This window comes from Phascolarctos cinereus, unplaced genomic scaffold (genome assembly GCF_003287225.1).
Source record: "Phascolarctos cinereus isolate Bilbo 61053 unplaced genomic scaffold, phaCin_HiC Scaffold_4;HRSCAF=312, whole genome shotgun sequence".
In the NCBI taxonomy this organism is placed as follows: domain Eukaryota; kingdom Metazoa; phylum Chordata; class Mammalia; order Diprotodontia; family Phascolarctidae; genus Phascolarctos; species Phascolarctos cinereus.
Window position 1 is genome coordinate 22,102,739 of NW_027555847.1, and position 242,524 is coordinate 22,345,262.

General features: G+C 44.5%; 3 protein-coding genes and 1 long non-coding RNA gene across 15 annotated transcripts; 2 read left to right on the top strand and 2 right to left on the bottom strand.

Moving 5' to 3' along the window:
- Positions 1-16,788: 16,788 nt before the first annotated feature.
- Positions 16,789-34,746, top strand: KCTD6 (potassium channel tetramerization domain containing 6). Of its 6 annotated transcripts, none has more exons than XM_020968924.2 (3): positions 16,789-16,868; positions 31,251-31,338; positions 33,354-34,746. In XM_020968924.2, exons 2-3 carry the CDS (start codon positions 31,312-31,314, stop codon positions 34,038-34,040), a joined length of 714 nt encoding a protein of 237 aa, XP_020824583.1. In that variant the 5' UTR covers positions 16,789-16,868; positions 31,251-31,311; the 3' UTR covers positions 34,041-34,746. The 6 variants fall into 6 exon arrangements, with proteins under 6 accessions (XP_020824583.1, XP_078008240.1, XP_078008241.1 ...); XM_078152114.1 differs by having other exon boundaries at positions 16,806-16,868; positions 30,330-31,338; XM_078152115.1 differs by lacking the exon at positions 16,789-16,868 and adding an exon at positions 29,034-31,139.
- Positions 34,747-35,863: 1,117 nt separating this feature from the next.
- Positions 35,864-88,189, bottom strand: ACOX2 (acyl-CoA oxidase 2). 3 transcript variants are annotated; one of them, XM_020968919.2, is made up of 15 exons: positions 87,800-88,189; positions 81,596-81,778; positions 76,723-76,885; positions 76,259-76,410; positions 75,408-75,515; positions 67,349-67,468; positions 67,052-67,167; positions 65,895-66,067; positions 61,576-61,738; positions 59,571-59,761; positions 57,933-58,112; positions 55,981-56,086; positions 48,673-48,890; positions 44,382-44,514; positions 35,864-36,513 (listed from the first exon to the last, which is right to left on the bottom strand). In XM_020968919.2, exons 2-15 carry the CDS (start codon positions 81,753-81,755, stop codon positions 36,451-36,453), a joined length of 2,046 nt encoding a protein of 681 aa, XP_020824578.1. In that variant the 5' UTR covers positions 81,756-81,778; positions 87,800-88,189; the 3' UTR covers positions 35,864-36,450. The 3 variants fall into 3 exon arrangements, with proteins under 3 accessions (XP_020824578.1, XP_020824576.1, XP_020824577.1); XM_020968917.2 differs by having other exon boundaries at positions 81,596-81,781; XM_020968918.1 differs by lacking the exon at positions 87,800-88,189 and adding an exon at positions 87,696-87,793 and having other exon boundaries at positions 81,596-81,781.
- A 3,042-nt stretch (positions 88,190-91,231) lies between these two features.
- LOC110196022 (uncharacterized) lies at positions 91,232-104,213 on the top strand. 2 transcript variants are annotated; one of them, XR_002321079.2, is made up of 4 exons: positions 91,232-92,253; positions 99,177-99,259; positions 99,951-100,034; positions 101,064-104,213. It is a non-coding gene; the product is annotated as an uncharacterized LOC110196022 (long non-coding RNA). The 2 variants fall into 2 exon arrangements; XR_013485801.1 differs by lacking the exon at positions 91,232-92,253 and adding an exon at positions 95,125-98,267.
- A 1,560-nt stretch (positions 104,214-105,773) lies between these two features.
- Positions 105,774-239,422, bottom strand: FAM107A (family with sequence similarity 107 member A). 4 transcript variants are annotated; one of them, XM_020969057.2, is made up of 5 exons: positions 238,717-239,422; positions 159,071-159,134; positions 115,510-115,687; positions 110,116-110,272; positions 105,774-108,392 (listed from the first exon to the last, which is right to left on the bottom strand). In XM_020969057.2, exons 1-5 carry the CDS (start codon positions 238,738-238,740, stop codon positions 108,288-108,290), a joined length of 528 nt encoding a protein of 175 aa, XP_020824716.1. In that variant the 5' UTR covers positions 238,741-239,422; the 3' UTR covers positions 105,774-108,287. The 4 variants fall into 4 exon arrangements, with proteins under 4 accessions (XP_020824716.1, XP_020824717.1, XP_020824713.1 ...); XM_020969058.2 differs by lacking the exons at positions 159,071-159,134; positions 238,717-239,422 and adding exons at positions 152,816-152,952; positions 153,282-153,386; XM_020969054.2 differs by lacking the exons at positions 159,071-159,134; positions 238,717-239,422 and adding an exon at positions 143,639-143,850 and having other exon boundaries at positions 105,774-107,959; positions 108,285-108,392.
- Positions 239,423-242,524: the final 3,102 nt, after the last annotated feature.

Consider the following 242,524-nt stretch of genomic DNA (forward strand, 5'->3'; position numbering starts at 1 on the left):
TTAAATGGAAAGAATTGACTGAAGAGCAGAAGAGACCACAGGAATTGAGTGAAATTCCAGGGTGAGGAGGTCACAGGAGCAGAATGAACTTTCAGTCTGAGAAGGCTGTAGTGACATGGTAGAGAAAGTCTATAGAAGCAAGAGTGGAGCCCAGAGAAGAATGGAGAATGTTTGAGGAACTGGTTTTGATGGAGTATGGGCCCAAACTCATTTGTCTATGGACCCTAGAAAACCCCATCTTGGACTCTTCTAGAACTCCTCTATTTGATCCAGGAAGTCTCTAGCTTTCACCTGAGGCTATAATCCTATCAACTGGCCTTTCCTTATCACCTATACCCAATCTCCCAATTCTCTGTTACCCTTAACATAGCCCAAATGTTTAGATTCCTTAACAGTCTGGCCAATATGGTGGATCTTTAATAAACTTCAGTCTTTGGCTGAAAGGACCCCAAAAAAGCAGAAGACATGGGCCTGATGCAGTTTAGGGCTTCAGGGGTGCTGGGACCCCAATATCACAACACATGAGTCCTGTCTGAAGGAATTCGACCCAACCCTTCTTTCAGCCAAAGACAAGGTTTATTAGAACATTGTCATATTGGGCAGACTCTTAAGGAGTCTGAACATGAGCAACCAGTTGATAAGAATCTGAGCAGTGGCTAGGTTATGAGAATCTGAGCAGTGGCTAGGTTATGAGAATCTGAGCAGTGGCTGGATTATAAAATTCTAAGCAGTGGCTGGATTATAAGAATCTAAGCATTTTAGTGGAGGTGGGATGGACCTTATATACAGAAAGACTATGGGAGGGATCTAGGAGAGGCCAAGTAGTCTATGAGGTCCAGCGGTGGCCAAGGGAGAATGGAACCTAGATAGGACCAAGGGTGGGAAGTGGCCTGGGGCCATAGGGAGGCAAGTGAATGGAGGGGAGATTGTAGCCACAATGAAAGGCCAGTTGACGGGATTATAGCTTCAAGTGAACACCAGAGATTTGGCCATGTGGGAAAGCCCAGGGTTTTTCCTTTCTGGGGCCCAGATCCCAACACCATCAGGTCCTGCCCCAATGAATTCAACCCAAACCTTTTTTCAGGAATCTAAACATTTGTGATGCTCATATTGACAAGTGGGCTAGAGTAAGTCTCAGCCATTGGCTAGATAGACAAGATGGACTTTATATACAGAAAGACTGTGGGAGGGATCTAGGAGTGATCAAGTAATTTGGAGTGACTAGAGGAGGGGTCTTGGAGAAGAAGGTCTAGGAAGGATCTTGATTGGAGTGGGGGGGAGGTGTCTATAGGATAGGATCAAGGGTGGAAAGTAGCCTGTGGCCATCGGGAGGTAATAGACGATGAAGGGTGGGCTAGGTTAAGGGTAACAGAATTAGGAAATTGGGAATAGGCTCTAAAGAAAGGTCAGTTGATAAGATTATAGCTTCAGGGGAAAGCTAAAGACTTCCTTGATCAAGTTCAATTAGAGTCCAAGATAGGGTTTTCTAGGCCCTGTAGACAAACGGGCTTGGGCCCATACCTCATCAGTTTATAATGTCCCCATGCTTCAATGGATCTTCATTCTCATTGCTGTAGGCATTCCCTCCATTGGTGAATACTGTGGCTCACCCATGTCTGTCTTCACCTCCTATGTGATTCTCAAACATGTTCACCCATGACTCCCTCCCAGAGGATCCACCCAAAAAACTGGATAACCTCCTCTAGCTCGTCTCACACTTTATGGGTCCCACTGCAGCACTCATAACTGGCTGTCCATTTTCCCTTATCTCTATATATCCACTCTTACTCCAATGCTTTGGGATGGAGCAGAGGTGACTCTGGGGGCTCTCAAAGGCCATTCCAGCAGAGTACATACACTTTGGCAGGTTCAACCAAGCTGGAAGACTTCATGTTCAAGGACTAGTGATGGAGTCAGCTTTCTGCAGATTAAACTAATTAAGCACAAAAAAACCTTATCACCAGTAGTTTGGCCACTAGATCAAGGCTACTAACCAGAGAGATGTGTCCCCCCAGGGGTATGAGAAGTTTCTCAAGGAGGAATTTGGGATATATAGCAAATAACTATGTTATTCTATCTAAATGTTCCAAAAATAGACTTATTTGTGAAAAAAATTGCTATTCACCAAATTGTTCTTTCCTGAAAAATTAATTCATCTCTTTATTTTATCTCTTGTGCATATGCATGGAAAACTCTAGAAATGATTTCTTTCCCCGTTAAATAGGGAATTCAGGAAGATTTACTGTCTACACGGCTGAGAAAGGTTAGGAAACCTTTCACTAGGCAATGAATTCTCTGGCCGCAGCAACTTACCTGTCTTTTAATATTAGCATTAGCTGAGCCAAAGCATTACAGTTCCAGTCAAATAGTAGAATATGATAATAATAATAGCTGACATTTAAACAATGTTTTAAGATTTGCAAAGTACTTTGCCTCTCTCAGCTTGCTTGATCCTCACTATAACCCTGTGAGGTTGGTGTCCTTGCTACGCTCCTTTTAGAGATAAAGAAACTGAGGCTCAAAGGGATTGTGTGACTTGCCCAGAGCCACAAAACTGATAATTGTCTAAAGTGTTCATGGAACTAAGGAATGACTGAGTAAATTGTATTATGTGACTGCAATGGAATACTCGGGCCATAAGAAATGATGAAAGGGACAGTTTGAAAGATTTCTGTGAATCGATGCAGAGTGAAATGAGCAAAACCAGTTATACAGGAACAACAACATTGTCAAATAAACAGTTTTGAAACACTTAGGAGTCCTGATCAATGCAATGATGCACAATGATTTCCAAGACCTGAGGAAGAACCATGCTTCCTACCTCCTGACTCAAAGTGTAGAATAAGGCTTTTGCTTTGGACAAGGTCCATGTAGGAATTAGTGTCAGCTAGGAATGTAGGAATTCATTTTACTTGACTAGGCATATCTGTTAGAAAGGTTTTTCTTATCTTCCCTCTCCACCCCCCACCCCCACATGGATGGAGATAGTAGGGAGAGAAAATACATTTTTGTTCATTGGAAAAATAAAATTGAAATTTAAAAAAGTGTTTGAGATGGCATTTAAACTAAGTCTTCCTAACTTCAAGTAGAATATCTACTACTGCACCTGTCTGCCTCTGTCAGCAAGCTAGCATTTATTAAGTGCCTACTATGTGCCAGGCACTGGGCTAAGCATGGAAGATATAAAGGCTGTCCTCTGACTCTGAAGTATCGTTTTCCTCTTTGTATTGTCGTCTGTCCTCTTGCCCAAAATAAATGTTTCCCAGATCTCCTAGGTCCTTCATCAAATTTTCTTTATCTGTCATCAAGGAGGATTTTTAAAATAACATACACATACAAAGAAGTCCTAGGTAAAAGGATTACATGGTATATTGTGCAAATCTTTGTGGTTACATTTCCCATTTCAAGGGAAATGATCATTATATTAATAAAAGAATGAATACTACATGGCTGGCCCACTTCTTCTTCTTTCTCTCCTTGTCATGCATTTTCTTAATGATATTTTTCATCACCGTCATTGGAATTAGGCACCAGCCTCTTTGCATCTATCTCTCCATTGCCCTGAGGCACGTGTGTGTGTGTGTGTGTGTGTGTGTGTGTGTGTGTGTGAGAGAGAGAGAGAGAGAGAGAGAGACAGAGAGAGAGAGAGAGAGAGAGAGAGAGAGAGAGAGAGAGAGAGAGAGAGAGAGAGAAAGTCAGGATTGCTGAGAATGCTGCCCAGTTTCCCAAAAGCAATGCAGTCCACTCTCTCCTTCCTTTTCAAATTTGGGTCCAGCTCATCCTCCATCTGCAGTATTGATCCCAGGCATGGGCACTGATGAATGAAATCAGGGCTCTTTAGCTGGAGTCCATGGATCTCCACTGGGTCTCTATAAAGATTTCAGGGTCTCTAGTGACTCAGCAAAACTAAGGGAAGCAGCACTCCAAGGGTCCCCAGGTGGATAAACATCCTGCAACATCCACCTGAAAGAAGCTGAAGAAATTGAAAGGAAGGAAAGGGCCAGGTGAGCAGGAAATCTCCAGGGACCACACTACCCAATCCTACCCCTAGAGTTCCAGGGGTTGTTGATTCCAGCCCAACAGCAGGTAAGCTGCCAGAACCCTACAGCCTTCAATTGCCAGCATTGGAGGCCCCAGCACACAAAGCCAGTGACCAGGGCCAAGGCTCCCAACACAAGAAGCTTGGGTCAGTGCCCTCTGCTCCCCAGCAGGACAGCTCAATCTCTTTGAAGGCCAGGAAATAAGCAAACACAATGAACAAAAAGAAATGAATGATAGATTCTTATTATGGGAACAGTGAAGATCAAGGCAGAAATTCCAAAGAGGACAACATTGTCAACAAACCCACATCTGGCACTTCAAAAGGGAATATGAACTGGTCTGAAGCCTAAAAAGCTTTCTTAGAAGAGCTCAAGAAGGATTTTAAAAGTCAAATGAGAGAAGTAGAAGAAAAAATGGGAAAAGAAATGAGAGGTATGCATGAGAGAGTCAATAGCTTGGAAAAGAATAAAAATTAACTGTAGAAAATCAGTCCCTAAAAAATACAGTTGGCCAACTGGAAAAAAAGTACACTGAAGAAAACAAGTCCCTAAAAAATACAATTGGCCAAACGGGGAAGGAGGTACAAAATCTAATAGAAGAAAACAATTTGTTAAAAATTAGAATTGGGCAAATGGAAGCTAATGACTCTATGAGAGAGCAAGAATCAGTCAAACAAAAACAAAAGAATGAAAAAATAAATGAAAATGTAAAATACCTCATTGATAAAACAACTGACCTGGAAAATTGATCCAGGGGAGACAATTTAAAAATTATTGGTCTACCTGAAAATCATGATGAAAAAAAGAGCCTGGAGAGTCTCTTTCAGTAAATTCTAAAGGAAAATTGCCCTGAGGTCCTGAAACCACGGAGTAAAATAACCATAGAAAGAATCCACCTCTTTGAAAGAGATCCCAAATTGAAAACACCAAGGAATATAGTAGCCAAATTCCAAAATTACCAGGTCAAAGAGAAAATACTGCAAGCAGCCAGAAACAAACAATTTAAATATCACCGAACCACAGTCAGGATTACACAGGACCTTGTAGCTTCTACATTAAAAGACTGTAAGGTGTAGAATATGATATTCCATAAGGCAAAAGAGCTTGGATTACAACCAAGGATCAACTACCCAGAGAAACCCTTGAGAACTGTATTGTTATTACACCAGTTAAATGGAGTGGGTATAAGTTGACTTTGATGTAATGATAAAAAAAAATTTAATCAAGTGGGTTAAATGGATCCAAGTAAGTGGATTAATCTGATCTAACTAAGAAAATGTACTGAGAGAAAAGGAAAGGAGGAGGCATACAAAGGTAAATTACCTTACAGGAAAAGGCACAAAACCAATTATAGTAGAGGGAAAGAAGGGAGGGAGATGAGCATTGTTTGAACTTTATTCCCATAATATTTGGCTCAAGAAGAGAATAACATAATCAGTTAAGTACTAATATTAATAGACAACCCTTCTCAGCAATACAAGGATCTAAGATGTCTCCAAAGGCCTCCTGATGGAAAATGCTATCCACATCCAAAGACAGAACTATGGAATCTGAATGCAGATTGAAGCATACTATTTGCTATTTTTTTTCCTTCTGTTGTGTTTGGTTTCCTCTTTCTGGTGGTTCCTGCTATTGGTTCTAATTCTTTCTTACAACATCACTAATGTGAAAATATGTTTAATAGGAATGTGTATGTATAGCCTATGTCAGATTGGGCACTGTCTTGGGGAGGGAGGTGAAGAGGGAGGGGGAGAAAAATTTAAGCCTCAAAAGCTTATGGAAGTGATTATGGATAAATCAAAATAAATTAATTTAAAAAAAAGACTTCAGGGGGTCCATGAACTTGGATGGGAAAAAATTACATCTTCATTTTCACTAATTTCTACTGGAAATTTAACATTTCCTTCATTTATTTAAAAATATTCTTCTGTGAAAGAATTCATAGGCTTCACCAGGTGGACTGCCCGAGTGGTTCATGGCACAAAAGGGTTAAGAACAGTAGACTAAATCAATGGACTGCCCACTTAACTTCATGTCATAGTCTGTAAATAAACACTGTAAAAAATCCTTTTAGTTTTTTTCTGCCACTCTCATCCATGAAGGGTCTCTGTGTCTTTCACTGTCTCTGACCATCTGTCCGTCTGTCTGTCCTCCCTCTCCCCCCCTCCTTTTTTTCTCTTCTCCTCTCCTCCTCTCTCTTCCCCTCCTCTTCCTCTTCCTCCTCTCTCTCTCTTTCCTCCCTCTCTCTCTTCCCTCCCCCTCCTCTCTCTCCACTCCCTTCCACCCTCTTACCTCTTGGCATATAAGCCCAAGAGCTTTGGAAGTGACGACAACCCCTAGACCACTGTTCTGGCTTCCAGCCTCTGTGGCCCTTATTGGTGTTGCTGCCAACACTTGCTGCTGATCGATTTCCACTGATGGGCAGGTAAAGCCAAGAGTCCTGTGAGTGACAGCCCTCTCTACTCTAGCGCTCCAGTCCTGCTCCCAGCTCAATCTATAGTGATCCTCCTGGGAAGTAAATTCTGGACACCAAAATCCTTGTCACTGTCAAAAAGTTCAACATCTGGAATAGATACGGCTTTCCTAATGGGAATGACATTAAACACAGAGGTATTGGCCCCTGCTTTGTTATTGCAACTTCCCTCTGACTTGGAAGCTGAAGCCTCCTCCATTAGAAAGTGTACTCCTTGAGAGCAGGCTTTCATTTTTCACATTTCCTGCCCTTCGCACAGTGTCTGGCACATAGTAAAGGCTTAAATGCTTTTTCATTCATTCACTCATTCATTCATTCATTCACTCATTCACTCACTCACTCATTCACTCATTCACTCATTCACTCACTCACTCATTCATTCATTCATAATGTGGCTCAGTTGGGTCTCTCACCAAGCCTTCCAGGGACTCATTTTCCCTGTTCTTTGCCCTTTGATGAGGTGTTACTGCTCATAACCATTTGCTAGCCTTGTTTGACAAGTGAAATTATATTCTAAACAGGTTTAGCATGACCAAGCTTGGCTCCAGAGGGCAGAGAAAGAAGGAAACATCCTCAAGGTGCAGACTATAAATGGCCACTTCCTTTGTGGAAGGCCTTGTGTCATTGATCAATTTTTCACTTATCAATATCGATGCTGTTCACTACCTAATAATAATAACTAGCATTTATGTGGCGCCTTGAATGTTCACCAAACACTTTACCAACGTCATCTCATTTGATCCTCACAATAACCCTGGGGGGGTGTAGTTTCTATTATTATCCCCATTTCGCAGATGAGGAAACGGAGACTCAGAGAGATTATGTGACTGTTGCTCAGGGCTGTTGTTAAGTCACTGAAGTCTAGTCTGACTTTTCTTGGCAGAGATACCGAAGTGGTTTGCCATTTCCTTCTCCAGCTCATTTTATGGATGAGGAAACTGAGGCAAACAGGGTTAATGACTTGCCCGGGGTCACACAGCTAGTAAAAGTCTGAGACCAGATTTGAACTCAGGAAGATGAGTCTTCCCTACTCCACCCCAGAGCTCCATGCACTCTGGTGCCTCCAGCTGCCTCAATGACTTGCCCAGGGTCTCGTAGCTAATAAGTGCCTGAGGCTGGATTTGAATTCAGGACTTCCTGACTCCAAGCTTGGTGCTCATTCACTTTATCACTAGGGTAACATAGCTAAATCAGTGTGTCGTTGGACTTGAGCTCAAATCTTCCTGACAGTAACTGCACTAGTGAACCGCTTCTTTGCACGTTCATTTGTTGATCTTTGGACAAAGACATCGCGTTTCAGAGTCAGAATTCCACAGTGGGGCAGCACGTCAGTGGCCAAGCCTCACTCTCTAAGTTGCAGTTCCCTCGGCGACAGAGCTGATGGGGCCTCTTGAACAATGCACGCAACCACGCCTCTGGAGTCAGGCCATCCCACCTTGGGACAGCTTGATTTGTGGGCAGTTTTTCCCGAATGAGTTTCTTTGCTGTTCCTACTGTGCCTGCCCCAGAGTCCCAGAGAACATGTTCATTCCCTCCTTCATGTGACACCCTTTATATGCTTGAACACAGCTACTGTGTCTTCTCCAGCATAAAGAAAACATTAATAGAATCTAGAAACTGGAGAGTCGTAGCTCCCTCTATTCCTTTCCTGGTCCCAAGACTTGAGAACAAATTACATTTTTTCTCCATTTCATGCACGGGCAAGGACAGAAACACGCTCACTCGATGGCCAGCCCCTGGATAGTGAGCCATCTCTAGCTAGGTTGAGTCCCAGTGTGGTGATGAAAAAGGTTCGAGAGACATCGTTTCTGGGTAATGTAATCATCTGATTAATAATGCCAGCATTTTAATAAAAGAACGGTCATTTGGTGTCTTAGTCTCAGACCAAAGACGTTCATGGTGGCAGAGCAGGTGTTCCCCAGATTGGCAGTCAACTGATTGGCTAGATGGACTTCATAGAGAGAAGTGGGCTTTCTCCAGCGAGGCGTGAGAGTGACATCATGTCATCCTTAAATAGAGAGACCATCTCTATGCCCAGACCACCTTCAGCCTTGGGCAATTTAGGGTCTGTCTCCACCCAAGCTTGATTGAATGGAATTCCCCTCAGACTAGGGATTCCTCCTAAGGTTGGGTGGGGTCAGATAGAGGAGAAGCTCAACCATCAGAGACTGAAGTCTTGAAATGAGATAGAGAAAAGGGGGAACCCTGACTCTTCCCAAATCATTAGTTTTTAATAATCACATCTCTTACCAGGACCCTAACTCCCTCTGCTCTCAGGATCGTCCATGCTGCTTTTCAAACATGGTAGCACATGCCAACTTTGCTTTTCATTGGCATCACCTTCAATCATCCATAACACAAAGAGGCTGTGGAGTCAGACTTTGTCAGGGATGGAGGCCTGGCCTTAAATCCCACAAGACCCTGCTTTAAATCTTGCTTTCTAGATAGTTACTAGTTGGGTGAACTCTGAGCAAATTACTCAATCTTGCTTAGTCTCAGTTTCCCCATTTGTAAAATGGAAATAATAACAGCATTTACCTCCACGGGATTGTTGTGGGAGTGAAATGAGAAAATACATGCATAGAAAATAATTGGTAAATCTGATAAAGCACCACATAAATGGTAGGTACTACTACTACTACTACTACTACTACTACTACTACTATACTTCCCATTTCCAGAGTGCCTTAAAGTAAGATTTCTTAGTCTTTTTATGTCCTGGAGCCCTTTGGCATTCTGGCTGAAGTCCACGGACTTTCTTTAAGAATAATGTTTTAAAACGCATAAAACAAAACACATAGTATTACAAAGGAAATAAATTATATTTAAACACAATTATCAAAATATTAAAAAACAAGGTCATGGACCCCAGGTTAAGAGCTCTCACCTTAAAATTTAAGAAGCCCTTTCCTCCCCACACAGCTAGGATGAGGTAGGTACTTTGTCAAATTACATTAAAAGATTAAGAAGACTGAAACATTGGTGTATCTGTGGTCAATGTCAACTCTCAGCACCAACACAGCCAATAAATTCCCAGTTTATGTCTCTGGCCCTGACCTTCCGTTCAAACTCCAGGACTCATCTTTTCCCGTGTCTCCAAGTTACTTCCACGAGGATGCCCCGTTGGGACTGCTAACTCAGTTCACTCCCAAAGGACCCCATCATCTATCCCTCTCTCAATATGATACCAACATTCACTGAGAGGAACTTTGCCGTTTCTTGTGCTACAGACCTAGAAGAAGGACCCACAAATCAAGATCAGGAAATATCGCCCTCTGCACCTGATGTGATGGTGGACCACAGAGTTTCACATCTGGAAGGGACCTTTGCTGCTCTCTGGTCCAATCCTGACCAGAAAAAGGCTTCCTTCACAGCACATCTGACAAGGGTCACCAAGTCTTTAATTGAAGACTTCCCACAAGTAGGAACTTCCCTACTTCCGAAGCACCTCACTCTAACTTTGTAGAGCTCACATTCTAAAGAAGGTTTTCCTGACGTCAAGCCCAACTTGGAATCTTTGAGACCTCAACCATTAACTATTCGTTCTGCCTTCTAGGACCACACAAGACAAGTCTAATCCATCTTGCGTCACTTGCCGCTGATGGCAGCTCTCCCGTTCCCTGCCCCCTTCTCTGAATCTTCTTTTTTCTGGTTAAGCATCCCCGATTCCATCAGCTGAGGACCCGATTCCATCAGCTGGTCCTCGTGTGCCTTCACGCTCTTGGTTGGCCTCATCTGTACTGATCAATGTCCTTCCTAAAATGTAGTGCCTAGAACTGAGAGTGATACTCCAAATGCAGTTAGACCAGGGCAGAGCACATCAAGACCATCACCCCTTTAGTCCTCGATGTTATCCTCCTCTTAACGCAGCCCAAGATCGAATTCCCTCTTTTGGCGGCCATATGTTACATTGCTGATTGCTTTTGAGCTTGCTAGGTGACGCGGTATATATGGCTTTGAGCCTAGAGTCAGGGAGAATTGAGTAAAAATCTAGCCTCAGACAGTGAGATCCTGGGCAAGTCACTTAACCTCTGTCTGCCTCAGTTTCCCCAACTATAAAATGGGGATAAAAATACCAACTACTTCCAAGGGTTATTGTGAGGATCACATGAGATCATATTGATAACGCGTTTAGCACAGTGCCTAGCACATAGTAGGTGCTTTAATAAATGCTTGTTTCTTCCTCACCCTTGCCTCTCTCTATGTTGATACTGCCCTTAGACCATGCCAATAAAACCCCCAGATCTTTGTCAGACAACCTGCTATCTCATCACTTCTCTCCCATCTTGTATTTCTTGTACGGCCATTCCTCAAACCCAGCTGTTTAAAACTTCACAGTTATCTCTGTTAATTTTCACCTTATTCAATGCAGTCCAACATCCTGGGCTGTCAGAACCTTTGGGGATTCTGCCTGTCATCCAGTAGGTTAGCTAGCCACCCAGGTGCTCAGGTTGAAATGCATTTACACAGGGAATCATTCCATGAGAAATCTTCCATGGGTAACCTTCCTACTGTGCAGGTAAGAAAACTCAAGCATACTTTTTATAGACAACAAAGAGAGCTGTTTCTGGCCCAATGTGGTGCCCATTATATATAATTATGGGAAGAATCATTTTGATGATGATAATAAGCCCTTGGATTTATAGGCTGCCTTTTTCTTTCTCCAGAAGCCCCAAGCAGTCATGTAAAACCAGCTTCATTCCCCTAGTACCAGAGACGTTAATCTAATTGGCAATCTTAATTCTGGAAGCTCATTAAAGGATGACCTTCAGAAAAACAGGTAATTAGAGACTTCGTATAAAAGAAAGTAAGAACCAATGTAAAAACAAAACAAAACAAAACAAAACAAACCCAGTCTTTAATCTGACAGATTGACTGGGCAGTGGTCAGATATATAGGGTTAAGGTTCATGAGGAGATAAGGTCCATTAGTCTAAGAAAACACTCCCTAAAGTTGTGGTCTGAGCAGCATGGAGGCGCAAGCTAGAGACCCTGGAGGTGAGTTTGCTTGGCTTTACAAGTGCCAGGTTGTGGTTGGGATTGGTTAAACCCTGGCCTAATTAGTAGGAGCCAGAGGTGAGGGAGAGAAACTTGCCCAGGCCTTGAGTTTGTCTGCAATCATCACTTCGGGGCAAACTGTTAGTACTGTTGAGGCTCTCTTCCTGGGCTCGGAATTCCTGGGATTAATCATATCTCCCTCCCCGCCACCTCCACTCCCAAGAACTCTAAATATTTTCAATAACTAGTTTCTCATTTCTCCCCACAATAACCCTGCTGAAGGACTGAAAAGATCTGTCTACTGTGAGTATAAAGGGTTCCTTCTTGTTTTCTAGCCCGTGAAATGTGGATAGGCAAGATACAGCCAGGTTGATCCCTTCATTAAGAGTCCAGGGGGCACAGCAGATAGAACCGTGAACACAGAAATGAAAGTTAAGAAGACCAGATTCAAATCCTGACTCAGACGTTCACTAGCTTTGTGACAATGGCCAAGTCACTTAACCTCCTTGTGAATCTCACTTGTAAAGGATGACGGTAATATCCGCCTCCCAGGAATGTGGAGAGGACCAAATGAAATGCTGCAGGTCAAGTGCTTTGCAAGCCTTGTATAGATTGTGTGTATTCCCTGGCCTACTCATTCAGAGTGAGGTTTGCTCCATTGCCCTATCAGGGCTCTAGGGATAACCGTAAAGATTTTAGAGGTATCTCTTCCCAATGTTATTGGCTTGAGCCCCCACTGGTGTCCCAGTTCCATTTTGTCACTTGACAGCTGTGAATTTTTACAAAGGGATATTTAGATCAAAAGTCAAACAAGAAACAAAGTAGAAACACTTCCTTCAACACCTCAGGCCAGAATCTCCCCCTATATCCCTTTGCTCTCTGGGAAGAGGGGGCTCACTCTTAGCACAGTTTCTATATAACATTACTGCCAGATAAATCTGCATTTCAGCTGCTTTGGGGATAGGTCCTGAAGGGCACCCCCAAGTTGACTCCTTGGTCTTCTCAGTATGGGATGCTGAACCCAGATTCTGGGAAGCTCCGATGATCATTCTCTAGTCTAGACCATAAGATGATCACAAGGTTATAGGCTCCAATCCCTTCACCTTAGAAGGAACAGAACAAATGCATAAGCTAAGGACTGAAGCCTGTTCCTCAGGAGCACATGGCCTTGACTAGAAGAAGGTCCAAGGTCTCTCCCCAGTTTATAGCAGAACCTGTCTCTCACCAGACACCATGACCCAAGGAGTCCAACCAAAGGGGTTGGGGTGAAGAGGTTGGGCCAAAGCTGACTCAGGCCTTTTTGAAGATGCCCCTAGTTCCAGCTATGAAGCCAATCAAAAAAGATTTCTCCTAACCACATGGTTAGCAGACCAGAACCAGTCACAGAGTGACTAAGCATGTTTAAGTCTCTCCAGGGCCCTTTTACTATACATCTCCCTACTGCCCCAGAGGAGAATCTCTAGCCTCCTGAAAGGGGAGGGTCCCTTTGAGAATCTTGGATCTATGTCATTGCTTCCAAGAATAAGGAAGTCAGAGTTCCACTGTCCTCTGCCCTGGTCAGAGCCCCTTTGGAATAGTGGGTTCAGTTCTGGGAGCCATAGTTGAGGAAAGATGTTGATAATGTTGACACCAGAGGGTTGTGATGGGCCTTGAGTCCTTGTCACATGAGAATTGGTTGAAAAAAACTGGGGCTGTTTAGTCTGGAGAAGAGAGGAAGTCGAGCAGATGTGATTGCTGCCTTCAGGTACTTGAAGTGATGTCCTCCAGACCTCGGAGTCTCAGGGTCAGGAAGGACCTAAGGGGCCAAGCAGTCTTGTTGTACCCGAATGAGAGTGACCTCCACTACGTGACTTACCGGTGATCTCCCAGCCTTTGCTTGAAGACCTGCAGGAAGGGAGGACTTGCTCTTTTCCTGGAAAGCCATTCTTCTCCTTCTTGAATTAGTAGGAAGTTTCTTTCTTCTGATCTCAAGTCCAAATTGTTTCTCTGACTCTTCTCCTCATCACTCCTCACTAAGGCCAAAAGAAACAAGCACAATCTCTGAAGAAATGTTGGCAAGGTTCACCCAGAGGGTGACAGAAAGGCCCATGATGGCAGTGAGCAGGTGGCCGTGTGGTATAACCAGGAAAGAAAGACTTAAGGACACCATCAGTGAAACTGGAGACATTTGCAAAGGTTGGGCCAGTCACTCATGAGGGAAAGCTCATAGCCAGCATGCTTCATTGAGCTCCATGCAGTGAATATCATACCTGTGCATTTATGCATATGCACGCATGTATGTGTGTATATACATGGGTATGTAAATGCAGAAATGCCTATTTGTACATGCCTATATTTATGCATGTATATATACACTTGCAGGCATGCATACACATGTCTTTATTTGCATACATGGACACATACATGTACATATATTTGTGTGCATATACACACACCTATGTCTATTTGTGTGCATGCATACACACTATAATGTGTAAAAAATTCAAGAGACATAGTTTCTGGGTAATTAATCATTTTATTAATTATTGTCAGTGGATAATTAATAAAAGGGGTCAGTGGCGCTCTCATGTCAAAGACCTATCACGGCGGCTTCTTGCCCCTTCTATGCCCTTGGAAGAGTGAGTGTGCCTGACAGGCGGCAATCAACTCTGACTGGTTAACAATTAATGAATATTACCATGAGAGGTGGACCTATTCTAATGAGGGGCTGGGGGATGTGACTGATCACTCAGACCTGTCTGACTAGAACACAATGGTCTGGATTTCACCCAGATTCGATTTTCTTTGTAAAGTTTTCCAGTTGGGTGGGGCGACACCTCCATCTAAAAAGGATGGTCTAGGGTGGTGTAAATTTTTGGGCAAGGTCAGAGATGTCCTTGAAAGACTGGACTTTGAAAGAGGAAAAAGGAAAAAGCCCTGGATCTCCCCATAACTGATTATTTACTCAACACACAGATTTGTGTGCATACATGCACATGTATGTATTTTTATATGTATGTATATACATACACATAGTTTGTACACATTAAGTTACATGTTGTTTCCCCTATTAAGAGTTGGAGCTTCTAGAGGACAGGGACTGTCTTTTGTCCTTTCTGTGCATCCCAGTCTGGCACGTAGTAAGTGCTTTACACGTGCTTGTAGACTTGCCTCCCCTTGCCGTCATGGTGGGAGCCTCCTCATCTGGGAGTTCTCTGTCAATGACATCACACCTTCATTCATCATCTCTCACCATGACCAGCTAAGCCTTGTGCCCAGGGCTGGGGGACAAAAAGCAGAGAGCATCCCTGTGTTTAGCTGCTCTGCCAGAGGGGAGGGAGGTACCCACAGGAGGAGCAGTGGGGGGGGAGAGGGGGGAACTTTGGAAGTCACAGGGATGATGATGGGAGTGGAGGGGGAGCGGACTGATGGTTCCTTTTAAGGAGTGAGGCCAAATGGATAGATTTTCAGAGCTGAGAAGTGGGTGGAGGCAGGGCAGCAGGGGCTTGGCAGGGTGGGCTGGATGGAGTCGGTGCCTGCATACACTTGCTTCCATCCAATTAACCATTTCTCCTCATTTCTTCACTCCAAGAAGTAGACTTTGATGATGGGCATTCCAGAGCTGAGAGGGTTAAGTTTGGGGGGATGGGATTGTTAAACTGAAATGAAGGATAGAGAATATTTTAACCATTTCTGACTTACGGCACAGCTTCCCTCCCATATTCTGGGTATTTATTAGAGAAGATCTAGCAGTCTGTGTGTGAGGAGGTGGGAGCATTTGTTACTGTGGGTATCTTCTGAGAAAAAAAAGCTTCCGAGCTGGCCTTTCCCAGAATCCCATCCACGTTTGTTCAGCACCAGGAGCTCCCCGAAGCACTTTACCTTCTCACATGCTCGTCACCACTACCCTGGGAGGTAGGTGCTCTTATTATCTCCATTGTACAGATGGAGAAACTGAGCCGCGGCGAGGTAAGTGAGCTGCCCAGGGTCACCAAGTGAGCTGATGTTAGGCAGGATTTGATCTCGGCTCTTAAAGAAGTCCAACCTTCTACACAGGCTACTTATTAACGCAGCCGAAAGGCCATTGTAAGGTGCCGCTGCAGAGAGCAACGAAGACTGGGACTCCTTCGTGGGGCAGGGGCTTCCTGGGTCCCGGTTTATGTCCCGGGTTGATCTGGGGCTCCTCAATGGCAGTTTGCTCAGCTGTCACACCAGGGCTTGGGCTAGACCTTCAAGGTCTAACCCAAGTCAATCCAACACGCAGGAGCTGAGGCCCCCCAACGCTCAGGTTCTATGAGGGGCTGGAGCTCACCCTCTGGAAGCGGTCAGTGGGTGGAGGTAGAGAGGCCCCAATAGACAGTATAGTGTCCTAGATTACAGGCTGCCTATTCCCAGGCACTCACAGGAGGGCTGCAGTGACTCGGCCAAGGTCATACTGGGAGATGTCAGAGAGAGCCAGAGGGCAGGCTGGGACTCGGGGTCAGTCATTTCTCACGCCCCTCTGAGCCCTGCACATAGCAGGTGCTTAGTGGGTGTTTGCTGCTGAATGGCTCCGTTGCAGCCCGTTGGCCTGAGCTGTGGTCCTGACCACTGGGCAGCAAGGCCCAGGCCAGTGTCCGGCTCGGGAAGAAAAAGGGTCAGAAGCACTGGGCTGGGGAGCCTCTGGTCCCTCCTTCCTCCGGCACGACGCGTGAGGGGTGCGTGCGCGGGGCAGTCGAGGGGCAGGAGGTGACGGGGGGGGGGGTGGGGGGGGGAGGCTGCAGCGTGGGGAGGAGGAGGCGCATGCACGCGCGCGCGCACACATGGCTGCTCCCGTTCACAGGCATAGGCACACAAGCGTGCACACACATGCACGTGTGCACACACAAGTACGCGTACACACACACACGTACACACACGGAGCACACACACGGAGCACACACACGGAGCACACACACCGCTGGCTCCAGGCTCCGCCCCCGCCGCTCCCTCTCGGGCCCAGCGGCTCTGGGTTCCCAGGTCTGGGTTCGGGCGGGGGCGGGGCGGGAGGAGGAGCGGAGGGGGGCGGGGCGGGCTGCAGCGCCGCCAGGGCCCGCGGGGGGAGCCCGAGCGCAGGTGGCCGCCGCTCCTCCCCGCCCTCTTCCCCCCCACCCGGCCGCTCGCTCTCGCCCCCGCCCGGCTTGGCCGCAGCAGCCGCGGGGGCGCGCGCCCGTGCCCGCGCCCGCGCCCCCCGCGCCCGCCCGTGCCCGCGCTCGCTCGGCGGCGGCTCGCTCGGCTGGAGGCGGCGGCGGCGGCGGCGGCGGGAGCAGCGGGAGCGGCGGGAGCGGCGGCGCTGAGTCCCCGGCCCGGCCCGGCCCGGCCCGGCCCGCCTCCCGCCCCGGCCCGGCCCCGACTGCGGCGGTGAGTGAGGCGGGGGCTGGGGACCCCCCAGGGAGGGGGAGAAGCAGGGATGGGGGGCTGACCTGGGGAGGGGAGGAAAAGGTGTGTGTGTGTGTGTGTGTGTGTGTGTGTGTGTGTGTGTGTGTGTGTGTGGGCTCCGAGGACCCCCTCGTCCTTCCCCCCGGAAAGTTGGAAGGGGTCTGGCTGAAGGGAGGGGCTCCTCAGCGAGGGGGGGCCGTGGGGATGCGCCCCCTCCCAGGAGGCATGGAGGGACTTGCGGGGAGACCGCGAAGGAGGGGGGCTGGTAGAGGGGCGGGGGATGAGACCCCTCTGGGGGAGATCCCCAAATGAGGGGAGGCTTGTAGAGGGGTGGGGGTGGGAAGAGACCCCTATGGGGGAGAGCTCCCCGAAGGTGAGGGGCTTGTAGAGGGGCGGGGGTATAGGAGACCCCTATGGGGGGAGCTCCCCAAAGGTGAGGGGCTTGTAGAGGGGTGGGGGTATAGGAGACCTCTATGGGGGGGAGCTTCCCGAAGGAGGGGCTGCGAGAGCGCCTCAGACCCGGGCTGGGGTCGAGGTCGGGGTCGGGGGTGAGGCTCGGGAGGCACTTGTGTCCCCCCATTTCGGCCTGGGCAGCAGCATCCGGCACTCTTGGCTATGACTTGGGCCGGACCGTGCCCTGGTGCTGTTCGCTCTCGGGGCTCTGCCCCCCCCCCTTAGTGAAGGCCCAGGCCCCTCCCCATCGTCCCCCATCGAGGGGATCTTGGGTTGGCAGGTTCTGGGGAAAAGAGGGCACAGAGCGCCGCCCCTCTGTCTTAAACTCCAGCCCAGGCACGGGAGTCCAGGTCCAGTGGGAGGGAGTTCGCTTGTGGGGTCTTTGACAGTGACATGACAGCATTTGGCTTCTGAGTTATTCCTGGGGCTGTTCTTAATCGCTCACTGTGAGCCGGGGTTCATAACATGGGGAAGATATTGATCTTTTCCTAAGGAAATGTTATATCCTGAAAAGATTTACAAGATGTACAGATGTAGTCTTTTTATCCAGGATTTTTGTCTGTGTTATTTAAAAATTCTGGATACCAGATTATGAAAAATTGAGACAGTAAACTGGGGAGTCTGTGAAGCATGAACAAATATTGAGGAGTAGAGAAAAAAAATGAAAGCTTCAGATAACCATGTTGTCCTCTCTGACTAGAATCCTGAGGTAGTGGTGTTAATGTTAAAAGATGGGCTGTGGGGCACAAAGAATTCTGACTTCTGCCCTTAGCTCGGCTAGGCGTTCAGGCAAACAGCAGACAGGTCTCTTACCCTGCTTAAAGAAAGCGTTCCCAGCTTGGTGGACCCCACCTTGGTTTGGCCTTGGTCCCATCGCCTTTAAGGAGTCAGGGTCATTTCCAGGCCATTACAAGGCAGTAATGATGGTTGGTGTCAGTGGTGGCTGACATTTATGTAGGGTGTTCTGGTTTTCAAGATCATTCGTGATCTTCTTTGAGTAGAACTTTGTATGTTAAGAGCGGAGTATCCCACATGGGTGGTCCGAGTGCAGCACTGGTGCCCACACCATGCAGAGTCCCAGGGGAAGGCCTTCAGCTTGGTGGTAGATCCTGGATGGAGGATCTGTGGGTGAACGTGGCCCCAGAGTCTCACAGGATGAAAAGAACTCCTTCTGGGTTGCAGTCTCTCCTGTTGGAGGGAGTGGGACGGTAAGCTCTGCTGTGAGAGGAAATGCCCACATAGGTGAGATCATTGATCAGAGTTTTGAAGTAATAAACAATAGTTTAAAAGATTGCACTTTAGCTAAGGTTTTTCTTTTCTTTTTTTTCTTAAGGTTTAGGTGACATGATAGGCAAACCAGAGCTGGATTTAATTGCTGGGGATGAAAATGTTCTCTCCCCCCCCCCCCCACCTAGCTCAGTCAAGCATTTTCAGTAGTGACTAATGCAGCAAATGGATTTGGACCGTCTATTGCAAATGAGGCTTGATGGTATCATGATACTCTCAGTCAGTCAATCAACATTTATTAAGTGCCTTATGGCTTCCCTTATCTACCTTCCATTTTTCAGAGATTTAATTTTCTATCACAAATGCCCAAGATTAAAAAAACAATTACAGTGAGCAGTAGCTTACGAAGAAGTAAAGGTTGGATGGTTTTAAAATGGATGAATGTGCAGCTAAAGGAAAGCAGCCTTTTATTTAGGGGTGGGGAGAAGTCCTGTTCCCTTTAAGAAAGTTGGTCCCAGGCTAGCTAATAATCCATACAGGCATGCTTCATATATTATGCAGTAGGACCATACATCAAGTTGGACACCTACTGCACGAGGTACTGCTTCTGTGAAGTTTTGTGTTTTAATTGTATGAGGAGAACTTGGAATTTAAAGGACTTATCTGGATTTTCCACACAGGGTTTACTTAGCACGGGTCTTCTTTTGTAGAGCCACTTTTGCCATAGCGATCCTCCTGAACCATACTTAGGGCTAGTGGGGGACTCCAGTTCTGATCAAGCTGCGATCTGGAGCTCCCTCTGGACGCTTTGTGGTTTCAAGACTTTGCCATCGTCTCCCGCCTATTGCAGCCCCTTAGGAGAGTCGAGATGGGGAAAGCGAGGGCAATTCTGCAGCAGCTCATCCCTGTCTTGTTACCTAGAGAGCTCTGCGGCCTTCATCGTATTACAGAAATTTCATGTAGTGAAGTTATGTACTGTGCGGGAAGATGACAAAGATAGTGTGGTACTTAAAAATAAAAACAAACTTCTCACTCACCCCCCCCCCCGGACTTTACAAACCATTTAATGATCATTTTCATATACTCTCAGAGCTGAAAAGGAAGGAAATAGTCCTGTTTGCAAAATGCATTCCCCCAATATCCATGTGCAGCAGGGAAGAAAGGTTGTATTCCCATTTTATCATCAGATATGCCTCAGTGCTGGATAGATGGAATTAATTTCTGCTCGTCCAGGTAGTTAGTGGTGCTAGAACTTGATTCTCCTTCCTCTCATAAAGGCCTGTTCTGTTAGACTGCATCGTGGTGATTAACAGCTAAAGGAAAAAGGTGATTTTAAGAAGCATACCATCTCTGCAGTGTTGGCTAACAACTCTAAGGAGGTGAGCCCCTGTGTCTTGGAACCAGCAGAGATTGCAAGGGCTCCATACTAGTGTCCAAAAGTCCTCATGTGTGACTCTTTGTGCCTCAGTAAAAATGGTGACGATGGACCAGGAGTACCTGCCTGCCTTTCGGGGCTGTGGCCAAGATCAGGAGATGATGTTTGTAAACTTGAAGCACGGTATAAATATCTGAGGCAGCACAGCTGTAGAGTAGATGGTTAGCAGGTCTCACAGCCAGGAAGACCTGGGGTCAAGAGCAGTCTCTGACACATGTGGGAGTCCCATCCCCTAGCCTCATGTCCCAATAGCTCTCTGACGCTAAGGTGCAGAGGAGGTGCTGAACTGCATCAGGGGAGGGAGTTTCCACACCTGGGAGTTCCCATACCTGGGAGTTCCTTATACCAGTGAAATCACAAGCCAGTCCCTATTGCTATAAATATAAAAAACATTTAGCCCCCAAAATGTAGTGGCTGCCTGTGCTAGCTTGTACGTTAACCTGAAGGACTCTTTAGATTTCTCTGAACTAGTTGCTATAAAAAGTATTCTACTTTTAAACTCCCACATGGTTCAGTAACAGAGAAACTGAGTACAAAGGTAATTTTGAAGGTATGTGCAGATGTTGGAAATTTATTTTTGCCTTGTGTTTCTAAATGCCAGAAGCAGGGACTTGAGTAGAATGGCATTTTAAGTGTCTGTTTGGAAACTCCATGAAGCCAATAGTTATTGGTCTTTGGTATTATTTATTCAAGTTCTGAGGTGTCTATAGACATTTATAGATTGTTATAAAGTAACAGGGCTTTTGCCCCAGGGAATTTTTTGGTCTGAGGTCGCAGCAGAGACAGTAAACCAGGAAAAAAAAAAGTTAAATCAGCTCTTTGGAATTGTAGAACCTGGAATAAGGTTTCTTCAGCAGTACGGAGATTCGCTTGCAGGCTGGTTCCTGAGTTATTTAAATGCTATCAGTGTGTTGACTTGTGCAGTTGTGAGCGCACCAAACACACTAAGGATTTTTTTTTAACAGTTTGCTTATAAAGCTTCCATAAATTCTTAACTGAGTTGTCTCTGAATTAATTGCCTAGTAAAGTTACGTTGTCAGAATTAATGCCTTAGTCTTAATTAAGCTTTGAAGCCCAGAAGTGGATGTTTTTTCAGTATTTCTTCAGGATGGGTTAATTGGTTCTTTCTGCAGAAATCAGATTGAACTCTCAGTATGACTTCAGGACAAAGATCTTTTCAGGTGAACTGATTCAATAGGGTGGGAGCAGTCATTTTGTCTGTGTGTGTTAGCAGAAGGCCACTTCTGGCTTTTGGAGCATTCATAATTTTTTTTTTTGGAGAGCTTTCTTTATTAGGAAAGATTGCTTTAATGGAAACTTTATTTGCTTTTTTATCATGAAGCTTTATTCCCCATTATAAGCAATTTCTTTGAACAATTAGATTTTTTTTTGTCATTATCTTAGTAAAACAGGCCCATGTAATTTTCATTGCAGGAGAATACCCCCTATTCTGTGGTCATTTTATTCTGCATTAGGCCCTCTCCTAGACACCAAGTAGAGAAGAGAAGATGAAACTAAAATCAATGATTTGCTCATTTTTAACAGCTCTGGTCGGTTGTTAAAAGCTCCATTTTCTGTCTCTCCTGTTTTAAAGACCATTGTCAATGGTTTGGTAGAAGGAGAAGATCAGACTATGGATGAAATCATATTCTTTTGGATTAACTGTTAATGTTCATTCGTTTCACTCGTGTCTGAATCTCTGTGACCTCATTTGGGGTTTTCTTGGCAAAAATATTGGAGTGGTTTGACATTTCCTTCTCCAGCTCATTTAACAGATGGGGAAACTGAGGCAAGCAGAGTTAATGACTTGCCCAGGGTCACCCAGCTAAGTAAGTGTCTGAGGCCAGATTTGAACTGAGGAAGATGAGGCTTCCTGACACCAAGCCTAGGCAATCTACAATCTGTGGCACCTAGCTGTACACTTCATTTATCCAAGCTTTTCACTTAGCTGTCCCCCCATTCATGTAGTTCTTTCTCTCATCTAGCCTTCCCTGGCTTCATTTTCGAGTCCCAGCTAAAATTTCACTTTCTCCAGGAATCTTTTCCCAATTTTCCCTTAATCTAGTTAATTAATTCTTAATTCCTTGATTGTCTTCCATTTATCTTGTTATGTTGTTTGTATATAATTGTCTGCATGTTGTCTTCCCCATTAGAAGGTGAGCTTCCTGAGAGCCAGGACTGTCTTTTTGACTCTCTTTGTATCCCTAATACTTAGCCCAGTGTCTGGCTTACACAAGTAGAGATGATAATGCTTGTTGACTTGACAGATTTTCCTGTCTTCCCAGAATTAATCAGTTAACTATATAAAGATAATTCAGAGACTGATTATCCAGTTGATCCATAACCCATAACCCATAGCCCATGATCAGAACGGTGGTCTCTTACAACCTTAGTTTTAATTTTGAAGGCCTATCAGTAAATAATATTCTCTATGGCATTTTATTTGTCCCTACAAAGGGTATCCTTTGGTAACGTGAGTCTTTGGCTTGTGCTTCTACCCTGATAACATGACAGTTTGGCTGTAGTCTAAAAGGGCTTCCTATGCAAGTACTTGGACTAACGAAGTACTGAATACTAGATAGGTTTTCTTTAACCTGATAAATAATGCAAAGGACTCATATCTGAGCTCATTAAACTGTCTAGGGAGCCCCCCTTCCCTTTCCTCTGGGCCTTGGCCTTCTCTGGGGATGTGTATTGACTTCTAAGACCATAGTTCTGCCCTCCCTGGCATTCAGGGTAATTAGAGAGTCCAGCAACTGTCTCTCCTGGTAGGTCCCACCTTCCCTCTGGGCTGGTAGAACTAATAAAAACTCATAGTAAATACTTTGCATCTCCATTTGGAAAGGGCTCTTTCTGTCTTCTTGCATCTCTTGTCTCTGTGTGTCTCTTTTTTTTTCTCTGTCTCCAGTCTCTCAGGGGAGCCTGGACTTCTCTGGACCTTCTGGTGACTTTCTCTTCAAGGGTATCTTCCTGGAGGTTCTGGTGTTATTTCCCTTAGGAGGCCCTTTCTCCTTCTACTCCTTTGTGTTTCTATCTGGTGCCTGGCAGAACTGCCTGTCTTTTTTTTCCCCAAAGAAGCTATGTAGATTAATTTGATTTGGGTGGCTGGGGGAGAGAGTGACTAAAATCGAGTTTTTGGATTATCTGTGTTATAACTCTACTATTGTTTTCCATCATCGTGAATAATGTAGTGTAGTCTGTAATTCTTTTGTGAGTTCAAGAGCCATTTAAATAATTGCTTGATGGAGAAACTGATATCCTTAAGGATATCCTGAAATTGTTAATGGGGAAATGACTGTTAAAGAGGCCAGTTTCCTATTAAGTATCTGCAGTTCAGCTCCCCTAACAATTTTTAGTTGTAAGGCTATGTATGTCATGGTGTATAGAGAGCCGCATCAGATTCTGGGAGACTTGGGTTCAAGTTCTGTGTCTGCCAGGTACTGACCATGGACAAGTCACTCACCTCTCAGTGCTCCAGGCAACTCTAAGATTATATGTCTCAGAGAAAGTGCCCACCTTGGAGTTCCTTACACCACTAAAATCACAGGTCCAGGTCCTAGTTTCTTTATATAAAAAGAAATATGTAAGTAAAAATAAATATATTACATTTATAGTTTATATCAAAAAAATTACTGTCTTTTGTTTTTATATCAGTTATTCCCCACCCCTTGTAACAAAGAAAAACACTTAAGCTAAACATTTGCTACAAAAAACTTTGTCTGACATCGTATGTAACATTCTGCCCATTAGTTTCCTACCTTTTAAACTTTTTTTTATTAAACTTAATTTTTTTCAGCTAACAAATTTTCCACCTCTCTTTACTACTCCCTCCACCTCAAAAAGGAAAAAAAAGAACAAAACTCTTGAAACAAAAATGCGAGGTCACACAGAAGTTCTTGTACTGACCATGTTTAATAACACTCATCGCATTACTCATCTTGAGTCCATTACTCTCTGTCAGGTGGGTAGTTTTCTTCATCATTGATCCTTTGGAGTCATGGTTGGTGAATGCAATGAACAGAGTTCTTAAGTCTTTTCAAGTTTGTCTTTAGAATGATATTGTTATTGTAAAACTTGTTCTCCTGTAAAACTTCAGTCTGCATCAGTTCACATAAGCTTTCTCAGTTTTCTCTGAAACCGTCTCCAACCGTGCTCCATTGTATTTATGTACCATAGTTTGTTCAGCAGTTCCCCACTTTGACGGGAGCCCCTTTAGTTTGCAGTTCTTTGCCACCACAAAAAGAGTTGCTATCAGTATTTTTATAAGACAGACCCTTTTATTCTAGCTTTGATTTTTCTGGAGCGTAGGCCTGATAGAGTTATAAGCTGTCAAAGAAGACCATTCCAGGTTGCTTTTCAGAGTGGCCAGACCAATGTACAGTTTCACCTACAGTGCAGCAGTGCTCCTGATTTCTTACAGCACCGCTAACATTTGTCGTTTCCCTTTTTTGTCTTTTTCAGAGATACTAGATGTATGTATTTTTAACATTTGGCAGTTTCCTTTCATATCATAGTTCTTGTGCAGAAGCCTTTCAGTTTATGTGATGGAAATTATCTGTTTATTGCTTGTGATTACTTCTATTCCTTGCCTGAGTTAAGTTCAACGAGAGTTGTAAAAGGCACTCACTGCCTCTGGGTTTCTTTCATTTTGTTGTTAAATGATGTGACCTTTTATGTTTAGGATGAGTATCCTTTTGGACCTTAGTGTGTTGTTTTGTCTAAGATGCTGGCCTAAACTTATTTATTTATTTACTGCCAAATTGCTTTCTCATTTTCCCAGCAGCTCTTGTTGAATAAGAGTCTTTGTCATGAATTTATGATTATGTTTATGTTCTTAGGGTTAAATTTAGTTTTTAGGGTTATTGCATGCTGGGCTGCAGAGTTCGATTGTTTTGATTCCAACTTTTCTATTTCTAAATCATTACCAAATAGTTTTTGGTAATTACTGCTTTATCATACAATTTGAGATCATTCTTTTTTTCATTATTTTCCTTGAAATTCTAGGCCTTGTTTCTCTAAATGGATTTTAAGCTATTACTTTGTCTAGCTTTTTAATGTAATACCTTGGCAGTTTGATATAGCGTGAATTAATTTAGGTAGTATAGTCATTTTACTATTTTAATATAGCCCAGTCACAATGAATATCACCTCATTTATTTAAGTTATTCTTTCTCCTTTTAGAGAAGTATTTTGCAGTTTTATTTATATAATCTTGAGTGTATTTTGGTATATCGACTCCCAGATAGATATTTTGAATGAGCTTTTTTCCTATTTTATCCTGGTTTTTGTTATTGCTAATAGAAATGCTGATGTATTTTGGGGCCTAATTTGTATATTGCCACTTTATCAGAACTATTGCTTGTCTTCATTTGCTGATGATGTGAAGTTTTCTGAATAAGTTATCATGTCTGTAAATAGGGTTAAGTTGGTAAGTCAAGGTGGTGGTTGTTGGTTTTTTTTTTTTTTAAAGAGGGACCTGGGAACAAGTCATTGGATTAAGAAAGAGTGAAGACAGAATATATGATTGGGATTAGCTGGCAGAGGATACTGGAGAGGGGGTAGGCTCAAGAGTTCAAGCAGTTGACTTTGGCAGTAATGATCATCCCTTATTTAGAGACTGGAGTATAAGAGGAAAGAATGGGGGATGATGAAGAGAGTTTTGAGGTATGGAGTAGTGGAAAAGAGGGAGCTCATGGTAGGTGGCTCTATTTTTTAATATAGTAATTCAGTTTGGGTACTAGCCTGTGGTACTATACTAAACTACAGGGGACTTGAGGAGGAAGAGAAGGGAGCATGATGGAGGCAGTCAGGAAGGAGTTCAAGAGTTACTGTACCACAGTGAGAGCCCTTGTCCACTTACCTAAAATCTGTTTTGTAGGGGATCTGTTCAGCACAGTTGTTTTAATTTAATCCTGCAGTGTTCTGCAGGAGTTGAGTAGGAGCAGAGAAGGTGGCTTCTATGGGTAAATCCAGGATTGGAGTTTGTCAAGATAAAACAAGGGATACAGAGGTTGAACTGGTCAAGCATAGGGTCAGAATTGTGGAGGGAGGAAAGGAAGGACAGAGGACAGGTAATAGCTTGGGAGAACTGGGAAAGGTGGAGGGACTAGAGGTCATCCATCGTGTAGGTGAAGAAGAGGTATGGGAGGGATGCGACAAGAAGAGGTGGGTGGGGAGGAGGTTTTGCTCCCAGAGTAGTTTTAGAGGTTAGGATTGCCCTTGTGGGTGACTGAGATGGAATGAAACAATAGACCATGTGTGTTAAGAAGTTTGGTGACCTGAGAGTGTTTGAGGGGACATTAACATGTATATTGAAGACCTAAGTAGAAGGGCTGGGGTAGAGGTACAGAGGAAGACTGTAAGCCAGGTCCTGAGCTCCTTGTGAAAGCAAGGAGATAGAGCTGAAGGTTGGTAGATGACTGCCACCAGGACCTGGACCAAATGACATGGATGGTGAAATGTACCTTAAGGGAAGAACGTGCCACTTCTTCCTCCTCTTCTCCCAGTCCGTGAGGTGTCAGAAGAAAAGAAAGCCTCATTTCATGAGCCCCAGATGATGGAAATAGAGACAGATGAAGAGATCTGGGAGGAAGAAGAGTTTGTAAACAATAAAGTTGGGATTCCAAAGGACTCAATGTCATGAAAGAGCAGAGTAGAGGATATAGACCTGGAGGGGGCAGCAATGTGATTAGGGGGAGTGGTGGCTGGGGGTAGGGTTTTCACATGAGCAGCTAACTGAATCGTAGGGGTACAGATAGCAGGAAGTAGGAGGTTGCCAGCTCTACAATAGGAGAAAAATGAATTGGACCTGCCTCCCTCTTGAAACAAAAGGAGAAGCAAAACCCTTGTAATAAATATGCATTGTCAAGCAAAACAGATTGCCACATTGACCCTGTCCAAAACTGTGTGTCTTGTTCTGCATCTGGAATCGATCCCCTTGCTGTCAGAGAAGGTGGACAGACATCATGCTCCGTCGTTGGTCCCTTGGAATCGTGGTTGGGGATTGCACTGATCAAAGTTAAGCCTGTGAATGTTACTTGTCTTTGTGATATTTCTGTTCTCTCAGTTCTCTGGGGACCGCTTGCCAGTGTCCTGTCTGTGTGTGTGAGGTTGTGGTCAAACTTCTTCAGTCGTCACTGCAGGTATCAGGGAGTGGGCAGATGTGTGTAGGTGGAAGGTCAGTAAATATTTGGAGTGCGTGTCCCCTAGGTCACACCGAACTCATTGCACCCTCGTCCCAAGGTACTGGAGGATGAAGCACGGCCAGAACACCCTCCTCCCCAGCCTTGAATGGAGGAAGCTCACCGCTCCTGGGCTCTGAGCAGTGTGCCCAGTGGCTAGGGCCTCCGACTTGGAGTTGAGAGCAGCCGACTTTAACTTTTGCTCTAGATGCTTACAGGCCATATGGTCCAGGGTATATCACTTAACATTCGTTTACCACCAGCTGCTCTGCTGGGTTTCAGCTCCATCAATCACCTCCATCTTGTGCTTCCCGGGATAAACTCAGCACCATGATGAACATCCTCACGGACGCAGCTTCAGCTTTGCCAGCCAGTAGCCTCCGAAGCATCAGCTCCTGATTGTCGAGGCAGAGTGAAGAGCCCAAAACTGCTCCTGTAGTTTGCCTTCAGAGAGGGTGCAGAATGCCAGCCGTCTCATGCCCTTGTGGCCGGTACCCTCGGGCACTCCTCCCCCCTTCAGCTTCCTTTTTCCTGTTGTCTCCCCCTGTTAGAGAGGAGGTTTCTTGAGGGCAGGGGATTTTCTTTGTAGTTGTGGCATTTAGCATAGTGCCTGGAATGCAGCTGGTGTTTAGTAAATGTTTATTGTATTTTATGCCTAACCTCTTTGGGCCTGAGGTTTTCTGTGTTTTTTTTTTCATCGATAAAATAGGGAACAGTAATACAACTTCCCAGAATTAGGAGGCTCGAATGAGGCAATGTCTGTAAAGGGCAAAACCTAAACTGCTCAAAGATTGGATGTTAACTGCTTTACTACTAGTAGTCCTTATGGTGGCCTGAGGCTTAGGGTGTCTGAGAGGTGTGTGAATACCCTTTGGCCTAGGGCCCTTACAGCTGTTAGCTTCAGAGGTTTAGGGCCTTTGTACTGAGACACTGGTAGATGAGTGGAGTAAGTCTAGTCCCCAGGGATTATACTGAACTCACTCTAGGGGCCAGCTGTATGTGGAGGAAACCTTTCCAGGCTTTTAATCCCTTCAATCTTCCCTTCATCCTTATTACTTTGGAGCCCTGATACTTGGGATCTCACATTTCATTTGCATGTAATTTGCATATTCAGAAATAAAATAGTCAAGGAGATCTGGATTCCAAATGCTGAAGGAGATTTTGTTCTCTACAAAGACCAGAAATTAGAGTTGAAGCAGGTTGTGCTATTTTCGTGTTTCTAATACTTGCCAGAAAAGAAAATTGTTTTCATCTAGGCCTCTTGAATAAATATAAAGGTCTGAATTTCCAGGTAGGTGATGAATATAGTTCCTAGGAAAGTAGATGCCTTTAACGAGTTACAATAATATTTTACTTAGAAGCAGTTGAGCACAGCGCTAACATTAACCTTGCCATGTTGGGCTTTGTATATCTCTTTGGCAGAAGTTTGGGGGGATTTAGAAGTGCTTTTTGTTAACTCATTGCTCACATCAGTTATGAACCGAGGAGTTTCATAGCAGCCCTATATCTGAATGTTGGTGTTCGCCGTGATGTGGATGGAAGATAGTGTCTGGTTTTATTTTATGACCACCCAAGAGTTTATCTTGTTTTGATTTAGCAATGAAAATGGTTCCTAAGAGCACAGATCTTCCACATCAGATAAAACACTGATGGTCTCTGCTCCTTCTTTCTTTTTACCTCCTGTATCACTTTGTGGATTTATTTGATAATCTTGGGCTTTGGGCTGTGGTTCTTCACATCACTTGGGAAAAAGAATCGTGGTTATCAGTTGCTGCTGGTCACCCACTGCTGATCCACCGCCAAGAAAGGCTGGGGGGTGGGGTGGGGGAGAGTGGGTGGTGTAGTGGTGGGAAGAAGTTTATAGTTTGAGTGACTCTACTGCCAGGATTTTCTGAGTCCTGACTTCAAACATTGTGCTTGCTTGTCCCCATAAGGAAATTGATCCAAGAAATACTTTGTCAAGTGATGTAGCCTGATTTTTTTCTTTGGATACTATGGTTACCATGTCTGCATGTGGACCCCTAAGCTTGTATTTCTTGAGTACCATTCTTCTAGAGCAGTCGTCAGGAGGCCATGTGCAGAGAAGAATCCAAAAAGTGGGGGCGTGTTTGAGCCCAGAGCACAGTCAGAAGGCTAGGCTCTAGGGTAAGAGTGACTTCCCTTGGCCTTGGGCCTTCTGTCATTCTCTCCTTTTTAACAGAAAACATCAGAGTAGTGATGGTTGCCCGTCTCACAAAAGTTATGGTAGGAATAAGATAAAATTAACTACCCAGGACCCCACAGATATGAGGGGTCAACATGGACTGTTCCAGCCTTGGCTAGTTGGGGCCATTAAGGTCTACTTTGGGTGGGAGGAGAGTGCACAAAGGTACTGGTTGCCTAGTGGTAATTTTTGGGTGACTTTGATTCATTTTAATAATCTGTCTCGGGGTAGGGACTAAAATGATTATTGTTGTTTTTCTAAGAAAAATTGGCTGTGTATTTCTTGGGCCCATTTGCTTCAGCTTACTGTTGGTAGAAACACTGTGGACAGAAACCATGGGGCTGTGATGTTTAGTCTTCTGTTGGAAGGGCATGAAGATTTTTTCCCAGTGAAGTCCTTAACATCATCCTTTGGGGTGGGGGTGGGGCCAGGTGGTGATACTAAACCCTCAGTGAAGCTTGGAAGTCCAGAGATCAGTCCTCAGAGGAAGGGCAAGCTGACAGGAGCCCTGGAGCTGGCCATTGGTTCCAGTTTTCCCATTTCGAAGAGTCTGTGCTGACCCTCTCTAGCTCCAGCTGCTGAGGGCAGAGCACAGCCACAAAGAATGACTCCCCTTCTGACTGGTCCACAGTTCAGTTGCTTGTTTGCTTTGAAGAAATTGCAAGGTGGGGAAGTTGATGTTTTAGGCTCTGATTTCAGTCCCTGCTGGGCTATGCAAATGTTCTCTACATGCCTGAGTGACCTTTTGAAAAAGAGCCTTTGTGATCTCCTGTAGCCAAGGCCTGTTTTGGGAATTGTGGGCCAGATCCCCTCTAAAGCGGGAAAAGTGGGTCTGGCGAAGGTGCTCTCCCATTAGGGAGGGCAGCAAATGTTTTGCCTGTCGGAAGGTAAATAAGTCCAACTTTCTTCTTGCATTTGCAGGAGTGTGACACTTTGCTTGGCAGTTTTCTTTGTAGGTTGATTGTGGAATGAAGTGTGACTGAGGAGAAAACTGAGGCAGTCCTCTGGAGCTGGGACAACATTTACTTAGATGCTTCAGGATAGCGGATACAAGGAAGTGACCTCAATGTAAGCCCAGATGTGCAGTGTGGTGTCGGCTCTGTGGCACAGGACGAGCTCAGAGTTGGGGGATTGGTTCTGAGATTCTGTTTGTCTCTATTATGTGATTGTCAGTTGGTTTAAAAATTTTCTCTGCAGCATTAAAGTTCATAGAAAAATATTTTATTTTAGAAACTTCATTTGCTTTAATTTTTTAGTGAATAGGTTTTAAAAGTAGAATCACTTGAAAAGTTGATAAGGGAAAGATTCATAATTTTCAGTTTTTGTTGTTTTTACTGTTTATGTTGCTGGGGAGGGAGGATTTTATTTTTCCCTTTTCATAAATGACCTTCCTGATACAGGGTCATGATAGATTTGAATCAGGATGAAATCACACAATAATTTCTTTGTAAAAATTCTGAAAACTGCATTTCACAGAAGGTAGACAGCTGTTTATTGATTAGCGCACAGCATCGGAACTCCCGGTTTTACTTGTTACGGTTTTCCTTCTTTCCTAACTGAAATAATTCTTTTTCTTTGTGAACACGTCAGCTGTGTAGATAAATCACTTATTATTTAGCCAAAGTGGAATGCATAGGACAGTCTAAGAATTAATTCTTTGTTGTCCCCAGAGACCGTGGTCCTTGAGGTAAGAAGAGAGGGTGCTGGAAAGTCCTTGAAGATCCGATATAGTGCAGACCTTTGTTTGGTGGCAGGTTGGGAGACAAATACAAGCCGTGGGCTGTGATGTTGAGTCTTGTGTTAGAAGGGCATGATGATTGTTTTTCTGTAAGTCCTTAGTATTCTCTTTTCTCCTCTGGGGGTAGGTGATATTACTGCTGAACCCTCAGTGAAACTCGGAAGTGCAGAGACCGAGCATCAGAGCAGATGGATAATGGAGACTGGGCCTATATGGTGAGTGCAGTGTCGTAACTCTATGTGTGCGTGCTGCAAAATAGCTGAGGAACTGATTTTTCTTACATGCCCACGCAGGCCCTTTAACATGAATTTTAAAAGAATAAGTAAGTTATAAGTTCATGCATGTCATCTGTGAATTAGAATAACCTGGACCATGACATTGATTACATTCTGTAATTTTTGAGGTGTTGTAATACGTATATTTATGTATTCACATCCAATACAAGGATCTCTTTTAAATACTAAAGTTTAATACTAGCCATTGAAATCAGATTATGAAATTTAAAGCTTTGCTCTTGAATTTTTGCTTTCTTCATCGAGCTCTAACTGCACTGAAGTGAAGCTCGTGGAAAGCAATTATCCATTTATTTTGTAGTTCTGGAAATTAGTGAGGTTTATTTATGTAATTCAGTGGATAAGTGCCAGCTCCATGAATGTTAGCCTTTTCCCCAAAAGAATCACAGAAAATGTGAGCTCATTTTTGCCTTTCTCTGCCTTTGGTTAGGAAGTGCTTTTCTTATGAGATCTTGATCTCTTATTGGTATGGGAGAGTAAGACCAATGGGTCAGGACGGTTTGGAGATGCTTCTTCTCAAAACTAAAGGCAAGATGATGACATTAGCATTACAAAGATAAGCCAGCTGTCAGGATATGGAGACTTAAAAACGGCATTGTCTGCCTTGCACGTGTCATGGTTTTGTGAGCAGGACATAGGGATGAGACAATAGCATTTAGCTCACTTACTAATACAAATCATTTGTTCCATAGAAAACGTAACAAGGTAAATTTTGCCCATATTGTGATCTTAACACAACAATTTTAAACTTTTTTTTTCTCTTTGTGAGGAGAAGTAAACAGAGGAAGTGTCAAGAAGAACTTTTTTGGTCAGCATCTCACTTTCTTTTTGTTCAGTAAAATGATTCCCTTGATTTCGGGTAGTTTTTTTTTCAGTTCCTCTGCCACAGAGGTTAACTTGGCAGTCAGCTAGAGTTTCTCACACTTCTCCGTCACTGAGTAAAGACTGAAGTAGAGGCTGGGTCATGCCACGTACCTGGAGACAGAGAAGTACGGTGGCCCATTGAGCAGTCTTTTAAGGCAGACACTGAAATACCTTAGTCTTCAGCCCTGCTATTGTGTGTGCTCATAGAGGCAGGTCTGGTGTATTCTAAATAGTTGTTTTAAATGCAGTTTTTGTTTTTAGATTGTCTGGCTCTGACGAGGCTGAAGCTTGGATTTTTAGCAACTCTAGTTTAGATCGTTTTTTATTTAAAGTGAGAATATAATTGTAGCAAATATCTGTCTTCTTGGTCTGCAGTATTTATCTTTCTAATTTTGGCGTCCCTGAGGCACCTGGTGGTGCAGCGGACGGAGCAACGGGACTGGAGTTAGGAAGACCTGAGTTCGGATTTGGTCTCAGATGCTTACCAGCTGTATGACCTTGGGCAAATCACTTCACTTCTGTTTGCCTCAGTTTCCTCAACTGTAAAGTGAGGATAATAATAGCACCCGCCTCTCAGGGTCGTTGTGAGGATCCAATGAGATAATGTTTGTAAACCACTGGTGCCTAGTAAGTGTTGTATAGATAGCTATGTTATTATTTAGTTTTTTATAGCTTTTCATAACAATAGGCATTTATAAGATTGAATTTCAAATATACCACATTTTAAACTACATTAATCTTTTTTGGTAGCATACTCTATTTGGAAAACTATTCCCTTTGGTTATGACAAAAATTGTATATATTTGGAAAGCAATATAGTACGTAATTCCTTATTTTCAGAGTCAGGCTTTGGAAAACAATACCTTCCAATTTGGGTGGTTTCTTTTTTGTTCTATTGAAGAAGGTCCTTAAATTTAGCAGCAATATTATACCTGTGGCATGTGATCCCTTAATACCATTATTTGTCATTGACATTAATGGAGTAAACCTAATTTCCTGTGTGTTGCTGGTGTTGGACAATACAACCCGGATTCCTCTCCCCGCCTGAATCATGCTGTCTGTTGTGTTTGCAGATGACTGATCCAGTCACATTAAATGTCGGGGGCCACTTGTACACGACCTCCCTCACCACTCTGACGAGGTATCCTGACTCTATGCTGGGAGCCATGTTTGGGGGAGACTTCCCCACAGCCAGAGACTCTCAGGGCAACTACTTCATTGATCGGGATGGACCCCTTTTCCGATACGTTCTCAACTTCTTAAGGACTTCAGAGTTGACTTTGCCTCTGGACTTTAAGGAGTTTGATCTGCTTCGGAAAGAAGCTGACTTCTACCAGATCGAGCCCTTGATTCAATGTCTCAACGATCCGAAGCCTTTGTATCCCATGGATACTTTTGAAGAGGTCGTTGAGCTGTCCAGCACTCGGAAGCTCTCCAAGTATTCCAACCCGGTGGCGGTGATCATCACGCAGCTGACCATCACCACCAAGGTCCACCCTCTGCTGGAGGGCATCTCCAACTACTTCACTAAGTGGAATAAGCACATGATGGACACCAGAGACTGCCAAGTGTCCTTCACTTTTGGTCCCTGCGATTACCACCAAGAAGTCTCTCTGCGCGTCCATCTCATGGAGTACATTACGAAGCAAGGCTTTACGATCCGCAACACACGGGTGCATCATATGAGCGAGCGGGCCAACGAAAACACAGTGGAGCACAACTGGACTTTCTGTCGCTTGGCCCGCAAGACAGATGACTGACCCACGACCAGGGGAAACTGGTGGACTCTGGCTCACAGATGAAAGGTTAAAAAAAAAAAATCACCCCTGTGGGCTTAAAAAAATCTGTATTTATTTAAAGGATGTGAGGACTGGAAAAGAAATTTGTGCTTATCAAAACTTCTGTCCTCTCCCTTCCTCCCCTGTTGTCCCATTCACACCGAGTATGCATGTGCCTGTTCAAATTCTCAAGATACCTTTTTTATAAAAAGAATTCTAAAAATCATTATGGTCTATAATCCACCTGTTAACAGAACTTTTTCTATTACAGTGCTAAAATTATTACTGTTTAAATGGTTCCTAATGCAACTACAAGGCTAAAAACACTGGAAATGGAAGAATTTGCAGGGTGCTTCTGATGCCTTTGAGAAAATCAAAACTGATGAGGGCCCTAGTTTCCAGGCCAATAAACGGTGTTGGGATATGAAAGGAGGCCCTGATCCAATCGGTTTAAAGTACTTGTTAAGTCCTGCTTTTTCTAGCCAGGACAACATTTCTTTCTATGCATATAAATCAAGCAACCAAATATCTGTAACCATGGAAATGTTGGACTAGAAATATCTGTATTGGATTTTGAGCACCAAACGTCCCCACGGTAGAAGTCTTACTTTTTATGCCTGGTGCAATATTATTCCCAAGTGTACTGCCTGCCCCAAAGAAGCTAATAAAAAAAAGTGAAATACGGAAATTAGGATTGGATTCATTGATTATTGTTGGTAACATGCTGCCTGTGTGAGAGCATTTTTTTTCTTAAAATAATTTCAGTATCATATTTTGGAGAGGTTATTGATGGCAGCGTAATGATCACAGCGTTAAAATAGTAACATTCAGAAGACGTGGACTCTTTCTGGATGTCTACAATGAACATGTTGGAAAAGTTTCATTTCATACTGTCTTTTTAACCCAACCTTGTGCTCTAGCAGAGTCCGCACTGAATATGTTCCTAATGTCCAGGTTTGAGCTCACTAGTCTGATTTTGCTGCCTGTGTGCTAGGCAGAGAATCTGCTAAAAACCGTACCTGGCTCAGCTCAACCAAAGCCTCTGTGGTGCTTGAGATTTTTTTTTTTCACATTTATTTTATTTTTAATTTATGGAATAAAATGAGCATTTCCATGTGGTGCTTGAGATTTTTTAAAAAAATGAATTCTTCTGATATGAATGCAGATAGCCTCGCCACAGTGAAAAAAGTACAACCGTTCTCTTCTGTTGTCATATTTTATTTTATATGACTTTTATTTGGTTCAGTTTCCTGCAGCAAAAAGGATTAGCTATGATAGCTACAATTTGCTGATCTCTAGACTATCAGGCTGCTGACATTTCTTGCTCGGGAAGATAGCTTCAAAGCTGCACACCCCAGGTCACAGGACTAAGGCTCTCCAAGTCTGCCTGACAGGCTGTCTCATTTTACTGATGTGACGAACTTCCATTCCAGGGCCAGCAAACAGAGCAGGAAAAGACCCTAGGAGCAAAGCCTGTAACCTCAACCATCAGGGACAAAATGGCAGAATTTTCCCATGAAACTTCTTTATCCAGTTTAGTTAATGGCCAAGTTCCTGTATTATAAATAGAACTTTAACTAAACCTTAGCAAGCTGACAATTACACTGAATTACACAGAAAATTGGGTCCAACAGAGTTGTAAATTCCGCTTGTGTTTCCTTTCTATGAAATTCTCGTCACCTTGTTAAGTTATGGAAACCCCACCAGTTTAGGGAGGTCTGTCACTATGTGAGAGAGCCTTTTGGAGTGTGGGAAGAGACAGAAGACCAATTGAATCCAGTTTAAGAAACGTTTTAAACTCATGATGAAACATTCTCAACATCTTTTTTTTCTTTATTCAGTCACCTAGTGGAGTCAAAAGCCTTGAAACCAAAGTCATTTTCTTTCAGATTTTCAAATGATTAGTACATTGTTCCATTTAATCACATAACAGCTAAATGTTTAAATGGATTAGTTGCAAACTTGAGTTGGTAATATATTCATTTGATTTGTGGTAGGATATTCTGTAAGAAAATGGTGTTTAAAATAGAGACAATCTAGTACTTTAAATGTGATAAAAAAGTGTTAAATTTACTGTGTAAAAAATCAGGTATAAGTATTGCTCTTCAGAGGATTAGGCTGATTTGATTATTAGCTCCTGCTTGTATCCATTGGTTTCTTTTTGTGAATTTGAGAAGTTTGTCAAGAACTAGGCATTTGATGAGGAAAGTTTTATTTTTTCACAGAATCTATAAAACAGTACTGCTGCAGGCACCCATCTAATGGCTAATGATTTGCTTGCCTTTTCCTCAGCTTAAATACCCTGGATTTTCCTTGATCACATATTTATAAATTTAGAGGGTGATTTCATTCTGCTTCTTGAATGTAAAACACAGTTCGTAGGTGGCAAATCTCATAATTTGGATCGGTTACTTTTTAAGAATGGCCTCAGGTATTTCTCATAGGCAGGATTCCCCTGTTTGAAGAAAGAGATATTAAAATGACAATTTCAGCCAACATTAATGTCAATTTTTTGTTCACAGTTAACTCTACATTGGAAAGATTTCATAAGATTCTTAATTTTTTTTTTTTTTAAAGAATTCAGGCTGTATGAACTTCTGGAGAAACATTTTTCAAAGGTCAGCCTCCTTTTTTTCCCAGTGTAGATTTCATAGTGTAGGCGCACAAGGCCAGTTGCAAAGTACTGCAGCTCAGTCTTTTGTCTTAAAGTTTCGAGTCAATAAACATTTATCAAGTGAGGGCATTGTGTTTGGTGGAGAGGATATAAGGATAAAAACATACACATTCTTGGGCCTCATGAATAGGTATCTCATTCTGCATAAGATTCTTTGAAACTGAGGGAAAAAATATTTTCTGTCCTCAGGGACTAGACAAAGTTTACCTATTCACCTGAGCTGCTTGCTTTTGTAGCAGCAAAGGGTAAAGATGCCAGATGTATGGGGTAGAGTGGGAAAGATCTCTTAATTTCAGAACCCAAACCTCTGTTTTGCCCCATTTTACCCCCTCCAACTCTTTCCCAGTGCAGTAGGATGGGCTAAGTGGAAAGAGCCATCCCTTATGCCTCTGTTAGTCTGATATAGGCCTCAAATTTATCAGAATAAGACATTTAAAAAATAAATTGGCATGAAAAAATATCGGTAGGCCTTTTCAAGCCACATTCCACAATTAGTGCTGAAATAGACCAAGATCAGTCAGTGAGTCCAGCTGGTTGGAAGGTTAGACCCAACAAGCAGATAGCCTTGGGATAAAGGCCATCTTTAAATGACCTCAAGTATTCTCCCCATTTAAAAAAAATATATTGAGAGTAGTGAATCAAAGAAAGGCAGATTTGGGATCCGTGAAATGAAACTTTTCCTAATAACTAGAGCTGCTCGAAATGGAATGGGCTGCCTTGAGGAAGCGTGGGCTCCTTGTTCCTAGAGGTCTTCAGGTGGAGGCTGGATGAATATCTGGGGATACTGGAATAGGGATTCCTGATAGGTTATGGGTCAAACCAAATGACCCCTGAGGTCCCTTTCAACTTTTTGAGTGCTGGAGACTTTTTTTTTAAACTACTTACACTATATCCAAAAGTATAACTGTATTTCACTATGAAATTTTCTCTCTCCCCTCTCCCTACCCCAGCAAAAAGAAAAAATAATTGCATTGTATGGCTAGTATATTAAATTGAACCTATCCCTGATTACATGGCATTTTCAGTTGTAGGTATTTAAAAAATTTATGCACTGCATTTTTCTGCCCACGTAAATAGGATAGGTTAGGTTAAAATACATTTTATGACAACTCATTCAACTGTTTGTGGAAATTCTGGAGGTCAGCTAGGTTCAATTTGAACTTTTTACCACTGAAACTTTTGGGGCCCTCAAGCTATTTGAAATTACACATTCTTCTAATCAGAGTCACTGTATTCTGAAAATCCATATAATCATGTAGTTGATTAGGTGTAGAATTGAGAGTCTGCTGTTGCTAGAGTAAAGAGGCCACGTGGTCTAAAGCCTCACTTTGTATGTGACATCATCGTTCCATAGGGTGACACCCCACCAGTTTTAAAATTTAACAATTCACCAGTGCGGTTCCTTGTTTACACAGAAATAGGGATATTTAAAAGCCACTTTATAGATCTCCTTGTTCTGTACGCTGACATCCTTATGGTAATAATACAAAAATCAGCTAATTAAAGACTCAAGTGCTTTTGGGATATACAAACAATTAAAAGCTATATATATATATATTTTTTTTTTTTTCCATGGTAACTTAGAGAAGAAGGACCTGATTCTTTTGCAGTCAGTAAACCTGGTTTTACCCAGAACATTTCAGTTATTTTGGATATAGAGGAGTGGGTTGTTTTTTCCTCTTTTGCATAGCAAAGGGGGAAAATGTGTATTATTATTTAGCCATGTGAAAATTACATATTTTACATATTATATATGTATACAGATATACAGATACACACACATATGTTACACATATATGTTGTGAGTTTACTTTTCAGATTAGATCCACTAGTCCAGGTAGGAATACCCTTTTCTTTCTCTTTTAGGGTTTGTACCATAATATCACAGAACATTAAAGCTGGAAGATACCTTAGTTTCCTTCTCTATAAAACAAAGCTAGTAGATGGTCTCTGAGTCTCAGAGCTAGTTAGCAGTAGAGCCCAGGTCCTCTGACACATAATCACAGAACTAAAATCCAGGTTGGAAGGGAGGCCATTTCATCTAAATCATAGAGGTAAAAGAATCCCCTTGATATCTATAGGGATTCATTCATCAAGCTTCCACCTGACTGTGAACAAAGTCTCCTCCACAACCTCCCACCCTCCCCACCCCAGTGGTTCTCCAACCAATACCAAGAAGCTTAAAATTGAGTGTCCGCTATTCCCTTCAGAGGCGGTCCCTTCCACTTTGGACGGTTCTAATTTCTAGGAAATTTTTCCTTACCTCAAGCCTGAATTGACGTCTTTGTGACTTCAGCCTGCTGCTCCTAGTTCTGTCTTTTAGGAATAAGCAGAGCAAATCTTGTCCTCTTTTCAGTGACAGCCCTTCAGATACTTGAGGATAGTGATCATATATCCCCACTAAGTTTTTCCTTCTCCAGGCTGAAAGTCCTCAGGTCCTTCAGCTCATCCTCACATGCCGTGATCTCAAGGCTCTTGACCTCGTTTTCCTCCCCTTGATGCTCCAGGTTGTCAATGATCCTTCCTAAAAGGTGGGCTCTGGGATGCTTTCCTTCTCTTAATGCAGCCCCAAGTTACATGAGCTTTCGTGGGGAATACGCTGTTGGCTCATATTGAGCTTGGAAAGCCCTAGCTATTTTTTCAGGTGAGATGTTGTTTAGCCTCCATCTTGTCCTTATGCAGTTGATTTTTTGAACCCAAGTATAACACTTTACATTTATCTCTATTAAATTCCATCTTATGAGATATGGCCTAACATTGTAGTCTGTTAAGATATTTTTTAGTCGTGTCATCCCGTGTGTTAGCTCTTCTTCCCAGCATTGAGTCATTTATGGTTTTGCCAAGCGTGCTTTCCCTGTTTCTAGCCAGACTGCTGATAAAAATGTTGAAATGAAAGCATGGCCCTTCCCTGGAAACCTTTAAAGCTGACATTGAACTTACTGGGTCTGGCCTTTCAATCCCTTGTGAGTGGACTTATCTTCCGTCTACCCACATCCTTCTATCTCTTCTACAAGAATAGCGTGAGAAATTTTATCGCATGCTTTGCTAGAATCTAGATGGACCGTCTCTATGGCATTCTGCTGTTCTACTCATCTAGCATCCCTGTGAAAGAGGAAATGAAGTTAATCTGGTACAACTTGTTCTTGAGGGAGCCGGGCTGTTCTGTAGATCATGATTTCCTTTTCTGGACAACCTCTTGCCACCTTTTACAAATTCAAGGTTTCTTATACAAGCCACTTTCCTATTCTTGTTTGTACATTAAAATGTTTGTGTTGTTGATGTATAAGTTCACAAAAATAAAATTTGATTTGAAAAAAAAATTCTAGAATTTTGCCAGGAATCAAAATCCAGCTTATTGGCCTATAGCTCACCGATTCCATTCTCTTCCCTTTTTTGAAAATCAGAAGAACATTTACTCTCTCTTAGCCCTGCAGGTACCTCTTATATTCTCCATAGTCTTCCAGAGGTCATGGACAGTGACTTGGCAATCATCCCTGATCATTTTTTCAGTACCTTGGGGTGTAGTTCACTTGGGTTTGATGACTTGAACTCATCAGGGGTAGCTAGGTGCTTAATTTTTTGGGGTATCATTTGTTTCTTTACTATTTTTATATGTTTCCTTTCCTGTTCAAAGATCATTCTTAGCTCAGACAGAAGCAGGCACAGATATTAGAAGCTCTGGCTTCTCTCTTCTGCCAGTTACTCGAATCTCATCCACCCCAAGAAGTGGTTCTGTTTCTTCATTCATCCTTCCTTGGGCTAAACATCCCACCCAAAGCTTTTTGTTATCCTTAGCTTTCTCCACCAGCCTCAGCTCGTTTGTTTTGAGCTTTAGCATTTCTGACACTATTCTTAGAGGCCTGAGCTATGCTTATATATTCATCGTCTCTTCCCTGTCCTTGCTTTTATCTTCTGTACATGGTTTTTTAAAATCTAAATTGGGTAGTGAATTCCTTACACATCCATATTAGTCTCCTTAGACAGTTCATTTTCCTTATCCATTGTATTGTATTGTATTGTATTGTACTGTATTACAGGCACCTTCAGAATTTTATTCTTGAGAATATCTCATCCCTTGTGGGTTGATTTCCTGTTTAGAATTTTAGTGTATGAGATCCTGTTTTTCCTTTGAACCTTTTTAATTCTCTTGTCCTCCAGATCTAGAATGTATGTCTGACTATACCTGGTATTCTTCTTCTTTATCACAAAGACTGAATGGTTTTTGTTTCACTTCAAGTTTCCCATCATTTCCACCCCAGCAACCAAGTCCTTCCTGTTGTTGACAATCAGATCCTTCATAGAATTTCCCTGTCCATTCCTCCATTTTAAAATGATGTTATCGTTAATTCAAGTCATGAAATTATTAGCTACCCTACTTTTGGTAGTGTGAGAGAGCTTCAGTTGATGTCGAAATGATTGAAATCTCCCATCACTAATTTATTATTCCTTTGTGTCAGGCTTATCTTCGGTTTCCTGGACTTGTCTATTTCCTCTTTTGGCCCAGATGGTCTGTGGAATGCTCCAATGACAATGTCAGGTCTGTTTCTCCGATGGAACACTGCTGAAATGCTCTCTGCCATGTTTCCCCAATTTGACATTCCATCTTCACCTCTCTTCCTTGGTACAAGTGGTCCCCCAAACCTAGAGTGCTCTCCCCACTTCCCTTGACCTCTTGGGATCTCCTTTCCAGCGCAATTCAAGCGCTTTCTCCTGTGAGAAGCCTTTTCTGATTTACTCAGCCATTAACTTTGTATTTATTCTGAACAGGTTTTGGATTCATTTATCTGTCCGTGTGTTTTCTTGGCTTTAGTTCTTCAAGGGCAGGGGCAGTTTTGTTTTTAGATTTTCTCTCCAGTATTTTTCATAGTGCTTGGCACTTAGTAGGCATTTAATAAATATTTGTTGAATTATATAAAATGGAATGCTACCCCTCTCTCATTCTTGGCTTTCTGCACATGAATTTGTCTTACTATACAGTGCTATTTCCTTCCTCTCCTTGTCTTCCTCCTCTGTTTCCTTTGAATAGACAAATACATACACGTGCACATATATATGTATGTGTGTGGGGGCATATGTGGATATATACATATAATATATGTCATTGTGATAGTTTTAGGTGTGGACCAGAAATTCAAATCCAATTCTCTGATATTATCTTTACTTCCCCAAACTGCCATTTATGAAGCTCTTGCCTTTGGTGAAAAGGCCCCCGTGCAGCCTCTTGCTCAAGACTTTGTACCCTAGCAGAGCTTTCTGGGTTCCACTGGTCAGTGCCATTTGAGCCCAAGGGAATCACCACTTGGTTTAATCAGAAGTTCTGGGCTAGATCTTGATTATGCGCTCTGGGGAAGACAAGAACTTTACTTGAGAGGCAGTGGGCTATAGTGGATAGAATGCTGGACCTGGAGCAGAGATGTGGGCTCACATCCTGCCTCTGACACTTAGCTGTGTTACTTACATCATGAACCTCAGTTTCTTCATCTGTGAAATGGAGATAATGCCCATGGGGTTGTGGTAAGGTTCAAATGAGAGAGTTCATGTGAAATACTTTGTAGCACTGGGAAAGGGCCCTGGATCTGCAGTCAGCATTTTTCTTGAGTCTTTGTCCTTTTCCTTCTCTTCTCGAATTTCTCCTCATCCTCAGGATCTTCTGCTAGAGTCCTCTTGTCCTCCTCCTCGAATCTCCCTTTAGCTTGATTCCTTTCTCAGTTTGTTCATTCTCTTCTTTCATCTCTGGCCACTTCTTCCAGAGGATGCCTTCACCTTTTCTGCTCCTCCTTCACCTTCCTATTTTTTCTTCTCCAGAACTCATTGCCGGCCTTTGTAATGATTCCAGAGCCAGTCTGATCACCCTCCCAATTCCTCTTTCACCTGAAAAACCTTTTCTTCCTACTCCTCCCTCACCTGGGAAGGGGTATGCACCAAAGATACCTGGTCCAGGCTTTTTGTTCCACTGCATGGTCTCTAAGCTATGGGCTCTCCCCTTTCCTGGACAGGCAAGACATGCCCAACCTGCCAAGGAGAAACTGCACTGTCCTTGCCACTGGCAAGTTACTTGTAAGTACAATAGAGCTGATGCAGCACTCTCGATGCAGAATGGAAAAACCCATTCTGGACTCACCCTTTCCATGGGTTACCTTGGGGGAGGGGAGGAGTGTGACTTCATTTAAAATGGTGATCTAAATTTAGACTTGATATTGACATGACAAAATGCAAATTAAGTGTGAATTAAAGTCACAGAGATGTCAATGCAAGAATGTGGCAAGACACCTTTTTGAAATTTCAAGAGAAAAAAGGTCTCATGTTTATTCACTTTCATTATCCCAGTAACACATTTATGCTATAGAACATGTTGAAACATGTTCAAGTACCTATAGGCAACGAATATGAGGTTCCTAGTCTGGGGCCTGTGAACTTAAAAAAAAAATATATATATATATATATATGTACAGATATACATACATATGTATTTGATAGTCATATTACTATGATTGGTTTCCTTTGAATTCCTATGCAGTTTATTTTATGCATTTAAAAACATTAAAAATGCAGATTTGAAAATTGTCCTGAGAAGGGGTTTGGAGGCATCACAAATTGCCCAAGAAGCTCCATGATGCCAAAAAGGTAAAGAACTCATCTAGGTTAAATATGCTGTTATATTAATTAGATTATAGGTCACAGAGCTTTTCATGCAGGTTATAGATTTTTTTGTTAACCTGAAAGCTCCATGCTTTAATTGCTAGGGGCATTCCTTCCAGTGACTCAGATGGCAACCCCACCACATCTTAACCTGTATGGTCCTTGTCCGATCTTTTCCTAAATCTCCAAAGATTAGCTATACATTGCACTTACATTGTTTCCTCATGTTCTTCAAAATTGTTTTTGGGGGGGATGGGGGGTGGGGTAGGGCTGTGGCAAATCATCTGAACATCAGCTTAGAGCTAGAAGGAGCTTGGGACCCACTTATTTTATGGGTGAGGAAGCTGGACTCCAGAAATGTAGTAAGGGACAGAGCTGGGTTTTGAATCTAAATCTTTCCATTAAATACCATGAAAAAAGTGAGTGGAGGGTATTAATGAACATGCCTGGAACTCAGGAGAGAGAAGCTGTCTTTGAGACTAAAGTTCACAGTTTTCTGGTGAGTTTCCAGCTACCCTGACTGCCAATTATATAAAGTCCTTGTCTTCCTTCAAGGAAGAGCTGGTTATCTAAGGATGGTCATTGTAACTCATGTGGCTGTCCTAAGTGGCGGCTTCTTTCTGTCACCATCAGAGTGTCTGCTTTAACTCCACTTCCATCCATGGAACACTGTTAATCTTTGCAGCAATAAATGTCACTTGAGTTTGTCACTCGAAAGCCCCTGTGCTTTATGAGCACATGCTTTGGGCCCAGATTTAGAGCCTGGTATGTCATTCCATTTTCCTATCCCCTCATTCCCAGCAGTGTCTTTCTGGCCCGAGCTTCTCATGGGCTCACACCCCTCCCCCTTGCCTATGTGCTTAAAATACTTTTAATTGATTTCCATTAGGTTGAAAATCACATGGTGTGGCTTATCTCTTCTGCATTCTATAAACCTAGACAACAAGGAGATACATTCTGGGCTTGTTCTCTGTTCTCTTGCATAATTGATAGCATGTTGTACCCCCTACCTCAGTATTGGTTGGTGATAGCTGGGCCCACTCAAACAGCCGTTCGTAGGCATTCCCGTCATAGCAGCCAAGTGCAGAATTTAAGGACTCATCGGAGAAGTCAAAGGCATCAGTTAATAAAACTGCATCTTTCCTAAGAGAGAGAACATAGGAGCTGATGAGTATCTTTCAGATTATGTAGATGTGGTGATTTCCTGGTGGGCATAAAAATGCTGGTGGGGCTGTATCCATTGTGTCCATCATAATGAAGCATCCTGGTACCCAAGGAATAAATCAACATTGTAGGCTTCTCTGTTTTTGCCCTACTGTGGCTCCTCTTGGGTTGGAAGCTCCCACAGCCAATGTCTGAGTGCTCATGGAAGATCATCACTAACCCTTGGGTGTCTGTGCGCTCTAGGATGTCAAACACTAGTCTGGCATATGTCACTGCTACCTTTTACACAATTTAGTGTCTTTCTGGGTGTCCTGAGCAGCTAGGAGGCACTAGTGGATGGAACACTGGACTGGAGCCAAAAAGACCAGGATTCAAGTCCTGCCTCATTCATTTAGTACCTGTGTAACCCTGGGTAGATCACCTGACATCTCAGCCTCATCTGTAAAATGGATATAATAAGGGTTGTTGTAAGAGTCAAATGAAGTAACATATATAAAGTGCTTACCTAAATGATCATTTCTAGACTTCCTAAGAAATTGTATTATTGATGATCATCATGTTTGCCCCCATCCAGGCACTGCCTGCTCTAGTTTTAGAAATTTTGACGTCAGACCTGAGATTTTATTGATGTGGACACTCCCTCTGCTGATCCGACATTTAGCCGACAGCTTCGGGAGAGTCTCCGGCTGCTCCAAAGGAAAGGCATCAAAGGAAATGGTGGCCAGCCTTCTCACGACTAGGTGGTTCAAGTGTAGGGACTCTGGTTCTTGGCACAGCTGGTGAACAGCTCATTTCCAGCCCATGTTCAAGTGTTTTCTCATTTAGAAGGACTCAGGGTCATTCCTCTAACCTTAGAGGTCATCTCACCCAATCCCAGCATTTTACAGTTGAGGAATGGATGATGGCCTTTGAGCCCTTGGGATAGAGAAATGCAGATAATTGGCTCCTTGCCTTGAGAGAGGCATTCTGTAGTTCTGTGGGAACCAGGTCATAAGTGAGACTGGTGAACAGACCAGCCTCTGGGGAGTTCACATTGCCCAGGCCTGAATAGCAACTCATTTTAAGTAGAATAATGGATAAGGCCTAGAGATCACTGGGTGGAGTTGAATATTAGGTGAGGATGGGTCAAAAGGTGTGAATCAAAAGGCTTTTTTATTGGATCTGGTTATAATTTGGAAAATGGTGGTGTTCAGGCAGATCATGGGATCATAGATTGAGAGTTTGGAAGGGACCTTAGAGGCCCATTTGGGTCAACTTTTTCATTTTACAGCTCAGGAAACTGAGGCTCAGAGAGAAGAAGGCAGTAAGTGACTGAGGCAGCAATGTGCCTGTATTAGGAAAACTACATCATCTGTTTTATTCAGTAAGAACATGTACAAATACAAATTTAAGAAAGTTATTCCATATTCATTAGGCATGGCACTTTGCGTATTTCAGTTTGTTTTTTGGTCAATCTTTGTTGTTTAGTAGAAAAAGCATTGATCTCAGAGTCCAGAGGCCTGGGTTCAAGTCCTGGTCGTCATTCTTTCGAGTTGTGTGACCTTGAGAAAATCATTTAGCCTTAGGGAACCCCGGTTTTTTCATCTGTAAAATGGAGGAAATACTTATAGTACTGACTTCCCAGGGTTGTTGTGAAGAAGGGGCTTTATTAGTTTTACAGGAGGATGTAGATATGGGTTATTATTAATAATTAACTCAGTTTATTATTAATATTATAAACATCAATAGCATTATCATAGTATCATATCATGTATTATAAATATTATTAAATAGCACACATTATAAAACTGACATGGTGATAATGAATATGATATGCCTACTTACATATTCACTTTAAAATTTTATCTCCTATTAGCAGTGTGGTGTGTAGATAGAAACATTAATGGTTCTTGAGTTAGGAGGACCTGGGTGCAAGGTCTGTCTCTGACACATCCTGGCTGTGTAACCCTGCCAAAGTCACTTAACCCCTTGGTTCCTCGGGCAACTCTCTAAGACTGAGTTACAGAGGAACTGCTAATCAGCATTAGGGGAGGGAGTTTTCATGCCAGAAATTCCAAGCACAGATTACATTATAGGTCCTGGCCTTGCCTTCTCTCCCCACCCCTACCCCTAAAAGTAAACTGGGAGACGTGCTTACTTACAAATTAATCACTTTGAAGCACCTGTGTACATAGGTAACATGCTATAACGAGCCAACATAATTTACTGAGTTGAGAACAAACATGACGGTTCTTATCCCACTTTGAAAGTCTTGTAGAAGATTTTAAAGCCGGTTGACAATAGACAGTCTCCGTCAACAGAAGACTAAGAGAATAACAAATAAATGGAAATGAAACACCTGCTGGTACAACCTGATCCCATGGAGTTTGTACAGGGTTCATCAGGCACTCTGTTCATCATGCTGTCCTGATCTGCTGCACGTCTGCAGTGGACCACTTTGGGCCTAGATCACAGGACCCTGGCTTCACAGCTTTAGAGTGATGGGACCTTAGAGGCATGAGGGTCACAGCGAGAACGAGGCAGAGCTGCCTCATAAATCCAGATCCTCTCCTTCTTCTACCCCTTGCTGCCTCTGAGGCACTCCCCCCACCCCCCATACGCTTAATGTCCACTGGGGATCATGCTTTGAGAATACTCTGACCAAAATTGTGCCTTAGGCAACAGACACTGTAAAAATAGTTTAAACTCTTTCAGATACATCCTTGAATTTGGTACAATATGCATTTCCAATTACTTTGATTACCAGTGATTTCATCATATAGCTCATAATTTGTCTGTGACTTAGAGAGACATCTTCAAGAGTAACAGTTGTTGAAAAATTCATCCCATTAATAAAAAAACCATGGCCAGCCTGGTAACGACCCTCTGAACTTAGAGCAGCTGACTGAGTCCTGCGGCAGTTGGCCTGTGGTTGTCCCTGGATCCATCCTCAGTGCCGTTCCAGAGCATGGGGCTGCTGGCATAAAAGCAGGACTGTTCTAGAGGAGGCTTTGCATTTCATTTGGCTTGGGTGGACCCCAGATCTAGGGCTGGAAGGCACCTTGCCTTGGAGTCCAGCTCACTCTTTATAGAGAGGGAGACTGAGGCCTAGAAAGATGAAGTGATTTGTCCAAGGTCACACAAATATGCACAAGGTAGACCTGGGATTTATTTGTAAGTGAATTGGGACAGTGACTAATAATAATAAGAAAATAGTAAATAATCTATCCATGGTACCCAAATGGAGTCTGATCCATATTCCTCCATAATCCATCCTCCTCCCTGGCTACAGATATGCCATCTCTCTCTCTCTCTGTGTCTCTCTCTGTGTCTCTCTTCTCTCTCCTCCCCCCCCCCATACACATACACACCCCCTCCACAGCTTTTTAAGAAATATTTTTATTTTAGTCCAGTCCTTTGCCAATTTCTGATGTTATCTCCTTACTAGAGCTTGCTGATATCAAATTTCCACCTAGGTCACTTTCCTTGTATTGGGGAATGACAGAAGGCCTGGACTTGGGATTTCACTGGTATAGGGAACTCTCTCCTAATGCAGGAAGGCATTAGCTGCAGCTCCTCTGCAGCTTGTAGTCTTAGCTGCCCAGACCACTAAAAGGTTGAATGATTTGCCCACCACACAGTATGTGTGGCTTTAGGGCAATGCTTTCTTTTCATTATGCAGTGTAAAATATCTCTTTAAAGTCGTCTAGAATAGCTTGGCTGTTTGACATTCCTCCCCCCCCCCCCCCAGGAATCCTACTTGCTACCTTGATGAAATCTTTGTTTCCTGGAACCAGTCATTGTGCTCTCTACCACGTCTCCCTTCCTCCCCCTTCTTCTGCCCTCCCTCCAACTAACATGTGTACACTAATGCATTCCTTCTTTTTCCCTTCCTCTCATATTTGGCAAAACTCAAACCAAATTAAAATATCCTCTTACTAATCCTGATTTGGAAGCAAGTTGAAATCTGGTGGTGATACATATCAGTGGAGTAACATGTAAAAATGCTTTGCGAACCACTAAGTGCTATCTAAATGCTGGCTATTATTATTGGTAGTAATACTAATAAATAAAATGTCATAAAGGAATAGGTACCGACATCCTAGCTGCTACCTCTCGCTTCATACTCCAGGGGTGTTCTCATGATTAATCACTTACCGGATCAGAGAAAGGAGGTCGACATAGGCCGCTGTTGCTAGGTCTGCTTGGGCCCCAGACATGTAGCCGTCATGTAGGAAGTCACCCAAATTAGACACAAGGCCGTTTAAGGCATACAGGTCACAGAGTCGTTTCATTACTTGGTAGATCTCTGGTTCATTTTCAAGTTTTCTTAGTGAGTCCACAAAAGTTTTCACAGTGAAGTGGTAACAGTGGGCCTAGAAAAACAGTTGGGTGAACCTTTGCTTCTTGATCCAGGCTGCCCTCTGACCCAAGCAAAGAACTGGGGGGGGGGGGCAGATATAAGCATTTTTCTGCTCAGAATTGCACAGTGGCCAAAGCTGGAAGGGGACTTAGGAACCATCTGGACCAGTAGGATTAGAAGCTACCATCTCTGAACTTGTGTTGAAAAATGTTTTGCTAACTGTGTTTCACTATGACTGGTTTTCTTCATAATTTTATGTATTTTATTCTCTGCATGTAAAAGCATTATCCTCAAGGGGTCTATAGGCTTCAACTGCCCAAGGGCCCATGACAAAAAGATGATAAAGAAGCTCTGATCCAGTCCAACCCAGGCCTGAGCAGAAATTCTCTCTGCAAAGTCTACAACAGGGGTGGCCACAACACATGTGGCCACAAGGCTGCAGGTTCCCCACTCCTGGTCTACAATGAGTGGTTCTGTGGACTTTGTGTGGAGACTTGGGGGAGGGGGGAGGGAGGTCACTGCCCCTGAGGCAGCCATGGCCTTTTGGACCACTCCAATTGTTAGGCAGTTTGGTTTTTGTTGGTAAATATAAAGAAATATAAAGGACATATAAGGAATATATATAAGGAAATATAAGGATATATATGGAAATATATATATGTGTGTATATGTATGTATGTGTATACACACACACACACACACACACACACACACACACACACACATATATATATGTATATATATGGAAAATATAAATGTAAGGAAAAAGCTGTGTCCTTGTAACCTCCACCTGCTGTTCTTAATTCTCCCCTCTAGGGCTGAGCTGACCAAGTCTAATCCATCTTCCCCATGATAATCTCTCCAATACTTGAAGACAAAGGTTCTGTCCCCACTTCATATAAACATTGCCAGGCTCTTCAACTGGTCCTCATGTGGTATGGTCTTTAGTCCCTTCACCATCTGGCTAACACTCTACTGGACACATTCCAGCTTCCCAGTGCCCTCTCTAAAATGAGGTGCCCAGAATGCAGTGAAATACCCCAGATGTGTCAGAGTATAATGGGATTATCACAGAACCAAAGAATTTTAGTGGTGGAAGAGAGCCCTCTGGGCCCATCCAGTCTAACTAGATGGCCAAGCCCCTACAACATACCTGACAAAGGGTCATCTAGCATCTGTCTGAAGGCTTCCAGAGAGAAGGAAGCTACTCCTTCCCAAGGCCGTGCGCCCTGCTTTTGGAGAGCTCTAATGATTAGGTGCCCAGGCCTGAATATGCCTCTTTGCTGCTTCCACTCATGTCTCCTGGTTCTGACCTCTTGGAACCAAGGAAAACAAGACTAATCCTTCTTCTTGCATGACAGTCCTTCAAACATTTGAACACAGGTATCATGTTCCCCTTTCTTCTTCAGGCCAAACATCCTTCACCTGAACCTCTTATGATATGGACTCAAGGCCTTTTACCACCCTGGTTATCCTCTGGCTTATCAGTCTATCAGGTGCTTGCTTCTGGACACCACTTCTCTTAGTACAATCCAAAATCACGTTAGTTGATCAATGTCAATTTTTTTCATTGTGTTTTATTTTCAGTTGTTCTGCATTTGCTTTCTCTGCCTTTCCTCTGCCCTGCGTAATTCTCTTCACACAGATGAACATCAGCAGCAACAAAAAGGAAGAGGAGAGCGTGGCAGTAACGATGCAGAGTCAAGCAAAGCAAATTCCTGAATCGCCTCCGTCCAGACAACAGGTGTCTTACTCTTTGTCTTGACCTCATCATCTCTGGAGTCTCGCATTGTGTTGATTAAATTTCCCAAGTCGTTTGAAATTGTTGTCTTTAAAATGTTGTCGTTATTGTATAAAGCTGTTCTTGGTCCTGCGTACTTTGCTCTTTGCTAGTTCATTCAAGTCTTCCGAGGTTTCTCTGACCCTGTCCATTTTGTCATTTGTTTGGGCACAATAGTATTCCATTATATACAAATGCCATAATCAGTTCAGCTGTTTCCTGCTTCCCACTTGTTTCTGGTTCTTTGCCACTACAAAAGAGCTGCTTTAAATATTTTTGTATGTATGGTCCCTTTTCTTCTTTCCTTGATCTCTTTAGGGTATAAGCTGAGTGGGTCAAAGGGCATGCACAGTTGAGTGATTTTGAAGTACAGTTCCAAAATGCTTTCCAAGGGGCAGCTACATGGTGCCATGGATAGAGCACCGGCCCTGGATTCAGGAGGACCTGAGTTCAGATGCGGCCTCAGACACATAACACATACTAGCTGTGTGACCCTGGGCAAGTCACTTAACCCCATTGCCTAGCCAAAAGAAAAAACAAAACAAAACAAAATACTTTCCAAAATGGCCAGAGCAATTCAGAGCTCCACCAACTGTGTGTTAATATGCCTGTTTTCCCACAGCCACTCCAACATTTGTTATTTTCTTTTTTGTGGTCATCTTTGCCTATCTGATGGGTGTGAGGTGGAACCTCAGAGTTGCTTTAATTGATCAGTGTCAGTTTGAAGGGAGGTCTGTGAGAGTTCCCAGGATCTATCTTTGATTCTGTACTGCTTAACATTTTTATCAGTACCTTGGCTTATCAAATTTGCAGATGACACAAAACTGGAAGGGGTAGCTAACATGTTGGATGACAGATTCAGGATCCCCAAAGATCTCAAACACAGGACCCAATCTAGTAATATTACACCTGATAGGAATCCATGTAAAGCTCTATACTTGAGTTTAAAAAATGACAAGTACAACTGGGGGAGGGTGTGGTTTGATGCCACTTCATAGGAAGAAGATCTAGATGTCTTAGAGGATTGCAAGCTCGATACAAATCAACAGTATGATACAGAATCCAAAAAACCTCTCAGTAATCTGTCTGTTGCCTCGGGCTCCATTATCTCTACAGGGATAAGAGCCAGATTTCATCTCTCTTTCAAATTTTCATTTCAATAATTACTTATGAGACATCTCCCCTGGATGTCCCATCAGCAGCTTAACCTTAACACGTCCAAGATTCTGTTTTTTCCTCCTAGACTTAATTCTAATTTTTCTCTATTTCTGCAGAGGATACTACCCGTCCTTCTAGTCACCCAAGTCTGTGACCTCAGAGCCATCCATGACTCTTATCTCTGCTTCATTTCCTGTGTCCAATGAGTGGCCAAGTCTTGTTCACTGTACCTCCTCGACCTTTGTCTCCAATCACAGGTACTATCCTTAGCGGGCCTTCCTCACCTCTGCTTCTAGTCCCTTCCTCCTCTGATCTTCCACCCGGCTGCCTGAATCAGGTTTGTAAGCATCTGCTTAGTATTTCTAGTGGCCCCCTCTATCCCTTAGGATAAAACACAAACTTCTCAGCTTGTTATTTCGAGCCTTTCCCAATCTGGCTCCAGACAATGTTTCTAGACTTCTTTCACATTTCTCACATTCCCACACTTTATATTCCAGCCAAATTATCTGTTCAGCCAAATTGCCGCTTCCCCACCTGACATCCCAACTCCATGACTTTGTACAGTCTGTCTGCTACATCTGGCGTGCTCCCCTGCGCCTCTGTTTGATAGAATCCTGCTTCCAGGCCGCGTTCAGGCGCTGCCTCCGGAGCAAGGCCTTTTCTGATCCCCGGTTGTTAGTGTTCTTGCCCCCCCCAGTTACCTTTTTTTTACATATTGCGTCTCCTAGTAGAACATAAGCTCTTTGATGATAACTTCTTACATTTCTGTCTTTGTATTCTTAGTGTCTAGCACCATGCCTGGCACATAGTAGGCATTGATTAAATGTTTACTAATTGGATGGAATTGGTCAGGTGCTCCTAAGAATGCAGACTCATGCATTCCTTGTCTTCTTGGGGGTCCACTGATGCTTTTTCCACCCCATTCTGGTCATGTGCTTTTTAAACCAGTGTTAATTTTTGCTCAATTTCTTTGAATATTTCATTTAACACCTTGGGTTTGTTTCTTGGTTCTTTTCTCATCTACTTTGTTTTTGTTTCAGATGCTCTATAGTATTGGGTGGGATGGGGTGGGGTGGGTCTGGCACAGATCCAGGATTTCATTGGTCACATGACCCCGGTTTTCTGTCTCCAAACCCAGTGTTCTTTTAAATAGTAGTGAATTGCCTTCCTCTGGGGATGAGCTGAAATTCCTGTCAAACTTCACAGTTGCAAACTGCCCTCTTGCAATGCAAGCATTGTGATTATTTCTAGTTTGCAGATGGGGAAACTGAGTGACTTGCCTAAGGTCCCAAAGCTAGTAAGTGTCTGAGCTGGGATTCGGGGTCTTCCTGACTTCACGCTATACCACACCGTGGTGTGCGCCACACCAAATCACAGGATCACAGATTGAGAGCTGGAAGGGGCCTTAGAAATCAATTAGTCTAATCCTTTCTTTTATAGATGAGGACACTAAGGCCCAAAGATATTAAGTGAACAGGGCCATAAAGCTAAGTTATGAACCCAGGTCTCCCTGACTGCAAGGCCAAGGTCCTACAGACCACACCTGCTGCCATGACCAACTGGTCTGGGGTGGGGAGGTTAGATGATCAGGTGCCACCATTTTGTGACTTTCTTCTTGTAGTGCTCCCCACACCCTCACCATTATCCTGGGCCAGGAAAACTTTGACAATGACCACTTTATCCCATCCAGATTTGCAAAGGAAGCAACACTTCTATCTGGCAGGAGTTTGACAACTTTCTTTCTCTGACTCTGTGACTTTTCAAATACATCCAAAAATCTCACTCCTGCAAAGCCTTTTAATTTATTCCCTTCTCATTATTTTAACTTGAGGGGTGTCTCCCAAAACCATGCTTCATGTCCTTGGTGGAGGAAGAGGGGAAGATGATGCCTACAGGTAAAGAATCTTGTACGATAAAGCTGTAGCCAAAATATGGGTGGGGTCACTGAATGTGCTGCACTGGGAAAGGGACAGTTCTGAGAAGACCGCTCTTGTGAAAGGGCTGTCATCAACTAGGTCTTCATTCCTGAGAGACCCAGATCATCTTTGTTCTACTCAGTAGTCCCAGGCTTAAGAAAGCATTTTTTTTTTGTTTTGCTAGGCAGTGGGGTCAAGTGACTTGCCCAAGGTCACACAGCTAGTAAGTGTTATGTGTCTGAGGTCGGATTTGAACTCAGGTCCTCCTGAATCCAGGGCCGGTGCTCTATCCACTGTGCTACCTCGCTGCTCCAAGAAAGCATTTTTGTTGAGAACTAATGAGGAGGCTCACTGGTTCCTCCACTTAGTCTCTCTCTCTCTCTCTCTCCCTCTCCTCCCTTCCCTCTCTTTGTGCCTCTCTCTTGTCTGTTTCTCTCTGTTTTTGTCTCTCTCTCATAGTCTTAATAAGCGCTTACATTTGAACGGCAATTCACAGTTCAACTTTTCTGAGACCCTTCTATGTTTATGATCTCCTTTGACCCAGGTCACCTTGGGATAGCCGTCGGTCTATCTGGCAGGCCTAGGGTTTATTCTTCTGGGTCCTTCTGTTCCGTCTGCTCTCCTGCCTACCAAAGACAAAGTGATTCTCAACCAGCAGGACCTGTGCTGCCTATGGGAAGAAATGGTGCTGATGTGCCACTGGGTGGCACTGTCTACTCAACTCTGCCTTGTCTCAACCCGTCAAAGGGCATTCCAAGCCTTCCTAGGCGGTCTCTCTGTCAGCAGGATTCCAGTCTCTGCTCCCTTGTAGGATTCTCAGGTCTTTCTAGGTTACCCAATCTTCACTAGCCCAGCAGCAACCTAGGTGTCCTCCATCCTCAGCTCCTCCCTCCCTCTCTCCCTGCCCTCTCCCCAGTCTAGTCTGTTGCTGAGTCCTGTTAATTCTCCTTTTACAGGATCCTCTTCTCCTCTCTGCTGCCATTGCGACCGTCCTGGTGGACAGCTTCATTGCCTCCCTACTGCAGGCCATGCTTCACTCAGCTGTCAAAGCGGTCTTCCTAAAACATGTCTGACCACGTCATCTCTCTGCTCAGTAAACTCCGCTGTCTCCCTATTATGTTCAGAATCAAATAGAAAACCCTTAGTCTGGCTTCCAAAGCCCTCCACAGCCTGTCCGCTTCCCACCTTTTCGGTCTTCCACCTGGCTCTCTTGCCTGGCCTCCGTGCTTCAACACCGCCGGCCTCTTTCCAGGTGACACTCCACCTCCCAGCTCGGGGCACTTCTCTGGCTGGCCCTCAGGCATGGAACGGAACGTTTCTCCTCACCTCTGCCCCTTGGCTTTCCTGGCTTCCTTCACATCTCAGCAGTCCCACTTGCTGAAGGAAGCCTGTCCTGATCCCTCATGTTAATTCCTTCCCTCAGAAAGTCCCTCCAGTTGACCCCGGCCGGCTCTCATTTGCACACACTTCGGTACGTTTGTCCACCCCCTCGGATCGTCTAGTGAGCTCCATGAGGGCAGGCACTTGTCTCTAACCTTTCTTTAGATCCCCACTTAGCACAGCGCCTGGTGCATAGTAGGTGCCTGATAAATGCTCATTGACCTTCATCTTTCAGACACTGGCAAGCAAGGAGAAGGAGACCCTTTTTGTTTTTTAATTTTTTTTTAGGCAATTGGGGTTAAGTGACTTGCCCAGGGCCACACAGCTAGTAAGTGTTAAGTGTTTGGTCTGAGGCTGGATTTGAACTCAAGTCCTCCTGACTTCAGGGCCGGTGCTCTATCCACTGTACCACCTAGCTGCCCTAGAAAGAGACCCTTTTCCAAAAATACAGAAGGCCAAAGTAGTATATCCATGAAATTAAATGAGGTGCCAGCAGGATACGAGGGGAGGCAAAGGAATCTGGACCCTAGATCCTTGCTGTGCTGTGTTCTGAGTTAGGAAGACAGCAAACAGGAGCCAGAACCCAGTAAACAGCCAGGGCCCAATAAAGCTCTATTCCTAGGTGGCCTCAGAACTCCAAAGCAATCTCACTGGTGGGGCTTACGTTCTTTAATTAAAATATGGAATACTGAAGCGTTGGTAGTAAATAATGAGGTAATGATAGCAGAGAGGGGATAACATTTTTCCCTCCCCTGAATGTAGCTGTAGGTAAGAGAGTGACAGAGACAGAGACAGACAGACACAGAGAGACAGACAGATATAGAAAGAGATCTGTCACATAGTCATTCATTAGCCAGTAAAGGACTTACTTTGGCTGCCTGGATGAGCAGGATGGTGGTCTGGTTCCATGCCACATACTGGTCAGTCCCCGAGCTGGTCAGTTCATGTAGTTTGTGAGCTGAGTTCCTTATAAGCCTGAAGAAGGTAAAAACAAAGACTGTACGCAACGTCCATTCATCAGTCCTTTTTCTGTTGGGCCATACGTATGTGGGCTTCTGGCATACGGCAAAGCCCTGAGCTGCCACATGGGACGTCAAAGCCCTGGCTCTCCTAGAAGTCCAGCTTTATCCTTGGCCTCTTCCTCTGTTAGGTCGGCTTTATCTGGGTCGGCTCACTTTGGAGGACATGGATTCCACACGATGGAATTCAGTAGGCATTAGTGAGGCCCTTAGTATGTACGTACCAAGTAGTGGGCATGCATGGAGCAAAACCAAGACAGGGTCTACCTCAAGGACCCGCCATTCTGCTCCCATATACATACTTCTGTGTGTGTGTGTGTGTGTGTGTGTGTGTGTGTGTGTGTGTGTGTGTGTGTGTATAGACACACACAGATACATACAGATAACAGAGCAGTAACTTCCATAGCTTCTAAAACTTGTGCATAATAATGTTTCTTAAAGCTTATTTCAATGTACCTGCTTTCCAGAACTGGCACCCCATTACTTCTTCATCATGAGCCAGGTGCCTCATTAACGGTGGTACAGCTCGGGCAGACCAGTCTTCGTAGGTTTAGTTCCAGTACCTATGCTTGTCCTCTCTGGGAGCTAACCAGGCAATGTCAGCGTTTAATCCTCTCTTATCCTTATAAAGTATCGTTAATTTACCCTGTACATGATATGTTCAGAGTTGTTTGCATGTTGTCTCTCCCATTAGATTGTGAGGTCGTTGAGGGCAGGGCCTGTTTTTGCCTTTTTTAATATCTGCAGTGCTTAGCAGAGTGCTTGGCACACAGCTGACACTTAATAAATGCTTGTTGACTTGACTCAATTTGACTTAGTGAAAGAAAACCAGCATCATAAGAAGGTTCCGTGGTGAATGTTTTTCAAGCCTGCCTGTCCTGTCTACACTGCCTATTGTCAGAAGGGTTTTAGGACTCTGTTTGTTCACTCAGTGAACAAACCCACCTGACTAGCAGGGCTTAGAGAGGAGGTAACACCACTGACCCTGGTCCTGACTGCCTGGACAGCAGTGCACGGGGTCAGCCAATGCTGGCAGCTTCTAGAAATGACCGAGTGTTTGGGGAGATGATTCAGCCAGACAAGTGACTGGCCCTCTGAAAAGTCTGCCATCAGCTGGCTTCTTGACCTGGTTTGGACCCTGCCCGCACTTCTCTCAGTCTGCTCTCCACTGGCTGCTTTTCTTGCCCTCCTCAGCCCCTGGGGCTAAGCACTTTGCAGAGATGCCGGTACCAACCTGGCCTGGCTTTCTGGCTTCTGTTTGCTCTCTTCCTAACTTAGAATCTCCCTTCTCCGGGCAGGGTTTGACCTTTCCAGCCCAGTGTTTGTTTAATCACTAACATGTGTTGGCCTAGCCTCAGGCAGGATATGACATACAACGTGATTACTTAAGGCTCTTTGGTTTTTGTATTACAATTCTCTCTCTTTTCCCCTCTCTCTTCTTTTCTCTCTCTCTCTATCCCTTTCTCTTTCTCCTCTCTCTGTCTCTCTGTCTCTCTGCCTCTTTCTCTGTCTCTTCCTCTTTTTCTCTTTCTGTCGCTCTCCCTCTCTCTGCCTCCCTTTCTCTTTTTTCTGCCTCTCTGTCTCTCTTTCTCTCCCCCTTCTCCACTTTCACTTTCCCTCTCCCTCTCCCTCTCCTGCTCCATCTCTCTCACTCTCTCTTTTCTCTTCGTGGATGTACTTCTCCAGATTGGTCCAACCCAAAGGGAGCCTTGGTCATTTTGAAGGGAAAGATTTCCACAATGAAAGAAGGAAGGGCCATCTGTCCCCTTCAATGTGGTGACAGTCTTCTGCATCTTACTGACCTGGCTGCTACATGTGCATAGGCTTCAGTGTAGAGGGCCGGGCTGAGGAAGTCTGCTGTCTTCTGTGCTGGACACCTGTCTGTCAGAGTTGAAGTGAGATACTGGATGGACTGAGGAAGGGTCGTCTGCAACAGAGAGCCTTGGGAAGATTGAACCTGGAGGTAGCTCTTTACCAGATACCTGAAGGAAATGTCAAGTGAGTAGGTGGCCTGGTTCCTGTTAGGCACTCAGCACCCATCTGGCTTGCATCTGGAAGCATCCCTTTGGATGGGCCTCTTAAGATTCTCTAGAAATACAACTGGAGGCCAAGAGCCAAAGAGAGCCTGGGATCTCTTCCCAGTTCCCCACCTGATTGGGCAGAGTTGCCTTGCTCCCTTCTGATGTTAAATGCGGCGTGAGCCCCCAGATAGAGCCTAATTCCTCTACCACATACTTGAAGACAGTGACTGTGCCCTTAGAGCTTTTCTCCTCCAGGCTAAAAACCTCCCTCACTTTCCTTATCTGAAAAATGGGAGAAGGGATTCTACCCCCCAGGATTGTTGTGAGGATTAAATGAGATAACATTTATAAAGTTTTCTGTAAACTCTGAAGTGCTTTACCAACATTAGCTCTTATAATATGACAGCCATCTTGGTCATCCTCCTCTGTGTATGACTCATTTGGTATAATGTTGTGCCCAGACTTGAACACAACATTCCGGATGAGCTCTGACCTGAGCAAAGCCCACTGAGATCGACCCTTGCCTGCTTCTGTTCGCTGGGCTTCCATTAATGGAGTCTGAGACCACCCAGACGAGATCTTCTGGCTGTCGTGTTAGACCAGATCTCTTTCACATGGATGAGCTATGCTGTCTCTATCTTGAAGCAGGAAAGAATAAAATTGCATTTGCAAAAACTTGTACAATTGGGATCAAGCCTCCCTCAAATCTGAGTGAATCCGTGAGCTCGAATTGCACATGTCCTGAAGCAAAAAGGGGAAACTGAGTCTGACCAAGAATCTCGAGTTACTGTTCCTGAGGCCTGTGATGCTGAGTCTGTCCCCAGGTCCCTCAGTGACCCCTACGGATGGGAAACAACATGGTGTCCGATGTCAACAGATGTGCATGCTGCTGCAGCCCAGCTGGCATCAGACCAATGAGGACAGAGCAACTCTGTGCCAGTTGGACATCATCCATCAGCAGTATGGCACCTCGGAAAGACCTGGGTTCAAATCCTGGCTCTGACCACTGTCTAGTGGGGTGACCATGGGCAAGGTGCTTCCCCTCTCTGGGCCTGAGTTTTCCCATATGTCAAAAGAGATAAATTTACTAAGATTTCTTCCTGCTCTAAATCACCAAACTCTATGTAAGCTTCAGAAAGTCGCTTATTCGTCCTCTTTGGGGCCTCAGTTTTTTCATCTGTAAAATGAAAGGATTAGAGTAGATTATCTCCAGATTATCTCCCCTTCCAGTTCTGAAATCTATGATTCTGTGGAGTCGCAGTCACAACTGTTTTTTTTTGGGGGGGGGTGGAGTGTTCCCTTTTAATGCAGGGATACATTTTGGAGAGGCTTCAAAGAAGTTGAGTGATATTCCTGGGAAGGTGGTCAGAGATGTCCAGCTCCAGGGGTAGTAGGCCTGTGAACAGATTTCAGACATACCTGGCTGTCTGCAGGTACAGCACCGTGTTTTCTCCTTCATAGGTACAAGAAGCTGTTATTTTTGTGACCAGGGAGGGCAGTCCACTCAGCAGGGAGTAGCCGTGCCCACCACAGGCCCTCCGACAGACCTCAGCCCCCAGGATGCTGTGGTCTGACATCATGGCCTTCATTCCTGCACTGAGTGCGTGAAGCTGTGAAGATAAACAGAAAAGACTTAGTAAGAGAGGAGTGAGCTCAGGGAGGGTGGGCGGTAGTGAGAGGGAGAATGAAAATGAGGGAAAACTCTTAAATTAACTTTTTCTGTCCAAACATTGCTTCTTTTGGGGATGCAAAACACAATCACTCTTGATAGCCACGGCAAAACCCCAAAGCGAGTATATCTAGAATGAAAAGAAGGAGCAACCCTGCCTTGGATAAACCCATTATAATCAGTAACTTCTTAATTCTTGGCGAAGACATGAATGATGGGGGCTCCCTAACCAAGCCGACTGGGAAGTGAGTTGCTGTGGCTCCCTGGGTCACCAGGTGGCAATGGCCATCACTGAGACACTGGGCGTCATGGGATTCAGAATGCTGAGCTTAGCTCATGACTCTGAGGATTCCTTAGGCACCTTGGGGTGCACAAGTCATAGATGCACTTACTGCTACTTCTTCCTTGGCATCCTGGCAGGTGTGTTTAGGGAAGGACTAACACCTTGTCAGCTCAGCCTCTACAGTGGTTCTGATTTTTGTCTCCTTTCCATCGAGAGGATGACCGCTCTGGTTTGGGCTGCTACCACCTCTTGTCTGTACTATGGCCATAGCCTCTGAACCGGTCTCCTTGCCTGTGGCCTCTCCTCATCCCCCATCCGTCTTCCCACTCCACCAAATATATATTCCTTAGGCATAGGTCTGAGTCTTGTCACTCCTCTGGTCCAAAAGCCGCAGTGAGTCCTTATCGTCTCTAGAAAAAAGTATGACCTTCTCTGTTAGGCATTTCAAACACTGAGGCTGTTTGCCGGAGGTCAAATGTGTTGTAAGTGGCAGAGTTGGGATTTGAACTCAGGTCAGTCGGTCCAAATAGCATGGTCAGTCAGATGTGGTGGCATCCACCTGCAATGCCTGATGCTGGGGGAGGCTAAGGCTGTGATTATTTTTGCACCCCAAGAAGCAATCTTTGGGCAGAAGAAGTTGAATTTAAGAGTTTCTCCCCATACTCATTCTTTTTCTCACTGCACTGCCCCTGCAAGTGCCCAGTATTATGCTAGGCACGCAGTATGTATTTAATAAATGCTTACTGAATAAATGAATGAATGGAGCTGCCACCTGGAGAGGCTTGGCATCACCTGGGCATCACCTTGCCCAGGCAACAGGTGATGTCTGATTCAGTGATCCGGCCCCCACTCCCTTCCACTGAGGAGCTGGATAATAAGGTATGAATATCACTGGGTTAAAATGAAAGAAGGAGCAACGGTGCCTTGGATAACTTCTTAATTCTTGGCAAAGACATGAATAATGGGGGCTCCCTAACCAAGCTGACTGGGGAATGAGTTGCTGTTGTCTAGAAGCAAGACCTTATGAGATGCCTGTCTTCACTGCACTGTCCTGTCCCTGCCTCTGTTCTTCTCTACTCCAAGCCCTCACCATCCCTTGTGCGCACTGCCGTTGGACCCTCCTCATCAGTCTGGCCAGGGACCATTTTGTTCTAAAGCTGTGAGCTCCTTGAGGGCAGGAGAGGACAGTGTTTTGTCTTCCTTTATGGCCTCAGTGAAAGGAAGAGACAGAGAGAGACAGTGGAGACCAGCGGATGATGGAGAGAGAGCTGGAAGGGAGCCTAGAGCCGTGTCTGGGAAGCGTGGTGAACATGAGCATGTGGTCTGTAATAACTCAACCTTTGAGAAGCCGTTCCTTGCTCTCCTGGGAGAGGGCATGAGCAGAGGGGAGAGCCTTCTGAGGCTAGGCCTGTGTGGAAGAAGGGAACAACCTACGGGAGTATTCCCAAAGTCAGGGTTCCCCACCCCATTACCTCTGGCAGGCTGGTGGCATTTCCATTGAGTATCTCTTGGTAGGATTCTTTGAAGAATTCATTGATGCTTTTATCTATGAAATGGAAGGCATAGGCCTTGGCCAGCTGGGGAAACAGCTTCTCTTGCTGGGTCTGATAGTCGAGGATTTTCACCTCTGGCTCACTGAGAGAACGAGAGCAGGAGGGGAAAGCCAAGAGAGAGAAGGAGAGATTATGTGACAGCTTATGAAGCCGGGGCCCTTGTGACTGAGGCTTAGTACCTGTTGTCACTTCTCAGGGTGCCAGTCACGGAAAGCCCAGTGTGGGGCTTGGTTTTGTGCAATAATGAAATCCCTTCTGGCTCCTAACACAGATGCTTAGGGAACCTGGCCACTTGGCTCGCTGTTGCTGTTGTTTGTACTTTGTTCTCACCGAGCACCATGACACCAGGCATAGAGAGGACTTGAGATCTGGAAGGGCTTAGAGCTCGTCTGGGCCAGTCCCCTAAGTCTTTGAGGATATTGACACCTTGAGGGGTTGTGTTGGCCCAAGGTCACACGTGTTGCAAGTAAGCGGCAGAGCCAGCATTGCAAATCTGGGTCTTCTGACTCCCACTGGAGTAGGTTTTCTCTACGCCACAGTTGGCTAGTTAAAAGCAACTAAAATAATTCACTAACATGTTTTGTAACTTCAAGTCAGGAGCTGGCGTTCCCTGGGCCTCAGTTTTTCTACAGTCACACTGAGACCTGTTAAAAACCTTGAAAAGGCCAAGGTCCTCCACTGCACTGGGGCTATCTCCAGTCGTCCTGATCCATATCTTGCCACTAGACCAGACAGCTCTGGAGGAGAAAATTAGGCTGGTGACTTTGCACAGCCCTGCCTCGCTCAAATCCAATTAACTTGTGTGTCCTGGCATCACCTCCCTGATGTTATGGTCCTCTTTGAGAATGAAGGATAAATAGCAGCAGCAAAATGGAACTCACTGTTCCTCACACCACATCCTTCTGCTGTCACAGAACAAACCATTACATGTGAATTTTGCCTCTCTGTGGACCCCAGATGATGGGGCACAAAATCAACAGAGAGCAAACGATGCTTAGCTTAATAGAGTAATGGCCATGACAGCCAGGAGGAGCCTTGGGTTTTCCGTAGCCCAAGCCCTTTAGATAAGCAAGCTGAGACCCAGAGAGGAGAAAAGACTTGATGATTTTTACCCAGCACAGCATGGCCCCTTCCTACCTTATGGCCCCTCCCTGCTGTACTTAGTACAGACCCCAAATCGACTTAGCCCACTGCAGCTCCGAGCCCCCAGACCCAAGTGATCCATCAGCCCCAGCCTCCCCCAGTGGCAGGGATCACACGTGTGTGCCACCACACCTGGCTAAGATGTGCTTTCTTGACCAACTAACCTGAGTTCAGACTCTGGCTCCAGCATTTATAATGTGTTTGACTGCAGCTTCCTCATGTGTGAAATGAGGGGTTGGACTAGGTGACCCTTGAGGACCCTTCCAGCTCTAGAATGGGGACTCAGCTGAGATCCTCCCGCATAGCTCCACTAGTTTTATTCCACCACTTTGTAAATAGACACAGGCCCCCCTTTCTCAAGGGCTTGTAAAACCAAGACTGAGGAAAGTGGTTGGTTTTTCATTGGTGGACGTATGACTTCCACTCCAGAAGTTTTGGGGCATTTGATAATAAGTATTATTATTCACACCATATTGGTCACAGATCATAGGGTTAGAGTAGGAACCTGGAGGCCACCCAGTCAAACACCTACTATGTACAGATGAGGAAACTGGGGCCCAAAGAGGAAATAGCATGCCCAAGGTCGAGGTCAAGGTCACAAAACAATAAGTCGCAGAAGGAGGCTCTGAACCCTGGTCCTCAGCACCAAGGACCGCGCGCATTCCAGAAAGACTGGGATCGCCCCCTGGACCACGTAATCTGATGGGAGAGTTTCTAGATCAAACACTTGCCTCGCTGGGAAGGCTCACATATTAGGCCGCAGATGTGATGCTACTACTACACCAGTTTTGGAAATGGCTCTTTAGAGTCAAAGATGAATTTTTGGTAAGAAAGGGTAAAATATGTATTAACATCTGCAGACAACTCTAGCCTCTGAAAGCAATTCCCCTTTATAAAGAAAAAGCTCCAAGATATTGGTCTGAATATGGGCTGGCTAAGGCCAGCCTTTCCTCCAACCCACCTCGTTGAAATCTGGCTTGTAGAACGTGGATATGTTTTATAGTCCATATTCCATAACATACATATGGTGGGCATTGTTTTTCTTTTCACAGAGATCTCCTTTAGTACCACCTATTCTCAGACCAGTAGGGTCAAGTGCAGAGAAGAAAGGGCAGAGAATGGGCACAGGAGGAGGGGTCTTGGGAGCCATCAGGAACTGCTGTTTCCCTCTCCCCCCATGGGCTTCAGCCACCTTATCCCAGACCTCTCAATGATCTCCTAAACTTGGGGTGTTTTTTTCTGGGATCATAAAAGTTCAGTGTCCGAAGGTCCTCTCTTGTGGCTCAAATCTGTTTGCCCACTTGCTTTGCCTTGCTGTTCAATCAATCAATCAACAAGCATTTTTAAGTGACTGCTACATGCCAGGCACTTTGCCAGGTGCCGGGAATGAAACTGGCCCTGCCCTCCAGGAGCTGACAGTTAGCTCCTTACCTCCTGAAGGAAGTACATTATTATCCACAAATAACAAATGTCTATTGATTGAAGGAGCTGCTGGGGTTCCTATAGATCTTCCTATCAATCCCCATTTGCCTAAACTTTGCATCACACATTGTTCTGCCCTCCTACTTCCTGTTAATCTACAGGGCTCATGAGAGTCTGTGTGCCCTGCTTACTGAGCTGATGCTAACTCCTAATCCTGCTCTTCCCTTTAGTACACAGCACCCCGTCTCTGCCCTGTCTCTCCTCTCATTAGCCTGGGCTTCCAGGGACCAGCTGCTTCTCGCAGCCTTTCCCAGTCTCCTTGTCTAAACCTAAAAACTGCTGAGCTGAGCAGAACGGTTCAAAGGAAGGAGCAGATTACAAGCAAGAAGCATCTGGGTTGCCTGGCAAAAATGGCAGGCCCATTGGTTTCTTGGGAACCATTTGTTAAACCCGCTTCTCCCTTTCTGCCAGTTAGTATAGCAGGAGGAACATGGCATTAGGATTCAGATCAATTATGATGAGAAATGGGCATTTAAATCCCAAAGGCATCGCTGTTTTTCTTCCCTTCCCCTCCCATCCTGGAACATATTCTTAATGTAAAACCCATGCTAGGGATGCTTAGGCCCTTATACAAAACATAGCAGTTGGTAGAGTAGCTATTCTGCCACAGAACAGCTTAATATCTCCTCCATTAACAGTGGGAGAAGGCTCTTTTCCATGATGGGACTGGCCACATAGCTGTCCACAGGGGGCTGGGAGGTGGAAAGTTTCCATTGAACCTCAGGACTTTTTCATCAATATCCTCTCCTCTGTCCTCTAGTTGTGGGCAAGAAAGGTTTTTCCTTCTCCTCTCTTCTTCTGCCTCCACACTTTGGTCTAAATATCGAGGCCAGAGGATGAGGCTTCCATGTGCCAGAGAAGAAGGAAGCTGGGAAAGACAGAGATCTACTTTGCTCAGGGAGTGAACTCAGGCTTGGGGATGCCCTTGGGGCACTTGGGGGTGGGTAGGTGGGAAGCCACAGCTAGACCTTTTCCCTCTTTCCTTCCATCCCCCTAGATTCATTGCTTTAGGGTCAGGGAGCACAGCTCTACTCCAGCTGGCTCATAAACCTGCTTAATTCTTGCAGGCATCTAATAAATGCTTGTTGATTGCATGATAGGCCAATGGAGGGTGAGAGGAGGTGGGTGAGAGGAGGTGGGGGTGACTGATTGAAATAAAGAATGATGATCTGTTTGGCAGTCTGCCACCCCTTACTAGCCCCCCGGCCCCTCCCTAGGGAAGCTCAGTTCTACCAACAGAATCCATGTGGAAGGGTGAGGGGAGGTCTAGCCTACCTGCAGTAATTCACAAAATGGCCCAGTTTAGCCAGATTCTAAGAAGAGAGGCACTGTGTAACAGTGGAAATAAATAACACTTGTTTGGAGTCAGAGGTCCCGAGTTCAAATCCTGCCTCAGCCTTTTACGGCCTGTGTGCCTGTGTGACTTGAGAGTCACATATCGTCCCTCAGCCTCCTCAGTTTCCTTGATTGTAAAATGAGCTAGCTAGCCACTGACCAGTGGAGATCTAGGATCTTATGACTCTCCTGTTCATAGCCAGCTCTTGGAGGCAGTAGAAAGGAAGAAAAGTGGGAAGGGGCTGGAGGGAGGACAGGCAGGAGCACCACCCCCATACCTGGGCTTGATCTTGGACTGGCGCCGGATGACTGAGTAGCGGGTGGCAATAGTGCACGCCTTCATCAGGGCAGGGATGAACTCGCCGGCCAGCAGCTGGATCCGGATCACGGTCATGGCGAGGTAGTTGCTTTGGGGGGTGCCCCGCTTCACGTAAGTACCGTCTGGTAAAACCTGGGTGTGAGATGGAGAGAACGCGTAGGCCAGCACGCTGAGGCTCAGGAGCGAGAGAGGAGAAGGTCTGTCCCCCTCCTGCACATTGGCAGAATCTGGGGGCATTAGGGCTGTAAAGGAGTTGAAGTCAACCCACTGCCTCTCCAGCTGGTGAGACCAAAGCACGTGCTCCCCCTCTGCCTCTTGTGTCCTCTTCTCTAGGGTCAGAAGTGGAAAGGACCTGAGAGTTCCATCGGTACAATGCCCTCATTTTATGGATAGGGAAACCGACGCTCAGGGATGTCTGGTGACCTGCCCAAAGTTACAAAGGCAGTAGGAGCCTGAGCTGGAATTTGATTGCAGGGCCTTTCTGTTTTCCCTGCCCTCAGGGAGCTTATATTCTTCTGGGGAGATGAAACAGAGACATGACTATGAAGCAGTAAGCTTATTTTTTGAAGCAAGCAAACCCATCCCATTGATGCGTTCATATGATCGCTGTCCTCTACTCCTTGGGAGTCCTCAGTCATGTGACCATTACTCAAACCATGCTTAAAATTCCTACCGGGCTCTTAAAGAAATTCCACAAGCATTTATAATGGGCCTATTGCATGACTGACATGTGCTACATGCGAGATAAACAAAGACAAAGCCAAGTCAGGAAGTACTTATGAAGCACCTACTGTGTGGAGCTCCTGACCCCTCAGAAGGGTGACCTGATTTTTGGAAACAGCCATAAAAAGGGATGGAGGCTTGATACTACTAAAGCTATTCCATGGAATGCATCATTCCAAATAGAGCGCAAGCTCTCTGAAGGCAATGACCCCAGCACCTAGGCCAGTATCCAGCATGCAGCAGGGGCCTAATAAATGCTGGTCGAATGAATGAGTTCCTTCAAGCCTCAGATTTGAAGGTCTCTCCTCCTGATGCTATGATCTGTCTGCTCAAAATCAGTCTTAAAGATGAAGATCAGAGGCACCCTGGCCGTCAGGCCTCATGATTTTTTACCTGGGAGAAACGGTTCAACATGTTTTCCCTGGGAATCCGCACATGATCTAACTGGAGGAAGCCATTGTCTGTTTGCTCAAAGTTCATTTTGGGCCCAATGTCTCCTACAGTTATTCCTGAAAAAGAGCAAGAGACAACAGAGGCTCTTAATGTGAGGTCTCTACCCACGTTCCCCCTTTCCCCCCTTGTCATTGGGCGGCTGGCCAACGTCGTCACCTCTGGAAGCAGTGAGCTGGCTTCTGTGGCCTGGACGACCCGGGAGATGGATGGGGCAGCAGCTCAGACACCCGACGTTACCTGGCAGAGGGGAGTGGTCTTGAAGGCTCCGGATGGGCACGAAGAAGCCGTGCATACCGTGGCACCTTCCTGAGCAGTACAGCTGCGCCAGGATCAGAGCGTGGGTCGCTGTCTTGCCCACTGTAGAATGGGGGGAAAATGAGTCCTGAACTTTCCATTTTGGTTCTGGGATAGTTAGCATCCTGGGTCAGGGGTTGTATGGAGGCTCTGGGGGTCAGTCAGTGGAAGGGGAACTTGTCCAGGAGCCAGGAAGAGGCTTGGGACTCAGCCCCTCTTAGTTGGTGAATGGAACTCAATCAGATGGAGTAGTCAAGGGGCCAGCTAGGTGGCGAAGTGGGTAGAGCACCGGCCCCGAAGTCAGGAGGACCAGAGTTCAAATCTGGCCTCGGACCAAACACTTGACACTTACTAGCTGTGTGACCCTGGGCAAGTCACTTAATCCCAATTGCCTAAAAAACAAAACAAAACAAAACAAAACAAATGGAGTAGTCAAGAACTGATGGAGCTGGTGAGGGACCTGGGTTCAAATTTGGGCTCTGTGACTTCTGTGGGTGTGACCTTGGGCAGGAACAACAGCAGCAGCTGACATTCAGATGGCCCGTGACGCCGTGCCAGCTCCCCGGCTCCTCACAGTGACCCTGTCAATGAAGCACTCGGGGTGTGGTCATTCCCATTTCGCAAATGAGCTAACTCAGGCTCAGACTCGTTCAATAACTTTCCCAGGGTCACACAACTAGTCAGGCCCTGAGGTGAGATGTGCAGCCAGGTTTTCATGACTTTTAGGTTCAGCCTTCCAACCCCTGTATCACGCTGCCTCGTTCAAGTGACTTCATCTCTCTGGGCCTCAGTTTCCTCCTCTGTAAAATGAGGAGGTTGAACTGGATGGCCTTTGAAGTTCATTTAGTCAACTAGCATAAAGCACCTACTGTGTACCAGGCATTGGGCTAGGCTTTAGGGATACAGAGAAAAGCCAAAGACAGTCCCTGCCCTCAAGGAAGATGCCACACAAACAATTATGTCCTAGTAAGAAATAGAAAGGACCGGTTGGAGGTGGTCTCATAGAGAAGGCACAACAATTAGGGAGGGTCTCCTGGCCAAAGGTGGGCCCTGAAGGAAGCCAGGGAAGCCACGAGGCAGCGGTGAGGAAGGAGACAGTTTCTGGGCACGAGGGAGGGACAGTGATAATTCCTGGAGTCTGGAGATGAGGTGTCACCTGAGAAGAGCAGCCAGGAGGCCAATACCGCTGGATGGAAGAGCATCCAGAGGGGAGTCAGGTCTAAGAAGAGGGAAAGGTGAGAAAGTACGGGTCTGAAGGGCTTTTAATGCCCAATGGTGGAGTTTGTGTGTACATCTGGAGGGAATAGAGAACCACTGGAATTTAGTGAGGTGGGAGTTGATACAGTCAGACCTGAATTTTAGAAGATCCATTGGATGGCTGAGTAGAGAATGGACTAGAGTGGGGAGAGACTTGAGGCAGGCAGACCCCTCCCCATCCCCAACAGCTATTGCCATAGTCCAGGCCTGAGGCAATGGGGGCCTGCAGCAGGGTGGGGGCCATGTAGAGTAGAGAAGGGGGCATATTTCAGAGATGTTGTAAAGATGGAATCGACAAGCCTTGGCAACAGCTTGGGAATGGGGGTGGTGGTGGTTTTGAGAGAGTGAGTAGTCCTGGACGACTCCTAGGTTGGGACCTGCATGGAGGATGGAGGGTGATAGTGCCTTCAAAAGCAAAACGGAAGTTAAGGAGAGGGGAGGGGTTTTTGTTTTTGTTTTTTGCAAGAAAGATAATGAGTTCCGTTTTTGACATGTCAAATACAAGCTATCTATAGGACATCTATTTCAAGATGTCTAATAGGCAACTGAGAAGGCAAATTTGGGGGTTGGGAGAGAGTTTAGGGAGGGCCAGGTAGATATGAGGGTCATCTGCAGAGAGATGATAATCCAAGCCGTGGGGGCTGATGAGATCACCAGGGGAAACTGTATGTAAAGAGAAGAGGGCCCAGGACAGAGCCTTTGTAGGAGCGACACACATGAAGATCCAGCAAAGGAAACTGAGGCCTGGTCACATGGGTAGGTGGAAAACCAGGAGGGAGAAATGAAAACCTAGACAGAAGAGATTATTAAGAGAAGAGGCTGATCAGCAGGGTCAAGGGCTGCAGAAGGGGTAAGAAGGATGAGGATGGAGATTGTAAACGAAGAGATCCTTAGTGATTTTGTAAAGACCAGTTTCAGTTGAATAATGAGGTCAGAAGCCAGACTGCAAAGAGTTAAGAGAATGAAGAAGAAAAAAAATGGTGGCACCCAGCTAGAAATCTATTGTCTTATGAATGTTACTATATTTAAAGTCCAGATTTTCCATCTTCTAGTGAAATATGCATGAGTAAATTGCTGTCACCGTCCTCATTCTTTGGCTTTAATCCAAAATACGATGGAGAATGACTGAAGGCTTTTAAAAAGGCTGATAATACGCATTAAGAAAGGGCACTGAAGCTTTCCCTTTGGAGGAGTAGCTGCCATTGGCTTGGAGTTCAGATCCGTCTCTTCCTTCTCTAAACCATCCTCTGCAAACTGCCAAAATTCTTTTTAAAAAAAATTTTTTTTTAAAATTCTTTTCTTAAGGCACAGGGCAGAACACTTCCTACCCTCCTCAAGAATCTTCAGTGGCTTCCTTGTACTGCCAGGAGGATAAAATATGAACTGGAAGCTTGACATCTTCTTAATCTGCCTTCATATGATTTTTCTTCCAGACATTTCATATTACTTCCTTTCATGTACTCTACTTACAAAGTTTGTAGCCTAAACTTGGGTTTTGATTTCCCACTGCTACATATTTATCCAGTTGTCTCACACACCTCTGCCCCTTAGAGTACTCAACTCCCTTCAAGGATTAGCTCAGAAACACTAAGAGTGTTTCCGGTGCCCTGGAAAAAGCGCTGGATTTGGGATCAGGTAACTTGGGTTTGAATCCCAGCTCTGTTTTGCCTGGGTGATCTTACAAAGTCTCTTTACTTCTGCCTACACAAGAGATCCCAGAGATTGCCCCCTCCATCATTCCCGCTCTCTCATTTTCAGTCTCTCCCTGTCCATTAGTACCTTCATTATTGCCTACAAACATTCATGTCTCCCCCATCTTCAAAAAGCATCCTCCCTTCCCTGCCATCATCCCTCATCCTTTCTGTCCTTTGTGGCCAAACTCTTTGAAAAACCTGCATAGAATAGGTGCCACCCCATGTCTCTCCTTGACCCCCTAGAATCTGGTTTCTGATCTCATCATTCCCCTGGCACCACTCTCTCCAGAATGATCGACCATCCCTTAATTGGCCTTTTCTCAGTCCTCATTCTCCTCCACCTTTCTGTGGCCTTTGCCTCTGTTGCTCACTCACTCCTCCTTGAGATGCTTCTCTCTCTGTCTCTGTCTCTGTCTCTGTCTCTCTCTCTCTGTCACCCGGTTCTCCTCCTACCTTTCTGACCACTCCTCTGTCTCCTTTGCTGGATCCTTCTCCAGGTCCTGCCCACTAACTGTGGGTGTCCCACAGGACTCTGTCCTGGGCCCTCTCCTCTCTACCCTCTGTACTACTTGGCCTCATCAGCTCTCTTGGATTTAATCACCATCTTCTTGGTGATGGCTCCCAAACCTTCCTATCTGGCCTTGACTTCTCTGCTAACCTCCAGGTCTGCATCTCCAGTTGCCTTTCAGACATCTTGAGCTGGATGTTCAGTAAACATCTCACATTCGTTCCATCCAAACTTGAACTCATTTTTCTCCTAAACACTCCTTGCCTCTTCCCTTCCCTATTACTATCGAGGGCACTGCCATTCTCCCTGGGCCAACAATCTAGGTGTCATTCTGGACTCTTCACTATCTCTCATCCCCCCACCCCTACCAACATCTAGTCTGGTGCCAGGCCTATTGATTTCACCTTTGCAACTTCTCTCGAATACACCCCCTTCTCTCCTGTGACACCCCTCCCCCCACTCTGGCGCAGGCCCATACCACCTTATGCCTGGACGATGGCAGTGGCCTGTGGAGGCTGCCTCCGATCTCTCCACAGCTGTCCGATCAGTTTCCCCAAAGCACTGGTCTGACTACACTACCCTTCTGCTCAGAAAACTCTAGTGGCTTCCTGTCACCTCTAGGATCAAATGCAAAATCCTCTGTTTTTTTGTTCAGAGTCCTTTCTAGCCTAACCTCCTCCTGCCTGTCCAGTCTTCTCACGCCTCACTCCCCAAAATGTACCTGAAGACCCAGTGACAACGGCCTTCTGGCTGTGCCGCAAACGAGACTTTCCAGCTCTTGGTTCTGGGCACTTTCTATGCCTGGAATGTTCTCTCCCTTCTGTTCTGCCTACTGACCTCCCTGGCTTCAAGTCCCAATAAAATTCCACCTTCTACAGGACGCCTTTTCCAATCCCTCTTCATTCTAGTGCCTTCCTTCTAAATCATTTCCTATTAGTCCTATATGTAGCTTGTTTGTATATATTTGCTTGTCTCCCACACTAGATTGTAAGCTCCTTGAGGACAGGGACTGTCTTTTGCCTTTTTTTGTAACTCCAGCGCTTAGCACAGTCCCTGCCACATACGAGGTGCTTAATAAATACTTATTAACTGACTTTTTTAGCCTTACTTTCCTCACCTGTAAAATGAGAGGGCGTGCTCATTCATCAAATGCAGTAAATGTCTCAGGCATTGTGGAAGAGCCAGGGATCCAAAGAAAAGCCAATTGGCCCCGCCTTCAAGGAGCTTACATTCTATGGGAGGTAAACTACAAGTATGCAGGAAATTAACAAGTTAAATATGAAATCATTTCTGGGGGAAAGGTATTAGTGTCTGAGAGCAGAGGAGGTCAGTAAAGCTTTCTGTGGAAAGCCTTGCCGTGTGAGTGGAGCTTTGAAGGAAGCTTGGCTTTCTCTGCAGTGGAGCTGAGGGAGGGCTTTGATCAGGCTGGAGAGGCAGGCTGGAGTCAAGAGTTTAGGAGGAGAAGGAGGAGCTTTAAAAACCAGACAGAAAAGTTTGTATTTCACCCTGGCGGCCGAGAGGGACGTGGCCAGACTCTTCTGGCTGCCATGTGAAGGGCAGTTCTGAGAGAGGAGAGATTGGATTCAGGGGCCCCACTGAGCAGGCTATTGAAATGGCCTGAACAAAGGTGGGGGCCTTGTGACTGGAGAGAGATGTTGTGCAGGTAAAGATGAAGAATCCGTCTGGACCTGGAGTGAGGCCTGCCTTTCAATCCTGCCTCAGCCGTTCCCTAACTGAGTGGCCTTGGGCAAGTCACAACTTTCAACTGTAGATTCATAATGGCCCCTGTCATACAGGGTAGGAATTGTGGGCGTTAAATGAGATATTTGTGAAGTGCTCTGCAAACATTTGTTAAGATTTGCCAACTCTTTGGGTCTGTGGGGTTGGGAACCTGGGGATTGGAGGGATGGTGGTGCCATCCACCCAGCAGGGAAGTTAAGAAGGGGTGGGTTAAATTCCCTTCTGTGATCTGATCTGCAATCTGTGACGCAAAATGAGGGAAGGCCAGATGGAGCATGAATTACAAACTGCCTTGAGGAAAGAGTGAGTGAATCTACCATGGGAGATCTTTGGGAGGGGTGGACTTGGACAAGATGGTGGGGATGGGGAAAGTCCCCACGTTGATGGGACCACAGTGGAAGAACACTGGCCCTGGAGTCAGGAGGACCTGAGTTCAAATGTGGCCTCAGACACTTACTAGCTGTGTGATCCTGAGCAAGTCACTTAACTCAGATTGCCTCAAAAAAAAAAAGGGGGTGGGGTGCGGTGGAGTAAGTACTATCCTTAAGACCCTTAACCTTGGCCAACTTCTGGCTTTCTTGAAAAGTGTGGGGAAGACTGCCATCTAGTGTCCACAGGTGGACTTCCTGGCTGCCTGGGGAGCATTTCTATGGATTGCTCATGTCTTGAAGAATAAACTACCTAGATTTTTCCCCCTTTCGGAAATGGAGGGGTACAGTTTAGAGAAGTATTCTCATCTGCAGCACTGCTCTGTATCTACTTCTCAGAGTACACATTGTTCCCCTTTAATGGAATGGTAAGCTCCTGGAGGGGCAGAGATTACTGTGTTGTTTTGATCTTCCAGTCCCAAGACCTAGCCCCGTGCCTCTTCACAAATGTTTGTTGAGTTGAATCTTTGTAGGCTTATTTCCCCATCCAACCCTTTGCCATCCTGCCAAACTGGGCTTTTCAGATGCCTCACACATCTCGGGGCTGCCCCAATACCTGGGATGCTCCCACTCCTTACCTATCTTCTAGAATCCCTAGATTCCTTCAAAGATCAGCTTCAGCGTCACCTTCTACAGGAGGCTTTGCCTAACCCCCCATCTAGGAATGCCTTCCTTGCATATAAGGCAGGAGAGGGGTTCCATACCCTGACCTTGGCAGTTACAAAGGGATCAGACTTCTCAATTGAGACCCTCAGAGGTGTGAACTCAGTGTGAATAAGGCCCAAACACCTCTAGAATCAATCGGGAATCAGAGACTTTAGACAAAATATGAAAAATCCTTGATCAGTTCAAAAGGAGTGAAGGCCATTGGATGTGAGCCACAGAAGTGTGTTCAAATTAGTAAAGGAGACTTGGTCACACTCTGTGGTGACTGTAGTATAAAACCCCAAACATAAGCTAGTTTGGAATTGCGTATTGAGTCAGTAGAGAGGAAAGACCTCAAATGTTGAATTGTAAAGAATCAGAGGCCCAGGGGCAACAGACAGAAATAGAAAGAACAGAAAGAAAGCGTGGGCTGTATGTGGCAGAGGAAGGAAAGACTCAGGCCCGCTGACCCTGCAGGCTCCATGGAACTGAAAGCTTCAGTTGGACCAACCTCTTTGAGGACCAGGGACAGTTCCAAGAAAAGATCGGCTTTCTGGAGCTTCTCCTCCGAAGACCTGTCTTGTAAGCTGTATACTCAGCTTTCTGCTATTCCCAAACATTTTCAGTAACTTAAATTTTTGTTTCAACCATAAAGAGGCCAGAGAATAGTTAACAGATAAACATGAATTTAAATTAAGTCAGAGAGCCAAATCTCTGCTACTCTGTTAGGAATTTTCCTAACTGGGGAAACAGTAATTTTAATTGTTCTCCTAACTTTTTGTTTAATATAAACTCTATAAAGGAACAGCAAAGGAAACCTGAGGAGACATTATTTCATTCCTGAGCTTAAAAAGAGGGGGGGGCCCTGGAAGCTAGTTGTAATATAGGGTATGGCTGATTAAATATCCAGAGGGAAAGAGGGTAGAGAAGAGGGGATAGTGGGGATTCCTTGTCACCAGCAGCCCTCCGTGACATCCATGTCCATGGTATGGCACTTCTCAATGTTCCCTGATAGAATGAATGGTCTTTTTTATTTTGGTCTGTATTCCCAGGCCTTAGCACAGTGCTTAGCACACAGTAGACACTTAATTGTTGATTGATTAAATGTTGAATGAATTGAGTTGGCAACACTCCCAAGGCCCTTTTCTTGAGGATAGAGCCTGTGCCCTCAGATCTGGCTAGGGGACTCCATCTTCTTCCCTTCTTCTACAGCCCTGGGGCCTAGTTATATTCTATACTGGTGGGTGACAAGCTCACTCCTACTCTGACTCCCTGAGGGTCCTCCAAGGTCTAAGATCTTGCCTCTTCTAGGAGGCGATATTCACCTTTACTATAATAGAACAGAAGCTGTAATTTGGCTTGTGACAAAAATGCTGAAAAATTGTTTAACGTATTGAGGCAGCATGACATAATAGGGAGTCCAGGGGGCTAGGAGTCAGGACACCTGGGTTCTGGGGCCAGCTCAGCAGCTAACACTGTATAACCTTGGGCACAGGATCATAGGCGTAGGGCTGGAAAGGACCTTAGAGGCCATTTAGTGCATCTTAGAGATGGGAAAGGTGAGGCCCATGGTAACCCTGCACCTGTCAAAGGCAGAATTTGAACTCAGGTCTCAGAGCATAATGACAAACTTCATCATCTTGCCTTGGCTCAGCCTACCTATAGAGATGGGCGCCTGGTACAGATGAGGGATCTGGGGTATAAGGGGCAGGGTGGGGCTGTATACTCACAATCTCCAGGCCACCACTTGGTTGCGGATAACGTTGGTGTGTTCAGCACAAATTCTTGGGTGGAAGCATCATAGGTGGCTGTCGTCTCAAGACCTTGAAGGTATGTCCCTTGGAGCCAAGGAAATAGAGCCATCAATGAGTGACGTTACTCTAGTTGTCTTAGAGGGGCTAGTGTTGGCCAAGCCCACAGCTCCACTGATTCCTTGCTAGGGACCAAGTTTGCTTTCCTCCGCCCTTCCCATTTGTCACCATGCAGACTGGACATGATGGGTGGCCTCCTGGGACACTGGGCGGCAGCCCTCTAGTGGGGCTCTCCCACGGATTCTGATCCGCACCCCTGGACCTCAATGAAGGACTTGCTAATTCCATCTCAGGACCTGTCCCCACCTCTCCAGGAGTAGGAGCCCAGAGGGCAAGAGCTTAATTAAGCCTCCTCCTCACTCTTCATTAAGTGATCTCCAGGCTTCCCTGCCATGTGGACTGCCTTACCCTTACAGGGAGAGACCAGAGAGGCAGCTGCCATGGGTCTTGTCCCTGCTCAGACAAATTTGCTCTCTCTTGCTTTTCCCATTTGTCACTATGCAGACTGGATCTCCAAGGAGAACGGACCCTCCCTTGATCCTTGGTAAATGAGTTTAGTGGAAGGGGATAGTCAATGTGAATATAATAATTGTGGCTCCTCAGCTGTCTCTGTCGGTGGTCTATAAATAGCCCAGTGTGGACCAGGCAGCCTTGGAAATGAGACAGCCCCATTTTTCTGACTTCTGGGTTGCTTAGGACCCCCAAAAGCTGGTGCCTGGCTATACCTTTGGACCTCCCAAGGTCACAGCCCACCGTCTTCTCAGTCTTACCATGTCCCATTTCTGTCTGAGCGTAGGTCACAATGATCTGGAAGTTTTCTGTCAGGGGACCCCACTTCTTGATTTGCTCATCTGAACCCAGGCTCTTGAGGGCTTTCTGGAACACTAAGTGTATGTTAAAGGCTGTGTCTCCTGCGAGGGCCCTGTAGGACACAAACATGCATGTCAGGGCTTGGGGGTGGAGTGGGCGTGTGACCCTGAGGCCCAGACAGGCTTGGAGACAACCAGCACTCGCTTAGGATCTCAGGATCAAGGGAACAAGTATTGAAGCAGCTCCTCTGTGCCAGGTGCTGCTGAGCTAAGCACTTTACTACCTCATTTCATCGGACTCCACTGATGCCCTTGCCGAAAGGCGAGCTCTGGGCTAGCGGGTTTGGGGCTTTGGTGAGGCCGATGGCTTTGCCCCCAGCCAGTGCCGGAGGCTCCCCCACCATCGGCCGCCCCGTGATGATCACCTGTTGATATAACGTAGTTCAGCACCGTCCTCCTTCCAGCCCCTTTGCTTCATCAGCTTCTGGTAATGAACACTCTTCTGAATGGCGGCTTCATACCGCTGGTTCTGACTCATGAAGTAATTATTCTTTATGCTGTACACGGGGCTGCTGTGAATGATGCTCTCTGCCAAACAGAGACAACGGGTCAGCAAATGGCTCCTCCATACCTAACAGTGACTTCTCCCACATCTCCATGGTTCACTTATTCCAAAAGGATGCTCTTATCTCATTGTATCCTCATCATGTTGGGGAAGGTAGGCACAAGGGTAGGCATTTTAAAGGAAGGAGATCAAGGCTTATGAAGGCAGTCACACAGCCCAAGGCCAAGAGCAGCCTTGAGATTCACACTCAGGTTTTCTCCTTGCTCCAATTCATCTTGCACAGGAGTGCCCTGTTGTTCTGCTATACAATAAACCCTAGTGCTTAGCACAATGCCTGCACATAGTAGGTGCTTCATAAATACTTATCATTGACCGATTCAAGTGGCTTCCAGAGTCAAACACAAAAGTATCTGGTGTTAAAACCCTTTCACTATTTCCAGGCCTATGATACAAATCGCAGCCTTTCCCACCCTCTGCTTTCCAGCCAACCTGTTTTTCCCTGTTCCTCATATACATGTCCTTTTCTTTTTCCAACTGTATGTCCCCAGCACCAAGCAGGCACTTCATAAACGCTTGTGGATTGATTATTGATTCAGCAGACTGTCTGTGGTACCGTTTCTTAAATACTTAATGAAAGCATTCGGCTGATTATAAACAGTAACCAACAACAAACATGTTCAGATACAGAAAGAATTTTTTTCTTTAAGATTGCAGTGAAACCTTGGGAGTCCTTGAACTCAGGTTTCCTGATGCCAAGGCTGGTCCTCTAGTGGCTGTACCATCCTGCCTTTCACTTGAGACCAGAAATGTGTATTAGCTTAGTCAAGTCAGTGACCAAAGAACCCTCTTGGCTTCTATGTTCCCTTTTGACACTTTGTTCTGTGTATTTTCCCATGCTCTATGGCTATTACTGTGGTCTGTTGTTCAGTCATTTCAGTTGTAATCCACTCTCCATGCCCCCCCTTTGGGGTTTTCTTGGCAAGGATACCAGAGTGGTTTGCCATTTCCTTCTCCAGCTTACTTAACAGATGAAGAAACTGAGGCAAACAGTGACTTGCCTAGGGTCACACAACCAGTAAGTGTCTGGAGCTATATTTGAACTCAGGAAGATGAGTCTTCCTGACTCCAGGCATGGTGCTTTGTGTACTATGGCTCCCCCTAGCTGTCCCATTGTGGCTTTTATTATTGTGGTTTACAGAGTTATCATTTGTGCATAGTTTACTGTTCTGCTTCTAGTTCACTTAGTAGTAGTTTTTCTGTTTTTCTTTGTATACTTCATACTTATGTCCAAAGACAGAAATATCCTATTAAATTCACATGCCGCAATTTGTTCAGCCATTTTTCAGACATGTGGTGAAGTACAAAGAAAGCTGGGTCAACAGCCAGGGGACCTGGGTTCAGATCCCAGCTCTGCCACTGCCCACTTGGGTAACCAAGGCCTCTTCTTTCTGATCTCTAAAATGAGGAGGCATAGACTAGAGGACAAATCTTAGGCTCCTGCAATCTGTAATCGATTGCTGGACATTTGGGTTGTTTCTTTCTTTCTTTTGCTATTAGAAGCATTATTGCTAGGAATGGGTTTTTTTTTTTTTGTGTGTGTGTGTGTGTGTGTGTAATTATCTTATTATTATGTTGCATAATAATTTTACCAATAACCAGCTCAGGGACTGTTCTAATAGTAGGCTCATGAGGTCAGAGGGCCCAAATAATGTTGTAATTCTTATCATATAATGCTATGCTGCTTTCTGAAAAGATTGCATTAATACACAGCCCTACTAGGAGTGTCACAATGTGCCTGTTTCTCTTTATACTTATCTGTCTTCAATTTTAAAATACTTAAATTATCTGTCAATCTAATGGGGGTAAGGGAGTATCTAGAGTTCTTTTAATTTGCATTTTTCTGAATATTAGTTTGAATAGTTTTTTAGATGGTTACTGAAAATCTGTGTTTCAGCTTTGTAAGATGGTCTGTTTGTATATCCTTTGACCACTTATCCCTTGGGGAAACAAATCTTATTCTTATACACTTGTATCAATTCTGCCTCAATATTAGAGGTTAGACAAAGATGGTTATAGCAAAGATTTTTTTTTAACCTAACTCTACTATAATTTGTTAAATTATTCATTTTGTCAGAAGGGAATACAGTTGTCTTTATTTTACTGCTACCACCCATCTTGTCATAACTGTAACACTCCCACATCCACACATCACACTCATCATAGTTCCTAAATTTTATGCTCTTCACTCTCTAAGTCTTATAAAAACCAAATTACCTCCACCTTCCCCCTATTTGAGAAATGAGTACCTCTCTGGAATCCACCCTGCAGTTCACTTTACTCTCTTTGCCCTTTGTTCTTTTCCCCCCCCTTTCATTCTTTATCTGTGACATTCATACTCAATTTATTACTAAACTCCTTCATCTCCCTCCCCTTGCCAAGGTCATTCAGTTCTTAATTAAAGCAATATTATTTTTATTTTATTACACTCTTGTGATGATTAGAGCCATAGACTTTGATTATCAATACAATGGAATATTATTGTTCTGTAAGCAATGGTGAATATGAAGAATTTAGACAACCATGGGAAGACTTGTATGAAGTGATTATTGCTTGACCTTCCTTCTCCAAGAGGACCACAACATCAGGGAGGTGAGGCCGTGACTTGCATGTGAATTAGATTTAAGTGAGGGAGGGCTATGCAAAGTCACCGGCCTCCCTCTCTCCTCCTCCTCTCTCCTCCTGTGGTCGTGTGGCCAGATATAGATCAGGATGACTGGAGATGGACCCCATGAAGTGATGCAGAGTGAAGAAAGTAGAACCAGGAGAACAATATACACAATGAACACATCATTCTAAACGAGGTTAACACTGGGGGAAAAGAAAGCTCAAATATAATAATGTTGGTACCACACTATCAAAGTTAAAGCAGCTATCTTTTCTCCTGAAAATTGGCAAACTACAGAAGTAGAAAATGGTATAAAATTTCAGTCACAATTATGCTAATAGATGGTTTTGCTTAAATTTTCAGGGAGTGTACTTTGGAGTGGGGTTTATTTGGTTGTTTGTTGAGAAGTGTTTGTTGGGAAACAAAAGAAAAAAATCATAAATTAAGTCAAAAGTAGATTTGAGATCCGGTGTTGTTCAGATATGAAAGGGTTAAGTCTTTATGTCTTTAAGTCTTAATAGCAAAAACAGGGCATCAGACCATGGATGTGTGGGGAAGGTGCCCTGCATGGTATTTACTAGTGTCTAGTGCTCATGACCTTTCTACTTCCTTTGTCCTGCCATGCTCAGTTACATCCCATGTATTTTGGGATGTCATTTCACCATTTTGATTCTCTTTACTTTAGTTGTTTTTTATTATTTTTTTTCATGAACCATTCACTGTTTAGTATAGCCTTTGTTTAGATATGCATCTTTTGTTCATTTCCCTCATTGATCACAATTTTTATCATATTATGTTCTGTAAAGGGTGTGTTGTGTTGCTGCCTTTCTGCATTTATTTATGAATTATTTATGCCCCAGCCCATCATGTGATTAGTTTTCATAAAGGTACCAAGCAATTCAGAAAAACAAAGTCCATTCTTTAAAATTCCTATTCAGTAATTACCACAAATCTATCAAATTTAGTTTCCAACATTCTACTTAGGTCCGTAATCTTCTTGGTAATCTTAATGTTGGATTTGTCAAGGTCTGAAAGTGTTAGCTCAAATTACCTATAATTATTATTTTTCTATACAAGTCTTTTGCATTTCATTTAACCTTTTCTTTAAATATCTGAATATTATGCTATTTAGTGTATTTGCATAGAAATATGTATATATGTTTGTGTATATTGTTTCATTGTCTATGGTACCTTTATACTATAGTTTCTCTGATCATCTCACTTGACAGTATCTTTTTTTTTTTTACTGCTGTCTTGCTCAAAATCATAATTAAACCTGATTTTTTTGGGGAGAGGGACTAGAGATTCAGTTGAAATATAATAAACTTTTTTTTTTGGTGTCTCTACTTACTATATTTGAGAGGAAGTAGGCTCTCATATAATCTCTCACTCTGCTGTCTTCTAGGAAGTAGTATTTACATGGCAGAGTGAAAGGTGAACAGGTGTGGCCTTTTCCCTTAGGGGTTCATGCAGCCCATACTCTGTGTGCCCATGGGAAAGAAGGCTGGATTTGGCACCACAGGGCCTGGGTTCTTGACTGCCACGTGCTACCTGTGTGATTACTGGCAAATTGCTTCACCTTTCTCGAGCTTTAGTTTCCTCATATATAAAATGGAAATTGTGGGGATTTAGGGTTATTATGAGAAACAAATGAGATATGGTATGTAAAAGTGCTTTAGAAAACTTAAAGCACCATTTGTGAATTATTATTATTGTTGTCATCATATCATATTGGCTTCTGTCACATCACATTTTCACATTTCCAGAATTGTTTTTTTTTTTTTGGCTAGGCAGTGGGGTTAAGTGACTTGCCCAGGGTCACACAGCACACAGCTAGTAACTATTGTGTCTGAGGCTGGATTTGAACTCAGGTCCTTCTAAATCCAGGGCCAGTGCTCTATCCACTGTGCCACCTAGCTGCCCCAAATTATTTGTATTTTAACAGAGGTTTCTTTAAATTGTGGACTACATAGATAGCATTAATCTTCAGTGGGGAAATTTGAGGGAGATTATTTTTTGTGGATAAAGAAGGGAGAAATGAGGGGAGAAGATAGGAGGGCTGTCTCACCAATTTGTCTCCGTTTCTGGGTAAATTCTGCACCGCCATCTAGGATGTTTGTGAGTCTCTCGACATCAAATGACTTGTTCTGCCTCTCAATGTCCAGGTCAGGGTTCACCCCTTTTTTCCAGGTACTCCTAGGAGTCGTGCTGTAGATCTGGTTGGCCATTTTGAGAGATTCTGGGTCCTAGCCTTCTGCAAAAGAAAGGCCCCAGCACACCTAGTCAGCTCTGGCTTGCCTTTCTGCCCTGAGCTTACCCTCTATGGCTTCTCTCCCTCCATAGTAGAGAAGGAGAAGTAAGCCTAGTGATGAAGCAAAAGGGGATGGTAAAGAGTAGCTGGTGCCCTTTGACATCTTGGCAAAAGGTGTCAGAGCAGGACTGAGACAACTGATGACCTGGTCATTGTCGGAACCTGGGGAACAATCATTGCCTGAGGCCAAAGCTCCTCCCAGCATTTGTTCAATCATTCCTTTTGAATGTAGGGAAATTCAGTTTCTACCGCTGGTATCCAATTTATATTTGACTTCCAAGTCAAATCAACCACAAAGGAGGACAATGAAAATGGCGAGGATAAAAGAGGGAACAGTGCTAAGGGATATGACCTCATCATAGGATTGTCAATTTAGAGCTGGAGAGGGCGTTGCAGACCTTACAGATGAGAAAACGGGTTCAAAGAGGCTTAGTTATTGGTCCAGGAGTTGGTAAGTTAGATCGTGGAGTTAGTAAGTCACTGAGGCAAGATTTGAACCCAGGTCCTCCTAATGCTAAGTCCAGTGCTCTATTCATGATACCGTGATGGTATGAAGTCCCTTGAGAGGCAACACAGTATAGAGACCTGTATGCTGGACTTGGACTCGCGACCTGGCCTCTGACACTAGCTGTTGACTATGGACAGCTCAGCCTGTCTGAGATTCAGTTTCCTCATCTTTAAAATGGGAATGCTAGTCAACATGCATTTATTAAGCACCTGCTGTGTGTCAGGCACTGTGCTAAGTAAGCATTGGAGATACAAAAAGGGCCAGAAGACAGTCCCTGCTCTTAAGGAGCTTGTTCATCCTTTGTTTTCAAAGAGGAGCAATGATACCGTGGCTTGATGTCTCGACTTGTGTCCACATTGGATTTAAGTGAGGCAGAGTCACACGAAGTCATCAGCCTTACTCTCTCGTCCAGAGTCATCAAAGTCCAGGGGCAAGTCAGGACAATGGGCAATGGGCTGAAATGGCCTTGGTCTTGTTGGCTTTGATGCCTGACCAATCTTTAAGGGCTCCTCAGCATCTGTTTCAGCTGCCTTCATGGCCATTGGGGCAAATTATTCTCATCTACCCATTTTGCTAGGGGAAGTCTTCGCATGCTTGGGGTAGGCATCCCCCTAATTCACTACCCGTTGGTTACTCTCAACCTGTTTTGCACTTCCGCCAAGTCAGTTTACCAGGGTGTGGACACTGTGCATGCTACAGTTCCTTGGAGCCACAGATGAGGGTTGGGTAAAGGTAGACACCAAAGGTGGACAAACAGCCCTGGAAAGGGCTCGGCAAGTCCTCATACCAGAGGTGCCAATCCTCCCTGAATACTCCATATGCAAGATAGACAAAGGAGGGAAAGATGCCAAAGGCATGGGAAAAGTCTTGGACCTTATGAACACTGAAAAAAGGTGATCTATAGGGCATCAAGAACAACGAACCTTTACGCTACTCTGCCATCTATATCTACTCTTTTAAAAGTTATCTACATAGGAATCAAGAACACTCTCGATGAGGGTGTTAGTAAGAAACTGGACCATGTCAGTTTGGACTAATTGAAAGATGTAAGAGAGTTTAAGATCCCCTGTGCTTATTATTTGCTAATTATTTAAAAAATTATTCATTAGAACAAAAGTCTTAGAGATTCATTTTACAACATTCCTGCCTGTACATTAAAATTGTTCATGATTCCTTGGAAAACAGAACAATAGAAACAGACCCATTCAACCACCTTCTGATAAGAAACATCACATGAGGCGGAGAACAGGGAAGGATATGCTTGACAAAGATATTCCCTGTGATAGAGGAGATCTAGCACTGAATCCAAGTTGAAGAGGGAAGGCGAAGTGCTGAAGGAGCTCCTATTTATACATTGTTCTTACATTTGAAAATTAAGGTAAACTTAGAGGCGAGGTTCTGAGCATGATCAGTTTATTAGTTAGGCTAGCAGTAACCAATAAATTGGGTCAATGGCCTCTCTCAATGACCAAAGACCCTGAAAGAGGGCTGACAGGGTCTTTTAAACCTAGCTGTATTTTCCTTCTGATTGGCCTGATAGCACATCATTTGTACTTCCTGGAAAAGGTAAGACCATCCTGATTGGTAGACATCTTCATGAGGAGGTTGGGTTAAGAGTCTCCTCAGCTCCTTCCCATTACTTTCTCCATGGGAGATGGGAGTAATCCTCAGGTGATGGGAGTAATCTTCAGGTGACAGGCAGACATGAGTGTTGGATTGAATCAGCTTGAATTTAAGTTAAGTGGGTAGTGGGTAAGGTGACAAAGGTAGACAATACGAGAGTAGAGATTCAGTTCATAATTGAATTGGGTTCTGAGTGGAAGTAATTACAAGACAAAAGCTTGAACTTTAGGTAAGTGTCTTCATAAAAGTTACAAGGGTAAGGAGCTTAGACTCACAGGGTGTGGGAGAGTATTAAACCTATGCCAGTTTGACTGTATTAAAAATAGAATTAAAATCAATTTTCAGTTTTATGTGGCATTGCATGATTGCATAATGCCCTAGAACATGGCAAAGTCTCCTGGAAGAGAGCTGTATTTGCTCAAAGGCATCTAGCCTAACTATCCACACAGTAAACACCAGGTGGATGAAGAAATATCTGTTGCCCAAATTTCAACATGCTTTTGGTTGAGAAACCTATAGGAGTTTCTCCAAAAGTGTGTGTGTGCGTGTGTGTGTGTGTGTGTGTGTGCATGTGTGTGCATGTGTGTGCATGTATGTGTGTGACAGATTTTATAGCTGTCCATATATATAACAACAACAGCTGGATGACAAGTTGGGCCCAGAGTTGAACAGGATGGGGAGAACAAGTTGGTTTGCCTTTGGGAGATTACAGAACTTTCATGATTCTAAGCTTCCAATAAAAACAAAGACCCATTAAAAAAAATACTAACATGCTACTAGTGCTGCTTTATGACAGTGAGAAATGGAAAATCAGTCTCTAAAGAACTGAGCATGAATATCTCTCAGACAGCAAAGGAGAGGTGCAAAGTGGGTATGGCTAAGTCTGGCCTCAGACACTTACTAGCCATGTGACCCTGGGCAAGTCACTGTTTGCCTCAGTTTCCTTATCTGTAAAATAAGCTACGGAAGGAAATGGTGAGCCACTCCAGTATTTTTGCCAAGAAAACCCCCAATGGAGTCATGAAGAGCCAGACACAACTGAAATGACCAAATAACAACAAAATCCATACAAGGTAACGTGGGTAATTTTAGAAGCTGGTAGTATTAGGAATTCTAAAAGGTTTCAGAGACAAGGTGGGAGTAAATTCCAGGCATGAAGGATGGTCTATACAGAGGCCTGGAGAAGGGAAATGGAGTTGATGTACATCAGGAATCATAAGTCCAGATTGACTAGATCCTTGGTCAATTATGACCCTTCAGAGGATCTAGGAGATAAAAAACAAAAAACAAATTATTTTCATAATAATATCAAGACATTTTCATTTATAATATTGCAAATGTGATGGAAGGAGTGTCATCAATAACTTTAAAGAGTGTAAAGGAGTGTTTAGACCAAAGGGTGAAAGGTCCTGGGCTAGACAAAGAGCATGTGAAGGAGAGCAGTCTCTCAGAGGGCCTTAGCTGGATACACAGGTCTAATCAGTCTCTGTGTGTTGCTATCAGATTTTGGAAGCACTTTTCCCTCCACAATGCATGTAGTGGGGATGAAGAGAGATAGTCAGGAATGCCTCAGTCCTGAATTTGGCTCTATCTGTGACCTCTTCTGGTTCTGATACCCTTGGCAAGGAGCTTAACCTTTTGTGCCTCTCCCTCTCTCTCTCTCTCTCTGGCTAGACAATGGGGTTAAGTGACTCGTCCAGGGTCACACAGCTAGTAAGTATTATGTGTCTGAGGCCGGATTTGAACTCAGGTCCTCCTGAATCCAGGGCTGGTGCTCTATACACTGGGCCACCTAGCTGCCCCTTGTGCCTCTCTCTCTTAAGACTACAAGTAGCAGAACAGATACATCAGTCTCCATTGGGGGAGGGCTTCTCTCACCTAGAATTACTTATGCCCATGAAATCACCTAGCCAGTAAAAAAAGAACAACATTAATTCAATGAATGCGTATTAGGCACCTACCGTATGCAAAGCCCTTGAGAAGGTGCTTTAAAAGGGGGGAAGACCCAACAAACAGGAGTTCAGAGTCCCAAAGCAGGCCAGTCTAATTCAGTGAAGTATTAAATGCCAGACGCCGGCACAAACCAGCCCCTGCCCTCAAGGCACTTCTGTTCATAATGCGGGAACAGTGCTGTGTGTGTATGTAACTAAGTGCTGTCCCTTGAGAATCCTGGTCCCTGAGCCGTGCTCTGGATGAATGAAGCTTGGGATTCTGAGAGGCAGAATACGAAGGTTGCCTTCTTCCAGTCTCTTCCTTTGACAACACCCTACACCAAGCTCCCAGTTGACTCCCCAATGGAACAGGCTCTCCTCTGGGGAGGGGGGCAGTTGGAGTCTTTCACCAGAGTCTGACTCTGGCCTGTCTTGGCAGGCTGGTCTATGCCTCCCCCTCCTACTTTCTGTGTTCCAGTTCCAATGGCCCATTGGCTATTTGCTGTGTACAATATTCTATATCTCCAGACCCCATGCCTTTTTTTTTTTTTTGCTTTTTGGTGAGGCAATCGAGGTTAAGTGACTTGCCCAGGGTCACACAACTAGTAAGTGTCATGTGTCTGAGACTGGATTTGAACTCACATCCTCCTGACTCCAAGGCCAGAGCTCTATCCACTGCGCCACCTAGCTGCCACCTTTTTTTTGTTTGTTTGTTTTTTTAAATGAAATTAAAATTTTTTTCTTTTAGCAATTGGGGTTAAGTGACTTGCCCAGGGTCACACAGCTAATAAGTGTCAAGTGTTTGGTCTGAGGCCAGATTTGAACTCAGGTCCTCCTGACTTCAGGGCCGGTGCTCTATCCACTGTGCCACCTAGCTCACCCCAGACCCCATGCCTTTGCTGAGCCTGGAATACCAGGCCTACCTCTTGGCACTCCTCCCTGTCTGGGAGCTCCACTTAGGTGTGCCTTCCTACTGAGACCTTTCCTGATTGCCCTCCACTATCAGTGCCCTCCCTTCCCAATGTGGGGTCTCCGTTTCCCCCCCCCCCCAGGACCATGCCAACTCCTTGGGAACAGGGACTGTTTAATTTTTTTTTTTCTGGGTCTGGTGCTTAAGAAGTGTAAATGTTTCTTGAATTAAACAGAACCCACCAATAAAAGTAACTCTTGCCTTTCTGGGTTAAGGGGCTCCCTGTCTTGGAATGGGGTAGATGCTGGGTCCAAGTACTAATCTTCAGGAAGTCGGGCTCTTTAATTGTAGTTCCCAGAAAGCCAAATCCCTTTGCTCTGTGCAGTGGCCACAAAAAAGGAGCCCTCTCCTGGGCTAAGTCATGATCCTAGAATCACACAGATTTAGATCTGGAAGGGACCAGTCCAGCCCAACAATCCATTTTACTGATAAGGAAATGCAGACCAAAGGGTCACATCGTGGTAACAAAGTATCCGAGGAGGAATCTGAGCCACATAATTCAACATCTTCCTTTTATAGGTGAATAAACGGGCCCAGAGAGGAGAGATGAGTATGCCCTGGTCACCCGGGTAGGAAGAGGCAGAGACAGAGTCCAAATCTCACCCTCTTTCTAGACAGCCTCAGGCGGGGCAGGCAGGAATCCATTCCTGTACTTTATCTGCTCTCCCAGACAACGCCGGAAAGTTTTCTAAGATAAAACAGGTTCTGGGGATCCCTGGAGGCCAAAACCACGTGGTCTCTGATCGGTAAACACCCTCTCTGACCCCCCAAAAGGGCTTCTCGGGTTTGGCTGCCCTTGACGTCCCCCTCAGCGCCCCCACTTACTCCTCTGCCCTCTCTTCTCCGCCCCTCTCCCCTCACTTCAGCTTGCAGAGCTGCAGCTGGGGATCCCTCGGGGGACCAGGTGGCGGGGAGCCCATAGACCTGACCTGGGTCTCCGCAGCGCGTTGCCAGCTTCGAGCCCTGCTGCCGGTCTTCCTGGACTCCAGGGGCGAAGTTCTCCTTTATGCCTCGGGAGCCAGAGGGGAGGGCATCCCAGTCTCCACCTCCCCAGCGCCTTGACAGCCGTAATAGGAGGCCAGAGATTCTATTTTTCCTGCGGAACCGGGAACAGCTGAGCCCTGGCTGTATCTGGCAAAGATGACTCACTTCCCTGCGAGTCAGTCGGAGGCAGAGGGCAGCAGCGTCGGTAACGCAGCGTCCGTACCCGGTAGGGCAAGGCAGCAGAGGGCAGGCTGAGACCCGCGTGCAAACCCACACCCCGACTGGGTCATTAACTTGGAGCGCAGGCGCCCACGAATGACGGCCTGTGTGTGTGTGTGTATGTGTGTGCGCGCGCGCGTTGAGGCTGCTGTGTGTGAGCGTGCGTGTATGTGTGTGTGCGTGCGTGCGTGCGTGCGTGCGTGCGTGCGTGCGTGTGTGTGTGTGTGTGTGTGTGTGTGTGTGTGTTGTGTGTTGGGACTGCTGTGTGTGAGCATATGCCCGATGGTCGTAAGGAGCTGAAAGGGGCGCTTTCGCCCGGGGAGCCCCGTGACAGGTCAGGGAGAACTCTCTGAGCCTCAGTGTCCCCTTCTAGAATATACGTTTAGTAACAGGACTTGCCTCACAACTCCCAGGGTGGTTGTGAGAATCAAAAAGAAGCAACGTTTCCAAAGTGGCGTCGGAGCTTTAAAATGCTCTGAGAAGGGCAGGTGTTCCTGTTACTGATTTAGTCTAACCTTTCCATTTTGCAGCTGAGGAAACTGAGACACAGCGGCTGTGTCTTGCCCGGGGCATAGGCTCTTGACTCCTATTCATGGACTCCGGATCTAGTGTGCTTTTCAACTCCAGCCTGGGTGTATGATATCAACATTAATGAATATAGAGTAAATGGACTGAGGTGTATAAAAAGTTTTACTGATGATTTTTTTTTTGCCAGTCACTTCCAGTATTCCTTCCCTTCCACAAACAAAAACCCTTTTTCTCTTTTTAAAAAAATTTAAAACATTTTATTTAAAGTTTTGAGTTCCAAATTCTGTCCCTCCCCTCCCCCCTCCCTGAGATGGTAAGCAATCAGATTATGGGGTACACACGTGCAATCATGTAAAACATTTCCATATTAGTCATTTTGTACAAGAAGACTAGAATAAAAGAAAAAAGAAAGTGAAAACCAGCATGTTTCAGTGTGTATTCAAACAACATCAGTTCTTTCTCTGGAGGCGAATAGTGTGTTTGCTCATTAGCCCTTTGGGGTTGTCCTGGATCATTGTATTGCTGAGAATAGCCAGGTCATTCACGAATTCTTCATCGAGCAATATTGCTGTTCCTGCTCCCGCTCACTGTACAGCAAGAACATTCCTCTATCCGCTAAAAGCAGTTTAGCCAAACCCGCTGACCCAGCCTTTGTGTGATTGCCCTGCTGTAGGCAGCTAGCTGTGCCCCATCTCTCTTGAGGACAGAGAGATTCCTGCTTCCTGCTCAGTCAGTTCTCAGAACTTCAGTCAACTACTCTGTTTGATCTCAATGTCTTTTAGCGTGCTTCTGGGTCCTGGCGGTCATGGATTTTACATGGTTCTCCTGGTTCTCCTTATTTCCCCTGCTTGTTTTTATACCAGTCTTCTTAAGTTTCTTAAAAGGCCTTATATTGAGCAGTATCTGACTTGACAATATTATTGCATTACATTCACGTGCTGCAGTCCTGAGCATATTTTGGCATCCATGTTTCCAGTTTTTTTGTTACCACAAAAAGTGCTCTGAAGAACCACCAGGAGGGTGAATGAAGGGCCATGAGGCTCTGTTGAAGGAACTGGGGCTGCTTACCTGGAGAAGACGAGTGGGGCTTGAGAGCTGTCTTCAGGTGTTTGAGGAGCTGTCACTAGAAGAGGGATTACTCATGTTCTGTTTGGCCCTAGAGGGCAGACCGGGAGCAGTGAGTGGCCAAGTGCGGCTTGTTAGCAGGAAGCACGTCCTCTCTGCTGTTCGGAAGCTTGTCTTGGGAGGCAGTGAGCTCCCCTCTCAGTAGAGGTGTCCAAGCAGAGCCTGGGTGTCCACTCATTATGGATGCTGTAAGATGGCTTCTTCTGAAGGGAGTAGATCCGATTCCCTTCTGCCACGGCCGCCTGGATAACTTTGGGCACTCCAATCTCTTGCCCTCACTTCCCTCAGTTTTAAAATGAGGAGTTTGGACTAGGCAAATGCTAAAGTACCATCCAAATCTGTACCTATGGTCTTCTGGTATTTCAAAGGATTATACAGTCTCTCAGGACAAGATAAGACAAATATGTGGATAAATTTAATTCAAATGAAGACACAGGTAAATAAGAGACTATGGAATCACATAAGGCACAAATTGGTTCCAGCTTCCAGCTTTGGGGGAAGTGAGATCAGGGAAAGCTTCATGAAGGAGGTGGTACTGAAAGATTTATCCTGGAAGAAGAGCTGGGACTAGATGTCAATGTGGTAGACCATTTCTTGGATTGCCACATGAGAAATTTAATGTAATTTTTTAATAAATGCATTTTTAAAAATTTATTTTTAGTTTCAAATTTTCTCCTTCCCTCCAGTCCCTTTCCCACCCATTGAAAAGGCAAGCAATGTGCTACCCATTAGGCATATGAACTCATGCAAAATATATTTCCATATTAGCCATCTTGCAAAAAAAAAAGTCATGAAAAGTAAAGTGAAAAAAGTCTGCTTCAATCTACATTCTTGGGGCAGCTAGGTGGCACAGTGGATATAACACCAGCCCTGAAGTCAGGAGGTCCTGAGTTCAAATCTGGCCTCAGACACATAAAACTCACTAGCTGTGTGTGACTCTGGGGAAGTCACTTAACTCCAGTTGCCTCACCAAAAAAACCCCGAAAAACTACATTCTTTCTGCTTGGTTTTGTTTCTTAAAATACATTTTTATTTATTTCATTAAATATTTCCCAATTACATGTACATTTTTTTTTAACATTCATCTTTAAAAATTTTGAGTTCCAAATTCTCTCTCTCCCTTTACTCCTCTACCCCCTTGAGGAAGCAAGCAATATGATATCAATTATACATGTGAGGTCATGCAAAACATATTTCCATATTTAGCCATGTTGCAAACCCCTCACCACCTGCCCCCCCCCCAAAAAAAAATAAAGTTGAAACAGTATTCTTCAATCTGCATTCAGAATTCATCAGTTCTCTCTCTGGAGGTAGATAATATTTTCGTCATGGGTCCTTTGTAATTGTCTTGGATCATTGTCTTGATCGGAGTAGCTAAGTCTTTCACAGTTGAGCATCGTTACAACACGGCTGTTACTGTGTACACTGTTCTTCTGGTTCTGCTCGCTTCACTTTGCATCGGTTCATGTGAGTCTTCCCAGGTTTTTCTGAAACCATCCTGTTCATCATTTCTTATACAATAATAGTATTCCATCACAATTGTATACCACAACTTGTTCAGCCATTCCTCAATTGATGGGCATCCCCTCAGTTTCCAATTCTTTGCCACCACAAAAAGAGCCGCTATAAATGTTTTTGTACATGTGGGTCTTTTTCCCTTTGCTCTCTTTGGAATACAGACCTACTAGTGGTATTGCTGGGTCAAAGGGTACGCACAGTTTGATAGCCCTTTGGGCACAGTTCCAAATTGTTCTCCAGAATGGTTGAAGTAGTTCACAACTCCACCAACAGTATGTTAGTGTTCCAATTTTCCCCCATCTCCTCAGCATCGGTCATTCTCCTTTTCTGCCTTGTCTGATAGGTGTGAGGTGGCACCTCAGAGTCGTTTTAATTTGCATTTCTCTGATAAAAGATGTTTTGTAATTGTATTCCTATAGTTCCTGGGTTTGTCTTGGTAGGCCGACTCCCAAGTATTTTATATTGTCTGAAGTTATTTTAAATGGAATTTCTCATTTTATCTCTTCTCATTTGGTTTTATTGGTAATTTCTAGAAATACTAATGATTTATGTGGATTTATTCAAATGCTGCAACTTGCTGAAGTTAATTGTTTCAGTCGATTTTTAGTTGACTGTGTAAGCCGTCATATTGTCTGCAGAAAGTCTCTTAACCTTGTAGTTAGCAGTGACCTCCTCTTTGGCTGGATTCATAGATGGAGCTGGGGAGGGGAGACATTCAGCAGGCAGCAGGCGACCAGGGAAGGCTCTCGACGCTTCTCCTCTAAGGCTGGCATGTGCCCGCTTGGACCTTGGGCTCTTTGCCTGGGCATCTGTTCTCTTGTTGCAAGTGAAAGATATTAGAGGTTATGACCTCATGAGTTTCAAAAGGACAGGACCGTGAATCACTGGGAGGGCCAGGAGTGCACTCTGTGCTGGAATTTGCAGCCGTTTGAAGGCCCTGATGGTTGATGATTAAGAAAGTGGAGCCAAGGACCCATCCAACAGTGATGCAGCATTGGATGCAGACTTGGTGAGGCCAAAGCTATGTAGAAACTGTTAAATTGAAGCCTGCTCTTCTCAGAGCTCAGGGTAGGACAGGAGAGAATGTGCTGGGGGAAATCTGTACTGTTCAAGCCACATCCCGGAAGGAAAGATCTCTTTGTAAAAGCTAACTGATTTTACTTGGTTAAATGGGGCTGGAGTCCTAGTCACTGCCAGCTAACAGTGGGGGAAGCACGTGGGGATTGGGCTTGAGCGTTTAGCCTTAGAGAAGAGAGATCCTAATTTCTCAGTGATATTCCTGGAACCTTGTAGGAGAGATATAGCCAGCCTTGCTCTGGGAGAGTGAGGTTATAATATTCACTACAATTATATTTCTTTTTTTTTTTAATATAAATTTATTTATTTTTAGTTTTCAATATTCACTTCCATAAGTTTTTGAGTTCCAAATTTCTCACCCTCCCCCACCCCAAGATGGCATGCATTCTGGATACCCATTCCCTGGTCTGCCTTCTCTTCTATCTCTCCCCCCCTCCCTTCTCTTATCCCCTTCCCCTTTTATTTTCCTGTAGAGCAGGATAGACTTCTGTACCCCATTTCCTGTATTTCTTATTTCCCAGTTGCATGTGAAAACATTTCTTTTTAAAACATGTGCTTTTAAAACTTTGAGTTCTAAATTTTCTCCCTTCCTCCCTCCCCACCCACCCTCATTGAAAAGGCAAGCAACTCAATATAGGTTGTACATGTGCAGTTATGTAAAACACTTCCTTAGCAGACATGTTGTGAAAAACTAACTCTATTTCCCTTAATCCTATCCTGCCCTCCCATTTATTCTATTCTTTCTTTTGACCCTGTCCCTCCTCAGAAGTATTTGCTTCTGATTACCCTCTTTCCCAATCTACCCTCCTCTCTATCACCCCCTGCTCTCTTGTCCCCTTCTCCCCCTATTTTCCTGTAGGGTAAGACAGATTTCCATACCCAATTGAATGTGTATGTTATTTCTCCTTAAGCCAAATCCTATGAGAATAAGATTCCCTCATTCCCTCTCACCTTCCCCTGTTTCCCCTCCACTGTGAGAGACTTTTCTTTTCTGTTTTTTTTTGTGAGATAATTTACCCCATTCTACCTCTCCCTTTCTTCTTCTCCGAGTATCATCCTCTCTCATCCCTTAATTTTATTCTCCAGATATGACCCCTTAATCTTCAACTCACCCTGTGCCCTCTATCTATATACATACATACAATTTTTTCCTTCAACTACCCTCATACTGACAAAGTTCTCATGAGTTACAAATATCATCTTTCCATGCAGGAATGTAAACAGTTCAATCTTAATAAGTCTCTTATGATTTCTCTTTCCTGTTTACCTCTTCATGTTCCACTGGAGTCCTGTATTTGAAAGTCAAATTTTCTGTTTAGCTCTGGTCTTTTCATCAGAATGCTTGAAAGTCCTCTATTTCACTGAATGACCATTTTTTCCCCTGAAGGATTATACTCAGTTTTGCTGGGTAGGTGATTCTTGGTTGTAATCCTATCTCCTTTGCCCTCCGGAATATTATATTCCATGCCCTGCGGTCCTTTAATGTAGAAGCTGCTAAATCTTGTGTTATCCTGATTGTGTTTCCACAGTACTTGAATTGTTTCCTTCTGGCAGCTTGTAATATTTTCTCCTTGACCTGGGAACTCTGGAATTTGGCTACAATATTCCTAGGAGTTTTCCTTTGGGGATCTCTTTCAGGAGGAGATCTGTGGATTCTTTCAATTTCTATTTTGCCCTCTGGTTCTAAATATCAGGGCAGTTTTCCTTGATAATTTCTTGAAAGATGATGTCTAGGCTCTTTTTTGATCATGGCTTTCAGAGTCCAATAATTTTTAAATTCTCTCTCCTGGATCTATTTTCCAGGTCAGTTGTTTTTCCAATGAGATATTTCACATTGTTTTCTAATTTTTCATTCTTTTGGATTTGTTTTACAGTGTCTTGATTTCTCATAAAGTCACTGTCTTCCAATTGCTCTATTCTAATTTTTAAGGAAGTATTTTCTTCAGTAATCTTTTGGACTTCCTTTTCCATTTGGCCAATTTTCTTTTTAGGGCATTTTTCTCCTCATTGGCTTTTTGGACCTCTTTTGCCATTTGGGTTAGGCTGTTTTTTAAGGTGTTATTTTCTTCAGTATTTTTTTGGGTCTCCTTTAGCAAGCTGTTGACTTGTTTTTCATGATTTTCTTGCATCACTCTCATTTCTCTTCCCAGTTTTTCCTCTACTTCCCTTACTTGCTTCTCAAAATCCCTTTTGAGCTCTTCCAAGGCCTGGGACTGATTCATATTTTTCTTGGAGGCTTTGGATGTAGGAGCTTTGACTTTGTTGTCTTCTTCTGGTTGTATATTTTGATCTTCTTTTTCACCAAAGTAAGATAATATAGTCTGACTCTTTTTGCGCTGCTTGCTCATGATCCCAGCCAATTACTTGAGTTTTAAACTCTTTGTTAAGGTAAGAGTCTGCTTCCAATGTGGAGAGTGTACTGTCCCAAGCTTCAGGGGTTTGTATAGCTGTTTTCAGAGATACTTGTAGGGACCTGTAAATTTTCAGTTCTTCCAAGGTGGTATGATAAGGGGCAAGGTGTTTACTCCTTTCCTGGCCTGTGACCACAAGTATTCCTTTCTGTCCTGTAACTGTGAGGAGGGGTTCCTCTCACAGCCACTACAAGCTCCACCACGCCAGCGCTCCTCCTCACCCCAGCACTGCTGCCCAGAACTGTGACCCAGATCCACACACGGGCAAAGCAAGAGATTCCTGCCTCAGCACTGGCAAAGAGATCCCTGCAGTCCCTCTCTGATCAGCCACTGGATTCCCCCTCAGTCTGTGGGCCGGAAGCTCGGGAAGCAGCTGCCCCCCCCCGGCCAGGCTCTTGGGGAATGGAGCTGAGACCCCGCCTTCCTCTCTGACCACCGACAGAAACAGACTTTTCCCACTGACCTTCTAAGTTGTCTTTGGCATTAGTGGATTGAGGAGTCTGGAAACCTCCACAGCTGCCCGCAATTCAGTCCTCTGAGGCCTGCTCTAGGTTTGCTGTGGCCTGTGCGCCCACGTTGCCCTGTGCTGCACTCCCAGCCTGGTGCAATACACCTTTCTGATCAATCATCCAGGTTGTCTTGGGCTGGAAATTTGTTTCACTCTGTCTTTTTGTGGGTTCTGCTGCTTCAGAATTTGTTTAGAGCCATTTTTTATGAGTATTTGGAGGGGTTTGGGGGAGAGCTCAAGCAAGTCACTGCTTTCACTCCTCCATCTTGGCTCTGCCCCCTACAATTATCTTTCTAAATTAAACATTTCAATAGGAATTTTGCCAATTGCTTTACTATATGCCTTCTCTGGTCTATGTGCTGGAGATCCAAAGACAAAATGAAAATTAGATCTCCTCAGGGGATATGACATGTGCATATATAAGTCAACACTCCATAGTTTGAGGTGGGGGAGGATGGGAAAGGATTCTTGCAGAAGGCTGGTGGTACTTGAATTGAATAGATAGTTCTACATCTCTCCAGAGAGCAAAAAGTAAGGTCAAGGGAGGAGGATTTTAGCTCAATGATAAAGAGAAAATTCCAACAATTAGAATCATCTGACAATGGAATGGTCTTCTTTATGAGACTGAATTTGCTATCATGGAAAGGATTTTGATTAGCTGGAGAACTCACATAAGGCAAGGGCTCACATGGAGGTCAGAAGAAGCGATACAAAGACATTCTCACAGTGTCTCTAAAGAACTCTGGAATTGGTTGTGAGATATGGGAGACCCTGGCACAGGACTACCCAGTATGGCACGCCTGAATCAAAGAAGGCATGTATGTGCTCTATGATCGAAGCGCAATTGCAGTAGCTCAAAAGAAACATGAGATGCACAAATGTAGAAACCTCTCCACTCCAAATGTTCAAATGAGTATTTGTGCCCAACTTTTGGTAGAGCCTTCGGAGCTCGTCTCAGTCTGATCAGCTGCAGTTAGACACGCTGTATCTTGACTCCAACATCGTGATGTCATTTTGGTCCTCTGAGAACAAAGGACAGCAACCAACCGAGATGGTCATCCTTTGGGGACATTGTAAAAGAGATTCCAAATCAGAGTAGATGCCTTTGGAGGTCTCCTACCACAGAGATTCTCTGACTATGGGCTCTCAGCTCTCTGAGTACCCATTTTTATACCCTTGAAGGATACAACTGTGTATGTGCACTATTCCAATAATTAATAACAATAACACCAATAATAATTCATGTCTCTACAGCACCTTAAGGTTTATGAAACTCGTTATGGCTAGTTTCTCATTTAAGTGTTACAACAACCCTGTGAAGGAAGGGCTATTATTATCCTCAGTTTATAGATTGGGAAACTGAGGATCTGAGAAATGAAGTGACTTGCCCAGGGTCAGCTAATAAGTGTCTGAGGGCAGAATTTGCATCTAGAGTTTTCTGACTCCCAGCCCAGAGCAATGTAAATGCCCTGAAGGCGAGGGTGCTTTAGTTGGTGCCTTTGCATCTCCCATGCCTCAAGCATCGCCGGGACTTGATTGATTGACCAGGACTTACTGAGTTGAACAGTAGGGTGGAAAGAAAGAGCCCAACCTTGACTTTGGAAGGTCTAGGTCTGAGTCGTGGCTCAGGTCCTCACAGACCATGTTGCTGAGATCAATGGTTTTAGAGGAAGTTTCACACAGGTAGGCTTGTCTGGCAGACCCCGGTGGGAATCTCCTCGGGCACTTACTAGATATCGTATGACCCTTAACTTCTCTGTGCTCAGTTCCCCTTTATAGGCGATGAAGGGATTGGACTCCATGACCTTTGACAACTCTTCTAGCTCTGAGCCCATGATTCTGTGCCTTATAATTTCATCTGTAGAACTGAAACAAAACCTGCTGCTCTCCATCTTAAAGGGGTCTTGTGAGGGAAGTTCTCTGTGACCAGGACAGTGCTATAGACGTGGGAATTATTATGTCCTTCTAGCCATCCTTTCTCTCCTCTGTCCAATCTCAAAAACATCCTGACTGATGCTAGTTTGGAGGATGCTGAGCCGGGATCTGTAAAGTAGGATTATCACAGCGCCCACCTCACACAGTGATGTGAGGCTCGCACGATGGAAATCACTTTGTACACCTTAAAGCACTGTAGAAATGCTATCTGTGTTTTTTATTATTATTATTACTAACCTACACTTCAAAATGTTTTCGTATGTGTGCTTTGAATTGGACTGATGCCAAGGCTAGACCATGCCTTAAGACATTTTCTTAGACATGAATTGGTTGAAGCGGAAATATTTGTACCTGTCAATCAAACAATAAGATTGATTAAGCTCTTCCTGTATGCCAGGCATTGTGCTGAGCTCTGAGGATACACAGACAGGCAGAAAACGAGAGTCTTTGCCCTCAAGGAGCTCACAGTCTAATGGGAAAGACAAATAGGTACATTGAATATATAAAGAGAGTATATGGGAGGTGCCCAAGAGAAGACATTAGCAGGGGACTGGGGAGTCTCCTGCAATAGAGGGGATTTAAGCTGAACCTCCAAGTCAGGGAAAGCAAGAGGCAGAGATGATAGGGTAGAGTGGTCCTGCCATGGGAATGTGTGTTCCCACAAGCTCCCACAAAAGGCACTGAGATGGGAGATGGGATGTTGGATTTGAGGAAAGACAAATGGACCGGTGTTGCTAGAACATCAGCTGTGGACCTGACCTACATCAGAGTAGATGAAGCCTATTGGTATGGACTCACTAAGTGGGGAGAAGGAGAGAAAGGCAGCTGGTGAGGTGTAGATTTGATTATAGACCGTTTCTAAGGGTGGATGAGGAAGTTCATAAAAATGAAAAAGCTAACACCATATACGTGGATTTTGTATTATGAGGGCAGATGAAGATGAAGAGGGGAAAACCGCAGCCTGCCTCTCTTTCTGACAATATTACTGGCTGAGCCATCTATCCATCAGCATCAGCTCATACTATGCAGGATCACGACTGAATGTCAGCTGACCTAACACACACTGGCACTTCAGCCAGCCAGTGACCCAGGGTGAGAAAATGCCAATGTTGTCACCCCTGTTCTCCTTCTCCACTCCTTCTTTCCACCCAAGAAGGTGGTTGCAGGCAGTAGCTTCCTCTTAATTTACTAAATAATAAATTCTCTACGAGAAGCTTAATACAAAGGAGAAAAGGTAGGTTGGGGAGAGGGAGAGACCCCACAGTGCTTCTGCTAAGCTGCTCAATGATGGGCCTAGGTAGGATAAATTTCCCTTCACACCAAATGTGTTGTTTTCACAGAATGGAAGAATGACCCATGTGGGATTTATTGTTCCCCTGAAGGCCTTGCAGTAATGTGGATTTGGAAGGGTAGAGGAGCATGCCCTTCTAGCTGGGCCGCTTTATCGGGTGGATTGTTAGGAGGCAAGGGGAGGAGGAAGAGGAGGAAGAAGGCAATAGCAGTCTTCTGCCAGTTGGAGCAGCATACCCACAAGGCCCAGGAAGCTGACATTCTCCATCAGCCTTTCAGGCCGGGCCTCACCTCGTCACGTAGAGTGGATGGAAGGTTTACTAGTCTAAATGTCCAGGAGGTAGTCAGTCAACAAGCACTTATTACATGTTTGGACCTCAGGCCTCCCTGACCCCCAGTTACCTTCCCAGGACACCAGCTCCTCCTTCTAGGTCCCATCCACGGGACCTGACCTCTTAGCCCCAAACTCCTTTACCTTACACTCCTTAATATGGCATCTTGGCTCCTTGAACCCCTAACTCAAATTCTGGGGCCTCCTGCCCTGAGCCTCCTTCTACCCAAAGTTCACAGAGCTTTTGTCCTTAAACCTGAAATTTCCTTCTGCTTCTGCTGCTGGTACCATTCTGGGTGCCCTTTCTAGATCCTACTTATGGCATGATTCCTATTTTCTTCTTGCCCCATCTCTAATGAGCATTATCATATAATCAACAGAAAACCAACCTTGAATCCAAGAAGACTTGGTTAAAGTCCTGCCTCTGCCGTGTACTGCCCATGTGCCTGGGCATGTGCTCTAGGTAAGTCTCTAAGACTCTAAGTTGCAGAGAAGATGCCAACCTGCATTGGTGGGAGGAATTTCCTCACCCGGGAATTCCCTATACCAATGTGATCACAGTTCAGTCCCTGTCTTTATTTCATATTTACATACTCCAGACTGAGAGGGTGTTTCCAGGATTTAACAAGGAAAGCTGAACATACATATTCAAAAACAATATGTTGGCAAGATAATTCCTTAGTTTCTCCCAGATCCAACCTGGCTACTCTGATTACTCCTTGACTGTCATTTTCTTCTCTTCCCTTTATCTTCCCTCCCACCTGTAACTCCAGGAGAGTAAACATGCCCCAAACCAAGTTTGAGCTCTCCAGAGCTCACTTATTAACTGTTTAACTAAGCCCAGCCTCATTTTCAGCCAATCAGAAAGCATCTTGATAGAACAGCAACTCTGTGGTCTTCTGCCCTCAGGTCATAGTGAACTGAGATAGGAAACTTGCCCTTGACCTACCTATTCAAATAAGGAAATGCAAACAGTTAAGATCTGTTTCTGTTGCTTCATGGTCAAAATGCAAAGTGAGGGACAGTTAGTCTTTAAAAAACATACCCCATTTTTTGAAGAGCATGCAACTCTCCCTTCTCCCTTCCACTTTAAAAACAAAACAAAGCAAAACCTTTCCCACTCTTCTCTCTGTAAGAACAATTTGTTCCAACAGCCATGAAGGCCGCTGAAGCAGCAGGATGGATAATGAATGGCATCATTAAGAATCATCCCTTTTGGGTTAAGGCATTGCTTTCAGGTAACTCTTGTTTATAAAAATAGAAGTCTGTATTTTCACCTAAAGGCTGTTTGCTTCAGGGATATCAGTTTAGAGGTTGTGTGGAGGACAGATTGGTAAGGGGGAAAGGGCTGAGGAAGGGACGCCAATCAGGCCACTGCAGTACTGTAGGTGGGAGATAAAGGCCTGAGCTAGGACAGCTGGAGAGAAGGCGATGGAGAAGAGCAATGTTGTTCTTTGAATCTGTGATCCATAGTATTCAAAGTGGGTCTCTCCTGACTCCAAATCCAGAATGCTTTCCATTACACCACAGATGTAGAATGGTCATTATTAATATTTGGCCATCTCCAACCCCCCCATTCCATTCTGCCAGAAGAGGAAAGGATGAGAAGTGAGGATGAGGTGAGGCAGTTGGGGGGGGAGGGATCATGGAGGATGCACCTCCATGGTTTTCACCATCAAGTGTGGAAGCATTGGAATGCAAACCGAACCAACAAACCTTTATTGAGCACCTACTGTATGTAAGGTATTGTGGTAGACATGAGGAGACAAAGACAAACTGAAAGATGGTTCCTGCCCTCAGGGAACTAACAGTCTGCCAGAGGGATACAGCATGTGGACAGAAAAGCATATTCATAAGAAGGATGAGAGTAACTGAATAGGGGTACAGGACATGAAGAAAGCTGGTCAAGGGGATTCTAGGAGGTGGAACTGTGGAGGGAATGCATTCTAGGTATGAGAGACAGCTAAGCAAAGGCACGGAGGCAGGAGATTATTGTGTTAATGTCTTTGGTTTTCACGTCACCATCATTTTTGGACATATCCTTTGCCCCACCCTCCCAGCCCTGACCCCTTCTTAGGAGCAAAAACTTCAGTGAAAACAACAGTAGCATTGACTCCATGAGATGTTTTAGGCAGCTTTCTATGTATGTAATCCCCTGGCTCTCTGCAAAGAGGGGGGATATATTTCATAATCTGTTCTCTGGCATTATTTTGCAGTTTTGAACACTTAGATTTTATCTTCATTCTTAATGTTCTTTTCATTTACAGTGTTCTAATCCTGCTTTCCTGGAGGCAATAGGGAGCCACAGAAAATTCTTGAGGATGGAAGTGATATGGTCAGACTTGGGCTTTAGAAGGACTAGAGAAGCCCTTTCTCTTTTTCTCTATTTCACTTCAAGGAGTTAATCAAAGACCTCCCAGTACAAAAGAATCTGAGCTTATTTTTGCCACCAGCTGAGACCTATCACTGAATCTATTGGGAAGCAGTTTGGAACTGGTGAAAAGACTACTCAACTTTCTGTCACAAGACCTGAGTTCAAATCTTGGCTTTGCAACTTACTGTGTAAACTTGGGAAATGATTGAATGAAAAGGCATTTATTAAGCACTTACGATATACCAAGCATAGGTGCTGCAAATAGAAAAGCAAATCTAATCCTTGTTCTCAAGAACCTTGCATTGGCAATGGGAGGAAGCAGCATATCTAAGGATGTGATGACCTGGGAGAAGTAGTTTTGTCTGGACAGTTGCAGAGATGATGGGTGGAGCCATAGGGAGTAGACTGACACACCCTCTCCAGGATCAATAGCAGAACTGATTTGATTATGGTCTGAGAACTGGGAATTGGGGCTGGGAGGCAAGATGGTTGGGAGTAAAATGAAGCATGGTTGTATATGTCACCACATATAGTGGGACATGTGATCACTAATCAGGAAAAGTCACTGAGCCCCTCAGTTTCCTCATTTGTATCTTGATAATACCCCGGAATTTGTGTTACTTAAGAACTTTTGCACCAATTTGGTAAGGTTTTATGAACAAGAGTAGAAATGCATACAAGCTAGTTAGGGCTCATTTTGCAGATGTTCCTTAGGCAATGTGAGATTATAGTCATATCTTAAACTGATTTTTTGGAACTTGCTGGGATTTCTTAGTGGCAAGTTTCTATAATCAGAAGGTTTTGTAAGTACAGTAACAAATTTATTAAAATAATTGATTATGGAACATCTTAGATTACTGTAGAACTGGGACTATCGAACTCCTGTGTGTGTTCCTGTATGAGTTAGGGTGCTTTACAATTAGGTCAGGGGTTTGTGAGAATGTTATTTTGTTATTTGGATAATATCATACTTGTCTAAAGTTTTGTTACAATTAATGATGTTAAAAGAAGAATGGCTTGTGGTTTATTTTGTAAATGCCATCAAAGATACAAGGCATGACTAAAAGTTTAAGATCTTGTATGTACTATATTTATGTATGTGCTGGAGCCTGTTATTAATCCCTTAGTGAAATCTCATCCTCCTGGTGAGGAAATTAATAATGGATTAATGTAAAGTATAAGACACTGGGTTTTGATGTGAATTTCTTAAACATGACAATTGGCCATGGTTCCAATTTTGAGTTTGTAAAAATGATTAGGGTTACAAGGGTTAGAAATAGTAGTTTAAAATTGTGCCGAGGAGAATGGACTTTTGCAGGAGAATGGACAGAAAGCTGGTTCCTACAAGAAGCTAAGAAGAAGGTGATGCTGAGATGCTGTGCTGGAGACGGCTGGAACAAATACCGAGGACCAGAGGACTTCACTGATGATGTTTCCTGCCAGACAGCTGTAGAAGAAAAGACTTTTTGAATTTTAAAGGGACAGTTGCATTATTGTTTTCTTTTGGGTTTCTGCATTTGCATTTATGAAGGGATTGTCCCTTTGATTTGTTAATGTATAGATCAATCCTTCCCATATTTACTCAAAGGGGTGATGGTTAGAGAGAGAAGAAAAAGAGTGGAGAAGAATCTGAATTCAGATTTAATAGGAGCCTAAGTCTAGGTGTTGATAATATGGCATTTCTAAAATTCTTAGATTGTAGCATTTGAGGGGAATATTATCCTACTCCTGGTGTGTCTCCCCTGTATACAAGACTCCTTGTTCACCTTGGTTAAGATAGAAGGGAAAGGAGAAATCAAGCTGATGGTTCTGAAAGAGTCAGGGTTGGGTGCCAGTCCAAGACCATCCTGATGGTTATGTGAGGAGGCTTCAAATTGTAAGAAATGAGAGGGGGAACTGTGAGAGATGAACTCTCAAAAGTGAAGCTTCCTCAGGGGGGTCAGTGGTTCTTGTTGAGTGGGATAAGGGGTCCTGTGAAGACTTCTTAGAAGAATAAATAGAAATTGTATTAGACTCAAGGCAGACAGAGCAGCCTGACAGGCCTAAGTTTCGGTTACTAGAAATCACCTGAGTTACGGGAGTTCAGTCCCAAGTACCACCCCCCTCCTTTTAGGCCATTGTTATATCAGTAGTTAAAGTTTGCCTGAAACTCCTGAGGAAGCCCCCCGTATCTTGTTGTACCTGTTGCTATATTTCGGTCATGGTGACCTGGTTATACAGTGCAGTGTGTAGCTTGACGGCACATCTTAAATTGCTTCTTTGGTATTACTTCAGCAAACTAAGGGGCTAAATACAGATATGTATATCGTTCTCTGTTTTGTTTTCTGTTTCCATAGATTGTGAGCCAAACATTGACCAGTTGGTGGGAGAGGGGATTTGCCCATTAGGGCTATTTAATCTGGTTCTTAGCTCTTGTACCTTGTCTCCCCTCATCAGAGTATACTGGCGGAGGGCCACTCTATTCTTGAGAATAGTAAATAAATTAACTTTCTGTTTCTCCTTGAAAAACTCTAAGTATGTTTTTTAATTTCAGTGGCATCCCACACACTAGCAAAGCATCGGGATGTACTGTTTACATTTTCTGCCTTTGTAGAAAAACTTGCAAAATGCTACAGGCTTTTCATTCTTACTTTTAATTGCCCTTAATTATCTGAAGCTTCAGGGCTTTTTTGCTTTTTTGAGGGAGGAAGAGGGTGATATTTGGCATGTGCCAAAGTCCTCAGGCATTGAGCCAGAGTTTAGGTCAAAGAAGAGGTCATCAGCGAGGAGCTATGCACAGAGCCACTCTCTGTCTGTCCGAGGGTCGGCAGTGAAAGGTCCAGGAAGGCCAGCACTCATTTCAGAGCAGGACAGGCTCCGGACATGATGACTCAGCCAATAGGATCAGCCCCCTAACAGGGCAGCTCTCTGGGATTCTGCTCTTCCCCCTTCCCTCCCACTAGTGGTCAGTTCCTTTGTACTTATTAGCTGTTCTATGCTTACCTGTGTACATGTTGTATCCCCTCTGCAGAGTAGGTGATTAATAAATCCTTGTGGAATTGAATTACCTTGAGCTATGGGCTTCAGTACCTACCTGCATGACCCTATGTCTTTTCCTAATAGATGATGTGTAGACATGTGGCCACACCTGGGCGGCACTGCGGGTATCTGCTGCTCACAGCTCTACCACCTGCCACTTTGGGGGGCCACCAGGCACATGCCCAGGGGGCTGCTGGGTAATCCAGCTGCCACTTTGTGGGGCCACCAGGCAGCTTTGGTGGGACCAGATGAACGTTTCCCAGACTCTGCTGCTGTTATTATTGTTGCTTGTTTACGTAGGTGTAACTCGGGGATACGTTGTTGGTCTGGATTTCTTCTTCCTGTTAAGTCTCCCCATATTTCTTTGTGCTCTTCACACTTGCCATTGCTAAGGACACAGAAATATTCTATTATATTCCTATACCGACTTCTTTTCGGGGGGGAGGAGGGGCTCCTGGGGAGGGTAGAGGAGGATCTCCCATCAGTTACCGTCTGGTAGCTTCCTATGTTCCATGCTCCAGGAAATTGTTGCTGGCTGGTTGTCTCCTGGTAGCGCTCTCAGACTAAGTGTTACAGGCTGTTGCTGCTTTGGTGAAGGGAGTTCTTCCCCAGGGCTTCTCTACACAGACACCATCACAGGTCTGGAAAACAACTCCCTTTCCCCGCAAAGGAGCTGCTGAGGTCTGTTGTGTCTGTGCTGCGGAAGGACTGCAAGTGCAGGTTCCCTGGGATGGCACCCCAACTGCCCCACCTGAGTTCTGGCTCTCGCCCAATGTCTAATGTCTACCCCACATCACGTGTCTCATCTCTCCAGCAGTCCTCCCCATTGTTCCCAACACCACGCTAGCCACTTACGCTCCACCATCCTCTTTATACCCTGTGACCGAGACACACATCACCTTCCTTCACACTGTGTCCCCCCTCCCTCTTAGCCATACTTCTGGACTCCTCCGGCCAGAATTTGTGGGCTCTTTTTATGTATTTCAAGTCACTGTATGCTCTGTGGTCATATTCAGGCACAGTGTGGTATAGATGCCGGGTAAAAGAATCTGTCTCTCTGCTTCTTAACTCCTTTGGATACTGTCTGTAGCCAGGCCATCGGAATCCTCTGAGAGGAGACCTTGGGCTCCTCAAATCTAAAGCTTCCCAAACTGGGATAATGGAATCATGGATCTAAAATTAAACTACATCTTAGGAACTGTCTGCTCTAGCCTCCTCATTTTACAGATGAGGAAACTGAGGCTCAAAGACATTAATTGACTTGCCTAAGGGCAAACAGGATGAGAACTCAGGGTCAGTGCTCTTTCTACCATAGCACAATGCTTCAGACAAATGTAAAATCTTCCATCGGCCCACTTCTTGGTCTTTGCGAAGCTGTGGATGCCAGGGGCAGAGCCACTGGTCAGATCATGAATGCCAGCCACAGTTTGGATTCCGAGCTGCCTCCCCCTCCTTGCCCCTCAGACCTTCCTAGTGCCCACCTGCTGGTGTTCTCCCTCCCTTTCCCAGGCCTGCCTTTCCTGCCCCACTCAACTGACCCATGTCCTTCTCAGCTCAGAACAATAAAGAGACATTTCAAGTGCGCTTCTTTAGGAAACTGGAGAGCTCTCAGCTTTATTTTGGAACCATGCATCACTTTGGGTGGGATCTAGAGAATGTCAACATTGTCTCGCTGGGGTTACATCCAGTTGCCCTTTGGGAAGGCAGAATCCATAATACAGATCACACCTGCCTATTCCACCCTTTCCTGCAGACCATGAGTGTGCATTGGACAGGAACATCTTCCAAGAAGTCAACATGGGCTTATGTAAAGGGCACCATTCTTGGGGTTAAGAGATCTAAGAGCAAGTCCCAGTGAGGCCACTTACTAGCCATGTGATTCTGGGCCTTTCCTGTTCTGGGCCTCAGTTTCCTCAGGTATCTTTCACAAGGGAATTGGACTCTGTTTCCAAAGTCCTTTCCAGCATTACCAGGGAGTGATGTGATTCAGTTCAGTTCAATTCGATCCAACCAACATTTGTACCTGGAATTAGTCAGTTAGGAAAGTAAAACCAGTCTGATAGCTTTCTTGTGGTCGACTTTCTTGGCCATCAAAAAAATAAGAATCTACAGGCCTTTTTTTTTTTTTTTTAAACTGAACTTGTAGAGGCTGGAGAGAGGGCTTTCACCTCTAGTTGTACCTTTGATGCCTTTTTAGCAAAGCCTGGAGAATGCAATTTTAAAGAGCTTGTTTTTTTCTTAAGTCTTCTTTCTTAAAAAAAAAAAAATTAGTGTAGGAGACAAGCTCAATATGAGTGACAGGCTGTATCAGTCAAAAGGAGCCATGGGTAGAGATTGCCAAGAGACAAGATGAGACATGATGTCAGCTAGCCAAAATTCTAGCCACCCCAGAGGGAGATGGGCTGCCCCACGAGGTCGTGGAGTGCCCCTCACTGGGAGCCCTCAGGCACAGGCTAGATGACACTGGTCAGGCCTGTTGGAGAGGGACTGTGTTACTATATGGAGATGAACTGGTTTGGAAAAGATCTTGGCTTCAGGTTCTGCACTTCACTCATTCAGCCTTATCTCATCCATGAAAGTTCTACCAGCAACTGGAATTTTTATACAGCTTAAAGATATTTGATCTACTTCAGCACAGTTTTATTTATCCATTCCTTCATTTAGGTGTTTTGTTTTGCTTAGCCCGGGACTGTGATTCGCTCCAGGGCAGGTCAGCACATTCCCTGACACTCCTTGTCTTAATGCCTGGGCACTGAGGGCCTGGTGGTCTGGTGGGGACCGGGCAGCCAGGATGGGCCTAGTTCTTCCTGACTCTCGGGTGGGCTTTCTCTTCACTGCACAGGGCCTGTCACGGCTTTGTCTTAAGCTGCTTTGTAGTCTCCAAGCCTCCTTTGGTCTGCCTCTGATGTGCAGTTAGATCAGGGAGGTTGTAGGGTGTGGTTTAGCTTTCAGCCCCGGGGCTGCTGAGGACTGGCATTGGGGTAGCTCGCGTGAGCAGACACACAGGCTTTGCGCGACTCTTCCAGATTGGACAGATCCTGGCGAGGGACCGGAGGGGCAAAGTGTGGTCTCAGCTGTCACTGCTCTCTCTGTGCCCAACTCTGCCCAGCTCTTCCCTTCCTGGGCAGGATTCTGCTTGAAATAATAATTTAGGGGACCAGTTCGAGCAACAGGGGTGGGGGACCTGGGGGATAAACATTCTCCAGTTTTCTCAAAAATACAAGGCATCACAAAATGGCACAGGACTCGAGAGAGTGCAGGTAGCCCAGGGTTGAGGGGTGGCTGGGAAAGGAGACAAAGGATGCCCCAGGACACAGAAATGTAAATGGAGTGGACGGTCAGAAGGAGCCTAGGAAGTCAGGTCTGAGCACTGGACAGGTTAGCTGCTCCTAGGGAGGTGGGGGGGGGAGGGCGTCTTGGCAATCCCATCATGACAGCCATCCCCCTAGCAGGTGTGTGGCTGATCCTGACCCCAAGAATGATCATCTCCATGCTGCTGACTATGGCTGGCAAATCTGGGGGAAATGGGAAGTCGGGCTTCTGACCGCTCGGCAGCTTTATTTTGGCCAGATGGGGCCAGGCTTTGATCAGGACATCTTAGCTTACAGTCCTCGGGCAGATCCAAGCCCAGGTCATTTGTGTGGATCAGCAAGGGCACCTGGTTCACTACGTCTCCAGCTTTCCCTTCAGACAAAAACACACGTGTGGGCCCTCCCTCTCCTTCAACATGCTGGGATTTCCGATGTGGGCATGTCTTTGCTCAGAATACACCTGGGATTGTTACGGAGAAAGAAGAGATCTAGATGTTAGTGGGCCCGCAGGGAGGAGAGGCCCTGGCAGTGGCGCCTCGGCCATCCTCACGGGAAGAGTCCTACTAGGAAGCGCTACATGTACCGTGACCATTAAAACAACCCTGTTCAGCACCCAGAGCCGCCACGAGGCATTTTGGAGCAAGTTAGTGTCGGGAGGGGGTCCCGAGGGTCTGGTTGCCGATGTCCGTGTGGTACACAGAGATGCCGGGGTACAGGTGGGTGTGGATGCTGCTGGGGTCGAGGCTCTGGGAGTCGTAGGGAATGCCACGTAGCTCTGTCCTCACCTGCTAGACTTGCTCCTCCCCTGCTATTGTGGCGATACGCCGAAGATTTTCTTTCACTTTAATAAACTCAGGGGCCTGGTCTTCTTCCTTTCTGGCTTCTTTTTCCATCTGAAGAAAAGAGAAGTTGACAGGTCAAGGGGGAATGCTGGGGCTATTTCTTGTTGTCAAGTTGATTGTCAAGCATCTGTTAAGCACTTTCTCTGTGCCCAGCACTGTGTTAGTGGACCTTGACTCAGGAGATCTGGGACTGAATCTAACCTGGGTGGAGCTTGGAGCTGGCCGTAACACCTTGGTCAGCTCCATACATCACTCCTCTAGATTAGGCAACAGTGTGGTCCAGTGAGAAGAGCCTAGGGTTCCTGTCCTACCTCTGAGACTTACTATATGCATCCCCAGTGTGACTTTGGCCAATTCATTTATTCTTTCGAGGCCTGTAAAATGAAGGGGCTGGGTCAGATCCCCTTATCCGAGGGGATAAGCCAGGACCCTATAAAACTTAGACCCATCGATGGTAAGTGACTTACACAGGGTCATTCAAATACAAGGAGCAGAACAAAAATTTGAACCTGGGTCTTCTGACTGCAAATCAGTACTTTCTCTACCAGTACTATGATCCCCATTTTATAGATGGGGATCATAGTACTGGTAATAATACCCAGCATTTATCTATTGCTTTAGGTTTGTAAAACACTTGACATGAGATACTAACTCATTTATCTGCCTATATGGTTTATATTACCTATCTCACAGGTGGTTATGAAGAAAAGACTGCATCTTAATTAAAGCACTATGTAAATATCTTCTTGTCATTACCTGGAACTATTACCCAGGTTTCTTTTTGCCCTGTCCTAATTTGTTGTTCAGTTTCGTCTGACTCTCTGTGACCCCATTTGGAGTGGTTTGCCATTTTCTTCTCCAGCTCATTTTACAGATGAGGAAATTAGGCAAACAGGGTGAAGTGACTTGTCCAGGGTCACATAGCTGCTAAGTGTCTGTGGCTGGATATGAACTCAGGAAGATGAGTCTTCCTGACTCAACAGGGCTCTATCCACTGCACCTCAGGGCTGCCCATATAGTGCCTCTCAATTCCAGAGGACATTTTGCTGGCCATGTCGTAGGAAACCTAATCTGAGATTCTGGCTTCCCAGAACCAGTGTTACATCAGGAAGGAACCTTAGAGTTCCAGCCAGACCCCACATTTTATACAGGAGGAAACCAAGGACTGGAGAAGTTAAACACTGCCCAAAGGTCAGAAAGCAGAGCATGCAAGGTCTGGATTGAAGCCTCCTGGCTCCAACGCAGTTCTCTCATCCTATGTCTCATCGCTTCCGCTCTTTGAGACTCAGTTTCTCCATCAGTAAAACTGGAGTAACAGTACTTACAGGGAAAGTCCCTGGTAAAACTTCAGACATTATTGCAGAGTTCTTATTGTCTGAAAGGCCCTGGACGCCTTTGCTCGGGGAGCTTCGTGGACTCACAAAGGAGATTTTTGTTTCACTCGGTGACACAGTGACAGCCCTGATCTCATGCAGGGAGAGCCCTGATCTCACAGGCTGCATTCCCAGAAGCCTAGAAAGGACCCGCGCATCTTGTCTAATCCCCTCCCTTTACAGATCCCAGAGGCTGCTTGCCCCAAGTGCCCAACTGGCGGGTGGGCGGCAGGGCCTGGCTGACCTTGCAGGGCCTGGCTGGCCTTCCAGGCCCACACTCCCCAACGTGGCCCGTCCTTGCCTCTCCTGCCATGCTGCGCTCCCTTCTCCCCCCTTCCCTGCCCTGCGCTAGGGCGGCCTCTCACTCTAACACATCCTGAATTTGTTGGGGCCTTTTCTACCTCCTCCAGGCGTTGCTGTCTCTTCAGCAGCTCCTGTTCGAATGGCGACTTGAGTTTCTTGGCCTCTTCTTCTTCCTTCTTCAGCCTAAGCAGCTGATTCCGCCGCCGATGCTCCAGGACCCGCTGCAGCTCGGGCTTGCTGTCCAGTCCCAGGCCTCTGCAGGTGTCAGGGTTGGGGCAGGGGTGAGGCAGGACAGGGAGGGACAAGGAAAGAATCTTAGTGGAAAAAAAAGGCATCTGGCTTGGGTTCCCATCCTACCCCCTCAGCTCACGATTTCTTATTGCTCCTTGTCAAAATGAGACCTTGGAATCTGATTGTAGAAATAAAGGGGCTGCCTGCTATTTTGGCTTCTCCAGTCCCCTACCACCATGGGAGCTTGGGGAGTCTGTGAAGCTCGGTTTGCCTGTCAATAAAACAGGTGCATGAAGGAGATTTACTTCAGGTTGCCAGCTGTCTGGGAGAGTTACCCCAAAAATCAAGATGTTGTACTTTTGAGGTTGTTATTTGCCCTTTCTTCTTGAAAAGGACCGATGACATCAGGAGGGTGATATCTCCACCTGCTCATGAATTGGATGTAAGAGTGGGTGAATGAACAGAGAGTGAGAGAGAGTCTTGGCCTCCTTACTCTCTCCTATCCTTGATGACTCAGACCACAGCAGGAAGGGAGATGCCACCTCTGTAGAGGCCCTGATGTTGGGGACGGGAGATCGGAGCTCCAGTCCAGGCTGTGGCACTTCCAGCTGCGTGACCCTGGGTAGGTCACCACCTCTCATGGAGCCTTAGCTCCCTCCTGCAAAATGGGGAGGATAAAAAGCCTTGTGCTACTTATCTCATAAGGTGTTGAGAGGAAAGCTCTTTGTAAACCTTAGAGTGAGAAAGGGATGTGAGCTCTGTTTATTGTTGGCTCCAAAGTGAATTGCACACAATGCACCTGGCGGGCTCGTGGGGAGTGCATTTTTCTATTGTAGAACCAAGTGTACAGTGAAAAACAGAACTGTGTGATGGTCATTTACTCAAACAGAAGGATTCCTGTTCAGGCAGAATCTGTGGTGTAATGGATCAGTCGTAAGCAGCTACTGTTTGAGGTTCATAGATTTTAAGTGACTTACCAGAGGTAGGGTTTGACTATAAGCCTGATGGTATGATTTTTTGGTCTTGTTCTGTGACTTCATAGGTATAGGAACCCTCCTTCTACCGAAGCAGAATGGCAAAATATCTTGCAATTTATTGTCTTGGAGAATTTCTTAGGGGCAGTAAGAGATTAAGTGGTTTGCCCAGGGTCACACAGCTAGTATGTGTGAAAGGTTGATGGTCGGGGCTTGGACCAAGTTCTTCCTAATCCCAAGGCTGCATCTCTCATGGTCATTTACTGGGTCAAGAACTAGAACTCCAAAAAGTTGGTAGTTGCTGCTGCTGTGGCCAGTGACCACAGCAGGGATACAAGTAGCCTTATTACTCAGGGTTAAAAAAATCGACTTCATGAGGACAAGATGGAAGGTGATCTGAAAAAAACCTTGAAGTCCTAGTGGACCACAAGCTCCAAAGGAGCCAGTTGTATGACTCGGAGGCCAGAAGAACTCCTTCAGTCTGGGGCTACATTAAGGGAAACCTTGTTCTCAGAAGTCAGGACACAGTCCCTGGTCAGACCACATCTGCTCAGTTCTGTGCACCCCGTTCAGCTGGAAAGCACCTGGAGGAGGGCAGCCAGGATGCTGGGTGACCTTCACATCATGCCACACCGGGATCGTTTGGAGGATCTGGGGAAGTTTAGCCTGGCCAAGGGAAGACTCGGCACAGGATGTCTGGGTTCCAGTATGTGAAGAGAAGAGGGATTAGATGCATTTGACCCTGCCCCAGAGGGTGGGACAAGAGAATGAGGAAGGCAAGAAGGACCATTGAGATTTGAGATCTGTGACTGTGAATGGAGGGGTCCGAAGGCCCAAAGGATGGGGAGCCCTCACTCCTGGGGACACTTAGAGTCCTAGGAATTGTGACCCCTCCTGGCCAGTAGACTGTCGCCAGTTATGGGCTTCCAGTGGCAGAGGGGACGTCTATGAGAGGTCCAACCAGAGCCCCCTCTGTAACATCTCAGCTCTTAGCACAGTGCCTGGCACATAGCAGGCACTTAATGAAAGCTCATTGATTGACTGATCTCATCCTGCTGCTGCCTGAGGACCCCCAGGGACTGAACTCAGTACTGACCATTCTCCTTGTGGCAGGTACCCCTGGTCAGGAAGCTCTTCCTTCTGTATACAGCTGGCGGACTTCCCTCCCTCTCCCTCCAGTACTCCTTGTTCTTCCCACCAGGTCCGAGCAGAATGAGTTATCTTTACATGACGCATAAAAGACACAGGAGGCATGGCAGGGGGCAACTGAAAGCCTTCCTCATTGCACAGTGTTTTCTTGGAGGACGTTCTGGGCTCACAACCTCAGCCGACTTTTGGCAAACTCCCTGAACCAGGTGTGGGGAGCCTGCAGCCTCAAGGCCATATGGGTCCCGTTAGGCCCTCAAGTGCAGCCCTTTGATTGAATCCAAACTTCACAGAACAAATCCCCTTAATAAAAGGATTTGTTCTGTAAAACTGTAGAGTTGAGGCGTGGGGGATAATGTGATTGGTTGGAAATCGGGAATGCAAGGCTGGCAACAACCCCCTCCTTCCTGCCTGTGACAGAGAAGTGTTCACTGAGTCCCCGCAAGGTCAGACAGGATGAACCAGACATCTTTGGATAGTAAACCAGACATCCTTGAAGGGTAGCTTGGTGGTGCAAAGATACTAGACCAGACTCCCTGGTGTGCATCTGCATCCCTCAAGCATAACAGATTTCCTTGAGGCAGGAATAGAGCAGTGATTACCAGGAAAACTGAAATTCTAAACTTAACTTGTTACAGGCCAGCTGAATTTCTGAACTAAGTTCAGACACAAAGAACCATGACTTAGGCAGTTACAGGACAAAATTCAATTAATTGTAAATAGGAGCAATAAAAATTATATAGAATCAATCTGATTATTTTACTCAGTCAGACCTTTGGGGAAAGTGGCATTGTTACCTGGACTATAATAGTCCTTAATAAGGAAAAGGGGCTGGAATGCCCTACCTTATGCCTGGCCTTTATTTAACGTTTTTGGTCTGGATCTGGGGTTTCACTGGGATGGGGAACTCAGTGTGGAAATTGTATTTTGTGAATTCACTAAAATGCCTTGCCCAGAGTCACATGCAAGAGGCAGGGTTAGTCTTAGAGAGTGGTCTGGGGATGCTGAGAGGTTAAATGACTTGCCCACAGGCACAGAGTTAGAATGTGACAGCAGTGGGACTTGAACCCAGCTCCTTGGGCTCCAAGCCCAGTGGTGCCCTGCCTCTTTTACCCATTTTCTCCTAGTTTTACCCCTGGGGCCAAAAAGAACCAATCTAATCCCTCTCCTAAGGGAAAGCCCTTCAAGTCACAGCTATCATATTCTTTTCTAGTGAAACGATCACTCTGATAGATAAAGAAACTCAGGCTCTGAGAGGTACAAGGTCGCCCAGCTCTGGGAGACAGCCCGATGCCAACCAGTCGGGCAGATGGGTTGCATCCATCACCTCCTGCCCCCAGTAGCCAGTCACAGACTTGTCCCCAACATGGCTACATGACCTCCTTCATCCATTATTGACTAACACCGTCATCCCCTCCTGATGCCGGCCTCCCTTGGTGCACTGTTGTTGCATCCTCATGGTGGTTGACTTGACTTTGATCCAGGTCTGTCGGTGGCTGGTGAGAGAGACCCAGCTCCTACTTTTCACTTTCCACTGGAACCACAATCAGTAGACTGTGGGTGGATCCATTGCCCACCTCATCACATTGTCTTTCCCTTCTCTACCAAACTTCCCTCTTTCTTTCAAGGGCACCAACATCCCTGCAGGCTCCCAGCTTCATTACCTCTCTCATTACACTTGACTTCCCTCTCCAATGAGAACTGCTCCATCTCCAAGCATCTCTTAATTGCCAAATAGGGTGGACTTTTCTCGATCTTTATCCTTCCTGGCGGCCCTGCAGCCTCTGAACTGGGGACCACCCTCTTCTCCTGGGTATTTACACTCTCCTTTCTGGGCTGCTGAAAATGGTCTGTATCACCTGTAAAATTTCTCATATTTATACAGGGAAAAGTTAAAAGCGGAATTTCAAAATGTGTTTAAAAATCTTCCAGAGTTTCAGTGGGGTTTGAATGCATTTGTTAAAAATATAAAATCGTAATGCCTTCTGACCGGTTTGTAAGAACAACTGATTGACATCGGGGAAGATGGAAATTTACCACCTGGATTCCATCCAAAGCCTTTGCACGATTGGTGGGTGGCACTGAAAAGTGAAGGTCCTGTGTTTGTGTAGCTGGCGACGTCCTTCTGTGGGGGCCTTCAGAGTCTTGTGTGGCATTTTTTTAAAGCTGTGATAGCTATTGAAACCACGTACTCAGATAAAGGACGTAGGACTAAAGCTATAAATCCCTATATCACTGTCGTCGTTGTTGAGTTGTGTCCAATGTTTTGTGACCCCATTGGGGTTTTCTTGGCAAAGACACATGTCATTCTCCAGCTCATTTTACAGATAAGGAAACTGAGGCAAACAGGGTTAAGGGACTTACCCAAGGTCATAGAGCTAGTAAGTGTCTGAGGCCAGAAATTGCTATATTGTAAGGAATTTAACCAAGATTTCAAAAAATAATGAAGCATATTCCATCCCATTGCTTTCATGAAAATATTATTAATAATAATTTTAGTCAGAGCAGAAAGGTTTTTTTGTGCCCCTACTAAGTAAAAAAATTTCCAAAATATTTCATCTTTATTTCCCCTTTTTAAATTTCAATTTTTGTGTAAGATTTGTAATGAATGTAATTATTAGTAATCATAAGTAACATAATCATAATTATATTTATTATACTGTGTATTTTAATTAACCATAATAACTGTGAGTAATTATGAGTATATAATATATGTATATATTAAGTGTATGTACTTATTTATATAATAAATATATTTCTATATATTTTATATAAGCATATAAATAAGTAAATATACAGCTGTTGGATCCATGCATAACTGAAAGGGGCACATAATTAAAAAAAACCTGGAGACCACTGAGATAGTTTGTTTATGTCAGAGGTGAGACTTTAACCCTCTAAATCTAGAGAGTTTTGTACCTGGTTTCCATGACAACCCAGAGGCTCCAGCTGAGGATGCTCAGGGTATCCCTTGGTCTAAGCCAGGAATGGGGAAGCTGCAGCTTCAAGGCCACATGTGCCCTTGGACTGAATCCAGAGGGCCGCACTTGAGGACCTAGGGGGCCGTATATGGCCTTGAGGCCACAGGTTCTCTGCCCCTGGTCTAAGGGATGGGGAGGACATTCCGTGGCCACTCCTCACCTTCTGTGGTTCATGAGGAGCTCCCTGTGTAGCTCCTGGTGACTTCTGGAGGCTTTTACAGGATTCGTCAGCTTCTTGGGTTTGATGAGTTCTGTGTTCCAATCTTTGTAGTCCGGATGGGCCGTGACTCCCCCAGCTCTCTCTGTTCTATCCCGCTGCATTTCAGAGTACAACGAAGCTGTGAAGAGAGGGGCAATGAGGGCACACACATTAGAAGCCGGTGCTTCCTCAGGGAAGACGGCACGGCCCAAACTCACCTGCAGTGGCGTCTCCCATTCCTGAGGTAGAAGGCAATTCAAAGGATCAGAATTTTAGAGCTGAAATCGAGCCCTCTGCTCCAATCCCCTCATTCTGCAGATGGGGAAAGGGAGGCCCGGAGAGGTCAGGCCACTAACCCAAGGTCACACAGGAGTGGGGGTGGAGCCAGGATTCCAGGCATCACCTGGCTCCAGATGCAGGGCTCCCTCTGATACAAGTTGCGTCCAGAGAGCTTCAGGGTTACACTTAGGATTTCACTGGTCCTGGGGCTCTCACTGAGGAATTTTTTTTCTACCTTCGCAGAACCTTCTGTGCAGGTTGTAATCTTGGAAGCTGCTTGTGGTCAGTGAGAAGTTACATTTAACCTTGCACAGAGGCAGACAGTCATTATATGTGTCAGAGGCAGGACTTGAACCCAGGTCTTCCCAACTCTGAGATCAACTCTCTTCCAGCAAGCCCCACTACCTCTCACCTCAATTTGACAGATGGGGAAACTCAGACTCATTCAGGTTAAGGGACTTGCCTAGGGTCCCACAATCAGTCAACAGGCATGTATTAAACACCTGCTGTGTGCCTCACTGTGCTAAGTGTTGGGAATACAAAAACAAAAATGAAATAGTTCCTGCCTTGAGAATATTACATTCTGTAAGAAGAAAACTAACTTTAAACCTGCAAGTGTAATGAGTGGAACTTGAACTCTGACTCCAATGAAAGGATAGGAAGCAAGCATTTATTAAGTGCCTACTGTATACCAGATGCTTTACAAATATTATCTTCTTTGATCCTCACAACAAACCAGGGAGTGCTATTATTATCCCCAATTTACAGATGAGGAAACTGAGGCAAACAAGGTGAAGTGACTTGCCCAGAGTCACACTGCCAATAAGTGTCAGAGATCAGATTTGAACTCAGGTCTTCTTGACTCCAATCCTGGTGCTTTACCCACTGTGCCACCTGGCTGCCCCTAGCAGTAGGGAATTGCTTCTTAATTGGCCAGCTATAGCATGCAACACCCTGGAACCGTAAGGGAGAAGTCCATAACCATCTCCAGTCCAATCCTCTTCCTATTTCACACAGCAATATCTTCACTTGCTTTCTGTGGAGCAGTGTGGACATTTTATCTTTGGTGTTTGTGGATTAAATGCCTTTTGGAGAAGTTTTATCCTGGAGAAAAGAGGGAGTGAGGGTCACTGGGATATACAATGTATACGTATACATGTGTCTGTGTAAATATGTACATAGTGTACTCAGCATATTTTAATAGGAATAAATGTAAAGTCTTACACTGGAGTTTAGAAATCAGCTTCCTTGGTCCAAGGCAGGGGAGACCTAGCTAGTGGGCAATTATTCTGGAAAAGATCTTAGCATGTAAGTGGACCTCAAGCCTAAATGTGATCCTTTAGCATGTTATAGCAACCAAAAAGCTAAATGTAATCTTGGACTGAATTAAGAGAGGAATAGGAGGGAATAGTGTATTTAGGACAAGGGAGGGGAAAGTCACACATCTCTGTCTAGGTCAGGCCACAGTGGGAATGTTGTAGCTAATACTGGGGCCCACAGGGTCAAAGACTTAGCAAAAGAAAGAACCTCCAGTTCTTGCAGATAAGGCAGGTGAAGCATCTGCCCTCAGGTCATGAGAGGAGAGAGCAGAGTGAGGATTCAAACCAAGGTCTATTGACTCTAAAACCAGAGCTCTTTCTCCTATACAACTTTTTTTTTCCTACTAGGCTCTGCCCCTCATCACTGGCCCTGCCAATGGGGCTCAGGATAGGCCAGAAAGTGTCTGAGACGAGTATCCAGTTTAGATTCTTCATTGAAAGAGGGAGGAAGGTAAGGGGGAGAATCAAGTCTTCTTTAAAGCTATTTGAAAAGAAGAGAAGTAATTCAAGAAAAATGACAAGCATGGCTTCCCGCTTTCCTGGCCTCATCATATCCAAAAGTCTCTGAATGAAAAAGTTCCTGTTTGTCTTCTGTTGAATGCTGATGCAGAATCAATTCCTTCAATGCTGTAGCTTAAGGATAAAGGCTCTACAGGCAGACTTCAGAAAAACCTAGAAAGACTTATATGAACTGATGCTGAGTGAAATGAGCAGAACCAGGAGAATGTTGTACATGGTAACAGCCACATTGTGTGATGACTAAATCTCATAGACTTGGCTCTTCTCAGCAATGCAAGGATCTAAGACATCTCCAAAAGACTAGTGATGAAAAATGCTATCCACATCCAGAGAAAGAACTGTGGAGTCTGAATGCAGATGGAAGCATGCTATTTGCACAGTCTCTCTCTGTTTTGTTTTGTTTCTTCTTTCTCGTGTTCCTTCCATTGGTTCTAATTCTTCTTTACAACATGACTAATGTGAAAATATGTTTAATATGAATGTGTATGCAAAAGCTATATCAGATTGCATGCCATCATCTTGGGGAGAGAGGAGGGGGAGAAAATTTAAAACTCAAAAGCTTATGGAAGTGAATGTTGAAAACTAAAAATATATATATTTTTAAAAAGGATAAAGGCTTTATATGTAATCTGTAGGAAGCAATGGGGCTGAGACTCCACTCAATATGAAGTACGTTACCCAACAATGTCAAGACAGAGAGGCCCGACAGATAACAAATGAGGTGCCCATTGATTGGAGAATGGATGATCCATGGGAGGATATCCACTTTTTTCCTGGCCAAAGAAAACAAAATCCCACATTAGCCATGTCCAAAGAATCTATGTCTCCTTCTATGTTTTAAGTTCATGATTTGTCTGGCAAGAGGTGGGTCAGGGAACTCAATCTTTAGTCTTCCAGAAGCATGGTTGGTGATTGCGTTGATTGGTGTTATTATGGTGTTTATTACACAATAATATGGTGCTATTATAGAAATTGTTGTCCCGGTTTGTTTTTGCCTTCATCAGACTGGGGAAGACTTGTATGAACTGATGCAAAGTGAAATCCGCAGAATCAGGAAAATGATACACACAAAAGACCGTAAGAGATGCAAATGAAAAGAACAATATTCTTGGTCTTAGAGAATATATAAGGAAATATACCTCCTTCCCCTTGTTGGGGAGGTGGCAGCCTACAGCAGCATAATGTCACATACACTTGTCAGAATGGTTCCTGGATTGGTTGGTTCAATTCAATTCAACGAGCATTTATTAAATGCCTGCTGTGCACTGGGCACTGCTGGGTGCTGGGATACAATAGCAAAAACACCAGTTCTAGTCTCAAGGAGCTTATGTTGTACTTGAGGAGAAGCAGAGTGGGAAGGAGAAGAACAATATTTACATGGATAAGTATGTACAAAATAAATATAAAATGTGAATTACGTGTGTGTGTGTGTGTGTGTGTGTGAATGGGTGGGCAGCTATATTGAGAAATGGCACTTAGGCTTAGCCTTGAAGGAAGCTCAGGGTTTCAAGGGAAAACATGCTAGGCATGGGACGCAGCTGGGGGTCGGGAGATGGAGAATCTTGTTTGACGAACATCAAAGAAACCAGTGTCATTGGCTCAAAGATTGGGGTGAGGGCGTATAAAGAGATGAATAGTTAAGGGCTGGCCTTCTGTGGTGGTGGCAGAATTTGAGGGAGGTGGGGAGCCCCCCACACCAAAATTTCTCCCCATTGATGTTACTCATGGTCTACATAATCATTAGAGTTATTTCTTTGGGTTAAAATATGTCTAGTGTTAAGACAGTGTGATAGAATAATAATAATAATAACAACAACAATAACTTTTATGTTGCACTTACTATGTGCTATCCTCACAACAATCCTGGGAAGTAGGTGCTGTTATTATCTCCATTTTAGAGATGAGGAAACTGAGGCAAGCAGAGATTAAGTGACTTGCCCAAGGGCACACAGCCAGGATTTCTGACTGACTAGAGATCTACTGCATTGTCAACTCTCACTATTTAAATGTCACTTGTTAAAGCAGGCCCCCCCTCGCCCCCCCCACTCTCCACCCCCTTGGGAAGTTTATACGTTTAACCGAAAGAAAAACTTTTCCTGAACAGCTTTGTCCAGGTTTGTCCATCTGTGACCTGGGGAGAGAGAGAGAGCGGGGGAGGGCTTCCTTGGCTACTTGCTGAGAAGTTTCTTTTTATGATGCTTTGTTTCTGCTTGCCCTCTGGACCCAAGCAGGGCTTTGGGTCAGATACCATAATAAATAGCAGACCGTTCCAACATGGTGGCACAGCCTCCACCACTCCAACAGTGACTGGTGAAGAGGAGTCATAGACATTCCCGAGGGCTGGGGGGCTTCGTGGAAAGGGTGTCGGCCCATCCTCGGGTGAGAGTGGGTGGTAGTAGGGACCTGGGGCCTGCACTGTGCCCATGAGGTAGTCAGAGACCTGGAGAAAGGAGAGATTCCCCTCAAGAGAGTTTACAGAAAGACTCGGACGGGAATCACACAGGTGGAGGCAAGGTCGATGGTAGACTGCTCCAGGGAGGAGGCCATCGAGCTAATGAGACTTGCCCACTGTGGACGCCTTGGGCTGGGTCCCCTTGGGGGGAAAAGGCCTGCGGTCGCCTTTGATTTTTCTCCCCCTCAAAGCAAAAATACATATTAAAAAGTATTGCTTTGTTTTCATGTCACACTCAATTTTTTATATTTTCTCCTATTTCCTTTCCCAGCAAGCCATGTCTTACAACAAGAATGAAAAAGGAAACAGGGAAAAAAAGAAACACTTCAGCAGTTCAGTTTGGGCTTCAGCTGAGCCTGGCAGTCTGTGTCCATCCCCTGCCCATCCCCCTTCTCTCTGCCAGCGTGGTGGCCAGCCCGGTTCAGGCCCTGGCGTCACTTCTGGGCCTCGCCTCCTCACTGACCTCCCCTTCTCCAGTCTCTCCCGTCCATCATCCATCCGCCTGTCAAGTAAGCACAGGACCGACCGCATCACTGACTTGCCTAAGAAGCTTCAGGGCCTTCCGACTTCCTTTCATGACCCATCCTCCTGTCCTCTAGGATACAACACAAACTCCCGGGTTTCACATTTAAAGCCCTTCGTGATGTCTTTCCAACCTGCCTTTGCAGATTCCACCACACAGCGCTTCCTATTCTGGCCACCTTTTTGTGCTTTTACCTCGAGGCTGACCCCCATGTGGGCAGGAGGGACGCACTTTCTCCTCTCCTCCACTTTCCAGGCTCATCTCCCATGCCGCCTCCTACAAGTCTTTGCTGATTGCCCCAGTGATTAGCCTTCCAGCCTCCCCTAAATTCCGTGGTATGTATTGTGCCCACATACACATATGCGCACACATATGTGTGCATATGAACTCAGCGCATGTGTACACACACGTATAGGATATATATGCAGTACATGTATATGTGTACATATGTGTATATGTATATGGACATGTATATACACACATGTGTGTGAGTATGTGTGTGCATATATACACATACACACACATAGAGTGTATAGGTTATATCCTGTCTTTAGAAGGTAAGCTCCTTGAGGGCAGAAATTGTTTTCTTTTTTTAATCCCTGAATCCTCCATGCTTAGTATACCTCCTGGTGCTTCTCTGAACTTCACCCTGAAAGTTCCCTCAGGCCCTGTGACCCCTTCAGCTCCACTCCTGACTTTCACCACCAGGCTCCAGTGGGTGTCTTCTCTCCTCCCTCAGTCTACCAGCTCCGGATTATGTACTTTCTCCCCTATTAGAATAGTAAGCTTCTTGAGGGCAGGGCTTGCTTCACTGCTGAAAGCTTCTTGAATGTTTGTTGACTCACTGAAGTGCACCGTACCTCCAGGTCTGACTTTTCCTCTAAAGACAGCTCCAACTGTTTCTACCCCATCTGCACCTGGAAGTTCCAAGGTGCCTCAAATGCAAAGTGTGCTGAAGTAAGCTTATACTCTTTTCTCCTAAAACTTGTTCCACTTTTTGATTTCCTTGTTGAATTAGACTTGGCTTCCACCAAGGTCACTGTCTGCCAAGGGCCAGGTGGACATGATGGGCCAGGAAGAGCACTGATGTTGGAGTCAGGAGACCTAGATTGGAATCTCAGCTGTGCTGCTGTTCCTCTGTGTGTATGGGTATCTCAGTTACCCAAACCGTAAAATTAGTATTGGAGCCTTGGGGTCCTTTCCACTCTAGATCTATAATCCCATGTCCTGGGTTCATGTAAAGGACTATTTTGTTTCTCAGTAGCTTTCTGGTTTCAGTTTTAGTTCTAGACCTCTGGAGAGCATTAATTCTTTGAGGACTTACTCCAATACAGAGAAAATCCTGAACAGGCAAAAGATTTGTATTCACTGCCCCTTTCTGCGAGTTAATCTAGGACCTTCTCGAACATCAGCCTGGGTGTTAACAGTGCTCTGGTTTGGTGATCTACTCAACCCCAAATAATGGATTATTTTTCATCAATACCCTCCTAAAGTGCTACCAGTTGATCCAAAGACAGAATCTGGCTGTCTTTAAAAAGCCTTCGGGAGCTCTACCTACATCAGCACCTGTGCCCCTCCCCCACACCTGCTCCTGGCATGCCATGCCAGGCCAGGTCTGACTTGATTTTATTGAAGTAACTAAGTAATCTACATTGCTGGTAACTCAGTCAATGGAGAGGGATCCTCAATCATGATCAGGTCAAGACAACTGAGCAAAAATATCAGTGTTTTCAAAACCAGTTTATAGATATAGCTCAATCACAATAAAAATGCCAGTTGGCTATTTCATGGGATTAAAGTCATACCATAATTCATATGGAAAATCAGATGGGCAAGAATCCATGGAAGAGGAAAGAGGAATCATTAAGAATCATGTAAACAGATGCTCAAATTCTCTGATAATTAAAAGAAAATGCAAGGAAGACAAACTTAGGATACCACATCATACCCAGTAAGGATCAGGATGGCAACTGCCATTTTATTGGCATAGGGAACTCTTAGGCTAGGAAACTTTTTTGGGGGGCGGGGAGGAGGGAGGCAATCAGGGTTAAGTGACTTGCCCAGGGTCACACAACTAGTAAGTGTCAAGTGTCTGATTCCAGATTTGGACCTCAAGTCCTCCTGACTCCAAGGCTGGAGCCCTATCCACCAAGGACACTCTCTTAGCCTTGCTGGTCAGCACCTTCGTTGTAACCTACAGCCTTGGAGATTTGCCTAGAGCACTGATAGGTTGAGTTGCCTGCAGGGTCACAGCCAGAATTCTAGCACTTAGCATAGCTCCTGATGCATATGGACTTAATCAATGTTTTTTTGACTGACTAAAGGAGGACTTGAATCCAGCTCTTTGTGGTTTTGAGAACGGCTCTCTGTTCATCATACTATGCTGCCTCTCTACTTATAGTAGAGTAGAATGGCAAAACTAGGAAAAAATGACAAAATTTAATGTTTGTGGAATTTGGGGAAATAGGCACTCCAATACATTGTTAGTGAAACTGAAGACTGGTGCAGACATTTTGAATAGCAATATATAATGTGTCACAAAATTGATCAGACCTTTTAATCCAGTAATTCTATTGCTATGAATTTATATTAAGAATATTACAGAAAGGAAAAAAGGATCTATCTGTACCAGCATATTCATAGCTGCATTATTTATGTTAGTAAACATTTAGAAATAACCTATATGTCAAATTCAGTATGTCCAAAATGGAATTTTTTTTCCCTCAGGGCATCACCACCAACTTTCCATTCACCCAGGTTTGCAACCTCAAAACTCAAACCCTGGCTCTTTCCTCTGTCTCAGCCACCATAGCCAATCAATCATTGGCCAAGTCTTGTTGATTCTACTTCCACATCTCTCAAATCCTTTCCTTTCTCTGTACTTATAGGGCCACCACCCTAGCTTATGCTCTCGTCATCTTTCAGCAGGAGTATGGCAGTACCCATCCTAACTGGTCTCCTTTTCTCCATGATCTCCCTTCTTTAAACTTTCATCCACAGGGGTACCACACTGATAACCCTCAAGTACATATCTTACCATTTCACTCTCCTGCCTTTGGGAAAAATACAAACTCCCCTGCCTGGTATAAAATCTGGCTCTAGCTTATCTTTCCAGATTGATTACATATTATTCTTCCTCACAAACTAGTCAACATTTTGGCCAAAATGGTCGTTTGCTTTTCCCCGTACACAAAGTGTCATCTCTGCTTCTGTGTCTTTGTACAGGTTGTGTAAATCTGTGGAATGTGCAATCCCTTGCTGCCTTTGTCTCTGTCTTTCTTTTATCTTTTCTGTCTCTTTCTATCTCTTCCCCCTTCTTTTCTTCTTCCCTCCTTCCCCACTCTATCACTTTCAGAAATACATTTAATTTATATCTTTTATGTCGCCTCCATTTCCCAGAGCATTTTCCTCACTTCCCCCTTCTGGAGAACCATTGCTTGGTTTCTAACAAAGAATAAGGAAGAGGAGGAAAAATCCACTTCAGCGCAACTAAGCCCCGTATTGGAAAAAGATTTACTGCGTAGTCTCCCACCTTGGATCTGCTTAGTATGTGTATGTTGTCTGCCTTCTTAGAACATAAGCTCCTTGAGGGCAGAGACTGTTTGCCTTTTGTATTTGTCTCCCAAGGGCCTGACTCAGTGCTTGGCACACAGTAGTTTCTTAATCAATGCTTCTTCTTCTTCTTCTCCTTCTCCTTCTCCTTCTGCTTCTTCTGGCTAGGCAATGGGGTTAAGTGACTTTCCCAGGGTCATACAGCTAGTAAATGTTATGTGTCTGAGAGCAGATTTGAACTCGGGTCCTCTTGAATCCAGGGCTGGTGCTCTATCCGCTGTCCCACCTAGCTGCCCCATTAATAAGTACTTCTTAACTGATCTATTGACTGCATGTGTTGCTTCCCTTTTTTATCTTTGTCTACCCAGTGCCTAGCCCAACTCTTGGCACAAAGTAAGCACTTAATTAATATTTGTTGAATAAATAGATGAATGACTGGATAAATTATGAAATATTATTGATATGATATGATATATGTATTGGGATGTTACCTTTGTCAATTGTTTTTTTCAGTCATGTATGACTCTCCATGACTCCATTGGGGGTTTTCTTGGCAAAGATACTGCAGTGGTTTTCCATTTCCTTCTCCAGCTCATTTTACAGATGAGGAAACTGAGGCAAACAGGGTTAAGTGACTTGCCCAGGGTCACACAGCTAGTAAGTGTCTGAGGCCAAATTTGAACTCCGGAAGATGGGTCTTCCTGATTCCAGGCCCGGCTCTCTATGCACTATAGCACCACCCAAGTTATCGTTATATTGTCACGAAAGCAATATATGTGAAAAATGCAAAGAAATATGAAAAGACCTGAGAATAAGGTTTGGTGTAGCTGGAGGATAGAGCTCTGGACTCAAGCCAGGAAGACCTGTGTTGAAATCCCACCTCTTTCAGACCCTTACTTGCCGTGTGACCTTGGGGGGGGGGTTAGTTTCCTCATCTGCAAAATGAGGAGGTTACACTCAGTGGTCTCTGAGGTCCCTTTTAGCTATGGACACTTGATCTAGGGCCTTTCCAAAGCATGATCACTAGAGACATAGAGACACACACACATTCACTGACTACCATTTCTGACTCCATGTCTTCCACATTTCAATGCCCGGTGGTTTCAGTGACATGGGCCCTCATGACAAAGCTCTTTTCTGAATAAGCAGAAAGTCTGGGAGAGTGGTGGTTGTTGACATATTCATGACCCTGGGGCCACCCTGGCTCTTACAACTTACCTAGCCTGTTTTTTGGGTGAAATATGCAATTTATTACTTGAAGCCCAAGAGGGACAACATCATATACTGAAAAGAGCCTTGAATCTGCAAAGTCAAGAGACCTGGGTTCCAATCCCACCCGTGATACTTATACCTTACGAGATCTTGGGCAAATCACTGAATCTCCTCAGCCTTGGTTTCTTCATCTGTAAAATGAGGGGGCTGGTCTGTGTGGCCTCTGGGATCTCTTCCAGCTTTAAGCTCCTAAACCCATTCTCCTATAGCACTCCCTCCTGGGCTATATTTCCCCATCTCCCATTTGTATTGCATAGGAGGGCCGACCACTATTTCTCCATTCAGGTTTTTGGGTTAACCCTGAGGGGCTAAGTTTTTATAGTACTCTCACTCATGAATCCCCATTCAATCAGTCAGCCAACAAACTTTATTATATTGTGCAGAGTGCTGAGAATACTAAGAAAGGTAAAAGATAGTCCCTGCCCTCGAGGAAGGACTCACAGTCTAATGGGGGATTGGGGAATGGCCCCTGGGGTCCTTCCAACTCCAGACCTATGGTCCTGATTCTTGTTCAGGGATGGCCTCTGGGGTCCCTTCTTCCAGCTCTGACTGAGATTCCAAGATGGTGGAATCATTTCTAGCTGCTGGGATAGAGGGAGAAAGTTTGTAAAGGAGCAGAGAAGCCCTCTGAGACCCACTGCTCTACTCCTGGGGAGCAGGGTGGCAATACCCATTATAGAACAGCTCTAGGGTAGGGAACATGAAGGCTCCAGGATGACCACCATCTCTCATCAGCTCTATGCCAACCATCTCTGCCAACTCCTAAGCAAGATGCAAAGATTTATGGCCACAGACAGCACCAGGCTATTGGCTCCCTCCCTCTCTTCTTCCCTCTGGGAGGCCTTTGAGGCTCTGAGCCTGGAGAGAGGCCAGAGATGGGAGCCATAGCTAGAAGTCTGAGGCTCATCCAAGGTAACTAGAGCTGGGTGGCAGAGTCCACTCCCAGGTAGAGGAGAGCGAGGCTGGCCAGGAGGTTAAAGAATTGAAGGGAGGATTGGGTGAGGAAGGTGGCTGTCACTTCCCTGACATAGATGGTGTTTAGGATAGAAACTCACTCAGTATCTGGGACCGAGGCAGGGAAGATTGGTCTAATGGAACAAGGGCACAGAGCATCCCTCAGAGGGACACTGCATCCCATTCTGCCCCTGCTCTCCTCTATCTGTCATCACAGTTGGATAGAGTCCTGGGACTGGCTGGGTTCAGATGTGGCCTCACACAGTTACTAGCTGTGTGACCTTGAACAAGTCACTTAAAATCTGTTTGCCTCAGTTTCCTCAACTGTAAAATGGAGATAACAATCTCCCAGGGTTATTGTGAAGATCAAAGGAGATGATATTTGTTAAGTCCCTAGCACAGTGCCTGGCACATAGTCAGTGCTTAATAAATGCTTGTTGACTGACTTACTGATCCTGTCTAAAGCTCTTATCTTTCAGAGAAGGAAATTGAAGCTTAGGAAGGATAAGGGATTTGCCCAAGGTCACAGGTTGTCTAAGAGCTGGGTTTTGAACTTAAGGTTTTTCTTTTAACAAAACCATGCTCATATCCAGCGAGTATAAAATTATTTAGCCTTTGCTTGAAGAACCCCAGCGAGGGGAAAGAAGGCTGTCAATAAGGAGGACTGACGTTTACATGACACTTTAAACTTTTCAAAGTGCTTCACCTCCTTTATCTCTTCTGACGCTCACAACTATTTGAAGGAGGAGCTACTGTGAGAGACTCAGCCAAGGTCACCCAGCTGATGAATGCCAGAAATGGGATTTGAATCTAGGTCTTGACTTCAGGTCCAGCATGGTATCTGTTATACCATTCGGGCTTCCTAGAGTTCAGGGATCTTGGGAAAGTCATTACCTCTCTATGTGCCTCAGTTTCATCATCCATAAAACGGGAGAGTGTAACCAGATGACTTCTATGGTCCCTTCTGGCTCTAAATCTATGACGCCATGACCCTGCCCCCTAAGGCAGTCTCTTCTTGTGTAAGCTCTGATGGCACCTTCCACCCCTTTCTCCTGGCTTTGTCCTCTGGAGCCAAGCAGGGCAAGCACTCTTTCCTCACTGCTGGCTCCTGGTTCAGCCCTTTATAACCCAAGTTAGTAGAGGGTACACAGGTCACCTTGCTGGCAGGTAGTAAATTCTGAAGGCTGGCACCTTCTTGCATGTGACCCAAAGGCAATTCACCAATCCTTTCTAATTTCAGTTTTCTTTTTTCTTGGTTACTTAGATTTCCCAGGATGGCCACCAGGTGGCAAAATAGCAACGCAACCTTGACATATGTCCTTGGCATTTGGAGGGACTATGGATGGTGTAGGCAGAGAGCAAAGAGCCATTCCATGTAAAAATAAATTGATTTGTTCTGCGTCCCAGGGGGAGGAGAAAGGATTGCCAAGGGCTGAGGCAGATTACAGAGGATATTCCGCATGGTTTCATTGCCTTCTGTTGAGTCAGCAAAAGCTTGTCGACTTGTGGTGTAGGCAAAGTATGTTAGCCCAGCCTTGGTAATATCCCAAGAGAAGGCTTCACAGGCTTGCAGGTAAAGAGAGTGGCAGGGACCTTAGAGGCCACTGAGTTAAAATTCCTCATTTTAAAGTGGGAAAACCGAGGCCCAGAGAGTTAAGTTACATGCCCAGAGTCACAAGGCTAGTATCTGAGGTAGAATTTGAATCCAAGTCTTCCTGACTCCAAATCCAGCACTCTAATCCAGAATTTGAACCCAGGTCTTCCTGACTCCGAATCTAGCACGTTAGGCTATCTTCAAGAGAAGAGGAGTCCCCATCAGCTGGACAGGACTGCACGGAGACCAGCTGGGGTAGACTTGTCCTGTTCTGACCTAAAAGGTCCCCCTTTAAGTTAGATGATCTTGCTAAAGGAGTCTGAGTAGGTTCCCAGTGATGCCAGGGCAGGAGCCAGTCTCTTCAGTTCCTGCCTTCAAAGAAAAAAGAATTGTCTGCTGGGCAGAAATGCTGGTGTGGCCTCTGGGGTGGCAGCACCTGTAACTAAGGAATTTCAGTCTGCAAGGGAGGCATCAGGGTATGGGCTACCAGAAGTCTGGAGACTCAGATTCTGGTCTCAGCTGAGCCTTGAACTTGTCACGTGACTGTAGACAAGCACTCAACTTTTCTTGGCCTCAGTTTCTTCACCTGCCAAACGAGGGGGGCTAGGCTGGATGATGTAGTAGATAAGGCACTGACCCTAGAATGAGGGAGACTGATTTATTCTCTAGCAATGATTACTGGCTTTTTAAATGAAACAAGCGAGTGGGACTGGGGAAAGGTGTGCTAGCAGCAGAAGTAAGGTATGGTTTAGTTTTGTGCTGCTCCACGTCCTTCCCGTGTTCATTAAATGGGGTATCGCTTAGGAATGAGAGCATGCTAGATTCAGAAGCAGCTGGGTTCAGATCCTGGCAAGACCGGTGTTGTCATGGAAACTTTCCGGGCCTCAGTTTCCCCATCTGTAAAGTGAGAAGGCTAGACTCGATGTCCTGTGAGGCTCCTGCCAACTCCAGGTCCATGATCCTATTTTCCTGTGACCAGTGTGGGGAAGAGTTCTTAGAGAAGCCAGTGCCATATTTATAAACACCCTCAGAGGGCCAGGGATGTAGGAATTCTGTGCTAAAGGAACCCCAGCAATAGGGGAGGGGCATGTTAAAAAAAACCCGAAGGTGGTGCAACTTCTGTCTGGACGTGGAGGAGTACACCCCACGTGGTCCACAATAATAACGTCTTGGTGATCTCCTCCTAGATCATCACTTTTCAAAGGCATCTGCATTGGTTAAAGGTTTTAATAACAGGATAGAATCTCAGCCTAGGAAGGGACCCCAGTGACCATCTAGCCAACCCCTACCAGAATAAGAATTGGACATAACATCTCCAGCAAGTAGCAGCTAATCTAAGCCAAATCTGCCACCCTGCAACTTCTACTCAGGTCTGCCTTCTGGAGCCATCGAGGAAAAGTGAAGTCATTCTACCTGTTAGGCCTTCCTTCGAGTTCTTAAAGACAGCCATCGTACCCTCCCTAAATCTCTTCTTCAGGCTTAAGATCCACAGTTCCTCCATTTAACCTTCATATGGTTGGATTTCCAGTACTCTCACCATCTTGGTCATCTTCTGGACATTCTCGGCTTCTCAGGGAATACCCTCCTAAACTGTAAGAGCCACAATTGAACCTAATACTCTAGCTGGGGTCTGACCTCGGCAGAGGACAGTGGGATTGTCAGCTCTCTCGTCTTGGACATCATGCTTCTCTTAATTCACCCTTGGAAAACATTACCTTTTTGGTTACCATTGAACATGGTTGACTCATATTGAACTTAGAATCCAAAAAAATCCTGGATTTTAAAAAAATGAACATTTTTTATCTATTCCTTCTTCATCCTCTCTCTTACTCTGTGTGTGTGTGTGTGTGTGTATACATATATATATATATATATATATATATATATATATATATATATTTGATTTTTTTTTTGCATCAACCTTGCAACTGATTTTTTGGAACTCAAGCGTCAAACTTTCCATTTGTTCAGTTTCATCTTTCTCAGTCCAGCTCTAGTGTGTTGAGATCTTTTCTGGAGCCTGACTTGGCCATCTAAAATGTTATCTATTTCTCCAAGCTTTGTGTCATCTGAAAATTTGATAAACATACCCTATATTTCTTCATCTGTCATTGATACTAATGTTAAATAGCAGGGATATAAACATAGATCCTTGAGGTACTTCACTAGAGACCTCTGTCCAAGTTGACATGAATGCATTAACGATTCCTCTCTGAGGCCATTCATTTAGCCTGTTCTCAGTCCTATTAACTTCATCTCTCTGGCTTTTCCACCAGGAGGATCTGAAAGCTTTTGCTGAATGCAGGAGTAATTTGTATCCATGGTGTTTCACAGATCTATCAGTCTAGTAAACCTTCTAAAAAAAGACAAGGTAGTCTGGCATGACCTATTCTTGATAAAAAACCATGCTTGTTTTTAATGATCACTACTTTCCTTTCTAAATGTTCATAAGCCATCCTTTTAATAATATGTTCTTGAATTTTGCTGGGAATGAAAGTTGTGTTTACTGGTCTACACTTTCATTTTTCGTTCACTCATTTGCCTTAAAAAAGGGGGCATTTCTTCTCCCCTAGTCCTGTGGTAGCCTATTTATCCTCTTGCTATTTAGTAATTTTCAGTTGTGTCTGGCTCTTCATGATCCCTTTTTGGGGTTTTCCTGGTAGAGATACTGGTATGGTTTGCCGTTTCCTTCTCCAGCTCATTTTACAGATGAGGAAACTGAGGCAAACAGGGTTTAGTGACTTGCCCACACACCTAGTCAGTGTCTGAGGTCAGATTTGAACTCAGGTCTTCCTAACTCCAGGCCTGGTGCTCCATCTAGTGCTCCACCTAGCTGCCCCATTCTCTACGCTCTTTCAAAGGGCAATGAAAATGAATCAGGAATCACGTATTTCCATTTTTTCAACCCCCTGGGATCTAGGTACCCTGCACCTGGTAACAGAAGCTCACTGAAGGCAGATGGGTGTTTTCTTACAACTCATTTTGGATTTCTATATCCCATTAATCATCTAAATCCGGTCCTTCTTAGGCCAAAGATCATCCTTTTAAAGAGAGAAACAGACATGGCATAAGGTCTGGTCAGTCCTGCCCCTTCCATGATCTTCCTGTTGTGCTACACAGAGCTAAGAAGTCCTGGTCATCATGAGCTTCCACGACTTGCCTCACTCATCCTCGTGTTATTCACACAGACCAGGCCGCCACTTTTGGATTGATCTACTGTTCTTTACTCTTCCCTCCATCTTATAAACATGCCCTTTTAAAATCCAGGCTGGAAACAAAGTGGCTGCCCATGCAGGAAGGGAAGGGCTGAAGAAACGTGGTATGCAAGGGTAATGGAACACTGTTGGGATTTTTGATGTTATAGGAAGAGTACTAGCCCTGCAGTCAGGAGGATCTGAGTTCAAATCTGGCCTCAGACACCTACTAGTTGTGTGACCCTGGGCAAGTCACTTAATCTCAAAGATGTTATAGGCATAAGAAGCACCTTAGATCCAGGTAGACCTGGGTTTACTAGGGGCCTGATCATAAGCAAGTCATCTACCCCTCAGCTAAGTGAGCTAAGACTTAAATTGCTTATCTGCCTGGATGGAGGGAGTTTTCACCCTATACTGATGAAGTCTCATGCACGCACGCACACACACACACACACACACACGCATGCACATAGGCAGAGGCAAGAAAAAGAGAATGATGTATATGAGGAATTCAGAGAAACAAGGGAAGACTTGTATGAACTGATACATAGAGAAATGCATCAGACCGGACCAGTATACACAATGATGACAGCAGCATGAGTGAAAAGATCCTGGAAAGAAAGAGGAATGTGGAATAATGGTAATGACAGTCTTGGTCCCTGAGATGGGATGAAACATAGTGCCCTTTATAAGCGAGAGGCAGGGGAGTCTGGGGGCACCAGGCTGCACTTAGTGGGCCAGGCACTTTCACTGGATCAGTTGTCTTGGCTGTTTTAGAGCACAGGATTCCTTCTGGGGCAGGAGTCGACGGGAAGGCTCGCTCTAGAAAGGACGGTTATGTAAAAACTAAAAACATCAACAAAACTTTTTTAAAAAATGGAATTTTCTGAGTTTTTGGCAAATTCCTCCTGTAACTGTGTAACCACAGCATTCTTTCTAGGCAGCTTCTTTTCCTCCTCACTGGAATCATCTTTGTATCTTCTGAATTTCATTCTTGAGTGTTTTCCATCCTCCTTGGGCAGATGGTTCCCACAGAATTTTAGGTTACTAGATTTTTTCCTCCCTCTCCTCCCTCTCCTCCCCTTTCCTCCCCATTCCTCCAATCCCCTTCTTTCTTTTTTCTCTCCTCTTTTTGTTTACTCTCTTTTCTCTACTTTCTCATTTTCCCCTTCTCCTCCTCTTTCCCTCTTCTCTCCTCTCCCTCTCCTCTCATCTCTTCTCCTGTCCTCTTCTTTCCTTCCTTTTGCTCTCTTTTGCCTCCTTCCTTAACCATCCCCCTTACACACTTACACCCACACCTCCACACATACAATGTTTGACTGAACCCACGTCTATCTCTTCTGTACTGATACTAGTCAAAAGTCCCAGTCATCTTGTTTACCAGTGCTTTTTTTTTTTTAAACAACCCTCCTAACATTCTAAGAGATAAACCTTGATAGTCTTAGAAGCAGCCTGGCCTTAGACTTGGGGTCAGGAAGACTTGGGTTCAAGTTCCATTTTATTCTCCTACTATCTGTGTGACCCTGGGCAAGTCATTTAACCTCTCTGGTTCTCAGTTTCCTAATCTGTAAAATAAGGAGGTTGGAGGAAATAGACTCTACTATCCTTTCCAGCTCTACATTTAGGACCTTTCAAGTCGAGAGAAGGAACCAGATTATTGATCTATGAAGGAGGCACAAGTTGGAGGGACTAGAATTCAGGCTGATCAAAATGGCACTCAACTATAACTGGGTTCCTATAGACCCTTTCTTTGCTCTTGGATAGCACATTGTATCCACCTCTGGTTTTCTAGCCACGGGCTTTGTTTTGTTTTGTTTGTTTTGCTTATAAATCATATGGTTTGGGCCCAGGGTAAACAAACTGGAGCATCTATATGAAATGGAATATTGTTGCTGTGTAAGGAATAATAAACATAAAGACTTCAAGAGAAACACAAGAAGACTTGGAGGATGAAGAGAGAAGAGAGCAGAAGCATCCACTGATTCCATAATGGAAATGATAATACTAACATGGGTCAAGCATGTCAAACAAACATGGTCTTGGAGAACTTGGAACAAAACCAACCTTTCTCTTAGTTTGAGAGGCAGGGACTGGATGGATGCAGGTTTCTGTATGGTGTCAGGTACTCCAGGATATCACTTAAATGTTTTTCTTTGCTATAAGAAGGGCTAATGTGGGTGTGATGAGATTTAAAGAGAAATTCTTGTGGTTTTCTCTTTAAATCTCATCACACCCACAAAAGACAAATAAAATTAAAATGAATAAAGAATGAAAGAAAGGATAGAAGCAAGGAAAAAAGGAGGAAGAAAAGAAGGAAAAAGAAGAGGAGGGAAGGAAGAATGAATGAGAGGAAGAAAAGAAATGACAAAAATGAATGAAAGAGGAAAGAGAGGAAGGAAGATTAAAGGAAAGAAGAAAGAAAGGAAGGAGGGAGAAAAGAGGAATGAAGGAAGAAAGAATGAATGAAAAGGAAGTTTTCAGAATTTCCTACCTGTCCCAAAGCTATTCATCAGAGTCAATCCCTATGTCCCACGGCGCTGATGGAAATGACAGGAAACATCATAGAGCAGGGAAACGTGGAGATTTCTGTCTCCTCCTGTTTGCATATTTAATGTACTACGGAAAGGAGTTTAACTCATTGAGTTTAACCACCATGTTGTTCTAGATATGGGAAAATCATACAGGTGACTGGATTCTGTACACGAGCTTAGCCCACCCAACATGATGGAGGAACACCCCACCGCTAGAGCCCCTGTAACCAATGATTCTTTCATGTTTAGCCTGGGAACACATGTACTGGGGGGCAGGGAAACAAGCTAAAAATAGCCCTAGAATTCTACAATGTTAAATAATCAGATGACAGCAGCTTGAACTCCCAAGGTACCAAGGCATCTTGTTATCACAGGAGTCCATGAGTTAAGAAGGAGGGAGAATCAGCTATGGCTATCCATTTTGCAAATGGAGATATTGAGGCCCATTGAATGGAAATAATTTTCAGATCAGGCAACAGGATGATGGAAGCTTTGGCTAGGGAGCTAGGATGATGCTTCTTCACTTAATTTAATTGTTCATTTCTCCAGGACTGTCCTACATTCTGTTCTTGCATCAGTAAGTGGGAACATATAGCCGACTGATACGTTAGCTGATGCTGCTGGAGAGTGACATCATTGCTACTGAGGTTGCTAGGGACAGGATAAGAGGATCATAGGATTAGGGCTTGAAAGTCTCTTAGAACTCATTTCATAATCGGGGATACTGAGGCACAAAGGGGTTAGTGTCTTGCCCAAGGTCGTACAGGTAGCATCAGAGCCAAGATCAAATCCAGGCCCACAAGACTGGCTGTGCCTGGCTTTCTTCCTATCACAAACTTTAAGATGGAGGTATCACCTCTGTGCAAGGGTCCGCAGTGTCTGCTCTTCTGGGGGGCTAAATCTATCTGTAACCCTAATGTTTTTCTCACATTTCTTTCTTGTACCCATTTCCAAGGAGCTGCCATAAGCCTGTAAGCAGTCTACCTCCAGCCAATAGACATCAGCCAAGTCTCCATGACAACCTCAAACTTCCTCCCTAGGTCTTATGCTCAGTCTAACATTTCAAAAGCCCCCTTTTAGGCTCTCAGATGCATTTCTACAGACCCATCACCACAAACAAAAACGACCCAGGGCCCTCTGAACCTGCTCTTGGCTGAAAGAATGGAAGGGGGTGGGGGCATGTTGGTCTAATAATAACTTGTCATGGGATACAGTACAGGGGAGGGGTGAGACTGCAAAGAAAAGGAGCATAAGCCTTTCTTAACAAGCTCGGGCCGTGAAGAATTCACCCACTGGAGAGCTGTGAAAGGCGAGAGGCTCATTGGGAGAGAGAGAGAAAGTGTGTGTGAAGGAGAGAGGAGAGGAATTAAGATTCTCGCTTCTGAAAACTGCCTTCCTCTCAGTGGCCGTTAGGGATGGCTGGTCTGGCCCTTTATCCCAAGGACGGGCCTCCTTTGGTTTCTCTCGCCCACATTTTCATTCTGTCCTAGCTTGCTCTTCTGGGGTGGCAGGAAGACAAAAAGATGGAAAATGGATCAGGTTCTGAGAAGAGGTCCGTGAAAAGAGAATGAATGGGTGGAAACCTCAGAAAGCACCAAACTCCATCCTGGCCAAACCAGGCAAATTCCCAGGATTCCAGGCCACTGTTGCGCCTTCTCTGACCTTTCAGAGATCTAAAGTGTGCCACCTGATTACCCAGCCTCAGTGCCTTTGGAACCTTTCCCTAGCAGTAATTCAACAGACTTCTAGCTAATGCCGATTTGGGGCAAAGTACTGCCCAAGAGACCAGATGACAGAGTCATTATTTACTTACTGCTATCCCACCACCATGGCAGCTCCTGCTGCTAAATTACACAGGGCTTTAAGGTTTACCAGCTGATTTACATAGTCCAGTATTTACTGCTTCATTTTTTCTAGCTTTATTACTTATTTCCCTTCCCATACTCTAGGGTCCATCCAGTCTGACCTTTCTGCTCCTCACACATGCAGCATCCATGCCTTGCATTGACTGTCCTGCCCGTTCACCTGGAATTCCCCCGCTGCTGCTTAGAAGCCCCAGTCTCCTGCAAGGCTCAGCTCTAGGGCGGCTTCCTACAGGAGTCTTTGATCTGCCGGCTGCTAGTGTCCTCTGGCAAATTATCTTGTATTTGTTTGAGACATGTCTCTCTCTCTCTGTGCAGGTTGTCTCTCCTATAAATTCCTTTGGGCTAAAATTACTTCACTTATATCTGTATTATCTCTGTGTCTACTAAGTGCCCCACTCAGTGCCTGGAACCTAGTAGGTGCCTAAAAAGTGCTCATTGATTGATTGCTTGAGAGGTGTCCTGAGGAGGAAAGATCATGTCTGATTTAGAGGATGGGCAAGAGAAGGCTCCACAAAAGGGGTGACTTTAGAGTTACTTCATAGATCGACATCTGTCAATATGTCCTATCAAATAGATTGATTAGGATCATAGGATCCCAAGGAATCTTAGAGACCACAGAATTCAACCCCCTCTTCTTATTAGACAAGGAAATTGAGGCTCAGAAAGCTCAAGAAATTTGTCTAGGGTCACATGGCTATTAAGTATATGAGGAGGCATTCGAACTCAGGTCTTACTGATCCCAGGAAGGCTTAGAGTTCTGCATGCTATCTGCTTTACCACGCTGCCTCCCAGGGACTTTGGAGGTCATCCATTCAACCCCCCAATTTTATAAGAGAGAAAAGGAAGATGAAGAAGCTGAAACTACTTTCTGAAGGATGGGGGAGGGATTTAGAACAGCGCTAGGTGGGGCTGGGCGTGGCATTCCCGGAGTAGGAAACTGCACAAACAAGACGTGGGAGTGAGAATAAACAGGATATGCTCCTGAGTTATTCCCAACCCAAGCGGAGGGTGTCAGGCAGGACCTTAAGATCAGGCTGTAAGGATAGGTTGGGGTCAGATTGCACAGGGCTTTAGAGTTCTTTATTTGGGGAAAAAACTTGCAGGATCTTAGATCTAGGGTGAGAGGGGCCTCAGCGGTCATAAAGTCAGACAGCCCAGAGGGTATGTGCTTTCCCTCAAGGTCACACACATAGTAAGTGGCAGAGTCAAGATTTGAACTCAGCAGCGTGAACAGCTGTTGTTCAGTCATGTCTGACTTTTCGTGACTTCATTTGGGGTTTTCTTGGCAAAGATACTGGAGTAGTTTGTCATTTCCTTCTGCAGCTCATTTTAAAGATGCGGAAACTGAGGCAAACATGGTGAAGTGACTTGCTTAGGGTCACTCAACTAGGAAATATCTGAAGTCAGATTTGAACTCACAAAGATGAATCTTCCTGACTCCAGGCCTGGTGCTCCATGCACTGTGGTGCCATCTAGCTGCCCAAGTCTGAATGGTGTAGCAATATAATCATCTCTAAGGGGCAGCTAGATGGTGCAGTGGGTAGAGCTCAGGCCTTGGAGTCAGGGGGACCTGAGTTCAAATCTGACCTCAGATACTTGGACACCTAGCTGTGTGACCCTGGGCAAGTCACTTAACCCCAATTGCCTCATCAAGAAAATAATAATAATAATAATCATTTCTGAAATTAATCTGGCAGTGGTTTGACAAACAGGAGCAGGGGAAAGGTAAGAAGCTCAGCAGAATTTTGCTACAGTCCAGGCAAGAGGTTGTCAAGTACCTGAACCAGGGTGGTAGGAACTATGGGAATAAAATGGAGCACATGGATTGGGAATGAAAAGACCGGGCAGTAGAAGGAGACAGGAAGGGGAATGAGGGGCAAGGAAGAGTCAAAAAGGGCAACAGGATTTCGAGATTCACCACGTAGGTGAATGATTTTGCTGTAACAGAGTGAGACGGAAAGGACAGCGTCTGGGAAAAGAGGATTTCGGGCTCTGGACGTGTTGAATTTGGTGGCTGTCCAAGATGCCTAGCTGTCACTGGGAATGTGGGTCGGGACAAAAGCATGCCTTGCTGGCTAAGCTGTCAAAGGATGTAAACAAATCATTTTCAAAAGAAGAATGAGAAACTATCAGATACCAAATGAAATCATGCCTCATATCACTGGTAATAAGAGAAAAGCAAACAAAGGCAACTCAGAGGCAAAAAGATGACAAGAGTCAGTGTTGAAGGGGCTGTGGGAAAATGGGCACATTGATGGGCTCTTGAGGAAGCTGGGAAGTGGTTTGGCTGTTCTGGAGGATTCAATCACATGAGGAAAGTGACCCTTTAGTCCAGTGATTGCTGTACCAAGCATATACCTAAAAGAGGTCAAAGTCAGAAGTAAAGTTCTGAATTCTAGTAAAATATTCATAACAACATTCCTTGTGGTAGCAAAGAATTGAAACAATGCAGGCCCCCATCAGTTGGAGCGTGACTGAATACTCTGGTATGTGAATGCAATGGTGTATTATTGTATAGTAAGAAATGAAGACTATGAGGAATTCAGAGAAGCCTTGGAAGAGCTGCATGTACTGAAACAGAGTAAAGTAAGTGGAACTGGAGGAACTCTCTAATAATTCATGTGAAAAGGAAATAATGTAACAACTAAGACAGATGAAGAAACGCACCTTCACCCTTCTCTGCAGAGAGGTGGAGGAGCACAAAGGCAGAGTGTCACCGACATTGTCAGGTGGTCACTGTGTCAGTGGGTTTTGTTTCATTGTTTTCCTTTGCTATAAGGGAGGGTTTCAATTCCATGGGATATATCTAGAAATGACTATGATGTGATAAATCTTATTTAACAAATTAATGAATAATGCATGCAGAAACGAATAATGTGGGTCTGTAACTTGGGGTTAGAGATGCAAATTTAGAGGTTTCTGCATAGAGCAATAGTTGAAACTGTGAGAGGACAGGCGATGATAAAGGAGAGTGTAGAGAAAGGCCCATGGAGGATAGATGGACAGAACCAGCCAGGGTCACAGGGCAGCGAGAAGAGAGATGCTGAATGGGGCAGAGAATGATCAGTGGCAGAGATAGAACCAGGAAAAGGGAGGCAAGTAGCAAGAAGGAGGCTGGTATTGACAGCCCAGACACTGCTGACAGATCAAGTCAGGGAAGAAGAGGCCGCTTGGCCCCTGACCACTTGATTCGTCACTCGGCCATTGGTGACCTTTGAGAGAAGTTTTTCAGTCCGGTGCGGAGGATGGAAGCCAGAATGTGTCACTAATCTTTCAAAAAGTCTGATAGTGAAAGAGATGAAGAGGTGGCATGTGGGTAGGAGGTGGGAGAAAAAAAAAACCCTAGGTTTAAGGAAGTAGGGTTTTGTTTTTTAAATTCGTTTGTTGCTTTTATATGAAGAGAAATGAGCTTGAACAAGGAGGCCGTTGAAGGAGAGATTGAAGATGCAAGGAGGCAGTGATTGTCAGAGGATCATGGATAACAGGGGTCTTTAAAATGGAAAGTACAGATTACATAAATCTGTCAACCACCTCATTTTACAGAGGAGAAAACTGAGCAATGAAAATCACTTGACTTGCCCAAAGTCACAAATGGGAATCTGGAGCCAGACGGGACGGCAGAGGCCATTGAATCCAAGCCTCTCATTTCATTCCCTGCCAGAGTAACCCTCTCCACATTCTGCGGATGCAAATGTGTTAAGAGCTAACAAGAGCTTTTCCATACTAACTGAAGACAGGGAGAACATAGAAGGCCCTGGCTGGTAGGGAAAAGCTGGAAGGAGCCGCCAGAGTTGGCTGTGGGACAATTATCAGGGTATTTGTAGCAGGATCCTGAAGACGAGAATCACGGAATCTCAGCTGGCCATTTAGTGTAGTGCACTCGGACATCAGTCCCTCTGCCGCAGGTGGGCACCCCACCTGCAGTGCTCCAGTGAGGGGAAACTGACCCCCTCCTGAAGCCTATAAGACTCTCAATGTTGGGATTTTTTTTCTTTCGTCAGGCTGAAATTTGGCACTTCTCCTCTTCTACCCATCATACCTTGTTCTGGCTTAGGGACAGCTAGGGTGTTGGGCCTGGAGTCAGGGAAAACTGAGTTCAAATCTGAGCTCAGACACTGAGTAGCAGTGTGACCCTGGGGCAAGTCACTTAATCTCTCTTGGCCTCAGTTTCCTCATCTGTAAAAAGGGGATAATAATAGTCCTTACCTCCCATGATTGTTGTGAGTCTAAAATGACGTCATATTTGTGAAGCTCTTAGCACAGGGGCTGGAACGTAGCAGGGGCTTGATGAATGACTGTTTCCTTTTTCCTGTCCTCTGGGGCCGGTCAGAACAATCAGAACACTTCAGCATGAAAGCCCTTCAGATGCTCGAATGCAGTAGTTAATGTGGCCCTTTTCATCTCTTCTCCTCCCATCCAAAAGCCTCACTTATCCCTTCAAGTAAGCCCCATCTGTCATGATCTCAGGGTCATTCGCTGGCCCGATGGCTCCCCCTGGACATTCTCCACACTGGCAACATTCTTCCTAAGGGCTCCAGAACAGAATATGGTCCTGTGGACATGGTCTGACCAGAGCAGAGAGCAAGAGAATGATCTCCCACCCAGTCCTGGACACTCCAGCTTCTCAATGTAGTCTAATACTTAGCTGCCATATACTGTTGACTCAGACTAAGCTTGTGGCCCACTGAAACCCCCAGGTCTTTTTCAGACCTAATATCCATCTTAAAGTTCTGATAGCTCTCTCTGGGGATGAGGGTTGTTTCTTAGCTTTTTATTGATTCAAGGCCAGAACAGTTGCAAACTAACCAATGTATCAACTGAGTCTAAGTGTCTATGCAATGTCCCATTCCCCCAGGGATCAAGGTTGGTCATTATAACTGACCCCATTACACAGCATTGTCTCAAGACTACATTCTTAAAGTCGCTGGGCTTCCAACCCCAGATTAAAAGCTAGCATCCTTAAGCTCCCACACATTGTTTATTACAGTACCAGAGAGCATAGGTTCTCTGAGGTGGAGGGGACTCTCAAAAATCACATGGTCCACCCTGTGCCAGGAAGAGACCCTCTCAAGAGCATCCCTCTTCTGGTGCTTAGATGACGGGAAGGGAAGGAGAGAAGGGCGTATTGGCCTGCAGTGAGGGTGGGTGCTTTTGGTCCTTCTGCCATGGCGAGGGAATGACTATGAATGCAGAGTTCAGGCTGGTCTTTCTCCTACAACAAAAGTTGAAAGAAAAAAGAAATCTCTTTCCTGCTAAGGGATATAAAAATATACCTTTAAAAATGGAAGGACTTCAAAGTAAAAACAAACAAACAAAAACGAAAGAAGAGGGAGCTGAAGAGGGAAGCAGGTGCCCTGATGTGTGCCAGGGGATGGGAGGGTAGAAGAAGATAACAACCATATCTAACATATATAATAACCATAATATATGTTATTATATCACATCACATCACATCATATCACATCACATTATATTAATTATATTATATTATGTTATATTATAATTTGAGGGCAATATGAATGACAAGTGTGGGGAGATGAGGATTAGCTGATGTACTCTCCCTGCAGAGGGCTGAGCTGAGCCATCCTGAGAGGAGGCAGGGCTCCAAAGCCCTGCCAGGTGAGAGGTTATCGGGTCAGAGGAACAGGAGTGGTGGCTGGTGACTCTGCTGAGGAAACCAAAGGCAGCTGTTTGCCAAACTGCCAGTCAGTCAGCAAGCCTTTGGATGTACCTACTATGTGCCAGGTACAGTTCTAGGCTCTGAGGAGAGTGAGGCAGAAATGAAACAGTCTTCACCCTTGAGGAGCCTCTGCTGCATCAGGGGCACATAGCCATGGTGGGACTGGGCAAACTCGCTCCCCACTTCTGGTGAGTCATCTAGGGACACATTATACTACCACAAGAAAGTTAGCAAGCATGGTAGGGACCTTGAAGTCCTGGGCAAGAAAGTAACGCCTTAGAGGCCCCAGTGGTCTTTTCATCATGTTTGTCAGTTAAAACAGGAGTTTTGTTTAGAGCCATTTTTTTACAGGTATTTGGAGGGGTTTGGAGGAGAGCTCAAACAAAACAGGAGTTTTGGAAGAGAAAGACAGACTTGGGGAGTGAACAGCTACTTAAGAATAGTTTATCTCAAAACAAACAAAAATTAATTTTTGCATCAGGGCTTAAAATGTGGGAATGATACACTGAGCTAGGGATGGACTGTATGCACATAATAAGGGTTAGAAAAGTATATTTGCTCAGAGATTTGCAATGCTAATAAAAGAAAGGGACCTAAAACTGGAAAGGGGGGAGAGCGGAAGGAGAAAACAGCTTGTATGTATTCCCAAGCTCAGGACCACAGAACAGGAGTAGAGATGCCTGGTAATTCTCAGGAGTCAAAAACACAAGAAAGAAGCCAGCAGTAGAACCTGGGGCCGCACAGGTCTGTACACAAGAGCACCAATTATGGGTCATAAGCAAGATGAATGAGAGAGTCCGAGGAAAGGAGGCACTTTGTCTTCATCTACAGGATTGAGCCTTGGAGGGATGGGACTCATATCCAGAATGTAACTTTAGAGAAGTATATGCCTGATTGAAGAATCACAGAAAATGAAAGTGTTGCAGCATTGGAAGGGATCTCACCCACTTCATCCAAGTCATACTTGAACAAGCATTCTCTTTACAGGGGCGGCTAGATGGAGCAGTGGATAGAGCACCGGCCCTGAAGTCAGGAGGATCTGAGTTCAAATCCAGCCTCAGACCAAACACTTGACATTTACTAACTGTGTGACCCTGGGCAAGTCATTTAACCCCAATTACCTAAAAGCAGAAAAAACCCAAAAAACAACAACAACAACAAAGAATTCTCTTCACATAAAGCCCCCACGCCTCAAGTGTGGAGAGAACCCATGACCTCCTTAGGCAGTTGATTCCACTGTTAGATAAAATTGTGGGGGTGGGGGTAGGGAAGATCAAGGAAGGCTTCCTGGAGAAAGTGGAATTTGAATTGAATTTTAAAGGACACCAAATAAACACTAGCTTGCTGATCTGGGGCTTAGCATTCTAGTCCCATCTTTTCCACTAAGGAGCTGAGTGCTCCGTATCTATGTGCCTTCACTTTGCTGGATTTCAGTAGCCGAAGGAATGTAAGTGGGAGGAGGGAGGGTTCTCTTCCAGCCCGAGCATTCCACGATTTCGAAGTGTTTTTGTTTTTATTTTTTCATCCCCTGCACCGAGCTCAGAGCTCTACAGTGGACACTCAGTCAGTGCAGGCTAACAGATTCACCAACCCAGAAAGGCTGCTTTGGACTCTCAGGGCAGCATCGTCGTGTGTCCCGGCGCAGGCTTCAGAGTCATCTTTAGCAATTCTCAGCATGTCCCGGGATGATTGACTCCAGGAGCCACTGAATCAGACCGAATCCCTCCAATTTTGCTTGTTTGATGTTTCCCAAGGCTCCAGGAGCAGACAAAAAAGCCCCAGCCAGCCTTGGGCTCCGGTGCCCACAGCTGGCAGGGCCCCAGTCAGGAGCTCAGGGCGCCTCACTTGGTTACAAAGCTGGGTCTGCTTCTTTGCCCTTGACCGAGGCGCACTGGCTGATTTCTCGTGCATCAGGTTTTTGAGTTAGAAGGAAGGTTGAGCCTGCAGGATTATGGGGGCTATTGAAAACTTCCCTCTCCAACTAAAATTGTAAAAATGTAAAAGAAACAGGGACCATCCTTTCCCTTTTCCTCTTTCTAAAAGACAAGCTATTTTTTCTAAAACTAGGAGTTCCTTAACCTGGACTATAGGGTTTGTTAGGAACAAAAAAGGAAAGAAACCAAAGAAACATTCCCTTGATAATCATAATACCCACAGTTGGAGAAGTGCCAGCAATCTTTTAAAATCAGTCATATTAAGAAATCACATGTCCCTGGTGGAGCTGGGGTCCCAACTTAGAACTCTCCAGCACTATGCAAATGGCCAGGAAAATGCCAGTACGGGCCAGGACAGGTGCCCAGGTGGACACCTGCAAAGGGAAGCAGGGGAGAGGACCCCACGCCATATTTGTTCTTACCTGATTTGACCAGCATGGCTCGGTAAAGCCCTGTTGCCTCGGGGGGCACCCTGATCCCCACATCTCTCTGAGCCGTGAGTGCGGGCCGGGCACGGGGAAAGCTAGTTGAATCTCGGAGGCTGCACATGCTGACAAGTCTGCGCAGCTTTTTGGCAGGAGCTCTGCTACTGAGCGCTCTCTCTCTCTCTCTCTCTCTCTCTCTCTCTCTCTCTCTCTCTCTCTCTCTCTCTCTCTCTCTCTCTCTCTCACTTCAGTGAGATCTTTTTAGAGACGGAAAGCAGTCATGTGAGATGGGCAGGCTCAGCACAGCCCCTGCCCTCCCCTGCCGGGCGGTCCATTTTGATCTACTCCTCTCACAAAACCTTTCCTGGGTGATTTCGGGGGATCATGTTACTGCTGAGAGGGCCAGGTTGCTGGGATCCCAGGGCCAGCATGGATGAACAGCTACTTTTCTTTACAATCTTCCTGGAAGGAAGGTAGGACAGGTAGCATTACAGATGAGGAAACTGAGTCACAGAAGGATCAAGGTTCAGATCCTGGCTTTGTTACTTATAATCTGGGTAAGTTACTGGGGCGTCACTGAGACTCTCTGGGCCTCGGTTTCCTCACTTGTAAAATGAAGAGACGGGACTAGATGACCTCCAAATCCCTTCTTGAGGGCCGATAAACCAGCAGCCAGGTGGTGCAATGGATAGAGTTCTGGCCCTGGAATCAGGAGGACCTGAGTTCAAATGTGACCTCAGACACTACCTGCATGGCCCTGGGCAAGTCACTTCACCCTGTTTGCCTCAGTTTCCTTACCTGTGTTATGAACTGGAGAAATAAATGGTAAACCGCTTCAGTGGGATCTTTGCCAAGAAAATCCCAAATAGGGTCAGAGAGAGCCAGAAATGACTGAAAAAAGCTAGATGGGGTAGAGCCAGATTGAAACCCAGACTTCCTTCTTGGAATCTTGGGTTCTTTCCAGGGGGCCAAAATATTCATCAAGTTTGGAATTTGGCATCAGAGAACCTGAATTCAAATCCTGGGTTAGTTGCTAAGTACCTGTATGACCTTGGAGAACTTTTCTCTACTCTGGGCCCCAGTATCTAAGGTCCTTTTTGGTTCAAGATCTAGGGTTCTGTGATGCTGAGCTGACTGCTGTCTGGGAGCAAAGCTAAATCAAAAATATCCTGGGGGTAAGGGGAAGAGCAGATGGCTGGAATGTGGTCAGTAGGGTGGGTAGCCCTGGTACCTTGTAGGGGAAGGTCTTAGGGCTTTCTCCTTCTTTGCTCTGATTTTGTCCAGAGTTTAATGTCAGTGGATATTGAGCCCTTCCCCCTTGGCCCCTCCAAAACAATCTGAAATGCAGATGGATGAAGATCAGTGGGGAGTACCTGGGGGTTTCCATGAAGAGACTCAGTTGCTTGATCGTTTATTCTTCAAATATATACTGACAACCTACACATGAGGCTTGGTGACACGTGCTGTAAGAACTTCATAGATACCTGGGACATTGGTCCCTGCCCTCTGGGAGCCTATAGTACTGTAGGGGAGATAATAATTGGTAGTGTTTATGTAGTGACTTGATGTATGCAAACTGCTTTACCAATATCATCATATTTTATTCTTACAACAATCCTGTAAGGTGGGTGTTTTTATTATCCCCATTGTACAGCTGAGGAAACTGAGGAAAACAAGGGTTAAGTGATTTGCTTAGGGTCACACAGCTAGTATCGCAGGCCAGCTTTGAATGCAGGTGTTCCTGACCACAGGTTGAATGCATTGTAAACTATGAGTGCAATGGGGAGCAGGGGGAGGCAAAGTACTATATTAGTTCAGAAGATGGAGAGATGGGGGCAGGGAAATCAGGGCCTGTTAGAAAAAAAAAGCAGGTCTTAGCTTATCTAGGAACTAGACAGATGAAGGATAGAGCATGGGGCATGGTCAGGAAGACTGATCTGATGGGTTCCTATCCAGCCTCAGACACTTAGTAGCTGTGTGACTCTGGGCAAGTCACTTGATTCTGTTTGCCTCAGTTTCCTCATCTGTAAAATGAGCTAGAGAAAGAAATGGCAAAGCCACTCTAGTAACTCTGCCAAGAAAATCCCAAATGGGATAACAAACAGTTGGACACTATTGAGCAACAACAAAGACAGAAAAAAACATTAGAATGTAAGAACCCTGAGAGGAGGGACAGTTTCATCTTTGTCCCTCCATCCCCAGAGGTTAGCATTGTGATAGGGATTGGAACCATGATTTCATCAGCATAGGAAACTCCCAGATGAGGAAACTCCCTTTACCAGTGTAGGTTGGCCCCTTTGCTGCTATTGGAAGTCTGAGAGGTGAAGACAATTGCCCAGGATCACACAGGCAGGATATGTCAGAGGCAGGACCTGAACCCAGTTCTTCCTGACTTCAAGGCTGTTTCTCATCACACAGCACTGCTTCTCACAGTTGTTTTTTGGTTAACAAATAAATTAATAAATTCTTACTGATTGATTGATTTGCAATGTGATGGCAAAGGGAGTTCTAGGCACCCAGGATACCAGGAGTAAAGATATTGAAGTGGGCAAGTGTGTGTGTGTGTTCAGGGAGCAGTTGACTTCAGTGTCACCAACCCATAACATACATGGAGGTGATAGACCAGGTTGGGTTCATACATACAGAAATGTTTATAGTAACTTTGGTAGCAACAAGCTGGAAATCCAGTGGCTGTCCTTCATTGGGGGCAGGGCTGAACTGATGCTGTTGGATGAATATGATGGAATACAAAAAATATGAGTTCAGAGAGTTGGGAGAAGACATGTATGAACTGATGCGTAGTGGAATAATGTAGAACCAGGAGGACAAAAGTGGCCATTACAATTGAACCAGAGTCTGGCTGCCTTCCAGTATTATGGTCAGTCACCATGAATGTTCAGATGATAGAATCACAGACTAGAGTAAGAAAGGGGACTTAGAGTCCATTGAATTCAACACACTCATTTTACAAGTGAGGAAACTGAGGCCCAGGTAAGAGAAGTGACTTGCTTGGCCAAGGTCACATAAGTGCCAAGGCTAGGATTTGAACTCATGTCCTCTGTGGTACCAGATCTAGAGCCAGAGGGCATGAATTCAAATCCTGCCTTTGTCATTATCTGTGTGATGTTGGGAAGGTCATTTAACCTCTTTCTCTGGACCTCATCTGTAACATTAGGGTTTTAGGTTAACTGACCTTTATGGTCCCTTCCATTTCTTAAGCTGTAATAATATACTATATATAGGGAGTACAGAAGTGATGGAAAACCCTGTGGAAGCAGCTGAATTCTGATGAATTTTAATGAATGGTCTTAGTCCCAGAAAACTAATGGATGATATGGAATATTGTATAAAACATGGCCACTGTGGCAGCTGTTTGGATCTGTATCAAATTGTTTAAATATTTTTTTAAACAATTATCAAATTTAGGAGGTGGAGCTAAGATGGCAGAGAAAAAGCAGCGACTTGCCTGAGCTCTCCCCCAAACCCATCCAAATACCTTTAATTCCTGGAGCAGAGAACCCCAAAAAGGATGGGATGAAATAATTTTCCAGCCAAAGACAGCTTAGAAGGTTAGCAGGAAAGATCTGTTGCACTTGAGTGAAAGTGGAGCGCAGTCCAGCACAGACCATGCCAGCATAGCCCTGGGAACAGCAAACCAGGGGCAGGCCTTGGGAGCCACTGAATCAGCAGTGACAATAGCTGCTTCTGGAGTCTCAACCCATAGACAATAAGGGGCTGGAACACCTGGTCAGAAGATTACAGGGGGCTCTTTGCTAGCACTGAGGCAGGACTCTGTTGCTTTGCCCATAATTGGATTTGGGTCACAGTCATGGGTGGCAGTGCAGGGTGAGGAGAAGCATTAGTACTAGCATAGCAACCACAGTGAAGCAGTGACCCTTGTCACGGTTCTAGGGCAGAAAAGAGTGCTTGTGGTCGCTCATAGACCAGAGCCCAGCCAGGAAAGTAGTACATGAACCTCTCCTTAGATCATACCACCTTGCAAGAACTGAAAACTTACAGGTCCCTGGAAGCATCTCTGAAAACAGCCGCACAACACCCCTGAAGTTTGGGACAGTGCACCCTCCACCCTGGAAGCACAGCCCTACTTTAACAAACAGTAAAAGTTAAGAAATGGACTTAACAAACAACAGAAAAAAAAATTCTGAGCATAGAAAGTTACTGTGGTGACAAGGAAGATCAAAACACACAATCAGAAGAAGCTAACAAAGTCAAAGCTCCAACATCCGAAGCCTCCAAGAAAAATATCGATTGGTCTCAGGCCATGGAAAAGCTCAAAAAGGATTTTGAAGGTCAAGTAAGAAAGGTAGAAGAAAAGTTGGGAGAGAAATGAGAGTGAAGTAAGACAAAAAAAGTCGACAGATTGGTAAAGGAGAGACACAAAAATAGAAAATAACACCTTAAATAAAAAAAAAATAAAAGAAAATAACACCTTAAAAATAGACTAACCCAATGGTAAAAGAGGCATAAAAAGCCAATGAGGTAAAGAATGCCTTGAAAAGCAGAATTGGCCAAATGGAAAAAGAGGCACAAAAATTCACTGAAGAAAAAAACTCCTTTAAAAGTAGAATTGGCCAAATGGAAAAGGAGGTACAAATGCTCACTGAAGAAAATAATTCATTAAAAATTAGAAGTGAGCGAATGGAAGCTCATAACTTTATGAGAAATCAAGGAACAATAAAACAAAAACAAAGGAATGAAAAAAATAGAAGACGATATGAAATATCTCATCAGAAAAGCAACTGACCTGGAAAACAGATCAAGGAAGATCATTTAAAAATTATTGGACTACCTGAAAGCCATGATAAAAAAAAAAGAGCCTAGGTATCATCTTTCAAGAAATTGTAAAAAAAAAAAGGGGGGGTAGTGAGGTGGCACAGTGGATAGAGCACCAGCCCTGGAGTCAGGAGACCTGAGTTCAAATCTGGCCTCAGACACATAACACTCACTAGCTGTGTGACCATGGGCAAGTCACTTAACCCCAATTGCCCTCACAAAAAAAAAAAAATTATCCAGGAAAACTGCCGTGACATTCTGGAACCCACAGGGTAAAATAGAAATTGAAAAAAATCCACCAATCACTCCCTAAAGAGATTCCAAAATGAAAACTCTCAGGAATATCCTAACCAAATCCCAGAGCTCCCTGGTCAAGAAAAGACTATTGCAAGTGGCCAGAAAGAAACAATTCAAGTATTGTGGAGCCATAGTCAGTATATCACAAGATTTATCAGTTTCTACATTAAAGGACTGGAGGACTTGGAATATGATATTCCAAAGGGCAAAGGAGCTAGGATTACAATCAAGAATCACCTGTCCAGCAAAACTGAGCATAATCCTTCGGGAGAAAATGGATAGTCAATGAAATAGAGGACTTTCAAGCATTCTTGATGAAAAGACCAGGGCTGAATAGAAAATTTCACTTTCAAATACAATACTCAAGAGAAGCATAAAAAGGTAAACAGGAAATGGAAATCATAATGGACTTAATAAAGTTAAACTGTTTGCCTTCCTACATGGCAAGATGATGCTTGTAACTAATAAAAAGTTTCTCAATATTAGGACAGTTAGGAGTATATATAGACAGAGAGCACAGGTGTGTGTTGAATATGAAGGATAATATCTAAAAAAATAAAATGAAGGGGTGAGAAAGAGGAATGCACTGGGAGAAAGGGAAAGGGCAAGGTAGAATGGGGTAAATTATCTCACATAGAGGAGTCAAGAAAAAGCTTTTACAGTCTGAGGGGAAGATGAGCAAAGTTGAGGGGGGCAGTGAGTGAATCTTACTCTCATCAGAATTGGCTCAAAGAGGAAATAACATACACATGCAATTGGGTATAGAAATCTATCTTACTCTACAGGAAAGTAGAAGGGGATAAGAGAAGGGGTGGTGATAGAAGGGAGGGCAGATTGGGGGAGGCAGTAGTCAGAACCAAAACACTTTTGAGGAGGGACAGGGTGAAAGGAGAGAGAAAATAGAATGAACAGGGAGGAAATAGGATGGAAGGAAATAGCAATCATAAATTTAGAAGCAAGTTTCTGTGATAAGGGTCTCATTTCTCAAATACATAGAGAACAGAGTCAAATTTATAAAAATAGGAGCCATTCCTTAATTGAAAAATGATCAAGAGATATGAACAGTTTTCAGATGAAGTAATCAAAGCTATCTATAGCTGTATGAGGAGGTGCTCTAAATCACTGTTGATTGGAGGAATGCAAATTGAAGCAATTCTGAGGTACTACCTCATACCTATTAGATTGGCTAATAGGACAGAAAAGGAGAATGACAAATGTTGGAGGGGATGTAGGAAAAATGAGACATTAATGCATTGTTGGTGGAGTTGTGAACTGATTCCACCATTCTGGAGAGCAATTTTGTAATTATGCCCAAAGGGCTATAAAACACTTTGACCTAGCAATACCACTACTATATCTGTATCCCAAAAGAAATTTTAAAAAAGGAAAAGGACCTATATGTTCAAAAATATTTATAATACCTTTTTCTCTGGTGCCAAAGAATTGGAAATTGAGGGGATGCCCATCAATTTGGGGAATGGCTGAACAAATTGTGGTATGTGAATATGATGGAATACTGTTGTGCTATAAGAAATGATGAGCAGAATGCTCTTAGAAAAACCTGGGAAGATTTACATGAGCTGATAGAAAATGAAATGTGCTGTGTACAGAGTAATAGCAGTTTTATAAGATGATCTGCTGTGAATGACTTAGCTGTTCTCAGCAATACAATGATACAAGACAACTCCAAAGGACTTATAATGAAATATGCTATCCATCCCTAGAGAAAGAACTGATGGTTTCTGAATACAGATTGAAACATACTTTTTTTAAAACTTTTTTTTCTTGAGTTTTTTGTCTGTTTTCTTTCACAACACAATTAATGTGGAAATATGTGTTGCATGACTACACATATATAACCTATATTGAATTACTTGCCTTCTCAATGAGGAGGGTGGGGAGAGAGGAAAGGAGAGAATTTGGAACTCATAGTTTTAAAAATGAAAGCTAAAAATTGTTTTTACATGTAATTGGAGAAAAATAAAATACTAAATAAATTTTAAAAATTATCAAGTTAAAAATTATCAAATTGCGTAAATCTTTTTAAAACAACTATCAAATTAAAATTATCAAATTGTTTAAATCTTTTAAAACAATTATCAAACTAAGAAATTATCAAATTGTTCAAATCTTTTTCTTTAACAGAAGGTTTCAAGATGAACGTAAGGGGAATGAGTAATATAAAGAGAAAAGGCAATAATAAAACTTTTTTTTAAAAAGAGAGCTTGAGGCCAAACTATGGAAGGCCTTGAATGCCATGCCAAAGACCTTATCCTTTATTCAGTCGGTAAAGGGGGATTATGGTAATGGAAAATGAGACAAGGCTTCATGCAGAAGGTGGCTCCTGAGCTGAGTATGGAGGGAAGCCAGGGATCCCAAGAGTTAGAGTTGAAAAGGGAAGGCCTTCCAGGCGTGGAGATGAGGGCAAAGGCCCGGAGATGGGAGACGGCAGGTCACATGTACAGAACAGCAAGGAGGCTACTTTGGCTGGACTGTGAAGTGTGTGAATCCTCGGCTGTTTCGTTTTCCTTCTCAACTTTAAAAGAAGAAATGCACGAAGAGCGAAGCTGCCCCAGAGCCTAAGCACAGGCGAGAAGCACATCAGAGCCCACCCAGTGCTCTGCCTGGGGATCATCTCTGGCAAGCTCGAGGCTGCTGGAGGGAGCCTCTGGGAGCCTGGCCCCTGCTGGGCCCCCTCCCCCCATTCCAGGAAGGCCGGCTCATTTTAATCCTCCGCTTAAGCAAAGCATAACTAGGAGAAATCTGCTGCCAAATCCAAGAGCTGTGATGCAATCTGAAGCAAACAGACCCGGGGGAGTTTCTGCAGCGGGGCTGCCGGGCCTGAGAGAGGTGGGGCTCCCAGAGGATGAGCTCTGCCCCCTCCCCCATGCCCATCCCCCACCCATGCCCCTCCCCCCAGCAACCTGTGTAACCTGGGGAGGACTTAGCAGGGTTTCTAGTCAAGTCAGGCATGTTTCTTCACTGTAAGTAATTAACAAATTGATTACATAATTTTATTATTTTTATGATTTATGATTTAATATATCTAATTATTAATTTATTAAATAAATAAATTAATAATTAATAATAATTTGAACTTTAAATCGGTGATCCTATGTCTGGGCAAGTTATTCAACTTCTTATTGGCTCAGTTTCTAGAGACCAAGAGGACCTGGGTTTGAGTCTCACCTTTATCCTCACTCACTCCTTGGGTGACCTTGGGTAAGTCACAGCTCTCTAGGCCTCTGTTTTATTATCCGTAAAATGAAGGGACTGATGTTGCTAACCTCTAAAGTCCCTTTCATCTCTTTTATCTCTTTGGACCTCAGTTTCCTTATCTGCAAAATGGGAGTGGGCGCCATGGCCTTTAGAGTCCCTTCTGGTGTTAAACCTATGACTTATGACTATGAGTTAGGAGGAGGGGGAGAAAAGCAATTCTCCAGCCTTACCACGAGGGGTGAGGCTTCTGGATAGCCTGAGAAGACTAGAGAGCAGATTTGGAGTGCACCTCCGGCCCTAATTCAGACACTCACTTATTTTTTTTTTTTTTAGGCAATTGGGGTTAAGTGACTTGCCCAGGGTCACACAGCTAGTACTCGTCAAGTGTTTGGTCTGAGGCCGGATTTGAACTCAGGTTGTCCTGACTTCAGGGCCTGAGCTCTATCCACTGCGCCACCTAGCTACCCCCCAGACACTCACTTATTAAGAGACCCCCTCAGTACCTAGCCCATTGCTAAGCCCTGTGAGTGATTCAAAAAGAAATAAGCTCAGACTTCTTCTCCTGAGTTGTTTATAACTACAGGCACAAGACAGGCCCAGAGGGCTGTGCCAGGCAAGAAGAGTCGGCTAAAGGCCTAAGAGATCTCAGTGGAGGGAATGAGACCCCGCTGGCAAGGGCCTGGGAGGTGTGAGGGTAAGGAAAGGTCCCCGAGGGGGGAAATGGCATTCAGTATTGAAGGATGGGGAGGATTCCAACAGGCAAGAGAGCCTGGGCCCAGGGAAGGACAGGAGTGAAGACTTCTTGCCTTCTCTGACCAGGAGTTTTCTCATCCAGAGAATGGGGACAGTCATATTCTTGCTTACCTGCCTTGCAGGATGGTGGTGAGGAGGGCAGATTCTAAAGTCCTCCCTAAACATGAGCAATGGTTTTCAGGAAGGGAAGATGCAGGACCCTTTGGGGAACGAGAGTGCAGCATCGGATGGGGTCCTGAATCTGGATCCTGGAAGAGAGGGTTCAAATCCCATCCTTGCCGCTAACTAGCCGTGTGACCACAGACAGCTCGATTATCTCTCCAGGCTTCCCCTCCCTCAGACTCAGTCTCCTCCACTGTAAATGGGAGTTAAGTATACAGAGTGGTTCATGGAGAAGTGAACACTTAAAAATTTATCACCCATTAGCTTGGGGCTGTATGAACATGAAGTCAGACCTAATTTGTAAAGGAATTATCACAGTTTAGAGCAATGTAAGGGTGAAACTATAATTCGATGCCCACTGCTTGTTCCCATGCTGACTAATTACGGAGCAATACACTTCTGAAAGGGTTCAAACCTTTTGAATCAGCCGGTATCTGGAGGGCGGCTCTCCGTGGGCTGTGGGGAGGTTCCCCCGAGATGCTGTGTGTGAAGTGTTTTGTTATCATTGAGGCGCAGTGACGAGTGCCAGTGGGTGTTATTCGAGGCGTGGTGAGTGGGTCAATAAACGTTTAGGAGGTGTTTACTAGGCAGGAGGCAAAGTTCTTTGGCCAAGTAAGTGTTCAGAGCCAGTCAAGCGTCCTGAGCAGCTGCCGTGGGGAGCTCTCCATGGTCCAGCGCACCCAGAGCCTTTGTCTGCCAGGAGCTGTGTCGTCCCCCTGCCACAGCCATCTGACCTCCGTGGGCACACGACCTGGCTCTCTCTGCCATCTGTCTGGCAGCTGCCAGCTCCCGTTGGGTGGAGTTTTGTGTCGATGTGAATAGATACAAGGATCTTGTATTTTTTAATATATGCTTATATGTGTGTATGTTGTTTAGCTACACAACCCTGGGCAAGTCACTTAACTTCTCAGCCTCAGTTTCCTCATCCAGAAAATGGGGATAATAATGCCACTTGCATCACGGGTCTGTTATGAGGATCAAACAGATGACATATATAACTTTGCAAACCTTAAAGTGCTAAGTGCTAGTTACTGTTGTCTCCCCTGATAGAATGGAAGTTTCTTGAGAGCAAGGACTCTTCTTCCTTCCTTCCTTCCTTCCTTCCTTCCTTCCTTCCTTCCTTCCTTCCTTCCATAGTCCCATAGCATAATGCTTGGCACACAGTAGGTGCTTAATAAATGCTTGTTGATTGTTTGGGTGGGGGCAGGCAGGTAAGATAAAGTCATTGGATATCCAAACTTCAAAACTTCACAGTCCAGTATGATGTGAATACAATGTAAAGTCCTTGAGGACCAGGTCGGTTTCCTCTCTTGTCTCTGTGTCTCCCCCCCTACCCCACCTCGAACCCTCCTCCAGCACACAGCCTGGCACATAGGAGGCAGTGAATGCATTTTGGTCCAATTGAATTGTTGATGTCTCAGGAGTGAAGGAGGGGCTTCTGCCTGGAGCCGCAGCAAAAGGAACAACTATTTCCCAAGTTGTGCCCTTCCTCCTCAGTTTCAGAACTTTGAGAGGCTTGTAGGGCATTCATGAAGTTGACTGCCCTAGCAGCTAGGTAGAGTCAACAAGCCTTTTTCCCAACTCATCTGGGTCATGCCACAGAGGAGGCTCCTTCTCAAGAACAGAGCCCATTCAACATTTACTAAGCCCCTATGGTGTGCCCATTAGAATGGGAGCTCCTTGAGGGCAGGGATTATCTTTCTTCTTGAATTTGTATTTCCAACACTTAGCACGGTGCTTGGCACATAGCAAGCACTTAAGAAATGCTTGTTGATTGACTGCTGGGCACTATACTAGGCATTAAGGACAGAAACCCAAAATGGCCCCTGCCCTCCAAGAGCATCTGTTCTCCTGGGTCAGCCACTCAACACAACAGGCTACATAGCCATCTTTGTCTCCGAGTCTTTGTTCCTTCTAGGAGGCTGGGCCCTGCAGACCTTTGCAGCTCTATGTTTCCAAGACCAACTTGGGATGCTTAGGGGTTCTTTAGAGACCTTGAGCATATGTCCTCCTACCTCCTACTGATAGAAAAGTCTGGAAAACATTCTGGCCAAAGAAATCTTTTCCTATCCCAGGAAGGCTCCATTTCTCCAGTTCACCCTTGAATGGGTGGTAGCCTGAGCATCTTAATTAGCTGGTTGTAAATCTAAACTCAGGCTGCCATGTTTGGGGCTCTCTCTCAGAGCCGTGTTTGGCAGCTTCAGGAAAACTCTCTCCTTATAGGGAGGAAAGGGCTTAGGATCAACTTACAGGCCATCAGATCCAACTGCCTTATTTTACAGATAAAGAAACTGAGGCCCAGAGAGTTTGACTGGCTTGCTCAAGATCGTGTGGCCAGAAAGTATTTTCTATTTCTCTAGAGCCAGAGTTTGGGGGATCTTCTGGATCTTAAAGTCACAGAACTGCCAAACTGATATCACAAAAGCACAGACCTGACCATGTCAGAGCTCTGCTCAGGAGGCATCAGTGATTCCCTACTGCCTTTTGGATAAAATACAAACTCTTCTGCTCGGCATTTAAATCAGCCTATCTTTACTGCCTGTCTTCCCTCACATTACTCCCCATAATGGAACCCAGTCAAAATGGCCTTTGGACGTTTCCTCTCATGATGTTCTATCTTCCACCTGCTTGCGTTGGGCATAGGTCGCTCTCATTCCTGGAATGTTCTCCCTCCACTTCTCGGAATACCTGCCTCCCTTCACAGGGCTATTAGGAGGAAAGTGCATGGCATTGTACATCTACAGTCAGAAGGAACCTTGGAACCGGGCAGCCTGATCCCTTCCTCAGACTGGGGAGGGAAACAGAGACCCCCAGAGACATGTGACTTGGCTTGGGTCACACAGATAGGTAAGTGGTAGAGGCAGGTCTTGACCTTGGGTCCTCTGGCTCCAGCTCCTTGTCTACTGTCCCAACTCCCTGCCTTGAAAGAGTTTACCTAGTTTACTTACTTAGACAGCAACTAAATGTGTGTGTATGTATGTAAGTATATGTATATGTAAGTATATATGTATATATATAGGTATATATACATATATATCTATACACACACAATGAAGGCAAACTCATTTTAGTGAGAGTGGAGCTCTGACAGATGGGGCAGTCAGGAATTCAGGGGTCCTGTTAACATGGCGGGGCTTCATTTCTTTGAAATTAGCCAGGTAAGCCAACCACTCCAAGAAGTGAGGATGGACAGGCACCCCACCCCCCACAGAAAGGACAAATAGTCATCAGTCTGTCCAGTCCTGCTAGATCCTCTTTCTATTATTTTTGAAAATTAATTGTATTCGTATCTTTTGTTTTGACATTGCCTACATTTCCCTGTCTCCCTTCCCTTTTCCCCTCCCAGCCCTCCCAGAGAACCATTTCTTATAATGAAGAATCTTTTAAAAGAATAAGAAGAGTAAAAAAAAAAAACCAAAAACCAAAAAGCTCAGCAAAGCAGATCAATATATCCAAAAATCTGCCAATATATTCAAGGCTCCACCCCCTAGACCCTGCCTTCCCTTCCCCCACCTTTGCAAAGTTGGGGAGGGGACTTCAATGAATGGTGCAAAATTACAAAGAACAAACTTGGCCCCAAAGAAGACAGGAGAAGAACTCTGCTCGAGTAGCAAGCTCCCTTATATCCTCAGGCTCTTCACTTAACCCCTTTCTATCTTCATGTGTTCATGGAAACTTGGCTCCCCAGGGCAGTCTGTGCTCCTTGCTGCCCTCTCCAGTACTGGGTGTTCTTCCTCTTTCCCTCCCTGGAACACTGAGCCAGGAGGAGCCTGAGGCATTCTCCTTGTTCTTTACAGCTGCTTCCAGACCCTCCCCTGCCTCTATCACCAAGAACCTCTGTGCTTTGGGAGCTCAACCCACTCATCTTTACCACCCGCTCCAAATCTTTATTGAGGCAGAAAGGTGTCACAGTAGGCAGGGCACTGCGCTGGTAGACCAGAAGACCTGAGTTCCAATCCTGCTTCAAACATTTACTGGCTGTGTGGTCCCCAGCAAGCCATTTAAACTCTCTGAGCCTCAGTTTCCTCAGCTGCAAAACAGGCACAATAATAGCATCTGCCTCTTAGAGTTATTGTGGGGAAAAATGAGATCACACATGTAAAACTATTTGTAAATCCTTAAAGTGCCTTTAAAACGTGAGCTGTTATTATTATATTGTAATAATAGATGATAATGATGATGATGATGATGATGATGATGATGAGGTTGATGATGCATTGGTAGCCCAGTGGATAGAATTCCCAGTCTGGAGTCAGGTAGACATGAGTTCAAATCTGGTCCCAGACACTTACTAACTGTGTGATCCTGGGCAAGTCACTTAACCTCTGTTTGCTTCAGTTTCCTCAACTGTAGAATGGAGATAATAATAACACGCACCTCCCAGGATTGTTGTAAGGATCAAATGAGATGATCATTGTAAAGCACTTAGCACGGTGCCTGGCACATAGTAGATGCTATGTAAATGTTGTTGTTCTTTTTCTTTTTCTACTTTTTCTTCTTCCTTTTCTTTTTTCTCCTCCTCGTTTTCTTCCCCCTCCTCCTCTTCTTCTTTTCCTTCTTTTGTCTTCTCTTCTTCTCCCTTCTCTTACCCCTCCTCCTCCTCTTCCTCTTCTTCTTCCTCTTTTTCTTCCTCCTCCTTCCCCTCCTCCTCCTCTTCTTCTTCGTCTTTTCTACTATCCTTTAGGTCATGGTCTGTCCTGTCTCAGTGATAATAGCTAGCATTTCTGTAGCCTGTGTGTATACATACTATATAGTTTTATATAGCTCATTTTAAGGTCTTCATAGCACTTTACACTCTATTTGCTCCTCTCCACAGCCCTGGGAGGGAGATGTCATATAGGTACCTGGCTTATAACCTTCATGTCTAGGGTCACATCCTCAGTCTCACCATCCCCCCACTTGCACCCCACCGCAGTCCTGCACTCTGAAATGCCTGTCTCCAATATCAAGGGTTTCTCCTTCTCCCTCTCCCTTTGCCTCATCCCCCAACCCCATTCTTCATCTTCACTAGGACCTGGTACAGGTAGTTCCTTCCCCCAAATCTCCCCTCCCCTAATCCTTCATCATAATTACCAAATGATTTCATAATTGCTTTTATATTTTTCCTATTTACTTTTCTATGTATAAATTTCCCCCCTTCAGCAGAATATATGCTCCTTGAGAGAAAGGGCTGTTTAATTTTTGTTTTTGTACCTTTGGAGGACAGCTACTTAATAAGTGATTATTGAATTGAATTGAGTAGAGGAGGGTGAATGAATTCCTTCATAAGGAATGATGAACCTGAAGACCTGAGTTTGAATCCTACCTCAGACACTTACTAGCTGTGTGACCCTGGCCAAGTCACTTCAGCTCTGGGGTCCTTAGTTTCCTCATCAGTAAGATGAAGGGGTTAGATTCAGTGGCCTCTAAGGCCCTTCCCAGCTCTAGATGTATGACTCTGTGACCTTTCCGGTTCTCAGTCTAGGAGGGAGGGTGACCTAACGTGAACATCAACTCTTTTACAGATCCTTCTCTTTCCTATTCCGTAAGTCAGAAATCATTGTCCCCTACAATGCCCCCCTATAGATCTCAGTCCATGATCCCACAATCCCAAGAATTCAAAGAAATATAGGAAAACTCACTGGAGGATGAGTTTTTCACACAAAGAAGAAAAAGAAAGCCAAAAGAATAATGGAAAAAAATTCAGGCAACAGTTAGAAAATGATAATAGGTGACACGTCTATGTCTATGTCTATGTCTGTGCCCATGTCTATGTCTGGGCAAATCACTCAATCAATTCCTCAGTGCTCTAAGCAGCTATCTAAGACCCTAAATTGTCCAGAAGGTGCTGACTTGCATTGGTGGAAAGACTTTCCCTGACTGGGAGTTACTTATACCAATGAAATCTAGTACCTATTCCTATAAAAAGGGGAGTTTTCTATGCATTTGTTAAATCACATTTTATCATAATAGTTAGAAGTTTTGAATAAAATCTCAGACTGAACTTACCCATCTCAGGGTCTGAAACTGAAAAAAACCCAAAAAACCAGGCCTTAAATAAAGTGGGGAGCCAAAGAGGAGATGTCAGACAAAGCCCATTTCGAAAGGTCACGCACTCTTCTTTGGAGCCTTCCAAAGGATTAAACCTCTGAGCTGGGAAGAACAAGGTCACTCTTCTGGGCTTTCTGCCCTGGGTAACTCGAACCGGCTTTTCTTCTGACTTACCTGAGCCATTCATACTATGTTTCCCATTTTCATTGTGAAACCTGGACTGAGGGGAATATTCTTTCTGCAAAAATAGAGAAAGAAAAGTAAAATAGACAAGTTGTTCTTGGCGTGTCTGTGCATGCGTGTGTGTGTGTGTGTGTGTACATGTGCATGCATGTGTATGCTACAGACTGTGGGAGAAGGAGGATGGGGGCACACCTCAGGGGAGACACGCAGGGTCTTCTTGAAGTCTACAAGCCCTGACTAATCCTCCCACTGTTCAAGTTGCATCCAGACATGGCTCTTTGGAGGGAGAGCAGGGAGGGCTACTTTGGGAAATAAAGGCGATGCAAAGACAAAAGGTAATAATAAAAATTATCAAAGAAATAAGGCTGTGCCCAGAGAACCACAGGCCATAGATCCCAAGTTAGAAGGGATCTCAGAGCCTATGTGGAACAACCCACTCATGTTACAGTTGAGGAACTTGAAGCCAGTGAAGCTGGTCCAAGTTACACGGCCAAGGTCATACGATAGCTGCCCTAGTGCCTGGAGAACAAGGGAATTCTGTGGCGAAGTTCTTTTCCCCTTCTGGGGCCCAAAGGATGTCACGGCTCCAATAGCATAGGCTTCACACACGACTTCATTTGAACAAGTCACCGATGAGAGCCACCTGCTGTCCCAGTGCTCCTATGGGACTTGTCGCCCCAGAGGTTGAAAGGTCTTAAGAGACCAAACAGGAGCCAGGTGACTGGCCAGGATTTCTGACTGCTGTTGAATCAGCACACTGCACTTCCCTGGAGAACTGACTTCAGCTAAATCTTCCAAATCTGGACATTGTCCGTTTGGTAAAAGATCTATAACTCCACGATTGAAGATCCTACTTAAAGTGCTGGATCTAAGTTCCTTGGTCAAAGCCAGAAAGAAGGTCCCATCCATGCTAAGATATTCATGACAAAGAAATGGAAATAAAGTGGATGCCAATGGATTGAGGAATGGCCGAAGCAATGTAATGGACTATTATTTTGCCTGTAAAGAGCAACGAATGTGAGAAATTCAGAGAAACATGGGAAGACTTTATGAACCCATGCAGTCTGATGTAAGCAGACCTAGGAAAGCAATGTACAAATTGACTATAATATTGTAAATGAGAGAACAACCAAACCAAACCAAATGTTATGTGATTGTAATGGTTTATCTCGGCCCCCAGGAGAGACCAGGATGCATTGTCCTCCTTTCAGAGGTGGGGGGCTATGGGTGTGGAATGGGGTATAGACCCTTAGGTATAGCTGCTATATTGGTTGCTTTTGCTTAATTGTTTTCCTTTGTTATAAGAGAAGGATCCCTGGGGCTAGAAATGGGAAAAGAGATGAATAATATGAAAATAACTATAATACAAAACCAAAAGGAATCAGTGAAAGTTTTTTGTTTTTAAAAATGTGAGGTCCAGGGGCAGCTAGGTGATGATAGAGCACCAGCACTGGACTCAGGAGGACCTGAGTTCAAATCCAATCTCGGACACATAACAGTCACTAGCTGTGTTACCCTGGGCCAGTCACTTAACCCCATTGCCTAGCCAAAAACAAAACATAACAACAACAACAACAAAAAGAATGTAAGGTCCATCGGAGCAGGGACTGTTTCCTATCCATGTCTATGTCTGTGCCTATGTCTATGTCTATGTCTGTGCCTATGTCTATGTCTGTGCCTATGTCTGTGTCTATGTCTATGTCTATGTCTGTGCCTATGTCTATGTCTATGTCTGTGCCTATGTCTGTGTCTGTGCCTATGTCTATGTCTGTGCCTATGTCTATGTCTATGTCTGTGTCTGTGCCTATGTCTATGTCTATGTCTGTGCCTACGTCTATGTCTATGTCTACGTCTGTGCCTATGTCTACGTCTGTGCCTATGTCTGTGTCTGTGTCTATGTCTATGTCTGTGCCTATGTCTATGTCTGTGTCTATGTCTGTGTCTGTGTCTATGTCTGTGTCTATGTCTGTGTCTGTGTCTGTGTCTGTGTCTGTGTCTGTGTCTGTGTCTGTGTCTGTGTCTGTGCCTGTGCCTGTGCCTGTGTCTGTGTCTGTGTCTGTGTCTGTGTCTGTGCCTGTGTCTGTGTCTGTGTCTGTGTCTGTGTCTATGTCTATGTCTATGTCTGTGTCTATGTCTATGTCTATGTCTATGTCTATGTCTATGCCTACATCTTTCTCCCTCCCTTACTGCTCCCCTCCTCTCTCTCTTCCTCCCCCCTCCCCCTGGTCTTTATCACCAAAGCCTAACATCATGCCCTGCATGCAATAGGCACTTTATAAATGTTTGTTGAGGTGAATACAGAAGGTAAAAGACACAGGAGAAAACATGGTAAAAATAGAAGCTAGAAAGATAGACTTCTGCCACCTTGCCCATGTTTTTCTTCTCTCTAGGTGATGATGGTGCCTAAGTAGGGCAAGTCTTATTTTGCAATTTGCAAATGGCCCTGGAAGGGCCTTCTTACTCAGTTATGGATTGGACTAGATGGCCTCCTTTCCACTCAGAATTTTGATCACTAACTATACTAATGGTGAGAAGCCCCTTCGAACAAATACAGATGCTATCGATTATTTCTGTCTTTGAAAGTGTATGGTAGAATTATATCCAGAAAGTGGAAGAGAGAGCATGGTGTTGTAGATACAGAGCTGAAAGCCACCTTAGTTAGAAGTCATTTAACTCAGCTCCCACATTTTGTAGATTAGGTAAACTGAGGCCCAGAGAGATCAAGTGATTTGTTGAAACTTACACAATGAATAAATAGTAGAGTCAGGATTTGAATCCAGGTTATGCCTCCAGAGGGCAGCAAGGTGGTGCAGTGGATAGAGTGCTGGGATTGGAGTCGAGGACTCATCTTTGTGAGTTCAAATCTGGCCTCAGACACTTCCTAGCTGTATGACCCTGGGCAAGTTACGTAACCCTGTTTACTTCAGTTCCTCATCTGTAAAATGGGCTGGAGAATGAAGAGTCAGACACGACTGAAAACAACTGACCAACAATCTTTGACTCCAAAGTCAGCACTCCTTCTATTCCATCATATATTTGACCATGAGGGTGTTCAAGGACTCTGGAGAAGAATGTGAAGCTGATGAGTGTGCAACTCTGCCTCACTTAAATCCCATTGATGAGTCAAGATATGGCCTGTGATGTCATTGGCCTTCTTTGAAAACAAACAGTAGCAACAACAGTGAGGGTCTAAACCCATGATAGAGTGTGCACCGAGCAGTTAGCCACACTGCTTCCATTTCCAGAGCCCCTTTACTCTTGCTGTGCTAAGTAACAGAAGGGAGACTCATCAGCCTCTGACTGCATCAGAATTATAATTCAGCAATTTCATAACAGGCGACTATCAGAGCTTGGTGTAAAAAGAAAGGCTTGTGCATTCCTGCCAACTATTCCATGCATAAGATAATTCATGAAAAGCAAGACTAGCTTTATATTTGGCAAAGCTCCAGAAACGGAAGGTAGTCATTTCCTCTTAAATACTAGGCACTTACGGGAAGCAAAGGAAACATCTCTGCAGTCTGGAGGCATGACGGATTGGTTAAGTGGATGTGGCCGTTTCGCTTGTTAGTTAAGTGGATGTGGCCGTTTCGCTTGTTAGTGGTCGAGGTCCATGCTCCCTTTGGCTGTTCTGAGCTGGATGGAGGGGCAGCACCTTGGGTGGGAGGCTTAGTTAGTCAACAAGCATTTACTAAGCACCTGCTGTGTGTTAGGCACTGTGCTAAGCTCTAAGGATATACAGGCAAAAAACCAAAAACAGCAGCTTTTAAAGTCAAGATAAGAAGTATTTATAAAACACCTACTATGTGCCAGGCACTGTACTAAGCTCTGGAGATACAAGGAAGGGAGAAAGATAGTCTCTGGCCTCAAGAAGAAGCTCAGTCTCATGGGGGACGAAACAACATGCAGACAACTATGTAAGAACAAGCTACAGACAGAATGAATTAGAGATAATCAGCAGAAAGAAGGCATTAGAATTAAGGGGGCTCAGGAAGACCTCCTGAAAGGGTGGGATTTCATCCAAAGGTAGTGGTGCTGAGGAGGGAGTGCACCCCAGGCATGGGGAACAGCCAGTGCAAATGCCTGGAGTTGGGAGATGGAATGTCCTGTGTGAAGAACTGCTAGGAGACCAGCGGTGTCACTGATCACAGAGTGTATGGAAGAGAGCAAGGTGTAAGAAGACTGGAAAGGCAGGAGGGAGCTAGCCCTTCATAAAGGACTCTAAAAGTCAGATAGACGCTTTTATAGTTGAGGCTGTAGGCAATAGGGAGTCACTGGTGTTTAATGAAGAGGACAGGTGACATGGTCAGACTTGAGCTTTAGAAAGATCAATTTGACATCTGAGAGGAGGACTGTGTCAGGGAGAGACTTATGGTGTGATGGGGCTCACGAGGGTGGTAGCCATGATAGAGGAGAGAAGGGGCTGTATATGAGAGATGTTACAAAGGTATAATCTGGGGAATTGATTGGAGATGGGAGAGGCAGAGAGAAAGAGAGAGACAGAGAGAGACAGAGAGAGAGAGAGAGAGAGACAGACAGACAGACAGACAAGAGAGAAACACAGAGGAGAGAGAGAGAGAGAGAGAGAGAGAGAGAGAGAGAGAGAGAGAGAGAGAGAGAGAGAGAGAGAGAGAGAGGTTGAAGATGACACCTGAATTGGATTGTGAGCCTGGTGATTGGAAGGATGGTGGTACCCTTGACAGTGATAGGAAAGTCAGAAGAGGAGAGGGTTTGGGGAGTTCAATTTTGGATTTGTAAAATTTAAGATGTCTATGGGACATCCAGTTTGAAATGTCAAATAGTTATAACCATGAGAATGGAGATCAGGAGAGAGGTTAAGATTGGATAACTAGATCTGAGTATCATTTGCTTAGAGACTATAATTAGTACATTGGTGCTAATGAGATCACAAGTAAGGTATTACAGACAGAAAAGAGAAGAGGCCCAGGACAGAGCCTTTCATCACTTATGCCAGTCAGAGGTAGGACATTCAGAAGAGACAGGCAGATTTGAGGAGAAAACAGATGTCTAAGAATAGGATTTGGGCCTCTGGACCATGGCCTAAATTATAGGCTCTTAGCTCAGACTGGAGTATTCATAAAAATGGCTGTTTAAAATCTTTATGCAGAGACTAGAGAATCTGAGCAAGATGGCTTTAAACTGAGAAGGAATGGGAAAGGAGGGGAAATAGAGAATAGTAGATATAACATTGGACAAAGAATAGAAAATAGAAGACTATTAGTTTACAGGACAAAATATCCAAGAGGGAACTAGACCCTTGGTGGTCCTTGGATGTCTGTGTACAAATGCATAAAGGATGAAAAAAACCTAGAGACTAAGGGTGTGACCATCAATCAGGGAATAGCTGGTGGTATATGAATGTGATGGAGCACTCTTAAACTGTGCGGACTATTATAAGGGATGATTTCACAGAAAGTTGTGAAGATGTGTATGAATGGGTGAAGTAAAGCAGGGCTTGGAGAACAATGGATACAATAATGAAAACATGTAAAGATAAATAAGATTGAAAGACTTAAGAACTCTGATCAATGAAGCATCCAACCTCAATTCCAGACGACTGACAATGAAATCTTCTCTCCACCTCCAGCATCACTTAGCTTGGAATGTAGTAGGCACTTAAAAACATTTGTTGACCTGACACAGAAGTGATGGACTCAAGAAGCAGAATAAGATACATGTTTTTGGACACGGCCATTGTGGGAATTTGTTTTGCTTGATTATATATACTTGTCAAAGGGGTTTTGTTTTTCTTTTCATTTTCTTTTTCCTATTGGTTGGGGGTGTGATGATGGGAGAGAAAATAAATGCATGTTAATTGAAAAAATGAAATTTAGAAAAAAGAAGTATGGGTAATTAATTAAAGGGTATATTTAAAGATCTTAAATGAAGCAGGAAAATTTGACATTATAGCTATCATTGACTCTTGGTGGGAAAGGATGGATAGCTTGAATATGGCTGAGGAAAAGGAATTCCTTAATCAAACAGAGAAATAGATAAGATAGGCAGAGTAGAATTTTATATTAAGAAGATACATTCAGATGGAGCAATCTGGGAACATAAAAGGGATGGAGGATAGAACATATTGGAGAACATTTGAGAATGAGTATGAACTAAAGGAGAAACAAAAATTACATGGTTATACATAGTATATCTCCTACAGACTACCTGGAGAGCAGAAGGGAAGGCAAAATTAGGTTTGTTTGGGAAACGCCAGAAAATTGGCATGGCTGGCAGCGTTCTAGACATTTGCTGCAGCGCGCTCTCTCTCTCTCTCTCTCTCTCTCTCTCTCTCTCTCTCTCTCTCTCTCTCTCTCTCTCTCTCTGTCTCTCTGTCTCTCTCTCTGTCTCTCTGTCTCTCTCTGTGTCTGTCTGTCTGTCTCTCTCTCTCTTCTCCCCTCTCTTCCCTACAGTTTCACTTGTCTTTCTCTTCTTTCTCTCTCTGTCCCTCTCCTCTCCTTCCTCTCTTTTTCTTTCTCTCTCCTCTCTGTCCCTCGTCTTTCTCTCTCTTCTCTCTTTCTCTCCTTTTCCTTTCTCTCTCTCCTTCCTCTTTCTTTCTCTTTCTCTCTCTCCTCTCTCTCTCTCCCTCTCCCCTTTCCTTTCTCTCTCTCTCTCACCTCTCTTTCCAGTTTCTCTCTTTCTCTCTCTTCTCCCTCCCCTCTTTCCCCCCAAAGCATGGGTAGGATCCAACATTAATGAGGATAACTGGTCCTACATCAGGAGTGCTAACCTCCAGGATAAACTGAGGCTGGCAGAGGAGGCTAAGGACTATCAAATGCCCATTGTGAACCTCTGGTGAGGTCAAGAAGAAGATTGTCAGGATCCCGGGTGGAGGCAGATGGGATGTTGATGATACAGGATAGAGAGAAGACTCAATTCTTCTACTCTTAACTCAGTTTTCTCTTCCAAATGAGGTCTTGATTTATTGTTTTGTTAAGAAAGTGATGGAGAAAATGCTAATGATGTAAATTAAACTTCAAAGTGTGCTATGTATACATTTCCCCTCCTGCTCCCCCTGAGAAGGCTACTAAGTATTTCCCAGCACATCCCTGTCTCTCCCTGGGATTTATGCAGGTCTGAAAGCTTTGTGAGGCATTTCACACATGCGTCTCATTTCATCCTCACGATGACTCCATGAAGCAAGTATTGCTATTCCCATTTTACAGATGAGGAAACTGAGACCAAGAGAAGTTAAGTCATGGTTAGTAAAGGTCCAGTAAGGGTCCAAGGCCACCTCCTCCTGCCTCCAAGTCCAGCCCCTCTCCTCTATGAACACTGCCTCTCATGACTACAGGAATGCCATTGTTTATTTGAGCAGAGTACTGGACAAAATCTCTCACACTGTCCTTGTGGATGAGATGTGGGCTGGATAACAGTGTGGTTGGGCTGATTCAGATCTGACTGAGTGACTGGACGTAGAATAGTCATTAATGGGCTGATACCAGCTTGGAGGCAGGCCCTAGTGGGGCTTACCGGGTTGTCCCCATCGCCCTATGTTCTTCCTCATTTTAATCAATGACTTGGGTGAAGGCATAGACATCATGCTTGGCAGATGACAAGAATCTCAGAGGGTCAGCCGGCACATCAGATTGTAGTCTGGATTAAAAAAAGATCCTTTTTTTTTGATGAGGCAATTGGGGTTAAGTGATTTGCCCAGGGTCAAACACAGCTAGTAAATGTCAGGTGTCTGAGGTCACATTTGAACTCAGGTCCTCCTGACTCCAAGGCTGGAGCTCTATCTGCTGCACCACCTAGCTGCCCCTAAAAAAAGATCTTCACAGGCTGTAGCATCTAGGGAAATGAAATTTAATGGAGATAGAGGTTAACCTCTTCTCTTGGGCTGACCACACCAACTCCAAAAATCCAGAAGACGAGACGCATGACTAGGGATCGAGTTGCTATTGATTTGGGGCTTTGAAGGACTCCATGTGGTCAGTGTGCGCTGAGGGGGCTGTGGTAGCCCCAAAGCTAATGCTGCCTTGTTCTACCTAAAGAGAGGTGCAGAGGGAGAGTGTTACCATTTCCTGCCCTGATCAGATCACAGCAAGAGAACTAGGCTCAATTTGGGGCACCCCATTTTGGAAAGGATATTGATATGCTGAAAAGTGCTGGGGAACACACCTTATGGGAAGCTGCAAAGAGGCAACATTAGGCTAGACATCAGGGAGGAAAACCACAACAAACTTTCCAATTCTTAGAACTATCCCAAAGTAGGCTGGGCTGCCTTGGAGGTTGAGGGATTCTCCAGTGGCCACTTGAGAAGGGGACTTTTGAAGGGGGTGCTACTCAGGGTCAGCTTAGCCTTGATGGCCTCCGTGGTCCCATCCAACGGGGAGATTCTATGATTCCCTTGATTCGTATTCCAGGAACACACTTACTGCCTCTCTGGGATTCAGTAACAGTACAGGCTGGGTTTCATAAGTCCCTGAACTTGTATAAAAATGCTAAACCTAGTTGGGAACATGATTTGGGATGCTTACAGTATTCAGCCTTCACAGTTGCCAGAGCATTGTGGAGGAGAGAAGAGAAGAAAAGAGAAAGGCGGTGGAAGAGGGAACCCCACTATTCCCAGGGAAAACTTCCAAGGGCTCTGGAGCCAGCAGCTAATGCATTGTCACTTCAGAGGTCTGGCCTCTTTTGCAAGGTCATTTTATCACAGAACATCGGGTACTAGTGACTTCCCCAAGAGATGTTGATCAGCCAAGGTTTTGTATCTGGAGAGAGGGGGGAAAAATCTGATCCATGCTTTCCTGATGCATGCATCTTCTCAATTGGGCATGAGGGAGGTAGTGTCCCTAGGCTGTTCTGTGTCTAAGGAGAAAGCCGGGTGTCAGATTTTCCCAAGGTGGGGGCCTGTACTGATGCCTTCTGTAGCTCTCGGGGCACAAACAATAGCAACCCTGAACAATTTGCTCCAGTGCTCAACCTCTCGAGCTCAAAAATCAAGATACTTTTCTTTAGGTGCCGCCTCCTCCTCCTCTTCCTCCTCTTGAGACCATCAGATGATCCTCTTGAAGGTTCTTTGGAGAAAAAGCCCCAACCCAGAGAATTGTTTGGGTTCAAGGCTATGGTTACATCTGGCTTGTATCAAATTCCTTCAGCTGCAATGTGGTAATGAGGTCACCGTCTTTCAGTAAGGAAAGTCTCCCAAATGTCAGTCTCCAGGGCCGTCTCACTGTCCCTTTCCCGTCAGGCTCCCTCTCAGGTTCCCGTGCCCCAGAAAATGCCCCTCTGGGTGTCTTTCTCCAGCCAGGGCAGCTTCTGCTCCCACTGAAGGACTGGGAAAAGTGCCACCCACTCCGCTGGGCAGCGAAAGTGGCCCACATCCTTTGCGCCTTGCTGGGCTGGGTCTTAGAAGGGGCCATTCCTTTGTGACTCCTACATATCGCATGCATTTTGTGCTGACTTTCAATGATCTATCCTTCCTGTTATTCCCTCCTGGGTTTTGTTGTTGCTGTATTGAAAGGGAGCTCTTATTTTCAGTTGCCTGAGAAGTCACTAATGTGGGAGGGCATGGTGTCACTGAAAGAAATTAACCACAAGTATTCATGAACCACCTACTATGTGTCAGACACTGGGCTAGGTGCTGCGTGTACAAAGACAAAACTGAGAACAGTCTCTGCCTCCTAGCTGCACCGTACTGCTTGTGAATGGTAGTTGAATCCTGGGGGAGCTTGCTAAGGAGGTAGATAGATGTCAAGGGAGAAAAGAAAATGGCCTTTGTATGATAGAATGAGATTGTGGGGTGATGGTGAGTGGGAAGGAGGTTAGGCAGGGTAGTGGTTAGGAAGCAGGATCATCCACGGAAGGGAACCTTTGAAGTCTTCTGTTCTGCTAGGGCCCAGATTGGTTAATTAACTTGGCCAAAGCAACATAGATGATAAATAGCAGAGCTAGGATTCAAACCCAGGTCCTGTGCTGATAGCTATGGCAACTAGAGGGCACATTTTTAGAACTCTGGGCCTAGAATCAAGAAGCCCTGAATTCAAACCCAGCTTCAGACACATGCTAGCTATGTGACCTTATGGGCAAGTCTCTTAACCTTTGCTTGCCTCAGTTTCTTTATGTGTAAAATAAGGTCAATAACAGCACCTACCTCCCAGGGTTGTTGTAAGGATCAAATGAAATAATATTGTAAAGTGCTTAACATTATGCCTGGCACATACTAAGTGCTTATTCCCCCTTCTACAAAGGACACCAATTATATGGGCAGCTAGGTAGCACAGTGCATGGGACATGGAGTCAGGAAGAACTGAGTTATTATCTGGCCTCAGTCACAAGTTTTGTGACCCTGGGTAAGTCACTTCACTTATCTGCCTCAATTTCTTCTCATGTAAAATGGGGATCATAATAGCACCTACCTCTCAGATTTAATTTGAGGATCAAATAAGATAATATTTTGTAAAGTGCTTAGCATAGTGCCTGGCACATAGTAGGCGCTTAAAAATGCCCCTTCCCTTCTCTTCCCTGCCCTGCCCTCCAAATCCAATGCTTTTCCCATTGAACTTTACTGCCTCCTGGCTAGTGTCAAAAGGTGTAGAGGGGTCCACTAGGATTAGAGCAAGGAAACCCAGTTATATACAGTATAGTTAATTATATCAGGCTGGCCAGAATTAGACTAGTCCCCAAAGCTCAGATTTCTAGGATCTAGCATCTGCAAGGATGTTTGTGAAGGCTGAAATGCAGACAAATCAACCCAGGTGTTCCTCAGGTTACTATAGATCAGGGTGTTGAACCCAGGAACCTCCAAAATGCCCCAGGAAAGGTGCACAGGGGAATGTGATGACCCCTTTTGTCAAGCCTCTCCTAGTAATGCTGATCGACTGTCTAGTGCAGTGATCCTTGGACCACTGGCAGTGGGGAAGGAAGAAGAGAGGAAGGGGAAGGAGAAACATTCCAGGGAATGGCATCTAAATATGCTTTTTGCTGGGACAATTCTTACTGGAGTATGAAAAATGATTTGTTTTACCCCAAGATATTGAGGAGCAAAATGTCCGTCTGGAATTAGGGCATTCACAATTTGTAGAGATACGCAAGATAAGTGAAAGGCCTGGAAGCCAAGGCGGTGCTCATCAATTGGGGGATGGCTGAACAAACTCTAGAATATGAAAGTGATGGGATACCATTGGGCCATAAGAAATGATGAAGGGGGTGGCTTTAGAAAAACCTGGGAAGATTTGTATGAACCAAAAACTGAGCGAAGTCAGCAGAACCAGAACAATTTATGCAATGAAACATTGTAAAGAAAAACAACTTTGAAAGATTAGAGCATTCTGAGCTGTACCACAGCCACGTGTAATTCCAGAGAACTGATTGTTAGATATGCCACCCACCTCCTGGCAGAGCAGGGATGGACTCATGGAATAGAATGAGACACACAGTTTTGGGGCACAACCCAGGTGGGAATTTGTTTGACCTGACTATGCATGTTTGCAGGAGGGCTTTCTTTTTCTTTTTTTAATTGTGGGGTATGGATGGAGAGAGAAGAAACTACATTTTTATTAGTTCAAAATTAATTTTATTAAAAAGAAGCGACTGAACAGGTAAGTTTAGAAGGTGACAGGAATTTAGTCAGAAGGACCTCTGCTTAGAAGGCACCTTCAAAGGATAGCCACACCCATTCCCTGTCCCCCCAAAAACCCATAAAGAAGAGCTTTTGTGTTTGGGCACACAGGAGCCCAACACACTGCTCTGAAGGTGGGGTAGACAGAGACCCGAGGATGCTGTTTCCCCTGCGGGGCTCGGAGCTGGTTGCTACGTAGTGTTTATCTGAAGTGGTTCTTAGGACAATGCACCCGGGGCTTAAGATCCTCAGTTACTGGCTGGGCTTTTGGTGGGGACATCTAAAGCTGGGATGGGGGTGGGGGTGGGGTGGTGAGCTTCTTAATTTAACTATATGTTGCTGTGAACTAGAGAGAGGCAATGTGGTCCAGAGGGTAAAGGGCCGGCCTCTGAATCAGGAAGATCTGGGTTCAAGCTAGATGCACATAGGCGGTGTGACTCAAGGCGAGTGATTTAGCCTCTTTGAGTCTCTGTCTGTTATAAAGGTGTTGATGTGCTGCGGCAGAGAGCTTCTCTTCCCCCTCCCCCCTGCAGACTCAACCCAATCCTACGAAGAGCTCCTACCCCTAGATGCTGAGCTCAGATGTTGCTTTCCTGTAGGATTACAAATGCTTTTGGTGTAGCTAGATGGTGCAGTGGATAGCGTATGAGGCTTGGAGCAAGGGTGGCCTGAATTTGAATTCTGGCTCAGGCTCCCTAGCTATGTGATGCTGGGCAAGTCACATAATCCCTCTGGGCCTCAGTTTGCACATCTGTAAAATGAGGGCATTCACTGGACTTGAGGCACCTCCAAAGTCCCTTCCAGCTCTGAGATCCCCAAATTTTGGTGCCTTGGTTCACCGCCCCAGTGAGCTCACTGGTGACAATTCCATCTTCAACTCACATTCGGGGTAAACCCCAAACCCAACATCTTCCTCTAGGCTAAGGTTGTATTCTAGGCACTCCCTGCTTCTCCTGTGCCTTATGAGGGGGAGAGGTAAGGCACATTTCTCTACCTGTCCATAGAAGGGCAGCTGAGGGTCTCCTATGTAGCTCTCTACCCCACGCCACTCCCCTCCTCATTACCCCACAAGCTGTTTTTCTGGGAGTCACCTGAGCTCAGATGCAAGTTGGCATCTAAATTAGTAAACAATTTCAACTTGCTTTCTCAAAGTTAGCCACCAGCAAAACGTCTTTGTGTTTCTCCACGGTCTCCTGAAGGTTATTATGCCCTGGGGCTGGTTGCTAGGTGATATTTATCTGGAGTGGTTCCTTTGGACAAAGCACAGAAGGCTTGAACTGCTTATCCGCCCCCACCCCTCCTTCCCTTCCTCCTTCCCTTCCTCCTCCCTCCTAAGGAAACTGAAATTCCTGTACTCCTTAGCCCCCGTAATAGGATATAGCCTGGACACTCTTTCCTATCCTTTGCCATGTTGCAGAGCAAGCCCGGGGCTGTAAGCCCTCAAAGCAGGGTACATGCCCTGGATTTCTTTTGCACCCCCTCTAGAAACAAAGTGGGAGAAAGCATAATTGTTTCTGGGGCCCCTTTCTAGCAATCTGTCTCTTGGGCACTGAGAATGCTAGGTAAGAAGGTAGAGCTGTCCTTCAAAATTTTTGTACCTAGGCAAATAGAAGGAACGGGGGAGGAAATGGGCTGCTGTAGGACAGGGTGGGTGGGGAAGGGGAGGGGCTCACTTTGATCTGAGTGAATCTGGTAGCTCCCAATTTGAATGCACTACTCTTACTAACCATCTGCTAAGCTCTGTTGTTTCTGTGCTGCAGAAGGATTACAAGCCTCCAAATGTAGCACCCTGAGGCAAAGCCCTCAGTGCTCCACCCTAGTTATGACTCTGAATGCTTATATGCTCCAAAATTGATAAACAACTTTCTTCAGGTAGAGATGTTGGTGATCACTTACAGCCTTGGACATCACAGTGAAGAAAATATTTTCTTTTCCCCCACAGAGTGTGTGGGTAAGGAGGATGGGTTTTATCTAATATTTGTCTTTTTATGTATGTATGTATGGACCTATCTCTCTGTCTAGAGCCATAACTAGCAGAAATCAAATGGGACTGCCAGCCCCTGTGGGGGAGGTGTACTTCATTCTCATGATCAATCATTCGATGAGCACTTATCTACTGAGTGCCAGGCACTGTGCCCGGTGCTAGAGATCCAAGCACAAAGAATGTGTCAATACCTGCTCTCATGCAGCCTGATGATGACCGCCTCTGGACCTTGCCTCCTGCTCCTTTGGCCTCAGGCAGTAGCACAGCCACCTCTGCGCTGATCGGCCAGGGTCCATTGCCATGGTACTCCTCCCTCAGGCACTCAGATTCCCCCCAGTGCCTAGAAGTATAGAGACTGGACTCCTTGGGTGACAGGTTGTCCCTTCTCCCAGCGTAGCTGCTTTGGGATTGAAGTAATCTCTGTGATATCTTCAAGACTCCTTCTCCTCATTGCCAAATTAATTTTCCTATGGTTCCATCAGTTCTAATTCTGGCTCTGCATCTATTTGTCTGTCTGTTGTCTGTCTTTCTCTCTGCTAGTCCCGGAAATAGTACTGAGAAAAAGTACTGTCAGGGAATTGGGGAAAATATGTAGCAAAATGGAGTAGATTTATGTATTACTGAGAGGCTGAATAGTGGGGAAAACCCTCCTACATATCAGTTAATTTCTAGCATTGAAAGATTGTGTAGGTCCAAGTAAAGACCAGCCTTCTAATCCCTTCAAGTCCTAGCTAAAATCCCACCATCTTTCCCCAATTGATAAATGATCAGTTTTCAGATGAAGCAATCAAAGCTATCCATGGCCATATGAAAAAATACTCTAATTCATTATTGATCAGAGAAATGCAAGTTAAAACAATTCTGAGGTACTACCTCATACCTTTTAGATTGGCTAATAGGGCAGAAAAGGTAAATGACAAATGTTGGAAGGGATGTGGGAAAAATGAGACTGTAATGCATTGTTGGTGGAGTTGTGAACTGATTCCATTATTCTGGAGAGCAGTTTGGAACTGTGCCCAAAGGGCTATAAAACCATGCATACCCTTTTGACCTAGCAATACCACCACTAGATCTGTACCCTGAAAGAGATAAAAAACAAAAAGGAAAAGGACCTATATGTACAAAAATATTTATAATAGCTCTTTTCTGGAGGTAAAGAATTGGAAATTTATGGGATGCCCATCAACTAGGGAATGGCTGAACAAATTGAGGTATGTGATTATGATGGAATACTATTGTATTATAGAAAAGGATGAGCAGGATGCTCTCAGAAAAACCTGGGAAGACTTGCATGGGCTGATGCAAAGTGAAATGTACTGTGTACAAAGTAACAGCAATATTGTAAGATGATGAGCTGGGAATGACTTAGCTATTTTCAGCAATACAATGATCCAAGACAACTCTGAAGGACTTACAATAAAATATGCTCTCCATCCCTAGAAAAAGAACTGATGGTATCTGAATACAGATTGCAGCATACTTTTTTAAAAACTTTTTTTTTGAGTTTTTTTTTGTCTGTTTTCTTTCACAACATGAATATTATGAATATGTTTTAAATGACTACATGTATATAACCTATATGGAATTGCTTGCCTTCTTAATGGGGGGGGATGGAAGACGGGAGAGAATTTGGAACTCAGTTTTAAAAATGAATGTTAAAAATTGTTTTTACATGTAACTGGGGAAAAATAAAATACTAAATAAAAAATAAAGCTCTACTATCTCCCAGAAGCCTTTCCCCCTTAATTCTTGTGCCTTCCTTCAGTACTTATCTCCAGTTTAATCTGTACGTATCTTTTTTTTTTAGGCAATTGGGGTTAAGTGACTTGCCCAGGGTCACACAGCTAGTAAGTGTCAAGTGTTCGGTCTGAAGCTTGATTTGAACTGAGGTCCTCCTGACTTTAGGGCTGGTGCTCTAACCACCGCGCCACCTAGCTGCGCCTTATCTGTATGTATCTGTACAAAGGAAATTTTGTTTGCTCTTTGAAGGTAGGTACTGTCTTTTTGCCATTCTTTGCATCCTCAGTGTGTAGCTTAGTGGCTAGCTCATAGTAGGTCCTTAATGAATGCTTGTTGACTTGATTTATAGAGAACTAGAGTCAAGTAGGAGAGGCGGATCTCAGACTTGAGGTTGTCCATCCAAATTCTTAGGTCTTTCTATTAGAGCTGTCAGAAAACCCAGCTTTTCTTCTCTTGTGTTTCTTCAGATGAGTTTTGGATCCTAAGTGCAAGGCTTTTGAGCTATCCTGATTGTGTTTCATGTCTGTCTATCAGTGCCATCCTGGCAATCTCTTTGTGTTCTGATTCTGTTATTCTTCCAAACTCAGGATAATCTGTACATTGGAAAACCTGGCTTCTATGTTTTCATTCAAGTCATGAGTAAGAATGGTAAATGTTCTTATGGGGGCTTCACTCTGGGTCACCGCAGTAGAGACCTGACTAAGGGGATTTGTTCTCTGAAGTTTGGATTCAGTCAAAGGGTGGCACTTGAAGACTTCGAGGTCCACATGTGGCCTCAAGGCAGAAGGCTCTCTGTCCCTGGACTAGCCCATTCTTTATTATGGAAATCCTGTCATTGACTTGACTATCAAGCCAGTTAGGCAACTAGGTGGCACAGTGGATAGAGCATTGGGCTTGGAACCAAATTTGACCTCATCACATCTGACCTCAGACACCTACTAGTTCTGGGACCCTGGGCAAGTCACTTAACCCTGTTTGCCTCAGTGTCCTCATCTGTAAAATGGCATGGAGAAGGAAATGGCAAACCACTCCAGTATCTCTGCCAAGAAAACCCCAAATGAGGTCAGACCCAACTGAGATGATTCAACAATAAAATCAAAATAAGTGCTTTGACATCTCTAGAGGCTGCCAGGTGGTGCAGTGGGTAGAGTGCTGAACCTGAGGTCAGGAAGACCTGAGCCTGAATGCAGCCTTAGGCTGATTCTAGTTGTATGACCCTGGGTTAGTCACTTAAACTGTCTCTCTCAGTTTCCTCATCTATAAAATAGGAATAATAATGCTAGCATCTGCCTCAAAATGTTGTCGTGAAGATCAAATGAGATAATATTTGAAAAGCACTTTGCAAACATTAAAAACACTCTATAAATGCTAATTATTAATGCTTATGTGCTCATCTTCTCATACCTACTACATTCAGGGGCTTGCACTTAGAATTTTTGAGTGACTAGTATACCTTTCTCTATCCTGTCCAAAGGAATATCATGAGACTTTGTCCCTTGTTGAGACTTCGGCAAACTAGATGGACGCCATTGTTTCCCAAATCATTTTGCATCAGGAAACCAGAGGATCATAACTGTAGAGCTGGAAGGGAGTGTTGGAGGCCATCTAATCCAAAATTCCTCATTTTAGGGTTGAGGAAACTGAGACCTGGGGAGATAATGTTGCTCCAAGTCACAAAAGTAGTAACATTCAGAGACACTTTGGGTATTAGAATATGTTGATGCAGGCCTAATGCATTTCACAGATCTAGTAACCTTTATGAAAAAAAAAAAGAATATTAGATTAACTTGACTCAATTTTTCCTTAGTAACCCTATGCATGGCTTACTGCAGTCCCATTTTCTTTTCTAAGTTCTCACAGACCATCTGTTTAATAATCTGTTCTAGAATGTTGCCAGGCACATACCTCAAGCTCATTGGTCAAGAGTTTCCAGAATCTCTCTTTTTTTCCCCTCTTTTTGAAAATTAGGATGACATTTACCCATCTCCACTTTTCTGGCATCTGTCCTGTCCTCTATAATTCAGGCACTTGAAATATTGGCAGCCATGTCTATCCCTTCCATGAGTGACAGGGAGAATGAGCTCTTTGCAGATGCTAAGATTTATTCTTCCTTGGGGATTGGCGTAAGAAGCAGTGGGGACCAGTTGGTTAATCACACTGAGTACCTAGCCTGAAGAAGAGGGTAACCAGGATGGAGAAGGGTCTTGAGTCCATGCCAATTTAATCAGTAAGTCAATTAAGTGCCTACTTACATGCTAGACACTATTCTAGGGGCTAGGGGGATACAAAGAGAAAAAAAGAAACATTACCTGCTCTCAAGGAGTTTCTATTCTATCAGAGGAGATGTACATGTGAAGTTCACGTAAGATATAGTTATAAATAGAAGGTAATTTGAAAGGAGAAGGTACTAACAGCTTGGGGGAAGGGGCATGATCTGGAAAGGCTTCATGTAGATCTTCATGTGTGAGTTGAGTTTTGATGGAAGCTAGGGATTCTATGTGGTGGAAATGAGAAAGGAATGTGTTCTACCTGTGGCACTCCCCCTTCCTCACCCCCCCAGCAGCCAGGACAAAGGCAGATGTGTGGTGAGCAGTTGAATGAATTGGGAATGTTTGGCCTATAGAAGAATCAGGTGGGAGATGAAAGCTGTCTTTAAGTTTTTGAATGGCTCTGCTATGGAATGGGAATTAGCCTAATTCTATTTGATCCCAAGGGCCAGAGCCAGGAGGAGTGAATGCAAGTGGCAAAGAGACAAATTTAGGTATGACATTAGGATAAAGGACTTCCTACCAATTAGACTTTCAATAAGTGGAAAGGACCATGTTGAGAGAACATGAGCTTCCTCTTATTGGAGACTTGGTGACCACTTGTGGGGTATGCGGGGGTAACTCTTCAGCTAGGTGTTAAGCTATATAACAGCTGAAGTCACTTCCAAATCTAGAATTGTCATTTTCTGGGACATGGGGATGGGAAAAGTAAGGTCAAGACGGAAGAAAAATAGAAGTGTAGAAAGGAAGCATTTTAAATGCTCGGGGGATGTGGAGCAAAGGTCATTGTCCTTCTGATCTTCACCTAGTTTAGCCCCTGTGATTTTCATGGAACATGAGGAATATGATAGGAAACCTGCAGTCGGTGGAAAGAAGTCTCCCATCGTAACTTCATTCAGCTCTTCCGCAATTTTGCTAAGTGAAATACTTGGAGATATTTTTCGAGGGTCAGGAGCATGATAAGAATAAAAGGAATTTTCTAACATTTAGATAAGTTATATGGAGAAAGTCCACACATCAGCAAATGAAATGAATTCTGGGGACAACAAAGACAAACATGAAACAGTCCCAGCTCTTGAGAAGTATACGTTCTATTAGGAGGGATAAAAAAAAGCACCCACATATACAGATAAGCCAATATAACATACATAAAAATGATATATATACAATATGTCTTATTTGTCAAGTTGAAATGCCTAAAGATTCTTGTAGCTAGCTGTCTGGGTTCAGTTGGCTGGGCACCAAACCGAAAGAGCATAAATAATCTGAAAGTTCTGAGCTTTTCAAGACCTTGGGTGCTAGTAATTGCCACCTCAGCAAAGAAGCCTCCCTCCGGCTGCAGATCAGTAAACGGAAGCAGAAAGCAGGCAGGCAGAGATGCATTGCTGAAGCAGCCATTGAAAGGAGATGCTGAGCAGAGCCAGGCAGAGAAAGGGTAATGTCATCACCATGGCACATGTGCAAATCTGTAGGGTAGGAGCTGTGAGTTGCCCTTAACTCATGTGTTTGCCTTTGCATGTGTCCCCAGCTCTCAAGCATTCCCTGCATGTATTTTTCTCTTTTACTCTTGTGTATATGGAGAGAGGAATCCTTCTCGTCACTTATTTTGCAGCTACTAGGATTAAGTGTTTCTTATTTTGAAGAAATGTGTCCTCTGGTTAGTCTAATAAAAGGAACACATCAGTGGGGGCTCATGAGCGCTGGTTTTTGAATAGATGATGATCCACAAAGTGCCTTGAACTTGGTGGCATTTGAAGTGAACTTGGAAGGAAGCTAGAGATTCTAAGAGGTGAAGGTGAGGAGGGGTGTCAGTCAGTCAATGAACGTTTATTAAGCACCTACTATGTGCGAGGCACCATGCTAAGCACTGTAGTATTCAGAGGATCATAGGAACATAGATTTAGAATTGGATGGAACTTTAGTCCAATCCTCTCATTCTACAGATAAGCAATCTGAAGCCAAGAGAAATTAAATGGCTTTCCCAAGATCATACAGGTTAATAAATGGCAGTGCCAGGATTTGAACCCAAATCTAGCACTCTTTCAACTGTATCATGCTACTTTCACACTTTCTTTGGGGAGACATATTGCCTAGTACCTGGGACAGGAAATTTCAGTGCCCCTAAAGCATATGACCTCCTGCACTTTCTGTCACTGGTCTTGCCATTTCTGGTGCCCTTTGCACTCTGCTTAGGGGACCCTCTGGCATCCCTCCTAAGTGCCTGTAGTCAGCTCAATGTTGAGGTTGTGGTCCAAAAGCTGGTGACCCCAGAACCCTCTCCCTGAAGGGGTGCCCTTCCAGAGGGAGGAGATATGCAAGGACTCAACCCCAGATCTCCTTACACCTTGGACTTCTCATGCTTCTGTTGCTGGGGATCAAGGGAAGGCTATCAGCAGGCACATGGCCATTTTTCCTTGCTATTCAAGAAGAAAATTACAAATACTCAAAATAGCCCTGTGCATTCTTGTACTTATGAATAAGTGACAGTTTGATGTAGCAGGCTGGTGACGCATGGGTCTTTTCTTTCCTTTTGGGCCCTCACAGCATCAAACCCACACATCCGCTGACAGGCAGGTCCTGGGGATCTGAAGCACTCAGAACAAAAAGCAAAAACAAATCTCTCACTCTTAGTGAGTTTGGAGATCAGGGTTTGATTTCCTCCCTCCCCGGGGAGCAAGGGAGCAAAGGACAGATTTTTTAGAAAGCTGCCAGGAAGAAGGATGGGTAACCGAGCTGCATTTAACCGTCTAAAGCCAAGTTGCCAGGCCCATGATGGGAGATGGTAGTGAGGGATGAATGCAGGGGCAGCCTGGAGTAGTGGGTAGAGCGCAGAGTGGGAGGCAGGAAGGTCACCTCTGGGACTTTGCCGAGGCTGTGCCCCCTGCCTGGACATGGAGTCAAGAAGACTTGTGTCTGAATCCCTCCTCAAACACTTACTAGCTGGTGTGACCCTGGGCAAGTCCTTAATCTCCTCTGGCCCTCGGTTTTCTTACCTATCAAATGAAGGGGTTGGATTCAATGACCCTAAAGGTCCCTTCTCACTTTCTCTGTGATCCTGTGAATACCACCCTATCCACCTTCTCAAGGTTATCTCTTGGAATCCTTAGCTTTCTTCAAAGCTCAGTTGTAATGCTGTCCCCTACATGAAGTCCTTCCTGACCGCCACCCTCCCACTCTGCGGTTATTAATAGCACTCCTTTTTTACTCTGTAGTTGCTTCATATGTGTGTGTGTGTGTGTGTGTGTGTGTATGTGTGTGTGTATGTATGTATGTATGTATGTATGTATGTATGTATGTATGTATGTATGCATGTGGCAGCTAAGTGGCACAGTGAATAGAGCACCAGCCCTGGAGTCAGCAGGACCCAAGTTCAAATAGGCCTCAGATACTGCCTCAGACTGGGCATGTCACTTAACCCTATTTACTTTAGTTTCCTCATCTGTAAAATGAGCTGGAGAAGGAAATGGCAAACCATTCTGGTATCTTTGCCAAGAAAACCCCAAATGGGAGGGGCAGCTAGGTGGCGCAGTGGATAGAGCACTGGCCCTGGAGTCAGGAGGACCCGAGTTCAAATCCAGCCTCAGACATATAACACTTACTAGCCGTGTGACTTTGGGCAAGTCACTTAATCCCAATTGCCTGGTCATGGCATCTTGCAGCAGACATACTTACTTAGTAGGAGACATTGAATAAAAAAAAAAAGTGAAAGACAGTTGAGAGTAGGAAGCAGCTTCAAGAAGTCCTGGCAGCAGGGAAGAGAGCCAACCATAGATTCAAAGGATTACAAGCCCTAGCATTTTGGGAGCTGAGCTTCAGAAGGAGCAGGCTTGAGGAGCTTTGTTGAATGAACTGCCCAGCAGAGATGCTGTTCACAGGGGGATGAAGCATGAGGATACCTTGAGAAATGAAAGTTTATCAAGGCCCTGCAGTACCAGAAGCACGAGGTGCCTTGGCATTCTATGTTCCCTACATGTGTCTTACTACCAGTGTACTCTAAGTTTGCCCCAGCTCTTCCCCTCATGTGTGTATTTCTCCAGAGAGACCAACTCAGTTTTGTGAGAGGAATATCCTTGTTATGCACTTTAGTATATGCCTTTACTTTGAGCTATGTTTACTGGCTATTAAAGGAAAACCCACTGATGGGAGCTCATGAGGTATAGTTTTAGAAGCGTGGACCCACGGAGTACCCTTGAACCTGAGGAAGTAGACACCTCTCTGAGGACAAAATAGGAAAACATGAATGCTAGGCTGGCTCTTTTCTACAAAAGAGACAAATAATAGCTGGACTAACTGAAAAATCATACCAGATTATGGAACCTTGGAAAGAGATTATTTCAAGTTTTACTTCTCATAGGAATGAGATATGAATGTCAGATGGATAATGAAAGATGAAACTTTGGCCTGGAATAAAAGACTTCTTCAGATGAATGGATACCTTTGATAGTAAAGCTCTTGTACTGTAAAAATCAGAGAAGTCTATGAGGTCATGGACTTAGATCTGGAAGGTTTTCTAGTTCTCCCCCTGATTTTACGGATGGAGAACCTGGGGCCCAGAGAGATTAAGTGAATTGCTCAACCAAGGGCATGCAGTGACCAAGCAGGGGTTTTAACCCCCAAATCAAGGGTTCTTTCCACTGCCTCTTTAGGACTAGCTCAAGTTTCTCACTTTCAGTGCCTGCATTTGCCTTCCTTCTTCCTCCCTCCCTCTCCAATTAGGAAACAGACTGTCTTTGTCTTACCTGGCTTGCTATCACATTGCTTAGTCTTCTGGGGGACAAGAGATGTGGGTTGAAATATATCCCTAAGAAGAGCCTGATTCCCAGTCCAAAGGGGGAGAACTCAGGGGAGAAGGAAGAGGAGGTCACTTGTGTTTTCAGTCTTCATTCATTTTTTCAGTATTTTTAGCAGTTTACTTCATGTATCTTGTATAGATATAGCTGTTTGCATGTTGTTTCTGCCATTAAAATGTGATTTCCTTGAGAGGAGGGACTATGTTTTTGCCTTTCTTTGTATCCCCAGTGCTTAACACAGTGTCTGGGACATAGTACATACTTAACAAACACTGGATGACTGACTGACTGGCTATAGAATCAGAAGCTGGAAATGGTCTTTAAGACCATTTGGTTCAGCTACCTCATTCTATAGATGAGGAAAACTGAGGCCCACAGAGATCTGGTGACTTGATGAAATTTTCCGTAAGTGGCAGAGGTAGGATTTGAGCCTGGGTCTTCCAACTCCAGCTCTAGGGCCCTATCCACGACACCACACTGCCCACATGAGGTAACCTTCCTTGTAGCTCTTGTAGTTTTTGAGGGGACATGGAAATGAGTTGTCATGAAACCAGAGGATTTAGCTCTGCAAGGGAACAGACAGAGTTTGCAGGCTAACTCCTCGTCTGACAGATGAGGGGACCAAGGCTTGGAAGAGGAAGGGTCTTGTCCAAGGTCCTGTCCATGACTCCTGGTGGTGCTGGAACTCTGACTTCCCACCTCTCCCTTCTGGGGCTCTCCTCTCTGCCAGGCTGCACCCCCCCCCCGATATTGCCTAAGATATGTTCCTTTCCCATGGCTTGTGGATGGGCTGTTTGGCTGCCCCACAGCATCCAGAACTGGGGATTTCTTCCTTTGGGCGTCTGCTTTTGCTTAGGGAGGGCCAGGCAAACAAGGACTCAGTTGGGGACCAGAATGACTTTTCACAGTGGCACCAGGCACCAGACAAGCTTTGCCAAATGCATCTTCTCAGGGCTTAGTGGGGGGCAGGAAGGGCTAGCATGAGATTTGTGCTTTATTTGGATTCTCAGGCCGGAGAAGGAAATCACACACTGCTTTCATTGCTTCCTGCCTTGGCTATTGAAACAGTTTCCTAGTGGCCCTCCAAATTCCAGCTTCTTCCCCTCTAACTCATCCTTTACACAGCTGCCCAAATAAACTTCAACAGTTATCCATGCCACTCCGCTTCTCAAGAACCATCAGCGGCTTCCTATTGCATCTAATTAAACAACAACAACAACAACACATTTCTCAATTTGACATTCATTTTAAAGCCCTTCACACTCAGGCTGCAGATGACAGATATTTCCGGGTTTATGCCCATTAGTACTCTCTTTCCTCATCCCTGGACTCTTTCTGGAATCCTCCTCCTCTTCACTTGTCACATTGCCCTCACACAAGTATTCTTTCCTTTTCCCTGCCCTCTTCTCATTGTCTTTTCCCAGTAGAATATAAGCTTCCCGAGGGCAGAGACTTTCTTGCTTACTTGTATGTATGTCCCCAGTGCTTAGCACTGTGCCTGACACATAGTAAGGGCATAATAAGTTATCTATCTATCTATCTATCTATCTATCTATCTATCTATCTATCTATCCATCCATCCATCCATCCATCCATCCACCTATCTATCTATCTATCTATCTATCTATCTATCTATCTATCTATCTATCCATCCACCTGTCCATCTGTCTGTCTTTCTATCTGTCCATCCATCCATCCATCCGTCCATCCGTCTGTCTATCCATCCATCAATCCATCTATCTATCCCATCTCTCCATACTTAACATTCCAGTAAAATGAACCTACTTTCTGTTTCCCAAACTTGGACTGCTATTTCCTCTCTCCAGGCCTTTGCAGGCTATACCCAGTACCTGAAATAAATTGTTCCTCATTTTTGACTCTTAGAATGCCTAGTGTTCTTCAAAACTCAGTTAATATACCATCCCCAATATGAAGCTTTTCTTCTTAGCTGTTAATCATTTAGTCAGTCAACAAGCATTTATTAAGTACCTCCTATGTACCAGACACTGTGCCAAACTACGGAGATACAAAGAAAAGCAAAAGAAATCCTCTGCTCTCAAAGAACTCACAGTCAAATGGGGGCAACAACATTTAACAACCATGCATAAATGAGATATATTTATATCTATCTATCTACCATCTATCTATCTATCCATCTATCTATCTATCTATCTATCTATCTATCTATCTATCTACCTATCATCTATCTGTCTACTATCTATCTATCTATCTATCTATCTATCTATCTATCTATCCATCTACCTATCATCTATCTATCTATCATCTATCTACTATCATTTATCTACCATCTATCTTTCATCTATCTATCTATCTATCTATCTATCTATCTATCTATCTATCTATCTATCTATCATTTATCTACCATCTATCTTTCATCTATCTATTATCTATCTATCATCTATCTGTCTACTATCTATCTATCATCTATCTACCATCTATCTATCATCTATCTACTATCTATCATCTATCATCTATCTATCTATCTATCTATCTATCTATCTATCTATCTATCTATCTACCTATCTATCTATCTATCTATCTATCATCTATCTATAATGAATTAGAAATCTCAGAAAGAAGACACTAGAATGAAGAGGGATCAGGAAAGGCTTCCTGGAGAAGGTAGGATTCTAGCTAGGACTTGAAGCCAGGAGGCCAGGAGGACAAGGAGGGAGGGAATTCTTGGCATAGGGGGACAGCCAAAGAAAATGCCCAGAGGTGAAAGATGGCATGTCTTGTTCAAGGAACAGCCAGGAGATCGGTGTTACTGGATCAAAGAGTGGTGGGGGAGGAGGGAGTGTACAAGGTAAGAAGGCTCACTCTCTTTTTCTCCAGTTATTTTGCACATGCTTATCTCTGTCCATGGTGTATCTCCCCAGCAGACTGTCAGTAGCGCAAGGGCTCTTCCCCATTTTATTTTTGTATCCCCAGCACCTACTGCCGTGGCTTCCTCATACATTCATTTTAAAAGTCCAGCTCTGTTATTTACTCTGTTTAGGGAATTTCTGCTGTGAAAGCTGCCTCTGCTGCTACAGATGAACCATACATCTGTAACTAACTGCCTTTCCACACAGAGAATTTAAATGATTTTTCCAATTTCACGGTCAGGATGTGTCAGAGGTGGGGACTAGACCCTAGGCCTTCCTGATTCTGAAGCTGTCCCTCTAACCACTACTCTGTGCTGCCTCTTGTCTTCCATTTAGTAGGAGTTTAAAAATGCTTATTGAATTGAATTTAATTGGAACCACCTTAGACAACATCTGGTCCTACCTCTTTATCTTTCATATGAGGAAACTGAGGCCCAGAGGGGGAAAGTACTTGTTTACAGTTGCACAGGAAGCAAATGGAAGACCTGGGATTTGAACTTGGGTCTTGGGACCCTAAATCCAGGGCTTTCTACTTCATCACCATATTCCCCATGTGAAAGGATACATTCTCTTGGGGAAAGAGATCTTACCCTTTAGGGGGAATTAGAAGGATGGCAGACACAAGGATAAAGCATAGAGGTTACCTCACGGTCGACAACTCTGACTCACCCATAGAAGACATGTTTGGAATGAGCTCAAAAGAAGAAGTCTAGGACCATTTGGGACAGATTCTGGATGCAACCAGGATCTCTTGAAATCCAACTGAATTCAATTCAATTCAAGGAATATTTATTAGCTATCTACTACTGGCTAAGAATGAAGCAGAAGGACAATGAGTCCAGTACTGGCATCCCAGGAGCCCTCAGTGAAGAGCGGCCTTTATCTGATAGAATATTAGATAAGTTCTGGATGATGGGCACCTTTTCTCAGATGCCCAGTAGCCTCAAACAAGGTGTTTGGGCTCCTTCCTCTGCTGCCCTCATTCACTAGCTTTAGGAATAGTAGGCAAGTAGCTGACCAGATTACCAGGATCACCTTGGAGGCAGAAGGGGAAGGAAGATGGTGGCCTTAGCCAACTAGTGTGCCCATCCTTGCTATCCATAGACAAAAGACCGTGGATAAGTAGATCTCGGAGCAGTCTGGTGACTGATGCCAACTGCCCCTTGGCAATATCTGAGCAGATGCTAGAAGAGTTTGGGCCACACTGCCATCTATTGACCAAGGGCGAATCAGCAAATCTCAGCAGCCACAAGAAAGCGTCCCCTAGTCTGGAAAACTCACCCGTTCCTTGGTCCTAAAAGTCAGGCCTCTTTTAATTGAATAAGGCTCCCTTCTACTCTCTTTAAATAAATGGATTCTTCACATACTTCCTCCAGGAAGGCTTCCTGGGTTAATCATACACGGATCACTACTTCAGAATTCACAGCTTGTTTTAAGATCAGAGCGATGAAATGATTTATCAAGTGCACACAGTGACAGAGTCAGGACTCAAACCCAGGCCCCTTCATGCCTCATCCTTGGCTTTTTCCCCATTCTGCCCCTCGCCTACCCCATGTTACCCAGGATTTATCCATGTGCCAAGAAAGGGCAAGTAGGGGAGAGGGTGGCCCTTCTCCTCCCCCTCCTGTTCTAGGCCACTCACAGTCCGTCTAGGTAACAGAGAACCAAGGATAACAAGTTTGTGTATGGGGTCTCCTTTTCTGTCACTCTTCCTGCTACTGGTCACTGCTGGATGAATACTGCCCTTCTTCCATTTCTAACCCCGAAGGAGGCAACCCAAGATGCTTGTGCCACTTGGACCCTCAGATCAGTTTTCCCCTTCTCAGTGGTGGTGGGTAAAGCCTCTGCAGGCCCCCTACCCTACAGCGTGGACAGGACATTCACATGGCTTGAATGAGCCAGGAATTACCCACTCTAATCCTTCTGGTGAGATAGCTCTCCCAGCCTTGCCATTTTTCTGCTGCTGTGTCCTCTAGACCTCTGGGCACCACTGTCTGACTTGCTGTTGCACCCCAAGGGCCCTTGAACCCTGCCATCTGCCCTCTAACAGAACCCTCCCGTGTGTATTGTCTCTCCCAATTACTGTGTAAGCTCCTTGAGGGAAGGGACTGTTTCCCTTCTCTGTTTTTATCCTGAAGACTTAGTACAGTGTAAACATCTAAAAAATACTTTTCATTCATTCATTTTCATTCATTCATTCACTCATTCATCTCCAATACACCAAAACTTGTGCTTGGGTTCTATTCCAATCAATCAACACACATTTATTAAGTGCCTGCTGTGTTCCAGGCACTGTGCTAGGCTCTGGAGAATATACCAATAAAAATGAAGTAGTTCCTGCCTTCAGGGAGCTTACATTCTATCCAGTGCCACTCAATTCAATTCTGTGTAACTCAGATTCAACAGGTACTTTATTACATGCCTGCCATGTCCTAGGTATTAGAGACACAAAGTAAAACAACAACAACAAAAATAGCCTCTAACCTCAAGAAGCTTATATTCTACTGGGAGAAAATACTGTGTATACACAGACAAGTAAATTTAAATATGTATAAAAATATGCCAGGCATGGTACCACAGCCCTGTAATTCTTCTGCTGGGGAGGCTGAGGCTGGTTAATTGCTTGAGTTTGGGAGCTCTGAGCCAAAGCCAGACAGGTGTCTGTACTAAGTGTAGCATCAGTACGGTGAGCGTCTGAGGGTAGGGGGTGGGAGTGGGAGGCCGTTAGGTGGCCTGCGTAGGGATGAAGCGGGCCAAGTGGGAAATGGAGCAGGTCAAGTCTTCTCTGTTGATCAGAGTGGAGCCAGCTTGTCAGTGGCCTCTATACTTTCAGTCTGGGTGAGATAGATAAAAAATGCACGCATGTGTCTGTATATGTATACCAGTATGCAGACCAGTTTGGCTGAAACAGAGTCCACAAGGGGGAATAGTAGGCAGGAGCCAGATAGTAATGGGTCCTAAATGCAGAATGGAAGAGTTTGCATTTTATCCTAAAAACACTGGGGAACCACCGGAGCTTTTAGAGGAGGGAAGTGACCTAGTTGTGCCTCTCTATTTCCCTATGTGTTACTTTTTGTTTGGATTGTAAGCTTTAAGGGCAGGGAGCACAGTGTTCTCCCTTGGTACACTTCCCCACCATATATGGTAACTACCTCTGTACGTGGCATGTGCTCAATTAATGTTGATCCCATCTGGGACTCTAAGTACTCCTTTGTGGGAATCTCTAAGACTTCCCAGAGCCTGGCTCAGTGATGACCAGACTCCCCTAGAGGGTTATGTGAAAGAGACTGAGTTCAGAAGCTCAAATGTAGAGATCAAGTGAGGATACGCCCTTCCGACCTGGATCGAGGAAACTGCTCTAACCACGTTAAGCAAGCCACCGTCCCTCCCACCCACCTACCCCCAAGTAACAGACCCTGACATTTACTGAGGATCAACACATGACGTCTAAGGGACCGGCAGATGGAGGATTTGGTAAACAGGCCTTCCTCTTCCGGCAGTGAGACAGAAGATGCGTGCTGTTCTCTGCCTTGCATTTAGCAATTAGGTGAGGCACGTGTGGAATTAAGCCGGATCGTCGTGAGGTCCCAGACAAAGGAGTTATTACCTGTCAGGGAACTGTGTCTCTGCTTGCCTTGGCCAGACAGATTGGGGCCGGTTTGGACCCCAGAGATGGAGGGATTCTGGGGAGTGGGTAGAGTGGGGTTGTGTATTCTGAAAAAAAGAGACAAGTAGAGTCATAGATCTAGAATTGGGAGGACACACACATACCATCTAGTTCTCTTCTCCCTCATTTTATAGATGAGGAAACTGAGGCCTAGTAAAGTTTAGTGACTTGCCCAAGCTCACCCAGGCAGTTAGCCTCAGAGGTGGGATTTGAACTTGACCTTTCTGGTTGCATACTCAGTGTGCCATGTTGCCGCCTAATCAACCAGGCCAATAATGATCTTCTCTTTTGAATGTTAATAATAACTTGCATGTACAGACCACTTTAAGTCTTACAAGACACAACAGTCCTATTTAGCAGATAGTATAAATATTATCATCTCCATGTTACAGATTATGAAATTAAAGCTTTGTGGGGTTACATGATGTACCAAGGTGGAATGAAGAATCCAGATTCTAGGCTCCATATTAAACACCCTATACATCCATTTTGTCAAGTTGCCCCTCACCTACTCTTTCCTTTTGCACCGTTACATATTATGAAGATCCATCCTTGTATCATATCTTCCAACTAAACCATGTGCTCAATGAAATTGTTACAATATATCACCTAAAACTTGTATCTCTCCTACTTGTTGTATCTCACTCTAGCAGAGTGTAGTGAACACCAGTAGGGGCTCAAGGAATGTTTGTCACCTGGCTGCTTTCTTGATTGATTGAATGAAACCTATAATAATGGCCACTTTCCAGAACTCCAAAGTCCCTTCCCATAGTACCTCTCTGTCAGAAATTTCCTCCTTACTGCTAGCATCCATATTCCTACTTTGTTATATCTCCACCCTCAAGGTGAGCTTTGTTTAAAGTTAATCTTTCAATTCTAAACCCCTTCCTGCCTTCACTTCCTAATCTGGGATGGTGCAATAAAGCTTCCCCTCTAAAATGCCCTCCCACTTACACTATTTGTGTCTTGTTTGTACTCATTTCTTTGTCTGTTTGTTGCCCCCAGGGGAACGTGAGCTCCTTGGGAGCAAGAACCATTTTGCTTTGATTTGTATTCCTGGTGGCACATAGTAAAAGCCTAGTAAATGTTGACTACCTTACTGAGCTAATCTAGGCCTCTTGTTTACTAGGCCACAGAAGTGCTGGGCTGCTCTAAATCTATTGGGATGACTTTGAATGTTTCTGGACGGGGACAGTAATTGTGGCACACAGAAGGGATTGGCCAGATGTTCTTGGACAGCTCGAAGAGACCAGAACTCTTGTGATGAATCAAACATTTATTAAGTGTCTACTATTCCCAGGAATCTTAAGCATGGGGGATACAAAGACAAATGTGAGATAGCCCCTGCCCTCAAGGAGCTTACATTCTAATGGAGGAGACAAGAGGTAAAGAACTGAGCATGAATGAGACATGAATACTGTAACTAGGAGGGAGAAGGTATTGGTAGAATTTATCATAAATGCTTCACTTCCCGCCCCCATCCCCATTTCAATGCTATTACTCTTTGTACCACAATTGTAGTGGGAGAGACTTTGTCAAATGCTTTGCTAAAATCTGGGTAAGCCAGATCCCCAACATCGTTCTTGTCTGCTGGTCTGTATTGGTATCCCAAAGAAGATAGTGAAGCGAATCTAGCATGAACGTTCTTGATGGATCTGCTTTGGCTCTTAGGGATTGCTACTTCTTTTAATTTAGATCATTGCTAATCATCCCTTTAATAGGTTGAAGAATTTTGCAAGGAATGGAAAAGAGACCTATGGTTTGCAAGTACTAATTTCTTCCATGTAATGAAAATTGGGGCAAGAGTTGTCTGCCTCCAGACATGCAATAGCAATCTCATTCTCCACGATTTTTCTTTAAAAAAAAATTAAATTTAATGTTATTTTCATTTTCATTAATATCATAATACCAATAAGTAGGGGACAGAGGGATGGCCTCAGGGTCAGGAAAACATCTACTGGTTGTGTGACCCAGACCTTAAACACTCAGTGCTCCAGACAATAGTCTAGTTCTAACCTGCAGAGAAGTTCTCCACCTGTATTGGTAGAAGGAATCTCCTCACATGGGAGTTCATTATGTCAATCAAACCACAGGCCCAAACCTTATCCAACCCTGGCTTTTGTTTCATTTCCCATATATCCTTTCTCCCTTCTCTACCCACAAAAAGCCATCCCTTATAATAAATAATATGGAAGAAAGAGAGGGAAAAAGCAGTTCAGCAAAATGAGCCAACATATTGACCAGGTTCGATATTGTATGTTCTATTCCATACCCATAGTTACCCAACTCTTGGAAGAAGGGAGTCTCCACTACCTTTCAAAGGTGGTGGACAAATTTGACAATCATACCTGCCAGTTCTTTTGGTGACCTAAGATGTCATTCACATGGGATTAGTGACTGGAGCTCATCAAGGGCAGCCATTCGCTCACTTACTACCTCTCTACTTGTTTTGGGTATCAACTCTGCCCCCTCCCCAAGACATTTTTGTTCTGCCTTTCCGGGCCAAAGATCATTGTCCTTGGCAGAGAAAACAGAAGAAAAATAAGAAATGACCGGCTCTATCACCTCTGTATCACGCACCTTTAGTGCCAACTACACAGCCCCTAGCCTGGCAGTGTGATGATTTGGAGATTAAAGGTCATAGGTTAGACAGAAGAGCTCTGTCTAAGAGGAGCTGCCCCTGAGCACACAAGGGCCTGAGAGAGGACAGCATGGAGGTGGGGGTATCCAGGGCTTGGGGCGGCAAGGCCTGGGAGCCACCTGAAGCACAGATGTTGACATTAACTTCTTTCAGGGCTGGCCCAACATGCCTGGTAGAAAGAAAACAGGGGAAAATGGCTCAGGGCCCTAAGTACATCCCACACGAGGAAAATGAGTAGGAAGTGAGTATGGCTGGGAACCAGGCTCTTCTTGTAAACAGCTGATCCAGGCTTGGCTTGGCTGCTTGGGGAAGGCCACCTCCTTCCTTAGTATTCTGTGTCTGCATCTTGCCTCCTTCTGGTTTCCCCTAAACGGCTCTTCTCCCTACCCACCTCAGCCTTTGACATCCTTTGGGAGGTCTCTATCATCTCCAGGGTACAACCATTTGTCACTTCGCCAGCACCCTGGAAGTCACAATGATCCCAACATCTAGGGGATGTCTGGAAAAGACACCCATATCAAAAAGGGTCCGCCCTCTAACATCCTAACTGTAGTCATTGAGAATGGCTATTCAGTGATCCAGGGGCTCCAAAATGTCAATAATGATGGAAGATGTGGGTGGTTTAAACTGAGTCATGGGCTCAACAATTATATTAGACTTCAATGCTGCAGTGGAAAAGAGCAGATGGCAGTCCACAGGTCGAGAGCTAGGGGATCACAAAATAATGACAATGATAACAACAACAACAATAATAATAATAAAAGCCAGAATTCATAGTACATATATGGTATGTAGTATATATAGATAGGTAGATAGAAAGAGATAGCACATAAGCACTATAACAGCATATATATGTAATAATATAACATTAATGTGGAATAACATGGTATACATTATAAAATATAGTCTATATGATATAACATATAGCACGCATATGCTCTATGCATGATAGCATGTAGACTATATAGTGCTTTAAAATTTGCAAAGCATTTTGATTCTTGCAACAACACTGCGAGGTAGGTATTATCATTATACCTATTTTACAGATGAGGAAACTGAGGCTTAGAGAGGTCACACAAGCCAGTAAGTATTTGAGGTCAGGGACTGTTTTTACTTTTCCCTGTTTCCAGGGCTTAGCATAGTACCTGGCACATAGCCGGTACTTAATAAATGCTTGTTAACTTGACTTCCTGACTTAAAAGTCCAGCACTTTATCCATTGCACCACCTAGTGTCTGGGGCAAGATTTGAATTCAAGTCTCCCTGATTCCTAAGTCCAGCCCTATCTAGTGGGACACTTGGCTGTGTAGCTGGAAGGGATCCCTGAGGCCATCTAATCTAATACAGATAAGGACCCAAGGCCAAGTACAGAGTGCACCTGCTCCCTTTCACTCTTGCTACACGACTGATGTCCTCCCACCCCCCTTTTCTGGACACCCATCTTTTACCGTGTGTCATAGATGCAATTCCTCATGCTTGGTACACTGTAGCCCATCTTGACCCAATGCTGCCATCCATTGCAATTTGCACAACCCACAGCTTGAATTCTTCGGGGATTGTGGTGTTCTAGGATTCGTAGTCATTTAGCATCATGGAATTGCACTGGTACAGTAAGCTCTTGTTTCAGGGAGAAGCTGGAGGTCATTGACAGCATCACCCCAGTTCCCAGAGCCATGTAGCCCTTGCTCCTGTTCTAATTCTCTTTCTTTTGATTCTGGGCCAAGCTCATGGCCCTTCTGCATGGTCTGCCTATCGCGCCAACTGGCTGGTTCTATGGGCCGGGTTTCAGCTGCACTTTACAGTCTGGTAACTGTAACATATTGTGAAAATGAACATTGGAATGACACCACGAGAAAGGCAAACAGAAGGATGGTGGGCGCGTTGAGTATAGAAAAGAGAGGGATGTGTAGCAGGTGAAGGGCAGCTTGCCATGGCTTAATGAAAATATATTAAGATGTGCAAGTTCCATCTCCTCTCATGCCCCGTGTGAATGTAAGCTCCTCGAGGGCAGTGACTATTCTCTCCCCACCCCAATGGTAATTAAAGTTTTATTAATTTGCATATAGTAGTTACCATTAATTGGTAATTACTGAATCCAATGCCACAGACAGGGGACTCATAGCATATATGGATCTGAAGAAAATGGGGTGATTAACTTGGAGAAAAGAAGACTTGGGGTAGGGCAAGTTGGCAGTCAGGATATCTGTCAAGTATTTGACAGGCTGTCATATGGAGGGAGGATTAGACTTGTTCTGTCTGGCCTCAGGAGTGATGAATGGGAATTGAGACAATGCTCGCTGTCCCAAGGTAGGCCAGGCTGCATTAGGAGGCAGGGTGTTTCCCATTCCTGGAGGCCTTTAAGCAGGGGCTGATGTTGGGAAAGATCAAAGGCCAAAGGAGAAGGAGATGACAGAGGATGAAAGGGATAGAAGGTATCATGGAAGCAAGGAATGTGAACTTGGGCAGACTTTGGGAGATAGTGGAGGACAGATGGGCCTGGCTTGCTGTGGTTCGTGGGTTCACAAAGAGTCAGATACAGTTGAATGACTGAACAATGAAGAGGGCCCACTTATCAGGTTATGTCATAGAGAGAATTCATTTGTAGATGACCTCTGGGGCCCCTTCCAGCTCTCAAATTCTGCAATTCTCTGGTGGTTCTTGTCCTGGTTTCGCGTTTGTCTCCTCTCCTACTTCTTCCCCATTCCTTAGTCTGTTTCTTGAAGGGGCACAGAAAGCCATCCCACTTGTGCATGGCTTCAGCATGGGCGTCTTGGGTGCAGCATTGTAGAGACCCCCTGCTCCCCTGCCCCAATTCTTTCTGGATTAGGTGTGGCTGTGTGACTGTTAGGTGGGAGGTATTGTATTTGCAGGGACAGAAGTGGTATTGGGGGTGGGGGTTCCTCTGACAGCTTGCTTACACCAAAGGGCTCTTTCCTTTCAGCCCAGACAGCAGCCCCGTGGCTAGTGCCCTGAAGTCAGCACTGTTGTTTCCTCTAGCACCTATCATTCCCTGGGCAGTTCAGATACTCCTTTTTTCCTGTGCAGTTTGGCCATCTAGTGGTTGGCTGATGTCTTATCAAACTACAGATTTGAATCAGCCCATTCTAGGGGGATACAAAAAATCCTGTTCTCCCACTGGCTGCTGGGAAACCAAACAGGTCACTGGTATGGGAGGGGGGAGCTTCATAGCAACAGTGATGATAAATCTCCCCATCCAAATACACAAAAAGGCAGCCCTGCCTGATCCTGCTTCCAGCCTCCGGCTAGGGTAGCAAGCCCTCTGCAGAAGGAACCTGGCAACTTCCTCTGCAGGTGCTACAGCCCAGAGATCCAGAAGAGAGTCCTTGGCACCATCCAGTGGTTCAATATTAGAAACAGAAATGGTTTTTGTAACATCAATGGGTAAATGAAGATACAGTAGCATCTGTGTGGTGGCTGAACCCTCAGGACCATTGGGGTTTTTCCATCTGATTTGCAGCAGAAACTTCTCCCTGTTAGGATGAGAATTCCTTGAGGGTGGAGACTGGCTAGCTTTTCTATGTATAGCTAGTGCTTTGCATACAGTAAGTGCTTAATAAATGCTCATTCGTTCATTCATTCAGACATAGGGACTGATAACTAGCTGGAAAACTTGACCAATATTTCCTCTGACTCTGGTAGCACCTTCTTTCACTTGACTTTTTTTGGGGGGGAGGTTTCCAACCTCAGCCCTGTTGACCGGGTTCCTGTTCTCCCATGGTTAACTCCACCCTGCCTCCTTCCCTTTAGCCAGATGATTTGCCATGACTGGCATGCATTCTCATCTCATCTTGGCTTTTCAGAATCCCTAGCTTCCTTCAAGGCACAGTTCAGTCACCCCCTCCCACATGAGGACTTTCCCATTATTCACCCCCCACCCAGTCACATGTAAGTGGTACAATAGATAGAACATTGGGCTTGATTCTGGAAGAGCTGAGTTCAAATTTGGTACTTACTAGCTTTATGATCCTGGGCAAGTCACTTGCCTACTGTCTGCCTCAGTTTCCTTGACTGTAAAATGGGAATAATAATAGCACCTATTTTTCAGGTTGTTGTAAAAATCAAATGAGATAATAGTGTACAGTGCTTAGCACAGTACCTGGCATGTATTATTATTCTTTAAATTATGTTGTATTATTATAGGAGCATAATATCATAGATTTAGAGCTGGAGGGGATCTTGTTAGAAGGCCTCTAGTCCAATTCCCTTGTCTTACAGAGGATGAATCAAGGCCTAGGTAGAGTTCATGACTTATCTAAGGTCACACAGCTGGGAACAGGCAGAGCTGAGATTTGAACCCTGCTCCTCTGACTCCAAATTTAGTACCCTCTCCACTGAATCATGCTGCCCTCCCGTTATTTTGTCTTTATTTGTGTACATAATCTAAGCTTCTGGGGGAAGGGACTTTTATTTTCAGCTTTGTATCCTTAGGGCCTGAGAGACAAAAAGGGGTCAAACTGTAACACTCTGGAGTGTGAAGAAACCAGATTAAAATGGGAAAACATTTAATAAAATAAATAAAAATACAACAGAACACAGATAATGCTGATTTGTGGTTTTCTAAGTCCACAGGCAGTAGCTGGGATTCTTATGGACCTTTAGTGGCCCTGGTTTCTATTTGAGTTGATGCCACTGGTCTAGTGGATAGAGAGTTGGCCTCCAAGCCAAGATGGCCCTAGATTCAGGTCCTGCCTCTGACATATCTCAGCTGGGTGACCCTGGCCAGGTCACTTAACCTCAGCGTTCTAGGTGACTCTTTAAGAGTTGCTGAGAAGGGGCCTACCTGAATTGGTAGAGAAAGTTCTTCCAGGAGAGGTCCCTACCCTGATGGATCCCAGGACCAGTCCCCGGCCCCAGTACCTCATTCAGTTCCCTGCATGTAGTAGGCATTTTCGTTGCATTACATTGAGTTGTATTGATTCTTAGCTTCCCTGCCACAGTAGAGAGCCCTCAGCAGTGTTCTTCCTCTGGCCAGCTCATGATTACTTGATTGAACATCTACCTACATGAACTAGCCTTAGACCACCATCCTCCATTTATTGGACCCTACCACAAATAGGGCAATATATGCCAACCCATTACTGTGGATGGGAAGATCCTGAGGCCACGTTTTGGCCATTTGAGGAGGAGAACATAACTCTCCCAGGCCAGGCCTTCTAGCTCTGATGACAAGGAATCCAAAACACCGCCTTTCCTCCAAAGCCAGCATTACACCTCTCTTTCCTCCCCTCAGCAAGGCCAAGGCTTGGATTCCTTGTCATCAGAGCTAGAAGGCAGATTCCTGAAAGGAAAGATGATGGTAGATTTTTTTTTCTACTATCATCTTTCCTTTCTGGAATCTGCTTATGTCATGGGAGAGTGTAGATTTCTTTTCTTTTATCACCTAATTCTGTTCTCAGAAAAAGGCTCAGGGCCCTCATTTATGGGTCTTAAATGTAGAGGGTGTGACCTGAAAAAGTCAGGGCAGTTTAATAAAGGTTAAAGGATGAAAACTTTATTTGGGTTGGGTGTGGGGAGTGCTTTTATTGGGGAGTAGTTCGTTGACCCATTCATATCCAAAGGATGATTGAGTAACCTTCAATGCCCAGAGGCTCTTCCTCCTCATCTCCTGGTTCTCTTGGCCTCCTTCAAGGCTCAGCTAAAGCCCCACCTTCTTCAGTCCCCCTTTCCTGGTCCTCCTTAATCTCAGTGCCCTTTTCCTTTCTATTTTTCCCAGTCTATATCTAGTTTGTACAATTATTTGCATATTGTCTCATCCATTAGACTGTGGGGTCCTTAAGAGCAGGGCCTTAATTTTTTTTTTTTTTTGCTTTCTTTTGTATCTACAATGCTTAGCACAGTGCCTGACACATAGTAGGCACTTAATAAATACTTGCTGACTTGACTTTTGGGGGATAGTTTCATTTAGTCAGAGCTAGATCTGATCTGGGGACAATAATCAGAGTCCCAAACAGAAGTCTACATTACAAGGATGCAGACAGCTTAAATCAGATAAGGAAACAATGAAAAATAAAAAAGAAAGTTTACAAGTTAAAGAAAAATAGATTCTTTCATGTCAGTCTTGGTCCTTTATGCCAACAGAGAATTAGTGTTTACTCTTGTAACCTGAATTTAGTGACACTTAAAAGGGGCAGAGAGACTTGGGAGGAGGCACCTGGCATCTCACATGGAAAGTCCCTAGATTCCCAAGCTTGGTCTCCCCAGACCTTTGGGAAAGGGGGGGGCGGTTTGGGGAAAATACCCAGGAGCCATCATAAGTAAGACCAGAGAGCTGAGATCTGGCTCCTAGAAATGCTTGTGATGCCCCTGGAGAATGGGCAGGGAGCTGGCCACACACTCTTCCTTTATTTCCTTTCCTTTTTTTCATGAAGAGAGTCTGAGGTCCCTTTGGGTTATTGACTCACTTTAACTTCCTGCCTCCTTTGTCTGTCCCCAGGCTGCTTGGGAGGAGCTGAAATTCTGAGGACAGTGTTCTTTTTCCTCAAATATTTACTTTAGTTTCTAGTCTTCTGACATGCAATAAAAAGGTTGGCCAACATAAACCCACACCCTTTGTTTTAGCTTGCTTATTGCCTATGTATATAGATGAAAGGTTGAAAGAAGGAACATTCTTTGCTTTAGAGAGGAGTTTTTTGGTTGAAATGATGAAAAGGGCTGGACCTGGGGCTAAAATTGGAAGGTACAGAAAAGTGGAGATACTGATATTCAACTTTTTACAAGGCTGGCAAAATCAGCCAACACTCAGATACTTCTTTTTTTGTTTGTTTGTGTTTTTTGTTAGGCAATGGAGTTAATGACTTGCCCAGGGTCACACAGCTAGTAAGTGTCAAGTGTCTGAGGACCGATTTGAACTCAGCTCGTCCTGACTCCAAGGCCACTGATCTATGCACTGCACCACTTAGCTGCCCCATCACATACTTCTAATAATAACATTAGTAGCATCTATTAAATTTACATGGCGTCTGTTAAAATATGAGCTGATTCAAAAGCCAGAAAAGTTAGTGTGGTAGTGCCCAGCTGGCCCTGGAGAGAAGAGACACCTCTTCGTCTGAGACTGGAGCAAAAGGGGAAGAAGTGGGGGATGGTACAAAGGGCTATTTGAAATGTCAAAGTGGCTAGATGGAAGCTCATGAACCGTGGTCTCAGTTTTCTCGGTCTGGTAAGAGAAGCCCATTGCTGAGATCCAGAATTTTAATTGAGCTCCCCAACTCCAAACCCTAATCCTTTCCCCATTGTACTGTGCTCCCTCCTTATAGGAGAGTAGGGCGTAGAGGGAGAAGAGACTTTAGAAATCTTCAAGTCCAACTCCCTCATTTTACAGGCCAGGAAACTGAGGCCCAGAGAGGTGAAAACGACTTGCTTGTGGTCACACAGTTCATCAGCATGGCCTCTGTCACGTGGCTCTGCTTTCTTCATTTGCACATTTTCATCCAAGTCCTTAGCTCTCTTGTTGTCCCTAATACTTATCCATTTCAAATCTCACTGATAGACATCACATTATTCATCTGTTCCTTAATTGTTGCACATAACAGTTGTTTCTGTCTATTTTTTCCAATGACACATGATGCTGCTATAAATATTTTTGAACACAGAACCTTTTTTCCTTTTCTTTTTGATAGCACTCTCAAGGAGTACTCAGAAGAATGGCACGATCATTTTCCTAATTGCAGTGTGTTGCTAAATTTCTCTTTCCATCCCAGCAGCAAACCATTGACAGAGTGGAAAATTTCTGGTTTTGATTTGGAGCTTGGATTCAGTCACGTGACTCCTTTGTTTGCCCCCTGGATGACATGACCAGGGCACTTGCATCTAAAGGCAACTTGCCCTCATGGTGTGCAAAGTAGCTAAGAAATAATCAGCCTCTGGTGGGGAAGAGAAGTAAAACAGATACAGAAAGTGACACAGTGATAAGTTAACCTTCTCAGGTAACAGTCTCGTTTTACTAGGAGCCTTCAAGAGACTGAATGCCTTAAAACCAAAGGACTTGGTAGGAATTTTAGGCATCATGGAGATCTAGGGCAGGCCGGGAATCTTGGCACCCCTTATTTCATCTCATGGTGAGGGTTGGCCCCCACTTATGGCGTGTGGTTTGTATTTGACTGTCTTAGGTGTTGAATACTCCCTTTGCCAATTGTAATTATTAATTACTGATAGGAAAGGCTGGAACTTTGGAAAAGAAAGGGAGGAAAGGATGTCATGGGGAAATGTATGATAGTGTGGTGGCCCAGAACACTATTGAAACTGGGAGTTAACCCCCAGTGAGATGCTGGTAAATATTTAGCAACCAGCTTTCCAGGAAAACTATACACAGGACACGTTATTAAGTTTAATCTGCATTATTAATATTTTCTCCATCACTTTTTAAAGTCTCCATGGTCAACAAAACAATAGATGAAGCCCTGATTTGTACTGTTTGCTGATTTGTGAGGTGCAAATGCTGACACTGAAGATTTAACAATTGACTCTCCCCAGAAGGTTCAAGCTGGCTCTAGCACATCTGTGCCTTAACCTCAATAGCACCAAACAGAATTGTTGTGAGCCAAAATGTTATACAGAAAATCTGGGATAGTTTGAGTGAACTTTGCTCCCTTTTGGGTTGATTTGGGACCCAGAGCGGGGCTCTTCTGGCAAGGAGAATATGAAAACAGGTTTAGGATGTTGAGAGAGGAGCTCTTGGGACCCAGGGAACCTCCTGAATGGCTACTTGTGGAATGCCTTTTTCTGAGAGTTGGATTTTTTTTTTAACAACGGGATTATTCATATGACGCCTTTGGCTTGGAGTGACCCATTATACCAGATGTAGGACTGGAAAGATAGAGAGAGAAGTTGAATGTGACAAGAGCAAGAAATGAGGGTGGCTAGCCAAAGAGTTCTGTTGGTAGGAGCAAGTGGTCCAGGCCTCCAGCACCTTGGGTGGACTCCTAGCATGGAGGAATGGAAAGAGGGCTGGCTTTGGAGGTCACAGGACCTGCATTCAAATCCCAGATCTGCCACCTACTACCTGTGTGACTCTGGGCATGTTGCTTAACCTCTCTGGGTTTCAGGTCCTCATCTATAAAATGAGGGCATTGGATTAGATGGCCTTCAAGGTCCTTCCCTCTATGACATTGACAAGTATCAGCTAGGCTGGGCACGCACAGACAAGTTGCATTCCACATCATTGGGTAGGACGTCCAATCGGTGACAGAACAGATGCATAGAGATATTTGAGTCCTGACTGACGCCTCATTGCCTTGTGGGTGGGGCCATAATATCATGACCCTCCCCAATTCAGCTGCAGCCAGAACAAGTCTCTGAATAGGGGGCAAAAATGAACCCTGTGACTGGGTAGCAGAGGCAACTTTCTCTTTAAGGGGGTTGGAACAGCTCAGTTCAAAATGGCCTTTTCCCTGAAAAAAGTAAAAATAAAAAGGTAGCATTCCACTGACCCTCAGTCTGGTATGAGCTTGGAATGCAGAAAGCAGAATTTTACCTGTAGCCCTGATGCCAAATTTCTGGTGGTTAAAGCAAGAGAAAAGGTGAACTTGGGATGGATAAGAGCAGAGTTCCAGAGCTGGAAGGGGACTTTAAGGCCTTCTCATTTTACAGATGAGAAAACTGAGGCTCAGACTGGTGAAATGACTTTTACATATGCAGTGAGTGGCAGACTTGGGATTTGACCCCAGGTCTTCTGACTACAGATGTACAACACAGGACCTCTGCCCAGCTACCTTCGGCTCATCTCTCTTCTCTGGCAGGTTAGAGGCCCTGCCAAACGTTTCCTCTTCTCTCTTGGGTATATTGCAGGAGACAGTTTAGTTCCCCTCTCTAGACAGCAAAGGATCACTGAGGCTCAGTCCCCTCTCCCTCCCTTCCCCCTGCCCATCCCTACAGGAGGATGAGCGGCCCCATCTCATGGCATGTTTAACAGAGCCAAGTAGGGTCATTTCTTGGGAGCTAAAAGTAGTGCTTTGCAGGGATGCTTCTGCATCCATGTTTGTTCCTACCCAATGTGGTGGAAGATGAAGACAAGACCATGTTGATAAACGAATTACTGACAAATCTGATGTTTACGTAGCTGCATCTTTAAAGTAATCATTCAGTATTATGCTCTCAACTTATTGGGCTCATTTTAGATGGAAGTGCATATTAGGACCACTAGGCAGCACCATAATGCATAGAGTGCCCAGCCTGGAATCAGGAAGACTCATCTTCCTGAGTTCAGATCCAGCCTCAGACACTTCCTAGCTCTGTGACCCTGGGCACTCACTTCACCCTGTTTGCCTCAGTTTCCTCATCTGTAAAATGAGATGGAGAAGGAGATGATGAACCACTCCAGTGTCTTTGCTGAGAAAACCCCAAACAGGGTCACAGAGAATTAGACATGCCTGAACAGTAGCAATAGCATATTAGAATTGAGCCAGGAACTCTTCTCATAGTCACAGGCACCGAGGATATTAGGCCTAGATTTGGAAGGGACCCTAGAAGCCATCAAGTCAAATTCCTTCATTTTGCTGTTGAAGAAAGGGGCGCACGTTGGGTCATAGGACCTAGAAAGGATCTCAGAAACCACATCGCTTAACCCCTCCTTTTATAGGGGAAGAAACTGAGGCCCATAAAGGTTAAGAGACTTGCCCAAGGTCACATAGGAAGTAAGTAGCAGAGTCTGGATTTGAACCCAGTACCTGATTTTAAATCCAGAATTGTTTTCACCATGCCCATGTGCTTCCATAGACTGTCTTTCATCTTTCTTAGTAACCTCAGAGCCTAGCATAGTACCTGGCACATAGTAGGAGCTTCATAAGTATTTATTATTAAGTTAAATGATTAAATTTGTTTTCTCAAGCAAAGTTGTCTGTTTCTTAATTGGGATTCAGCCTCCCACAGTGTTCTTTCAGTCACTCGCCTAAAATGTCCTGAGACTTTGAGTCTGAGGAGGAGTTAATGGTACTCACAAAATCTCTCCCTGGGCAACTTATCACACTCACATTCAGAATCATGGATGGATGGGTTCCAACAAAAAATGAGGCAATGAAAGCCTCAGGCTAGCCCACTGAGCTTCCAGCAAATAGAATGTGAGGACAGATATTCCCAATGGATTTCCCAGCCAAACCCTGACCCCAGCACATTCCAGCATTGGAAGAAAGTTTGGTGAACTTTATTCTGGGACAAATTGTGCAGCAACAACCCTTCTGGTGTCACACACAGACCATCTTTTCTTTGTCCAGGCCCCGTAGGGCGTCTTCTTTAAACTATTTCTTTTTCTCCAGAGGAACCATACAGATAAACAGACATCAATTCTAAAAGTCTATTTTTTTGGGCCTTGCCAGTCAAGAATGGGATCAGAATGACTCTCTATCAGAAAGCAACTCGGTGGGTAGGGCGATTAGTTAACACCACTTTTTGGGGTCATCTATAGTTTACTTTTCAGACATGTAACTAAGGTAGGGCAGTCAGGGCTCTGTCCCAGAACTTTTATTTAGAAGGCATTGGTAGTGCTTGTAATCCTTCTGCAGGCCAAGGTAATTGAGCTTGAGCCTAGTTAACAGGAATAATTAGTTTAAAATAGGAAGCTACCAGGTGGTGTGCTTCTTTTCCAGGTGAAATTCTCCCTGATTTGCTCCTATCCTGCTCCCTTCCCCAGGGGTGGTGTCCCCAGAAGCATCTGAGCTCATGGGGGCCAATGTCTAAGAGTCTCTGTCTCTGCCCCACAAGCTGCTCTCCCTGGATCGTTCTACACACAACTTTGTTTCTTCAGGTCCCAGATCTTTGTTCCAAGGTCTTTTCCCTTCCCCCTTGATTAAATTTGTCTAAAAAAGTTGATTTGATATCACCATTTTGGGTTCTTGCCCCAGGTACTCAAATTACTTCTTACAGCTTCAGTGCTTTTAATGCCTTTTTTTTGGGGGGGGGAACTTTTTTTTAACATCCATTCATTCAACCATCATTTATTAAGTACCTACTGTGTACTGAGCTCCTCTTGTCTCACAGAGATTACCCGGATAAACTGAGGCCTAGAGAAATTAAACGAGTTTGTAGAAGCCATGCAGATGGCAAGTGGAGGTGGTTAGCTGGGCAGAGAAATGGGATTCCCATCTCTTCCCTTGTAGGCCTCAGACTCTAAAAGGCAGGTTGGCTTGGGGGAGGGAAAGTTCTCAAGAATGAAGTCCTGACAAGAAATGACACACTATTCTAGTGAGGAAGAACCAGGGGTGGTCCTTAATGAGCCTGGTATGGCAACCTGCCCAGAGAACTCACTACTAAGTCAAGCTTAAAAAGATGGCAAAGAGGGCACCAACCTAAACGAATAATAAATGGCTAGAATGCTTGATTTTTAATTGAGAACACCTGAGTTCGAGTTCTGCCTCACACTTATTAGCTGTGTGATCTTGGGCAAGGCACTTAACTGCCATCTGCCTCAGTTTCCTCATCTGTAAAATGAGGGTAACAATAGCACCTTCCAGGTTGTCATGAAGACCAAATGAGATAATATAGGCAAAGTGTTTTGCAAATCCTCACCACTATCTAAGTGCAGGACCAAAACCAATGCTATTTATTTATTCATTTAACAAGCATTTATTAAATACCTATACGTGGAAGGTACTCTGTTAGGTGCTGGAGTCAAAGGAAAAAAACAACAACATTCCTGCCTTCATGGAGTTTACCTTCAGTGGGGAGAGAGGGGAATACACTGCATATGCAGATAAATAAATATGAGTTGTACACAAAGTGAATTTGGAATCATTAATGGTGGGTGGACAGGGGGAGAGCACTAATGTTTTAGTGAGTTGTTCTTGTCATGTCCCACTTTTTGTGAACCTGTTTGGGGTTTTCTTGGCAAGGATACTGGAGTGGTTCACCATTTCCTTCTCTAGCTCAATTTACAGATGAGGAAACTGAGGCAAACAGGGTTAAGTGATGTGCCCAGGGTCACACAACTAGTAAGCGTCTGAGGCCATATTTGAACTCATGCCTTCCTGCCTCCAGGCCTGCCATTCTATCCACTGAGCCACCTACCTGCCCTCCCTACCCACTCAGCCACTCACTACTCAAGATTTGGGTGGGGTTCAGAAAACTGCCTGGGAATTCCTTTCCTGGTTTTTGGGTTGCCTTTTGTAGTTCTTTTTTTTTTTTGGTGAGGCAATTGGGGTTAAGTGACTTGCCCAGGGTCACACAGCTAGTAAGTGTCAAGTGTCTGAGGCTGGATTTGAACTCAGGTCTTCCTGACTCCAAGGCCAGAGCTCTATCCACTGCGCCACCTAGCTGCCCCAAGCCTTTTGTAGTTCTGTCTTATTTCCCTACATACTTCTCGTAATAAACATTTCTCAACCACACAAGTGCACTTTTCTGCAATTGAGTAAAACCAGACAGATGTCACTGAACTTAGACAGTCTGTCCGTCGTTAACTGGTCAATATTTTGCCTGTGTAGGTAGGTGGCTGTTTTTTAAACACATCTTTGTTTTGGCACCAAGACATGTCCACTGGAAGAAGATAACAGAGGGAAGGGTGATGGGTTGGCATGCTTGACAATGCTTTGCCCTTCAAAGGGGATCGGTAATGCTTCTGTGAATGCTTTGTCTGACCACTGCCACACAGGGAGAAAATTATACATGTCCTAGAAATGGCAAGTTGACCTTATTAATCCTTGGGACAATTCTTCCAGCTTTTTAAACTCCGAAGTTTGCCTCCGTTTGTGAAATCTCCCTTCCCCACTGGGGAATGATCTCTAACCCAAGAGCTGTGGTCACAGCCCTCTAATCTCCATCCTCGAGTCCCTCTGCCAACCCCTTCCCTTTTCCATCTGTCCAAAGTGAAGACCCCATACAGTAAGGGGACAGAACAAGCCCTTCTGAAAGTGTGAGAGGGCTGTTCTCTTGAGGCTCTCCCCTTCTCCTAGGTTGCTATGGGCTTCTCCAACCCCTGAAATCTGATCCCTGACAGCTTCTTGCCCACTATGGCCGTGTGGACAAGGCGGGTGGAGAACAATGATTGTTTACCATTTGTTCTGGACCGGTTTCATTTGCGGGATAAACCAGAGAGGCTCTTGGGAAAGTCAACTCTGAGTTATGCCCTTATAGTGTAAAAGAGGGCCAAAAAGACTTAATCCTAGTGTAGGGGGTACTGTGCCTGGCTTCTGCAGGAGTGGTAGACTGAAGAGCTGTCAGCCTGCTTTTATCAAAGAGGGTTTCTACTCACTATGCCCAAGTTAACTGGAGCTAATATGGTCAGCAGAGTTACCAGGAGACAGCCAGAATAGGACAATACTCAGGAGGAATGCTACTCTGAAAAGCATGCAATGACATCACAGAAGACACTTGTGATCTTGTAGCATTGGAGGCATCTCCACACACATTCCCTGGACACATGCTCCCTAACTGTGTGCTCTTCATGTTTGATTCCTTTGCATGACCACTCTCTCCAGTCTCTCCAAATATCTTTGTGGGAGAGTGTGCCCTAGGTTTATAGGAGCAATGTTCTACTGAAAATTTTCTTGTTACACTATTAAATGCCTTCACTTTTAACGACTTGTGTCCTCTGGTTAACTAAGAAAAAGTCACACATTGATGGGGGATTGAGAAATACAGTTTTGAGGGGATGTGGACCCAGAGAGTACCTTGAACTTCAGATAACTATTCCAGAGACCCCACGTGTGAAAAAGGGGTGCAACGTGTGCTATATATTATTTGGGAATCTGTGAAATTTGGTGATTTTATAAAGGGGTCCCCATGCTCAAAAAGATTGGGAACTATTCATCTAGATCAACTCTCCTCATTTAATGGATGAACAAACAGTTGAAGAGAATGAAGTAACTTGCCCAAGGTCACAATGTAACAATAATAATAATGGTAGTTCACCCTTTTTATATTTTAACATTTTTTAAAAGTTTTTTTTTCAAAAAATTAAAAGTATTTTAAGGTTTCCAAAGCACTTGCATATATTATTTCATATTATTACAATAATCCTTATTATTATTTCCATTGTACAGATGAGAAAACTGAGATCCAGAGAGGTTAAGCAATCCAGGGTCACACAAATAGTAAGTATCTAATGCAGGATTCAATCCCATCAGCACCCTCAGGTTGCATCTCTAGTAAGCAGAATTTGAACTGAGGTTTATAATATAATAGGATCATATACAGAGATGTAGAAGGGACCTCACACATCCAATCAGTTGCAAACTTTGTCATTTCTATCTCCATAACATCTTTCTGATCCTTTCTCTTCTTCCTACTTCCTTGGCCATCATCCTAGTTCAAGCCATGCTCTTAGGCTTTTTCCTGGACTATTGTAATAATCTCCTAATTTTTCTCCTTCCCTCAAGTCTTCTCGCTCCAACCCATCTTCCTGACAGCTGCCAACATGATTTTCCTAGAACTCAGGTCTGACCATATGACCTCCATAAACTCAATTGGCTCCTTATGACCTCTGGAATATCTGTGTTCCTCTCTAAAGTTCCCTTGGATCTATTTTGCATGTTATCTTATATGTGTATGTGTGTTTACGTGTTTCTTCTCAATTAGAATGCAAGCTCTTTGAGAGCAGGGATTATTTTCATTTTTTCTTTGTGTTTCCAGGGTTTACCCCAATGCCTGGCCCATAGTAGGCACCTAACAAATACTTATTGATTGCTTACCTGGGTGATTGCTGATTGAAACAGTGAGCTCTCACCAATTATCAATCAACACCAAATTGAATTATCTCACTTAATGCTGTGAGGTAGGTGCTGTTATTATCTCCATTTTGCAGAGGGAGAAACTGAGGCTTATTGAACCTAAGTGACCTACAAAGGCTTCTATAGCTAGTAAGTTTGAATTTGCATCTCTTGGACTCCAAGCCTCTTGCTGTGCTCAGTGGCTTGCCCAGGGTATGTGCTTAATAAAATATTTGTCGAATTGAATTAGGAGACAAGGGCAGTATTGTTCACAGGAAAACCACAGCGTGGCATTAATGATGAGCTTTGTTCCCCAAGGCTGCCAGGTCCTCAAATTGCGATTATAGAATATGGGTTCTCGCAGGGGGTAGAAAAACAGGAAATTAAACTGTGGCTGCCTATTCTCCTTTCTCCTCTTTCCAGCTCTGCGTCAACAGCATTCAGCACGGCTGTCATTCAATAGCCTGGCTCCTGGGCTCAGATGTGACTCACCATCCCCTGCCTTTCTTTCAAGGGGCACTCTGTGTCTGGCAGAGCTCCCCACCAGTTCCACAGAGCTGAACTGAAGCTGAGAGGACTTGAACAGTTCCTTCTCTGTTTGGAAAGAATCCTCACTAGCTCAAGAAAAGAATTGCTTAGTTGGTCTCACAGCCTTACTGCCTCCCAGGGCTAGTAAGAGCCTTAGCAGCTGTCAGCTCTGACCCATGTGTGGGGAAAAAAAAAATTCTCCTCTCTGATGTACCCAACAAGGGGTCATCCAATCTTTTCTTGAAGACCTCTACTGATGGTGAACTCACTATCTCCATTCTACTTTTGCAGAGCTCTGATTATTTGGAAGTTTTTCCTGATATCAAGCCTAAATTTACTTTCTTTAACCATCTATCCAGTGATTTTGGTTCTGACCTTTGGGGAAAAGCTGAATTGGTCTAATCCTTCTTTGTTGTTGTCCTTTGAATACTTGAAGATAGCTATCATGGCCTCTCTGAATACAGGAGCCAGACTGGCATTGACTAGCCATATGACCTGGGCAAGTCACTTAACCTCTGCCTCAGTTTCCCCATCTGTAAAATTAAGATAATAATAGCACCTACTGCCCTAGATTGTTGAGACAACATGTAAAGCACTTTACAAACCTTAAACTGTTACATAAATGTTAGCTGTTATCACCATCACGGATGGTGAAGCCAGGTTGGGAAAAACTCAGTTGGGGGCAGCAACTAGTGGGGAGAATGTACTCTTTGGCTGGCACCCTCTCAATGTTAATGTCCTTTGGCAAAACCCTGGGAGCCCAACCCTGCATGTGGTTCTTAAAGGCAAATTCAAAGTTCAGACCCATTGGCACCCTCCCAAGTTGCTCCTGACCATTTGAGTCACAGGGTTAGCCAAATGGGTGGGTTCTAGAGAACCGGCCAAGGAACAAAAACATAAAAGCTAGCTGGGAGAACTGGCTGGTTATAATCTCCCCAATTCTCATCCAATCTGGTCCCTGTTTTCATCTTAGAGCTTGAGGGGTCATACCATGGTAAATGGAAATGATAATGATGATGGTAAGAAATAATAATGATAATGATGGCTAGCATTTATGTGGTGTTTTAAGGTTTTCAAAACATTTCATACATATTTTCTGATTTGATCATCACAATAATATTATCCATTTTACAGATGAGAAAACAGACTCAGAGACTCGTACTCAGCTTGTTAACAGGTGGAGGAAAGATTTGAACCAAGGCTTATGCTGACTCCAAGCCCAGTGCCCTAGCTACTAGATCACCTCCCTGCCTCCAGAACACTTATCCTATGGATTTCCAATTAAGGAACTTTGTAAAATATTCCCTTCCTTGAAAAAACTCTCTATAATTCCACATAAAACTATCTTCCCTTCTTTCAGAAGAGGAGAGAGCTCCTATGATCCCTGACCTCCTCAGATTCTCAGTGAAGAAATTCATTGGCTGGGGCTTAGGCACATAACATCCTCCCATCATGGATTTAGAGCTCCAAGGGGACTTGCCAGTGATCCACCCAAGGACAGATATAGTTCCCTTTTCTCCAAGTCCAGGATCTGAGGGATGCTTTAGAAGGGCAGTAATGACAGCTCACATTACCATGATGAGCCTTTTGGGTACAGCATCAGAGACTGAGAGTTGGAACCCTTCATTTTATCGATGAGGAAACTGAGGTACAGAAAGGAGAAAGGACTTGGCCAATGGCACACAGCTGGCTAGAAATCTGTCTGCTGCACCATGACATCTCTGAAACTCTGGCTTTTTAGTAACCCCATCCCTTTCCTCACCCTCCCCACCATGCCCCCCAGTATGTCAACTGATTCTGCCCTGCTTGGTGCATTACAGAAGGGAATGTTGTTGATTACCGAGGGGAAATGCAATTGACAGCCACTGCTGGAAAAGCTGGGGGGAGGGAGGGCTAGTGGTTTTCAGAGGACAAGAATGGCCTTCTGGGAACCCAATTAACATAGGAACCATGTTCACTCAAATCTACTTTCTGCGGGAGGTGAATGAATGTCAGCCTTTCCCCGTTAGAATTCATTAGTGAAATGATATTTTCCTCTCCTTTTCATTGTAAGAAAACAGACCACATGTTAAGTAGGAATCTGCTATGCCCCTTTGAGGACATGGCTAGTTGCAATTTAATAACCGTTGGAGAAGGCTATGAATGAGTCAAATTCAGATTTCTCAGGGACTGACCCTGGCTAGGACAAGGATCAGACAGCATTGCAGTAACTGAGAATCTTCAAGACTGAGCCTGGTCTGTACTTTGGTAAAGGATATGTGCCCCATCTCCTCCTTGCTGTCTTACTGACTGGACAACAATAGGTCCCAGCCCAAGCCTCACTAAGTCATTATTTGGGTTCTGATGGTTTAGAGTGAATGTAAATAGCAATTGTTTCTGTTTTGACCAGAAACCCTGGGGGTTTTCTCCTTCCAGATTGATTTCTTTTTCACTAGGTAAAAGAGGCCATTCTTTGTCTCATTTCTTACCTAGCCTTAATCACTGAATGGGTGTTGCCTCAGACAAACTGAGACCTGGGACCGTAAAAAGGCCTAAGTCTCCCACTGCATCTGGGGCCATCTCCAGTCATCCTGATCTATATCTTGCCACTGGACCCGGTTGGCTCTGGAGGAGAAAGTGACTTTGCACAGCCCTCCCTCACTTAAATACAATTCACTTGCATATCATGGCGTTACCTCCTTGATGTCATGGTCCTCTTCAAGAACAAACGACAACAGCAGCTGTCTCTGTCCATCCTGTTTCCTCCAGAGCATCTGAGTACCCTGGTTATTCCCAAAACACTTAAGGAGAGGTGGGAGAAACCACACATTCCCCCACCATTCCTACAGGGCTACAGCTTTGTAGCCTTCATTAACAATAGCAATAGCCCACCGTTTTATATAATGATAAAAGCTCTTTTCTTACAACACCCCTGTGAGAGTGTCTGACACTCTTCTCTAGAGCTAATTGATTTTGAAAAGTACTCAGTCCACAAAAATGTCTAGCTTTCAAGATGCTCCCAGCAGGGCCAGTTTTAATCAAAGGCAGAATAAGTCGTTATGTAATATGACTACAGGAATACTAGAACGGCATTTGCTTCTTCATATTCTTCCTCTCCCTCTAGTACATGGAATTCTGGGATCAGAACTCTGTTCCTTCATCTCAGTGCTTTGGGCTTTGATGCCCGTGGAATTGTGAATTTAATGGTACTATTTATACTAAAATTCAAAATGAGCAGAGGCTAATTATGGCCCGTATCAAAAGCCCCCAGTTTCAGCCTAAAAACTTCTCCATGGCTGCCAGAGACCAGAGTGGAGGCTTACCATCACCACTAACAGTGCAGTGGTCAAAGTGTCGACATTCAGGATCATTCCTGTCAAGATGACAAGCTTAGTTAGGTAGTCACCAAGATGTGCCCGCTTCAATAATAGCTAGGCATGAAATCCAAAATGCCTAGAGACTCAGTAAGATCAAGGTGTACCCCAAAATGATCATCAGACTATGATTAATGAAAACTTTGGTACAGTGTCAGACTGTGTCTCAGTCCTGGCGCTCGAAGCAGCATGGTCTGAGACAAAATACTCAGCCAAGATAGGTAAAGGGCTGTGAAAGACTTAGGGGGGTTATTTCAGTTGTTATTGGGAGAGAGAGAAAGGAAGATAGGGAGAGAAGGGAGAAAGAAAAAAGAAAGATGGAGAAAGAAAAGAAAAAGGAGAGAAAAAATGACAGAACAAAGACAGAAAGATAAAGAAGAAAAGGAAGGAGAGAGAGAATGAAAGAGAAAGGAAGAGACAGAGACAGAGACAAAAAGAAGCAGAGACAGAGAGACAGAGATGGATCCATCCTGGAATTACTGTATCGGTTAGAAAACTGCCTCGCCATGAAAATACTCGTTTTGAAACTTTCCCAGCCCTCCCCTTGGCAGCACATTTCTGGTGCTCCTGTGTGTTTTTGGCAAGGCACCATGGCAAAGTAGATGGAGTGCTGGATTTGGAGTCAGGACCACTGAGGTTTAATCCTGCCTCGGATGAGTTCTGGCTGTATGTCCATGGACAAGTCATTCAGCTCCTCCTCTGAGCCTCAGCCTCCTAAACTTTAAAATGGGGATAATACCTACACTACCTACCTCAAAGAAAAAGGGGGACAATAACATCCATAGACCAAGGTCATGATTAATTCAAGTTCAGATAATGTGAACTTTTACTTATGTGAATTATAAAAGGATGCCAGGGCACATTTAATGTAAGATGAAATTCAATGAATGTGACTTGTGTGAACTTGTTGAGGGTGTGACATGCCATTACTTCTTGTCAGAGGCAGCTAGGTGGCTCAGAAAACCCATGGACGAATTAGTGTGCTACGGTCCATGGGGGTCACAAAAAGTCAGGCACAGTTGAACAGCATCTTGTCAGTTTATATTTGCTTGATATGCTGGGTGCCATATTATTTTTAAAAAGAGTTCTTAGCAAAAAGGAAGAATACTTCAGATGAAACACTGCCAGTAGGGAGGGGATAACAGAAAGAAGAGGCTTGATATTACACAAATTATTACATTTGTTGTTCAGCTGCATCTGACTCTTCATGGCCCCATGTGGGGTCTTCTTGGCAGATACGGAGTGGTTTCCCATTTCCTTCTCCAACTCATTTTACAGGTGAGGAAACTGAGGCAAACAGGGTGAAGTGACTTGCCCAGGGTCACACAGCTAGTCAGGGTCTGAGGCTGGATTTGAACTCAGGTTTTCCTTTCTCCAGGCACAGTGCTTTATCTACTGAGCCATCTAGCTTGCCCCAAACTGCTCTATTATTTATAATAAAATCAGAAATACATTTTATTACCCTTTTCTGTCATATTACATCAATAAATAGACAAAAATTTAGTATTCATTGCATATTTCCATTGAGTTAGAACCAATTATCATATTTCACATATAATTATAACTTTGAATAGTGCAAATTTGAATAATGTGACCACTTAATGGAATTTGTTATTTCGACTAAGTGGCATCTAGCTGTACTGCTTATGCCATGGTGTTTGGGGAAATCTCAAATGAGCTGATGGATGGGAAGCATTTCTCAAGGCCTTTGGCACTATTGAAATGTCAGTTATTATTCAAAAATTACTGACCAAGATGCTGCAGGTAAGGATGCTATGCTTCAAGGCACATGTACCCTGCAACACCCACCTCTGCTGAATGGCATCCTGTAGTGCTAAACTGGAAAATGGGTACAATAGAGCTTTTTTGTGTGTTTGAACAGTTTTCCTGAAATTTCCATTAATGACCATCTTCTCTAGGAAAGTGTGTGTGTGTGTGTGTGTGTGTGTGCTTAAACCCCAAAACTTGAAGGACAAATGACTGTGTTCATTTCCCCCCCCCCCAAGATCCCCTAGTCCCTTGAGCCCCAATAGTGGTTATAGTAGGTACCTACATTTTTAAATATAATTAACATTTGTGTCTTTTTTTCTTTTCTTTTCCCTTCCTTTCTTTTCTTTTTTCTTTTCTTCTTTTCTATTCTTTCCCTTCCTTTCTCCTCCCCTCCCCCTCCTCTCTTTTCCATTTCTACATTTAATAATTGCAGATAGCCTGGATATAGGATAAATACAAAAACTTTGAAGATGCAAGTGCCTAAGGACACTTTGTTTGTGTAGACCATGGGTATTTATGAGAATTAAATCTGGTCCACAATATATAGTTTACAGCAGAATGAAGGAAAATGTTAAGATATTAGCACCAGCTGGGCATAATGGTACCCTTCCCCCCCACCCCCATAGCAATTCCTGCTGCTGGGGGAGGCTGAAGCTGGTGAATTGCTTGAGTTCAAGAGTTCTAAGCTGCAGTGGGGCTAAAGCTAATCAAGTGTCTCTACTAAGATGGGCACCAATATGTTGAGTCCTTAGGAATGGGGGTGGGGGACCTGGGCTACGGGTGAACCAGCCTCCAGATTGGAAATGGAGCAGGTCAAAGCTTCTGGGTCTGGATAGGAGGGTCTAACCAAAGAAAGAAAAGAAGGAAGGAAGGAAGAAAAGAAAGAAGGAAGGAAGGAAAGAGAAAAGAAAAAGAAGTGGGCATCAGTAGCACCGAGACAAAGGTGGGGGGGATAAGAAGGGTTCAAGTGTGATTGGCCACCATTAATCAGAGGACCTCTGTCTCTCTGGCTCCTGGCATTTTGCCTTTTTTCACACGTGGCCTGGGGAGAGATACCACATTGTGGGTCACGGCAGTCCCCAACTCTTGCTATGAGGCCACATTACTGCCTCACACCATTTACTTCTTGGATGGTGAAATGAGCCATAACTACAGACCTTCAGCTTGCTTTATGAGGGTTGAAGCTCCTTCCCCTATGGGGTCCTCAGCACAGCCCTGCCCTAGCTGTTCCATAAAGTTATTGGGGAGAAACGGAAAAAATCAGAGGAGGAAAAGGACTCTTGCTTGGGGGTAGGTAGGAAGCTAATGGTTGATTGTAGAAAGAAGACGGCTGCTCAGTCTTAATTTGCTTCTGACTTCCCTGCCAAGGAGAATGATCAGTGGATTGGGAAGGACAGAACAAAAACAGCTAATGGAGAGTTGATACCCAAGATACGAAGGGAGAAAGTAAGAAGGCCACGACTGCTTCAGGTCACCTGGCCAAGTTGAACTAACTACATTGTAGGCAAGTGAATAAACTGGGGAACCTGACGACTGAGCACCTGGCAAATGATTCTTGAAGGACTGGGCAAAATGGGAGAGATGGGACCAGAGGACTGGAGGGTGGCAGATCTTGTCCTGATTTTCAAAAAAGGGAAGGGAATGGAATCTTCCAGCTATGGTCCAGTAAGCTTGACTTTGATTCTTCTCGAAGTCCTAATATGTATTATTAAAGAGCTGGTTAGTGAATGGCCAGAAGAGGAAGCCATGATCTCAAAGGGCCTTCATGGTACCATAGTAACCTTATTTCACTTTCTGGACAAGACCACTAAACTGATAAATCAGATATTCTTTCCTAAACTTTGGCAAAGCTTTTCATAAAGTTTCTCATTGTGGAGCAGATGGAGAGATATGGGCTAGCTGATCAAACTGGATTTAGTATTGGTTGAATAGCTGGACCCAAAGAGTCATCAGTCATCAATGGTTTCATGTTGACTTGGAAACAAGTCTCCTGTAGAATTTGCAAGGAATCTGCACTTTGCCCTATAATGGTGGGTAAAGGCCATTGCTTGCTGGTCCAAGTCACAAGCTATAGAAGGAGCAGGGGATAGACCATGCAATGCACACAATTGACCATTCACATAAACACCTGCCTTTGGGCTCAGAAATCTCCCCTCTTTGCTCTTAGGCACTTCTCTCCCTCTTGTTGGGAGTTGCCAAATAGATAATAGTGAGGATGGGGTGGTACCTTCTACAACATCCCTTGGAGAGGTGGGGGTAGGGTAGATGTGAGGGAGAGAGAAGCTTGTCCTGTGGTTCCTAGATCTGAATCTGCCTAAAGGCAGCCTAAAGCTGCCTAAACCCCCAGCATCAACTGCTTGGTGTTTTTTGTTTTTTGTTTTGGCTAGGCAATGGGGTTAAGTGACTTGCTCAGGGTCACACAGCTAGTAAATGTCAAGTGTCTGAGGTCAAATTTGAACTCAGGTCCTCCTGACTCCAAGGCTGGTGCTCTATCCACTGCACCACCTAGCTGCTCCAACAGCTTGGTTTTACAGTCGTCTCATCTCTGCTCCCCAGAGCAGCTGAGCAGGACCTTGAATCCAGAGATCCTAAAACTCAGCTCCTGGAACCTATAGGGCTAGAGCCAGGCATTCAACATTGGGCCTGGAATTATAGAGAGACCTACCCACAAAGACCCCATTTCTAACAGTTCTGAGTTAACTGTTAGGGGGAAACAGTAATCTTTAAACATTTATTTTTAAAAAATTACTCTTTAAGGCAAACCTTCCTTTCATCTTTCCTCACTCCCTCCCTTCTCTTCCTTCCTTCTTTCCTTCCTTTTCCTTACTTCCTTCTTTCCTTCATTCCTTTGTTCATTTCTTCCTTTTTTGTTCATTCCTCCCTTCCTCTCTCCTTCCTTTCCTTTCCTTTCCTTTCCTTTCCTTTCCTTTCCTTTCCTTTCCTTTCCTTTCCTTTCCTTTCCTTTCCTTTCCTTTCCTTTCCTTTCCTTTCCTTTCCTTTCCTTTCCTTTCCTTTCCTTTCCTTTCCTTTCCTTTCCTTTCCTTTCCTTTCCTTTCCTTTCCTTTCCTTTCCTTTCCTTTCCTTTCCTTTCCTTTCCCCTCCCTCCCTCCCTTCCTTCTTTCTTCCCTTCCTCCCTCTCTCCTTTCCTTCCCTCTTTCATTTTAAAAGTTGAGTTTTTTTCTAGTTGACATTGTCTCATTTGACATTTACAATAACTCCAGGCTTGTCTGGACAAATATTATTATCACCATTTTAAAGATGGGGAAATTAAGGTGGTGTGGGATGGCAAAGAAGACACAAAGCTTAGAGTCTGAAGACCTGGGTTCACATCCCAGTTTTGACACTTATGGTTCTGTGGCCTTGGGGCACTCATTTTTGCTCTCTAAGCCTCAGTCTCCTCATCTGTAAAATATGACTCCATGACTTCTGAGGTCCCTTCTACCTCTAGACCTATGATCCTTTGAGGCCCAGAGAAGTTAAGGACAAGAAGACTGAGGGGCATAATTTGAGTGAAGTTCATAGGTCCCCCGCTCCACCAGATGGTTTATGAGAGAGACTAATGAGAAACCAGATTAGTAGGGGTGAGTCTAGCTTCTTCCACATCTCCTGTCATCCTGCAGCTCAGGTGAACAAAGTTAAGACTCCCATGCTGAGCACAGCCTATGTGCCTTGTCTTGTGGGGGTGGGGGAAGGAAAAGAGAGGCATAAAGAAGAAACAGAAGATGGATTTCCTGTCTTTGAGATCTCCATCTTGGTTCAAAGCATAGAGATTTAATGAATTAACAAAGTGATAAAAATAGCAGAACAGCAGCCCCATAGACCACGAGCTCACTCTCCCACAAATGCATAGGGATCGTGGATGGGGCACGGTGCACATGAGGAACGTGTGTAATGAATGCACACCCAGATGCCGGGATAACTCAGGCGTCTGACCCAGCAGAGCAGCTGTCTTCTGGTGATGGCATCATGCTGCCCTCAACCAGGCTTGCTCCTGACCGGCCATCACTCTCAGGGGCTTTCTCCTTGGTGTGATGTCTCCCCTCTAGCTGAGCTCACAAGGCTTCCCTCTCTCCTGATCTATGATGGCACATGCTGGCACTATATGGTGTGCCATCTTGAATTTTTATCTCTTTTATGGGTGTATGTCCTGTTTCTTCAGCAAAAGTGTAAGCCCTTTATCGTTTATATATAACCCCCAGCATCAAATATGGTGTTAGGCACAGAATAAACACTCAGAAGATCCTCATTCGATTAAAAACAATTCATTAAGCATTTTTAAAAGCACTTACTATATTCTGGGCACTGGCGATGCAAAGATTAAAAGGAAAAAAAAGGCCCTGTCCTCATGGAGCTCACATTCTACTATGTGGACCCATGTAAACAGATAAGCAAATATAAGGAAAATACAGATAATTTCAGGAGGGGCAGAGCATGATCCCCAGGGGAGGCAGGGGTGGAGTGGGGATCAGGAAGGGTCTCACTTAGGAGGTGGAACCTTGACCTGTGTTCCAATGGGGCATACCAAAGGCAGTGCGGGAATTCCAATGTCTGGGGCAGTGAGCTAATCCCTGCTTGGGCTTTATTGTAACTAATATTGAGCTTTTCAGTGGTATTTGTAGTTATGTAGAAAACCAATATGGCCTATTGGGTAGAGGGCTGATCTTGGAGTCAGGAAGAACTGGATTCAAATCCCATCTCTGACACCAGCTCTGTGACTATGCCCTCTCTGAACCTCAATTTCCTATGCCATGAAAGGGGTTACCCATAGTATTTACAGCTAAGTGGCACTGTGGATAGAACACTGGACCCAGAGTCAGAAAGCTTTGAGTTCAAATCTAGCCCCAGAAACTTAGTAGGTATATGACCTTGGATAAGTCATTTAACCCTCGTCTGTCTTAGTTTCTTTATCTGTAAAATGGAGATAATAATAGCACCTAATTCCCAGGGTTGTTGTGAAGGTAAAAATGAGATATTTTAAAGCTTTTTGCAAACCTTAAAATGCTATATGAAAGCTGGTTATTATTATATCTACATTATCTGATTTTTGTTCTTGAGCTGTTTTTCAGTCCTGTATGACTTTTTGTGACCTCATTTTTCATGGCAAAGATACTGAAGTGGCTTGCTATTTCCTTCTCCAGATAATTTTACAGATGAGTAAGCTGAGGCAAACAGGGTTAAATGACTTGACCAGCGTCACACGGCTAATAAGTGTCTGAAGCCAGATCTGCGCTCATGAAGATGTCTTCCTGACTCTAGGCCCTGCACTCTGTGCACTATGGCGCCACCTAGCTGCCTCAGGTTTTATGAAGACTCAAATATATAATGTATAAAAAGTACCTTGCAAACTTTAAAATACTAGGCAAGGTCAATAATTTTTATTGTCATTAGGCCTCCTTGCCTTTAACTGGTAATACAAATGTGTTCCCTCTTTCCTTTCCTTTCCTTTCCTTTCCTTTCCTTTCCTTTCCTTTCCTTTCCTTTCCTTTCCTTTCCTTTCCTTTCCTTTCCTTTCCTTTCCTTTCCTTTCCTTTCCTTTCCTTTCCTTTCCTTTCCTTTCCTTTCCTTTCCTTCCCTTTCTCTCTCCCTCCCTTCCTTCCCTTTCTCTCTCCCTCCCTTCCTTCCTACTTTCCTTCCTTCCTTTTCTTCCTTCCTTCCTTCCTTCCTTTCTTTCTTCCTTCCTTTCTTTCTTTCTTCCTTCCTTCCTTTCTTTCTTTCTTTCTTTCTTTCTTTCTTTCTTTCTTTCTTTCTTTCTTTCTTTCTTTCTTTCTTTCTTTCTTTCTTTCTTTCTTTCTTTCTTTCTTTCTTTCTTTCTTTCTTTCTTTCTTTCTTTCTTTCCTTCCTTCCTCCCTCCCTCCCTCCCTCCCTCCCTCCTCCCTCCCTCCCTCCCTCCCTCCCTTCCTTCCTTCCTTCCTTCCTTCTTCCTTCCTCCTTCCTTCCTTCCTTCCTTCCTTCCTTCCTTCCTTCCTTCCTTCTCCTTCTCTCTCCTGGGAGACTTCCTACATGAGAATAAGAGTGAAGATATGGATTTGGACAATTAATCTCTGAGATGAAGTTAGTCCTCTTTAGGACCCAGTCCTCCAAACCACTGAGGTGCCATTTCATATGTTAGGAAGTAACTTTGTTGAAGGTTCCCAAGGGGCCTGCTTTGGCCAATGGGCCTCCCAGGGTGCTTTAATGATGGGCTGTCTATAGCAAATGGATGATGATAGAAGAATACTAACAGTCCTACTTGCACCTCATCCTCATTTTCATGGGATGCTCATGTTCTGTTAATGGAAACACGCCACCAAGAGCCAAAGGAATAGTGGCATGGAGGAGAGGGGAACTCTGTCCAGGTGCAAAGGGGGAGGAAGGACTGTCCATAAGCTGGAATAAATCAAAGGCATAACCCATTTAGAAAATGCACAAGTGAAACTTTTCATCACTGTGATGCAGAAGAAGATGGAGGGAAGAATAAAGTGTGACAGCTTCCAAATCCAAATTTGTTTGATTTTTTATATATTCCAAAATCTCTCCCTTTGAAGACCTTTATCATCCACAGCCATAACTATTAATATTTGTTTCCCTATTGATCACAAACCACACTGGGGGCAAATAGCATGAAACACGTCCTCAGTTTGGGTGAGGGAGAGGGTGTTGGAAGGGAAGGATATTGGAAAAACTCATCCCAGTGCATTGTAAACTAGCATTCTATTTTAACAAATTATTCTGAAAAACTAGGTTCTAGGTTCTGCCGTTTTTACCCTGATGAAACGCTGTAAGTGATGTCAATGTCTAGTAAAATTGGCACCATCCAAACTCAATTCTTTGGTACCAAACCCCAGCTGTCCCATCCTAGTTCCAGTTCTGTTCTCACCTTCCATGGACTTGGAATGGAAAAAAAGAATTGTTTTGGGTTCCAGAATGAAGATGGGGTATCAGAACAGAAAGAGGTCTCTCTAGGCCTCCATTTCCTTATCTGTTAAATTCAGAGGTCGCAACAGAAGACCTGTAAGAGTCTACCATCCTGGGACTGTAGAGAACATTCATACAAAAAACCCCAAGCCCAGCAGAACGGTTGAAGTGTGCCCAGAACTGGGGCTGCTGAAGCACCCCTCCACCCCCATGATTGAGCCCCAGGAGCAAACACTAACCTAACAGCTCAAGCACAATGGGAGCAGGGGTTGGAATGGGGAAGGACCCCCCCTCCTCCAAAAAAGGGAGCCCCCTTTTGCTTGGAGATCTGTTTATTCTGGAGTTAAGAAAGGGTCGATGGGGATCTTTCCAGCATTTTGTCTTGGGGATCCAAAATTCAAACTGAAAATGTGGATTTTATCCCTTAATTTTAATTTTAGCCAAATAAGAGGCTAAGAGAAGAAGACCCCAGGTGACTTTGGCAGTTTTCCTTACACGTTCACACTAGAATTGGAAGCAAGTAATGGAACTTTGGGGTTCAAGAACCAGTTCCATCCCTTTAGGAGAGGCAATGGGACATAGTGGGTAGAGAGAGCACTGGCTTTGGAACCAGAAGACCTGGGTGTGAGTCCCACTTCTGATGCATACTCGCCGTGTGACTCTGGACAAGTCATTTAACTTGTCTGGGTTCGAGGCAACTGGAAGACCGTAAGTTGCAGAAGAGATGCCAGCCTGCATTAATAGAGGGAGTTTCTTCCTCTGGGGGTTCCCAATGAAATCACAGGTCCATTGACTGTCCTGGCCAGAGTTGTGATTTTTATGTTAAATTGATGGAAGCTCAGTGTCCTGCACCATAGAGAGGTGATCCCACTATCTGCTTTCTTGGTCAGGCTGCATTTGAATCGCTGTGTTGGGTTCTGGGTGCTATATTCTTAGGAAAGGCATCGGCAAACTAGAACACTCCAGAGGGACAGTGACCAGGTCATGGAGAACCCTCAAAACCATGTCAAAAGAGAGAAGGAATTGGAAGTATTTAGCCTGGAGAAGAGAGAAGTGGGACAAAACTATTATTTTCATATCTAACGAGATGTCATATGAAAGAATAATTTCATTTCAAATAATTATAGAATGTATAGAATGCTTGAGAGTCCATATACCCAGACACACATAGAAACCATATAAATATAAGCACAAAATACTCTTGATGGGAATATAGACCTAAACATTTGGAGAAATATGATTTGCCTATGAATAGGTCAAGAAACTATCATAAAAGTGACAATACTACTTAAATTAACCTAGTTATTCAGTGCCATACCAATCAAACAACCAAAGCATTACTTTATAGAGCCAGAAAAATTAATGACAAAATTTATCTGGAGGAATGAAGGGTCAATAATCTCAAGAGAAATAACAGAAAAACTGGAAAGGAAGGAGACTTCATAGTGCAAGACCTCAGGCTATAATGCAAAGCAGTAATTATAAAAATTATATTTAAAAAATAGAGAGGCCAGGGGAACAGATGAGCTATATAGCATATAGAAGTAAATGAAACTTGTAGCCTAGTGTTCAATAACCCTGAAACTTAGCTCCTGGAGTAACTACTTATTTGATTCAGGAAAAATTGCTGGGAAAAATGGAAAGCTGTCTGGCAGAATTTAGGTTTAGACCAACACCTCACACAGTACATCCATTTGGATCCTTAGATAAGCTCCAAAAGGATAAATGACTTAGATATAAGGCCACATCATAAAGAAATTAAAGAAGGAAGAAATTATCATTCAGATCTATGGAAAAGGAAAGACAATAAAGACAGAGAAGATCATAGAAAATTGAGTGGACAGTTTTTATTACACAAAGTTGAAAAGGTTTTGCACAAACAAAACCAATGCAGCTATGACTAGAAAGGAAGCCATTAACTGGGGAAAAAATGTGTTTGGAGTGACTTTCTCTGATAAATGTCTCATTTCCAAGATATATAAGAAGCTGATTCAAAGACATAAGGAGAAGAAATGTTCTTCAGTTGATAAGTGGATAAAGGATATGAACAGGAAGTTTCAAGCTATCAATATCTATGTGAAAAATTATCCAAATCTCTGGTAATTAGGGACATACAAATTAATGTAACTCTGAGCTTCCACTTTGTATCCATCAGATTGGCAAAGCTGACAAAAGGGGAAAATGAAAAATGCTGGAGGGGCTGTGGAACACAGGTGCTGTACACTGATGAGCCCTTGATGGAGCTATGAATCGGTCCAGCCATTCTCAAAAGTAATTTAAAACCACGCCCCCAAAGCCACTAACTTGTGAGTGCCTCTTGACCTAGCAGCACCACAACAAGGTCTACTCTCCAAAGCCATAAAAGAAAGAGGAAAGGGACCCAAATACAAAAATATTTAGAGCAACTCTTTTTGTTGTGTAAGAGGGTATCTATCAAATAGAAAGCAGTTGAAAAAAAATTATGATATATGGAGGCAATGGGATAATATTTTGCCATAAGAAATGACAAAAGGGATAATAGGTTCATATAGACTTATATGAACTGATGCAGAGTGAAGTGAATAGAACCAGGAGAACAATTTATACAATAAGAACAACACTGGGAAGACAAACAGCTTTGAAAACCATAAGAACTCTGACTAACATGTTGACTAACCATGATCACACAGAAATGAAGAACATTACCTACCTCCTGACATAGAGGTGATGGACTCAAGATGTGGGATATGTTTTTTGGACAAGGCCAATATGGGAATGTTTTTGTCTGACCATCTGCATTCATTATAAAGGTTTATTTTTATTTTTATTTCTCACTGGGGACTGGAGGGAGAGAGAAAAAATACTTGTTAATGGAACTATTCTACTGGAAAATCTTTAGTGGCTCTCCATTGCCTATTGGATAAAATATGACCTTGGCATTCAAGGCCTTCCATCATCTGACTCCAGTCTATCTTTCCAGCCTTCTCATGTACAACTCCCCTTCAATTCAACGTAAAACATTTATTAAGCATCTACTGTAGGTGAGGAACTGTGTAAGGGGCTAGTGACATTAATTTAAAATGAAAAAGTCATTGCCTTTAGGAGCTAACATTGAATTTGAGAGATACAACATTTATCCATATAAATGTGGTGAGGCAGTGTGGAAAGCTGGTCTCATAGACAGGAAGCCCTGGGTTCAAGTCCCTCTTTGGACACATATTGACTATCTGACCCTGGACAAATACATTCTCCAGGTCATTTTCTAAGAACAGAAGGTGCTGACCTGCATGAGTAGAGGGACTTTCTTCACTTGGGACTTCCTTATACCAATGAAATCACAGATCTACCTCCTATGGTCTATCCTGAACAATTCAAGATAATTTGAGGAGGGAAATAGAATTTATGATTGAGGGGGATCTGGAAACTTTATGGAAAGTACAGGACAACTTCTGAGTCTCGAAGGATGTGAAGGACTCTAAGAGGTCATAGTACAAAGGCCTGGAGGTAAAAGTTGAAATGTGGAGTTCAGGGAGTAGCAACAAGTCTGGTTGGGTAGCATATGAAAAGCAACCGTATTAAATAAGTATGAGAATGCAGTATAGAGGCAGACTGTGATGGGATTTAGACACCAAGCTGAACTTATATTTTATCCTAAAGACAATCTGGAGCCATGGAAGGTTCTTGAGCAGTAAAATGGTGGCCAAATTTGGGCTTCATCAAGGTCATTTTGACAGTGGAATAGATGATGGATTGTGGAGCAGAGAGACTTTAATTAGGGAGATCCATTAGGAGGATATTATAATGGTCCAGGCAAGAGAGTGGTAAAGGGGTCATTTAAAAGAGTGAGAAAGGATCTGATGTGAGAGAGAGTCACATAGTCCAAGCTCCCACCAAACTGGAGTTATCTCCTTACTTCATCCTTGTTCTGCTCTTTCCCATCTCCATGTCTTTGCCCATTCTGTTCCTCAGAAACTTCACCTAACTGTTGAAATCCTTTCCAGCTTTCCATGCCCACCATGAAGGGGCCACTTCTTCCCGGAAGTCTTCTCTCACATCTCAAGTCTTCCCTTTTCTTCCTCCCTCCATAGAAAGTGATCACACCTTCCTCAAACATTAATAGCATTTTGTCTGGGCCCATCTTCTATGCTTCCGGTAGACTCTTTTATCCCTTTTCTTCACCATTATGCATAAATGCCTTTTCCTTCTCCCTCATTAGACTATATATTTTTCGAGAGTGAAATGTGGATCACATATATTTCTGCCACCTGAGCACATAGCATAGTGCCTTGAACTCAAAAGGTGCTTGTAGAATGATTGATGAATGAATGAATGAATGAATGAAAGGAGAGGGCTCAATTCCAGGGGGTGTGGCCAGGGAAGGAGGAGATGACATTTGGGTTGAGAATATTCGTGGGAGGGTAAGACGATCTATTTGGCAAGAACACATCATTTTGTGGGTTGCATCTTCCTCATGAAAGTTTTCAATTCAAAAGACAATGCCCAGTCTTAATGAAATACACTTCTATTCTCATAATAGGGAGATGGGGGACTATGAGTATGGAGTGCTGCATCTACATGTTGCTTTGTTGGCTGGTTTTGCTTGGCTAGCATACTTACACAGATAAAGTTAAGAACCTCTCCTCTAGAAATATTACTTGTCCGTACCAATGTGGATCCCAGTAGAACCAGCATCTTCTCTAAGGAGACAGAGAGGAATGGTGTCTGGCTAGGGGTGGCTGACCTACTTTAGCCCTAAAGGAATTTCACACTTAATGGGTAGGTAGAAGGGTATCTGTCCATGACTGGCTGGCAGGGTGGCTGAGTGAGAGCAGGGCAATCTTTCCAATTCATTTCCATATGCACCATTTAACTTGGGGCTTGCTGAAATGGAAAATGTGCCGAACTAGGCAGGATTAGAATTTTCAAACTAAGCTCATTCATCATCAGAAAAGATAATTGTTTTGGGATCAAGGATGGCCCAGCCAGCTGTACAGAGCTTAGGGTTTTAAAGAAATTACTACGAGTTTCAAGTAATTTATCAAATTTAGTGATTTCTCCGATAAAATGGCCTGGTTTTTTTTTCTGGCTTCTTTATCAGCAATCTGTTTTTTCATGGAATTAAATAAGAAGAATGAGCATTTTGATGGCAAAATAAAAGAATCCATGCAGTTTGGTAAAGTGGGTAGAGTGCTGGATTTGGAGTCAGTAAGACCAGACCTCTGCTGTGTGATCAAGGGTTAAGTTACTTAACCTCTATGTGCCTCAGTTTCCTACTATGTAAAATGATATTGGTTTAGATGGCTGCTAAGTCCCTTCCAGGTTCAATCTGTGACACTGCCTTGTCTACAAAATAATAGATTGTGATTTACATTGGTGGAGGGACTATGTTGTCAAAATTACAGATCCTCTTCCCATTCATATATTAAAATGATCAGAAAATAGGATTTATAGGCAGAGTTAAAAAGAAGGGATTTTGAGTCTGAACAAACCACATGTGCTAGTGGAAAGAGGACTAGGTGTGGATTCAAAGGACGTGGGTTTGAATACCACCTCTGCCATTTGCTGCCCGTTAGAGCGAGTCATCTCACTTCTCTAGGCCCTTGTTTGCCTGTCTGTAAGATACGGGACCTGGACTAGGTGATTCTAGAGGCCTCCTCCATCAGTAAATATGTCTTAGTAGAGCCTGACTAACAACTCAAGTGCTTGAAGGGGTTCATTTCCTTCCTTCCTTCTTTCCTTCCTTTCTTCTTCTCCTTCTTCTTCCTTCCTTCCTTCTTTCCTTCCTTCCTTCTTTCCTTCCTTCCTTCCTTCCTTCCTTCCTTCCTTCCTTCCTTCCTTCCTTCCTTCCTTCTTTCCTTCCTTCCTTCTTTCCTTCCTTCCTTCTTTCCTTCCTTCCTTCCTTCCTTCCTTCCTTCCTTCCTTCCTTCCTTCCTTCCTTCCTTCCTTCCTTCCTTCTTTCCTTCCTTCTTTCCTTCCTTTCTTCCTTCCTTCTTTCCTTCCTTCCATCCTTCCCTTCTCCCTTTCTCCCTCTCTTCCTTCCTTTCTTCTTCCCTCCCTCCCTCCTTTCTTCCTTCCTTCTTTCTTGCCTCCCTTCCTCCTCATCTTCTCTCTTTATTCTCCTCTTCTTTTTCTTTCTTTCTTCCCTTCCTTCCTTCCTTGTTTGTTTCCTTCTCTCTTTTCTTCTACTCTTTGTTTTAAGCCATGACATCTTTAGGAGTTCTGTAGGCTAACATTTGTCCGAGCTATCTAAAATATGGTTCTGAATGAAGGCAGGAGGATGGACTTTAAGCCTACAAGGATTATTCTGAATCCGTGTGTGGTGCCCTTTGGAATTTCCCTCACTTGGATGGCAGCCATGTTCCCAGGACAGACATCAGAAACTTGTAATCTTGTTCTCCATTTGAGAGAGACATCAAAAATTCAGCAAACACTTGCTTAGGGACTCTCTGAAGCTGAAGCTGGCAATTTATGGCATCTTCAATGCTGTGGACCTGCTTGAAAACTTCTGTTAGTGTTCAAGATCTGTGGGAAGCAGCAAATCCCCTTCAGCTGAAGGATGCTCTTTGATCCCACTGAAGTCTGGTTCTACAGATTAAACAGATTTGCTTAGTGATAAAAGGCCTGTACAATCCTGACATCTGAGAGTCGGACGGGACCTCAAGGCGAACTTGTTCAACACGTACCTGAGCAGCCATCATTACATGGTGTCGCCAACAGTTATCGTTGCTGGCTTTCATGTAGATCTTTGGGGTTTTTAAAGCACTTGTATATTATTTCAATTGATCCTCAAGACAACCCTGTGAACTACAGGCTCTTAGTACCTCCATTTTACAAATGAGGAAACTGAGGCTGAGATAAGTTAAGTGACTTGCACCAGATTACACATCCAGCAAATGTTGGAGGTGAGATCTGAACTCATGTCTTCCTTCTCAGAGTCTGGTATTCTTTCCACTTTGCCACCTAGCCACCTCAACAAGAAAGCAGAGACAAGAAAGCTTGACAACCTGAAGGAAATGGGGAACCATGGCCTCACATGGCAGACTATTCCACTTGAGGGCCATAATTATTAGGAACTTTTTACTGATTGCATCTTTATCATTTCCATGCCCTTGCTCCCAGCTCTGATGGAGCTTCCATTTGACAACCTTCAAATACTGGAAAGCAACTCTCATGTCTCCCCTCCTACTTTCAGGCTTCTCCTCTCCAGGCTAAACACCCCTAGTTCCTTTAACTGAACCTTGTATGGCCTGATCTCCAGTTCCTTCACCATCTTCTTTGCCTTCCTCTAAATGGTGCATAGAAGTAGCCTTCTTGCCCTTTTCATGTCTCTTAGAAGGGGGACCAGCCTGTGCTTTGAGCCTAGGTAACATGACTTGACCATGGAAGAAAGAGAAATACTGCATACGCTCTGCTGATTCCTTCAAAATCTCTCTTGTTCTCCATACTTTCAGATTCAGATTTTTTTAAAATACAAGACTAAAACCCTGCTTTATTAAAGATGGACGTTCCCATATTCTCAAGCAGTAATCAACTCTTAGAATCCGTTCTTTCTTACACAAGACATTCCCTCTCCCATCTACAATTGTGGCCCCTGCCTAGAATTCACTCCCTTCTCATCTCTATTTCTTAGGGTTCCTAAATCCCTTCAAAGCTCAGGACAGATGCTGCCTGCTGTATACGTTAGCCTTTCCTGACTTTAACATGACTCTGTCTTTCTTTCCTATGTATCTGTGTGTGCTTAGAGGGGCAAGTGCTGTTTCCCCTCACAAGACGGAAGCTCCTTTAGGGCAGTGACTTACAGTTTTGGTTTTATTTCATCAGCACTTAGGATAGTGTCTGACACATAGTAGGTGTTTACGAAATGCTTGTTGATGGACGGATTGGTTCTAGACTTTCCAAAATTAGACAGTAATTGATCTGTAAATGTTATAAAACTGCTCCCTTGCTGCTCTGCTCATCCCACATCCCTTTCTCTATCCCCACTAGGTCTTCCCAATGGTGAACATTAGAAGCCTATTACCATGGCTCGCTCTTCTGACATTCCCATGGGTGAGTGAGGCTGGCCAGGGAGGGGTATGGTCACTTGGTTAGAGGTCCCCACCCATCATCCTTGCTCAGCCTGCAGGTGGGCAATTGGAGCAGGGCTTCATTCTTTATTTTTATTGGTTGGAGATCTTTCTTTCTTTATATATACTCAGACTTGCTTTCCTATGAATGGAAGAAATCCTAGACTCTAGACTCTGCCCTTTTCCTGGGTTAGGGACCCTGCTCCCTTCACACAACATTTGCCTTAAGGCTTACAAACCACTTCCCATGCTTGTAAATGGAGATATTCATGGCCAGCACTAGCGGAGTACAATGTAAATACCAACGAAGAATTGCATCCCCAGTAGAATGGAAATCCCTCTAGAGCGGACCACGTTTTGCTTTTCTGTGTGTCTACTTAGCGCCTAGCACAGTGACTGAGACTTCTATTTTTGCGCTGGTATAGGGGATGTCAGCCACTGATGTGACTACTAGTCTTAAGGGAGTTCCCTGGAGACACAGGGCCACACAGCCGGGACACAGAGGGTGCTTAATCAATGCTGGCTTATTGATCGTCCTGTATCAAAAGTGAAGGGACTGTTTATGGGCAGCCTGTGTGCCATGTTCCAACAGGATTCAGACAAATTTAAGAAGCCCAGAGGGAGGATTTGTAGGAGGACATGGGCCAAGAGTTGCATGGGATGAGCAGACATCGATGAGTTGTGATTTCTATTGTCAGAGAGAATTCCCACAACTATATAAAATACTTTACAACTGCCCTTCGAAGTCGGACATTGCTATCCTCATTTTACAGGTGAGGAGTGAGGCTCAGAAAGGTTAATTAACTTGCCTGTGGTCATTCAGAGGCAGGCCTCAAACAGAGGTCAAATCCAGGGCTTTTTTTTCACATCAGTAGACATCTCATGGATGGCCTCTCACGTATGGCACCTGTGAGAGAGGGCATTGGAATTTGTGGGCACAGTTTTTGGCCTCTAGTAGACAGAACTGACCATCCCTGGCTGGCAGTCCATCTTGGCACTTGTGAAAATAGAGGTCATTGGGTTAGTGTCCATCCACACCTGGAACTAGGCTTTGTACAGTCTGGGAACTTTTCAGGAGCAAAAACTCAAGGCCCCAAATAACAACTTGTGCATCATTTTATGTGTTTCACTGTCAGTGAGTCTCTGACTAGTGACCTCAATAAGATTCCATCTGCTTCTGGCAGTTGTCTCTCTCCTAGTTCCAGGTGATCTCCAACACATCTAAGCTGGCATCAGTGTGTAGGACAAAGGGCTTACCTGGATCAGCTAAAGCCAACACCAATAGAGTGGGAAGGTGCTAATGGGGTCTTTGAAGGCTGCTCCCTCTTCTGAGTAACCTCCAAAGGGCACCAAGGCATCCAGTCTGTCCTCAGATCCTGCTTCTGAATTTCCCTTCTGCTCTCCCATCTTACAGACCTCTCCAGGAAGCTGCATAGGGGTGAGACCATTGAGGGGCAGGGGGATGGATACCTCACTTTTCACAAATCACCAATAATAAATAACCTCAGTGTGTCTGAACCATGATTGTTCTCAGGATGTGGCCAGGTGCTGAGTGCTTCTCTCATAGCCTGGACTCCCGCCATGCTGAGATACTGCAGGTTATATTTAACAGACATTTGACAGTGAACAGCTTTAGGAATATGGGCTGCAACCTATCTCTCAGCTTCCCTCTCTCTCATCTGTTCTTCCGATGTCTTCCAAACCCAATGACATCATACAGATAGACAGTAACACTAAGCATTTCAAGGCATCATTGTTCATCTGTCCTCCTTACTGGGACCCCTGCATGCTGCGTCACCCCCTCTACCCCATCCTTTGAGCAGCTTCTGAAATAGCAAAAAACGCAAGCATGAGCAAGTCTCTCCTCTGCTTCAAATGCTTCAAGGGCTTCCTCAAGCCCACAGAATAAAATGCAGCAAGATTAGCATTCTGGGAACTGCTGCAAAGTGAAGGAAACAGGGCCAGTGCAAATGGAAAGAGCATCACTGAAAATCTGAACTGAATGCTATAGAATTATGAACATAATAGTAGTTAACACTTACATAGTATTTTAAGGTTTATATAAAGTGATTCATATACTTTATCTCATTTTGTCCTCACAGAATTAGGTGCTATTATAATCCCAATTTTACAGATGAGTAAACTGAGGCAGAGAGAGGCTTAGTGACTTGTCCAGGGTCACACAGCTAGAAAGTGCCTGGAGCAGGATTTGAACTCAGTGCTTTCTGGCATCATTCTCTTCACTGCACTGCCTAGCTGCCTCAAGTTTGCTTCTTGAAGAAGAGAGATGAGAATGTACCCCCTTTTCTTCCTGGTAGAGGTAGAGGACTAGGGAGGCTGAACACAGCATGTGCTGTCTAACTCCACTTCTCTACTGGCTAGATTTGCTGAACTTCCAAGAAAATCTTTTCTACCCTTCATTATGTAAGAGATAGCTGCCCAGGTAGGAGAAAGGGCAGAATGGATTGGGAAATGGAGGCGATGTGAAAACAAAAGACATTAGAGTCTCATTCACAGGGCATTGGAGGCCTTACCCAGTCTTGCTCCAATGTAGAATGTTTGTGAATCAATGGATGGATGGACTCTATCCACTGGAGAATGGCAGGACAAACTGTGATACATGAATGCGACAATATTATACAAGAAGAAATGACCAGCATGAGAAATTCAGAGAAACTTGAGAAGACCTCTATGGACTGACGCAGAATGGAGTTAGCAGAACCAGGAGACGATATACACAAGGACCATGATAACATAAATGAAAAGAATACAAGAAATGAACTAACTTCTGAAGATCACCTTGGTATGTTGAGAAGAAGATTGACTCTGGAGCCAGAGGCCCTGAATTCAAAACCCATCTCCAAAATTCACCACCTGAGTGACTTTGAGCAAGCCACTTAACCTCGAAGGGCCTCAGTTTCCTCATCTGTGGAATGGAAGGGTTGGACCAGACTCCTTCTAGCTCTAGGTTATGAACCTATACATTGCATTGACCAGCTTTGGTTCTGGAGGTCGGGTCAGGAATGAGGGGCGGGAGACACTGGAGGCAGAAGGTTGTGCAAGCTGTCAAATGAGGTCATGCTTTTTGCTTGTTTGCTTTTCTTTGTTATGAGGAAGGGTTCAATTCCAAGGCAATAGAGGTGAGGCGGCATGACTGTGTCTGGAAATGATGATGTCGTAAAAACCAATGATATCAATAGAACTTATTACGGAAAAATAAATGGAGGGATCCATTAGCGTCATTAAGATTAAATCAATGTTATGCCTGGATGGAGCCGGGCCAGTCCCTAGACGTCACAAAGAAATCAGTTTATGTTGCTGATTCTGGAAAGCACGTACATCCAAAGGAGAAATTATATTAAATTTAAGGACACGCGTTCTTTTCCCCCCTTTAAACTGGGCAAGATAATGTTCTTCCAAGATGGATAAATCCTTAGGAAGCTTGGAAGCAGAAGGCCTGGCTTCCTTCCTTCCTGTTGTTCCGATGTTTAAGTCGTGTTTGACTCTCCATGACCCTATCTGGTGTTTTCTTGGCAGAGATACTGGAGTGGTTTACTCCTCTGTAAAATGAGCTACTCCAGCTCATTTTACAGAGGAGGAAACTGAGGCAAACAGAGTTAAGTGGCTTGCTCAGGATTTACACAGCTAGAAAGTGTCTGGGGTCAGATTTGAACTCAGGAAGATGAGTCCTCCTGACTTGGGCCCCAGCTTAGCTGCTGGCTTCAGTCCTTGCTCTAATTAGCTGAGTGACACCAGGTGACTCCCATAACCTCTGAGTGTGGGTCTTCATTTAGGATCTGAGCCAGAAGGACCCTCTAAGAGCATCTCATTCAACCTTTTCATTTTTACCAAGAAGGAAAGTGGAGCCCAGAGTTTCAGTGATATGCGTGAGGTCCCCCAGGTATTGAGTAGCAGACTTGGAATTTTGAATGCAAGCCCTCTAAAGCCAAATCTGGTTTTCCCAAGTCTGGTCATGTCACTCCCCTGCTCAAGAAGCTACAGTGCCTCTAGGATCATCTATAAAGTTCTGTCTTTGGCATTTAAAGCCTCCCCAGTCTGGCCCCAGCCCACCTTTCACGTACTGTACAGGGTACATCCTAAGAGTCTTAGTGCTTAGGTAAAGTAAAGCTTAAAACTTCCCTAAGACTTTTGGGATACTGTGCTATCCCAGCCAAACTGACCTTCTCTCTTCCTTACTTGTTCAGCCATTTCCTACCTCCAGGCTGTCCCCTATGCCTGGGATATGCCTCCTCTTCCCTACCCACCTCGGACAATCTCCAGCTTCCTTCAAAATTCAGCTGAAGCCCGGTGCTCCCCATCTTTATATCTGCCCCATGGCCCTGAACTGTCAGTGTGTGCACCCCACCTCCAAATCCCCTGCATGTGCTTCACGTCCTTTTGGAGCTGTCCATGTTGCATCCCCCACATTGAATGTGAATTCCCTGAGGGCAGGTGTTTCCTTTTTGTCGAGGTACCAGTGCCCACCTTGGCGCATCACCCCCAGCAGGCGTTTGCTAAAACGCTTGCTGATCCTTTGCTCTATCCCACCCCAGCTTCTACTTTCTTCTGTATAACACACAGACCCACGAGGGGATTTCATCCGTGTGGGGAAGGAACTCTGTGTGTGGGAGTTCCCAGTCTACATCCGTTATTTAGTAGACGTGTCCGAAGGAGTTGTCTGGGATTTAAAGAGGCTGATTAACTTGCCCAGGATCATTCAGCCAGTGTGTGTCAGAGATATTTGAATCCAAGTCTTCCTGGCCCCATGTCCTTTATCCACTGCTGCCATTAAATAACACTACATCTAAGTTGGAGTAATGCTAACATGGGAAATTGGTAACATTGGTAAAATTGTGAAATTAGCTAACATCTCCTTAGTACTTTAAGGTTCACAAAGGCTCTCATTTGCTCCTCACAACACCCCTGTGAGGTTACTGAGGATGAGAGAGAGGGAATGACTTGCCCAGGTTCACAGAGCTAGTAAGTGTCTGGATTCTTGCCTCTAGGTCCAGCATTCTGTCCATTACACCCATGTACCTCCCAGGGACATGCTTTGGAAAGAATAAACCAGGAAATCAGAGGTAAGCATTCTCATGACTGTTGGGCAGTTTCAAAATTAGGGTGGTTCCTTCTCCCTTTCTAAGTTACAAAGCTTCTTAAAAGCCGCCCTTTAGAAAATGGTGGAGGGTGTCCCTGCCTACAGTTTGTAGAATCCCGAGCTCTGCACATAGCCTGGCATTCCATCAATGGGCAGCCAAGCCATCCATTGTTCCCAGCTCTGCTTCTGGGCTGTAGTGTGTCTTGTGAGCCCAGGGATTTGTGAAGGACAAGTGGTCCTGAATTGTTAATGGATCAGAGAGGACAAAGGCATGTGGAAAGTCTGGCTGGGGGAGGGTGGCCTTGGCTGGCCATATTTCCCAGCAAAAAGCTTGTTACCAGTAACTTGTTCTGGGTCCCCCAATCATCTGCTCCATCCCAGCCTAGCCTCCACTTCCCCAGCTCCTCACCCTTTCCCCTCCTCTCTCTTTCCCCCTGTTTGTTCTCTCTCATTTGGTCTGCTCGCTTGTTTTTTCCAGGCTAAGAATGGGTCACACATTAGGCGAGATGGGAAACAGCTGGAGAGACACCTGTCTTGGAGACAGGGACATACAAGGGGAATGAGGGAGAAGAGGTACACTCAGCTTAGGGGGGAGAAAAGGTCCCTGGGGCTTCTATCTCAGCCACAGCAACAGCTCATTTCTATCAGCTCTTTAGAGTTTAGGATTATAGATGAAGCTAGCGTTAGAAGGGACCGATGATCAATTCAACCTACTGAGTTTACAGATGAGGAAACTGAGGACCAAAGAAGGAAGTGACTTCCCCAAGGCTGGAATGTGCCCCTCTCTGTGATTGCAGATTCAGAGCCCTTCCCACCTGCCCCTCAGAGCACCCCTTTGCACTTCCCTTCCCTTTACAAAGTCTTTTTGTGAGGAGGTGAATATTGGAAGTGTTACTCTTGCCTCCGTTGTAGACAAGGAAGCTAGTGCTCCCTCCACATGTTGCCTTTCCAAGGTGGAAATTTTGTTTTCTTGTCTGCCCCTCCTGCACCCAGAAAGCCTACCACTCTTCAGGGAAGGCTTGGCTTGTTAGCCATCTCCCACTTCTGATTGGGTGACCCATAGGTCCTATTTAGAGAAATAGCATGGAACATGGAGACTATACTTTGGAGTCAGAAGGTCTTTGCTCTGTTCTATAGTAGCTGGTAAATCATTTAACCTCTTACTTTCCTTATCTGTAAAATGGGCATGATAATATTTCCCTAACTACCTTCATGGAGTTGTTTTATTTTCTTCTAACACATGTACTTAGCTAAGGTCAGCAAAGTACTTTATACGCATTATCTCATTTGATCCCCAGAACAACTCTTCTCCATTTTACAGATGAGAAAATTAAGACTGAGAGAGATTAACAACTTACCCAGAGCCTCATTCCTAGTAAATGAGAGCAATGTTGTCCTGTTGGAGATAGGGCAATGGACTTGGATTACAAGCCTTGGAGGAACCTGAGTTCCAATCTTGCCTCTGATACTTGGGAGCCATGTGACCTTGGTCAAGTCATTTAACCTCTTCATGCCTCAGTTTCCTCAAATATAAAATGAAAGGGCTGGTCTAGTTGGCCTCTAAGGTCCCTTCTCACTCTAGATCTATGATTATAGCATCTGAGTATCTCAGGCAGGAATCAAACCCCAGTCTTTCTGACTATAGGTACAATGCTCTATCTATCTATCTATCTATCTATCTATCTATCTATCATCAGCTACCTTGATTAATTATCATACACTGTAAAGCATCATGATTCTTTGTAAATGTCAGTGCTTTCCATATTTAGTTTTACCATCTTCTTCAGCTCCCCAGTTGCACAGTGCTAAGCTTCCTTCCAGCTGTTATAATGGCCTCCTAAAAAATTCTTTCATTACTCCAGTCTGCTCAGCCCCGATCCTTTCTTCTCTAAGATCCTCTGGCAGACCACCAAGGGAAGCTCCCAGAAGCTGAGGGATTTCCTCCAGAGGGTCCAAGAGTCATCTCAAAGAGAGGATGGAAGCAAACAGTCCCTTGGGACACTTCCATGGGAATTCAACAGGAGGGGAAGGAAAGACTATTGGCTTCTTGGCTCAGAAAGAAAAGAAATGAATCACATCCTTTGGGGGAAATCAAAGCTTTCTCTTCTTGCTACTGTGACTTTATTTCCAACTCGCTCGGCCTATTAGCGACATTCATTCTTCCCCCAATCTAGCATAGTCACTCAAGAGCCAACAACATCCCCACATCCCTACCGCCTTCAGAATCAATGTCTCAATATCCCCACCTCCCTTGGAGCCAACATTCCAACATCCTGACCTCCCTTGGAGCCAAGATCTTCACTCTTTAGCTAATTCTGATTGGGTCAAAGGAACCCTTGGAGTGAGAATCTAATCCCACCAACTGGGGCAATTTAGGAAGCAGGATGGTAGAGAAAAGAACTTTGAGGCTGGCAGAGAAGAGCCCTGGGCTCCCAGTCTGGCTCCGACATTCAGCCTTAGGCCATTGTGGTCTTAGGAAGTCACCTTTCTGAGCCTCAGGTCTCTTTAAGACTTTCTCATTTGCTGAGTGGGAAGAATTCCCCCAGCCAGGAAATTTGCTCCAAAGGTTGCTTTGAGGAGCCAGCCAGATGCAGCGAGATGAAAATACTTTTGAAAGTTCCCAGCTCTCTTCAAAGGGAAGATGTGATTTATTGTAAGCAGCCCTGGATCTGGCAAGATTCCAAAGCGTGGCCCAGGATGAGCTGCTCCAATTTTGAGGTTGGGTTCTGAGGGCTTCCCTCCTGTCTCCTTTGCTCTCCCATGAGACCCTCCAAGATGTCGCTGCAGCCTTCCTCCCTAGCTTCATCTTACATCACTCACTTCCATACAGTTCTCCTCCCTACACTGGATTACAAGCAGCTCCCTGAACTTGGCACCTATTTCTGGGCTTCCTATGGGCTCTCCCTTGGGCCTGGTATGCACTTCTTCCTCAGTCTTCTTATCTTCCTTTAAGGCTCAGATCAGATGCATTCAATGGGAAGCTTTTCCAGTTACTCCTGATTTCTCTCTCCTCAAATGGCCTGGCATTCACTTCACAATTCACCATGGTGGGCTCCTTGAGGGCAGAAAGCCCTTCTTAATCCCCCCATCTGCTAGTGGACATCCTCCCCGAACTACCTTGTGTTCAATGTATATATTATTGACTGACTGATTGTTGTCCTTTATTCTCGAGGAGGACCAAAATGGTACCACTGTGTTAGAGTCACGTTACAGTGTGTCTGTGGCCAATCAGATGGAAGTGAGCTCAGAATGCTCTAGTACAGGTCGGGCACAAATATACTATAATAAGTACATATTGTCTTGCCCATCAGAATGTAAGCTGCTCGAGGGCAGCGACTGGCTCACTTTTGTCTTGGTTTCCCATTTCCACTTAATCAGTATTTGTTGAATTTAATTGTGTTGAAATGCCTGCATCTGAAAGGCAGGGGTGGGATGGGGATGGTCTGGTGGCTTCTCATGGTTCCTACGTGGACAGGAATAATATACAGGGTTGCAGATGGTGCTGGTGGTAAACAAGGAGACTTGGGATGGGTTGGGGGGGGAGGGCGGGGAAGATCACAGGGTCTTAGATTTAGAGTTGGAAGGGACCTTGGAGATTACCTAGTTGATTTCAATTTTTACAGATAAGGAAACTGAGGCATAGAGGTGACTTGACCAGGGTTGCACAGTCATTGTCCAAGGCAGGAATTGAGGGGAGACTAATTAGGTATCTCATTCATTCACTTGAAGCTGTCTTGAGAATCTGGCCAGGGTCTACTAGGTGTTCTCATATATTCTTGACAAGCCTGAATCCTTCAGAGAGACAGAGCCCAGAGATTTTGACTTGAAGGCTAAAAGTGTTCTCTGTGTGGGAGGGGGAAGTTTCTCCTGCCCATGGGAGGCCTTTTTACCTTTGAGCTGAAAAGGAAGCTGGGGGATGGGATGGCATGCCAGCCAGGGTCCTAGGAATTCCATTCTCTGGGGCAGCCTGGCTGGCTCCTTGTTCCATTCTCAGCATGAAACAGAAGGGACAGTGCCAGCAGCCCCAGGAGCCAGTAAGCTGGGGATCAGGGTTTAAGGAAGGAGCTGGACTGAGGATTTCAGAAGTAATCCCAAGCATCTGCATTGTCCCTGCCCCCTTCCCCTTAGCCCAAGAACTGGCTCTCTGCTTGGATCCTTCAGTCTCCAGGACCTCAAGGGACAACCAACAACTGAGTCCTTAAAGTTAACTCTGCCCTTGACCCGAGGTCAAGGTGAAAGTCTGCCCCTTCTGAGTAAGCCCTTGGAGATTGTGGGCTAGAGTAACAGAAGGCAGGAGCTGGAGGATACCATCTGGTTCATCTGCTTCACTTTACAGAAGAGGAAAGTTTGTACCTGAGAAGGGTAAGTGACAGCAAATAGTGTTAAAACCTGGATTAAGGAATCCGGACGGAGAGAGTTCTGGACTTGGGTGCCTCAGACATTACTGGTTTGGTGACCCTGGGCAAGTTTCTTCATCTGTAAAATGAGGATAATAATAGCACCTACTTCATAGGGTTGTCATGAGGATCTAATGAGAGCCTATGTAAAGAGCTTTGTAAACCTTGAAGATTGTGTATTTGTTAGCTATCACCATCACTGTCATCATCATCATCATCATCATCAATAATAATGATAAATTCAATTTTAAAAACTTCCCATCCAATGTTCTTTCCATTGTGAGTGCCTTCCCTCTGAGATTATCCCCATTTACCATAGATATATATGTAATATATGTGTCTGTATCTATCCTTCCATCTCTCTCTCCCTCTCTCTCTCTCTCTCTCTCTCTCTCTCTCTCTCTCTCTCTCTCTCTCTCTCTCTCTCTCTCTCTCTCTCTCTCTCTCTCTTCCTCCATTCATCTATCCATCTATCTAGGTGGCACAATAGATAAGAGTGTTAGGCATGATGTCAGGAAGACCTGAGCTCAAATCCAGCCTCAGACACCTACCAGCTGTGTGATCCCAGGTAAGTCACTTAACTTCTATTTGCCTCAATTTCCTTACATGTAAAATGGTATTAACAGCACAACCTACCTTTCAGGGCTGTTGTGAGGATCAAATGAAATAATATTTGTAAAGTACTTAGCACAGTGCCTGGCACATAGTAGGTGCTAAATAAATGCTTATTCTTTCATCTATCTATCCAACTCATGTGCTTATATGTATAGAATTGTTTTCATTTTGTCTATCTCATTAGAAGGTGAGCTCCTTGAAGACAGGCATAATATTTTGGCCCTTTTTTGTATCCTCAGTGCTTAGCATGGTGCCTGGCACATAGTAAGCTCTTAATAAGTGCTTGTTGACCGACTCACATTTATAGAGAGTTTTAAGGTTTGTAAAGCACTCTAAACGCATTACCTCATTTGATCCTCACAACACCCCTAGAATGTTGGCAATATTCTTATCCTTATTTCACAGATAAGGAAACTGAGGCATACAGAAGGAGAGAGGGAGAGGAAGGAATAAGCATTTATATGTTACCTACTAAATACCAGGCTCTATGCTAAGTGCTTTTCACAAATATTATCTTATTTGGTCCTCACAACAACCCTGAGAGTTAGGTGCTGTTAATATTCCCATTTTACAGTTGAGGAAACTGAGACAAACAGCAATTAAGTGAGTTGCCCAGAGTCACACAGCTAGTAAGTGTCTGAGGCCAGATTTGAACTCAGGTCTTCTTGGCTCCCAGACCCAGCTGTCTACCCACTGTGTCACCTTCCTTTGCCTCTCAAGTCCCCGGCTAATTCGTGGCGTGGTATTTCTGACAACATCAAACCCATAATGGCTTCTTCACTGACTCCAGACAACCTGGAGAAAGCTAGAGTCCGTCCAGGCGGAGAAAATCATTGACCCCGGACAGCCTCCTGACACACTGACCGTGACTCCATATTATCAATTGCCTCTCACCTGCCCCTAGGTGGGGGCTGACTGAAATGCGCCTGAGAAGATAGTGAGCATTTGTCTAGTGCTACAAGGTTCATGAAGCACGCTCTGTAGGTTATCTCCTTTGATCTTTACAACAGTCCTCTGATGTAGGGGCAGTTATCACTCCCATTTTACAGAGGGGGAGACCCGAGGCAGAAAGAGGCCAAGTGACTTGTCCTGAAGAATACAAAGAGTATCTGAGCCAGCATTAGAACTCAGGTCTTCTTGACTACAAGTCCAGCACTCTTGATCTACTATACCACCCAGCTGAGAGGAAAAAAAAAAGGTCTGTGTCTCTACCATGACAATGACATCAGCTAACATTTATATAGGACTTGAAGGTTTGCAAAAGTGCCTTATAGAGGTTATCTCATTATTATTATTATCCTCCTGTTAGGATCCACATTTTACAGAAGTGAAAACTGAGCCTCAGTTTAAATGACAACCTGGTAGATGTCTGAGGAGGGATTTGAACCGAGGTCTCCCTGACTCTGCATCCTCAGAACTAATGTCTCTCCTGCTGGCTAGACCATAAGGTCTTTTCCGACATGTCCCTGACTCCCTCTGCCCCTATCAAAAACTGCCGGATTTGGAGGGAACAGTCATCCCAAGACCAAGGAATCCTTTGCATCCAACAAAATGTAGGCATTCCTAGGATTCAGAGATCCTCTGGTTGCAGCCTTCACTTTACAAAGGAGAAAGCTGGTAAAGAGCTGAGAAGTGATTTGCCCAGAGTCACAGATTCTAGCTCATTGATGGTGTCAGTTACCCACTGTCGGCTTGTAGGGGAGCAGGGAGATAAGAGGGAGCAGGCTGCCTACCTTTTTCCCATGAGTCGCTCCCATGGCATGGGGGCTGGCCCACACAGGCACTGGTGTACCCCCCAGGCTTCTCCTTCTGGTCCTGTGGGAGCAAGGGGTCTCGGGACAGGTCCTCTTGCTTGGGGCAGCTTGGGTCCACTGGAGCCTGGGGGAGGTGGAGGCTGCATCCACGGCCAGGAAAACCCGGTCTAGAGACAGGCTGGCTGCTAGCCTTGAGTGCCCGGAACCAGGCTCTTACAGGAGATGAGCAGGAACTTTTCCTTTGATTGAGATGACTACCGAACACAAACTCATCTTCCTCTCCCTGGCGCCTCCTCCTCGTGGGGCTCAGCCTCGGCTCAGCGAAGAGGCAGCTTTCAGAGATGCTCTAACCTTTAAGCCCATCTCCTGGTCTGCAAAGGGACTTATGATAATTGCCCTTGACAAAGCGGGATGCCAGAGGCGGCCAAGCCAGCCTGAGAAGAAATCCCACAAGTGGCCTCGGACCTGGAGCCAATTTCTGGCCTCTGGAATGTCTTGGCTCAGGCCCAATACAGCATTCCTGGCGGGGAGGTTGGAAGGTGGGGAGGGACTGTTAGCCTTAGGTTCTTGAGCTCCTTCCTCTGGTCCTAGGAAAGTCCAAGAATGAGCACCTGAGGGAAACAACTCAGCTTCAGCCAGCAGGCTCAGGCCCTTGGCCGGTGACCTCAGAGGCTGGCCAGCCGACAGACTTATGGGCAGCCTTGTCACTGCCCAACAGACATCATCCTGAACAATGAGGTTACATAACATGCTGGTTCCGGGGGGGGGGGCTCCCACAGGGAACCAGCTCGCTTGGGAGGAGAGGAGGAGGAGCAGGGACTGTTTAAGGCAGCCTGGGCAGCATCGGCTGCTCAGGAATGCCAGACCCAGTCAAGAAGGCCTCATTAATAATGGATCCTTTAAGACTGTCCAGGGCCTGGAGTTCTCAGAATGTAGAAACCTAATGCATCTCTAATAATTAATTCAAAGGGCAATGGGGGTGGGGAACTGGAGACCAGAAAGGACAAGATTCATTCTTTATAAATCCCTTCTGTTCAGTCCTGCCAAGTCCTCAGTCCTCTGCCCGGCCTTCTTCCACCCGCCCACCCTCATCACACCCTCCCTGACTGCTGCAGCCGCAGGAAATCTGCTTGCCATTTTCTGAATGGAACTCATTTGCTGCTGGGGCTGTTTTTGCACTGACCTTGGGGTGCTCTGAACCTTCTCTGTCACTTATCAGGTATTCATTCAGTCAACAAACAGATAGACCAGGCACTTTGAGGGATTGAAAGAAAGCTGAAAAACGGCATTGGCTCTCAAGGAACTCACAGTGTAATGCAATAATAATCTCACAGAAGGACATAATCTTACAATTGAAAGGAATCTCAGAGGTGAAGTGTCATCCCATTTGCTGGGCTTGAACCTCGTTCAAGCTTGGAGCTAGAAAGGATCTGATGTTCCTGGAGACTGAGGCTGAGAGATAGCTCAAGGAATAAATAGTTTGAAGTGAAAATAACCAGATTTAGGTGTTCAGTGATGCCAAGCGGAATTCTAAGCTTGGGTGTGACTAAGCTGGATGTCAGTATTTTATCTGCTTGGGCATGGTATATGCCCCCAAATTTCTCACTCTGTAGCAAAGAGAATTTTATATTCTAAGGATTGGGCTGAGAATGTTATGCTCTGCTATGTTATGGGCAGGTAGGTGGCACAGCGGGTGGAGCATCAGGCCTGAAATCAGGAAGGCTCATCTCAGTGAGTCCAAATCTGACCTCAGATACATTAATTGTGTGATGCTGGGCAAGTTACTTCACCCTGTTGGCCTCAGTTTCCCTCATCTGTAAAATAAGCTGGAGAAGGAAATGGCAAATCACTCCAGTATCCTTGCCAGGAAAACCCCAAGTGGGGTCACAAAGAGTCAGATATGACTGGAAATGGACATAACAAAACTTGGAAGGATTTGCAAAGTCTTTGGAAGAAGACTATGTCCTGGAGTTCAAGGACATGCTCTAAAAATGTCTTCTTTTTCCTATTTGTTGTGGTAGCAGAAGTTAGGGAACTATAGAATCTCCTTGTAGACTCATAGTTTTAGAGCTAGAAGGGATCTTAGAGGTCACCTTACAGATGAGGAAACTGAGGCATGGAGAGTTTAAGTGATGTACTCAAGGTCACGTAATTAATATTTGAGGCAGTGAGTCAGCAAACTAGCATTTCTTAAATATCTACTATGTGCCAGAAAGTATGCTAAGCTTTAGGCAGGATTTGAATCCTGGACTTCTTAACTCCAAATTGCAATAAACATCCTATGTAGAAAATAAAAAGAGATAGCAGGAGAGAGGGGACAGGTACTTGGCAGGAAGACTGAAGTCAAACTCCTGGTTACAAAAAGCCCTTCTCTCATCCCAACCAAGCTCCCCTTCCCCCACTTCAGTTTATGGTGATTCATTTTGGGCACAAGCTTCTGTTTTCCTTGAATGATAATGAGAATGAGAATGGTGATGGTTATGATGATGTCTCAGCAGTAGCCATAAAAATGCCATATGTTGATGGGGAAGGTCAAAGCCCTCTAATTGTGGCCTTGGCCTAAATTGGTGGTGGTGGGGGTGGGGTGGGGGAGGGTTAGGAAGAGAAACTTTTGAAATTTGCATTTATAAATCACTTGGACTCTGAGTTTAAGAGAGGCCTAGAATCTGACCTGTATTACCAATTACCACAGATTAAGAGCTGAAAGGGATTCTACTATTTTGTAGCTAAGGAAGCTAAAGTCCAGAGAGGTGAATAATGATAAAAGCTAGCATTCACTTAGTGCTTTACAAATATTGCCTCATTTTATCCTCACAACAACCCAGGGAGGTAGGTGCTATAATTATCTCCCTTTTACGGTGGAGGAAACAGAGGCAGACAGAGGTTAAGTGACTTGCCCAAGAATCACGCAGCTGACCTGGGATGAAATTGGGACTCCAGTCTTCCTGACTCCAGGTCCAATGCGTTAGCCTTTGTGCTGCTTCGATGCCCCAAAAATGAAGCAACTTGTCCAAGGTCACCCAGTCAATGAGTATCAAAGGTGACATTGAAACCCATGTCTATTGATTCCACCTCTAACACTCTTTCTACCAGGTGCCAACCTTGATTGGCTGGAGCCCTCAACTAACCAGGTGTTTCTTCAGTTCCTTTTTAGGAGGAAGAGGCAAATATCATCAGCTGACAGGATGGAACCAGTGTAAAACCCAGCTTCCAGGGCACATTCTAAGATGGTAACAGATGCGAACAGGGACCATACCTTATCCTTCTTTAGAAGCCACATTGGAGTTCACACAGTGCTTTGCACACAAAATCAAGAGTCCAGGGTCAGAAGGGGCCCACTGGCCATCTAGTCCTCTCCTAGATGGATAGGAGCCCTCTCTAAAATACCCTTACAAATAAATGCTCATTCAGCAGTTGTCTGAAGCCCTCCCCTGAGGGGAGGCTTGCTAAATCATGAGGCAGCTCTTTCCAGTTTTGGACAGCTCCAACTTCCATCCACTACTCCTATTTTTCTGCCCTTATGGGGCCAGATAGATCAAGTGTAATCCCTTTTCCATGCACACACTGAGGCTCATTTATCTCCATCAGAGTCTAGGGCAGTACCTAACATATAGTAGGTATACAACAACACTATTTGTTGAATTGGACTTTTCTAGTGTCATTTCTCCCAGTAGTTAACCAGGCAACAACTTGTTAATGAATCAATAGATCAATAAACCTTATTAATTAGTAGCAGTAGCAGTAGCAGTAGTAGTAATCACCTCCTGGTTTCAGAAAGACCGGGATT

Excerpts from the sequence above, each read along its gene's own strand:
- KCTD6 (XM_020968924.2), top strand. The coding sequence starts at position 31,312 with ATGGATAATGGAGACTGGGCCTATATG. Across the intron at positions 31,339-33,353 it reads ATGGAGACTGGGCCTATATG|ATGACTGATCCAGTCACATT; the intron begins GTGAGTGCAGTG and ends TTGTGTTTGCAG.
- ACOX2 (XM_020968919.2), bottom strand. The coding sequence starts at position 81,755 with ATGGCCAACCAGATCTACAGCACGACTCCTAGGAGTACCTGGAAAAAA. Across the intron at positions 67,469-75,407 it reads CAAGTGGTGGCCTGGAGATT|TGGGCAAGACAGCGACCCAC; the intron begins GTGAGTATACAG and ends CCCATTCTACAG. Across the intron at positions 59,762-61,575 it reads ATGCCACCAGCCTGCCAGAG|CTTCACGCACTCAGTGCAGG; the intron begins GTAATGGGGTGG and ends TTATCTTCACAG.
- FAM107A (XM_020969054.2), bottom strand. The coding sequence starts at position 143,765 with ATGTGCAGCCTCCGAGATTCAACTAGCTTTCCCCGTGCCCGGCCCGCA. Across the intron at positions 115,688-143,638 it reads AGCCATGCTGGTCAAATCAG|CTTCGTTGTACTCTGAAATG; the intron begins GTAAGAACAAAT and ends CTCTCTTCACAG. Across the intron at positions 108,393-110,115 it reads GACAGCAACGCCTGGAGGAG|ATGGAAAAAGAAGCCAGAAA; the intron begins GTAGAAAAGGCC and ends TCTTTTCTTCAG.